Genomic DNA, 269,722 nt, shown 5'->3' on the forward strand with positions numbered 1-269,722 from the left:
CACCACTGCACTCCAGCCTGAGCAAAATTCCGTCTCAAAAAAAAGGTGGGGAAGGGGTACAAGGAGGGGACCCCTCTCTTCTGGCCTTGCCGCCATCTTGCCTCATCAATGGCTGAAAATGTCAGAGCAGAGGAAAGACAAGACCCTGTGCCGTCAGCTCCCCCAGGCGCGGCGCTGCGCTGCCTCAGCACTGCTTGCTTAGGAGATAAGGAGCATTCCTAGCCGCCAGGAGATGGGATGTCTGTCGCTGGCAGCTCTGGCGTCCATCCTCACTCTCCCACCTTCCCCTGCAGGACAGCTCTCAATCCCATCCTCTGCCTCCGTTCTAGCCTCAGCCTAACTTGGGGCTCCCCAATCTCACACCTGGCTGTGGCAACATCCCCTCATCAACCCTGCTCCCATCTCCTCCTCAGGGCTGTTTAGGGGAGCTACAAAAACCAGACCAACCTCAGGAAGGTGCTCCATATCTCATCAAAAACTGGGAGATCAGCCGGGCATGGGGGCTCAACGCCTGTAATCCCATCACTTTGGGAGGCTGAGGTGGGTGGATCACGAGGTCAGGAGCTCAAAACCAGACAGGCCAAGATGATAAAACCCCGTGTCTACTAAAAATACAAAAATTAGCTGGGCGTGGTGGCAGGTGCCTGTAATCCCAGCTACTCGGGAGGCTGAGGCAGGAGAATCACTTGAACCCGGGAGGCACAGGTGGTGGTGAGTCGAGATGGCGCCCCTGTACTCCAGCCTGGGCAACAAGAGTGAGACTGTCTCAAAAAACATGAGATCACACTCCCCCACTATTAGAATAGCTCAAAGGAAAAGGTCTGCCAGTACCACGTGCTGGTAGGAATGTGGAGGATGGCAGCTCCCAGGCGCTGCTGGCGCGAGTGTGCTTTGTACAACCATGGTGGGAAACTGACAGCTTCTCATACAGTTAGATACACATCTACCCTATGGCCTAGCATTTCCACTCCTGCTTACACCCCCAAGAGAAACGAGCGCTCACATGCACAAAAGGATGAGTGTGGGAATACATCAGCATAAAGAAACAGTATAGTTGCCAATCAGTTACAGAATGAATAAACTGGTATATTCATACATCCGAATACCATACAGCAATTTTTTTTTTTTTAAATAGAGACAGGGTTTCACCATATTGGCCAGACTGGTCTCAAACTCCTGACCTTATGATCTGCCTGCCTCAGACTCCTAAAGTGTTGGAATTACAGGCATGCAGGCATGAGCCACCATGCCTGGCCTATAGAGCAATTTTTAAAGAATTGCTACATACAAAACATTGGTGAATCTTTCAGATACAGTGTTCAGCAGAAGTAACCACAGTAGAGTGCAAGCCTGTATGGTTTTGTTTAGGTGACATTCAAGAACAGACAAAACATTGTGGTGATAGTGTCAGAACAGCGGGTATCTCTGAGCTGAGGGGCATTGACCAGCAGTGGGCAAAAGGGAACATTCTGGTCCCAGAAATGTTTATATCATGGTCTGGGTTATAGTCATGTGGGCACATACATGTGAAAATTTACCATGCCGGCTGGGCACGGTGGCTTACGCCTGTAATCTCAGCACTTTGGGAGACAGATGTCGTCCCACTGTGTTGCCCAGGCTGGAGTGCAATGATGTGATCTCGGCTCACTGCAACCTCTGCCTCCTGGGTTCAAGCAAGTCTCCTGCCTTAGCCTCCTGAGTAGCTGAGATTACAGGCGCCCACCACCACACCCAGCTAATTTTTGTATTTTTTTTAGTAGAGATGGAGTTTCACTATGTTAGTCAGGCTGGTCTCAAACTCCTGACCTCAAGTGATCCACCCAGCTTGGTCTCCCAAAGTGCTGGGATTACGGGAATGAGCCACCAAGCCTGTCCTGGACATCTCTCTCCACATGGCTACTCCGTGGGGCTAGCTTGGGCTCCTCACAGCATGGTGGTCTTGGGACAGTCTATAGTCTTACTTCCTACATGGTGGTTGACTTCGCCTAGAAAGGGAGTCCTGGGCCAGGCACGGTGGCTCACACCTGTAATCCCAGCACTTTGGGAGGCCAAGGCAGGTTGATCACGAGGTCACAAGATCGAGACCATCCTGGTCAACATGGTGAAACCCCATCTCTACTAAAAATACAAAAAATTAGCTGGGCATGGTGGTGCATGCCTGTAATCCCAGCTACTCAGGAGGTTGAGGCAGGAGAATTGTCTGAACCCAGGAGGCGGAGGTTGCGGTGAGCCGAAATCGCGCCAGTGCACTCCAGCCTGGGTAACGAGCAAAACTCCGTCTCAAAAAAAAGAAAAAGAAAGGGAGCCCTGGCCAGGTGCAGTGGCTCACGATTGCACTTCAGGAAGTCAAGGCAGGAGGATCATCACTTGCAGCCAAGAGTTAGTTTGAGACTAGCCTGGGCAACACAGCAAAAACCCCCTATAGAGGAAAAAAAAAAAAAAAAAGCCAGGCATGGTGGTGCACGTGCCTGGAGTCCCAGTTACTCGGGAGGCTGAGGCAGATGATTGCTTGAGCGCAAGAGTTGGAGGTTGCAGTGAACTGTGATCGCTGCCACTGCACTCTAGCCTGGGTGACAAAGTGAGACCCGTCTCTAAAAAAAATAAAAACAATAAAGGGAGTCTCAAGAGCCCCAAGTGGAACCTACAAGCTGCTTATGAGTTAGGCTTGGAGGTGCTGCGGCATCACTTCCATCACTTTAGTCAAAATCAGCACGTGCTGTCTGTCTCCGTGGGATGTTTGTTGACTGACTGACTAATTGGAAATGAACGATCACTGAGTCAGACACCCTCAAGGCAGGGAACAGCCGCAGCCTCAGCTCCATGCCTCAGTCTCGCCTCTTCACTCATTCAGTCACTGAAAGTCTGTGTCATCCACTAGCCCTGTGACCTCCACTGTGGCATCTCCAGAGCCATATTCCAGCCGCTCTCACGTGGCTGTGTCCTCTCAGGAGCAGGGCAGCTGGTGCACTGGCCAAGTGTGTCTGAAAGGTGACGGGAACATTCATTCCAGCATGAGAAGGAGGAAGTGGGCCGGGTGCAGTGGCTCACACCTATAATGGCAAGGGCCTGGACATCCCCATAAACCCACTGAGAAGCCCAGCAGGCAGCCTGAAGGGCTGGAGGCTAATGGCAGTTTCTGGCACATGAGAGGGCGAGGATGTAACTGAGTCACCCCTATCATTCCATAAAGTCCCCCAGTACTTTACGAGGGGACTCGACTTTGATGGAGCGTCCTCCATGAGCAAGCATGATGACAGCCAACCTTCTAATGCTCACAGAAACCCTTTAAAGTACTGCTCTCCCCTTGCTACAGGAGGAAACAGGCTCAGAGAGAAGGCATGGCTTACCCCAGGACAAGTGTTTAGTGGCTCACATCCCAGCAGATCTGACTCCAGAGCCCATCTCCCCTCCCTGCACAGAGGCCTCCCTAACAGTCAGGATGCCTGCCTTTTGCTGAGCACTTACTCTGGGCGGGACCCTGGAACAAGCATTTCACCCAAGAGCGCCTTTAATCCCCGGAGCAGCCTGATGAGGGAGGTGGCACAGTTGTCCCCAATAGGGGGCCAGGACTCAGCAGCATGATGAGGTGACAGCCAGGTCAGTTGGCCTCACAGCCCAGGTGGTGACCTGAGCTGACCCATATCTCATTGGAGGTTGCCTGGGGACTAGGTACCTGGGCCCTGCCTGGGGGTAGACATGGGGGGAGGTCTGGGTGTACCTTGGTGAGGCTGATTTGAATGAGCCACCTCACACTCCTGCCTCAGTTTCCCTAGTAAAGCAGGGCAATGGCTTCTTCCCAAAGGGCCCAGAAAGGCTAGAGCCCCCTGCAAAGGGCAGGAGGAGTTTCGGGGGTTGCCTGTGTAGTTGGCTGGCTCTTGCCCTATCACCACACCGAAGCTCCAGCCTCGTCGCCTAAGTCTCAGGGGCTGCCAACCTTGCTTGCTTTCCAGAGCCCCTGAGCTTTTACACAGGCTGAATCCTGCCTGGAACTCCCAGGCCAGCCCCTCCCTAACTCTGGCCATCCTGGCCCCAGTTGATCCCACCCTCTGTGAGCTCCCTTGTGGCTCCTCAATGCCAGGACTCAACCAGGCTGGCAGAACCTGCGTCTTCAAGTTGGTCACCTGGCTGGGCATCTACTAGCCCAGGGACCTCAACTGTGGCATCTCCAGAGCCACATCCCAGCTGCTCCCATGTGGCTGTGTCCTCTCTCAGGAGTGGGCAGCTGGTGCACTGGCCAAGTGTGTTTGAAAGGTGGCAGGAACATTAATTCAAGCATTAGAAGAAGGAAGTGGCTTCCGCCTATAATCCGCACTTTAGGAGGCCAAGATGGGTGATCACCTGAGGTCAGGTGTTTGAGACCAGTCTGGCCAACGTGGTGAAACCCCGTCTCAACTAAAAATAGCTGGGCGTGGTGGCACAAGCCTGTAATCCCAGGTACTCAGGAGATTGAGGCACGAAAATCGCTTGAACCCAGGAGGCTGAGGTTGCAGTGAGCCTAGATCATGCCGTTGAACTCCAGCTGGGTGACCCAAGAAACTCCGTCTCAAAAAAAAGGGTCTGGGGCTGAGTGTGGTGGCTCACGCCTGTAATCCCAGCACTTTGGGAGGCCAAGGTGGGTAGATTACAAAGTCAGGAGTTCAAGACCAGCCTGACCAACATGGTAAAACCTCATCTCTACTAAAAATACAAAAATTAGCCAGGCATGGTGGCAAGCACCTATAATCCCAGCTACTCAGGAGGCTGAGGCAGGAGAATCGCTTGAACCTGAGAGGTGGAGGTTACAGTGAGCCGAGATGGCTCCCCTGTGCTCCAGCCTGGGCGAGAGTGAGACTCTGTTTCAAAAAAAATGGGTCCTGTGCAGATTTGCCCCTGTATTTATGCATGCTTAAACCTCTCCAGAAGGATGTGCACACATACACTTGTGCACACAGCCCCCCAGGGTGAGGGAGCCCAGTGTGAAGGGGCCCTGGACACACAAGACCCTGGGAATAGTGGTTGCCTCCTCGGCTAGGGGGCAGGAAGGCCAGGGGCCAGGGGTGGTGGGACACATTTCTGTGTGTTTTTTTTCTTTCTTTTTTTTTTTTTTTTTTGAGAGAGAGTCTCACACTGTCACCCAGGCTGTAGTGCAGTGGCACGATCTTGGCTCACAGCAATCTCTGCCTTCTGGGTTCAAGCAATTCCCCTACTTCAGCCTCCCAAGTAGCTGGGATTATAGGCGGGGGCCACCACACCCAGCTAATTTTTTTGTATTTTTAGTAGAGACAAGGTTTCACCATGTTGGCCAGGATGGTCTCGATCTCCTGACCTCATGATCCACCCGCCTCACCCTCCCAAAGTGCTGGGATTACAGGCGTGAGCCACCGCGCCTGGCCCATTTCAGTGTTAAATGCTTTTCTACGTTTTGCACCATTTCCCACATGCATGTGATACCTATTCCAAAATAAAGTTTTAAAAAGTCATAAAATAGGCCGGGCGCGGTGGCTCAAGCCTGTAATCCCAGCACTTTGGGAGGCCGAGACGGGTGGATCACGAGGTCGAGAGATCAAGACCATCCTGGTCAACATGTTGAAACCTTGTCTCTACTAAAAATACAAAAAATTAGCTGGGCATGGTGGCGCGTGCCTGTATCCCAGCTACTCAGGAGGCTGAGGCAGGAGAATTGCCTGAACCCAGGAGGCGGAGGTTGCGGTGAGTGGAGATCGCACCATTGTACTCCAGCCTGGGTAACAAGAGCGAAACTCCGTCTCAAAAAAAAAAAAAAAAAAGAAGTCATAAAATAGTCCTGAACGGAGGCTGGTATGGGAGTGGCAGGGCTAGCACCAAGCCCAGGGGTCACTGTCCAGCTCTGCCATGTACCTGCTGCAATCAGTGATCATCCCTGGAAATTCACTTCCTCAGCTGAGATGAGATGAAGCAAGGGGATTAAATGAGGCCCCAAGCGTGGCCAGACCCACTGAGTCTGAGTAGCAGCTGTTACCATTCCTGCTCATACCCTGGTCAGGCCTGTTCCGGGCACCAGAGTGAGACACGTGAAGGGCCACGCCCTGTCCTGCCCTCACCCTGCAAGGGCAAGGGGAGAGGCAACAACGCCAGGGACAGCTGATGCAACTGCCCCGGCCAGAGGAGCCAGGGAAGGCTGCACAGCACGCGTAACGCCTGTACTGAGTCTTCAAAGATAAACAGGCATAATTGGGAGACCAAAGGAGCGAGGCTGCTCCAGGCTGGGGAAGCAGAGCCTGCCGAGACTCTAAAAAACTCATGCTGGGCACGCCCACACCCACACCATGTAAACAGAGCTGTAGATGAATGAACACCTGTGCTCACAGCTGCCCTGTTCGATACACTCCTGTCATACACAGCCCATGCGCGCACCGTATATGCCCCCGGCGTGCACAGCAGACAGCCTGTTTGGTAAATATTTGCTGTATGATCCTTTTCTGGTTCATAGGCCTCATGATTGGGCTTTCATGCTCAGGGGTGACATGAGCCTCCCTTCAATCTTGTTACAGGTCGGGTGTGTGGCTCACGCCTGTAATCTCAGCACACTGGAGTCCGAGGTGGGGGTATCATTTGAGGCCAGGAGTTTAAGATGACCCTGGGCAATATAGTGAGATCTCATCTGAAGAAAAGTTGTTTTTGTTTTTGTTTTTGAGGTGAAGTCTCACTCTATCGCCAGGTAGTGGCATGATCTCGGCTCACTGCAACCTCCTCCTCCTAGGTGCAAGTGATTCTCCTGCCTCAGCCTCCCGAGCAGCTGGGACTACAGGTGCGCACCACCACGCCCAGCTAATTTTTTAGAGATGGGGTTTCACCATGTTGGCCAGGATGGTCTCAATCTCTTGACCTCATGATCTGCCTGCCTGCCTTGGCTTCCCAAAGTACTGGGATTACTGGCATGAGCCACGGTGCCCAGCCGAAAAGGTTTTTTCAGCTGGGCATGGTGGTGCAGCTGTGGTCCCAGCTACTAGAAAGGCTGAGGAGGAGTTGGCACCATGGCTCAATCCCAGCACATTGGGAAGCCAAGGTGGGCGGATCACCTGAGATCAGGAGTTCGAGACCAGCCTAGCCAACATGGTGAAACTCCATCTCTACTAAAAATACAATAATTAGCCAGGCGTGGTGGCGGGTGCCTGTAATACCAGCTACTCAGGAGGCTGAGGTGGGAGAAACACCTGAACCCTGGGCAGTGAGCCGAGATCACACCATTGCACTCCAGCCTGGGCGAGTGACAAGAGCAAAACTCCATCTTACCAAAAAGAACAAAAACAAAAAAAAAACTTAGGGCTGAAGGGCTGAAGCCTAGGCAATATAGTGAGATCCTGTCTCCACAAAAAAATTGAAAAAATTACCTGGGCATGGTGGCATGCCTGCGGTTCCAGCTACTGGGTAGGAGGCTGAGGTGGGAGGATTGCTTGAGCCTGGGAATTTGAGGCTGCAGTGAGCTATGATTGCACCACTGCACTCCAGCCTGGGCAACACACAGACCTTGTCTCAAAACAAACAACCTTAAGCCTGCACACAGTGGCTCCAGCCTGTAATCCCAACACTGGGCGGCTAAGAAAGGAGAATCGCTTGAGCCAGGAGTTCAGGGTTACACTTGAAGGTTACATGCACCACTGCACTCCAGCCTTGGCAGCAGAGCGAGACCCTGTCTCAAAAATAATATTAATAAATTTAAAATAGACCAGGCACGGTGGCTCATGCCTGTAATCCCAGTACTTTGGGAGGCCAAGGTGGGCGGATCACCTGAGGTCAGCAATTCAAGACCAGCCTGGCCAACAGGCTAAACCCCTGTGTCTACTAAAAATACAAAAAAAATGTAGCTGGGCATGATGGCGGGCGCCTGTAATCCCAGCTACTTGGGCGGCTGAGGCAGGAGAATCGCTTGAAGCTAGGAGATGGAGGTTGCAGTGAGCTGAGATCACGCCACTGCACCTTAGCCTGGGCAACAAGAGTGAAACTCCATTTCAAAAAAAAAAAAATTAAAAATTAATTAAAAAAAATTAAACAGTGAACACTCAAGCAAGTCACGTGGAACTGCCAGTGAAAATTTTGGATCAGCAGAAGAAAATCACTGCTCCCACAGTGGATACAAAGCTTAGCCAAAACAGACACTTAACATGGCCACAGGTCTCTGCGGCCTTGCGGGTAAACGTCATTTCTGTCCAGAAGTCTGAAATACCAATGATGAAAACAGCTAACAGTTAAACTGCAGCACTGACTCTGTGTCAGGAACTCCATTCATTCATTCATTCATTCATTCATTCATTCATTCATTCATTCTTTCTTTCTTTCTTTCTTTCTTTTTTTTTTTTGAGGTGGAGTCTTGCTCTGTGGCCAGGCTGGAGTGCAGTGGTGCAATCTCTGCTCACTGCAAACTCCGCCTCCTGGGTTCAAGCGATTCTTCCGCTTCAGCCTCCCAAGTGGCTGGGACTACAGGCGCGTGCCACCACACTGGGCTAATTTTTGTATTTTTAGTAGAGACGGGCTTTCATCATGGCAAGGGTGGTCTCAATCGCTTGACCTCATGATCCACCCGCCTCGGCCTCCCAAAGTGATGGGATTACAGGCGTGAGCCACCGCGCCCGGCTCATTCATCTTTTTTTTTTTTGAGATGGAATCCAGTCTGGGCTCACTGCAACCTCCACCTCCTGGGTTCAAGGGATTCTCAGCCTCCCGAGTACCTAGGATTATAGGCACCCACCATCATGCCTGGCTCATTTTTGTATTTTTAGTAAGGCAGGGTTTCACCGTGTTGGCCGGGCTGGTCTCAAACTCCTGACCTTGAGTGATCGCCCACCTCGGCCTCCCAAAGTGCTAGGATAACAATGTTCTTGATTTCTCGTGGCAAATTGTCATCTGAGTAGGTTGATCTGACATCCACCCGTGTGGGCAGGTATGGGAGTTCTGTCTGCAATTGAGCTTGCCAGCACCCATGATCACCTCTCAAGATCTCAATCTGCATGGGGAAAAAGATGACATTGCTAGCCAAGCGAGGTGGCTCATGCCTGTAATTCTAGCACTTTGGAAGGCCGAGGCAGGCGGATCACTTGAGTCCAGGAGTTCAAGACCAGCCTTGGCAACATGATGAAACCTCCGTCTCTATTAAAAATACAGAAAATTAGCCAGGTGTGGTGGCATGTGCCCGTAAGTCCTAACTACTTGACGGGCTGAGGTGGGAGAGTCACCTGAGCCTGGGAGGTAGAGGCTGCAGTGAGCCAAGCCACTGCACTCCAGCCTGGGCAACTGGAGTGAGCGAGAACCTGTCTCAAAAAAAAAAAAAAAAAATAGTAATACATGTGGCGGTGGCTTGCGCCTGTAATCCCAGCACTTTGGGAGGCAGAGGCCGGCAGATCACCTGAGGTCAGGAGTTCGAGACCAGCCTGGCCAACATGGTGAAATCCTGTCTCTACTAAAAATACAAAAATTAGTCAGGCATGCTGGTGTGCACCTGTAATCCCAGCTGCTCGGGAGGCTGAGGCAGGAGAATCACTGGAACCCATCAGGCAAAGGTTGCAGTGAGCCAAGACTGCACCATTGCACTCTAGCCTGGGCAACAGAGAGAGACTTCGTCTCAAAAAAAAAAAAAAGAAGTGTATAAACTAAAACATAACAGTGCACTGTGACCCAAATCCATTTCTCAGAGAAAATCATCACTGATAACATGGAGTGTCCACACATGCACACACACTCACGGGCCACTTAACCGGCTTGGAGAACAGCCCCAGCAGCTGCGCTGTGTGGTTGCTTTTTTTGAATCAATCTCTACCGCATTCTCATGCATTTATTGTTAAGAAGCCCAGCATCTCCCTCTTGAGGTCTCTTCCAGAATAGTCTGGGAACCCCAGGTGCTCACTCTGTCCAAAGGAGGCCAGTCCTACTCTGCAAGATCTAGTGGTGCAGTGTGTCGGCCCCAGCATTACAGTCCTCTCAGTTCATTCCAGGAGCTCATCTCCCTGAAAGGAAAATGATGCCAAGCTGGGCACAGTGGCTCATGCCTGTAATCCCAGCACTTTGTGGGGGCTGACACAAGTGGATCGCTTGAGGTCAGGAGTTCAAGACCAGCCTGGACGATATGGTGAAACCTCCTCTCTAACAAAAATACAAGAATTAGACCAGGCACAGTGGCTCATGCCTGTAATCCCAGAACTTTGGGAGGCCAAGGTGGGAGGACCACTTGAGGCCAGGAGTTCAAGACTAGCCTGGGCAATATAGTGAAGCCCCCATCTCTATAGAAATTTTAAAAATTATCTGAGCATAGCGATGCTCACCTGTGGTCCCAGGTACTCAGGAGACTGAGGCAGGAGGACCACTTGAGCCCAGGAGTTCAAGGTTTCATGAGTCATGATCCATATTTCAGCCTTGGTGACAGAGTGAGACCCTCTGTCAAAAACAAATAAACTAAAAAAAGGCCAGGCACCGTGGCTCATGCATGTAATCCCAGCACTTTCATAGGCCAAGGTGGGTGGGTCACTTGAGGTCAGGAGTTCAAGACTAGCCTGGAAAACATGGCAAAACCCCATCTCTACTTAAAATAGAAAAATTAGCCAGGTATGGTGGTGGATGCCTATAATCCCAGCTACTTGGGAAATTGAGGCAGGTGGATCACTTGAACGCAGGAAATGGAGGTTGCAGTGAGCTGAGACCACGCCATTGCACTCCAGCCTGGGCAACAAGAGCGAAACTCTGTCTCAAAAATAAATAAATAAATAAATAAATAAGATAAAGAGCGTGGAATTAGACTGCTTTAGGTAAGTTCCTTCCTCACCCATCAAACAAGGTGGTAACAACAGCAAAAGACCAAATGTGTTAATACCTATGGGTAGATCACTCTTAGCACTGTGTGGGCAGATAGTAACTGCCCAATGAATGGGAACTATTATATATCTGTATGTAGTTCTCCAATATCCTTATTTTATAAAAAATGAGCACCCCCCCGCCATATTTTTCTTAGCTTCCTTTTGTCAGTTGATGTGTCATAGAGGTTTTCTGTGTCTGCACATGCAGCATCCTCTTCTGTGTGAGAGCCACGTGGCCCGTTCATGCAGGAGGCTGAACTGTGTCTGTGGGGTCAAAACCCTCCATTTGTGCCATGCTGATACCTTCTGTTGCTTTAAAACTTGGAAATGAAAAAAAAAAAAAACACCTTGGAAATGGCTGGGCACTGTGGCTCACACCTGTAATCCCAACACTTTGGGAGGCCAAGGTGGGAGAATCACGTGAGCCCAACAGTTTGGATGACATGGATGACATGGTGAAACACTGTCTCTACAAAAAATACTCAATTAGCCAGGTGTGGTGGCCTGTGCCTGTAGCCCCAGCCATTTGGGAGACTGAGGTAAGAGCCTCCCAAAGATCGATTGAGCCCTGGAGTTAAAGGATACAGTAGCCATAGTTGCACTCCAGTTGGGGGAGAAGACTCTGTCTTTCCTTCCTTCTTTTTTTTTGTGAGACAGAGTCTCTCCCTGTACCCCAGGCTGGAGTGCAATAGTGCAATCTCAGTTCACTGCAACCTCTGTCTCCTGGGTTCAAGAGATTTTCCTGCCTCAGCCTCCCGAGTAGCTGGGATTACAGGCACACAAATACCAGCTGAGAACCCTGTCTTAAGAAACACAAACAAGGCCGGGCGCAACTTTGGGAGGCTGTGGTGGGCAGATCATCTGAGGTCAGGAGTTCGACACCAACCTGGCCAACACAGTGAAACCTGGTCTCTACTAAAAATACAAAAATTAGCCAGACATGGTGGCACACGCCTATAATCCCAGCTTACTAGGGAGGCTGAGGCAGGAGAACCACTTGAACCCAGGAGGCAGAGGTTGCAGTGAGCCAAGATCGCGCCACTGCATTCCAGCCTGGCGACAGAGCAAGACTCCATCTCAAAAAAAAAAAAAAAAAAAAATCAAGAAAGAAACACAAAAAGAAAATTGGAAATTAGTTCAGTTAGATCAGTTAAAGTTTAACTATTAAAGTGTCACCTGAATTTCTGTTTCTTTGTCTGGAAATGTGTGTTTGTCTTTCTGTTCATTTGACTTCCAACCCACGTGGGATGGCAATTGTTTTCCTAACTTGGGAGAAGCAGGTGAGAGGTCAGCTTCCACAGGGTGAGGCTATCAAGGAAGAGGGGGAACCGGGACAGCCAGTGGCCAGGTCAGGACAGAAAGCCTGCTATCTTTATTTACTTTGTGTTTTGTTTTGAGGCAGAGTCTTTCTGTGTCTCGCCCAGACTGGAGTGCAGTGGCGCAATCACAGATCACTGCAGCTCCACCTCCCAGGTTCAAGGGATTCTCCTGTGTCAGCCTCCTGAGTACCTGGGATTACAGACATGTGCCATCACACCCAGCTAATTTTGTATTTTTTTAGTGGAGACAGGGTTTCACCATGTTGGCCAGGCTGGTCTCGAACTCCTGACCTCACATGATCCGTCTGCCTTGGCCTCCCAAAGTGCTGGGATTACAGGCGTGAGCCACCGTGCCTGACCTGTTTTTGTTTTTGTTTTTTTTAGACAGTCTCACTCTGTTGACCAGGCTGGAGTACAGTGGTGCAATCTCAGCTCACTGCAACCTCTGCCTCCCAGGTTCAAGCAATTCTCCTGCCTCAGCTTCCAGAGTAGCTGGGATTACAGGCACCTGCCACCACACCAGGTTTATTTTTGTATTTTTAGTAGAGACGGGGTTTCACCATATTGGCCAGGCTGGTCTCGAACTCCTGACCTCAAATGATCTGCCTTCCAACGTGTTAGGATTATAGGTGTGAGCCACGGTGCCGGGCTGTGACCCGCCATCTTTGTTCCTGCTCCAGATGTCTGGGAGTCCTTCCATTTTCTCCCTCACCCCCCAGAGCCAACCCTTTAGCAAGGACTCATCCTCAATTTCTCACATCTGCCTCGTCCTTCCACTGACACAGCCACCACTTTATCTCAGAAATTGGATCACGGAGATGGCCCCTAAAGGTTTCACTGCCTTCTTCTGCCCTTCCCTAGTCCATTGTCCATGGGGCAGGGGCACTTTGGAAAGGAAGTGGCGCTACCTGGTAATGCTGAAGCTATGTATACTTCTAGCTCCTTCCCCTTTGCACCAGGACCTTTGAAGTAGGAAAGTCACAGCAACATTGTCTGCAAGCAAGAAACTGGAAGTGGCCAGGCACACACAGCAGCTCACGCCTATAATCCCAGCACTCCGTGAGGCCAAGGCAGGTGGATCGATTGAGGCCAGGAGTTTGAGACCAGCCTGGGCAACATAGTGAGACCCCATCTCTATAAAAACAGAAGAAACAGCTTGGCGCCATGGCTCACACCTGTAATCCCAACACTTTGGGAGGCTGAGGCGGGTGGATCATGAAGCCAGGAGTTCGAGATCAGCCTGGCCAACATGGTGAAACCCTATAAATACAAAAATTAGCTGAATGTGGTGGCAGGCGCCTGTAGTCCCAGCTACTTGGGAGATGGAGGCAGGCGAATTGCTTGAACCCAGGAAGTGGAGGTTGTAGTGAGACGAGATCACGCCGCTGCACTCCAGCCTGGGCGACAGAGCGAGACTCTGCCTCAAACAAACAGCAGCAACAAAAACCGAAGAGACTGGAAACAATTCACTCCTCCAGCAACCACAGCGGATTCTTTTCCTGTTGCTGCACTGAGTTTTGAGTTCCCCCAAACTCAGTGGCTGGAACACACACATTTATCATGTTACAGAGCTGGAGGACAGAAATCCAAAATGAGTTTTACTGAATTAAAATCAACAAGTCAGCAGTATGCATTCCTTCTGCAGGCTCTAAGGGAGGGTCTGGTTTTTGCCTGTTTTTCCTGGCTTTCAGAAGCTGCCTGCTTTCCTGGGTTTATGAGTCCTTCCATCCTAACGTCAGCAGTAGTGGGCAGGTCTTTCTCAGGGCGCCATCTCTGGTGCTGACTCTTCTGCCTCCCTCTCTCCCATTTAAGGATCCTTGGCCGGGTGTGGTGGCTCACACCTGTAATCCCAGCATTTTGGGAGGCCAAGGCGGGTGGATCACCTGAGGTCGGGAGACCAGGCTGACCAACATGGAGAAACCCCATCTCTACTAAAAATACAAAATTAGCTGGGCGTGGTGGCACGTGCCTGTAATCCCAGCTATTCAGGAGGCCGAGGCAGGAGAATTGCTTGAACCGGGGAGGTAGAAGTTGCGGTGAGCCAAGATTGCGCCTTTGCACTCCAGCCTGGGCAACAAGAGTGAGACTCCATCTCAAAAAGAAAAGAAAAAGGATGTTTGTGATTCCATTGGGTCCACCTGGGTAATCCAGGATCATCTCCCATCTCCAGGCTGGGTAATGAGCAACGTTCTTTCTCTCTTGCCATTTTTTTTTTTTTTTGGTCTTTTTGTAGTTTTCCTTTTTGTGGAGAACGGGGTCTCGCTATATTGCCCAGGCAGGTCTCAAACTTCTGGGCTCAAGCTATCCTCTTACCTCTGCCTCCCTGAGAGCTGGGATTTGCCCCGTCCATCTCACAGAGTGTAAATCTTGACTCAAAGTGTGGAAGTCAAAGCCCTTTGGAAGCGGGAGAGGCCCAGGCAGGTGCAGATTGTTTACTTGCTGGGTGCTGGGTGTGAACAGAACAGACACGTGCTTGCCTCTCGGGGCTCAGTCTCTGGTGGAGAAGTTGGGCACTGCTGTCATTGTAAAGTGCAATTTTGTGAAAAGCGCTTAGAAGGAAAGGAACAGGGGCCGTGAGAGGGGATTGCGGAGTCCTAATTAGGAAGGGGGAGTTGGACAGGTGGGATTGAGGGAGAGTAAAAGGAGAAAGCAGATAAGCTCTAAGTCTGCCTTTTTCATGGTCCAGAACACAGGCCCTCGTGCACAAATAACTCACAGTCTTCCTGCACTCAGCTATCCCCAGACCCTCAGCAGACAGAAAATCGCAAGTTAGCTCACTGCAACCTCGAGTTAGTGCCACACAAAGCCCTCTCCAGCATACAGCACAGGCAACCTTCTCTGCTCTCTGCCTGTTGCAAACTTGCATTTTTTTTTCTTTTTTGAGATAAGATCTCGCCTTGTCGCCTGGGTTGGAGTGCAGTGGGGCAATCTTGGCTCACTGCAACCTCTGCCTCCCAGACTCAAGTGATTCTCCTGCCTCAGTCTCCCGAGCAGCTGGGACTACAGGCGTGTGGCACCATGCCTGGCTAAGTTTTGTATTTTTCGTAGAGAGAGTTTGCCCTGTTGGCCGGGCAGGTCTCCAACTCCCGACCTCAGAGGATCGGCCTGCCTTGGCCTCCCAAAGTGCCGGGGATTACAGGTGTGAGCCATTGCCCCAGGCTGCACCATATGTTCATACCTTCTCCAATAAATGTGCCTTTCTTTACCTACAATTATCTTGGTAAATTTTTCTTATTCCTGTGCTACTGGCCTCAGATAGCTGCGGCTCACCTGAGATAGGAGTGACAGATGGTTTATTCACATAAAGTGTAATGACCAAATTAGAAGAATTGAGGTGTCACCTTAAACATGTATCTTTTCTTTGTGCTGGGAACATGTGAATTATTCTCCTGTAGCTATTCTGAAGTATCTGGTGGGTTACGGTTAACTGCAGTCACCGACTGACCTATGGACCACTATGTCTTACTTCCAGCTAACTGTATCCTGTACCCGTTGATCAGCTTCTCTTCTTCCTCCCCTCCTTGCTATCCTTCCTGGCCTCTGGGGACCACCAATCTGCTCTCCATCTTCATGAGATCCACTTTTTTTTTTTTTTTTTTTTCAGACAGAGTCTCGCTTTGTTACCCAGGCTGGAGTGCAATGGCGCCATCTCAGCTCACTGCAACCTCCACCTCCCGGGTTCAAGCGATTCTCCCTGCCTCAGCCTCCCACCTAGCTGGGATTATGGGCGCCTGCCACCACGCCCAACAAATTTTTTTTGTATTTTTAGTAGAGCTGGGGTTTCACCATGTTGGCCAGGCTGATCTGGAACTCCTGACTTCGGGTGATCCACCGGCCTTGACCTTCCAAAATGCTGAGAGTACAGGCCTGAGCCACCACGCCCGGCCACAATCCCCCTTTTTTTTTTAGCTTCCACATATGAGTGAGAACATGCAATATTTGTCTTGCTGTGCCTGGCTTATTTCGGTTAATACGACGACCTTCAGTTCCATCCGTGTGTTGCAAACGACGGGATATCATTCTTACTTGTGGCTGAATAGCATTCCCTTTGTTTATATACCACATTTCCTTCATGCCTTCATCCGCTGAGAGCTGGCCTCTCCCTCCTCCTCCATACACTCTCCTTCCTCACTGGCGTCCAGAACACGCCCTCCTCCCCTTGTTTCCCTCCCACCTCACTGGTTGCCCCTTCTTGGTGCCCCTTGCTGATGCCTCCATCTCATCCCTACAGTCTCTCATCAGTGTCCCCATGCCCAGTCCTCCATCCTCTTCTATCTGCCCCACTCCCGTTCATCACTGCCTCCACTGTGACCACCTGGGCCAAACCACCAGTATCTCCATATTTTGGCTATTGTGAACGGTGCTGCAATTCACATGTAAGCACAGATACCTTTTCGATATGCTGATGTCCTTTCTTTTGGTTATATACTGACTAGTGGGATTCATCTGAACCTTTTTTTTTTTTTTTTAGACTAGTCAAATTCAGTAGCGAGAAGGGGGCAAAAGGTAGAACAAGGGGCCGGGCAGGGTGGCCCACACCTGTAATCCCAGCACTTCGGGAGGCTGAGACAGGTGGATCGCTTGAGGTCAGGAGTTTGAGATCAGCCTGGCCAACATGGTGAAATCCCGTCTCCGGAAAACGTGGTGGCAGGCTCCTGTAATCCCAGCTACTCCGGAGGCGGAGTCAGGAGAATCCTTGGAACTCAAGAGGCGGAGGTTGCAGTGAACCGAGATCACGCCATTTCACTGCAGCCTGGGCAGCAGAGCAAGACTCCATCTAAAAAATAATAAAGCTGGGCACAGTGGCTAATGCCTGTAATCCCAGCACTTTGGGAGGCTGAGGCAGGAGAATCACTTGAACCCGGGAAGCGGAGGCTGCCGTGAGCCGAGATCTCACCATTGCACTCCAGCCTGGACACAAGAGTGAAACTCTGTCTCAAAAATAAATAAATAAATAAATAAATAAATAATAAAAGCTAGGGCTGAACCTGTGACCCGAAAAGTCCTGCTGTGAGTCCCAGAGAGTTGCAGGGGCTCCCGGAGTTCTCTGGTCAAACATTTTCATCTTCCACATCAGGGCAACCGCCACTCTTCAAGGATGAATGACAAATGGTCTTTGCTGCCCTGGCTGGTGGCATTTGACACAGCTGGCCTCTCCCTCCTCCTCCATACACTCTCCTTCCTCACTGGCGTCCAGAACACGCCCTCCCCTCGTTTCCCTCCCACCTCACTGGTTGCCCCTTCTTGGTGCCCCTTGCTGATGCCTCCATCTCATCCCTACAGTCTCTCATCAGTGTCCCCATGCCCAGTCCTCCATCCTCTTCTATCTGCCCCACTCCCTTTCATCACTGCCTCCACTGTGACCACCTGGGCCAAACCACCAGTATCTCTCACGTGGAGGACGGCAACAGCCTCTTCACCTGCTTCTTCCCTTCCCCTCTGCAGCCTCCTCACACAGCAACAAGAGTTGATTGTATCATGGGTCTTGATCATGGGGCTTGACTGTATCATGGGTCAGCTCACCCGTGCTCCCCTGCTCAAAACTCTCCAATGCCTCCCAGCTCACTCAGCATAAAAGCCCAAGTACCAGCCAGGCACGGTGGCTCACTCATGCCTGTAATCCCAGCACTTTGGGAGGCTGAGGCAGGCAGGAGTTTGAGACCAGCCTGACCAACATGGTGAAACCTTGTCTCTACTAAAAACACAAAAATTAGGCAGGCCTGGTGGCATGTGCCTGTAATCCCAGCTACTAGGAGGCCGAGGCAGGAGAATCACTTGAATCCGGGAGTTGGAGGTTGCATTGAGCTGATACCGAATCATTGCTCTCCAGCCTTGGTGACAGAGTGAGACTCCGTCTAAAAAAAAAAAAAAAAAGTCAAGTCCCTGCAGTGGCCCACAACACCCTCCATGAAGTTCGCCTCCTAACTTCCCCACGCCCTCTTCCCTTTGGAAACACACTTCCTCTCCCTGTCCTTGATTTGGCCACTCTGCACACTCCTGCCACAGGGCCTTTGTACAGGCGCTTCCCTCTGCTTGCAAGATTCTTCCTTTAAAAATAAGAATGGCTCCCTACCTTACCTCCTTCAAAGCTCTGCGCAAATGTCAGCTTCTTAATGAGGCTTCCCTGATCACCTTTATTTAAAATTGCAAACCAAGGCCAACATGGTGAAACTCCCTTCTGCACAAAAATAGAAAAATTAGTTATTCTCTCTGAACAGGTAAAAAAAAAAAAAAAAGAAAGAAAGAAAGAAAAAAGTTCAAAAAATTAGCCAGGCGTGGTGGCGTGCCTGCAACCCCAGCTACTCAGGAGGCTGAGGCAGGAGACTCTCTTGAACCTGGGAGGTGGAGGTTGCAGTGAGCCGAGATCACGCCAATGCACTCCAGCCTGAGCAACAGAGTGAGACTCCTCGAACAAACAGCAAACAACAACAAAAAATGCGATTGCAAACCCCCTCCATTCGGCACTGCCAACATCCCCCCACCCTGTTCCAGTTGTTTCTCTGCAATGACCATTTTCCAGCATACCATATAGTTTCCTTCTTTATGTAGTCTGCTGTGTATTTATCTTTTCAGCATCACAAGGGCAGGAGTCTCTTGTCACTTTGGTTGATGGCCTTATCCCAGCGCCCATCCCAGTGCCTAGCGCATATTAAGGAATGCATTAGGATTCCAAAGACCAAAGGCGGTGCAGCGAATAGGGAGGGGACTGCCTTGGGAGTCTATCAGCCCTGGGCAAGTCATTAAACACAGGGGTGGGGGTGGGGGTGGAGGCTTCCTGTCTGTAACTTGGAGATGTCACGTGCCAAGGGCTCAGGCACGTGCCCGCGTGCACACATACACACACCCATTGGTAAGGACACGACCCCTGGCATTCTAATGCGATTTACACTTTTCCACACAGGAATTCATTTTCCCCCACACTAACCCCACAGACAGGTAGAGCCTTGACAGGTGGAAGAACTGAAGCTCGAGAGCGACAGCGGGGGAACCTCCCTGCTCCACGGCACGGCCTGGACCCCTCCCCGCGCCTCGGCACCGCGACTGTCCGACCCCCTCCCCACGCCCGGGCGGCGCGGAGGCTGCCAACGGTCGCAGGTAGGGGGCGCGGCTCCCGGGACTACATTTCCCAGGAGCAGTTGCCGCGGTTCCGCCGTTCCTGGGGTTTCAAGAGCCTTGCGTTAAAGGGGGCGGAGGAAGTTGCGCAGTCCGCCGGCTGGAAGACTCCTCTGCGGCCGGTGGGGACCTGAGAGCCGCCTGCCCGAGTGTCCAGGCGGGGTCTGGCTGGAGTGAAGTCCCCCAACCCAGCAGTGTCCTCGAGGCGAGGCCAAGCCAATCTGAATGCCTCCTTTCCTCCTCTTGCCCTCCCCGGCTTTGGCCTCTGCGCCCAAGCTCCCAGGGAACCCTCTTCCTTCCCCTCTAACTCCGCAGAACCGGGGAAGGGGCGGGGAATCTTGCCGCCTGGCGGGAGAAGGAGCGTCCACTAGCTGGAAGCTCCTGCGACCCGAGGCGACCCCTTTCTCCTGTTCTGGCTTCAGTTCTGGAATTTACAGGTCGCTGGGATGGGCGGGGAGAAGGGACATGAGAGTTACAAAATGAAATGAAGGCCTAGGTGTCAGGGAGCTGAGCCTCACAGTACCCAGCCCCCAAGCCATCCTTCCCAGTACCCGGCCTCCGCGGAAAAATAGGGGTGATGGGGATAGTGATCACGGGCAGGAGGCGCCAAGGATCCAGAAACCGGTGGGGAGCACTTTGCAAACTGTAAAGCGCAGTGCAAATAGAAATTATTCATCGTCGTGTCTTTGGATTCATCCAGTCTTTAAGACACGCATGGACCTGGGGTGAGGGGCGGGGTGACACGGCTCTGAAGTCTCAGGGAGGAACATCTCTCACTCTGATGAGAGTCTCAGTCTGTCGCCCAAGCTAGAGTGCAATGGCGCGATCTTGGCTCACTGCAACCTCCGCCTCCAGGATTCAAGCGATTCTCCCGCCTCAGCCTCCTGAGTAGCTGGGATTACAGGGGCGTGCCACCCCGCCCGGATAATTTTTCTATTTTTAGTAGAGACGGGGTTTCACCATCTTGGCCAGGCTGGTCTGGAACTTGACCTCGTGATCCACCCGCCTCGGACTCCCAAAGTGCTGGGATTACAGTCGTGAGCCACCGCGCCCGGCCAACCCAACCAGGTCTTAATGGGAACCCGAGTTGTCTTTGAAAATAACCAAAACAAAGCCACCAGAATGTGGTGTTTTCAAATGACGAAACTTCAGGGAACTGACACCATCAAAAGAAGAACCTTGACCTTTTGAACTAACCTGGCCCCCCACTGTTTCCCTTACCCGCCTGTGCCAAGGAGATAAGCCGGGAGAGAAGACAACTGACACCGAGTCTTGGGCTCCTCCTCCCCCTTCCTCCCATAATCATGTGGATTAATCCATCCCTTGGTGTGCGGGGGAAACCCATTAATTTGCTCTGGCTTCAGAGACTCCCAGGTCCAGTAGGAGCCCTCCCCCACCCACGCAGCTAGGATCCCGTCCCCACCATCAAAACCCTCGGACCCCACTCCTTTACCCCTCCCCAGCAGCCTACTGTGTCTGCAAACAGCTCTTGGACTATACCGGGATGCGTTCATCGTTGTGACTAGCAACAAACTCCCACTCCCAGGGTATTGTTTAAGTGAACAGTGGCCAGCCTCTAAGCTTAGGGAATAAAAGCGGGGTTGTGGGAGGGGACCCAGGGAGCAAGCGTCGCAGAATCTCAGCCCAGGGCCGCTGCCAAGCGGACCCGGCACGTGAGTAGGAGTCCGGCCACAGACAGGGAATCCTAGGGTCTCTGAGGTTCCTTCTGCTGGCCTCTGGGCCCCTAAAGCCCGTCGAGCCTCAGAACTCCCTACAGACAGTGGCGCCCCGTGCCCGCCTCGTCTACACCTGCCAAGCGGCACGGGAAAATCTGTGTGCATTTTAACAAAGACATCGCATCTTCCCAGCAAAATGGCGGTGGTCCCGGCCACGGCTCTCTGAACAACTGCACACTTTCCGAGGACAGGTCACAACCCAAGGGACACAACCCCCTCCTCGACCTCTACCCCAGCGCCCCGCTTTCCCAAGTCCCCAAAGCACTCAGGGCCTCTCCTCATTACAGGGGCCCCCAGGACTGTCTGTCCCTGGTTAGAGCTGTGGGGCAGTTTCTCCATTGTGGACCGCCCCCCGGTGCCCCCACCTTGCCTTCGAGGAGCCTTGGGACGGGGACTGGACCCTCCAGGCTGGACCTCAGGGGTGGGGGGCAGCGAGTTCTGCCTCTGACACCCCAAAACTTCTAGGCTGAGAGAAGCATATAAATGAATTCCCGATTAGGGTATATGGGAGATGTAGGGGTCTTTGAGGAGAGGAGGCCACCCGGGAGCCCTTCCTCATCGCTCAGAGGAGCCGGGCAGCACTGGGGGTTCGGCCTCAGGAAGGAACCTCAAGGCAGAGGTCGGGGGGCGCGCTGGGGGAGAGATGGCAGAGGAGGGGGAAGGGACAAAGTTTGAAAGTGCCCTTCCGACTCTTCCAAGGAAAGTTTCCTTGGGGGCTCCATGGACAGAGAGGGGTAGGGGTGTGGAGGGGCCGGTGGCGGGGTGACCCCCGAGAGGTGACCGGACCCCGGGGGAGCGACCCCTCCCCCCTGTCCCGGCTCGGCCCGGCTGGGAGTCGCCCAGCTCGGGGCCGCGTGTGTTAGTTGGAGCCGCTTTCCGGCAGCTCCGCTGGGCTAGGGGACCCTGCAGCGGGCCAGGAGCGGAGCCCCGGGTAGCTCCAGGGGAGAGCTTTGCTACGGGGGGTTTCCTGCACCGGGGCTCCCTAACCCCGCAGAGCCAGCCCCCCGCAAAGGGGAAATGTGCCGGCGCACCAGCGGTCCTCGGCGCCGTTTGGGGCGCGTGGCGGGCGCGGGGGGTGGCGGCCGGGCCAGCGGGCCGCCCGGCGGGGAAGCCCAGTGAGCCAGGCAGCGGCCCCGGGCGGCGGCGGGGAGCGGGAAAGCCCGGGCCGGGGGGAAAGGTCGGATTTGCTCGGCGGAAGAAACACAGATGGCGGCGGCGCAGCGCCATTCCGGGCCGGGAGCAGGCAGCCAGCAGCCCTGTCCTCACCGCGGTCCGCCCGCCGCCGCTAAATACCCGGATGCGCCGCCCAAGCGCCAGACGCGGAGCTGGGAAAAGGGAGGCAGAGGAGGCGGAGGCACAGGCAGAGACAGATCCCGGTGCCGAGACCAAGCGACAGACCGGCGGGGCTGGGCCTCGCAGAGCCGGCTCGGCGAGCTCTCCCGACACCCGACCCGGGGAGGAGAAGCAGCGACTCCTCGCTTGCATCCCCGGGACCCGCACTCCGGACTGGCCGGGTGGGTATTCAAGGGACTCGAGAGCAGATTCCCGAGGCAGGCTTTGCTCAGCCTCCGACGAGGGCTGGCCCTTTGGAAGGCGCCTTCAACAGCCGGACCAGGCAGGCCACCATGACCGAGAATTCCACGTCTGCCCCTGCGGCCAAGCCCAAGCGGGCCAAGGCCTCCAAGAAGTCCACAGACCACCCCAAGTATTCAGACATGATCGTGGCTGCCATCCAGGCCGAGAAGAACCGCGCTGGCTCCTCGCGCCAGTCCATCCAGAAGTATATCAAGAGCCACTACAAGGTGGGTGAGAACGCTGACTCGCAGATCAAGTTGTCCATCAAGCGCCTGGTCACCACCGGTGTCCTCAAGCAGACCAAAGGGGTGGGGGCCTCTGGGTCCTTCCGGCTAGCCAAGAGCGACGAGCCCAAGAAGTCAGTGGCCTTCAAGAAGACCAAGAAGGAAGTCAAGAAGGTAGCCACGCCAAAGAAGGCATCTAAACCCAAGAAGGCTGCCTCCAAAGCCCCAAGCAAGAAACCCAAAGCCACCCCAGTCAAGAAGGCCAAGAAGAAGCTAGCTGCCACGCCCAAGAGAGCAAAAAAACCCAAGACTGTCAAAGCCAAGCCGGTCAAAGCATCCAAGCCCAAGAAGGCCAAACCAGTGAAGCCCAAAGCAAAATCCAGTGCCAAGAGGGCCGGCAAAAAGAAGTGACAAGGAAGCCTCTTCTTGCGGACACTCCCTCTTGTCTAGTTTCTGTAAATACTTTTCTCCTTTTTTCTTTCTTGATGCTCACCACTACCTTTTGCCCCCTTCTATTCTGACTTTATAAGAGACAGGATTTGGATTCTTCAGAAATTACAGAATAATTCATTTTTCCTTAACCAGTGGTGCAAGGACAGCAACCACCAATCTCTGTAATGATGAGAATGTACTTATATTTTGTTTTGCTATTAACCTACTTATGGGGTTAGGGATTTGCTGGGGGGGGTGGGGGGACTTGTGTGTTTTGTCGGTTTGTTTGCCATGAAGGTAGATGTGGGTGGGGAAAAGACACAAGGCAGTTTCTGGCTAGACGAGAGGGAGCCCAGGAGTTGTGAGGTTAGCAGGAGTATCTTGAGAGTGAGTGAACTCTGACTTGGGCACCGGTTGTGAGAGTTTCAGAATCTTTGGCCCAGAGGAGAGAGGTGGTAGGCAGCAGCCAGCCGGCAAAGGAGGGAGGTGGAAAAAACCCACCCGCCCCAGGTGGCTGACCTCCACCTCCCAGTGGTGAGCAGTGGGGGATCCAAACCCAGTTTCCTTCTCATTTCTGTCACTTTGCCCTTTCGGCCTCCCTGTTGTTTTAGGGAAGGGGAGTGGGGTCCAAGTGACAGCGGGATGGGAGAAGCCATAGCTTCTCCCAGTCAGCTAGGATGTAGCCATGGGGGGATCTTTGTGGCTTCAGCAAATTCTCTTGTTAAACTGGAGTGAAAACTTTAGGGGAATCAGTCAGCCAAGTGCCTCAGTGTGCCCTGTTGAAACTTGGATTTTTCCATACAACCGATGGATTGTGTCCTAGGAAGACCTCTTTTTCTTTTCCTCTGGGTTTTTGTTCCCCCGTACAAGAGGTAGCTTTGCTTGGTTTGGTGAGGCTGCGGCCACTTAAAACCTCCCGACCTCTTTTTGAGTCTTTTATTATAAGTACTTGTAGCTGGGGAGGGGGAGTGGGCGGGCAGTGGACAGTAAGGCATACTGCAGTCGATTTGGGATTTGCTAAGTAGTTTTACAGAGCTAGATCTGTGTGCATGTGTGTGTATGTGTATATATACATATCTAGGACTAGTACTTAGTTTCACACCGGGAGCTGGGAGAAAAAAACCTGTACAGTTGTCTTTCTCTTATTTTTAATAAAATAGAAAGTCGCGCAATTGCGCGTCCCCCCCGCCCCCCGCCTTTTTTAAACAAGTGTTACTTGTGCCGGGAAATTTTTGCTGTCTTTGTAATTTAAAAACTTTAAAATAAATTGGAAAAGGGAGAAACTGAGCGGTGTATTTTTTCCCCACTTGGAAGACGGGGTGAATGCGGACCAGTTGGGCTGGTGGGCAGTAGGGACATCTGGGCGTCTGCACCTGAGGATAGGGGGAGGGTAACAGGAGCTGGACGGAAGCCGGGAAACCTTAGTACCGGAGGCTACAGAACGTGCCTTAGCCGGTTTCTAGGCTTCTGCCTTTGGGGTCCAGAGGGCACCCCATTTCTGCCCGAGAGGTGGGTACGTGGGATTGCGGTGGGGAGCCTGGTGGGCTGGGCCCTGACGCGACTTCCTCCGCCCCCTTCCTTCCTTTCTGCCACCCGGACCTCTGCAGTCTCAACTTACAAGTCAGGCTGCTAGGTCCCCGGCGGATCCCGCCATGCCCCGCCCATCCATCCTAGACCCGCCTCCCAGCCGCTATAAGTTAGCCCCTGTCGCTCCGATTGGCTGCCGGGGCCTGGCCCCTGACCGCGTGACCAGGCTGCGTCCGTGGTGCTCCAGGCTCCCTCGCTGGCTGGCGCGCTCGGGCGAGATTGGAGCGATGTGGGCTGGAAACGTCTGGCGCGCCTCGCTCTCCGGAGTGCCCTGCGGACGCCGCGCGCTGTCAGCGCTGGCTCAGCTGCGCGGCATTCTGGAAGGGGAGCTGGAAGGGATCCGCGAAGCTGGCACCTGGAAGAGTGAGAGGGTCATCACGTCCCGTCAGGGGCCGCACATCTACGTGGACGGCGTCTCCGGAGGTAACTCCCCTTCCCGGGAGTCGTTCCAAAACCTTCCCGAGCTTGCGCTGGAATGGAGGTCCTGGAGGCGGGGGTAGGCGCCTCCTACACTCTTAGCTACTGCTCCCCTTCCCAACTCTCAGGCCGACTTTATGGCTTCCTAATATTGACTCTAGCCTGGTTAAACCCGTTTTGACGGAGGGAGGTGATTTGCCCTTGAGCACCTTTTTGGCTCACAAGGCAGAGCTGGCTGGCACCAGCCCTGTGGGAATGTGAGAAAAGGAGAGAGACACACAGCTGGCTCGCACCGTCACGCTGTAAGGAAGGGTGGTGGGAAGGCGGCAGCAAGGAAACTCATGTTTCTTGAGCCGCTGCTTTGTGAAGCCTCTACCAATTGTTGCTGCACGTGAACTGCTAAATTCTAAACGTAGGAATGACTAATTCCATTTTACAAACGAAGAGACTGAAGTCCACAGATGCAACGTGGCTTGCCCAAAAGCCCCCAGTTAGTTGCAAGCAAAGCTGGAATGCTGAAGCTGGAACATTGACTACTGGCCGGAAAGGACAGCTTCCTGCCCGATCTCGTAGCAAGCAAGGGGTCCCAGGGCTGCCGCAAAAATCATATGATGAGTTGGCCCTGCCAGGTCTTCCTCATTTCTTTCTTTTTTTTCTTTTTTCTTTTCTGAGACGGAGCCTCGTCTTGCTCTGTCGCCCAGGCTGGAGTGCAGTGGCGAGATCTCGGTTCACTGCAACCTCTGCCTCCTGGATTCAAGCGATTTTCATGCCTCAGCCTCCCAAGTAGCTGCTACTACAGGCACCTGCCAGCACACCCGGCTAACTTTTGTATTTTTAGTAGAGACTGGGCTTCTCCATGTTGGCCAGGCTGGTCTCAGACTCCTGACCTTAAGTGATCCGCCCGCCTTAGCCTCCCAAAGGGCTGGGATTACAGGTGTGAGCCATCGCTCCCCGCCTGCCCTCATTTCATTCTAACCCGTGGTTACTGCTTGACTTACTAGTCAGGCCTCAGGTGAGGTGATCATACAGGCTCCCAGAGCTGCGTCCTGCCCAGGAGCTCTGCGTGGAACCCTGGTGCTGTTGTACTCGTTTGTAAAACAGAGGTCCCAGGTAACCCCTCCTCTCCCTCGGAGGAAGCTTAGAGCCGGTGAAAAGATGGGAAATTAGGAGACCCAAGATCTCATCCTGTTTTTGCTTTTTTTTTTTTGAGACGGAGTTTCGCTCTTGTTACCCAGGCTGGAGTGCAATGGCATGATCTCGGCTCACCGCAACCTCCGCCTCCTGGGTTCAGGCAATTCTCCTGCCTCAGCCTCCTGAGTAGCTGGGATTACAGGCACGCACCACCATGCCCAGCTAATTTTTTGTATTTTTAGTAGACGGGGTTTCACCTTGTTGACCAGGATGGTCTCGATCTCTTGACCTCGTGATCCACCTGCCTCGGCCTCCCAAAGTGCTGGGATTATAGGCGTGAGCCACCGCGCCCGGCCATCATCCTGTTTTAAATTTTCCCAGACTCTGTGAACTTTTCCCTGCTCTGGACTGTTTACTCCTGAAGTCAGCTGTTCTCACCCTGGGCTTTAGAATTTGGGGACTGGCATCTCAGGCACCCACCTTTGAGGATGTGATTCTGTACCAGGCAGCAAAATAAACTGTGGAGTTCCAGGACTGCAGCAGGCATCTGACCCAGCCCTCTTCTTTAACTCACAAGGAAACCAAGGCCTAGAACTTCAGGCACAGGAGAAGCCTGTGAAAAAGGGCTGGGTTCCTCCTTGGGTAGAATGCGATTCAAAGGCAGTTTAGGCTGGGTGCAGTAGCCTGCACCTGAAATCCCAGCACTCTGGGAGGCCAAGGCGGGTGGATCACCTGAGGTCAGGAGTTTGAGACCAGCCTGACCAACGTGGAGAGACCCCTGTCTCTACTAAAATACCAAATTAGCATGCCTGTAATCCCAGCTACTGAGGAGGATGAGGCAGGAGAATCTCTTGAACCCGGGAGGCAGAGGTTGCAGTGAGCCAAGATCGCACCACTGCACTGCAGCCTGGGCAACAAGAGCAAAACTCTATCTCAAAAAAATAAAAAATATATTTAGTTGGGCATGGTGGCATGCACCTGTAGTCCCAGCTACTCAGGAGGTTGAGTAGGAGGATTGAGTCTGGGAGGCTGAGGCTGTAGTGAGTCATCACTGCACCCCTGTACTCCAAACTGGGTAACGGAGCAAGACTCTCTCTCAAAGAAAAAAAAAAATAGCAAGAGTTTAAACTTCTCCCTGGGTGTGGTGGCTCACGCCTGTAATCCCAGCACTCTGGGAGGCTGAGGTGGGCAGGTCACGAGGTCAGTAGATCGAGACCATCCTGGCCAACATGGTGAAACCCCATCTCTACTAAAATACAAAAATTAGCTGGGCATGGCGGTGCGTGCGCCTGTAGTCCCAGCTACTCGGGAGGCTGAGGCAGGAGAACTGCTTGAACCCAGAAGGCGGAGGTTGCAGTGAGCTGAGATCGCACCACTGCACTCCAGCCTGGCGTTTGTCTAAAAAAAAAAAGTTTAAACTTCTCGCTCTTCAAGGTGTAGCACTGACCCTCCCTCTGTAGCGGTTGAATTCAGTGCCTCAATGGTGAATCCAGATCTGTATCCTTTCTGGACCATTTCCCCAGGGCCGGGCACTGTCATCTTTCCACACCCTTCCTTGCCCCCCCCTGAGCTGCTATATCCATCTCTCCTTCACCTCAGGAATCCTTAACTTCTGTGCCAACAACTATCTGGGCCTGAGCAGCCACCCCGAGGTGATCCAGGCAGGTCTGCAGGCTCTGGAGGAGTTTGGAGCTGGCCTTAGCTCTGTCCGCTTCATCTGTGGAACCCAGGTACACAGTGAGTTGGGGGGGGGGGGTTTGCAGGGACTGACCCCAGCTGCCTGCTTCCCACTGTCAGCAGAGCTGGCTTAGCCAGCTCAGCTCATCCACAGCCCTGGGCCCACTGTTGGCCCCAGAGCTGTGCACTAAAAAGGCTGAGTACAGGCCTCTGTTTTGCTGAAAAGCCTTGACCAAGAAACTTTATCTGTTTTTTTCTTTTTTCTTTTTGAGGCACTGTCTTGCTGTGTTACCCAGGCTGGAATGCAATGGCACGATCTTGGCTAACTGCAACCTCCGCCTCCCAACCTCAAGTGATTCTCGTGCCTCTGCCTCCCAACCTCAAGTGATTCTCGTGCCTCCGCCTCCCAACCTCAAGTGATTCTCGTGCCTCCGCCTCCCAACCTCAAGTGATTCTCGTGCCTCAGCAGCCTGTAGCTGCTATTACAAGCACCTGCCACCATGCCCAGCTGATCTTTGCATTTTTAGTAGAGATAGGGTTTCACCATGTTGATCAGGCTGGTCTTGAACTCCTGGCCTCAAATGATCTGCTCCGCCTTGGTCTCCCAGATTGGAAACTGCCTTTGTGAGCATTCATTTTCCCACCTGCGGAACAGAGTTCCTCATAGCTGACCTTCTATAGGAAAGGAGTAGGAGGCTGGAACTGAGACTGAGGGCTCTGGGGCTGTTCTGACGGAGCTCCACTGCCAGTGCTGCCCTCTAGTGGCTCTGTTCCTGTGGGCAAGTATCTTACCCCTCTCTGCCTCAATTCCTTCATTGGGAAAATGAAGATAATAGCACTTAATAGGATCATTACAAATTAAGATTGAATACATGTAATGCTTAGAACAGGCCAGGTGTGGTGGCTCACACCTGTAATCCCAGCACTTTAGGATGCCTGAGGTCAGGAGTCAGAGACCAGCCCGGCCAACATGGCAAAACCCCATCTCTACAAAAATACAAAAATTAGCTGGCATGATGGCAGATGCCTGTAATCCCAGCTACTTGGGAGGCTGAGGCAAGAGACTGACACTGTCTCAAAAAAAAAAAAAAAATGCTTAGAACAGTCTGACGCATAGTAGCCCTTATGACTGCTGACTATTACTCATTTTGTAAATGTTACAAAATTTATATAAGTATGAAACTGAAATAGTATTTATTATGGCTGGGCACGGTGGTTCACGCCTATAATCCCAGCACTTTGGTAGTGATCTACCACTGAGGTGGGTGGATCACAAGGAGTTCGAGACCAGCATGGCCAACATTGTGAAACCCCATCTCTACTAAAACAACAAAACAAAACAAAACAAAACACAAAACAAAAAAAAAATTAACTGGGCATGGTTGTGTGTGCCTGTAATCCCAGCTACTCGGGAGGCTGAGGCAGGAGAATCGGTTGAACCCGGGATGCAGAGGTTGCAGTGAGCCAAGATCGTGCCACTGCAGCCTGGGTAACAGAGCAAGACTCAAAAAAAAAAAAGGCCAGGCTTGGTGGCTCATGCCTGTAATCCCAGCACTTTGAGAGGCTGAGGCAGGTGGATCACGAGGTCAGGAGATCACGACCATCCTGGCCAACATGGTGAAACCCTGTCTTTACTAAAATACAAAAAATTAGCTGGGCATGGTGGCACTCGGAGGCTGAGGCGGGGGAATTGCTTGAACCTGGAAGGCTGAGGTTGCAGGGAGCCGAGATCTTGCCACTGCCCAGTCTAGCAACAGAGTGAGACTCCATCTAAAAAAAAAAAAAAAGAGTGAAATGAATGTCAGAAGCAGAACACCTGACTCCCATCCGGTCACTTCCCAACAAAGCCCTCACTCAGACCCAACGGCTTTTTTTTTTTCCCTTTTTTTTTTTTTTTTTTTTGAAACGGAGTCTCTGTTACCCAGGCTGGTGTGCATTGGCATGATCTCAGCTCACTGCAACCTGCGCCTCCTGGGTTCAAGTGATTCTCCTGTCTCACCCTCCAGAGTAGCTGGGATTACAGGCATACACAGCCATGCCTGGCTAATTTTTTGTATTTTTAGTAGAGACAGGATTTCACTGTGCTTCCCGGGCTGGTCTCAAACTCCTGAGCTCAGGCAATCCACTCGCCTCAGCCTCTCAAAGGTGCTAGGATTGCAGGCGTAAGCCACCGTGCCCAGCCTCCAGTAGCTTTCAAATCTATCAAATAGAGGCCCACATTGAACCCACAATTACTTCTGTGATCTTTTCCTTCACCATTAGGCAACCAAAAAAGATATTCAGTATGACGTTAGGAAGACGTATCTTCCTTCTCCACAAGTACCTTTAATTCTATCATTAGATTGCCATTGTATTTTTACTTTTTATTTTTTTGGACGGAGTTTCACTCTTGTTGCCCAGGCTGGAGTGCGGTGGTGCAATCTCGGCTCACCACAACCTCCACCTCCCAGGTTCAAGCGATTCTCCTGCCTCAGCCTCCTGAGTAGCTGAGATTACAGGCATGCACCACCACGCCCAGCTAAATTTTTTGTATTTTAGTAGAGAGGGGCTTTCTCCATGTTGGTCAGGCTGGTCTCAAACTCCCGACCTCAGGTGAACCACCTGCCTCAGCCTCCCAAAGTGCTGGGATTACAGGCATGAGCCACCGTGCCCAGCCTAGACTGCCACTGTAAAACCAAAGTCTGCCCAGGAAGGGAACCTAACAGGTACCCAATTCCTCAACGGGAGCCATCTGCCAGATTCCTGGCAGCTCTGCGATAGCCCAGGTGTGGCAGAAAGTAAGGAGGCTGAGGCTGCTGGTTTTCTGGGTTGGGTCTCTTTGTGGTCCTCCAAGCCTCTGTCCCTTCGGACTTGTCACACATGGCCCCACAGGCATCAACACCTGTCTCATTTTCTTCAGAGCATCCACAAGAATCTAGAAGCAAAAATAGCCCGTTTCCACCAGCGGGAGGATGCCATCCTCTATCCCAGCTGTTTTGATGCCAATGCTGGCCTCTTTGAGGTGAGCTGTGCTGCAGGTGAGAGCTGGTGGGGCCTGCTGGGCTGAGGAAGGCTTGGGGGTGGGTGGTCGGGAGAACCTAGCAGGACTCCAGTGCCATGCCTAGAGACTACAGTGCCCCGTTCTTCTGGAGGTCAGGGTTGGGCCAGGTAGGTGCTCCAGGAAGAATCCTGGGGCTTGCAAGGACCCCGAGTTCCAGAGCCTTTGGGGAATAAGCTATATCAGCTGGAAGGCTGGGGTAGGCAGGGGCCTGGTACTCAGCAAATATATTCTCACCTGCTTTCCCTAGAGCAGGGCCCTGGGGCACAGGGGCCTCAGATGGAAGCGCAGGATGCCTTGCCTCTCTACCCAGAGGAAAGTCCTGGCTGGCAGTACAGTTTTTTGATTTGAGGGAGTCCTTGTCGAGAGAGAAGCCCAGGGTGGATGAGTGATGGCTCTGCACTTGCTGCCTCCCTGCAGGCCCTGCTGACCCCCGAGGATGCGGTCCTGTCGGACGAGCTGAACCATGCCTCCATCATCGACGGCATCCGCCTTTGCAAGGCCCACAAGTACCGCTATGGCCACCTGGACATGGCTGACCTAGAAGCCAAGCTGCAGGAGGCCCAGGTGGGGCGGCACCTGTGCCCACCCTCAGCCTCTGCCTGGTGAAGGCAGTGAGGCTTGGAGAGGCCAACTCCTCGCTCACAGACAGACAGCCTGAAAGTCTGAAACAGCCGAGATTTGACCAAGATTTGGAGGCTGGAGTGCAGTGGTGCGATCTCGGCTCACCGCAACCTCCACCTCCTGAGTTTAAGCAATTCTCTGCCTCAGCCTCCTGAGTATAACTGGGATTACAGGCCTGTGCCACCAAGCCCGGCTAATTTTTTTTTTATGTTTAGTAGAGATGGGGTTTCACCATCTTGGCCAGGCTGGTCTTGAACTCCTGACCTCATGATCCACTTGCCTCGGCCTCCCAATGTGCTGGAATTACAGGTGAACAGCACCCCCCACCCTTTTTTTTTGAGATGGAGTTTCACTCTGTCACCCAGGCTGGAGTTGTTATGGTGTGATCTCAGCTCACTGCGACCTTCACCTCCCAGTTCAAGTGATTCTCCTGCCTCAGCCTCCCAGGGAGCTGAGATTACAGGCATCCACCACCCTGCCTGGCTAATTTTTGTATTTTTAGTAAAGATGGGGTTTCAGCCGGGCACGGTGGCTCACACCTGTAATCCTAGCACTTTGGGGGGCCGAGGTGGGTGGATCACCTGAAGTCAGGAGTTCAAGACCAGCCTGGCCAACATGGTGCAACCCCATCTTGAAAGAAAAAAAAAAATAGATGGGGTTTCATCATGTTGGCCAGGCTGGTCTTGAACTTCTGACTTCGGGTGATCCACCCACCTTGGCCTCCCAAAGTGCTGGGATTACAGGCATGAGCCACTGTGCCCGGCACCAGAGCATTATGCTAGCTTGAGTTTTCTCCCTTTGTGTGTGTGTGTGTGTGTGTGTGTGTGTGTGTGTGTGTGTGTGTGTGTATGTGTGAGAAAGAGAGAGTGAGTCACTCTGCTGCCTATGCTATATTGCAGTGGTTCAATTACAGCTCAGTGAAGCCTCAATCTTGTGGATTTGAGCAACCCTCTCCCACCTCAGTGTCCTGAGTAGCTGGGACTACGGGCACCCACCACACCCAGTTTTTGGTTTGTTTTTTAAATGGAGTTTCACTCTTTTTGCCCAGGCTGGGTGCAATGGAACAATCTTGGCTCACTGCAACCTCTGCCTTCCGAGTTCAGTGATTCTCCTGCCTCAGCCTCCCAAGTAGCTGGGATTATAGGCATGTGCCACCACACCTGGCTAATTTTGTTTTTTTAGCAGAGATGGGGTTTAACTATGTTGGCCAGGCTGTCTCAAACTCCTGACCTCAGGTGATCTGCCTTCCTCAGCCTCCCAAAGTGTTAGGATTACAGGCGTGAGCCACCATGCCCAGCCTGTTAGTTTGTTTTTGAGACAGGGTCTCAAAATGATGCTCAGATTAATCTCCAGCTCCTGGGTTCCCAAAGTTACAGACATGAGCCACTACACCCAGCCAGCTTTTTAAAATTTTTAGTAAAGACAGGGTCTCACTAGGTTGCCCAGGCTGGTCTTGAACCCGTAAACTCCCCAGGTGCTGGGATTACAGGTGTGAGCCACCCTGCCCAGCCTGCCTTGAGTTTTAGCAAGCACGTTTTGTGTGGCAGGCCCTTGCTAGGCATAAGGATAAGGAGGGTCATGTTGGTAGGACCTGGTCCCAGCCCAGCCTGACCTCTGGGACCTTATACAGGAGAGAGAAACCTGAGCCCATTCTCACTGCCCAGGGCTCAGCATGGAGATGGAGGATGCTGAGAGGCACAGATGAGAAAGAGGATGATCCAGTGCCCACCTGTGCCGGGCACGGGGCAGGATGAACTCTCCCAGCTCCAAGCAGCAAAAGAAATGGGCAGTTTGGTCCAACCTGACACCACCCCTACTTGCTCATGTCTTTCCTGCAGAAGCATCGGCTGCGCCTGGTGGCCACCGATGGAGCCTTTTCCATGGATGGCGACATCGCACCCCTGCAGGAGATCTGCTGCCTCGCCTCTAGATATGGCGCTCTGGTCTTTGTGGATGAATGCCATGCCACGGGCTTCCTGGGGCCCACAGGACGGTGGGACCATGTGGCACCTGAGGCCGGGAGTGGGGCTTCTGAGGGTGGCTGGGAAACGAGGAGGCTAGTCCCCCTGAGCCATAATTCCTGTGCGCTCAGGAGGCCAGTGACAGCAGTGGCAGCTTCTCTTGCAGGGGCACAGATGAGCTGCTGGGTGTGATGGACCAGGTCACCATCATCAACTCCACCCTGGGGAAGGCCCTGGGTGGAGCATCAGGTACCTGCAGGGTTGTGTTCCTGGGTTCCCCTTGTCCTTTTGGAAGGTCCTGGAGGGGCTCAGGGAAGTGGGGAGGACAGCATGGACTATATTTCCAGGAGAAGGCTGGGGTAGGCTCTGGTTCCCAACACCCCCCCCACTTCTTCCCTTCCTCTCAGGGGGCTACACGACAGGGCCTGGGTCTCTGGTGTCCCTGCTGCGGCAGCGCGCCCGGCCGTACCTCTTCTCCAACAGCCTGCCACCTGCTGTTGTTGGCTGCGCCTCCAAGGCCCTAGATCTGCTCATGGAGAGCAACACCATCGTCCAGTCTATGGCTGCCAAGACCCAGCGGTGCGGCCCCCAGCAGGGATAGGGCGGGCTGAGGTGCAGGGGGACATGGCAAGAGCCTGCCTCGTGCATCTGCCCAGGCCTGTAGACAGCTCTGTGCCCACCAGGTCTGCTTCTGCCGGCTCCCCTCCCTCTCTGTCTCTGCCTCTCTCCTCTAGCTTCTGTGTCTCCCTCTTGTCCATCCTGTCTTTCCACCTCCCTTTTATTTTTTTTTTGAGACGGAGTCTCGCTCTGTTGAAAGGCTGGAGTGCAGTGGTACGATCTCGGCTCACTGCAACCTCTGCTTCCCAGATTCAAGCGATTCTCCTGACTCAGCCTCCCGAGTAGTTGGGACTATCGGCATCTGCCAACAGGCTCGGCTAATTTTTTTCGTTTCACTCTTGTTGCCCAGGCTGGAGTGCAGTGGCGGGATCTTGGCTCACCACAACCTCCACCTCCCAGGTTCAAGCAATTCTCCTTCCTCAGCCTCCCAAGTAGGTGGGATTATAGGCATGTGCCACCATACCTAGCTAATTTTATATTTTTAGTAGAGGGGGCCTTTCTCCATGTTGGTCAGTCTGGTCTCAAACTCCCAACCTCAGGTGATCCACCTGCCTCAGCCTCCCAAAGTGCTGGGATTACAGGCATGAGCCACGGCTCTCGGCCTAATTTTTTGAATTTTAGTAGAGACAGGGTTTCATCGTGTTAGCCAGGATGGTCTCGAGCTCTTGAACTTGTGGTCCACCTGCCTCAGCCTCCCAAAGTGCTGGGATTGCAGGCGTGAGCCACTGCGCCCAGCCTTCACCCGTCTTTTTGTTCCACTTGCCCCTGGCCTGGCTCCCATCTGCCTCTTAGGGCTTGTAATTGTTAATCCTTGTAGACTTGGGCACAGACCTTGGGCCTGGTCCCCAAGCGGAGCGGGTTGTGAGTGCTCCATGGCCCCTTAGCTACTTGTGACACCCACTTGTGCCCACAGGTTCCGCAGTAAGATGGAAGCTGCTGGCTTCACTATCTCAGGGGCCAGTCACCCCATCTGCCCGGTGATGCTAGGTGATGCCCGGCTGGCCTCTCGCATGGCAGATGACATGCTGAAGAAAGGTAAGGGTGCTGGGATGAGAGAACTGGTGGTGGGTTCTGAGAGAAGAGAAAGGGAAACCCCACCTCAGCCGGCCTTCACCTTCATTGTCCCACGGTGGCTTTTGTGCGAGCCCCCACCTCACGCACGTGTTAGACTCCTTGATTCGTGTTTCAAGACGGGTTGGGTGGGTAGCCGACATCACCGCTGACCCCGTGCGCTTGGTCCGCCGTCCCCCTCTTCTGGGGACAAGGGCGTGGCCCGAGAGAAACCGACCCCCTGGGCCTGAAGGCACGACCCGCCCGGGGCACACTGGGGACAGTCCGCCCCGCCCCCTCCCGCGCGGACCCCCGTCGCGGGAGGGGGTGGGAGAGCGGTTGCACCGTGGGAACCCCGCCCCCACCTCCACTGCTGCCTCTTAGTGGAGCTGTCTGTCCAAGCTTGAAAGTCCCAGGTGATGAGGCCGTCCCGAATCTGAGGCCTGGGGGCTTCCCTTGTTCTGTGTTCTGCCCCAAAGCCTGTCAAGTTCTGGCATACCCTTGCTTTCTACCCTCCCAGGTATCTTTGTCATCGGGTTCAGCTACCCCGTGGTCCCCAAGGGCAAGGCCCGGATCCGAGTACAGATATCAGCAGTGCATAGCGAGGAAGACATTGACCGCTGCGTGGAGGCCTTCGTGGAAGTGGGGCGGCTGCACGGGGCACTGCCCTGAGCTCTGAGTTAGGGATGAGCAGAGCCAAGTTCCACCTACTGCCACAGTGTCAAAGCAGGTTTTCCATCAGCCCAGACCAGAGGCTCTGAGCCCTGAACCAAAGTCCCAGAGCTGGGCTGGGGCGTGGGCTGGGCTGGGGGCTGTGAGAATGTGAATGAACAGAGTAGAAATGGACTGTGACATTCTGGTCTGCTTTATTGTGTCTAGGCAGGCCCAGTCCTGCCGCCGGTTGAAGAATCGGGCAGGAGCCAGGGTCTGAGGGCAGGCTCCTGAGGACTGCAGATCTCCGCTGACCTCTTTCCCCAGATTATGATGGGACCCAGGCCTGTGGGAGATAGGAACCGGCCACCATTTGTCTCGGGGAGCGTCTGTGCTGCTGTGGAGGGCCACTGAGAACTAGCCCCACAAGCCCATTACCCTGCCACCGCCCCCCACTCTGCAGCCCCTGAGTCTTGCTGCTGCTTCCTCCCCATTAGAAGATGTCCTATCGCTGCCCAGATAGGAGGAGGCTGGGTGTGCAAACCCACATTTGGAAGGAGAGGCAGAGGAGTCAGGCCCCAAAGAAAAGAACGAGGATCAGGCTGGGTGTGGTGGCTAACGCCTATAATTCCAGCACTTTGGGAGGCTGAGGCAGGTGGATCACAAGGTCGGGAGTTCAAGACCAGCCTGGCCAACATGGTGAAACCCCGTCTCTACTAAAAATACAAAAAAATTAGCCGGGCATGGTGGCAGGTGCCTGTAATCCCAGCTACTCGGGAGGCCGAGGCAGGAGAATTGCTTGAACCCCGGAGGAGGAGGTTGCAGTGAGATGAGATCACACCACTGCATTCCAGCCTGGGTGACAGAGCAAGACTGTCTCAAAAAAAAAAAAAAAAAAAGCATCACCGTGGGGAAGCTCCGGACAGACTGGAACCCTGTGTTCAAGTCCTCTCTCGCCCTGCCTTTCTCAGGCCTTGAGCAACCTGAGTCCCTGTGCGTGCGTCAATCCTGCCACGCCTTGAGATCTGGGGCCCTTCTCGCTCATTCCAAGGCGTACGATGATCAGCCGCTAGGGGGTGCTGCGAGCACGGGCCTTGGCCGCCAGCTCGCCCCGCGCCTCCAGACCGGGGGCCTGGGGCCGCGGCTGTTCCGGCTGTCCGGCAGTCAAGGCCAGGAGGGGTGCTTTGCTGCTGCCAAGGCCGCATCCTCCCTGGTGCCCCACCACGGCTCGCCGCTCTCCCGTAGGAGGGGGCGACCCCCTTCCCACAGGCGCTGCGGGAGGAGGGCGGTCTCTCCCTGGCAGCCTTGTGGACACCTGGTGGGGTGGGGAGGAGGGTCTGAGTCACCGCAGCTCCAGCTTCAGCGTGGTGTGGCCTTGGGAAGCTTGTAGTTTGCTTGGGGCGGAGGATGAAAAGGCCCTTTATCATTCACGGCAGGAATCTACGTTTCTGACGTCCTGCACCTCCAGCTGGCCCTGGATAAACAAATGAGTTGTTTCAAACCGAGCGGGATGTGAAAGCTGGGATTTGGGGGAATCCTAGCCTGCGATCCGGAGGCCCTTGCTGCTGGGGTCCAGGGGTGGGGGGCAGCCTGGCTGGGGTAGCTGCGGCTACATTCGCGGCAGGATCCTTTGCAGTCCGCCACCACCGGGTAGGGCACGTGGCGCCAGGCGCTCTGCTGCAGGGGATGTGCGCAGCCTGGCATTCAACCAGTAATGCCAAGCCAGCAGCTTGATGAGCGTGGTCTGCGCAAGCCAGCGGGTCATGCTGAGCGCCACGGGCTGACGTGTGGCGCATTCAGCGGGGCCAGAACAGAGGGCCCAGGCCTACCCAGACCGACGTGAGGCGGCACGAGGCGAAGTCCAGACGGCGCAGAACGTGCGTCGTCGCCTCCTGCGGCTACCGGGAGCCGCCGCTGGCGTTGCGCTGCGGGACTGGCAGGGCTGGCAGGGGCAGCGCGGCGACCCCCGGGGCAGCTGGCTGCGGTAGCTCTCCATGCCGTCGGCCAGCCCGCGGCTCGGCGTGTCCTGCTGCACCAGCCCGGGTCTGTCGCCGCGCTTCCTCTGTAGTCATCCAGGAGAGGTCCGTAGGAGGCGCTGCAGCAGCTCTGGGTGCACGTGTTTCGGCCTGCCCGCCCACGACAAAGCTGAGGGGCTGCGCGGGGCAGGACGGCCGGGCGTGGATCGGCTGCAAGTCTGCGTCCTGCAGAATTACAGGCTTTGGGCACCACTCCAAGGGCGCAATGTCCTTGCTCCCTGCATCGCGCACGAGGTTCAGGGCCGCAGCTAGTCAGCAGCAGCAGTAGGAGTGGATAGAGGAGATGGCACCGGGCGCAGCCAAGGTCTAGGGCCATGATTGCCTGTCTATCCCACAACGACGCTCTTTATGGTCGCTTGGTCCTTTCTCCTTCCCTCCACCTCCGCTCTCATATCAACTTAGCCTTGCTGCTGCTGGGAGCTCTTCGCTCTAGGCCAAGAAGGACCTTGTGGAGATCCCAAGGGCCAAGAGGCCAAAGTATCGTGAATCTCAGGTGCTTTCCAGCCCGTTCCAGGGTTTAAGCATGCACGTTCATCCAGGCCTCTGGGAGTCTACGGGCGATTGCAGCTCTGTCAAGGTTCTAAAATCCCACCAAGCTGAGTGTCCTTATTCAGGGATCATAAGAGTCTATGGCCGCGTGCAGTGGCTCAAGCCTTTAATCCCAGAACTTCGGGAGGCTGAGGCAGGTGGATCACCTAAGGTCAGGAGTTCAAGACCAGTCTGGCCAATATGGTGAAACCCCGTCTCTACTAAAACAAAAAATTAGCTGCGTGCGGTGGCAGGCACCTCTGATCCCAGCTACTCCCAGCTACTCCCAGCTACTCGGGAGGCTGAGGCAGGAGAATCACTTGAACCTGGGAGGCAGAGGTTGCAATGAGCCAAGATCGAGCCACTGCACTCCAGCCTGGGAAAGAAGGCCAGACTTCGTCTCAAAAAAAAAAAAAAGCCTACAATTCAGTTGTGCGATTCAATTCTGAATTATATTCAATCCGAAGCCAACAGACTGGGGGGGCAGAACACAGAGGGCAATTCATTTCTGAGGTCTGAAGTTGAAGACCAGCCAGCCTGGCCCACATGGTGAAACCCCATCTCTATAAAAATTAGCCAGGCGTGGTGGTGCACTCCTGTCATACCAGCTACTTGGGGGGCTGAGGCAATTCAATTCTGAAGGTTCTGAATTCAGCTTGCAAGTCAAGATCAAATTCCTAATAGTTTCCATTAGTCTCTGCTTCCAAAAATCGAGGATTTTCTGCACCTGAAGTGGGTGACATTGGGCTTTAGAGAGGAACCTCTGAGCCCTTGCGAAAAACATGGGACCTGCAAGGAACTTTTTTAAAAAATTTTTTCAGACTGGGTATCACTCTATCCCCTAGGCTGTGGCTGCAGTGCAGGGGTGCAATCTCAGCTCACTGCAACTTCTGCCTCCTGGGTTCAAGCCATTCTCCTGGCTCAGCCTCCTGAGTCGCTGGGATTACAGGCATCCACCACCATACCTGGCTAGTTTTTAGTACAAATGGGGTTCCACTATGTGGGCCACGCTGGTCTTGAACTCCTAACCTCAAGTGATCTGCCCGCCTCAGCCACCCAAAGTGCAGGCCTTACAGGCATGAGCCACCGCGCACAGCCTGGAGCAGCTAGTTCTGAGCATCTACCCTAGCTCCTCCAGCCTGGAATGTGAGTCCTGGCTCCATCAGTGTCCCTCACACTGTCTTCTCTCCCCTTACTTCCCCTTGATGCTCCCCACCCCCAGCTTCTAAACACACTGCTCAGTCCCTCTATCTCTCCCCTCCCTTCCTTAACTAGACTGCCTTTTGCCCTCAATACACCTGTCCAGTTACCAGCAGCCTTCTCATTGCTGAATCCAGTGTACCTTGCTCCCCAAGTGCTAGCCTCCCTAACCCTGTGGAGGCATTTGGCCATGTGGCCCCTCCTTCTCCACGCAGTTCAGGCCAGAACTCCATGACAGTCATTCACCAAGACTTAATCACGTCTTTGACTCTTGCCTAGACTCATCAGGTCCCTCCCCCTGTCCGTCCTTTTCACCCCAGGCCATAGTAGACTGTTTTGTTTGTTGTTGTTGTTGTTGTTGTTTTGAGATGGAGTTTCGCTCTTGTTGCCCAGGCTGGAGTGCAATGGCGCGATCTTGGCTCATCGCTACCTCCGCCTCCTGGGTTCAGGCAATTCTCCTGCCTCAGCCTCCCGAGTAGCTGGGATTACAGGCACGCGCCACCATGCCCAGCTAATTTGTTTGTATTTTTAGTAGAGACGGGGTTTCACCATGTGTTGTTGTTGTTTTTATGAGACAGAGTCTGGCTCTGTTGCCCAGGCTAGAGTGCAAGCGATGTCTACTCACTGCAACCTCCACCTCCTGGGTTCAAGGGATGCTCGTGCCTCAGCCTCCCAAGTAGCTGGGATTACAGGTGTGTGCCACCATGCCCAGCTAATTTTTGTATTTTTAGTAGAGGCAGACTTTGCCATGTTGGTCAGTCTGGTCTCCAACCCCTGACCTCAGATGATCTGCCCGCCTGGGCCTCCCAAAGTTCTGGGATTACAGGCACGAGCCATTGCCCCCCCCAAAAATTGTACAGGTCATGTCCCTGCTCTAGAACCTTAGTAGCTGCCCACTGCTATGAGGCAAAGCCAGACTTTTTGGACAGGTATTTAAATCATCTGGGCTCCAGCTGGACAAAGGCTCTGGAAAGAGCTTCTGGAGACGGATCTCAGGATTTGCAGGCCTGGAGGGAGGGGTCCTACCTGGAGTCTGCCAAAAGGAGACCAAAGTTCTGGTTTCCCACTCCAGGAAAACCCAGTCCAAGACCAGGAATCCTTCTTTTCTTTCTTTTTTTTTTTTTTTTTTTTTTGAGACAGAGCCTCCCTCTGTTGCCCAGGCTAGAGTGCAGTGGTTCGATCTCAGCTCACTGCAACCTCCACCTCCTGGGTGATTCTCCTCTCAAGAGATTCTCCTGCCTCAGCCTCCCAAGTAGCTGGGATTACAGGCATGCGCCACCATGCCTGGCTAATTTTGTATTTGTATTTTATTATTATTATTATTTTGAGACGGAGTTTCGCTCTTGTTACCCAGGCTGGAGTGCAATGGCGCGATCTCGGCTCACCAAAACCTCCGCCTCCTGGGTTCAGGCAATTCTCCTGCCTCAGCCTCCTGAGTAGCTGGGATTACAGGCACGCGCCACCATGCCCAGCTAATTTTTTGTATTTTTAATAGAGACGGGGTTTCTCCACGTTGGTCAGGATGGTCTCAAACTCCTGACCCCAGGTGATCCACCCACCTTGACCTCCCAAAGTGCTGGGATTACAGACATGAACCACTGTGCCCAGCCTAATCTTTGTATTTTAGTAGAGATGGGATTTCACCATCTTGGCTAGGCTGGGCTTGAACTCCTGACCTCATGATCCACCCACCTCAGCCTCCCAAAGTGCTGGGATCACATTCATAAACCACTACACCCGTCTCTTTTTTTTTTTGAGACAGTCTCACTCTGTCACCCAGGCTGGAGTGCAGTGGCACCATCTTGGCTCATTTCAACCTCTGCCTTACAGGTTCAAGCGATTCTCCTGCCTCAGCCTCCAGAGTAGCTGGGATTACAGGTGCCTGCCACCACGCCCAGCTGTTTTGTATTTTTAGTAGAGAAGAGGTTTCACCATGTTGGCCAGGCTGGTCTCGAATTCCTGGCCTCAAGTGATCTGCCTGCCTCAGCCTCTCAAAGTGCTGGGATTACAGGTGTGAGCCACCATGCCCAGCCTAGAAACCCTTTCTAAACATGAATTGAAGCAAGGAGGGGCAGGGATAGGGGGTGGAGTCATCAGGCTGGGCCACAGGAGGTGGGCGTGCCAGGGACTGGCTGGGCCCTGGCCAGAGAGGGGTTAACTACAAAGCAAATCGCAGAGAGCGAGATCAATGGGTTACAGGCTGCAGAGAGAGGAAAAGGCAGCAGCAACGCAGAGAGGCAGAGAAGAGCCAGGCAGAAAAGCCTGCCACCTGGGGGAAATCAGAGACTGAGGAGGAAGTGGCCAACTCCAGCTCAGCAGAGGGGGCAGAGGAGAGGAGGGGCCTTAAAGGCGAAGGGGGAGAAGTAGAAGGCAGACCAGTACCAGCAGGCAGGCACCAAGGGGCAGCTGCTGAACCAGAAGGCCCACCCAGCCTGGCCGTTCCACCCAGGATCAAGCCCACTGCCCAGGGTGGAGGTGGGTATTGCCCATCCTGGGCTTCGGGGACCTACTGCATGCTGGGTGCTGGGGTGGGGGCAGACATTGCCTTTCTTGCCTCCTCCCTGCCTATCCCCCCTTCCCCCTAATTTGGCACATCACCCCAGTGGTCCCAAGCCTGCCAGGAGATCCACAGGTAGTAGGAGACGTGGGCTGTAGAGTGGAACGGGGTGAGCATGGGTGTGGTGTGCACACACACATCCACGCACACGCACAGGTTGTCAGAGGAACCACCTGTTCTAGGTTCTCAGATGAGCACTCTAGATTAGGAGGTGAGATGCCAGGGTGGCAACAGCCCCAGAGCTGCCATTCCGAATGTGATATTAGCCTCCCATGTCCCCTCTCTGAGCCTCGATGTCCCTATGTGTAGAGAGGGAGCAGTGACCTACGTGCTCTTCCCAGTTTTGCCATTGTGTTGATCTCACTATACTGGAGTCTCCAATGACTCAGGGATGTTACCATGTTTTGCTGAAACTACAGCCTATAGCCAGAGAAAACCCTAAACCCATGTCCCAGGGTCTCCCCTGAACTTCAGATCCCCATTGAGAAGGAAATATACCAGCTTCTGGGGTTGGCCTCTCCCCTGTCGCCATGTCTTCATCCTACTCGGCTTGTGCCTCAGCCAGCCTCGTGGGTTGAAAGTGTCCCTCAAATACCTAGGCAGCCCTCCAGGCAGGAGTCTAGGGGTGTTCTTTTGGAACTCCCACCCCTTGAACACCATGAGCTTGCTCACACAGTGGGACTCAGTGATGACTTTGGCTCTGCCCTCCCCTCCTTCACCTCCCATGAGCTTCCAGCAAAGAAGACCTGAACAGACCCAGGTAGGGGGAGCTGGACCCCAGGGTCAAGCAACCAGGATTGGGGGCTCTTGCCTGAGGACCCCAGCTTCTCTTCCCCAGGTGCCTGTCTGATGAGGAGAGATGCCTGATGCCCAGAACATTTCGCTGGACAGCCCCAGGAGCGTGGGTGCCATGGCAGTGCCTGTGGTCTTTGCCCTAATCTTCCTGCTGGGCACAGTGGGCAATGGGCTGGTGCTGGCCGTGCTCCTGCAGCCTGGCCCGAGTGCCTGGCAAGAGCCCGGCAGCACCACGGATCTGTTCATCCTCAACCTGGCGGTGGCTGACCTCTGCTTCATCCTGTGCTGCGTGCCCTTCCAGGCCGCCATCTACACACTGGATGCCTGGCTCTTTGGGGCCCTCGTCTGCAAGGCTGTGCACCTGCTCATCTACCTCACCATGTACGCCAGCAGTTTCACGCTGGCTGCTGTCTCAGTGGACAGGTGCGCTGTGCCTGGGGCCTGGCTGGACCCAGCTGCGGGGGGTTGGGGGGGATGACCTGAACAGATCCTCATTGGCCTTAGGAAGGAGAGAGTGGGGGACCAGAAAGGGACGTGGGAGGGAGGGAAGAAAAGCTCCCTGGCCTCTCAAAAACAGCCTCTGGGCACCTGCCCCAGAGCATGCTTGAGGGGAATGTTCTGCCCTCCCCTTCCTCCACTGTGAGCTTCCAGAGGATGTCTCTGAGTCTCAAGTGGGAGTCCAGGGTCTGGCACATAGCAAGTACTCTGTAAGCGTGAAATGAATGGCAAAAGCAGCTCACGAATTCGTTCATCAGTTTTTGTTTTCTGAGACGGAATTTTGCGCTTGTTGCCCAGGCTGGAGTGCAGTGGCGTCATCTTGGCCCACCGCAACCTCTGCCTCCAGGGTGCAAGTGATTCTCCTGCCTCAGCCTCCTGAATAACTGGGATCACAGGCGCCTGCCACCACGCCTGGCTAATTTTTTTGTATTTTTAGTAGAGATGAGGTTTCGCCATGTTGGCCAGGCTGCTCTCGAACTCCTGATCTCAGGTGATCGGACTGCCTCAGCGTTCCAAGTGCTGGGATTACAGGCATGAGCCACCTCCCTCTCCACCCCCGCCCCCGGCCCAGCTATATTCTAGCTGCCCACACCTGGTCCAGCTGTGCGCACATTTGCTTCCACCGCTTGAAACTTGGGGTCAAATCCAGACTCACTCCCTAGCTGATGATCTTGGGCAACTCACTTCTCTCTGGGCCTCATTTGATGCATCCATAAAATAATTCTAGAAATAACACCTCACCGGGATCTGGCCCTTGCTAGGTGCCAGGTACTGCTCTAAGCACCTGTCCGTTCACACCCTTAATCCCCGCCACCTCCCCCACGGTTGATAGGAAGCGCACCTGGCCACAGGCTCCGGGCGCTAGGCGTGGCGTGGGCCCGGGCGGGAGGGCGCACGGCCGCCGCGCTCACCCGGCGCCCCCCGCAGGTACTTGGCCGTGCGGCATCCGCTGCGCTCGCGGGCCCTACGTACGCCACGCAACGCCCGCGCCGCGGTGGGACTGGTGTGGCTCCTGGCGGCGCTCTTCTCTGCGCCCTACCTCAGCTACTACGGCACTGTGCGCTACGGCGCGCTGGAGCTCTGCGTGCCAGCCTGGGAGGACGCACGCCGTCGCGCCCTGGACGTGGCCACCTTCGTCGCCGGCTACCTGCTGCCTGTGACCGTGGTGAGTCTGGCCTACGGGCGCACACTGCGCTTCCTGTGGGCCGCCGTGGGACCCGCGGGTGCGGCGGCGGCCGAGGCGCGGCGGAGGGCGACGGGCCGCGCGGGGCGTGCCATGCTGGCGGTGGCCGCGCTCTACGCGCTCTGCTGGGGCCCGCACCACGCGCTCATCCTGTGCTTCTGGTACGGCCGCTTCGCCTTCAGCCCGGCCACCTACGCCTGCCGCCTGGCCTCGCACTGCCTGGCCTACGCCAACTCCTGCCTCAACCCGCTCGTCTACGCGCTCGCCTCGCGCCACTTCCGCGCGCGCTTCCGCCGCCTGTGGCCGTGCGGCCGCCGACGCCGCCACCGCGCCCGCCGCACCCTCCGTCGCGTCCGCCCCGTGTCCTCGGGCCCAGTCGGCTGCTCCGGAGATGCCCGGGCTCGCGGAAGGCTGCTGGCGGGCGGCGTCTGGGGTCCGGAGTCCAGGGAGGGACCCGCCCGCGACGGAGAGGCTGCCCGAGGGCCGGAATAAACACTGCCGCCTGGACTCTACTGGTGTCCGTCTGTCTCACTTCCCTTCTCCAAGGGCGGGAGGCCACCAGGCCAGGGATGGGGCAACGCCACCAGCTCTTTGAGGAGCGTTGAGTGGAGCGACTTGTCCCCGCTCCATGGTGGAGCACCAGCTCCGTGGACACCCCTGGGTGTCAAAATAGCACAGCCCGCAGACCCTGCCTGTAGCCAGCCTGGCAGTCCCTCTGCCCATCCTTCCAACTGGGTGACAACTTCTAGGCCCTGCTTCCTCCACCACCTCTTACCCACCCCCTTCTTGGTTCCAAGTCCAGTCCTAGGTAATTTAAAAACAAGTAATTTGGCTGATGTTTAAGTGAAACCACACGTGCTACCTTCGTTGTCAAAACAGCTTTGCAAAGTAAATATGATGAGCCCCATTTTTTTTTTTTTTTTTTTTTGAGACGGAGTTTCGCTCTTGTTACCCAGGCTGGAGTGCAATGGCGCGATCTCGGCTCACCGCAACCTCCGCCCCTTGGGTTCAGGCAATTCTCCTGCCTCAGCCTCCTGAGTAGCTGGGATTACAGGCACGCGCCACCATGCCCAGCTAATTTTTTGTAATTTTAAGTAGAGACGGGGTTTCACCATGTTGACCAGGTTGGTCTTGATCTGCCGACCTCGTGATCCACCCGCCTCGGCCTCCCAACCCATTTTTTTTTTTTAAGAGAGGGAGTCTTCTCTGTTGCCCAGGCTGGAGTGTGGCATGATCTCAGCTCACTGCAACCTCTGCCCCCGCCCCGCCCCCGTTCAAGCAATTCTCTTAGCTCAGCCTCCAGAGTAGCTGAGATTACAGGGTCTCAGGCCTCAGCCTAGAAGCTAACAACATTAGAGGCAGGTGGGAGGGTGGGTGGATCTGAAATCATTGATCTGAAATCAATTTCTTGGTTAATTATTGGGTTTTGACCACCACAGACTTCCACAGCTGTGTGTGGGGCTAGGGAGGGAAGGAGGCACTGGGAGGCCAGCTGGAGGCCAGGCATGGCTCAGTTCTGAGCCAGGGGCACCAAATGGAATAACAAAAGGCGTTCGGAGCAGAGAATGCACCCATGACTTTATGCCCAGGGGAAGTCCGTCTGGACTGGCTGGCCTGAGTCCTGGAACGGAAGTCTGTTAAGGAAGAGGTCTGAGGTTTTCAGGGCACCCAGTCAGGTGTGGGGAGATACAGTTTTTGAAAAGAATCAGAACCAAGAAAAACCATGGAAGCTGAGAGGAGATGCCCCAGAGGTGGAGAAAAAAGACACTGAATAGAAAAAGGCTGGGCTCGGTGGCTCACACTTGTAATCCCAGGACTTTGGGAGGCACGAAACGGGCGGATCAACTGAGGTCAGGAGTTCAAGACCAGCCTGGCCAACGTGGTGAAACCCCATCTCTCCAAAAAATACAAAACTTAGCCGGGCATGGTGGCAGGTGCCTGTAATCCGAGCTACTCTGGAGGCTGAGACAGGAGAATTGCTTGAACTGGGGGACGGGGGTGGAGGTTGCGGTGAGCTGAAATCACACCACTGTACTCCAGCCTGGGTGACAAAGAAGACCCTATCTCTAAAAAAAAAAAAAAAAAAAAAAAAAATGAGGTTAATCATATTTACTTTGCAAAGCTGTTTTGACAAAGAATGTAGCATGTGTGAGACATACAGTACCTGCTTAATAAATACTATTTTTAGAGACAAGGTCTTGCTTTGCTGCCTAGGCTGGAATGCAGTGGCATGAGCCAAGATCTCAGCAGGCTGAGTGACAAAGTGAGACCCTGTCTCAAAACAAAAAAACCCACCAACCAATAGGGACAGTCCAGGCCCGCACATAGTAGGCATGTAACTGACACTTGATACATGAGGACGTAGGGGCCAGAACCCATGACCCTTCCCTTCCTTCTTCCCTGAGCACCCATCCTAAGTGAGGCTTTGGGATCAGTGATGGCATGAGTCCAACATGGTCACTGCCTTCCAGCAGCTCTCAGTCTGGCTGGAGAGCCAGATACAAAATAAAAAAGGACAGTGCTGAGACAGGACACAAGCAATTCAGAAAGGCCACAGAGGAAGCAGCTCCTGCCTTCTGAGCAATCCCAGCAGGACCCCCAGAGGTGACTATTTTTAATTTTTTTGAGACAGTCTTGCTCTGTTGCCCAGGCTGGTGTGCAGTGGCGCAATCTCTGCTCACTGCAACCTCCACCTCCCTAGTTCAAGCAATTCCCTGCCTCATCCTCCCTAGTAGCTGGGATTACAGGTGCACGTCACCACACCGGGCTTTTTTTTTTTTTTCTAGTAGAGACAGGGTTTCACCATGTTAGCTAGACCAGTCTTGAACTCCTGACCTCAGGCAATCCACCGGCCCCAACCTCCCAAAGTGCTGGGATTATAGGCGAGAGCCATCACGCCCAGCCCAGAGGTGAGATTTGACGTGGATTTTCTGGAGAAATGTGGGGAGGGGCCTGCCAGGTGGAGCGACAGCCTGTGCAAGGCAGGGGACGTGCAGGGCAGTAAGTGACTCCGGCAGCGGAAGCAGGGGGAGGCTGGGGCAGAGGATGCCTGGAGGGCAGGAGCTTCATCCTTCAGGCAGACGGCAATGCCGCTGAAGGTTTTCAGGAGAGGAGGGGCCCTATCAGGTATGCAGTTCAGAAAGCCCCCGGACTGCTGTGTAGAGGCTGGGATGGGGGCCTAGACTTGGCAGAGGACTCAGATCAGGTGGGTCCTCCTGGGCCCTTCTTGGAAGTGAGGACACCCGTAAAGAGGCTGCTCCGTGAGCTGTGTTGAAAGCCAACGAGGCCTGGCCAGGTATTTTTGTTGTGGATTTGGCAGGAAGATGGATGGCCTGCTGCTGGGCTTGGGCTTGGTTCTGGAGGCTCCGAGGTTTGCTTCGGGGGGCTAATGAAACACTTGGAAGAGCAGATGGTCGTAATAATAATGGATAACTGTGTGTCCAGTAGAGCCCAAGGCAGGCAAGAGGGTTGGAGGAGAGGCTGAAGGATCCTTGGCCACTGTCCCCCAGGGCCTAAGAGAACCCTCGTGATCTGAGCCCTGTGCCAAGTGTAGGGCTGCACCTGAGGAAGGCCTGGAGACCTGGAAAGGCACTTTTCTTAGTTGGAAGGTGGTTTGGATTCTACAACCCTCTCACCTTCCTGTTTGTGCAAACCTCTTAAGAGGCGTGGCTGGGCGTGGTGGCTTATGCCTGTAATCCCAGCACTTTGGGAGGCTGAGGCCGGTGGCTCATTGATGTCAGAAGTTCAAGACCGGCCTGGTTAACATGATAAAAACCTGTCTCTACTAAAAATACAAAAATTAGGCGGGCATGGTGGCGGGTGCCTGTAACCCCAGCTGTAAGTAGCTAAGGCAGGAGAATTGCCTGAACCTGAGAGGCAGAGGTTGCAGTGAGCTGAGATCTTGCCATTGCACTCCAGCCTGGTCGACAAGAGTGGAACTCTGTCTCAGAAAAAAAGGAGAGGCCTGCAGCATTCATGTGTGAGCGCCTACTAGGTCCAGGGCTCTTCTGCAGACAAGAAAGAGAACAGGAGGAGACAGAGGAGCCTAGAGGAGAAGCCCTAGCCCAGTGTGGGGAGCCAGAAAAGACTTTCCAGAGGAGCTGGAGCCAAAGCCACGTCCTGAGGCAGAAATCTCCCAGGGCAGGTGGGGAAGGGAGAGACAGGAGCACATGTGCAGATCACGTGCCCAGGGACGGGGCAGGCTGCAGCCTCAGCAGGGAGGTGGGAGAGGTGGGCGGAGTCCTGAAGGATTCTGTAATCTGTCTGAAACTGAGACTACTTTGTCACAAGGGCAACGGGAAGCCACTGAAAGGTTTTGAACAAAAGGGTGACTTAAGATTTACTCTTTAGGAGGCTGGGTGCTGTGGCTCACACCTGTAATCCCAGCACTTTGGGAGGCCAAGGTGGATCACCTGAGGTCAGAAGTTCAAGACCACCAGCCTGGGCAACATGGTGAAACCTCATCTTTAAAAAAAAAAAATGTACAATTGCTAGGACTTGGTGACAGTTGGAGGGTAAGGAGGAGAGAGGCGTCCCAGATGACACTTCTGGCTTGGACTACTAGAGGGTGGCAGTGGGGATAACTGAGGGGGTCAGTTTTGGGTGTCATGGTGGGGGTGCCTACAGACTAGTGCTGTACTCTAAGTATGTGCCACGTTTCACGTGGCCCTGGAACTTATTCCTCATCAGCCTTAGAGTTTGAAGATGGAGAAACTGAGGCTCAGAGATTAAATAGCTTGCCCAAATCACACAGCTAGCCAGAAACAGAACAGGGGCTTAACTCAGGCTTGTCTGATTTCGGTTCCATGGTCTTTAATGGAAGCCATGGGAGAAGAGGCAGGAAGGAATTGGTTGAGGGGGGGAGGGAGGAATTTGACATGTGCAAAGGTGACCTCCTCATCTCCCTCACCCCACTCTAGGCAGCCACCGAGGCAAGGCTGCAACCCAGCCCTGCAGAGAGCAGGCAAGTTAACCAACCCCTCCTCTGCCTGGGCTGGTAGGAACAGCAGCATCTGTCAACTTCGAGGTGTGCATCTGGGGAAATAAACACCGATTAATGACCCTGAGGTTTCCTATTAACGAACACCAGTTCTTCAGCCCTGACGCAGGCTCATTTGTGAGCCACTGGCTGAATGCAGGATGGAACAAGGCCAGAGGGAGAGGCTGAGCAGGGAGTTAAACTGCTTCTGGCTCAAGATCAGGCTGATTTATTGAGGCATCTGTTTGGTGCCAAGTTAAGTGGCCCAGGGTCTGTGTAGGGGGCAAGGTTGAAGCAGGAAGGGTGATGAGGGCGAGGGATGCCAGAATTAGGCTGGAATACCCAGGGGTGCTCTGAGGCTCCCCACGCTTCCTTGGTCCTGGCTGGGTGTGGTGCAGGGGAGGGCACTGTCCTGGGCATCCGATGAGCCTGCAAGGGCAACTCTGAGAGGCGGGTGGTGTAGGGATAAGGCAGAGACTTCCCAGTCATGCTGTTGGCATTGAATCCAGACTACTGCGCTTGGTACCTGTGACCTCTCCATGCCTCAGTGACCTGCACAACTGAGCTCAGTCTGAGCTTCATTTCAGGCACTGCGGATGCATCCAGAGGGAAAGCGCCCCAGGTTGCTCACCGTCCGCCCCCAGCTTCCTCAGATGTCTCGAGGGCTTTCTCAGGCAGATCCTTGTCTCCTTTGAGGCCCTCACAATCTAGTGGAGGAGGCGTGACTCAACTGCCTGTCCCTCTGGGCACGCTTCACTGCCAAGTGCATCTGTGGACATGGGCCACCCTCCTGGGCTTCCAAAGCTGGTGAAAGTTGCCAGGCTCGGGTCTGTTGGTCAGAGCAGCTGCTGCCCTCTGGGCACAGGGACAAGAAAACACTGTGGGCGTGGAGCCCTGGTCTGGACCTGGGGGCACTGGGCAGGGCTCTTGCACTTCTCCAAGCCCGTTTTCCCACATGGGAAGTGTGCTGACTGTATCTCCCTGTGGACACTGAGGGCTCAGTGTTAGCTTGGGAGCTAGCATGGGGGTTCAGGCTGTAACTCCCCTTCAGCCCCATGGATGGAGGGAACCAGGGACTTCGTCGGGATTACCCTAGGTTTCAGTCTATCTTCCTACCCCAGCTTGGGTTCAGTATCTGAAGTAGTCTGGGGAGCAGGTGGTCCTGTTGGGGTAGGGGCTTTTCCCCGGACTGAGGTCACAGCTAGAGCCAGAAACCTCAGTGCCTGCTCTGGGCTAAGAATGCATCTGACCCCAGGATGCAGGTAACTGCCTACCTCACCTGGTTTCTGCCTGCCAGGGCCAATCTTCAGACCTCAGGACTTCCCAGCCTGTCCCACCCCACTCTCTGGCCAGCTTTGAACCCTCCTGGATCCACTTTTCCCAGACCATCTTCTGGTTGTCCTTCTCTGTGGCCTGGCTCATGCTGGTCCCCTACACACTCACCAAGACCCTCAGGACCACTCCACACCCAGCTCAGCTCCATCCTGTGTAGTCCCTTCTCTTTCCTCAGGTGACCAGGTGCGGGTCTTGGTGTTCCCTGTCCCTGGGAATGCCTACTGGCCGGAGACCAAGGCATTCACTTGGTAAGGCCCGTCGGTTCCTACCAGCTGTGTCCCGGGAGCACTGGGGACATTGCACTTTGGAAACCTGGCAGAGAGAGTGCGAGACCTAGGCTGGGCCCCACTCACCAGCTGCCTGACCTCAAGCAAGTTACTTTCTGTCTCTCAGCCTCAATTTCCTGTATCTCTAAGATAGGGAAGGAGAGCAGTAAACACCGCAGGATACCTAATGCTTTATTAACAAATACTAAATCCAAGGGCTTGAATATAGTCCCGGCTAGCACTTGGTAGGAGCTCAACAAATGTTTTGGAAACTGATTGCGAGAAGGTTCTAAATTTTGGGAATGGAATGGTAGAAACAGTATGTACTCTGGGGATAAATCCAGGTTCTAGCCCCAGCTGCTTGGCTGGGTGACTGTCTGTTTCCTCCTTACCTACAAAAGGCAGCAAGGCCATATGTCGTCGTCGTTTTTTTTTTTTTTTTTTTTTTTGAGACAGAGTTTCGCTCTTGTTACCCAGCCTGGAGTGCCATGGCGCGATCTCGGTTCACCGCAACCTCCGCCTCCTGGGTTCAAGCAATTCTCCTGTCTCAGCCTCCCGAGTAGCTGGGATTACAAGCACGTGCCACCATGCCCAGCTAATTTTTGTATTTTTAGTAGAGACGGGGTTTCTCCATGTTGACCAGGATGGTCTCGATCTCTTGACCTCATGATCCACCCACCTCGGCCTCCCAAAGTGCTGGGATTACAGGCGTGAGCTACCACGCCTGGCTTTTTTTTTTTTTTTTTTTTGAGATGGAGTCTGGCTCTGTTGCCCAGGATGGAGTACAGTGGCCTGATCTCGGCTCACTGCAACCTCCACCTCCCGGGTTCAAGCGTTTCTCCTGCCTCAGCCTCGAGTAGCTGGGATTATAGGTATGTGCCACCACGCCCAGCTAATTTTGTAATTTTAGTATAAGTGAGGTTTCTCCATGTGGGTCAGGCTGGTCTCGAACTCCCGACCTCAGATGATCTGCCCACTTCGGTCTACCGAAGTGCTGAGATTACAGGCATGAGCCACTGTACCTGGTAGACACATATCTTACAATATAGTTGTGATCTGTATTTCTGTCCAAAGGCTTTCCACTGTTCGCCAGATAGGCAAGGGCAGGGAGCTTTTCCTTCCATTCCCTTTTGTTCTCCCACCTAGAACACTGCCTAGCACATGTTAAGCACTAAGTATTTTTTTTCTCTTTTTTTGAGACAGAGTCTCGATTTTTTGCACAGGCTGGAGTGAAGTGGCTCAATCTTGGCTCACTGCAACTTCTGCCTCCTGGGTTCAAGCAATCCTCCTGCCTCAGGCTCCTGAGTAGCTGGGATTACAGGCGTGTGCCACCACATCTGGCTAATTTTTGTATTTTTGGTAGAGAAGGGGTTTCGCCATGTTGGCAGGCTGATCTCAAACTCCTGACCTCAGGTGATACACCCGCCTTGGCTTCCCAAAGTGCTGGGATTACAAGCATGTGCCATGGGCACCCGGCCCAATACTCCTACCATGAAAGAAACATGAGGTATAAAGCAAAGGATCTTAACCCAGAAGGCAAAATCAACAAATGCGAGTTTCTTCTTCCTGCCCTCTCCTAAGCCTTTCTCCTCACCTCCCCGACTCTTCAGTAATTCCCAGAGCAGCCAGCAACCATCAGAACTCACCCCCGCGAGGACAACCTCGGCTGAGCTCTCCACCCTGCCCCGGCCCAGTCCAGCCAGCTCAGGAACCACTTTGGTGTTTTCTGACTCACTCCAGTGTCTGGAGCCGACTGTATCTGGCTGGCTCTTCAGACACAATTGGGGTTATGGGAAATATCCTGGCTGGAAACAGGGTGAGGCAGATTGGCTGTCTACATGGCTGTCTGGTAAGTGTTTGATGACTGACCTATAAGCCACCTACAGTCAAGCCTTTGGTTCACTGTCTACGTGGCCAGGGAGTCAACCACAGACCCTTCACCTGCCGCAAGGGCCGGTTCTCCTGGCTCCATGGCTCCAGGGATGGAGGACACTGCAGGACACACAAGCCTTGCTTCCCAGCTGAGGACCGTGAGTCATCTCAGGGCAATGCTGGGATTTCACAGTCCCAGCATGCCCTAGCCCTCAGCTCTGCAAATACCAAGCAGCCTGCTTAGAGAACAGCGGGCTCAGGAGTGTCCCCGGTAGGCCCTTACCTATCTGCTCCCACAGCTCTGTAGCAAGAGTTGTAAACTTTTTTGAGTGTGGAGCCTGCTGAGAATGAGAATGAGCTGTGGACCCTTTTCCCAGAAACGCCTGTGCACGCTCTCCACACAAAACCTTGCATAATTTCAGGGACTCACACCACCCTAAGGGTTCCCTAATTGAACCCGTGGACCTGAGGTTGAGAAACCTTACCTAGATTCTTCCCCAGGTGATCAGCTCGGGTTAGAGAGGGGAGGCTGGCAAGCAGGACCCATGAGAAGGCCCCCTCCTGGAGTTTGAGGCCACGCTCTCCTGCCCTGCCTCTCCTCTGTCCTGGACTCCTCCCTGCTCAGCCCCACTCCTGGGGCCATGGCCATGGCCGGGGCTGTTTGGGCACAGCGGCAACCCTGGGGCCAGAGTGGGCAGGCTCACCTGGAGGGGATCAGAATAACATGGCAGGAAGTGAGGGAAAAGCCACCCAGGACTGCACCTCTGACCACCTATGTCACTGGGGTGCACTCCTCCCTTACCTCCCTCAGGCAGCAGCTTGAGTTCCATGGGTGCTCCCCACAGCTCCCTCTGCTGCCTCTCTTCAGGCTTGCAGCCACCACAACAGTTTCCTTGCCCAGCCTTGCCAACCTGGTGGGCACTGGGCTTCCATCTCACAGGGTCCTGGGGACAGGCCTATCCTCCATCTCGTACCCACAGACAGACCCTTTTTTCCTCCGGGCTTGGTTCTATGAGTTCAATGCAGATCTGAGCCATAGCAAGCTGGGGTTGGGGAACGCACTACTCTCAAAAGTAGCCAGGGATTCCTGGCTTGGTGAGAGGGAGAGTAGGGCAGAGCCAGGCGCGACATGGACTGATCACCTGGAGAAAGTCGCCATCAGAAGCCTCGGCCCAGGGCGGGGCCTGACAGTGCCTTCTCCTGGATTTCCCCTGAGCGGACCTCTGCCATGAGGGCATGCTTCCTTCTGCCTATCCATGGCCCACAGCAAAGGACTGGCGCTCCTGCAGCGGCGGGGTGGTTTCAGTTCTGCTGACAGAACTGAAAAACTCAAGGTGAGTTTTGGAGCTTCTCTACAGTATTAGTTTCTGACTGTTGCTGCAATAAATTACCACACACTTAGAGACTTAACCCAAATTTATTCCCTTAGATTTCTGGAGGCCAGAATTCTAATGTCAGCCTCACTGAGCCAGTCCAGGTGGAAGCAGGGCCGGCGCCTTCTAGGCCTCGGTGGGAGAATGCGTTTCCTGGCTCTGGAGGCAGCCTGCAATCCGTGGCTTGCACTGCCCTACTCAATTCCGGTCACCTGCTGTGCTCTTATATGGACCTGGGTGAGGACATCAAACCCTCCTGGACCAGCCGTGATAATCTTCCAGGCCAAAGATCCTTAACTTCTTTACATCTGCAAAGCCCCTTTGGCCACAGAAGGTAAGGCTGACAGGTTCCTGGGATTAGGACATGGGCACCTTGGGGAGCCACTACTGGCCTACCACAACTAGGCTGCAAAAGTGACCCTCCACCCTCCGGTGTAATAGTTTTGGTGTTTCAATGACTAGGAGGAAAAGGAATGGGATTTTTTGCTTTGGAGTCCCTTTTCACCTTGTATTTTTAAGGTTTAGGACTCACCAACCCTCCCCTTCCAACCAGAGAAACTCGCCATCGAGGTTGAGAAACCTTGTCTTGATTGCAGTTATCTCCTTGAAAGTCTGGTGACAGGCTGGGCGCAGTGGCTCATGCCTATAGTCCTAGAACTTTGAGAGGCTGGAGCAGGTGGATCACTTGAGGGCAGAAGTTCAAAATCAGGCTGGCTAACATGGTGAAACCTCATCTCTACTAAAAATACAAAAAATTATCCAGGTGTGGTGGACACCTATAATCCAGCTACTTGGGAGGCTGAGACAGGAGAATCACTTGAACCTGAGAGGTGGCAGCTACAGCGAGCTGAGATCGCAACATTACACTCCAGCCTGGGTGACAGAGCGAAACTGTCTCAAAAAAAAAAAAAAAAAAAGAAAAGGAAGTCTGGTGACGTGTCTAAGTGCTGGTGAGTGTCACAGGACCAGCTAAGGGGCCCACCGAGTTCCCGTGGCCAGAGGGTGCCTGCCTGTCCACACCTGCTGACTACAACAAGCTTGTAGCTGGGACGGAACACAAGGAAGAGTCTGAGGCCTGGAGGGTGCCATGAAGGCCATGGGCAAGTGAGGTCTGCTGGGACAGTGTAGGTCTGCAGAGCTGAAGTGTAGCTGCAGAGGCTGGTCTGGTGCTGCAGGAACTGGAAGAAGCTGGGAGCTGTGGTCCCTGTCTACAGAGATGCTGGAGACGGACTGGAGCAGCTCTGAGGCCATGGAGAGAGCATCTCTGCCCCACTGCATCTGCAGGTGAGGGCAAGGTCCTCACCAGACAAGTGCAGCTCCAAGTCCCAGATGTAGGCCTTTTTCTTGGTACTGAGAGAGCAGTGGGGCAGGGGTGGGCAGTGGCAGGAAGGCAGGGAGCCGCTCTTGCTACCTCTTCTCCATGCTCTGCATCTGCAGACTGAGGGAGGTGAAGCTGGCCAGGAGGTCAGTCACTTCATCCACCTGCAGGACAGAAGAAAGGCTCTGTTATGGGGGGGTGGGGAGTGCCAGGGCCCCTGGGTGTCTTCCGCAATACCACAGGCACAGAACACAGGCATGGTATCTCCTCCTGGGGCATGTGATGGCTTCTGACTATGCAATAGCTGACCAAGGTTAGTCCTTGGCACCGAGTGGCCTAGGGCTATCCTAGAGGACATAACACACATGCCTAGAGGGCATAACACATAAACACACACTAGCCACTGGCAGCTTCAAAGGAATGAATGGAGGCTTTGAAGCTGCAACCCCAAAAATCACAGCCTCTTTCCCCCACTTTTTTGAGACAGGGCCTTGCACTGTTTTTTGTTGTTATTTCTTTTTACAATTTTTGCCTTTTTCCGCATGTTCTAAGGGCCTTGCTCTGTTACTCAGGCTGGAGTTCAGTGGCAATCACAGCTCACTACAGCCTCGAACTCCTGACCTCCAGTGATCCTCCCATTTCAGACTCCCTGTAACAGTGTTGGGATTACAGGCAGGAGCCCCTGCGCCTGGCCCTAGCCTACAGTTTCTTTCTGATACGAGTGTCTGGTGGCATCGGAGCAGGGTGGACTGATCCTGGGTCTGGGCCTGTGGCTGCGGCTCACCTGTTCTTTGGTAGTGGTCATCTGGAGGTGGGTACACAGGTCGTCCAGCTGTTCTCGCTGCTCGTGCCGCCCTAGGCGGTTCAGGTACTCCCTCAGCATATGGATGATCTGGAACAAGAGGGTGAGCTGAGCTGCCTGGGCCCTTAGGGAGGCAGACAGGCTGATGCTGCTTCCAAGCAGCACAGTGGAGCAGGTGTCAACTGGGGTCAGTGGGAAATAACCCAGGAGCCCTGGGGCCAGAGGCAGGTGTGTCTGTGGTTAGGCCAGCATCTGTACAGTGCTGCCTCGGTGCCACGGGCTCCACACAGGAGGAGGACTCACCTGCTTCACCTCCAGCCGCACAGTCTCCAGGCACTGGGCATGGCCCTCCTGCAGGATGTTCAGCTTCGACTTGGCCAGGTGCAGGGATGTGCGGCCAGCTCGATCCAGGGCATCCACACGGGCCCCTGCAAGGCAGCAGCTGAGGTGAGCATTCTGGGGGTTAGGGGAGGGAGAGGACAGAGGGGAAGGAACCACATACCTCCGCGTAGCAGTGTGGTGATGACAGGGACGTGGTTGGTGCAGGCCGCTGAGGAAGAACAGAGACTTAAGAATCCAGGACTGGCCAGGTGTGGTGGCTCAAGCCTATAATCCTAGCACTTTGAGAGGCCAAGGTGGGTGGATCACCTGAGGTCAGGAGTTTAAGACCAGCCTAGCCAACATGGTGAAACCCCATCTTTATAAAAAAAAAAAAGAATTCAGAACCACCAGAGCCTGGCTCCATGTGTCCACTGGAGGGAGCAGGGCTGTCCCCCCAAGCTGCCTGTGCCAAGTTATGCCTACTGAGAAGGTATCGCCAAGGCAACAGCTGGGTAGGACTCGGCAGTCAAGTTCAACTCCCTCCCTGTACAGCAGAGGAAACTAGGGCCTGGAGATGGGATCTGCGTCACTGTGAGTCACAGTGCTGAGTGCTGCTGAGCTAACCTCGGTTGCTAAATTGGCTCTGCCAAGGTCACAGCCAACTGCTAAATGATTGGAAAACCCATGGAACACACGTTGGGGAGTGCAGCCCTGGGAGTGCAGGCTAGGATCTTCCCTGACACTCAGACATACTGCTGGGAGCATGCAGGGCCCCAAGCTCTTCTTCTAAAGAGCCTTTCTGTGCTGCATGTAAGTTGTCTTGGTGACTTCTGACATGCTTACCCAGGTGCAGTGGCGTGTTCCCCAGCCCATCTCGCTGGTTGGGATCAGCCCCGTGGTCCAGGAGCAGCTTCACTGGAAAAAGACAAACCCAAGAAGAGCTGTCCGAGGCTTCCATCGCCTGGACCCTGAACCCCTAACCTAGCTACAGAGGCCGGCTCAGAGTGGGAGACACTGAATGCAAGCACGGATTGCTATGTTACTTCATTCACGGACTCACTCATTCACTTAGCAGGGTTCATGTGCAAGTCCCTGAGGGCCAGGAACTGAGGATTTGGGGAGGGCCTCTTGGCCTATGCAGGTATAGGAATGAGATTTTAAGGGTTAAGTGATATTCTTCCAATAGCAGCTCTCCTGGTAAAGGCTCGCCAGGGCATAGTCTGCTTCTCCCACAGCCAAGCACCATGGTGGGAATGAAGTCAATAAAAGATGCTGAGCTCCATGGACAGCCTCTCTTGGACAGTTCACCCCAGGGGTGGGCTGTAGTACCATCAGGGTCTGCCAATACCCAGAGGGATGCAGAGGAAGGTATCTTGGGTCCCAGACATTATACAGGGAGGCCAGACTGAATGTTACACTATCTACAAAAACTAATTCAGGCTCACGCCTGTAATCCCAGCACTTTGGGAGGCCAAGGTGGGTGGATCACTTGAGGTCAGGAGTTCAAGACCGGCCTGGCCAACATGGAGAAATCCTGTCTCTACTAAAAAGACAAAAAATACAGTGCCAAGTCTTCCTTACATCCAGAACAACTGGGCATCCCAAGGCTGTGCAGACAGCAGCTCCTCCCCAAAGGCCTTTGCAGAGACACTACTTGCCCAGCCCCTCTCCCTCCTCCCTCTCCAGGACTCACCAATCTGGTCATTGCCATTGCAGGAGGCAAAGTGTAGAGCTGTGCGGCCCTTGTCATCAGCTGCACAGGGATCTGCACCGTCTTCCAGCAACTGCTGCACTGACACCACCAAGACGAAGCGAGGGAGGGGGAGAAAGCGGCAATGTTAGCTAAGCTGCAGACCCAAGGGGTGAAGAGGGAGGCTCAGAGGTGCCTCCAGACAAGACATCAACAGCACATAGGAAAGCAACCCTTCCTGGATGCTGGTCCCATGGGGAATGCCATGATAAGGGACTTATTCTTCTGAGGGCACAACTGAGGGCCATGGATTCTGGGTCCTCAAACTACACGCCTAGTGGTAGAACATTGTAGGAGGCTCTTGGCCCTCGGGAAAAGAAATTCTAGGGTCACAGTCTAGGCCTAGCATAGACTGTGGCCCCCTCCCTTGACCTCAGCTTGAATACACATCCATTCTGGCTGGTAACAGCTGCCCAAGCTATTGGCCTATGCTTTGCTCCTGACAGGCTGCCCTTTAAGGCAGACAGAGCACAGGTTCTGGAGCCACAGAGACTAAGTCCCAAGCTAAGCTAAGTAAAAAAGAAAGGAGGCTGGTGCTGTGCCCTGCCCACCCCCTACAGGCCCAAGCTGCTAGAGAGTGCCTCATAGTCACAGATCCTGGCTGAGGGCAACCTACATCCGACCCTACCACAGAGCACACGTGTACCCCAAGACCCAGGTGCCACAGTAGGTTCATAAGACCCTGAAACCTGGGCTCTAGCCCCATAGCGGCTTTGAGCACCTATATGTGGAACCCAGCATGGCTGCAGCTGCTTATAGACTGTGTCAGCCCTGATACCAAGAGGGATTCCCCTTGGTGAAGTCTCCCCATTGTGGGGAAACAAGAATAGAAGACACCAAGGATGTTAACGAACACTTTTACTGCCACAAACTTCTATAGCCTAGACTACTGAGGAGTCCACAGTTATTGCTGAGGTTCAATACAGCTGAGAAGTTACATGGATTCTATACCACTGCACCTACCTAGAAACAGTCACTACACTCTTCCCAACCATCACACTAAAAACCAACTGCAGATGAAAGTCATTCTCTATGAAAGACATCCTAGAAAGTTCAGAAGAAGGTATCATCCCACCAGATGCATAGACATCAACACAGGGACACAAGAAACATGAAAAAGGAAGTTAGGCATGGGGGTTAACGCCTGGTAATCACAGAGCTTTGGGCGGCTGAGATGGGCAGATCACCTGAGGTTGGGAGTTTGAGACCAGCTTGGGCAACATGGTGAAACCCTATCTCTACCAAAAATACAAAAATTTGGTGGGCGTAGTGGCATATGCCTGTAATCTCAGCTACTCAGGAAGCTGAGGCAGGAGAATCACCTGAACCAGGAGGTGGAGGTTGCAGTGAGCCGAGATCATATCATTGCACTCCAGCCAGGGCAACAGAGGGAGATTCTGTCTCAAAAAAACCGAATAAATAAAAAGTAAATGGACACCTCCAACTCTCACCTCAAAATAACTCTCTAGTAACAGACCTCATTAAAAAGGAAATCAACAAATTGCTAGAAAAGGAATTCAAAAATAATAATCCTAAGGAAACCCAGTAAGATATAAGAAAATACAGACACATGACAAAATCAGGAAAACAATTCAAGATAACAAGAAATTCCAGCCAGGCGTGGTGGCTCACACACATAATCCCAGTACTTTGGGAGGCCAAGGAGGGTGGATCACCTGAGATTAGGAGTTTTAGACCAGCCTGGCCGACATGGTGAAACACTGTCTCTACTAAAAGTACAAAACATTAGCCAAGCATGGTGGCAGGCACCTGTAATTCCAGCTGCTCAGGAGGCTGAGGCAGGAAAATCACTTGAATCCAGGAGGCGGAGGTTGGCTGGGCGCAGTGGCTCATGCCTGTAATCCCAGTACTTTGCGAGGCTGAGGCGGGTGGATCACTTGAGGCCAGGAGTTCGAGACCAGGCTGGCCAACATGGTGAAACCCCATCCCTATCAAAAAAGTACAAAAAATTAGCCAGACATGGTGGTGGGCGCCTGTAATCCCAACTGCTTGGGTAGCTGAGGCAGGAGAATCGCTTGAACCTAGGCGGCAGAGGTTGCAGTGAGCCAAGATCGCGCCACTGCTCTAGCCTAGGCAACAAAGTAAGACCCTGTCTAAAAAAAAAAAAAAAAAAAGCAAAAAACCAGAAATCCTATAGCTGAAGATGTTAATGAATGAAATAAAACATAAAATAGCTTCAACAGCAGACCTGATCAAGCAGAAAAACGAACCTCTGAACTTAAAGACAGGTCATTTGAAATTATATAGAGGAAAAAAATAAGAATGAGAAAGGAGTATATTGCCAACACCACAGGACAGTGGAAAGACTGACGTAGGAGTATAAAGGCCTGGATTTGGGTCCCAGTTCACTAACAAATGGGAATATCTGCCCTGCTAATTTCCAGAGCTCCTGTGATGAAAATAATGGATATGAAATTCCTCCTTTGAAAAGCAGGGATGCGCAATCAATATGAGGCATTATGTACTAATGTACATGTCCAGCTAAAATGGAGAAAATCGCTGCCAAATGCCATTTTAGAGCACACATTTTAGTCTCTTCCCCGCAGCAAGCCTCTGAAGGACTTGAGTCCTTTCAGTGAAGTCCAGACAGCTTGCTCTCCGGGAATCCAGCTGTCTCCTGAAGCTGAGTGGGCCCCTCCCTCTTCCATACCACTCAGTGCCCTGTTCATCCTGTTTCTCTAGTATTAACATCTTGTGCTATTTTCCAGTATTTGTTACCATACGTTGAGCACTGGCCACACATTAGGTACCTGACTGCTAAGCCCCTCAATGACCCAGCAATGTGTCAAATCCATTTTATAGACCAGGAGAATTAGGGCCAAAGAAATTAAAAAGGACCTAAGCTACATTCACCTAGATAACTGGAGGCAAAGCTGGAATATAAACCCATGTTTTTCTGGCTCCAAAATTTACATCTCTCCAACTAAATGTAACTTTACATTTTTGTGTTTTTGCTTTTTATTTTGCAAATAGCATCACATTACGTCCTTCCTCTCCAACTATACTGTACATTTTTGTTTGGAGATGGAGTCTCACTTTGTTGCCCAGGCTGGAGTGCAGTGGCATGATTTCAGCTCACTGCAGCCTCTATCTCCCCGGTTCGAGTGATTCTTCTGCCTCAACCTCCCGAGTAGCTGTGAAACAGACACATGCCACCATGCTCGGCTGATTTTTGTATTTTTAGTAGAGACAGGGCATCACCATGTTGGCCACGCTGGTCTGGACCTCCTGACCTCAACTGATCCTCCTGCCTCACTTAGCCTCCCAAAATGCTGGACTTACAGGTGTCAGCCACTGTGCGTGGACTATACTATACATTTCTTGTTTATCTTTATAACCTTGGTATCAAACATAGTGTCATGCAAGTAATATCTGTTTCACTAATGATGCAGACTGGCTAAATGAATAAAAATGGGAAGAAAAAGTTGATAAGAGTCTGGGCATGGTGGCTCACACCTGTAACCCCAGCACTTTGGGAGGCCAAGGCAGATGAATCACCTGAGGTCAGGAATTCAAGACCAGCCTGGACAACATGGTAAAACGCTATCTCTACTAAAAATATAACATTAGCCGAGTGTAGTGGTGGGTGCCTGTAATCCCAGCAACCCGGGAGACTGAGGTAGGATAATCACTTGAACCAGGGAGGCAGAGGTTGCAGTGAGCCAAGATCACAACACTGCACTCCAGCCTGGGTGACAGAGCCAGACCCTGTCTCAAAACAAAACAAAACACTGTGGTTATTACAGGTTAACACCTGTAATCCCAGTACTTTGGAAGGCTGAGGTGGGAAGACTGCTTGAGCTCAAGAATTTGAGACCAGCCTGGGCAACATGGTGAGACCCATAAAACAAATTTTAAAATTATAAATGAAGCCGGGCGTGGTGGCTCACACCTGTAATCCCAGAACTTTGGGAGGCTGAGGTGGGTGGATCACCTGAGGTCAGGAGTTTTGAGACCAGCCTGACCAACATGGTGAAACCCCGTCTCTCCTAAAAATACAAAAATTAGCTGGGTGTGGTGGCTCGTGACTGTAATCCCAGCTACTTGGGAGGCTGAGACAGGAGAATTGTTTGAACCCGGGGGTGGAGGTTGCAGTGAGCCAAGATGGCACCATGACCCTCTAGCTTGGGCAACAAGAGCAAAACTCTGTCTCAAAAAAAAAAAAAAAAAAAGTAAAATAAAATGAACTTTCTTGTAGTATAAATTGTCCTTGTTCCTTTGATACTAATGCTGCCCTGCTGACGAGTGAACCCTGGAGAAGAACAGAAAGCAGAGTGGTGTCATTCTAGGAGCCCCGCCCATGCAACTAAGCAAGCTGGGAACCACCAGACCTGTAACTGAGCAGCTGAAAGTGGCAGCTCCGTGTAGACGATCCTCTGGCAGCTAAAGGAGGTGAGCTGGCAGACTGCCTTCCCATGTGTTGATTATCTGGCCTTTTCTTCCCCAACCAGCCCATGGGTCTCTGTAGCTGGACCCACTGTACACACTCACCTGTTTCCACATCGTTGGCATTGGCTGAGTCCCTCAGTCTCTTCAGAGCTGTGAAGAGAGTAACAGATGTCAGTTTAAAAAAACAGCCATAGTTCAGGCATGGTGGCTTACGCCTGTAATCCCTGCACTTTGGGAGGCCAAGGCGGGTGGATCACCTAAGGACAGGAGTTCAAGACCAGCCTGGCTAACATGATGAAATCCCGTCTCTACTAAAAATACAAAAATCAGCCAGGCATGGTGGTGCGTGTCTATAATCCCAGACACTCAGGAGGTGGAGGTAGGAGAATTGCTTGAGCAGGAGAATCACTTGAACCCGAGAGGTGGAGGGTGCAGTGAGCTGAGACTGCACCACGGCACTCCAGCTTGGGCAACGAGCAAAACTCTGACTCAATAAATAAATAAATAAATAAGCAAGCCATCTAGCTGGGTGTGGTGGCATGCATCTATAATCCCAGCTACTTGGGAGGCCAAGGTAGGAGAATGGCTTCAACCTGGGAGGGGGAGGCTGCAGTGAGCTGAGATCACGCCATTGCACTCCAGCCTGGGTGACAGAGCGAGACTCTGTCTGGGGGTGGGGGAAAAAAGCCATGATGGCCAGGCATGGTGGCTCACACCTGTAATCCCAGCACTTTGGGAGCCTGAGGCAGGTGGATCACTTGAGGCCAGGAGTTTGAGACCAACCCAGCTAACATGGTTAAACTCCATCTCTACTAAAAATACAAAAATGGCTGGGTGTGGTGACTCATGCCTGTAATCCAATAACTTTGGGAAGCCGAGGTGGATGAATTGCCTGTTCTCTGGAGTTTGAAACCACCCTGGGCAACGTGGTGAAACCCCATCTATACTAAAATACAAAAAATTAGTTGGACACGGTGGTGCATGCCTATAGTCCCAGCTCCTCGGGAGGCTCAGGTGGGAGAATAACTTAAGCCCAGGAGGCAGAGGTTGCAGTGAGCCAACATTGTGTCACTGCACTCCAGCCTGAGTGAAACTTTTTCTCAAAAAATAAAAAAATAGGCCAGTTGTGGTGGCTCATACCTGTAATCCCAACACTGGGAGGCCAAGGCAGGCAGATCATGAGGTCAGGAGTTTCAGACTAGCCTGGCCAATATACTGAAACCTCATCTTTACTAAAAATATAATAAGTAGCCAGGCATGATGGCGCATGCCTGTTATCCCAGCTACTCAGGAGGCTATGACAGGAGAATCGCTTGAACCTGGGAGGCAGAGGTTGTAATGAGCCGAGATTGTACCACTGTATCTAGCCTGGGCAACAGAGCAAGACTGTCTCAAAAAATAATAAAAATAAAAATATAAATAAATAAAATACAAACACAAAAATTAGCTCGGTGTAGTGGTACGTGCCTATAATCCCAGCTACTTGGGAGGCTGAGACACAAGAATCACTTGAGCCCAGGAGCTGAAATCACACCATGGCACTCCAGCCTGGGCAATAGAGCAACACTCCATCGAAAGAAAGAAACGAAAGAAAAAAAGAAAAGACAGAAAGAAAGAGGAGGAAGGAGGGAGGGAGGGAGGGAGGGAGGGAAGGAAAGAAAGGACATTTCTCCATTTAAATCAACCTAACATGGTGAAAACCCATCTCTACTAAAAATATAAAAACTAGCCAGATGTGGTGGGGCACACCTGTAATCCCAGCTACTTGAGAGGCTGAGTCAATGAAAGGCTTGAACCCAAGAGACAGAGGTTGCAGTGAGCCGAGATGGCACCACCTGCACTGCAGCCTGGGTAGTAGAGCAAAGACTTAAAAAAAAAGGCCAGTGCATTGGCTCATGCCTGTAATCCCAACCAATACTTTGGGAGGCCAAGGCAGGCAGATTACAAGGTCATGAGTTCAAGACCAGCCTGGCCAACATGATGAAAACCCTGTCTCTACTAAAAATACAAAAATTAATTGGGCATGGTGGTATGTGTCTGTAATCCCAGCTACTCAGGAGGCTGAGGCAGGAGAATCACTTGAACCTGGGAGGTGGAAGTTGCAGTGAGTCAAGATAAGGCCACTGCACTCCAGTCTGGGTGACAGAGCAAGACACCGACTAAAAAAAAAAAAAAGGACACTGCCCTGGGAACAAGGACAAACTTGAAATGAGGCACAGCTAGTACAAAGGCCACATGCTCCTGTAAATCCTCCAAGACTTTTGGAGCCAGATTTCCTCTCTGTCACTTGTAGTCACAGGGTGACCTTGAGCAAGCTAGTTAACCCCACTGGGCCGCAGGTCTATCATCTGCAAAGCAAGACTGAGTTGTTCTGCCAGCCCCAAGTTATTGCAAATGATTTACAAGGAAGCTCTTTGTCAGCTGGCTACACACAAAATCTTATCTTTTCCTTCAAAGCAAGTCATTCCCAAATGACTTGCCTAACTGAATTTGGTATTTCCTAAGCAGAAAGTTTTTCCGCCTCTGATGGCTAATGGAAAGCTATGCCTTTGTCATTGGAGATATGGTCAAAAATTGGGAGGGATCCAAAATGGCCGATTAGGAGCAGCTCAGGATTGCAGCTCCCAGTGAAAGTGGGGAAGAGTGTGTGGACGCTGCATTTCCAGAGGGATTTTTATTGCCCACAGACCGGGAGATTCCCAGGCAGAGGAGACCCATGGGTCGCCAGCGTGGCTGGTTTGGCTGGTGTGGCTGTTTGGTGGCAGGGCTGTTTTAGCGGTACCCTGGCGCGGCGGTTCTCTGTACAAAATACAAGGGTCCGGGTGCTGGTTTAGCTGGCGATTGGAGCTCCGGAAAGGCAGAGTCGCCCATTCATCTGATTAAAAATGGGACTGAAACAGGGAGCCAAGCCAGAAGATTCCTGGGTGAAAAAGTGCCATGAATCTCAGCACCGCTCTTTCAGCCAGTGCAGTGGGTCGCCACATGGGAAATCACACAGATCCCGGTGCCTTTTAAACAAACAAACAAAAAAACGCTCTGAGGCAGGGAGCCAAGTGATCAGGCTCGGCTGGTCCCACCCCCACAAAAAAACAACAATCAGAAACGCTCTTGATTGAGAGTTTCACAACAAGCACACCTGAACCCGGGATGGTCCAGCTCCGTTGGGGAGGGGCGTCCGCCATTACTGAGGCAGTCCGCCACTATGGAGGTAGTTTGCCATTGCTGAGGCAGCCCACCATTACAGAGAGAGTCCGCCATTATAGAGGTGGGCCGCCATTGCCGAGGCAGTTATAACTACACCTGTATAAACAGGACTGCAGGGAAGTTCACATGGCAGCTGGGCAGAGCCCATGGCAGCTCAGCAAAGCCTCCACAGGCAGACAGTGACTAGGCTGCCTCCTTGCTGGGCAGGGAAGCCCTGAAAAAAGGCAGCAGGACAACAGAAATTCATAAAGCCCTAACTCCCTGGGACAGAGCACCTGGGGAAAAAAAACAGGGGGGGTGGTTATGAGTTCTGCTACAACAGACCTAAAACGTACCTGCCCAGCAGCTTTGCATGAACAGTGGAGCTCACAGCTCAGCACTTGAGCTCCTATGAAGGACAGAATGTCTCCTCAAGAAGCTCCCTGACCCCCGTATATCCAAAGAGTCACCTCAAAAAGGAAAGCTCAGACTGGCATCTGGCGGGCATCATTCTGGGACAAAGATAGCAGAAGAAGAAACTGGCAGCAACCCTTACTGTTCTGCAGCTGCTGCAGGGGATCCCCAGGCAAGCAGGGCCTGGAGTGGAACTCAGCAGTCCTACAGCAGAGGGGCCAGACTGTTAGAAGGAAAACTAAGAAACAGAAAGAAATAACTTCATCATCATCAAACGGGACGTCCACTCAGCCAGCCAATCTGAAAGTCAACAACTACAAAGATGACAGGTGGATAAATCCACAAAGATGGGAAGAAACCAGCACAAAAAGAATGAAAACACCCGAAACCAGAATGCCTCTCCTCCTCCAAGGGATCACAACTCCTCAGCAGCAAGGGAACAAGGCTGGATGTGGAGAATGAATGTGATGAATTGACAGAATCAGGGTTCAGAAGGTGGGTAATCAGAAACTTCTGTGAGCTAAAAGAATATGTCCTAACCCAATGCAAAAAAACTAAGAACCTTGAAAAAAGATTTGATGAAATGCTAATGAGAACAGACAACTTAGGTAAGAATATAAGTGAATTGATGGAGCTGAAAAACACAACACGAGAACTTTGTGAAGCATACACAAGTTTCAACAGCCGAATTGACCAAGCAGAAGAAAGGATATCAGAGGTTGAAGATCAACTCAATGAAATAAAACAAGAAGGCAAGATTAGAGAAAAAAGGAATGAACAAAGTCTCCAAGAAATATGGGACTATGTGAAGAGACCTAATCGACATTTGATAGGTGTATCTGAATGTGACAGAGAGAATGAATCCAAGCTGGAAAATACTCTTCAGGATATTATCCAGGAAAACTTCCCCAACCTAGCAAGGCAGGCCAATCAATATTCAAGTCCAGGAAATATAGAGAACACCACAAAGATATACCTCAAGAAGAGCAACCCCAAGGCATGTAATCATCAGATTCACCAGGGTTGAAATGAAGGAGAAAATGCTAAGGGCAGCCAGAGAGAAGGTTGGGAAGCCCATCAGACTCACAGCAGATTTCTCAGCAGAAACCCTACAAGCCAGAAGAGAGTGGGGGCCAATATTCAACTTCCTTAAAGAAAAGAACTTTCAACCCAGAATTTCATATCCAGCCAAACTAAGCTTCATAAGTGAAGGAAAAATAAAATCCTTTGCGAAAAAGCAAGTACTCAGAGATATCATCACCACCAGGCCTGTTTTATGAGAGCTCCTGAAAGAGGCACTACACACAGAAAGGAAAAACCAGTACCAGCCACTCTAAAAACATACCAAAGGGTAAAGAGCATCAACACAATAAAAAAACTGCATCAACTAACGGGCAAAACAGCCAGCTAGCATCAAAATGGCAGGATCAAATTCACACATAACAATATTAACCCTAAATGTAAATGGGCCAAATGCTGGAATCAAAAGACACAGACTGGCAAAATTGGATAAAAAGCCAAAATCCATCGGTGTGCTGTATCCAGGAAACCCATCTCACATGCAAAGATACACAAAGGCTCAAAATAAAGGGATGGAGGAAGATTTACCAAACAAATGGGGGGGCGTGGAAAGCAGGAGTTGCAATCCTAGTCTCTGAAAAAATAGGCTTTAAACAAACAAAGATCAAAAGAGACATAGAAGGGCATTACATAATGGTAAAAGGATCAATGCAACAAGAGCTAACAATCCTAAATATATACCCGCCCAATACAGGAGCACGCAGATACATAAAGCAAGTTCTTAATGACCAACAAAGAGACTTAGACTCCCACACATTAATAGTGGGAGACTTTAACACCCCATTGTCAGTATTAGACAGATCAACGAGACAGAAAATTAACAAGGATATCCAGGACTTGAACTCAGACCTGGACCAAGCAAACCTAATAGACATTTATAGAACTCTCCACCCCAAATCCACAGAATATATATTCTTCTCAGCACCACATCACACCTACTCTAAAATTGACCACATAATTGGAAGTAAATCACTCCTCAGCAAATGCAAAAGAATGGAAATCATAACAAACAGTCTCTCAGACCACAGTGCAATGAAATTAGAACTCAGAATTCAGAAACTAACTCAGAACCACACAGCTTCATGGAAACTGAACAACTGGCTCTTGAACGTCAACTGGACAAACAATGAAATGAAGGCAGAAATAAAGATGTTCTTCGAAACCAATGAGAACGAAGACACGACATACCAGAATCTCTGGGACACATTGAAAGCAGTCTCTAGTAGAAAATAAATGCCCACATGAGAATCAAGGAGAGATCTAAAATCGACACCCTATCATCAAAATTGAAAGAACTAGAGGAGCAAGATCAAAAACACTTAAAATGTAGCAGAAGCCAAGAAATAACTAAGAGCAGAACTGAAGGAGCTAGAAACACAAAAAACCCTTCCAAAAAATCAATAAATCCAGGAGCTGGATTTTCGAAAAGATCAACAAAATAGATAGACCACTAGCCAGATTAATAAAAAAGGAAAGAAAATAATCAAATAGATGCAATAAAAAACAATAAAGGGGATATTATCCCAGACTCCACAGAAATTCAAACCATCATCAGAGACTATTACAAACAACTCTAGGCACATAAACTAGTAAACCTGGAAGCAATGGATAAATTCCTGGACACTTGCATCCTCCCCAGCCTAAATCAGGAGGAAGTCAAAACCCTGAATAGACCAATAATGAGGTCTGAAGTTGAGGCAGCAATTACGAGCCTACCACCCAAAAAAAGCCCAGGTCCGGATGGGTTCAGAGCCAAATTCTACCAGTCATAAAAAGAGGAGCTGGTACCATTCCTTCTGAAACTATTCTAAAGAATCCAGAAAGAGGGAATCCTTCCCAAATCATTTTATGAGACCAACATCATCCTGATACCAAAACCCGGCAGGGACTTAGCAAGAAAAGAAAACTTTAGGCCAATATCCACGATGAACATCGATGCAAAAATCTTCAATAAAATACTGGCAAGCCGATTGCAACAGCACATCAAAATGCTTATCCACCATGATCAAGTAGGATTCATCCCAGGGGTGCAAGGCTGGTTCAACATACTCAAGTCTATCAACATAATTCACCACATAAACAGAACTAAAAACAAAAACCACATGATTATCTCAATTGATGCAGAGAAGGCCTTTGACAAAATTCAACAGCCCTTTATGCTAAAAACCTCAATAAACTAGGTACTGATGGAACATATCTCAAAATAATAAAAGCTATTTATGACGAACCAACAGCCAATATCATACTGAATGGGCAAAAACTGGAAACATTCCTTTTGAAATCTGGCACTAGACAAGGATGCCCTCTCACCACTCCTATTCAACATAGTACTGGAAGTTCTAGCCAGAGCAATCAGGCAAGAAAAAGAAATAAATGGTATTCAAATAGGAAAGGAGGAAGTCAAATTGTCTCTATTTGCAGACGACATGATTGTATATCTAGAAGACCCCACCATCACAGCCCAAAATCTCCTGGAACTGATAATCAACTTCAGCAAAGTCTCAGGATACAAAATCAATGTGCAAAAATCACAAGCATTCCTATACACCAATAACAGATTTAAAGAGAGTCAAATCAAGAACGAACTGCCATTCATGATTGCTACAAAGAGACTAAAATACCTAGGAATATAACTAACAAAGAACGTAAAGGACTTCTTCAAGGAGAACTACAAACCACTGCTCAACGAAATAAGAGAGGACACAAACAGATGGAGAAACATTCCATGTTCATGGTTAGGAAGAATCAATATCGTAAAAATGGCCATACTGCCCAAAGTAATTTACAGATTCAATGCTATGCCCATCAAGCTACCAATGACCTTCTTCACAGAACTGGAAAAAACCACCTTAAACTTCATATGGAAGCAAAAGAGAGCCTGCATAGCCAAGTCAATTCTAAGCAAAAAGAACAAAGCAGGAGGCATCACACTACTGGACTTCAAACTATACTACAAGGCTACAGTAATCCAAACTGCATGGTACTGGTACCAAAACAGAGATATAGACCAATGGAACAGAACAGAGGCCTCGGAGGCAACACAACACATCTACAACCATCCAGTCTTTGATGAACCTGACAAAAACAAGCAATGGGGAAAGGATTTCCTGTTAAGTAAATGGTGTTGGGAAAACTGGCTAGCCATGTGCAGAAAGCAGAAACTGGACCCCTTCCTGACACCTTACACTTAAAATTAACTCTGGATGGATTAAAGACTTAAACATAAGACCTGGCACCATAAAAACCCTAGAAGGAAATCTAGGCAAAACCATTCAGGACATAGGCGTAGGCAAGGACTTCATGACCAAAACACCAAAAGCACTGGCAGCAAAAGCCAAAATAGACAAATGGGACCTAATCAAACTCGACAGCTTCTGCACGGCAAAAGAAACAGTCATTTGAGTGGATCGGCAACCAACAGAATGGGAAAAAAATTTTTGCAGTCTACCCATCTGACAAAGGGCTGATATCCAGAATCTACAAAGAACTAAAACAGATTTACAAGAAAAAAACAAACAAGCCCATTCAAAAGTGGGCAAAGGCTATGAACACACACTTTACAAAAGAAGACATACATGAGGTCAACAAACATATGAAAAAATGCTCATTATCCCTGGTTATTAGAGAAATGCAAATCAAAACTACATTGAGATACCATCTCACGCCAGTTAGAATGGCAATCATTAAAAAATCTGGAGACATGCCGGGCGCGGTGGCTCAAGCCTGTAATCCCAGCACTTTGGGAGGCCGAGGCGGGTGGATCACGAGGTCAAGAGATCGAGACCATCCTGGTCAACATGGTGAAACCCCGTCTCTACTAAAAATACAAAAAATTAGCTGGGCATGGTGGCGCACACCTGTAATCCCAGCTACTCAGGAGGCTGAGGCAGGAGCATTGCCTGAACCAGGAGGTTGCGGTGAGCCGAGATCATGCCATTGCACTCCAGCCTGGGTAACAAGAGTGAAACTCCGTCTCAAAAAAAAAAAAAAGAAAGAAATTCCATTTGACCCAGGAATCCCATTACTGGGTATATATCCAAAGGATTATAAATCATTGTACTATATGGACACATGCACAGGAATGTTCACTGCTGCACAGTTTACAACAGCAAAGACCGGGAACCAACCCAAATGCCCATCGATGACAGACTGGACAGGGAAAATGTGGCACATATACACCATGGAATATTATGCAGCCATCAAATATGATGAGTTCATGTCCTTTGTAGGAACATGGATGAACCTGGAAACCATCATTCTCAGCAAACTGACACAAGAACAGAAAATCACACACCGCATGTTCTCACTCATAGGCGGGTGTTGAACAATGAGAACACATGGACACAGGGAGGGGAGCACTACACACTGGGGTCTGTCTGAGGGAAACAGGGGAGGGACAGCGGGGGGTGGGGAGAGAGCATGGGGAGAAATGCCAGATATAGGTGAAGGGTAGGAAGGCAGCAAATCACACTGCCATGTGTGTACCTATGCAACAATCTTGCATGTTCTTTACATGCAAAAACCTAAAATGCAATTAAAAAAAAACAAACGAAAAACTGTGGTCAATGAACCTAAGAAACAACAACAAAACAACTAAAAATTTTTTAAAAATAAAAATAAATAAAAAGAAAATTAAGACTGAAAGGGGCTATAGGCCGAGCCCGGTGGTTCATGCCTGTAATCTCAGCACTTTGGGAAGCCGAGGTGGGTGGACCGTTTGAGGTCAGGAGTTCGACCGCATCATGACCAATAAAGGGAAACCCCATCTGTAATAAAATTACAAAATTAGCCGGGCATGGTGGCGCACACACCTGTAATTCCAACTACCCAGGAGGCTGAGGCAGGAAAATCGCTGGAACCCAGGAGGCAGAGGTTGCAGTGAGCCGAGAGGGCTCCACTTCACTCCAGCCTGGGTCACAGAGCAAGACTCTGTCTCACCAAAAGAAAAAAAAAAAGGAAAAAAGGAAAGGGGCTATCATTTGCCTAAGGTCTAAATGTGGTAAAGGAGTCCAATCTAAGTCCGTGCATTTAAACAAGCTGGTACGACTTGGTCTCCCCTCTCCCTGATAGCAAAAGTGTTCCCCAGTGCCTCATTTTATTATCTACCTATAAGCGGCCGGAGTCACGGAAAGTTTCCATTCAGAAATTACCCAGTGAGGGAAGTCTGCGGTGACTGGCTCAGAGCAGGAAGACTTTTTAAAAAACCACCCTGACCATCATTACTGAAAGGAGACTCAAGGGTCAGTGTGGCCCTCCCTGCAGACGTCGGGGGACCGCGGCTGTGGGTCGGTGCGACCACAGCGCGGCCTGCGGTCCTCCGAGGCCCCGCCCCTCGCCCGGGCTGCCTCGCCCAGCTCGCGCCGCTCACCGTGCGCCTCCTTGCCCGTGGGCCCGAGCCGGCGGTGGGGCCTGGCGGCGCGCCGCAGCCGGCCGGCGGGGATCTTGCAGCGCAGCTCGTCGCGCGGCTCCGCATCCTGCTGCCACAGGACGTGCAGGTAGCGCAGCGGCGACTGGGCCCCGCCGGACGCCCGGCCCGAGAGGCCCGAGCCGCCGCCCAGAGCAGACCCGAAGTCGGCGAAGGAGAAGAGGCCCTCAGCTCCCGTTAGCGGTTCCGGCGCCACCGCGCACTCGCCCTCCGAGCTCGAGTGGCCCGAGCGCGGCTCGTCATCCGCGTCCCCGGCGGCGGCTGCCATGGCAACGGCTCAGCACGGGTCTGGCCGCCGGAGCCTCGTTCCCGACCGACCAACGGACCTACTTCCCTCCGCCCTGAGTCGCGCTGTCAGCCAGCAGGCGGGCGGGCGGGCGGGCGGGCCTAGCGGGCCCGGCCTGCAACCTCGACATCCGAGCGGGGCGGGCTCAGGCCGAGCTTGAACGGCCGAACCAATGACGATCCTTCCAACTTAAACCCCTCCCAAAACCAATCGGAAAGGGAGGGCACAGTACCAGCAAGATATAGCGACAGGGCTTCCGGCAACGTGGCTGGCAGACGTGGTAACCAATCAAAAACTTGAAGTGCCCAACTAGCTCGCCGTACGTCGCTACCTGAGCCAATAAAACAGCAGCGTTTCAAGCCTTTTTTTTTTTTTTTTTTTTTTTTTTTTTTTGAGTCAGAGTCTCGCTGTGTCGACAGGCTGGAGTGCAGTGACGCGATCTCGCCTCACTGCAACCTCCTGCCTCAGCCTCCCGAGTAGCTGGGACTACAGAAGCGCGCCACCACGCCCAGCTAATTTTTGCATTTTCAGTAGAGACGTGGGTTTTACCATGTTGGCCGGGATGGTCTCGATCTGTTGACCTCGTGATCCGCCCCCCTCGGCTTCCCAAAATGCTGAGATTACAGGCATGAGCCACCGCGCCAGGCCTCATTTTTTTTTTTCCTCTCTCCATTTACCGGTATAATGAAAGAACGGAAAAAAAAAAAAGGAAAGAAAGAAAGAGTGGATGCTTTAGCCAATCAGATTAAGATGATTTGCAGGCACTCACAAAGGAAAATGAAGTAGCCACGCTATCCATGCAGATAGATACAGATGTAAATAATTAATGCAAAAAATAATCAACTTCCTACAAATGCATAATGTACCTGGGAAAAGGAAAATGTGTTCAAATTTGGAGATATCACTACAGTGAGAAATAGCTTCAAAAAGCAATGATTTCCTTTAGTCAAACTTCTTTAGGTAACCCCAAGGTAGATCACTGATTTACAAAGACTTATAATCCAAAGTGATTACATTAGAGCAAGAGTTTAGTTTGACAAGCAGTCACTGAGCCAGGTGACTGCCAGGTCCTGAACACAGGATCAGACTTGGTGCCCCTGAGATGCTCACAGTCCAATGGGAGAAGACCAGGAAACAAGTTAAGTGTTTCTCAAGCAACATTTCATGAGTGCAGCTTTTTGTCAAACTTCTCACAATCCTGCATCCCACAAACACTTCTATAAAGTAGGCAAGAAGGATCATCCCTATTTTATAGATGAGGAGTTGGAAGCAGAGACAAGAGACTCGTTGACGGTTGCCCAGCTCTCATGGGACTAGGTCTTGTGTCCAGGCAAAAGTTCCTTCCATGTATAAACCCTCCCATTCAATCCAGTTAAAATGTAATCTTTTGTCCAGGCAAAGATTAATTCTAAATTTGTATCACCTCTGGTGACAGCACAAGGAAAAAGCACAAAGCAAAAACGCAGCATAGGGAGTTGGGACGGAGCATTGCAATTCTAAATAGGATGTTTAATGATGGCATCAGAGTAGACACCTGAAGGTGCCATGCAGATGTCCGATAAGGAAGGGAATTGGAGTGGGGGCGCCACTGCATTCAATTCTACACTTGATGTGGTGGCTCACTCCTGTAAGCCCAGCACATTGGGAGGCCAAGGCGGGCAGATCACGAGGTCAGGAGTTCGAGACCAGCTTGACCAACATGGTGAAACCCCATCTCTACTAAAAATACAAAAATTAGCTGGGTGTGGTGGCATGTGCCTGTAATCCCAGCTACTCAGGAAGCTAAGGCAGGAGTATCGCTTGAACCCGGGAGGCGGAGGTTGCAGTGCGTCAGTGGAAAAAGCGAGGAGGGCTTTGTGACAAAGGGACCCAGAGAGCACGAGACATGTTCGACCTGGTCACACAGCAAATCAGTGGCGGAGTAGGGGCTGAAACTCGGATTTCCACTAGATGTTGTGTATGGGCAGATGGCTAAACTAAAGCCATTGACTCATACACTGGCTTTAATTGGTGTGTTTTATAAAGCCCATCTCTACCGTGAGATTTTCCCCGGGACTCGAACCTGGTGTACTTAAGAGCTGCCCGTGTCCCAGGCTTCGCGACACAGCTGGCTTCATCTTTGCCCGCTACAACTTTAAGTTCGGGAAGGGGAGCTCCTCTTCTCCATGCCCTCTTACTACATGGGACCAAATCTCAACATTTTTTTGGGGAGGCGGGGTGGGGGGGGGGGCGGGCATGGAGTCTTGCTCTGTCGCCCAGGCTGCAGTGCAGTGGCACGATCTCAGCGCATTGCAACCTCTGCCTCCTGGGGTTCCAGCGATTCTCCTGCTTCAGCCTCCTGGGTCGCTGGAATTACAGACGCACCCACCACTCCTGGCTAATTTTTGTATTTTTAGTAGAGACAGGGTTTACGCCATATTGGCCAGACTGGTCTCGAACTCCTGACCTCATGTGATCCGCCTGCCTTGGCCTCCCAAAGTGCAGGGATTACAGGTGTGAGCCACCGCGCCGGGCCAAATCTCAGCTTTCATTCCCAGTTCGTTTAGTCTTGTGAAGTCGTAATGTTTGAAGTATTTACTTGCTGCAGGCAAACCGCTTAAACAACTAAATCCATCAGGCCCCCGTATCCGAATCTCCATTCACCCGAGAAGTCGGCCCCGGGAAGCTGTCAGCCATCTTTTGTGTGGCATTCTTTCTGGGTCCTCTGACTTTGCCCGGCCTTTACGCCAAACTACTTTGGGTCCTTCTATCTGTATGTACACCAGTATTATAGATTCACCTTCTTTGAGAAGTCTCTATTTGAAGAAGAGGAAAATTCAGTAATCCTCGTACTTTTTTTTTTTTTTAAGACGAGTTTTCGCTTTTCTTGGCCAGGCTGGAGTGAAATGGCGCGATCTCGGCCTACTGCAGCCTCCGCCTCCCGGGTTCAAGCGATTCTCCTGCCTCAGCCTCCCGAGTACCTGGGATTACAAGCATGCGCCGCCTAATTTTGTAATTTTAGTAGAGATAGGGTTTCGCCACGTTGGTCAGGCTGGTCTCGAACTCCCGACTACAGGTGATCCGCCCGCCTCCGCCTTCCAGAGTGCTGGGATTACAGGCGTGAGCCACCGCACCCGGGTCCCCTTCACTCTCGATAAGGCTATCTCAGATTGCCAGCGGGCTCGGAAAGGCTTCCGGTTTCCCGGCAGGCCCGAGTGGGGCTGAACTTCCGGCCTCAGGACGCAGGCGTGGCTTGCTCATTTCTCTCTTTCCGGCAGTGCTCGTGAGCCCGGCAGCCATGTCTTATGCCGCTGATGATTACGAATCCGAGGTAAGGTGGTTGTAAGCGCGCGGTGGGGTCCACGACGGGGAGATCTGTAGGATCTCTTGATGTGGGTCCCGGTGCGAGGCAGCTTCTGAGCCGCGGCCAGCTCCGGCCCACCTCCCGCGCGAGCCTCAGGCTGCTCACACAGCTCCCGGCCCCTAGACAACCCTGACTCTGCCCGCCCACTTCACGTGTGCTCTGGTCCTTCCCCTTTCTAAGAGCAGGAGAGACGGAAGCTCGTTAGATGTTTCTGTGTTTCTGCACCTGAGTTTTTTTGGTGTGGGCTTGGTCTGGTCAAATCTCGCTGATTTCCACAGCCTCTTGTCCTTTGCTCCACCTCATTACACTCGTAATGTTGTACTTTGTCATTGTCCGTTTATTGTCGCTTTCCTCTTAGGCGTGTGAGTTTCTCAGAGGCAGGCACACTTTCTTACCGCCTTTGTCTCCTTAGCTCTCTGCTTGGCATCTAGACTGTACGATGAGCGTTTTGAATTCACGAGTTGGCGACTGTTTCTGACTGTGTCTCTTTCCTTCTAGGCGGCTTATGACCCCTATGCTTATCCGGGCGACTATGATATGCACACAGGTGAGACTGCGGGTTAGGCTGGTCCTACTCGTAGGGATCAGCTCCTTTTTGAATGTCTTAGAACCAGCTTTGACAGGTATCTGTAAAAATTGCTCTTTGATGGTCCAGGTGTGGAGTCAGTCATTAGCTCCCAGTGGGGAGGGTTGTATAAAGCCTAATAAACCAGGCTTTTTATCATAGGTCCACCTCAGTCTCGGAAAAGGAGGATTACTGGCCTTGGTTTTCTTTCGTAAACTGTTAGACAACGAAGAAAAGCTTTTTTATTTTATTTGAGATGGAATCGCTCTGTAGACTGGGCTAGAGTACAGTGGTGCAATTTCGGCTTGCTGCAACCTCCTCCTCCGGGTTCAGGCAATTCTCTTAGCCTTCTAAGTAGCTGGCGCTGCAGGCACACGTCATCAAGCCCGGCTAATTTTTTCAGTTTTTTTCTTTTTATTTTTAGTAGAGACAGGGTTAGGGCATGTTGTCCAGGCTAGTCTCAAACTCCTGACCTCAGGTGATCCTCCCGCCCCAGCCTCCCAGAGTGCTGGGATTACAAGTGTGAGCCACCAAGCCTGGCTGAAAGAAGAAAATCTTAATGTGAAAAATTTAAGTAATTCAAACCAAGCCGGAACAAAATCTATTTGGGAGATATCTGAGGTTTCCTGAAATGTTATAGTGACGTGACTTAGTACTCGGTGTCATCCATTGTTCTAAGTACTTTGTGGTAAGTATTCTGTTTAATCCTTACAACCTTCTACAAAGTATGTATGTTAATGTTGTCTCCTAAAGAAGAGAAAATAGCCGGGCACGGTGGCTCACGGCTGTAATCCCAGCACTTTGGGAGGCTGAGGCGGGTGGATCACGAGGTCAAGAGATCAAGACCATCCTGGTCAACATGCTGAAACCCTGTCTCTACTGAAAATACAAAAATTAGCTGGGCATGGTGGCTTGTGCCTGTAATCCCAGCTACTCAGGAGGCTGAGGCAGGAGAATTGCCTGAACCCAGGAGGCGGAGGTTGCGGTGAGCCGAGATCGCGCCATTGCACTCTAGCCTGGGTAACAAGAGCGAAACTCCGTCTCAAAAAAAAAAAAAAAAGAGAAAATATAGCAGAAAGGTTTAGTAGTAACTTGCCACAAGTCGTATATTTAGAAGGTGACAGTTACTCTTTCAATAAATACTGAGTACCTGTTATCACTTACCCTTCCCATAGTCTTGCCTCTTTTCCCTCCAATGCACACTCTTCTGGGCCTTGAGAGTACATCTGAGTACAAGACAGACAAGATTCCTGACTTGCTAGACTTGGGAGAAGGGGGCAAAACAGATAATAAGTGAAAAATAACTGTGGCTGGATATGTGGCTCACACCTATAATGCCAGCACTTTGTGAGGCTGGGAGGTGAGGCGGTTGGATTGCTTTTTAGGTCAGGGGTTCAAGATCAGCCTGGCCTACATGGTGAAACCTTGTCTCTACTAAAAATACAAAAATTAGCTGGGCGTGATGGCACACACCTGTAAACCCACCTACTCAGGAGTCTGAGGCAGGAGAATTGCTTGAGCCCAGGAGACGGAGGTTGCAGTGAACCAGAATTGTGCCACTGTACTCCAGCCTGGCCAACAGAGTGAGACTCTGTCTCAAAAATAAAAATAAAAAATAACTTTAGGCTGGCTGGACTCTGTCTCAAAAATAAAAATAAAAAATAACTTTAGGGGCCAGGCACAGTGGCTCAAGCCTGTAATCCCAGCACTTTGGGAGGCCAAGGCGGGTGGATCATGAGGTCAAGCGATCGAGACCATCCTGATCAACATGGTGAAACCCCGTCTTTACTAAAAATACAAAAATTTAGCTGGGCATGGTTGCGCGTGCCTGTAATCCCAGCTACTTAGGAGGCTGAGGCAGGAGAATTGCCTGAACCCAGGAAGCAGAGGTTGCGGTGAGCTGAGATGGTGCCATTGTACTCCAGCCTGGGTAACAAGAGCAAAACTCCTTCTCAAAAAAAAAAATAATAATAATAACTTTAGGGCCAGGTGTGGTGGTTCATGCCTGTAATCCAAGCACTTTGGAGGCCAAGGTGGGTGGATCACCTGAGGTCAGGGGTTCAAGACCAGCCTGACCAACATGGTGAAACCCCGTCTTTATTTTTAAAAATACATATAAAAAAGAAAAAATAACTTTAGGCCGGGTGCAACGGCTCACGCCTATAATCCCAGCACTTTGGGAGGCCACGGCGGTTGGATCACGAGGTCAAGAGATCAAGACTATCCTGGCCAACACAGTGAAACCACGTCTCTACTAAAATACCAAAATTAGCTGGGCGTGGTGGTGTGTGCCTGTAGTCCCAGCTACTAGGGAGGCTGAGGCAGGAGAATTGCTTGAACGCAGGAGGGGAAGGTTTAAGTGAGCCATGATCCGGTTTAGCGCCTGGCGACAGAGCAAGACTTTGTCTCAAAAAGTAAATAAAAAATAACTTTAAGTCATGGTAATACTGTTGAAGAAACGGACAGCAAGATTGGGAGTGACCTGAAATGTTTATATCTGAGTATTCAAAAAAAGAATTTTACGCAGACCTGAGTTTAGTTTCTGGGGTGGTCTTGCCATTTCATTCCATCATATATGTGGGTTTGAAAGCACCCTATTTGTTATATCGAACCCGCAGGAGATCCAAAGCAGGACCTTGCTTATGAGCGTCAGTATGAACAGCAGACCTATCAGGTGATCCCTGAGGTGATCAAGAACTTCATCCAGTATTTCCACAAAACTGTCTCGGATTTGATTGACCAGAAAGTGTATGAGCTACAGGCCAGTCGAGTCTCCAGCGATGTCATTGACCAGAAGGTATATGAGATCCAGGACATCTATGAGAACAGGTATGGGCAGCTGGTGAAAGGACCTCTCTCTGGGTGGGTCCAGCCTCGTGACAGAGTTCTTACAAATGTGGCAAGCTCTCTGTAAACAGTGTAAACAGTGCTTTGGCCGGGGCATGGCGGTGTCTTTATGAGTCCTTGTGGCTGGGGACATTTAATTTTGATGGACTTAATTTATTTACTTATTTTTTTAAATGGGGTGTTGCTCTGTTGCCCTGGCTGGAGTGCCAGTGGTAAGATCTTGGCTCACTGCAACCTCCGCCTCCTGGCTTCCAGTGATTCTCCTGCCTCAGCGCCGCCATACCCAGCTAATTTGTTTATATTTTTAGTAGAGACAGAGTTTCCCCGTATTGGTCAGGTTGGTCTGAAACTCCTGACCACTGCCTCAGCCTCCCAAAGCACTGGGATTACAAGTGTGAGCCACTGCGCATGGCCTAATTTTTGTATTTTTAATAGAGACGGGGTTTTATCATGTTGGCCAGGCTGGTCTCGAACTCCTGACCTCAAGTGATCCACCCGCCTTGGCTTCCCAAAGTGCTAGGATTACAGGCATGAGCCACCATGCCCAGCCTGTTGGACTTTCTATCCCCAGAAATTTGTACAAAGCCTAAATTAAAATCACTGTTAACAATTAGAATAATAGTGATTAGCATTTATTTTTATCACCAGGAGAAATCCATCAATGTTCAGAGTGTTCTCCCTGTTTTTACTCATTCGCCTTCAGAGTATTAACCCCATGAAGTAGGAGTTTTCCTCATTTTACAGATGAGGGAACAGCACAGAAATAAGTCACATAACTAGTTAAATGGATGTGTAGAGATTTGAACCTGCCGTGTCTGGCACCAGAGCCTAATTTCTAACCTGTGCTATGCAGCCCGTCAGTACATACCAGAGCAAGCTGAGCTCTGCAGGTCGTGCCGGGCTGCCATTGTGTAACGGGCGACAGAGAAGAGATAGGTCAGTCAGAGCTGGGGTAGTCAGGTGTGACTTCACCAAGGAAATAGAATTTAAGCAAATCCGAAGGATAGGGGAGAGAAAGCAAATAGCCAAAGGCCTGTTAGATCAATGAATAGGATCTCTGACCTGTGTTTTCTTTTTTTGTTGTTTTTGAAAGAGCTGAGTTTAGTTGAAAAAGCAGAGGAAACTTGAGACATTTCATGGTTTTAGGGTTTTCCCACTTTGATGAGCCTAAGTTCTACTTGGTAGGGCCCCAAAGTGCTTCCCACCCCTGCAAGCCATCCTTTAGAGATCAGCTCGGGGAAACAGAGTCACTTCTGGCCAAGAAGAATTGTGCTGAGGGTTCGTTAGTAAGCAGGAGAGAGAAAGGCCGAAAATCTCTTATGGGGGTTGAACACCTCCAGCTGAAGGAGGTGAGGCATTGAGGTCTCATGCCACTAACGAACGTATCCGAGTCATGCGGCACCAATAGGTTAGCAGCTGGAGTGAGACAACACCAACATTTGCTGCTGCTGATGTGTCTGTACGGGTCTGCGGCAGCCTCAGTTCTTGCCTCCTCACAAGAAAGTGTTTGAGTGAGGGGCATAAGGCAGGGGAGAGGGAGGCAAGTTTTAGAGCACTAGCGAAAGTTTCTTAAAAGGCTTTAGGACGGGAATGAAGAGGGGAGCGCATAGTTGGAAGAGGGCCAGGCAGGCAGCCTGAAGGCAAGCGCTCTGACCTGTTTTTTTTTTTTATTCCCCAGGTCTTTTCTCATTAGAAGCATATAGACCAGTGCCTATAAAAATTAGCCTGGGCAGGCTGGGCATGGTGGCTCACACCTGTAATCCCAACACTTTGGGAGGCCAAGGCGGGTGGGTCATGTGGTCAGGAGTTCCAGACCAGGCTGGCCAACATGGTGAAACCCCGCTAAAAATAGAAAAATTAGCCGGGCGTGGTGGCAGGTGCCTGTAATCTCAGCTGCTCAGGATACTGAGTCAGGAGAATTGCTTGAACCCGGGAGGCGGAGGTTGCAGTGAGCTGAGATCACACCATTGCACTCCAGCCTTGGTGACTGTCTCAAAAAAGAAAAAAAAAGCCAGGGCACGGTGGCACATACCTATAGTCTCAGCTAGTTGGGAGGCTGAGGTGAAAGGATCGCTTGAGTCCGGAAGGTTGAGGCTGCAGTGAGCTGCACAACAAAGCATGACCCTCTCAAAATAAAGTAAAATTGATTTTACTTTAAAAAAATAAAGAAAAATTTAAAAATAGACCAGTGATGTTCAATAGAAATGTTAGATGCGAATGTAATTTTAATTTTTCAGCAGCTATAGTTTTTTAAAAATGAAGCGGAGATTTATTTAAAATATTATTTCTGCATGTAATCAGTATTTACAATTTAAAGGGATATTTGTCCTTTTTTTCTTTTTTACTAAGTCTCCTAAGTCCAGTATGCATCAGAAATACTTGATTCATATTTAGATTTTACAGAGTTTGACTGGAAAAGTAGATTCAAATACTAAAGTAATTCCAAACAGACCTATAAGTTTCCAATAACTGAGTTAAGTGTTGGTTTTTAAATTTAAGTGGAAACTAACTGAAATTTAAAGTTTAACTTTTCGATTATATAGCAGAGCGGTGGGGCTAGTGCTACTGTATTGGGCGTTGCTGGCAGGTGTAGATATTAGTTGAAGCCAAGCATCTTGTAGCTCTTTCTCTAGGAGAACCTAGTGAGAACAATTCCTGGTGCCTTAAGTATGTTTCTTTAGGAACGTGGGCAGGCGAAGAAGGAGGATCTAGTACAGGAGGCAGAGCAGAAAGAAAAGTGAAAACTAGATGGTAAGTCGAAAAAGAAATGTCACAGGAACCAAAAAGTCTATAAAAGAAACTTTGAGGAAGGGAATGTCTTCAAATGTTTTAGTGAGGTCCAGAGGAGAGTAAAAAGCCAGTTGAATTTGGTAACTTAGTGGACCTCAGTAACCTTAGCAAGGTCAAGTTCAGCAGAATGATGGAAGCAACAGCTAGAGAGCAGTGGGGTGAGAAAGGGGAACTGGTAAGTATTGGGGACATAAAGGGTCATTGAGAAGCTTTATGTTTTGTTTCTGTTTTTCAGGGGTTCCCACCCCAAGACATGGTTTCACTCTTGTTGCCCAGACTGGAGTGCAGTGGTGTGATCTCAGCCCACTGCAACCTCTGTCCCTGGGTCCAAGCAATTCTGCCTCCACATTCCAAGTGGCTGGGATTATGGGCGTGCGCCACCATGCCTGGCCTGTTTCTGTGTGTGTTTTCTGTTTTGTTTCTGTGTTTCTCCCCGACCCCCACCCCGCAGAGACAGGGTGTTTCTATGTTGTCCAGGCTTGTTTTGAACTCCTGGGTTCAAGCGATCCCCCCGTCTTGGCCTCCCAAAGTGTTTAGATTACAGAGCTGAGCCGTCATGCCTAGTCTGTTCAGTGTTTTTTAGAGGAAGGAGCATGTTTATATGTTGGATGAAAAGAGCCAGAGAAGCAGGAGGGGTGGGGCTTGAGGAGACTGGAAGAAAGTATTAATAGCTGCTGAGGGGATCAGGAGAAGAAAATTGAACAGCAGCCTGCTACAGTGTTTGGATTGGATAGGCAGCAGTGTTGAGACGGGATGCTGCAGGTCTGTTGGATTGGATAGGCAGCAGTGTTGAGACGGGATGCTGCAGGTCTGTTGGATTGGATAGGCAGCAGTGTTGAGACGGGATGCTGCAGGTCTGTTGGATTGGATAGGCAGCAGTGTTGAAACGGGATGCTGCAGGTCTGTTGTGGCCTCGGACAGCAGCAGACTGAGTTGCTTCCCTGTTTGGAGACGTTCATATGTACCTCAGGAGATGGAAACCCTGTGTGTTAAGACTGGATGTCTAGAAAGTAGTTCTCTTATCAGGAAACAGGAAGCAGTTAAATATGGCTCTAGTTAATGATACAGAGGCAGGATATTATCCTGAAAAGCTTGCTGGGTCCCTAACTGATAACAAAAAGAATACTTTATTGTGGGGCCGGGCTCAGTGGCTCATGCCTGTAATCCCAGCACTTTGGGAGGCTGAGGCAGGTGGGTCACGAGGTCAAGAGATCGAGACCATCCTGGTCAACATGGTGAAACCCTGTCTCTACTAAAAATACAAAAAATTAGCTGGGCATGGTGGCGTGTGCCTGTAATTCCAGCTACTCAGGAGGCTGAGGCAGGAGAATTGCCTGAACCCAGGAGGCGGAGGTTGCAGTGAGCCAAGATCGCGCCATTGCACTCCAGCCTGGGTAACGAGCGAAACTCTGTCTCAAAAAAAAAAAAAGAGTAGTTTATTGTGTTGAGAAAGATTGACGTGTGGAGTTGGGTTGAGGAAAGTTGTGGACTTAAAGGGCTATGGCCTGAGCTCTGTTTGTGTGACCTCTTCCCCTTTCTAAGCCTGGGTCCTCATCTGTAAAATGTTAGGGTTGGCATTCTCCAGTCCTTCTTTTGGAGTTTTAGAAAATTTTTTGCTCATTTTTTTTTTTTTCAGCTGGACCAAGCTGACTGAAAGATTCTTCAAGAATACACCTTGGCCCGAGGCTGAAGCCATTGCTCCACAGGTTGGCAACGGTAGGTGTGAGCTCTTTATACCTTTTGCACCAAGTGGAATCCAATGACTGAGAGTCACTTGACAGGAAGCTCAAGAGGGTCTGTGTCTGTTTTGCTCACCATCTTGTTTCCTCAGTGCTTGGTATATAGTAGGTTCTTAGTAAAATAACTTGTTGAAGGCTGGATGATTTAAGAGGGGACAGATCTCTCACATATGGTGAAATTTAGATATTTGTCCTGATCTGTTTCTGTTTCCCTCTATAATTTGGGAGTTGGCCAGGTACGGTGGCTCATGCCTGTAATCCCAGCACTTTGGGAGGCCGAGGTGGGTGGATCACAGGGTCAAGAGATCAAGACCATCCTGGCTAACATGGTGAAACTCCATCTGTACTAAAAATATAAAAATTAAAAAAAATATATATATATATATATAAAAATTAGCAGGGTGTGGTGGTGAGCACCTGTAATCTCAGCTACTCAAGAGGCCAAGGCAGGAGAAATGCTAGAACCTGGGAGGCAGAAGTTGCAGTGAGCTGAGATCACACCATTGCACTCCAGCCTGGCAACAGAGTGAGACTCCATGTCAAAAAAAATAAAATAAAATTGGGGGGTCATTGCAATCACTCTGGAATAAGCTCTCTAGCCCCCTACCTTTCACTTTCTTAGATAATGTCCTTTATATCTGGGTGAGGTAGGAGAATCCAACTTATTTTGCTTATAGATATTTAGCTACCCTAGCACCAATTTTTTTCTTTTTTTTTTTTTTCTTTTAGACGGAGTCTCACTCTGTCACCCAGGCTGGAATACAGTGGTGCAGTCTCGGCTCACTGCAACCTCTGCCTCCTGGGTTCAAGCAATTCTCCTACCTCAGCCTCCTGAGTAGGTGGGATTACAGGCACCCGCCACCACGCCCAACTGATTTTTGTATTTTTAGTAGAGATGGGGTTTTACCATGTTGGCCAGGCTGGTCTTGAACTCCTGACCTGATCTGCCCACCTCAGCCTCCCAAAGTGCTGGGACTACAGGCATGAGCCACCAAGCCCAGTCTGCCCAGCTAATTAAAAATTTTTTTTGTAAAGATTGGGTCTCATTGTGTTGACCAGGCTGATCTTGAACTCCTGACCTCAAATGCTTTTCCCAAAGTGCTGAGGTTACAAGCATGAACCATTGTGCCGAGCCACATTGTCTTGATTACTGTATTTTTGTAATAAGTTTTGAAATTGGGAATTCTAAGTCCTCCAACTTTGTTTTTTTTTTTTTTCAAGATTGTTTTGGCTATTCTGGGTCTCTTGGATTTCCTTATTAATTTTAGGATGGACTTGGCAGTTTCTGCAAAGTAGCCAGCTGGGATTTTTATAGGAATTGCCTAGAATATGAAGATTACTTCGGGGAGTATTGCTATCTTCATACTGTTAACTCCTTCAGTGGGATGCCCTTGATTTATTTCGGTTTTAGGTTGCTTTTAACAATGTTTGTAGTTTTGATTGTACAAACATTGTCTCTCGTTTCTTTTGTTACAGCTAATGCGTTTTTGAACACTTCTTTTTTTGTTTTTGTTTTTTTCCTGAAATGGAGTCCTGCTCTTGTCGTTCAGGCTGGAGTGCAATGGCGTGATCTCAGCTCACCGCAACCTCCACCTCCTGGGCTCAAGCATTTCTCTTGCCTCAGCCTTCCAAGTAGCTGGGATTACAGGCACCCATTACCACACCAGGCAAATTGTTGTATTTTTAGTAGAGATTGGGTTTCACCATGTTGGCCAGGCCAGTTTTGAACTTCTAACCTCAAATGATGTGTCTACCTTGGCCTCCCAAAGTGCTGTGATTACAGGCATGAGCCACGAGGCCTGACCTGAACACTTAATTGACTAAACACAGAATGAGCTCAAAACTCATTCTGTGGCTGGGCGTTGTGGCTCACACCTGTAATTCTGGCTCTTTGGGAGGCTGAGGTGGGAGGGTTACTTGAGGGTGGGAGATTGAGGCCAGACTAGCCTGGGTAACATAAGGAGATCCGCTTCTCTACAAAAAAAATTATTCAGGCATGGTGGCACATGCCTATAGTCTGACCTACTCAGGAGGCTGAGGTGGAAGGAACACTTGAGCCCTGGAGGTCGAGGCTGCAGTGAACCATCGTTATACCACTGCACTCCAACCTGCAACAGAGTGAGTCTCTAAACAAACGAACAACATTCTGAGATTAGTATTTCCTTCCTCCCTCCTATGGGAGTCTCACTGTGTTGCCCAGTCTGTAGTGCAGTGTGATCACGGCTCACTGCAACCTCTGCCTTCTGGGCTCAAGCAATCAATCCTCTCACCTTAGCTTGCCAAGTAGCTGGGACCATGGGCACGCACCACCACGCTCAGCTTATTGCTGATATGTGCTGGTTTATTTATGTAGTTGGATGGCAGGTGTCTCTAAATGGTAAAGGGCAATAGGTCTGAATGAGATCTTAATCTCATTGACAGAGGTTGCGGTTGGTGGATTCAAATGAGAAGTGGATTTTCTCATTGCATGTATTCTTGGGGCATATGCATAGCAATTTAGATGTTAAGTGTTCAGAATTACCTTAATTCCTCCCCACCAAAGGGCTAAAGCTGCCAGGATACCCCAGTTTTGTGGATAGTGAAGCACCCCTTTTCCCATCTCTTTCAGATGCTGTCTTCCTGATTTTATACAAAGAATTGTACTACAGGCACATATATGCCAAAGTCAGTGTAAGTATTTAAGTGTCGCCAGCAGTTTTTTTAGTTAATTTTTTTAAACTGTACCATTTTTGTCCCTAGAACACAGTCACTTGTTTATATTGGTTCAGTGTCCAGGAATGATTGGCATGTTTTTGAGTTTTAAGAAATGGTGAAAGGAGGCCAGGCGTGGTGGCTCACGCCTATAATCCCAGCACTTTGGGAGGCCGAGGTGGGCGGATCACGAGGTCAAGAGATCGAGACCATCCTGGTCAATGAGGTGAAACCCCATCTCTACCAAAAAATACAAAAATTAGCTGGGCATGGTGGTGCGCGGCTGTAGTCCCAGCTATTCGGGAGGCTGAGGCAGGAGAATTGCTTGAACCCAGAAGGCAAATGTTGCAGTGAGCCGAGATCGTGCCACTGCACTCCAGTCTGGGTAACAACAGCGAAACCTCGTCTCAAAAAAAAAAAAAAGAAATGATGGAAGGAATAATTTAACCCAGAAAGCTGTTCCAGACACACTAACAATATATAACCTATGCATTCTTTTCAATTTCTCTGTCCCCACCATCCTCCTGGACTGGGCAATCACCCATGTACTGGGTTATAGGCTGCCATCCTTTCAGGGTGTTTCCAGGCACCTGCTGCTGCTTCTGCTTGGGGCTCTTTTCCCCTTCAGAGCTTTGAGCCTCTGTTTCTCTGAAATGTACAAAACACTGTCACTGTATGCCAAGCAGAAGGCTAGATAGACACTTGGCATACATCTTCACATACCTAATTCTGTCAGTCTTGCAAATTGGCACCCGAGGTGCAGAAAGGTTACTTGTTCTCAAATTTATCCAGCTAATAAGTGACAAAACTCCTTGAATCTAGGCCAGCTTGCATTATCCCAACCTTGGGCACTTGAAAGTGCCTGAAGTGTTTTAAAATACCGTCTGTACTATTTAAGGCTGGGTGTGGTGGCTCATGCCTGTAATCCCAGCACTTTGGGAGGCCAAGGTAGGCAGATCACCTAAGGTCAGGAGTTTGAGACCAGTCTGGCCAACATGGAGAAACCCCCGTCGCTACTGAAAATATAAAAATACAAAAATAAGCTAGATGTGGTGGCAGGTGCCTGAAATCCCAGCTACTTGGAAGGTTGAGGCAGGAGAATCGCTTTAACCCGGGAGGTGGAGGTTGTAATGAGCCGAGATCACACCACTCCACTCCAGCCTGGGTGACAGAGTGAGACTCTATCTCAGAAAGAAAAAAAAGAAACCCATCTGTATTATTTATATACACCAGTGACTTAATCTCTATCTTTCGCCTCAGTTGCCCCACTGATGTCCAGACTCGTATATCCAGCTGTCAGCACGTGCACTTGGCTGTCTGAGACACAGCACGTCTCAAGCTTAACACATCTAAAACGGAATTCTTATTTTCCCTCTAAACTAGTTCCTCCCATGTTAATCATCTCAATAAATGGCTACCGTTAATTACCCAGCTAATTGGACTAACAGCTTTGGCATTCTTGACTTCCCTCTGACATGACATCCATCAAATTCTGTTCAGCTCTGTCTTCAACATACTTTTTTTTTTTTAATGGAGTCTTGTTCTGTCACCCAGGCTGGACTGCAGTGGTGCAATCTTGGCTCTCTGCAACCTCAGCCTCCTGAGTAGCTGGGATTACAGGCGTATGCCACCATGCCTGGCTAATTTTTGTAATTTTAGTAAGGATGGGGTTTCGCCATGTTGGCCAGGCTGTGGAACTCCTGACCTCAGGTGAGTAATAGCGGTTGGAAAAGTTGCTGCTGCTGGAGTAAGGGCCATGCCTTTCCGGCATCCCGGTGGGATCTCTGACTACTTTGTCTGATAGAAATGAAAGATTACCTGCTGGTACTGGTGCTAAGAATCTAGCCATGTGTGTGCATTGCTCCTTTGGGAACACCCTGACAGTGTACGTAGCCCGCAGTGTAGCTGGGTTTACCACCTCTAATGTTCTTTGTTCGGTCCGTAGATGAAGATTCAGCAGAAGTTACTGATGCTGTAATCTTTTTATTAGGTACCAGGACTCTCACATAAATGACCAGGTTTTAGCCCCTGGGGAGCAGTTTTTCATTGAATGTGCTTAATGTATTAAGCACCTTACATAATTTTTTAAAAAAGAAAAATAGAGATGGAGTCTTGCCGTGATGGCCAGGCTGGTCTCAAACTCCTGACTTAGGTGATTCCCCCACCTCAGCCTCCCAAAGGTGTGAGCCACTTCGCCCAGCTACATAATCTTATTTAATTGTGACTAGTCAATAATCTTTTGCTCCTATTTTACAGGCAGATTAAATACCTTGCGAGAACCCCACAGTAATAAGAGGTGGGGCTGACTCCAAAGTTGTGTTTTTTCTCCGTCACAAAAATACTGTTCATGGTATGGTTCTCCAGCTCAGAAACCATCAGTGGTTCTCAGATGCAGGCAACGTAAAGACCAGACCAGGGTTCAACCACCTTCCTGTGGAGGGTCAGATAGTATTTTAGGCTTCGAGGACCATGATGGTCCAATCCGTTCAGCTGTGTCTTTGTAGCAGTTGTAAACAGTATGTAATGAGTGGGCCTGGCTGTGTTCCAGTGAAACTTCGTTATTTACAAAACAGGTGGTGAAGTAGATTTGCAGGCCCCCTGACCTAGATGCTTGTTTGGCATTGGGAGACTGCTCCGTTCCTGGCCCATAGTCCCGTGTAGCCCAGTGAGATTATCTTCTCTAACTCCCTAGCCTTCAAATGCCACGATTTTCCCTCTTCGCTTTCGCTAGTATGTTTTTTTCTGAAATGCTTTCCCTTCTTTCTGCTTTGCCGGATCTTCATGCCTGCTCTGTCATTTAAGGTCTGTTGCTGTAGAACCTAACCATGCGTTGCAGTATTCACTACCTCAACTGCTATAGGACTTTCTGTCTTCCTGCTCACTTGTGTCTTTACATACCAAGGAGAGGACAGATACCAGTTCTCATGTATTTGTACACAGCTGTCGCAGTATACCATGAGTAAAACACATTATGATTAAATATCTGTATCCTGATATATCGGTTTTCTTTACAGGGGGGACCTTCCTTGGAGCAGAGGTTTGAATCCTATTACAACTATTGCAATCTCTTCAACTACATTCTTAGTGAGTAAGATTTGGCCAAGGGGGTGTGGTTACAATGAGCTTCAGCACTGACCTCAGCTTTTTTTTTTTTTTAGCAGGATCTTAATGTGTAGGTGGGAAGAGGGGAGGTCTTGTGATTCATGGTCCTTTTTAAGAGAGAAATTACAGGCCAGGCATGGTGGCTCACGCCTGTAATCCCAGCACTTTGGGAGGCCAAGGTGGATGGATCGCCTGAGGTCGGGAGTTCAAGATAAGCCTGACCAACATGGTGAAACCCTGTCTCTATTAAAAAAAAATAAGAAATAATAATAATAAATAAATAAATGAGAGAGAGAGAAATTACAAAGCATTCTGCAGCCTACTGAATGGGCAGAGTCATTGGATTGAACCTGACCTTTCTGTGGTCTCCTGCACAGATGCTGATGGTCCTGCTCCCCTTGAACTACCCAACCAGTGGCTCTGGGATATCATCGATGAGTTCATCTACCAGGTATCTATCTAGTCAGCGTCAGCCTAATTTGAAATAACTGGTCCGTGCCAGGAATAGCTATTAACTATCATTATTGTAAAAAAGCTGCATGGTGTAAAAATATCCTCATTGTAGTGTAAAATAGCCCATGGCAGAAGACTCCCATTTCAGTTGGTTTTCTGAAGAGACAGTGAAGCCTAAGCACTCCAGATAGGAAATTGGAAGTCAAATAAGTTGAGCTCCTGACGTTCATCGAGCTCTTACTTGATCCTGTTGGGTGGTCTGGCAGGAAGAGCATGGGCTTCGCAAGGCTTTTGGAGCCAGGTGGAAGTGGTTTCCTATCTGGGTGCTGCCACCTGCTGGTAACACTGGTAAAGCGCTAGTAAGAGCTCTGTAACAGCGATGTGCTATTGAAACTCTCAGCCTCACTTTCTTCACCTACACAGTGGAAATACTGTGTATCTTTTTTTTTTTTTAATTAAGAGTCAGGGTCTCACTCTGTCATTTGGGCTGGAGTGCAGTGGTGTGATCCTAGCTTACTGCAGCCTGGAACTCCTGGGCTCAAGTGATCTTCCTGCCTCCACCACTTGAGTACCTGCCACTATAAGGCCCACACCACCTTCCTGGCTATTTTTATTATTGTAGAGATGAGGGTCTTGCTGTGTTGCCTTCACTGGTCTTGAACTCCTGGCCTCAAGTGATCCTCTTGATTTGGCCTCGCAAAGTCAGGCACCATGCCCAATCTATATATATATATATATATATTTTTTTTTTTTTTTTTAATTTAATTTTTTTAAGATGGGGTTTCACCATGTTGGCCAGGCTGGTCTTAAACTCCTGACCTCTGGTGATCTACAAGAATATCACCTGTCTCAGGAGTTACTGTTCAAGGTTGACTGAGAACCGTGCCAAATGCCAATAAAGTACAGCAGCTGTGTAGCCTGGGGGTAAAGGTTCAGGTTTTGCTGTTTACTGGCTTTTGTTTGTTTTGAAACCCAGTCTTACTCCATTGCCGATGCTGGAGTGCAGTGGCACAATCTTGGCTCACTGCCACCTGTGCCTCCCAGGTTTAAACGATTCTCCTGCCTCATCCTCCCCAGTAGCTGGGATTACAGATACCCACCACCACCTCTGGCTTATTTTTGTATTTTTAATAGAGACAGGGTTTCTCCCTGTTGGCCAGATTGGTCTTGAGCTCCTGACCTCAGGTGATCCACCTCCCAAAGTGCTGGGATTAATGACGTGAGCCACTGCACCTGGCCTACTGGCCCATTTTACAATGGTAACATGTTCTATTGGGAGCACATTACTTAATCACACTGTGCATTGGTTTTCTTATCTCTAAAACAGGGATTGCTGCGACTTTACTAAGCACTTTATGAGATACTACATATAAAGTGCTTAGTATTAGTACCTGTCACAGAATAATTAATACATGTTGCCTGTTCACTGTGATGATGTTCAATGTCATTATTCTTTTTTTTTTAATTTTTATTTTTTTGAGACAGAGTTTCGCTCTTGTTACCCAGGCTGGAGTGCAATGGCGTGATCTCGGCTCACCGCAACCTCCGCCTCCTGGGTTCAGGCAATTCTCCTGCCTCAGCCGCCTGAGTAGCTGGGATTACAGGCACGCGCCACCATGCCCAGCTAATTTTTGTATTTTTAGTAGAGACAGGGTTTCACCTTGTTGACCAGGATGGTCTCGATCTCTTGACCTGGTGATCCACCCGCCTCGGCCTCCCAAAGTGCTGGGATTACAGGCTTGAGCCACCGCGCCCGGCCCTATTCTTTTCCATCTTATTTAGCCCAGTCCTATTTAAAAATACAGACTACAAAGTTGCTCACAACTGTAATCCCAGCATTTTGGGGGGCCGAGGCAGGAGAGTTGCTTCAGGCCAGAGTTTGAGAAATAGAGACTACAAAACATAAAATATTTGACAAAATATAGTCCTTTCCCCCTTTGTGCTCTGTCTATAATCTAACTGGTTATTTCAGGGTAAATTGGTGTCTTAATAAAGATGTGTATTGGAACTCCGTGAGCCAGGGAGAGTTTGTGTGTACAAAGTGTTGAAACGTCACGAATGGTGAGCTGAGAAACCTTCATAGTGCTCCTTGAGAAAGAGGTTTCCTGTGCGAGACTAGGCTTCAGTGCCTTTCACAGCAAAAGCTACAGACTGCCCTGGCCTTGTTTGTCCTCTGGCTCCTTGGCTTGTATCATCCTCTTATTTGGAATACGTCTAGATGAATAGCAGTCCTTTTGACTTAGAGCAAGTGAAGAAGGATCATCTGTGCTGATTTTCTTCCATCTCTCTTAAGATAATCCTAATTCCCTGGGCTAAGCTCCTAACTCCTCATTAAGGAGCTTATGGTGCTTTCTGTTTCTCACAAAGACAGTCTAGTGAGGGTCAGTGAGCGCCTGGTGTGTTTCCTCCTGGCCAGGTAGATGCCACATGGGATAAGTGGCTCTTCCTCGCCACTCTTTTTTTTTTTTGTTCAAACTATGGATAAAGTGAAAATGCCTGCCTGCCTTGTGTTTGCAGAGTTGTCAATTACTGTCTGCAAGGAAAGGCACCTTATGTTTCTCAGGTATTTACATAAACGTGACTGTATAAAGAGAGATCACTTCAAAAATGGTTACATGCTCTATTGTGACATTTGCTGTGACTTTGTTAACACTTAAATCATATTTTCATAGACCTCCGTTGTTCTTTTGCTGCAGTTTGCATGATAGGAGTGTACAGTGCCTCTGATGGGGAACATTGGATTTGTCAGTTTCCACAGTTACAGGCAGTGAATCAATGAATATCCATATATGTGTTATCCATAGGCATATTTTTAGGGATCACTACCTAGAAGTAGAATTTTTGATTGAAGGATACTTGCTTTTTATTTTATTTTTATTCTTTAATTTTTTTGAGATGGAGTCTTGCTCTGTTGCCAGGCCGGAGCGCAGTAATGCGACCTTGGGTCACTGCAGCCTCCAACTCCTGGGTTCAAGTGATTTTCCTGCCTCACCCTCCTGAGTAGCTGGGACTACAGGCAAGCGCCACCAGGCCCAGCTAGTTTTTATATTTTTAGTAGAGATGGGGTTTCACCATGTTGGCCAGGATGGTCTCAATCTCTTGACCTCATGATCCACCCACCTCCACCTTCCAAAGTACTGAGATTACAGGCATGAGCCACCACCCCTGGCTTTTTCTTTTTTTGACATGGAGTTTTGCTCTTCTTGTCCAGTCTGGAGTGCAGTGGCATGATCTTGGCTCACTGCAACCTCCACCTCTTGGGTTCAAGCAACCCTCCTGCCTCACCCTCCTGAGTAGCTGGGACTACAGGCAAGCGCCACCAGGCCCAGCTAGTTTTTATATTTTTAGTAGAGATGGGGTTTCACCATGTTGGCCAGGATGGTCTCAATCTCTTGACCTCATGATCCACCCACCTCCACCTTCCAAAGTACTGAGATTACAGGCATGAGCCACCACCCCTGGCTTTTTCTTTTTTTGACATGGAGTTTTGCTCTTCTTGTCCAGTCTGGAGTGCAGTGGCATGATCTTGGCTCACTGCAACCTCCACCTCTTGGGTTCAAGCAACCCTCCTGCCTCAGCGTCCTGAGTAGCTGGGATTACAGGCATGAGCCACCATGCCCAGCTAATTTTTTGTATTTTTAGTAAAGATAGGGTTTCTCCATGTTGGTCATGCTGGTCTCGATCTCCCGACCTGAGGTGATCCACCCACCTCAGCCTCCCAAAGTGCTGGGATTACAGGCATGAGCCGCCATGCCCAGCTTGTTTTTCTATCATAAAATTAGCAACTTCTGTTTAGAATGAGAAGTGGTTGTCTCACCGTCACCTCATCCTGTCCAGAGCCAGAGCATTGTGTCCTTTGCAGCACTGTGCACGGGGACGATCACTGTGGGCTCATACCACTACCGTGTGTTTCCTTCCTACTCACAGTTCCAGTCCTTCAGTCAGTACCGCTGCAAGACTGCCAAGAAGTCAGAGGAGGAGATTGACTTCCTTCGTTCCAATCCCAAAATCTGGAATGTTCACAGTGTCCTGAATGTCCTTCATTCCCTAGTAGACAAATCCAACATCAACCGACAGTTGGAGGTATACACAAGCGGAGGTGAGCACAGCAGGCTGACAGCCGCTACCTATGAATTTCCAGCTGCTTGCCATCTGTTCCAAAGGAATAGATACTGCAGGTAGAGCAGGCGAGTCACCACGTCTTAGGCAACGGGCTGTTGACTCTTCCTAGGTGCTTGAGTACGAACAGCAGCAGAGTGTTCATGCTGGGGGCTGTGGGGCTTGGGAGTCTGTTGGCCAAAAAACTGAACCAGCACATTGAGATTTGCATTTGTAAACATTTCTACTGTGTCTGCAGCGCTTTTGTTTAGATAAGCACTTCTCACACGTGTTAGTGTCAGAGCCCATTTTAGCCTGTTAAAATATTGAGAACCCCAAAATGTATATTAAAAAAAAAATGGGGGACTGGGCCCGATGGCTCATGCCTGTAATCCCAACACTTTGGGAGTCTGAGGCGGGAGGATCATAAGGTCAGGAGTTTGAGACCATCCTGGCCAACGTGGTAAAACCCCATCTCTACTAAAAATATAAAAATTAGGCATGGCGGCATGTGCTTGTAATCCCAGCTACTCAGGAGGCTGAGGCAGGAGAATCACTTGAAACCAGGGAGGCGGAGGTTGCAGTTAGCCGAGATCATGCCACTGCACTCCAGCCTGGCAACAGAACAAGACTCCATCTCAAAAAAAAAATTTTTTTTTTCGGCCAGTCATGCTGGCTCACGCCTAGCCTGAGGACTTTGGGAGTCTGAGGAAGGCGGATCACAAGGTCAGGAGTTCAAGACCAGCCTGGCCAACGTGGCAAAACCCTGTCTCTACTTAAAAAATATAAAAATTAGCCAGGTGTGGTGACTCGTGCCTGTAATTCCAGCTGCTTGGGAGATTGAGGAAGAATTGCTGGAACCTGGGAGGTGGAGGTTGCAGTGAGCCAAGATTGCACCATTGCACTCCAACCCAGGACAACACCAAGACTGTCTCAAAAAAAATTTTTTTTTCAGTAAAGAGCGACATTTTTGTAGATCTCTCTGTGGCTGGCTTCATGCAAAATACCTGGCCTCTCATGTCTGCTTCTGCATTCAATCTGTTGCAGTGTGCACTTTGGTTTGAAGCACAGAAAGCTCACGCTTGTAATCCCAACACTTTGGAGGCTGAGGCAGGCGGAGCACATGAGGTCAGGAGTTCAAGAACAGCCTGGCCAACATGGTGAAACCCCATCTTTACTAAAAATATAAAAAATTAGCTGGGTGTGGTGGCGGGTGCCTATAATCCCAGCTACTCGGGAGGCTGAGGCAGGAGAATAGCTTGAACCCAGGAGGCGGAGGTTTCAGTGAGCCAGTCGCACTACTACACTCCAGCCTGGGTGACAGAGTGAGACTCTGTCTGAAAAAAAAAAAAAGATAGGCATATGCAGGTATTAAAAAATGCAAAATCCAAAAGGCTTCTGGTCACAAGCATTTATAGAATACTCACCCTGTACTACTTTGGAATAACCAGTGGCAGTTTCATACACATTAGGTGCAGTGAGGAATCTGAGGCTGTGTTAGTGAACTTTTCCTTCGTTACATATACATATATGTATATATATTTGAGATGGAGTCTCACTCTGTCATCAAGCTGGAGTGCAGTGGCATGATCTCCACTCTCTGCCATCTCCACGTCCTGGGTTTAAGTGATTCTCCTGCCTCAGCCTCCCGAGTAACTGGGAATACAGGCACACGCCGCCACTCCCAGCTCGTTTTTGTATTTTTTCAGCAGAGATGGGGTTTCACGATGTTGGTTCAGTATGGTCTCCATCTCTTGACCTCGTGATCTGCCCCCTCTGCTTCCCAAAGTTCCTGGGATTACAGGCGCGAGCCACCCTGCCTGGCTTTCCTTTGTTATATTAACGTTGTTGATTACTCCTATAATTTGAATGAGTTTCTTAAATCCGTGTCGTCCGCGTGTGGTTTTTTTTTTCCCTCTGAGACAGAGTCTGCTCTTTCAGCCAGGCAGAGTGCAGTGGCATGATCTCAGCTCATTGCAACCTCCATCTCCTGGGCTCAAGTGATTCTTGACAATTTGGTGTCGCTGCCTCATCCTCCCGGGTAGCTGGGATTACAGGCATGCATCACCATGCCCGGCTGATTTTTATATTTTTAGTAGAGACAAGGTTTCACACACTGGTCAGGCTAGTCTCGAATTCCTGTGCTCAAGTGATCTGCCTGCCACAACCTCCCGAAGTGCTGGGATTTGTGTGATTCTTTAAAAAAATACTGGATCACTGAGTTACAAAGATCTTCCAAATGTTGACACATTTTATTACATCTTTTTAAAAAGTCACATTTGTTACTTTGCCACTGATATCAGCTGAACATTTATTCATAAGCTGTAGAGCTTGTAGTGGCAGATAAGAGTTGTTTTTTTGTTTTGTTTTGTTTTTGAGACGGAGTTTCGCTCCTTACCCAGGCTGGAGTGCAGTGGCGCGATCTCGGCTCACCGCAACCTCCGCCTCCTGGGTTCAGGCAATTCTCCCACCTCAGCCTCCTGAGTAGCTGAGATTACAGGCACGAGCCACCATGCCCAGCTAATTTTTTGTGTTTTTAGTAGAGACGGGGTTTCACCATGTTGACCAGGATGGTCTCGATCTCTTGACCTCATGATCCACCCACCTCGGCCTCCCAAAGTGCTGGGATTATAGGCATGAGCCACCGCGCCCGGCCCAAGAGTTTTACAAAATTCCATTTTTGCTTAAAAGCTTGAATTTTTTTTATTTTTAGATGAGGTCTTACTCTGTCATCCAGGCTGAAGTGTGGACCACAGGTGTGCACCACCATACCTGGCTGATTTTTTTTTTTTTTAGTAGAAATAAGTTCTCACTTTGTTTCCCAGGCTGATCTCGAACTCATGGGATTATAGGAGTGAGCCACTGAGCTCAACCTTTGAATTTTTTTATTGTTAGCAAACACTGTCAGTTCTTTTCATTGAGGTGTGACAAGTTTACTTCATTTTTTATTTTTGTGAAAATGTCTGCCAGAGTTGGTATCAGTTATCTCTTTTTTTTGAGATGGAGTCTTGCTCAGGCTTGAGTGGTGCAGTGGCACAATCTCTGCTCACTGCAACCTCTGCTTCCTGGGTTCGAGCGATTCTCCTGCCTCACCCTCTTCAGTAGCTGGGACTATCGGCATGCACCACCACACCCGGCTAATATTCATAGTTTTAGTAGAGACGGGGCTTCACCATGTTGGCCAGGCTGGTCTCAAACTCCAGACCTCAAGTGATCCACTGGCCTCGACTTCCCAAAGTGCTGGGATTACAGGTGTGAGCTGTGCTCAGCTCTTATCAGTTGTTCTTTCAAGTGAAAATGGTACTCCATGAAAAAAGGATTTTTTTCTTTTTCTCTCTCTTTTTTTTTTTTTTTTCTTTTTTGAACAGGGTCTCTCTCTGTCACCCAGGCCAGAATGCAATAGCCCTTTTATAGCTCTCTGTCTCCAAAAAGTACAAACTCTGGTTATTCAGATGTGGTACCTGGGCTAAGTACATCCTCCCACCTCAGCCTCCCAAGTAGCTGGGATTACAGGCGCAAGCCACCATGCCTGGCTAAGGACAAGTTCTTCTAGTGCCAGTGCATAGCAAGGAACAGTATAATGACTATTGGTACAATTTGGTGTCACTGTCTGATTTGTGCTTAAGTTGAAAGTAGTTTTACCTAGCTGATATTGCATCATGCAGATGTCAACTCAGTGGGAAGGGCTAATAGCATCTTAGTGTTATTAGGAAAATAGCTTTGCCCTTGTGTACACCTGAAGGGAGGGGTCTTGGTGGGTATATGTTACTGAGGAGGGGGGCCTTCTCATGTGTTGGGACCAAAAATAAAAAATAAAAAGCAAAATGAACTGCCACCCTGAAGGCAACTATTGGTAAATTTAAGTAGCATAAGGTTGGTTTTGCTGTTTCTTGGTATTCCTTTGAAGTTATTCCCAACCGAGGGAAGCTTTCAAGGCTGGCAGCTGCTGAGATATCTGCTGAGTAACATTCATAGGTCAGGTCTGCCTTCCTTTACTTTCCTCCTACCAGAGTATTCACGGTGTCCTGTCTCTTTCAGGTGACCCCGAGAGTGTGGCTGGGGAGTATGGGCGGCACTCCCTCTACAAGATGCTTGGTTACTTCAGCCTGGTGGGGCTTCTCCGCCTGCACTCCCTGTTGGGGGATTACTACCAGGCCATCAAGGTGCTGGAGAACATCGAACTGAACAAAAAGGTGATGCGTACTGCCTCTGGCCCCTCTTGTCGGAGCCAGAATGTCTATTTCTAGAGAACCACTCTGCTCTCTTAGGACAGATTTCTAGGAGAGGAGAGGACTCTTCCCTCAGGCCATTGAAAGTTGAGACTAAGCTGAGCATGGTGGCTCATGCCTGTAATTCCAACACTTTGGAAGGCCAAGGCGGGCAGATCACAAGGTCAGGAGCTGGAGACCAGCCTGTCCAACATGGTGAAACTCAGTTTCTACTAAAAAATGCAAAAGTTAGGCCGGGTCCAGTGGCTCTTGCCTGTAATCCCAGCACTTTGGGAGGCTGAGGCAGGCGAATCATGAGGTCAGGTATTTGAGCCTAGCCCGTCAAACATGGTGAAACCCGGTCTCTACTAAAAATACAGAAAATTAGCTGGGTATGGTGGCGGGCACTTGTAATCTCAGCGACTCTGGAGGCTGAGGCATGAGAATCACTTGAACCCAGAAGGTGGAGGTTGCGGTGAGCTGAGATCGTGCTACTGTACTCCAGCCTGGGTGACAGAGTGACACTTTGTCTCAAAAAAAGAAAAAAATTGAGACTACAACTGGGCAAATGAGTGGTAAAAAGCTGTACCTGGACGATATCGGTAGTAAATGACAGTTTTTTATTCTGTTTTTTTTTTTTTGAGATGGAGTTTCACTCTTGTTACCCAGGCTGGAGTGCAATGGCGCGATCTCGGCTCACCACAACCTCCGCCTCCTGGGTTCAGGCAATTCTCCTTGCCTCAGCCTCCTGAGTAGCTGGGATTACAGGCACGCGCCACCATGCCCAGCTAATTTTTTGTATCTTTAGTAGAGACGGGGTTTCACCATTTTAACCAGGATGGTCTTGATCTGTTGACCTCATGATCCACCCGCCTTGGCCTCCCAAAGTGCTGGGATTACAGGCTTGAGCCACCCGGCCCTATTCTGTTTTCAAAATGGAATGATAGTGGCAGCTTTTTACTCTTCACATTTTGCTGATCTTTGAATTAGGAAGACTGGGTGTGGCTTCTCACGCCCTTAATCCCAGCACTTTGGGAGGCTGAGGCACGTGGATCACTTGAGGTCAGGAGCTCGAGACCAGCCTAGCCAACATGGCAAAACTCTGTCTCTACTAAAAATACAAAAAAAATTAGCTGGGCTTGGTGGCAGGCACCTGTAATCCCAGCTACTCAGGAGGCTGAGGTAGGAGAATCACTTGAACCCAGGAGGCAGAGGTTGCGATGAGCTGAGATTGCTCCATTGCACTGCAGCCTAAGTGATAAAGCAAGACTCTTTCTCAAAAAAAGAATAAAGAAAAAATTTAATTCTTAGATAGTATGTTCACTGATTAGCTGTTGTGTTCTTCCTATCACAGAACAGTATTACAGATACTTACTATTTGGTGGTGGGCTCATGTGCATGTATGTGTTTCTGTCTTAACTGTCTGTTCCTTTATAGGACTTACTTGAAAAAGCAAGGAAAAACAACAAAACTGAGAGGTATAGCATTTTAGAGCTCAAAGAGATTTTATGGATTCCTCATCCAGAACCTTCTTGTTACAGCTAAGAAAATGGATTCCTCAAAACATACAACTTAATTTGTGAATAGGAAGATCCATTCTCAAACTCTGGGACTCCAGAGCTTCCTCTGGGTAGTTCAGGGCCTCTGCGGGGAAAGCTTTTCTCTTGGTGTTTCTGCCTCTGGTTCTGTCCAGGATGAATTGGCACTCATGGATGTTTGTTCCATCTCCTTCTGCAGAGTATGTATTCCCGTGTTCCAGAGTGCCAGGTCACCACGTACTATTATGTTGGATTTGCATATTTGATGATGCGTCGCTACCAGGATGCCATCCGGGTCTTTGCCAACATCCTCCTCTATATCCAGAGGACCAAGAGCATGTTCCAGAGGACCACATATAAGTATGAGATGGTAAGGGGCACTCTGCCTGCCACTAGTGGCCTTTCTACTCGGCTGACTCCTTGGCATCTATGCCAACCATTCTTGGTAAAGACCATCCAAAATACAGTTTTAATTAAGCCAGGAGTTAAGGCTGTAGAGCACTCTATACGATTGTGCCTACCAATGGATCACCCACCTGGAGTGCAGTGGCGCAGTCACAGCTCACTTCAGCCTCAACCTCCTGGGATCAGGTGATCCTCCTACCTCGGCCCTCCAAGTAGCTGGGGCTACAGCCACATACAACCACACCAGATAATTTTTCTTTTTTTTTTTCCCAAAGTGATACATATATTTTTGAGACGAATTCTCTTTCTGTTGCTCAGGCTGGAGCACAGTGGCGTGATCTCAGCTCACTGTAACCTCCACCTCCTGGGTTCAAGTGATGATCCAGCCTCAGCCTCCTGAGTAGCTGGGACTTATATTTGTGTATGTAAACAGAAAAGATACAATAAAAGTACGGCATTATGATCTTGTAGGGTCAGCATCCTATATGTGGCCCTTGGCCCGTGGTTGACTAAAACGTTGTTGCGTGGCACGTGCACATGTAGGCATCAAGGTTGCATCAAACGTTTTGGGTAACTTGATCCTAACTGGTGTAAAAGGACTGACCTGCTAGTGATGTGTGGGGCAAACTGGAGACACTAAGAGGTACTAGTAAGGAATCCAGAAGATGGCTAAGGAGGATTTGGAGCTAGGATGGAAGTTCAGTAGATCTAGAAATAAGACTGGAAGAGATGTTGGGGAAGTTTAGTGGCTGATATGAGACAGCTGAGTAAATCAAAGATCTGTGCAGAGGCCGGTGAGGCCACATTGGCATTGGGGACCTTAAGAAGTCCGTCTCACTTGACCCATTACCACTCTCCACTTCATCCCCAGATTAACAAGCAGAATGAGCAGATGCATGCGCTGCTGGCCATTGCCCTCACCATGTACCCCATGCGTATCGATGAGAGCATTCACCTCCAACTGCGGGAGAAATACGGGGACAAGATGCTGCGCATGCAGAAAGGTGACCCACAAGTCTATGAAGAACTTTTCAGTTACTCCTGCCCCAAGTTTCTATCGCCAGTAGTGCCCAACTATGATAATGTGCACCCCAACTACCACAAAGAGCCCTTCCTGCAGCAGCTGAAGGTGTTTGCTGATGAGGTACAGCAGCAGGCCCAGCTTTCAACCATCCGCAGCTTCCTCAAGCTCTACACCACCATGCCTGTGGCCAAGCTGGCTGGCTTCCTGGATCTCACAGAGCAGGAGTTCCGGATCCAGCTGCTTGTATTCAAACACAAGATGAAGAACCTGGTATGGACCAGCGGTATCTCAGCCCTGGATGGTGAATTTCAGTCAGCCTCAGAGGTTGACTTCTACATTGATAAGGTACGCCTGTGCCCTCGGTTTGCATCTCGTGTTAGGTGTTCACTATCTTTCATTTGCTACTCTGGGCACATGAAATACATTGGGGAACAAAATCAAAGATTCCTGCCCCTGCGGTGCTGCCATTCTACTATTTAAAAAAAAAAAAAAACGCAGGAGATTGGCCAGGCGCAGTGGCTCATGCCTGTAGTAACTAGTTCTTTAGGGAAGACCAAGGCGGGAGGATCACTTGAGCCCAGGAGCTTGGGACCAGCCTGGGGCAACATAGTAAGAGTTTGTCTGTATTTACCAAAAAAAAAAAAGATAAACAGTAGATGCTACAATTAAGCAAAAACATGTAGAGAAAGTGAAGTTTAAGCTAAGACTTCAAGGAAGCGAGGGAGTTCTGTTTCTTGGGGGGGTTTTTTTGTTTTGTTTTGCAGAGTTTTGCTCTGTCGTCCAGGCTAGAGTGCTGCAGTGTGATCTCGGCTCGCTATAATCCCTACCTCCCAGGTTGAAGTGATTCTCCTGCCTCAGCCTCCTGAGTAGCTGGGATTATAAGCATCCGCCACCATGCCTGGCTTGCTATTTTTAGTAGAGATGGTATTTTGCCATGCTGGCCAGGCTAGTCTCAAACTCTTCTGACTTAAAGCCATCCAACTGGTGGGGAGAGTTCTTAATAGCTCACCAAAAGCCAGGTACAGTGGCTCACGCCTGGAATCGCAGCACTTTGGGAGGCTGAGGTGAGCCGATCATAAGGTTAAGAGATCAAGAACATCCTGGCCAACATGTTGAAACCCTGTCTCTACTAAAAATATAAAAGTTAGCTGGGTGGAATGGCACACGCCTGTAGTCCCAGCTACTGGAGAGGCTGAGGCAGGAGAATTGCTTGAACCTGGGAGGCAGAGGTTGTGGTGAGCCGAAATCGTGCCACTGCACTCTAGCCTGACAACGGAGCAAGACTCCATCTAAAAAAAAAAAAAAATAGCTCACTAAATATCTGGGGGAAGAGCCTTCCAGGCAGGGGAAGTGCCAGGCGCTTCCTGAGCGAAGTCCCTGAAGAGGAGTAAGGTCAGTAAGTTTAAGGGACAGCTGCAGTATGCCCGAGTGGCCTGAGGAAGGAGGCTGTGTAGATGAGGTTGGAGAAGGGGATGGTGCTTTGTAGACTGTTGGAGTACTTTCCAAGTGGGAAGCCATTGTCCTGGCTTTTTTCATTTCTTAATTTTTAGTTAGCAATAATCATACCTCACATAACCCTCATTTGCCATACTGCCACGGCACTAAGCTTTTTTCTTTTTTTTGTTGTTGTTTTTTTTTTTTTAAGACAAGGTCTCACTCTGGTTGCCCAGGCCTGTGGTGCAGTGTTGTGATCTCCGTTCCCTGCAGCCTCAACTTCTTGGAGGATCTAAACAAAAGATACAGAAATACAATATCAGCTTGAGCCTGGGAGTTCAAGGCTGCTCAGACCCTCTTGGGTTTAAGCGATATCCTCGTGCCTTAGCCTCCCAGCTAGCTGCAACTACAGGCACTGATGAGGGTTTTAAAAGAATGGTTTCCTTATATGAGTTTTTTAGACTTAGCCTAGAATATGTGGAGTGTGTGTGTGTGTGTGTGTGTGTGTGTGAGAGAGAGAGAGAGAGAGAAATGCCACCTCCCTTTGTTTTCAGGTGATTCTCCCACCTCAGCTTCCCAGGTAGCTGGGATTACAGGCGTGTATCAACACGACTCGCTAATTTTTTTGTATTTTTAGTAGAGATGGGGTTTTGCTATGTTGCCCAGTCTGGTCTTGAGCACCACTGTTCCAGCCAATTTTAAGTTTATATTTTATAGATACAGGGTCTCATTTTGTTGCCCAGGCTAGTTTCAAGCGATCCTCCTATCTTGGCCTCCCAAAGCGCTGGGATTACAGGCAAGAGCCACTGCGCCTCTCCTGTCCTGTCCTGTCCTGATGTGTAACACCTTGGGTTAGTGCTCCCTGTTTGTGAACTTTAATATAATGGAATTACACAGTATGTACTCTGTCTGACATAATTGAGAGAGTCACCCACCATTCATTGTTACTGTGTAGCAGTGATGCCTTCATGTTTATTCTGTGCTAGTCCAGCATCTGCTGTTATTGTACTGTACTTTATCCATTCTCCTGTTGATTGACATTTGTGTGGTTTGTCTATTTCAAAAAATACAAGCAAGGTTTTACAGAGTGGCTAGTAATACATTTATATATGCCTGTATATGCATCACGTTCTTTCCGGAAGGGTACGCGAGCAGCGTAGCAGTGGCTTCCTCTCAGGAGGAGAGGTGGCTCGAAGAATGGTATTAGTTTTCACTGGTGATTTTTAAGTTCAAACTGGACATTTTAAGTCCCGATGAGTTTTCGTTTTTATTTATTTAGAGACCGGGTCTCACTGTGTCGCCCAGGCTGGGGTGCAGTGGTGGGATCTTGGCTCACTGCATCTCCCACCTCCTGGGTTTAAGGGATCCTCCTGCCTCAGCCTCCCAATTAGCTGGGATTACAGGCACTGAGGAGGGTTTTAAAAGAATCATTTTATTTTCTTGTGAGATTTTTAGTCTTAGCCTAGAATGTTTTTTCCTGTGAGATATCACCTTCCTTTTTGTTTCTCCAAGTATGTAGACTCATGAGTGAAGAAACGTTCTGCTCAGGCGTGTTTGGAACCCTAATAAGGACTTAATGTATGTTAAACCTCCACCTGTTGTCCATGTCTTTTTTTTTTTTTTTTTTAAGAGGCTCTTTCCATAGGCCATTGCTAAATGACAGTCTGAAAAAAAAAAGAGGTTCTTACTCTGTCACCCAGGGTGGAGTGCAGTGGACCAGTCATAGTTCACTGCAGCCTTGAACTCCCAGGCTCAAGTGATTCTCCTGCCTCAGCCTCCCCAGTAGCTAGGACTCCAGGCATGTGCCACCATGCGTGGCTAATTTTTTTTTTTTTTTTTTGTAGAGATAATCTTGCTTGTTTTGTTTTTGGAGTCTTACTGTGTTGCTCAGGCTGGTCTTGAACTTCTTGGATTACAGGCGTGAGCCGCCACACCCGGCCCTTTTAACACCCTCCTTCCACACATTCCATCTCTCCCGTGTTCTGGATAATTGCTTTCCATTGATCGTCTTGCCCATTAACATCTCTAGCCATGTCTGTTTTTTGCTTCCTGTATCTTTTTTTACTCATGGTGTGATGTTTCCTTATATCCTTGGTTATGGCTCATTGTTCTTGAAAAACTGTTGGTATTCCTTGAGGCCTATGATGAACATTTATTCCTCTAGAGAGGATTTGCTTTTAAACCTCTGCAAAGTACTCAGGGATAGTACTGTCTGGGACCACCATGAACTGAGTTCATAGCCTGAGGTCCCCTGAACCACCCAGGGGACAGCCCCAGCTGGAGATTATCAGAAGAGCCACTTTGTGTTTCTAAGTTCTCTGGGCTGGGTCTCTTTTATACCCCCTTCCCACTAGGCAGCCCTTGTGTGGAGAGGAGAGGGATGGCTTGTCACTTCTGGCTTGCATTGAGCTTGAAGATGAAGTCCTCTGGGGTCTCAGCATGATAAGGAGGATCTTCTGTTAGACTGCACTGGCCTTGGTTTGTACCCTTGGCCCAAGTTTTCTAAGATGAACAAATGTCCATAGGGCAGAGGGGAGCTTCTGTGCTTCTCTGGGAATGATTTTTTTTTCCCTAAAAAATGTTCAGCTACTATTTTGTCAGCTCTTTGATGCCGTGAGGAATTTTTTTTTCTCATACCTTGAATTTTTAGTTGTTTTTGAAAGCATTTTGGGCCAGGTATAGTGGCTCATATCTGTAATCCCAACACTTCGGAAGGACAAGGCAGGAGAATTGCTTGAGCCCAGGAGTTCAAGACTAGCCTGGGCAACATAGCTAGACCCTATCTCGATTTTTTTTGTTAAAAAAGAAAAAGCATTTTGGTCTAAACGTATTGTTGGAAATAGCACTTTTTGAGCAGTTTTGAAAAATACACAATTTTGGGCTGGGAGGCTTGGCTCACGCCTATAATCCCAGCACTTTGAGAGGCCAAGGCGGGTTGATAACCAGAGGTCAGGAGTTCGAAACCTGCCTGTCCAACATGGTGAAACCCTGTCTCTACTAAAAATACAAAAAAAAAAAAAATTAGCTGGGCATGGTGGCGCGTGCCTGTAGTCCCAGCTACTCGGGAGGCTGAGGCAGGAGAATTGCCTGAACCCAGGAGGCGGAGGTTGCAGTGAGCCAAGATCGTGCCACTGCACTCCAGCCTGGGTGACAGAGTGAGACTGTATCCCACTCCCCCCCCCAAAAAATCTGTAATTTGGACATAGAATTTGCATGATAAAAATGTCACCATTTTAAAGTGTGCGGTTTGCCAGGTGTGATGCTTCACACCTATAATCCCAGCACTTTGGATGGCCAGGGCTAGTGGATCACTTGAGACGTGGAGTTCAAGACCAGCCTGGCTAACATGCTAAAACCTCATCTGTACTAAAAATATACAGACTAGCTGAGTATAATCCCAGCTACTTGGGAGGCTGAGACACAAGAATCGCTTTAGCCTGGGTGGCAGAGTGAGACCCTGTCTCAGTAAATAAATTGAATGAATGAACAATTCAATGGTGCACACCTGTAATCCCAGCCACTTTGGGAAACTGAGGCACTAAAATTGCTTGAACCCAGGAGGCTGAGGTTGCAGTGAGCCTAGATCATACCATTGAACTGTAATCTTAGCTACTTGGGAAACTGAGGCAGGAGAATTGCTTGAAGCTAGGAGGCTGAGGTTGCAGTGAATATGTTCACAGTGTGAACTATTCCGCTAATTCCAGAACCTTTCTATCCCCACAAAAAGAAACTCCCTACCCAATAGCAGTCACTAGCAGTTCCCCATTTCCGCCTTTCTGCTGTCCCCTGGCAAACCACTTAACCTGCTTTTGGTCTCTTTTCAATTTGACATTTCAGATCAATGGAATCATGTAATATATGGGCGTTTGTGTTTGGGTTCTTTCACTGAGCGTGTCTTCGAGTTACATTCATGTTACAGCATGTATCAGTACATTCCTTTTACAGCTGAATAATATCTCCTGTATGAATTAACTACGTTTTGTATCCATTCGTTGTTAGACATTTGGATTTTTTTGTCTGCTTTTTGTTTTTTTTACTTTACGGCTTATGAATAATGCTGCTGCGAATATTCATTTAAAGGTTTTTGTGTGAACACGTGTTTTTAATTTTCAGATCTATATCTAGTTGTGGAATTTCTAGGTCCGTCTGGGTAGTTTTTTTTTTTGAGACAAGTTTCACTCTTGTTACCCAAGCTGGAGTGCAATGGCACGATCTCGGCTCACCTCAACCTCCGCCTCCTGGGTTCAGGCAATTCTCCTGCCTCGGCCTCCTGAGTAGCTGGGATTACAGGCACGCGCCAACATGCCCAGCTAATTTTTTGTATTTTTAGTAGAGACGGGGTTTCACCATGTTGACCAGGATGGTCTCGATCTCTTGACCTCGTGATCCACCCGCCTCGGCCTCCCAAAGTGCTGGGATTACAGGCGTGAGCCACCGCGCCCGGCCTGGTAGTTTGTTTTTGAAAGTTCATCTTGCTTTAAAGTAAACACCCTCATTTCAATTTTATGGCTCTAGAAGACTTGGTTTTTGCCATAAATTAGCTGTCCCTGATACAGATTTGCCAAAGTAAAAACACGTCAGTAGTGGAAGTTTTCTAGTGTTTTAAATCATGCTTTTAAAAACCAAAGAAAACTGAGCCAGGCTTGGCACCGTGTGCCTGTAGTCCAAGCTATGGGAGTGAGTCCCGTATAGCTCCTGCCTTAGGAGGCTGAGGTAGGAGGATGGCTTGAGCCCAGGAGTTTGAGGCTGCAGTAACTAAGATCTCACCACTGCATTCCAGCCTGGGTAACAAAGTGAGACCCTGTCTAAAACTCTGCCAGTATCATGTCAACCCTTTTTTTTATTTTTTGAGACAGAGTCTCACTGTCACCCAGGCTGGAGCACAGTGGTACTATCTTGGCTCACTGCAGCCTCTGCCTCCTGGGTGCAAGCAACTCACCTGCCTCAGTCTGCTGAGTAGATGGGACTACAGATGTGATGGGCATGCACCACCATGCACGGCTAACTTTTGTATTTTTAATAGAGACGGGGTTCTACCATGTTGACCAGGATGGTCTCAGGTGAATCACCTGAGGTCAGGCGTTCAAGACCAGCCTGGCCAACATAGTGAAACCCCGTCTCTACTAACAATACAAAAATTAGCTAGGTGTGGTGGTGCGCACCTATAATCCCAGCTACTCGGGAGACTGAGGCACAAAAATCACTTGAACCCAGGAGGCTGAGGTTACAGTGAGCCTAGATCATGCTTATTGAACTGTAATCTCAGCTACTTGGGAAGCTGAGGCAGGAGAATTGCTTGAACCCAGGAAGCGGAGGTTGCAGTGAGCTGAGATCATGCCATTGCACTCCAGTCTGGGCGACAAGAGCTAAACTCCGTCTCAAAAAAGAAAAGAAAAGAAAGACTCTCTAGAAAGAGTGACTTGCTGTTAACTGGTGATGGTTTTCCAGTGGTCTTTTTCCCGCCTTTACATCTAACACTCAACATCATTATCATTCGCAAGTCCTTGGTGGCGCCTGGGTGAGATGGCCCTGCTCCTCCACCTGGCTGCTTTTCCCTGATTGTGCTTCCCCTACAGGATATGATCCACATCGCGGACACCAAGGTCGCCAGGCGCTATGGGGATTTCTTCATCCGTCAGATCCACAAATTCGAGGAGGTGAGAGATCTGAGAGAAGGGGGGCTGTTGGCACAGGGCAGAGCTTAGGAACTAAATGGGGAGTTTAACATGTTTTTATTTTTATTTTTTTTTGTTGTTGTTTCTTTATTTTTATTTTTTATCGAGATAGAGTTTTGCTCTTGTTACCCGGGCTGGAGTGCAATGGCGCGATCCTGGCTCACTGCAACCTCCGCCTTCTGAGTTCAAGCAATTCTCGTGCCTGAGCCTCCCGAGTAGCTGGGACTACAGGCACGCACAACCATGCCCAGCTAATTTTTGTATTTTTAGTAGAGATGGGGTTGCACCTTGTTGACCAGGATGGTCTCAATCTCTTGACCTCGTGATCCACCCGCCTCGACCTCCCAAAGTGCTGGGATTATAGGCGTGAGCCACTGCGCCCGGCTTTTATTTCTTTATTTTGAGACAGAATCTCACTCTGTCACCCAGGCTGGAGTGCAATGGCATGATCTCAGCTCACTGCAACCTCTGCCTCCCGGCTTCAAGCAATTCTCCCACCTCAGCCTCCCGGGTACCTGGAATTACAGGCACATGCCACCATACCCAGCTAATTTTTATATTTTTGGTAGAGACCAGGTTTTACCATGTTGGTCAGGCTGGTCTCCAACTTCTGGCCTCAATGATCCGGACCGCCTCAGCCTCCTAAAGTGCTGGGTTGACAGGCATGAGCCACTATGCCAGGCCTTTTTAAATTTTTTATTTCTGTTTTCAGAAAGCCTACTGCCCTTCAGCCTGGGCAGCAGAGCAAGACCCTGCCAAAAAGAAAAAGAGGCTGGGCGCAGTGGCTCATGTCTCTAATCCCAGCACTTTGGGAGGCCAAGGCAGGCCGATCACTTAAGATCAGGAGTTCAAGACCAGCCTGGTCACGTGGTAAAACCTCGTTTCTACTAAAAATACAAAAATTAGCTGGGCGTGGTGGCTCGTGCCTGTAATTCCAGGTACATGGGAGACCGAGGCAGGAGAATCACTTGAACCCAGGAGGTGGAGGTTGCAGTGAGCAGAGATGGTGCCACTGCAAAAGAAAGCCTGAGGTTGGCCCTTTAAATTTTCAAGCTACTGGCTGACTGCTTGGGGTTTGGGGAATGGGGTTGGGCCTGTAGGAACTGCTGCATCAGCCTTCTCCAGAGCATCTCTTTCCAAGATCTCCCTCTGCGGGTGGCCAGCTCTCCTCTCCCTCCCTGGTATTTCCTAATATGGGTGGATTCACTGCCTGCTCTTGCCCATCCCTCCCCACTTGGCATTGTTTTCCAACTTAGACAGGTCTGGCTAGTTCCTGCAGCCTGGAGGACAGGAAGCTCTGTTTTGCATTACTTGGTGCATTCCTTATCTTGCCCTAGGAGAGGCCTTGTGGGTCAGGCCAGACACTGTAAGGGTGTAGGTAGCTGTGGCCATTGCTAGGGCTGCTGTGTCCTGGTGCTTTGAGTTCTCCAGCAGAGGTCAGGCTCTTCCTGCAGGATCTTGACAGCCCTGCTGCTCTTTTTACTTTCTGGCTGTTGAGATCACATCTGTCAGGGGGGTGGGCTGGGGGTGTCTTCTAATAAGGATCCTGTTCCTTGTGAAAGGAGAAAGCTTCTGGTATTTCCCCTAACTGAATTAGTAACTTGAAAAGTCTGGCCACTCCGAATCCTTTTTCTGTCAGATGGGTAGAGCGGTGTTGGGTATGGGTTTGTTGCATGTGAAGGGCAGGTAAAAGAACAATCTGCGTGAACTGTGCCAGGGCCGTATGAATGTCATGGCTTTTCCCACACACGGTGGACACCCACATCAGAGACGGCCTTTCTTGGCTTCAGAGGAGCAGCTGGGAATCTGACCTAGTGATCATACACACTGTGGGAAAGGCGTTGGGGAAATCCCTGTATGTAACTTTGCTTTTCTTTCTCTTCTAGCTTAATCGAACCCTGAAGAAGATGGGACAGAGACCCTGACGACATTTACACACATCATTCAGGAGCCTGTTTTGATATATTTTAGGCAGGAAGTGTTTTTGCTGATCTGTGAAACCTTCACTTAGATCAGCCATCAGCCTGTCAACTCAGTTAACAAATTTAGGACCGAAGTGTTTCACGTGGGTCTCAGTAAAGGATCTCTGGAGCCAGATGTGTCATCTCATTATTGTAGGGAAGACTCTGTGGGTCGTGGCAGTAATACATCGTTTCCCGGGTGTCCTGATGCTTTCAGGATGCCTCGGTTACTAGTGTTTAGATTGAATTCTTTTTTTTCTTTTTTTGAGATGGAGTCTCACTCTGTCTCCCAGGCTGCAGCACAGTGAGTGGTGTGATCTCAGCTCACTGCAACCTCCACCTCCCAAGTTCAAGCAATTCTCCTGCCTTAAATACCTGGGATTACAGCTGTGTGCCACCCCACTCAGCTAATTTTTTTATTTTCAGTAGAGATAGGTTTTAACTTGTTGGCCAGGCTGGTCTCAAACTCCTGACCTCAAGTGATTTGCCCACCTTGGCCTGAAGTGCTGGGATTACAGGTGGGATTATAGGCATGAGTCACTGTGCCCGGCCCCAAAGGAATTTTTTAAAAGCCTCTAGTTGTAAGTCCAGACATTTGTAAAGCTCTTGGTATCTTTCCGAGCTAGCCTTCCTGTCTTGCCTTGTTGGAGCCAATTGAGTGGCCCAGTGCCAACCAGGGCTCCTTAACCACCACTGCCTGACTACCACATGGTTCCCTGGTGTAGGGAGGGTGCTGTGCACTGATTCCTCCTAAAGAATGTTCGTGCTTTGTCCCCCATACCCTGATGTTTGGCGATGGTGGCTTAGAGGAACTCAGACTCAACTGGGCAGCCCCCGGGTTAACGTGTTTGAAATTCAGTGCCAGAGCTTCGTGGTTCGTGTGATAGTTCTCTGTCATCAAAAGTTTTGCCAGGTCAAAATGTGCGTGTCTGACATGGCCTCTTGGCACTCTTCTTGCTGTGAGACGGGCCAGTGCAGGAGCCCGGGTCACACAGACCCAGTGTGTATGAGTGCCTGGCTTGAGGCCATCTCCCAGCAGCCTGGTCCAGGCTCAGCAGCAGTGTGGGGCAGCCAGCAACTCCTGTGAGGGGGCAGGCACAGCTGGACTCTGCCTGGCACCGCTTGCGGAATGCACAGCGCTCATCATCTGTGGCCAGCTCAGGACTTTTATTCCATTAGTGCAGAAGAACCGGGTTTATGATCCTCCCATGCTAAGGAGAGCAAGGGCTTTGTTACCAGGGAATGGGGAGCTCTGGGTGGTACCGGTTTCCAGAAGTTTCTGCACCAGCAAGAGAAGGGAGCAGCAAAGTGTGTGGGCTTGGACTTCTCGAACCGAGGTCTGAGTCCCGACTGCCACATACCAGCTGAACCAAGTTATGTAATCCTCAGTGCCTCACCTTCTTATCTCAAGTGGGGTTAGCACCTACCTCAGAATTGTTCTATGCACCAAATTCAGTAAAATTCACATGAACCTGGCGGTACTGTGTGATAAAGGGAGGAAGGCCTTAGCAAAACTCCAGAGAGGGCCTGTGTAGACAGTGTGGAGGCCCATTCACATAGGTCAAGGCCCTTGTCTAGAGCAGCCAGCCACAGAGGAGCTGGGCCCCATGCACAGTGGCTGCAGCAGGCATGAGGGGAGAATTCGAGAGATTGGGAGGCTGCAGAGGACAGGACCTGGATGTGGCAATTGAGTGGATGTAGAAGCTTCAGGGAAGGGAAATGCCCAGTTCTGAGGCTCTGTGAGATGGGGGTGGTTGCTGGAGCAGGTTGGGACTGGAGGAGGTAAGTGCAAGTGGGTAGGGAACAGGAGTTGAGTGTGTGTGTTTCATGTTTTTTTTTTTTTTTTTGAGACCAAATTTTGCTCTTGTTGCTCAGGCTGGAGTGCAGTGGCCTGATCTGGGCTCACCATAACCTCCGCCTCCCAAGGTTGAGCAGTTCTCTTGCCTCACCTTCCCAAGTAGCTGGGATTACAGGCATGCACCACCACGCCCAGCTAATTTTGTATTTTTAGTAGAGACAGGGTTTCTTCGTGTTGGTCAGGCTTGTCTCGAACTCCCAACCTCAGGTGATCCATCCGCCTCAGACTCCCAAAGTGCTGGGGTTACGGGCATGAGCTACTGCTCCTGGCCGGGAACAGGAGTTTAAGGAGCCTGTGGGACATCCAGGTGGAGGTGCCCAGGGCCTAACAATTTGGGCAGAGGCAATAAACAGCTGGGGCTGGAATCCTGGTCTCCAGGCACCCAAGCTAGAGCCCTTCTTCCTCACACAACCTCCTCCTGGTGGGCTTCACACACATCTTTCCACACAGTCCCCCCTCTGCTGCGTGTTTCTCCCACACTAGGCTGTGAGCCCAAGATGGTGGGGGACACTTTTCCTTCTATTACGGCCTTGATGGCCTCGTCTGGGAAGTGAGGCAGTGGGACTAGCTGCTGTTGGGGTTGCAGCCTTGCAATCTAGAATTCTGAGTGACATCCTAAGCATCTAAACGGGCCAGGAGCTCTGTGAGGACCCAAGGAAAGAGGCAGCACTTGGGAGCTATGACCCTTTTGGTTAACTTATTCCACTGAATGAATGGTGAATGCAAGAGGAAGGAAGTTAATAAGGATTGAATGCAACAATATCAGTATAGGAATAAGGCTGGAGCGTGCCTTAAATCCTGTCTGGAATGTAGCGGCACAGATGAATGGATGTGCTCTCCAGCCAGCCTTTAGCCAGGGGAAGCCGTGGCTGTGCCCGCGCAGGCTCTTGCCAACAGTGGCCTCTCGTCCCCACCCCCAGCCTGCCCTGCAGACAATATGGTGTGTGCTATGGCTGGGGTCAGGAGCCCGCCTCCGCTGTGGGGGAAGGCCACCAAGAAGAGGCTGAGAGGTAGGCAGGGGAAAGGTCCAAAGCCTGATCAGCAAGTTCCTGAGATTGTCCCGAAGGAGACGGTAGGAGAAGCAGCAATTTGTCTTGGTTCCTGTGGCTCTACATTCCTGTCAAGCCTGCAGCTGAAAACCTGGCTTTTCTTTATTTCTGGCCCCACCCCGCCCCTATCCAGCCACTTGATTAAGATCAAGTTACCTCCTTCATGCCCTCATCCCACCCCTACTTTTTTTCCTGGAGCCAGTGGATCCTGGGAGGGTGGACTTCACTCTATAGTCATGGTTGGGAAGTGGAAGGAGTCTAGATTCAATCCCTGACGCTGACCCTTAAAACTGGAAAATTCCAGCAGGGCGTGGTGGCTCACGCCTGTAATCCCAGCACTTTAGGAGGCCAAGGTGGGCAGATCACCTGTGGTTGGGAGTTCGAGACCAGCCTGACCAACATGGAGAAACCCCATCTCTCCTAAAATACAAAATTAGCTGGGCGTGGTGGCGCATGCCTGTAATTCCAGCTACTCGGGAGGCTGAGGCAGGAGAATCTCTTGAACCTGGGAGGCGGAGGTTGCAGTGAGCCAAGATCGTGCCACTGCACTCCAGCCCGGGCAACAAGAGCAAAACTCCGTCTCAAAAACAAATAAAAAAAGGAAAATTCCAGGCACTTGGCTTAACTTCTCTGAGCCTCTGCTTCCTCGTCAGTCAAATGAGGAGAGTAATTCTCCCCTACCTGGGCCTTTCTAAGTGTCAGCATAGGCCCAGCACAGTGGCTCATGGCTGTAATCCCAACGCCTTGGGAGACTGAGGTAGGAGGATCACTTAGGCCTAGGAGTTTGAGACCAACCTGGGCAAGATAACAAGACCCCATCTCTGCAAATAGGTAAAATTAACCAGACATGGTGGTGCGTGCCTGTAGTCCTAGCCACTTGGGAATCTAAAGTGGGAGGATTGCTTGAGCCGAGTTCAAAGTTATAGTGAGGTATGATCACACCACTGTACTCCAGCCTGAGCAACAGAGCAAGACCCTGTCTCTAAATCCAAGCATATCGAACTCGGGTATAAGTGTTGGGATGACTCATATCCGTCCCGAGTGTATTGTATCGCCCAGGGTTGAGTTGTGCTCTGTCTAACCCCTGCTCTATTTAGAGGAAAGAGCAGCTCACTCCTAGAACTTCACAAGTGTCACTTGCTAACAGGAAGAGCAACAGCACCACATATCCACATCCTCAGGTAGCTGGGGGACAAACTGACCTCTTCCGGTGTCTGACAGCCCCTTCCTTGTCACTCGGGCCTCAGAGAGAGGTGGCCTTCCTGTGTCAGGAAGGCTAAGAAACCGTTTCCCATTCTGCCTGCTTTTGCCCTGCAGAGCAGGCCAGATTGATACTGAGGGGTAGTAGGGAGGGCTCTAGCTCCCCTGCCCCAAATAATCTCCTGGCACCCCCTAAACCCACACCCAAATCATAAACAGTGGGCTTGCTATGCAGACCAAATTCTAAGTCAAGTCCTAAAGTCTTCTCTTTCTTCCTGCCAAATTTGAGCTCCTCCTACAGGGACAGGAGCCCGATGGTTAGGGCCTTGACTACTGCGTTAGCACCAAACATCAATCCTGCCCACCTGCTGGGAAATCCCAGCACCAGTAATTCTTGAAGCTGAAGGGGAGATGGGAAGTTCCTAGATGGCCAAGGCTAGAGGCCTTGGGAGCTTTCTGTCCAGAAATGGCCTTTGACTTCGTGGATCCGGGCCTCAGTGCAACCGGGGCCTCCAGGGTCTGTGGAGCTGGGGGTCCCAGCCAGGCTCTTGCTCACCAAACTTGCAGGAACGTAACGGAGGAATTTGCAGTGAAAACCAGCATGCACTGGTGAGCTGGATACAGTGCTGCCTCCAAACACCAGAAGAAAGTTCTTTGTGAAGTCAGAAAGAGCTAGACCGAGGGCAGGAGCGGTGGCTCACACCTGTCATCCCAGCACTTTGGGAGGTTGAGGCGGGTGGATCACCTGAGGTCAGGAGTTTGAGATTAGCCTGTCCAACATGGCAAAACCCTGTCTTTACTAAATACAGAAATTAGTGGCATGGTGGTGGGCGCCTCTAATCCCAGCTACTAGAGGTTGCAGTAAGCCGAGATTGCACCATTTCACTCGAGCCTGAGGAAAAAAAAAAGGCTGGGTGCAGTGGCTCATGCCTGTAATCCCAGCACTTTGGGAGGCAGAGGCGGGTGGATCACAAGGTCAAGAGATCGAGACCATACTGGTCAACATGGTGAAACCCCATCTCTACTATAAATACAAAAAATTAGCTGGGCGTGGTGGCGCGTGCCTGTAATCCCAGCTACTCAGGAGTCTGAGCAGGAGAATTGCCTGAACCCAGGAGGCGGAGGTTGCGGTGAGCCGAGATCACGCCATTGCACTCCAGCCTGGGTAATGAGTGAAACTCCGTCTCAAAAAAAAAAAAAAAAAAAAAAAAGGCCAGGCACAGTGGCTCATGCCTGTAATCCCAGCACTTTGGGAGGCAGAGGTGAGTGGATCACCTAAGGTCAGGAGTTTGAGATCAGCTTGACCAACATGGTGAAACACCATCTCTACTAAAAATACAAAAGTTAGCCAGGCGTGGTGTTGCATGCCAGCAATTCCGGCTACTCCAGACACCGAGACACAACAATTGCTTGAACCCAGGAGGTGGAGGTTGCACTGAGCCAAGATCACGCCATGGCGCTTCACCCTGGGCATTAAGAGCAAAACTCCATCTCAAAAAAAAAGAGCTAGGCTGAGTCCTGACTGTACTTTTTTTTTTGGTTAGTTCTGTTCATGTTATATTTATTTTATTTTATTTTTATTTTTCAAGCATGACTGCAAGTGTTGATAGCTGTGTGGCCTTGAATGTGAGACCCTTGTCCTCATCAATAAATGGAGATAATGGGATAGCTCCTAACTCATAGAATTGTGAGGATTCAATATGATAATGTATTGAATGACAAGCGCGCGCGCACGCACACAAACACACACACACACGATGTCTAGAGTGTGGTTAGAGCTCATAAAGTTACATAACTGTATTAATGATGTCACAGTCCAACGAAGAGAGACAGGTATGCATAAATACATGCCACACAATGTGAGCAACTGTTCAAATGCCACCTCCTTCATGCAGCCCTCTGGACTGTCTCTCAGTCCCTGGCAGGAAGTGAGGGGCTCTTTCTGGAAGCCCTGTAGCATTCCGCCCATCTCTCCTTCATATCCCTTCCCTTGTCTTTCTGTGACTCTTCATTGTGATGGTTTTATTTTTTTTTCGAGAAGGAGTCTCACTCTGTCACCCAGACTGGAGTGCAATCTCGGCTCACTGCAAACTCTGCCTTCTGGGTTCAAGCAATTCACCTGCCTCAGCCTCCCCAGTAGCTGAGATTACAGGTACCTGCCACCATGCCCAGCTAGTATTTGTGTATTTTTAGTAGAGACAGGGTTTCTCCATGTTGGCCAGGCTGATCTGGAACTCCTGACCTCAGGTGATCCTCCTGCCTCGGCCTCCCAAAGGGCTGGGATTACAGGTGTGAGCCACCATGCCCGGCCTTGTTTATAGAGCTTCTTCCACACTGGTCTGCCAGTAGTGGACATGTGGAAATTACTCTGTAAAATTAGCAAGGCTGTCCCCTCTAGTTCCCCTCTAAGGGTGGGATTCCGTGAGAAGATCTGAGGTTGTGGCTTCTGTCTGGTCACAGGGAAGGCTTCAGGGAGGAGGTGATGTCTGAGCTCTGTCATAAAGCCTGTGGACCATTGGTCACAGGGAAGGCTTCAGGGAGGAGGTGATGTCTGAGCTGGGTCATAAAGCCTGTGGACCATTGGTCACAGGGAAGTCTTCAGGGAGGAGGTGATGTCTGAGCTGGGTCATAAAGCCTGTGGACCATTGGTCACAGGGAAGGCTTCAGGGAGGAGGTGATGTCTGAGCTGGGTCATAAAGCCTGTGGACCATTGGTCACAGGGAAGGCTTCAGGGAGGGGGTGATGGCTGAGCTGGGTCATAAAGCCTGTGGACCATTGGTCACAGGGAAGGCTTCAGGGAGGGGTGATGTCTGAGCTGGGTCATAAAGCCTGTGGACCATTTGGAACAGCAGCGGTAGCCATTTCAGGAGCAGCCAAAAGGCGAGAGAGCCTGGCAGGCTGACAGCCTCTTGCCCAAGCCCAGGCAGATTTTCCAGCAAGCAGCCAAAAGCACAGAGAGTGTGGGGCAGCTTGATGGGGGGCCCCGCCCCCCTCCTAAGTGCCTCTGCAACCCTGAGCCAACACCCTGCTCTGTGGGCAACAGTCTTTCCTCTCAATGCACTGAGGGGGCTTTGCTAGATAGGGGTCCCTTCCAGTTCAGTTTTTTTTTTTTTTTTGAGACGGAGTTTCCCTCTTGTTACCCAGGCTGGAGTGCAATGGCGCAATCTCGGCTCACCACAACCTCCGCCTCCTGGGTTCAGGCAATTCTCCCACCTCAGCCTCCTGAGTAGCTGGGATTACAGGCACGCGCCACCGTGCCCAGCTAATTTTTTGTAATTTTTAGTAGAGACGGGGTTTCACCATGTTGACCAGGATGGTCTCGATCTGTTGACCTCGTGATCCACCCGCCTCGGCCTCCCAAAGGGCTGGGATTACAGGCTTGAGCCACCGCGCCCGGCCGGTCTCGATCTCTTGACCTCATGATCTGCGTGCCTCAGCCTCCCAAAGTGCTGGGATTACAGGCGTGAGCCACCGCGCCCGGCCGGTCTCGATCTCTTGACCTCATGATCTGCGTGCCTCAGCCTCCCAAAGTGTTGGGATTACAGGCGTGAGCCACCGCGCCCGGCCGGTCTCGATCTCTTGACCTCATGATCTGCGTGCCTCAGCCTCCCAAAGTGTTGGGATTACAGGCGTGAGCCACCGCGCCCGGCCGGTCTCGATCTCTTGACCTCATGATCTGCGTGCCTCGGCCTCCCAAAGGGCTGGGATTACAGGCGTGAGCCACCGCGCCCGGCCGGTCTCGATCTCTTGACCTCATGATCTGCGTGCCTCGGCCTCCCAAAGTGTTGGGATTACAGGCGTGAGCCACCGCGCCCGGCCAGTTTGGATATTTCAGTGGCTTCTTTGACCTGCCTCCTCATGGAGCCCCAGATATCTCTGAGGTTTTCCCAGCTCAGACAGCACTTGCCCGGTGAGAACGAGCACATGTCCTTTCTGTTCTGGAGGGTTTCATTGGAGGGTGATTTGATTTTGGGGTAAGGAGACAAACCCTCTTGCCCAGGCCCAGGCGGATTTTCCAGAATGTGTATCTGCGGGGGCAGGATGGTCTGTGAACAAAGGCTTGGAACAGCTGTCTGTCCTCAGGCATAGCTGGGATTCCAGGAGACCCAGGCCTCACCCGGGCGGGCAGGGCCGGGGCTCAGGGTGCCGTCCTGGCATGCTCAGGGCATGCCTCTGGCCCAGGAAGGATGGAACACCGTGAAGCAACTGCCACTCCAGCGGCCAGCGCCTTCCACTGCCCCAGGCCCCAGCTCCAGAGGTCCCACAATGGTTCCATTGTCCACTCCTCTGCCCAGCTGCCCCCCAGGGAGCAGCTCAGAGCCAAGGACCTGGGCAGGGCCCTGATTGCTGGGGCACCGCCTGGGTAGAAAAGCAAAGTGGTCAGACTCACAGAACACAGCCATGGAACTCGGAGAATTCCACCCTAAAAATCCTAGAATCTGGCAGTCAGAGACACTTAGAAAAAAGCAATGCAAGGCTGGGCACGGTGGCTAAGGCCTGTAATCCTGGCACTTTGGGAAGTCAAGGCAGGCAGATCACAAGGTCAGGAGTTCAAGACCAGCCTGACCAACATGATGTAACCCTGTCTCTACTAAAAATACAAAAATTAGCTGGGTGAGGTGGTGTATGCCTGTAATCCCAACTACTTAAGAAGTTGAGGGAGGAGAATAGCTTGAATTTGCTGGGCACTGTGGCTCACCCCTGTAATCCCAGCTCTTAGGAAGGCACAGGCGGGAGGATAGCTTGAGCCCAGGAGTTCGAGACCTGCCTGGGCAATATAGCGAGACCCCCCGTTCTCCACAAAAAGGAAAAAAAAAAAAAAAGAGTAGCTTGAACCTGGGAGGCAGAGGTTGCAGTGAGCTGAGATTGTGCCACTGCACTCCAGCCTGGGCAATAGATCGAGACTCTGTCTCAAAAAAGAAAAACAGAAAAATGCAATTCTAGAATTAGAAGACCGCAGATGCTCAGGCTCCACACTGCCCAGCCTGGAGGAACAGCCTAGTTCACATACTCCCACACCCTTATCTCATTTTCTTTGTCTCACTCTAAAAAATTATGCTTTGACCGGGCACGGTGGCTCACGCCTGTAATCCAGTACTAGGGAGGCCTAGGCAGGCAGATCACCTGAGATCAGGCATTTGAGATCAACCTGGCTAACATGGTGAAATCCTATCTCTGCTAAAAAGACAAAAATTAGCCAAATCAGGCATGGTGGCGCGTGCCTGTAATCCCAGCTACTTGGGAGGCTGCTGCAAGAGAATCTCCTGAACCCGGGAGGCAGAGGTTGCAGTGAGCTGAGATCGCGCCATGGCACTCCTGCCTGGGCAACAGAGCAAAACTCTGTCTCAAAAAAAGAAAAAAGAAATGTGTATACCTTGTGGAATGGCTAAATCTAGCTAATTAGCATATAACATTACCTCACAAAGTTATCATTTGTTTTGGTGAGAACACTTAATACCCACTTTATTAGCATTTCAAATTTTTATTATTTTATTTTATGTATTTACTTTTTTTTGAGACGGGGTCTCCCTCTGTTGCCCACACTGGAGTGCAGTGGGACAATCACAGCTCACTGCAGCCTCCAACTCCTGGGCTCAAGCCATCTTCCCACCTCAGCCTCCTGAGTAGCTGAGTCTACAGGTGTGTGCCACCACGCCCAGCTAATTTTAAAATCTTCTGTAAAGAGCAGTTTTCACCATGTTGCCTAGGCTGGTCTTGAACTCCTGGGCTCAAGCAATTCTCCTGCCTTCGGCTCCCAAAGTGCTGGGATTACAGGCATGAGCCACCACGCCCAGCCCAGCATTTTTTTTTGAGATGGAGTCTCACTCTGTCACCCAGGTTGGAGTGCAGTGACGTGATCTCGGCTCACTGCAACCTCTCTCTCCTGGGTTCAGGTGATTCTCCTGCCTCAGCGTCTGGGGTAGCTGGGATAACAGCCACATGCCACCACACCCAGATAATTTTTGTATTTTTAGTAGAGTCTGGGTTTTGCCATCTTGGCCAGGCTGGTCTTGAACTCCTGACCTCATGATCCACCCACTTTGGCCTTCCAAAATGCTGGGATTACCGGTGTGAGCCACTATGCCCAGCCTGCATTTTTCTTTCCCCACAAGACAGAGTTTCACTCTTGTTGCCCAGCCTGGAGGGCAATGGTGTGATCTCAGCTCACTGTAACCTCTCTCTTCCGGGTTCAGGCGATTCTCCTGCCTCAGCCTCCGGAGTAGCTAGAATGACAGATGCCCGCCACCATGCCAGGCTAATTTTTATATTTTTAGTAGAGACGGGGTTTCACCATGTTGGTCAGGTTGGTCTTGAACTCGTGACCTCAGGTGATCCACCTGCCCTGGCCTCCCAAAGTGCTGTGATTACAGGTGTGAGCCACCAGGCTCGACCCTGGCCCTCATTTTAAGTATGATATATGATCATTAACAATAGTCACCGTGCTGTACAATAGAGCCTTTGAACCTATTCCTCCTATCTAACTGAAGTTTTATACCCTTTGACCGACATCTCCCTAACCACTACCCCACCCGCCAGCCCCTGGTAACTACCATCTTACTCTTTCTCTCTCTTTTCTTTTCTCTCTCTCTCTTTCCTTTTTCTTCCTTCCTTTCTTTTTTCAGGGTCTAACTCAGTCACCCAGGCTCAGTGCAGTGGTGCAATCACAGCTCACTGCAACCTCCGCCTCCCTGGCTCAAGCGATACTCCTGTCTCAACCTCCCAAGTTGCTGGGGCTACAGGTGTATACCACCACGCCCAGCTAATTTTTTTATTTTTCCCCATGTTGCCGAGGCTGGTCTCGAACTCCTGAGCCCAAGCTATCCACCTGTCTTAACCTCCTAAAATTCTGAGATTACAAGTGTGAGCCACCACACCAGGCCTCTCTCTACTCTCTATTTCTATAGATCAACTTTTTTAGATTTCACGAGTGACAAATTATATATTTTTTTGAGACAGAGTTTCGCTCTTGTTACCCAGGCTGGAGTGCAATGGCACGATCTCGGCTCACTGCAACCTCTGCCTCCTGGGTTCAAGCAGTTCTCCTACCTCAGCCTCCCAAGTAGCTGGGACTACAGGCGCACGCCACCATGCCCAGCTAATTTTTGTATTTTTAGTAGAGACGGGGTTTCAGCATGTTCACCAGGATGGTCTTGATCTCTTGACCTCGTGATCCACCCGCCTCGGCCTCCCAAAGTGCTGAGATTATAGGCGTGAGCCACTGCACCCAGCCAAAAATATATATATTTTAAAAAACAGAGTCTCATTCTGTTGCCCAGACTGGAGTACAGTGGTGCGATCTCAATTATAATCTCCACCTGCCAGGTTCAAGGATTCTCCTGTCTCAGCCTCCCTCGTAAATAGCTGGGATTACGGGTGCTTGCTACCATGCCGACTAATTGTATTTTTAGTAGAGGCAGGTTTTCACCATGTTGGCCAGGCTGGTCTTGAACTCCTGACCTCAGGTGATCTGCCCACCTCAACCTCCCAAAGTGCTGGGATTACAGGCATGAGGCACTGTACCTGGCCAATAAAAACAATTTTTTTTTTTGAGACAAAGTCTTGCTCATGTATCACCAGGCTGGAGTGCAGTGGCATGATCTCAGCTCACTGCAACCTCCGCCTCCTGGGTTTAAGGGATTCCCCTGCCTCAGCCTCCCAAGAAGCTGGGACTACAGGCACGAGACACCATGCCCAGCTACTTTTTTGCATTTTAGTAGAGATGGGATTTCACGATGTTGGCCAGGATGGTCTCCATCTCCTGACCTCATGATGCACCCATCTCAGCCTCCCAAAGTACTGTGATTACAGGGATGAGCCACCACAGCCAGCCAAGAAAAATAACTTTTTATAAGGGAGTGGTTAATACTGAAACCACAATAGTAGTTTAAAAAATTAATTAATGACAAATACTGTATGTTTCCACTTACATGAGGTCCCAAGAGTAGTCAACTTCATAGAGACAGAAGGACTTTCAAAGGGTCAAATTGCAAATTCTACGTTATATATTTCACCACAATAAAGAGATTACATTTTTATTTTGAGATGGAGTCTAGCTTTTGTCAGGCTGGAGTGCAATGTCACGATCTCAGCTCACTCCAACTTCTGCCTCCTGGGTTCAAACCATTCTCCTGCCTCAGCCTCCCGAATAGCTGAGATTACAGGCACCTGCCATCATGCCTGGCTAATTTTTTTGTATTTTTGGTAGAGACGGGGTTTTACCATGTTGGCCAGGCTGGTCTGGAACTCTTGACCTCAAGCGATCTGCCTACCTGGGCCTCCCAAAGTGCTGGGATTACAGGTGTGAGCCACCGGGCCCAGCCTGTTCTGTTTGTTTGTTTTGAGACGGAGTCTCACTCACTCTGTCACCAAGGCTGGCCCGGTGCTATCTCAACCTACTGCAACCTCTGCTTCCCAAGTTCGAGTGATCTTCCTGCCTCAGCCTCTCAAGTAACTGCGATTACGGGTACGCGCCACCACACCCGGCTAATTTTTATTTTTCTGGTTTTATTTTATTTTGATCTGCTTTTGTGGCAAAGTCTCACTCTTTCGCCCAGGCTAGATTGAAGTGGTGTGATCTCAGTTCATTGCAACCTCTGCCTCCCAGGTTCAAGCGATTCTCCTGCCTCATTTTTCTCTGACACAGCACCAGTCATCACCAGAGGCTCTCCTTGTGGTTTTTTCTGAGATGGAGTTTTGCTCTGCTGCCCAGGCTGGAGTGCAGTGGTGCAATCTTGGCTCACTGCAATCTCTGCCTCCCGTGTTCAAGTGATTCTCCTGCCTCAGCCTCCTGAGTATCCAGGATTATAGGCATCTGCTATCATGCCCAACTAATTTTCATATTTTTAGTAGAAATGGGGTTTCACCATGTAGGTCAGGCTGGTCTTGAATTCCTGACCTCATGATCTGCCCACCTCGGCCTCCTGAAGTGCTGGAATTACAGGTGTGAGCCAGGTGCCAGCCTCCTTGTTGATTTGTTTACCTGTTTACAGCTCCTGGCCCCTAATAGTTGCCCAGTAAATATGTGTTGAATACATGCTTGACTATAACTGTGTGAACAAGGTGTGGAAGGCTGTTTCACGTGGCCAACTGCGGCTACTCTTAGCAGGGGTCTGGGGTTGAGAGAGAGAGTCAAACCGGAACTTTAGCTTTATTTTTAAATTTTTGATAAGAATGATGTATTCAAGAGGCCGGGCACGGTGGCTCACGCCTGTAATCCCAGCACTTTGGGAGGCTGAGGAGGGTGGATCACGAGGTCAGGAGGTCGAGACCATCCTGGTCAACATGGTGAAACCCCGTCTCTACTAAAAATACAAAAAATTAGCTGGGCATGGTGGTGCTTGCCTGTAATCCCAGCTACTCAGGAGGCTGAGGCAGGAGAATTGCCTGAACCCTGGAGGCGGAGGTTGCGGTGAGCCGAGATCGAGCCATTGCACTCCAGCCTGGGTAACAAGAGCGAAACTCCGTCTCAAAAAATAAAAAAGAATGATGTATTCAGGTTGGGTGCAGTGGCGCATGCCTGTAATCCTGCCACTTTGGGAGACCAAGGTGGCCGCATCACTTGAAGTCAGGCACTCGAGACCAGCCTGGTCAACATGACGAAACCCTGTCTCTAAAAAAAAATACAAAAATGAGCTGGGGTTGGAGGCTCGTGCCTGTAATTCCAGCTACTCAGGAGGCTGAGGCAGGAGAATCGCTTGAATCTGGGAGGTTAAGGTTGCAGTGAGCCGAGATCACGCCACTGCACTCCAGCCTGGGCAGCAGTCTTGTCTCAAAAACAGACAGGGTCTCCCTATGTTGCCCAGGCTGATTTGGTCTTGAACTCCTGGCCTTGGCCTCCCAACGTGTTGGGATTATAGATGTGGGCCATTGCACCTGGCTTCCCATTTCTTAATTGATAGTTAAAAATAAAACAAAACAGCACTGAATTTAGGTCCCTCAATTCTAATCCTGAAATTATAGCGCGATTTTGTGCAAGTGGCCTGACTCATATATCTCTGCGGCTTCTGATCTCACCTGTAAACACAGACCCACCTTCCACCTGAACCATTTTCTCATCCATTATCTCACCCCATTACTCACAACGCTCATTTGTGAGTATGGCAAGGCAGGGATTACCATCCTCATTTTATAGGGTAGGAAACTGGGGTTCATGAGGGTGCGTTGTCTGGCCTGTGGTCACACAGCTGTGGGGTCACAGCTGTGGTCCTACAGGTCCTTACTTCATAACATTGTGAGCTGACTCAGATAATGAGTTTATAAAGCCTGAAAATTGCTAATGGGCTGTGCTGTGTAAGCTCTTAGTATGGCAAACAGGATCAAGATCAGATCTGGAGCTGTCTTCAGGGACCTGAAGGGAGCCCCTTAGGCTAGTGAGGACAGTCCTTCCTGGGTTTGTTTTTTTTTTTTTTAAGATGGAGTCTCACTCTGTCCCCCAAGCTGGAGTGCAGTGGCATGATCTTGGCTCACTGCAACCTCCACCTCCCGGTTTCTTTTTTTTTTTGAGACGGAGTTTCGCTCTTGTTACCCAGGCTGGAGTGCAATGGCGCTATCTCGGCTCACCGCAACCTCCGCCTCCTGGGTTCAGGCAATTCTCCTGCCTCAGCCTCCTGAGTAGCTGAGATTACAGGCACGCGCCACCGTGCCCAGCTAATATTTTGCATTTTTAGTAGAGATGGGGTTTCACCATGTTGACCAGGATGGTCTTGATCTCTTGACCTCGTGATCCACCTGCCTTGGCCCCCCAAAGTGCTGGGATTACAGGCTTGAGCCACCGCGCCTGGCCCACCTCCCAGTTTCAAGCGATTCTCCAGCCTCAGCCTCCCCAGTAGCTGGGATTACAGCTGTATGCCACCATACCCAGCTAATTTTTAAATTTTTAGTAGAGACAGGGTTTCAGCATGTTGGCCAGGTTGGTCTTGAACTCTTGACCTCGTGATCCACCCGCCTTGGCCTCCCAAAGTGCTGGGATAACAGGCTTGAGCCACCCCACCCGGCCGGTTTTTTTGTTTTTGAGACAGAGTTTGGCTCTTGTTGCCCATGCTGGAGTGCAATGGCACCAGCAACCGCTGCCTCCCAGGTTCAAGTGATTCTCTTGCCTCAGCCTCCCCGAGTAGTTGGGATTACTGGCGTGTGCCACCATACCTGGATAATTTTGTGTTTTTAGTAGAGACAGGGTTTCTCCATGTGGGTCAGGCTGGTCTTGAACTCCCGACCTTAAGTGATCCGCCCACCTCTGCCTCTCAAAGTGCTGGGATTACAGGCATGAGCGACCAAGTCTGGCCTTATTTCTTTTTTTAAACGGAGTCTCGCTCTATTGCCCAGGCTGAAGTGCAATGGTGCTCACTGCAACCTCCGTCTCCTGGGTTCAAGCTATTCTCCTGCTTCAGCCTCCTGAGTAGCTGGGAGTGCAGGCATGTGCCACCATGCCTGGCTAATTTTTGTATTTTTAGTAGAGATGAGGTTTTACCATACTGGCCAGGCTGGTCTCGATCTCATGACCTCGTGATCTGCTCACCTCAGCCTCCCAAAGTGCTGAGATTACAGGCGTAAGCCACCGCACCTGGCCTAATTTTTTGTATATTTAGTAGAGATAGGTTTCACCTTGTTGGCCAGGCTGGTCTCAAACTCCTGACCTCAGGTGATCCATCTGCCTTGGCATCCCAAAGTGTTGGGATTACAGGCATGAGCCACCGTGCCCAACCCCTCCTAGGTTTGTTTGTTTTTGAGATGGAATTTTGCTCTTGTTGCCCAGGCTGGAGTGCAATGGCTCGAGCAACCTCTGCCTCCCAGGTTCAAGTGATTCTCCTGCCTCAGCCTCCCAAGTAGTGCTTGGCCCCCCACCCTAGGTTTTAACGAACGTCCTGGATCGTCTTTGCAGGCCAAGGTGGATGCTGGTGTCAGGATCCTGAACCCAAGTCCCTGATTTAATAAAAGCACTGGGAATCCTGCTTTCCTGGAGCTGTTATTCCACAGGGGACAGGGCAGGAGTTGGTAGCCCATGGCTGGTGGGAGTCCAGAGGGCTAGCCAGGCACTCTGGCCATGGTACATCTTTCCTAGGTGGCTTGAGAGTCCACTTTCTGAGCCAAAATGGCAGCCTTCCAGCTGCAGGAGTGTGAGGCCAGTTCAGGTTGGCAAGCTGGGGTCTCCAGGCCCTGGGCCAGTGTTCTGGACTGGGACTCAGTGGACTTTGAGGAGGTAGAATTCTCTAAGTCAGCCTCTCTCCTTGATAATTTACCCAGAATGGCACCCAGATGATAATCTGGGTACAAAATATTTCAGTCCATTTCATCATGTTTACCAAGGACCAGGTGTCGATAGAATTCATGAGTGATGACTAAAGGGTAAGGCACTTTATATCTTAATCCTCTGAGCCACCTTGTAAAGCAGGTATTATCCCCATTTTTAAGTCATGGAAGCTGAGGGCCAGGGAGGCACAAGATCATGTGACTAAGGTTGAGGGGAAGCCAGGTTTGGAGCTTGGGTTGATAGGACTCAAAAATGCTTGATTTTTCCACTCCCCTGAGTGTTCAGGGGTGATGAGGATGACTAAAACCCTGTTCCTTCCATTGGGAGGGAGCGACATACCCCTAGCTATTGCATGGGTCAGGGTGACATCACCACGTCTGCAGCAGAGGAGGCTGATTCATCTGTGGGAGAGTCAGGAGGGGCCTGTGGAAGGGTCAGCCAGCTGGGAGCATGGGCTGGCTGGCCAGAGTCTTGAAGAGGGCAAAGATAAGAGAATGAGCCTTGGGGGAGGTTCCAGGGCCGGATAGGAACAGCCTGTCTGCCTCCCAGGCAGGGGTCTCTTCCGCCTAGGTCCTTCCCTTAGGAGTCCAACCACCATCACACTAATCATGGCTGCGGAGACCTGGCCATGGGGAATGGGGAGGAGCGAGCTCCCTGAGCTTACACAGGGGCTGAGGGGAGCTCAGAGAATCACCGAGGGGACACCTGGACTGATGGCAGAGGGGCGCATGGGTCTCCCTCAAGCTATGGGGGAGGTGATGGTGGACGTGAGAACTTCCAGGAGCTCAGAGGTGCTTTAGGGTGGGGAGCCGGGGTGAGGGAAGCTGGTGGCCGTCGGCGGGTGCTTTGGGGTCTGCAGGAGAACTGCCTCCCCAGTTTCAAGCTAGCGGTAAAGGGGGGATTCGCGGTCTTTAGGAGCGGGGAGGAGGCCGGATGGGAGCACGAGGTGTCCCGCCTCCGAAGGGTAGAGGGCTCCCGGTGGGCGGCACGGCGGCGGCGGCGGTGGTGAAGTCATCGTGGGGAGGGGCCCGTTTGCTGCGGGTGTGGGGGCTTCGGGGGCACCCAGTGGAGCAGGCCGGGCCGGCGCCGTCGAGGAACCGGCGATGGGGCGCCTGCCCGTTTTCGGGGGGGTGGGCTCCGCGCTAGGGGCGGAGCCGCCGCTGGGTGGGGCGCGCCTGGGGCGGGGACGGAGGCGGCAGGACGCCCGCGCCCACGGCGGGCCCACAGTGAGGCGAGCGGGCAGCGGAGAGTAGGCGGCGGCGGGCCGGGCCGGGCCACGCGGCGGCGCTGCTCGGGCAGGTCGGGGCAGGGCTGCGGGGCGCCCGAGCGAGGACACCGCGGCCCCGCCTCCGCCCCGCCCCGCCCCGCGCCCCGCCGGTCGGCGCCCGAGCTCGGAGCCGCAGCCGCAGCCGGAAACCGGGTCCGTGCGGCGGCCGCCGTCCCGGCCGAGCCGGGGCCCCGAAGCCGAAGCCGGAGCCGGAGCCGGGCGGGCCGCGGGGTCATGGCGGGGCCGCGGGGCGCGCTGCTGGCCTGGTGCCGCCGCCAGTGCGAGGGCTACCGCGGCGTGGAGATTCGCGACCTGAGCAGCTCCTTCCGGGACGGCTTGGCCTTCTGCGCCATCCTGCACCGGCACCGGCCCGACCTGCTGTGAGTGCGGGGCCCCAGCTGGCGGGCGGGCGGCGCGGGGCGGGCCGGGGCCGGGACCGCCGCCCCCTTAGTGACGCGAATCTCGGGCGGTGGCAGGCGCCGCCCCCGAACGGGGAGACGCCGACCCCATTCCCCGACGGCCCCGGACGCCTTGCGGGTCCCTGAGACCCTGGCCAGGGACGCCCCTCCCCCACCCGGCCGCCTGACCCCGCCTGTGGGACCCGGAACCCGCCTCCCAGGCCGGTCCCTCCGTGAGGGGCATGGGCCCCGCCCACAGAGCACTGATTTCCGCTTAGGATCACTGAACCCCTAAGCCTGTAACCTCTTTGAAGGGGTGTTGAGCCCTCTTTGGGAGCCCTGGGTCTCTCCTGCCCCAAACTCCTCTCCACGGGCGTGCCGGGCCGACCTTCTCTGAGGCTGCCCCCTCGGGGTGGCCCCTGGCTCCGGGTATTCAGGTGAACCCTCACTTCTCTGACCCCAAATAGGATCTCGTCTCCAGACACCAGCACAGTTCCCGGCACAGAGGTGACCTCGTTAACAGGTGTTGGTTGAATGGATGGGCAGACCCTGTGCTTTGCCCAGGCCTCCCCAGTTAGGAGGCAGCCCTGGCTCTCAGGTGTGTGCTGGATGCCCCTGCTGCCCTCCTCCGTGGGGCACGGAGGTGGGGCACGCAAGAGGAGTCAGGACGGGGGATGTTGGGAAGACTCCTAGGATCCGATTGGCGGACACCAACCGGCTGCTGCAAGTTGTGAAATGGCCCCTTCCTGCCCAGAGCTGCCTGCCCCGTGAGGTTCTCGTGGGAAAATGCATTCAGACACCACAGAACGGTTGACTTGGAGCCTCTGTCTTTGCTCTCTCTGCCTTGAGCCCTGGAACCTCCTTTCATCTATCCATTCATTCATTCATAAAACACTGGGTGAAAGTTTATCTGGTGCCATTCCTTGCACTTCAGGTCTCACCTGTGAATCAGGGAGGAGAGTTCTGATCCCTGCCCCTGTTGCCTGCAGCCCTCTTGCCCGGGCACCCCCAGCCTGGCAGATGGAGGCTTTCTGTGTGCCTGTTTCACCTCCAGATTCGCACTGTCCAAGGGCGGCATGTGGGAGGGCTTCTTTTTCTTTTTTTGAGATGGAGTCTCAGTCTGTCACTCAGGCTGGAGTGCAGTGGTGCAATCTTGGCTCACTGCAACCTCTGCCTCCCAGATTCAAGTGATTCTTCTGCCTCAGCCTCCTGAGTAGCTGGGACTACAGGCACACACCACCGCGCCCAGCTAATTTGTGTACTTTTTTTAGTAGAGACAGGCTTTCACCATATTGGCCAGGCTGGTCTCAAACCAGCCTGCCTCAACCTCCCAAAGTGCTGGGATTACAGGTGTGAGCCACTGCACATGTGGGAGGGCTTCTAAAGGATTGCCTCTGGATTCCATGGTACGGGTACACCTGGTTTACCTGTATGTACCCTGCAGTACCGTGTCTGTGGGTGGCGGCTTGGGCCCTGGAGGAGAGGACTTCAGGACTGTGGATACAGAAGGGAACAAGATGAGGTGGTCATGTAGGTGGGCCACTGCCCGCTGTGGGGCATGTGACACCCATACTGATGGAAGCACAAGGTTGATGCCTGGTTGTCCAGGTTTGAGCAGGGGCTAGAAGGACAGAGGAAAAGGGCACCAGAGTTGTACCTGGTCATTGGAAGTGAAGGCCTCAGGGGTCTTCTATTCTGTCTGAGGGTCAGTAGTGAGGCAGGAGGCAGGGACAGTCCCATGTGGGAGGGGACCTGGGTATGAAGTGAAGCCGTTTGGTGGGCCTGAGCTTGTTGGCATCAAAGTAAAGGCCGCCTGGTTTATGTTCAGCTTCTCCATGTCTTAGGCACATGGCTTTAGGTCTTTCTATCTTTCTTCTTTTTTTTTTTTTTTTTTGAGATGGAGTCTCATTCTTGTTGCCCAGGCTGGAGTGCAATGGCACGATTTCGGCTCACCGCAACCTCCACGTCCCCAGTTCAAGCCATTCTCCTGCCTCAGCCTCCTGAGTAGCTAGGATTACAGGCGCACACCACCATGCCCAGCTAATTTGTTTTGTATTTTTTTTAGTAGAGACGGGATTTCACCATGTTGACCAGGCTGGTCTTGAATGCCTGACCTCGTAATCCTCCCATCTCAGCCTCCCAAAGTGCTGGGATTACAGGCGTGAGCCACTGCACCTGGCTATTTTTGTTTTTGTTTTTTCAGTCTCGCTCTGTTGCCAGGCTGGAGTGCAGTGGCGCAATCTCAGCTCACTGCAGCCTCCGCCTCCCAGGTTCAAGCGATTCTTCTGCCTCAGCCTCCCTAGTAACTGGGATTATAGGCGCACACTACCACGCCTGGCTAATTTTTGTAGATTTTAGTAGAGATGGGGTTTCACCATGTTGACCAGGCTGGTCTCAAACTCCTGACCTCAGGTGATCCTCCTGCCTTGGCCTCCTAAAGTGCTGCGATTACAGGCATGAGCCACAGCGCCTGGCCAAGCCATGTGGCTTTTAAGCAAGGGAGGGCTGTTGGTGGAAAAAGTGTGCCGGGGAGGACGGCTCCCCTCCTGAGATCCAGAATCATGTCCATGGATTCAGTTGCAATGTTGCCAGCCTATTACACAGGAGAGAAGCTGAGGTCTAGGTCCCACATAATGTGTAGGGAAGGCCTCAGTGCTGGGTTGGGAGATCTCCGTGAGAGTAGGGTGGCCTACGGTGAGGGCAAGAATCATCTCCTAAAGTGGTTCAGGCTTCTGGGGCTGTGGGACCTGCCTGGGTTAACCCAGAGTTGGCCAGGGCTCTGCTGGGGCAAGGGTTGTGGGGGCTGGACCATCCCTCGGCACCACCTGAAATCCAGACATGCTTCAGCTCCTCTGAGGGCAAGGACCATGTGGGTTTCATTTCTGTGTCCTTCATCTTCCCCAGAGCCAAGTAGAACTCCTCGGGCCTCTGAAAACTCTCAGAAAATATATGTGTTACCAAAACGCAGATGCTAATTAGGGACAGAGATGGGGGTGGGAGAAGTTGGGAGAAAACCTGCCGGATCCTGGAGTTTCTTACAGTTTTCACACTGTTTTCAGCATTGATTCATTCAACAAACATTGACTGGGCGTCTTCTAAATTTGGGGAGCTGTGTAGGGAGTTGGGAGGATAGAATGGGCAGAATGTGACCCCAGCCTGCTAGGAACACTGCTGGGGTGACCAAAATAAATGGCTGAGACAAGTTGCTTTTGTCTCATTTGGTCTTGGATCAAGCCTCTGTTGGGGGCTGAGTACCATTGTGTGTGTGTGTGTGGTGTGTGGTGTGTGGTGTGTGTGGCGTTCCCTCGCTCTGTTGCGGTGGCACGGACTGGACTGGACCGGGAGACTGAGGTTTCGAGTGGTGAAACAGCTTGCTAAGGTTGGTGGAGCTCTGAGACGGTGGCAGAAAAGGGGAGCTAGGGAGGCAGCCCCAGGGGAGAAGGCAGTGGCCTGCTCAGAGTGGCGGAAAGGGAGCTGGTGCTCAGACATACTCACCTTCCCTCTCCCTGCTCCACCTAGCCCTGGGGTACCAGATTCCTTGGGGGGGGGTCTTCAAGCGACTTTTTCCTGCCCAGGGTTCACAGTCCCTGGCCCCTGCCTGGAAAAGTGTTGGGGGCAGGAGGAGGGGGCTGTGCTTGCCCAGCTCCCTCTTCTCTTCAAGGTCTGCCCTTTACCATGCTGGGACTCCACCCGCGCTCCATCAGCCTGGGAGGTGGTACTAGTGCTTTCCCTGATGTGCAGATGGGACAATGAATGCTGGAAGGACAGCTGATCCCCCCAGCTCCAGGGTCACATGGGAATTCAGCCCTCAGAGGCGGTGTGACCTGCCCATGCCTCTGCCCGCCTGTCTCTGGCAGTCAGGACTGCTGTTTTCAACCATAGAAGGGCAAGGCTGTACACGGGTGCACCCAGAAGGCCTCTGCTGGTTTCAGCGGCCTGGAGTGGGGAGAGGGGGAGGGGGATAAATAAAGCCTGCAGGCCAGCCAGTTGTCCCGTGCTGGGGCCCCCACACAGGCTCTGTTGCCGCTCACCTGTCCCAGTTTTGGGGACAGGTGAGGATTGAGAGAATCCCTCAATGCTTCCCCAATGGAAGCTGCCCCAGGAGTGGCCCAGTGGGGCCAAGCAGCTGTTATGTGCCAGCAGCTCCCGAGCATTTCCTCGCTGCTTCAAACTTGCTCTCCTGTTTGTGGCTGCATTAAGAAAAATGTTTATCTGCAGGCTGGACGGGGTTGGGATTCAGCAAGTTGGTGTGGCTTCTCCGAGTCTGTGACACACCTGTAGGGGCCTGTGAGCAGTGGGAGCATCAGACATGTGCATTCCCAGGGCTGCTGGTTGCTTTTCTCCAGGCCTCAGTGTCCTTATCTGTAAAATGAGGTAAATTCCTGCCAAACAGAGTTGCTATGAAAAGAAAGTAAGTGAGACAGAGGAGCCCAGCACCGCGCCCTGGGTGAGGTCACATGCTGGTGTTAGTTGTGTCTTTGCCTGGGACTCCAGAGGTGGCTTCCTGGAGAGAGGGAAGCGATCTTAAGCTTGAAACCTTGGGCTTGAGCCCCGCCCCTTCCCAGTGACTTCCCAGCCTCCGCTTGGATGCCTCCAGGGCCCGTGAGCTCATGCTCTGCCCTGCCCTGGCAACTCCAGCTCTAGCAGCAAGTGTTTGCTGCCTCAGTTTCCCTCAGTAATCCACAGACTGCCCCCAGCAACCCTGCTGAGGCTGATGCTGGCTGGGACGAGGCTTCTGTGTTCAGCTCCTTTCTAACTGATCCCGCTCCATTCCCCAGTCACCTCCCCTCTTGACCAATCCTTCTCCCTTTGCCTCTTGCAGAGATTTTGATTCGCTTTCCAAGGACAATGTTTTCGAGAATAACCGTTTGGTAAGTTCCTGGATAGATGGGAGCCCGAGAGGGTTGTGTGTCTGTGGGGTGTGTGTGTGTGATGTGTGGCATGTGGCGTGTGTGGTGTGCATGTGGTATATGTGCGTGTGATGTGTGTGTGTGGTGTGTGTAGTATGCGGTGTGTGTGGTGTGTGTATGATGTGTGTGTGGTTTGTGTAGTGTGCGTGGTGCATGTGTGGTGTATGTGGTATGTGTAGTGTGTGTGTGGTGTGTGTAGTGTGTGATGTGTGTGGTGTGGTGTTGGTGTTTGTGGTGTGTGTATGATGTGTATGTGGTGTGTGTGTGGTGTGCGTGATGTGTGTGTATGGTGTTTGTGTGTGTGGTGTTTGTGGTGTGTGTGGTGTTGGTGCGTGTGGTGTGTGTGGTGTGTGTATGTGTGTGTGTGTTTGGTGGGGAGGGCAGGGGTCTTTCAGGGTGGCTGCCCTATACACCAGCCCTGGCTACACCTTTCCCTACCCTCAGCTTCCCGCCAGCCCCTCATGCATGGAACACCAGGCTTCCCCTTTCTGCCGGCAGTTATGTGGTGCTTGGGTGGGATTAATGCTGAGGGGAGCCCACAGCCACCCCATCCCACTTTGGGGAGCTGCGCCTAGGCTGAGGGGTCGCCCCTAACACTGCCTTCTCCTCGGCCTCCTCTTCCTGCTGTGACTGGTCCCACCCTTGCACCTGTTCTACCCCAGGCCTTTGAAGTGGCTGAGAAGGAGCTGGGGATCCCTGCTCTCCTGGACCCCAATGACATGGTCTCCATGAGCATCCCTGACTGCCTCAGCATCATGACCTATGTGTCCCAGTATTACCACCACTTCTCCAGTCCTGGCCAAGGTGAGAGGGGGACTGAGCGGTTCATTCGGGCTGGCCTGGGGGTGGCCCTGGGGATGTCTGATGTTTGCTACTGGTTTTCGGAGTTGCAAACAGGCAGCTGAGGAGTGAGTGTATCACTCATTTACTTATTCATTCACCCATTGAAACATTTTCTTTTTGAGACAGAGTTTTGCTTTTTTTTTTTTTAAACTCCACGTCCTGGGTTCAAGCGATTCTGGGTCAGGCTCCTGAGTAACTGGGATTACAGACATGTGCCACCACGCCCAGCTAATTTTGTATTCTTTTAGTAGAGATGGGATTTCTCCATGTTGTTCGGGTTGGTCTTGAACTCCCAACCTCCGGTGATATGCCCGCCTCAGCCTCCTGAAGTGCTAGGATTACAGGCGTGAGCCACTGTGCCCAGACTTTTTTATGAGATGGAGTTTTGCTCTTGTTGTCCAGTCTGGAGTGCAATGGCATGATCTCCGCTCACTGCAACTTCCTTCTCCTGGGTTCAAGTGATTCTCCTGCCTCAACCTCCCCAAGTAGCTGGGATTAGGGGCACTAACCACCACGCCCAGCTAATTTTTGTATTTTCAGTAGAGATGGGGTTTTACTCATGTTAGCCAGGCTGTTCTTGAACTCCTGACCTCAGGTGATCCACCTGCCTTGGCCTCACAAAGTGCTGGGATTACAGGCACGTGAGTCACTGTGCCTGGCCTGAAATATTTCTTGAGTAAAAGAGCTCTGTGCTGGGCTGTGGGGATGCAGCTGTGAATGTAATCGCAGCTTAAGTCCTATAGTGGAGACAGACACCAAACACATCCACCAGAAAATGAGCATAATCATGTCAGAGGAGACAGCAGGTTGAGTTCATCTGCCGCACAGAGTTCACCTCCCTGGCACCCACCCTCACTTCCTGTTTGGAGACACTTCCTTGGGTTTTACTTTGGCAGAAAAGTAAGGCCCTGCCTGGTGAGGCTGCTGTCCTGTCTTTCACAGGCAACTGAGAGCTGAGAGGCTGGGGAACTGGGGATCTGGGGAACAGGAGTTGTGGGGGGCTACAAGGTGACCTTGGTTCTGAGTGGGCATTTCTATGCAAGAACCTCCCTTGGGGGCAGCTGAGCCTCTCCTTCTGCAGAGAGGAAATAGGCCCAGAGAGGACAAGCAAGGAGTTCAAGATCACACAGCAGAAAAACTGAAGAGCTGGGTTGAGAATCCAGGTATCCCGAATCCTATACTGGGTTCCTGCTGCCCCTGGGTCTCAGTAGAACCTGTTTCAGTCCCTCCCTCTTGCCTTTGCTCTCGGGCTAGACAGTCCTCGCCCAACTCCTTATTTTTTTTGAGACAGAGTTTCACTCTTGTTGCCTCAGCTCACTGTAACCCCTGCCTCCTAGATTCAAGCGATTCTCCTGCCTCAGCCTCCCAAGTAGCTGAGATTACAGGCATGCACCACCATGCTCAGCTAATTTTGTATTTTTTTTTATAGAGACGGGGTTTCTCTATGTTGGTCAGGCTGGTCTCGAACTCCCAACCTCAGGTGATCTGCCCGCCTTGGCTTCCCAAAGCGCTGGGATTACAGGCTGGAGTGCAATGGCATGATCTCAGCTCACCGAAACCTCCACCTCCTGGGTTCAAGCGATTACCCTGCCTCAGCCTCCCAAGTAGCTGGGACTATAGGTTTGCGCCATCATGCCCAGCTGATTTTTTTTTTTCTTTTGTATTTTAGTAGAGACGTGTTTCACCATGTTGGCCAAGATGGTCTTGAACATCTGACCTTGTGATTCGCCTTCCCCGGTCTCCCAAAGTGCTGGGATTTATAGACATGAGCCCAGCCTCTTTTTTTTTTTTTTTTTTGAGATGGAGTTTCCCTCCTCCTCTTGCCCAGGCTGGAGTGCAATGACGTGGTAGCTTACTCTGCAACCTCCACCTCCTGGGTTCAAGCAATTCTCCTGTCTCACCCTCCCAAGTACCGGGGTTACAGGCACCTGCCACCACGTCCAGCTAATTTTTGTATTTTTAGTAGAGACAGGGTTTCACCATGTTGGCCAGGCTGGTCTCAAACTCCTGACCTCAGATGGTCCACCCGAGTTGGCCTCCCAAAGTGCTTGGATTATAGGTATGAGCCACCACACCCAGCCATTTTTTCTTTCAATATATATATATATGTGTGTGTGTGTGTATATATACACAAACGTATATATGTATGTGTATATATACACGAACGTATATATATATATATATACACACACACACATACACACATATATACACATGCATATAGACACACACACACATATATATATATATATTTTTTTTTTTTTGAGATGGAGTTTCACTGTTGTTACCCAGACTGGAATGCAATGGCACCATCTTGGCTCACTGCAACCTCCGCCTTCTGGGTTCAAGCAATTCTCCTGCCTCAGCCTCCCGAGTAGCTGGGACTACAGGCGCGCACCACCATGCCCAGCTAATTTTTGTATTTTTAGTAGAGACGGGGTTTCACCTTGTTGACCAGGATGGTCTCGATCCCTTGACCTTGTGATCCACCTGCCTTGGCCTCCCAAAGTGCTGGGATTATAGGCGTGATCCACAGCGCCCAGCCTCATATACACATATATTATGTATATACACATACACACACACATAAATATATATTTTTTTGAGACAGGGTTTTACTCTGTTGCCCAGGCTGGAGTGCAGTGGCATGATCACAACTCAGTGCGTCCTCAACCTTCCTGGGTTCAGATGATCCTCCCACCTCAGCCTACCGAGAAGCTGGGACTACTGGTACACGCCACCATGCCCAGCTAATTTTTATATTTTTTTGTAGAGATGGGGTTTCACCATGTTGCCTAGCCTGGTCTTGAATTCCAGAGCTCAAGGGATTCACCCTTCTCGGCCTTCCAAAGTGTTGGGATTACAGGCGTGAGCCACCATCCTCAGCCATAAATAAATAACTTTAGAAAAAAAGAGAAGCGGGCTGGGTGATGTGGTCCTAGCTACTTGAGAGGCTGGGGTGGGAGGTTTGCTTGAGGCCAGGAGTTCGAGGCTGCAGTGAGCTGTGATCACATCAGTGCAGTTCAGCCTGGGCAACAGAGTGAAAACCCCATCTCTAAATACAAAAAGTAAACAAGAAAATTGAGAATATGGGAAAAGCAGAAAAATTAAAATAATATAGTATACCCCTGATGTAACACTAGGAATTAATATAATTGGACAAATAACATGATGTATATTTCAATGGAAAACAAAATGAAGGTATTTCCAGACTCCGGAGGCTTTGGTGAGAGGCAGTCTAAGGTTGGAGTTGGGAGCATGCACTCAAAATTTTCACTCTGCCATTTCCTTTTTGGGTGGCGATGGATCAGTTATTTAACAACTCTGCCTCAGTTTCCCTTTTGCAGTGAAGATAGGAATAACACCCGTCTCACAGGGTTGACTTGAGTAAAGGAGGACAGAGTCTGGCTCTGTCGCTCAGGCTGGAGTGCGGTGGCACAATCTCGGCTCACTGTAGCCTCTGCCTCCTGGATTCAAGTGATTCTCATGCCTCAGTCTCCCAAGTGCTGGGATTACAGGTGTGCACCGCTACGCCTGGCTTAATTTTTGTATTTGTAGTAGAGACAGGGTTTCACGCTGTTGGACAGGGTGGTCTGGGATTTCTGACCCTAAGTGATCCACCCACCTTGGCCTCCCAAAGTGCTGGGATTACAGGTATGAGTCACCACGCCCAGCCAAGATTAGCATTCTTTTTTTTTTTGAGATGGAGTTTCGCTCGTTACCCAGGCTGGAGTGCAATGGCGCAATCTCGGCTCACCGCAACCTCTGCCTCCTGAGTTCAAGCAATTCTCCTGCCTCAGCCTCCCGAGTAGCTGGGATTACAGGCACACGCCACCATGCCCAGCTAATTTTTGTATTTTTAGTAGAGACGGGGTTTCACCTTGTTGACCAGGATGGTCTCGATCTCTTGACCTCGTGATCCACCTGCCTCGGCCTCCCAAAGTGCTGGGATTAGCCCGGCCAAGATTAGCATTCTTTTACTTCTTATTTTATTGATCAGAGTTTAGCTGGCTTCCTTACAATCACAATTCAGCTTTAGCCTGCAGAGTCTTCTTTGTGGCCAAACCTGAATCGCTCTACTGAACTCTTCTCCGGGACTCTGTGGGATGGGTGGAGTGTGGGTGGCCCTTGGTGGTAGCCAGCTCATTTGCTGGCCCTCTCTGGGCAGCCTGGTGGGCAGGGGCAGCCCTGGTGGGCCCAGCTTACCGTGCTGAGCGTGTGCACAAGCACTGCCTTGCCCCATAGGGATTCTCATTGATAAAGGTGCTGTTTGTGGCGGGTAGTCCCTTCTCTGTTACATTGCCTATATTTTCAACCTCGCTATGTATTTTCATACCTACTCTAATAAATCTGCCTTTTCTAATTAAAAAAAGGTACAGTTTGTGCCTTGCATACAACTTGGCCCCTAATTGCAAACTATTTTTATCCCATCTGCTGCTTGAGCAAAGAAAACGGTGATGTGTTCCAACTCTGGAGGCAGAGCCGGCTGTTGGACTCCACAGATGGTCCTGTACTGTACTTTCTGGGCAACTGGAGGCCTTTCAAGAGTGACTTTGACTAGCTTTGAGTTTTTACCAGACTGGGTCACTTTGGAGCCTGCCCCTGGCTGAGACATCATGGTGCTGTGCTGGGTGTTCAGCTGTGTCACCACGCTCAGGGGATGCCCGTGACCCCGGGCACTGTAGAGGGACCCTGCCCTGGAGGAGCTGCAGCCTGGTCAGGGAGCCAGGGTGTGAGTGGAAGAAGCGCAGCAGCTGTGGGAAATCATAAAGGCGTGGGGGGAGTAAGGTCAGAATGAAGTCCAGCTTCTTCATGTGGCTTCTGAGGGCCTCTCCCCAGTCAGCTGGAGCCAGTCTCGCCACCAGCCATACTGTTGTTGTATTTCTCTCCTTCCTTCCTTCCTTCCTTCCTTCCTTCCTTCCTTCCTTCCTTCCTTCCTTCCTTCCTTCCTTCCTTCCCTCCCTCCCTCCCTCCCTCCCTCCCTCCCTCCCTCCCTCCCTCCCTCCCTCCCTCCCTCCCTCCTTCCTTCCTTCCTTCCTTCCTTCCTTCCTTCCTCTTTCTTTTTTTGAGACAGGGTCTCGCTTGGTCTCCCAGGCTGGAGTGCAGTGGCATGATCTCGGCTCAGTGTAACCTCCGCCTCCCAGGTTCAAGCGACTCTCCTGCCTCAGCCTCCTGAGTAGCTGTGATTATAGTTGCACACCACCACGCCCGGCTAATTTTTGTCTTTTTGGTAGAGATGGGGTTTTACCATGTTGGCCGGGGTGGTCTCAAACTCCTGACCTCAAGTGATCCACCTACCATAGCTTCCCAAAGTGCTGGAATCATAGGTGTGAGCCACCGCGCCTGGCCAGTGTTGTTGAATTTCTTGTGCTTCTTTGAATACATCTTATTCCTTCACTGCTAAGCCTTTCTTTTTGCTGATCTTCCTGCCCCCAAACACTGTATTCTGTTCTACTGCTTCCTACCCACTGGTAGATTTTTTCCTGCTCATTCTCTAATTTTGACATTTTGCCTCCTCCAAGCAGTCTGCCCTGATATGCCAGGTGCTGTTATAACCCTCTGCCTCTTGGTGAACGTGGTCAGATTGTCTTCATTACTCATCTTTCTTACTCTGCAGACCATCTATCTCTCTTTTTTTTTTTTTTTCTGAGATAGGGTCTCACTGTACTGCCCAGGTTGGAGTGCAGTGGTACAATCACAGCCCCCTGCAACCTCCGCTTCCCTTGTTCAAGCAATCCTCCCCTCTCAGCCTCCTGAGCAGGTGGGACCACAGGCCTGTGCTACCACACCCAGCTAATTTTTTTGTGTTTTTTGTAGAGACAGAGTGTGGCCGTGTTGACTAGGCTGGTCTGTAACTCCTGACCTCAGGGCATCTGCCTGCCTCGGCCTCCCAAGGTGCTGAGATTACAGGTGTGGCCACTGCGCCCAGCCTAAGGAGCTGAGTCTTAGAGGAACCCGGACTGGGTGGGTTTGTCATGGTGAAGGGCATGCAGGTCGGGTTCTGGCCCTGCATACCCACTTGAGAATAGGAAGGGCGGTTCCTTGTCCAGCCCCTTTCCTGAGCCGTCAGGCCAGCACCATGTGGTTCCTTTCTTTTCCTTTCCTTCAACCCCTCTACCCTGGTGGCAGGGAAGCTGCTGGTGCAGCCACATGTGGATGCTGTGTTCTGTCATCATACTGTTGCACCATTGTTCAGCTTGATTCTGGGCAGTAGGAGTCACTGTCCACATTTGATGGAGGTTCAGTGAAGCTCAGTGGCTTGCTCTCAGCACTTAGCTTAAAACTGGAAGTGCGGTGGCTCACACCTATAATCCCATCATTTTAGGAGGCTGAGGTGGGTATATCACCTGAGGTCAGGGGTTCGAGACCAGCCTGACCAACATGGAGAAACCCTGTCTCTACTGAAAATACAAAATGAGGCCGGGCGCAGTGGCTCACGCCTATAATCTCAGCACTTTGGGAGGCCGAGGCGGGTGGATCACGAGGTCAAGAGATTGAGACCATCTTGGTCAACAAGGTGAAACCCCGTCTCTACTAAAAATACAAAAAATTGCCGGGCGCAGTGGCTCATGCCTATAATCCCAGCATTTTGGGAGGCCGAGGTGGGTGGATCACGAGGTCAAGAGATCAAGACCATCCTGGTCAACAAGGTGAAACCCCGTCTCTACTAAAAATACAAAAATTAGCTGGCCATGGTGGTGCGCGCCTGTAGCCCCAGCTACTCAGGTAGCTGAGGCAGGAGAATTGCTTGAACCCAGAAGGCGGAGGTTGCGGTGAGCTGAGATCATGCCATTGCACTCCAGCCTGGGTAACAAGAGCGAAACTCCATCTCAAAAAAAATAAATGAGTCAGCCGTGGTAGCACATGCCTGTAATCCCAGATACTCGGGAGGCTGAGGCAGGAGAATCACTTGAACCCAGGAGGCAGAGGTTGTGGTGAGCCAAGATCGTGCCATTGCACGCCAGCCTGGGCAGCAAGAGTGACACTCGGTCTCAAAAAAAAAAAAAACAAAACTGGAGGTGTCCTCAGGCCCATGTGAAGTGGGAGCCAGCTCCTGTCCACTGCATTAGGTGGTCTGCCTTATGGTGATGGTTGCACATCTCAAGTCTTCAGCCAGACTGGGGCCTCCTGGGACTCCAGGATCTCCACCTGCTTCAGGCCCCTTCCCCATCTCTTGGCAGCCGGTGTCTCACCACCCAGAAAGGGCCTGGCACCCTGTTCTCCACCGTCTGTAGCACCCACTCCAGCAGAACCAGAAGATGTGGCTGAGGTAGGCAGATGCCTGGGGTGGTGGGAGGCCTGGGGGTGAGGGGACGAGTTATGTGGACAACTGTCATTGCAGTGATGGTTATGTGGGGAAGTTACCCCTGACGGTGTTCAGAGGGTGTTTGTTTATTCTCTGTCCTTGTCCCATTGGCTTTGGAAATGGGGTCTCCCTGGCCGGGGCAGTGAGGCATGGGTCAGGGGGCCAGCCCCGTTCTATAGGCAGGGAGCCCTACCTCCTTCTCCAGGGCCTGGGTGGGATCAGGAGATGCCAGCTCTGGCAAGGAGAGAGAGGGCGGTCTAGAATGCTGACTTCACCATCATGGGACTCTCAGGAGTGACACATGTAGTAAAGCAGAGATTCCCCTTGATTCCTCTGGAGACAGCTTTAAACGTCCTGGCTTGATTTCCTTTCATCCTCTATGACCCAGGGAGATCAGCATTATGGGCCCTGATGTGCAGATGAGGAAACTGAGGCTCAGTGAGGTTTAGGCATTTGTCCAAGGTTGCTCAGCGGGAAAGTGGGGGCCACACTGCCAGTCTCCTCTTTGAAGGGCTTAGAGGAAGTGACATCAGCCCTTCACATCTGGACAGCACTTTATAGTGTGGAAAGGACCTTCCCCTCCAGCTCCCATCTGCTCCTTGCTTGAGGGAGCTAGCCCCAGAGGGGTGCCCCATGAGGGTACATGGGGCTAAGGCTGGTGGGAGTTGTACAGTTTCATTGTGTGCGTGAGACCCAGACTCAAGCAGCTTGCTCAGGTTCACTGTGCTTGGACAAAGAGAACCTGGGATTTAAATCCTAGCAGTTCTAAGAGAGAACAGAGAAGGCAGCTCTGGGCGTAGGAGGATGGTAACCCATCAGCGGGGCTACCCAAAGGGGAGGAGAAAGGGGCAGGAGCAGCCAAGGGGAAGGGTCTGCACAGCCAGGAGCTGCCTTTGGGGGAGGGAAGCCTCAGAAACTGGAAGTCAGGAATTTTGTATTTCCACGTTGGCTCAGTGACCTTGAACAAGGCTTTCCCCGTTTCTGGGCTTTTGCTTCCTCATCTGGGAGACAGTGGCAGCCTCCTGCCCTCTGCTCTTTCCGGGGCCTGATGAGGTCAATTTCCACCATGAAGCCCGGTGCACACTTGAGTGAACAGGATGGCTGGTGACCATGTCCTGCTCCCAACCTCCCCGCATCATTCCCTGCAGGGCGAGAAGCTCTCCTCGGGCAGCCTGTCGGAGCAGGGCACCGGTCAGACCCCCAGCAGCATGTGCGCTGCCTGCCATCAGCATGTGCACCTGGTGCAGCGCCACCTGGCTGAGGGCAGGCTGTACCACCGCCACTGCTTCCGGTGAGTGGCTGGGGCCTCCCTTTACCCCAGAACCAGGGAGGGGACTACCATGGGTCAGCACACAATGCGCCAGGCACCTTGCCCAACCCTTCGCGCCAGAGCACCTGGCTTATCCCCATTTTACTGATGAGCAAACCAAGGCTTAGTGAAGGAAAAAGGATTCGCTCAGCCACATGATTCGAGACGGAAACAGGGTTAGAGCACTAGTTCTCCTCCCAGCGCCCATGCTCTTTGAGGATAACTACTGGATGATGATGGAGGAGCACCTTAAAAGCCACTGAAAATTAGCTAGGCGTGGTGGTGTGTGCCTCTAATCCCAGCTGTTTGGGAGGCTGAGGCAGGAGAATCACTCAAACCTGGGAGGTGGAGGTTGCAGTGAGCCGAGATCACGCCATTGCACTCCATCCTGGGCAATAGGGTGAGACTCCGACTCAAAAAAAAAAAAAAGGCCAGGTGCAGTGGCTCATGCCTATAATCCTAGCACTTTGGGAGGCCAAGGTGGGCAGATCACAAAGACAGGAGTTTGATACCAGCCTGACCAACATGGTGAAACCCGTCACTACTAAAAATAGAAAAATTAGCCAGGTGTGGTGGCGCATGTCTATAATCCCAACTATTCAGGAGACTGAGGCAGGAGAATTGAGCCTGGGAGGTGGAGGTTGCAGTGAGTTGAGATCACGCTGCTACACTAAAACCTGGTGACAGAGACTTCATCTGGAGAAAACAAATCTTTTTTTTTAAGATGGGTCTCACTATGTTGCCTAGGCTTGTCTCAACCTCCTGGGCTCAGTGATCTTTCTATGTCAGCCTCCCAAGTAATTGGGACTACAGGAACGTGCCACCCTGCCCTGCTTAAAGCAAGTTGTGAAAAAATTACATTCACAACTTGCTTTAAGTGTATGGCTTCCAAGGGAAGCCAGATTTTAAGAGAGTGGCATAAGTGGCAAGGAAAGTACAAAGACTTAGACAATTCATGGAAATATTTTATATATTTTGAAAAAGAAGCCAAAGGAGGAAATTAAACAGTCAAGGGAAGCCAGCCCCTGAGTGGCTGCGTGTACCTGATCTGGTTGATGGTGTCCCTGAACTGGGGGCAGCTGGCTCTGGAACCCCTGGTCCTGATTGCAGAATTGGGGTGTCATGGGGAAAAATCTTGAGAAGGGAACAGACTATACCAACACAGTCACATCTGGCCACCAGGGCAGTGTTTTAGAAACTTTTTACAGGCCGGGGCTGGATGTGTTGGCTCATGCCTATAATCCCAGCACTTTGGGAGGCCGAGTTGGGAAGATCGCTTGAGGCCTGGAGTTTAAGACTAGCCTGGGCAACATAGTGAGACTTCATCTCTACAAAAAATTTAAAAAATAAAATTAGCCAGGTATAGTGGCATGCCCCTGTACTCCTAGGCACTTGGGAGGCAGGAGGATCACTTGAACCCAGGAATTTGAGGCTACAGTGAGTTATGATCATAGTACTGCACTCCAACCTGGGTGACAGACCCTGCCTCAAAAATAAAAAAAGAAATCTTTTTTGTTTTTTGAGATAGAGTCTTGCTTAGTCGCCCAGGCTGGAGTGCAGTGGCATGATCTCGGCTCACCGCAACCTCCACCTCCAGGGTTCAAGCGATTCTCCTGCCTCAGCCTCCCGAGTAGCTGGGATTACAGGTGTGCGCCACCACACCCAGCTAATTTTTTTGTGCGTGTTTTTGGTAGAGACAGGGTTTCACCATGTTGGCCAGGCTGGTCTTGAGCGTCTGACCTTTTGATCCATTCGCCTTGGCCTCCCAAAGTGCTGGGATTACGTCCTCCCCTCCCCTCTCCCCGCAACTGCAACTTTCATTTTGTGACTAGATGTAAATATTTCCCTGAAATAAAACTGTGTAAGTAGAGGCATAGCCGGGGTAAGAGTTTCACAAAGCACTTGGCTTTTCTTGTACGATACAATCTGATATATTGTATATTATTCTAGTTGATTAACAAAACACAGCCAGGTGTGGTGGCTCATGCCTGTAATCTCAGTACTTTGGGAGACCGAGGAGGGTGGATCATTTGAGGTTGGGAGTTGGAGACCAGCCTGGCCAACTTGGTGAAACTCTGTCTCTACTAAAAATACAAAAAAAAAAGTCCAGACCTGGTGGCTCACGCCTATAATCCCAGCACTTTGGGAGGCCGAGGCAGGCGGAGCACCTGAGGTCAGGAGTTTGAGACCAACATGGAGAAACCCTGTCTCTACTAAAAATACAAAATAGCTGGGCCTGGTGGCTGCGCCTGTAGTTCCAGCTACTTAAGAGGCTGTGGCAGGAGAATCGCTTGAACCTGAGAGGCTGAGGTTGCAGTGAGCCGAGGTCGTGCCATTGCACTCCAGCCTGGGCAACAAGACTGAGACTCCATCTCAAAACAACAACAATGACAAAAACCAAAACACAAAACACCACCTGACTGGGTAAAAGCCACTGCTTTATTTTCTTGAGCCACCCTGGATGCAGCCACTCACTGGATGCCACCTCTCAGGGGGTCCTTTGCTTCTTCCTCTTGCAGCATAAACTGAAGGCATGTTTCACAATTTCTGTTACTGATTTCATTGCTCCACTCTGCTTCTGACACTTACTGTTTTCTTTGTCCTCTGGGAAGTCTAGGGTTGGAGCCAGGAGCTTGGCTGGCAGTTGGGAGGAGGGAAGGGAGGGAGCAGCCTTGGCTGCGGCTGGAGGGGCGGCCAGTGCCTGGTCCCAGCTGCCTGGCTAAGTGAACCCCTGTCCTGTCCCCTGGCAGATGTCGGCGGTGCTCCAGCACTCTGCTCCCTGGGGCTTACAAGAATGGGCCCGAGGAGGGCACCTTTGTATGTGCAGAACACTGTGCCAGGCTGGGCCCAGGGGTGCGGTCGGGGACCAGGCCTGGGTCCTTCCCACAGCCAAAGCAGCAGCACCAGCAGCAACTCGAGGAAGATGCCAAGGATCCTCCAGGAGGCAGCCCCAGCTCCAGTGCACCTGCAGGGGCTGAGGCAGATGGACCCAAGACCAGCCCTGACTCCCGGCCCCAGATCCCTACCAAGCCCCGGGTTTCTGGCAAACCTCAGGAGCTGGCCAGCCCCCCTGCTGGCCGCCCCACACCCGCCCCCAGGAAGGCCTCTGAGAGCACAGCCCCAGCACCCCCCACGCCCCGGCCCCGCTCCAGTCTGCAGCAGGAGAACCCGGTGGAGCAGGCCAGCAGCAGCAGCCTGATGAATGGTGAGCAGGGTCCAGTCGGGGCAGGGTGCGCTTGGTGACAGTGCACGATCTGTTGAAAAGTCTGCCGGTCTGGGAGTGTTTGTGGGCCCCTCTCCGTCTGTGCTGCTAATGTACTGTGCTGTTCTGGGCCTCCCTGTGTCTCTGAGATTATTATTATTATTATTGTTATTTATTGAGACTGAGTTTTGCTCTTGTCCAGGCTGGAGTGCAATGATGCGATCTTGGCTCACTGCAACCTCTGCCCCCCAGGTTCAAGCAATTCTCCTGCCTCAGCCTCCTGAGTAGCTGGGATTACAGGCATGCACCATCACATCTGGCTGATTTTGTATTTTTTTTTTTTTTTTTTTTTTTTTTTTTAGTAGAGACAGGATTTTTTCATGTTGGTCAGGTTGGTCTTGAACTCCTGACTTCAGGTGATCGCCCGCCTTGGCCTCCTAAAGTGCTGGGATTACAGGCATGAGCCACTGCAGTCGGGGTCCTTACTTTTTTTTTTTTTTGAGATGGAGTCTCTCTGTCATCCAAGCTGGAGTACAATGGCATGATCTTGGTTCACTGCAACCTCCACCTCCCAGGTTCAAGCAATTCTCCTGCCTCAGCCTCTGGATTAGCTGGGACTACAGGTGCATGCCACCATTCCTGGCTAATCTTTCTATTTTTTTGGTAGAGATGGGTTTTCGCCACATTGGCCAAGCTGGTCAGGTCCTGACCTCAGGTGATCCACTGTCTCGGCCTCCCAAAGTGCTGGGATTACAGGTGCGAACCACCACACCCAGCCTGTTTCTGAGGTTATTAGTGGCTGCCACAAATGCTGAGTTCCTGCGGCCTCGCCGTGCTCTGTTCTCCATGCTGGGACGGTGCAAACAAAACACAGCCAGGCCCCCACCCCTGCACTGCCTCCCTCTGCATGCCTTTATGTGTGCTCTTTTGCATCTTTCTGGGGGCTTTAGTTTCAGAGTGTATAGGAAGTGCCACTCCGCATGTACCTGTGTGTCCCTGAGGTCTCTGGGACTTTGCACATTGGTGCAAAGTGTGTCCTGGCCCATCCACAGGCACACTGCAGGTGACCTCCATGCCCAGCCTCTATGCTTGTCCTGCAAGAGGAGAACTCAGGGGCTTGGGGGAGAGCAGAGGGGTCAGGTGCGCCCCTGAGCCAGTGTGAGCTCCAGTGGAAACCCCTGGCCCATTCTGTGGATGCATTCTCCCCCAACCCCACATTGTGGAATGCTCCCAGACGACCTGCCCGGGTTTCCATGAGCTTGTAGGATTGAGACTCCTTGTAACCCGAGGTGTTCTGGGCAGCACTTATCATTCTGTTAGAGAAGGCACTGGCCACGGGGAAACTCCCACGGTCACCCTGTGCCTTGCACCAGAACATTCTGTATGTTAGCTCTTGTGGAGGCTGGATCTGAGCTGGGGACACAGACTGTTCAGGCCTATTTGTGCCTTCAGGGTGCTCCTAGCATCAAGTTGGAGACAGGCACGGACACGGGGGTTTCAGTAGAGTGTGGAAGTCTTGTTAAGAGGGAAGGAGGGGAGCAGGGGCTGTTGTGGGATTCACGGAGGACACTTGGGAGTCAGGGGCTGCCAGGCGGAGGTGGCTCCTGGGCTGAGTCGAGATGATGTTTCCTGCCCACATTGGGGAGGTGGCTGAGGGGATTTGGATTTCCTCTTCTCAAATGAAATATAAATGGCCTGGCCTTGACCCCTGACTGTTCTCAGTCATGGTGCTTATCTAGTCTCCATGGGCTGGGCTGGGAGGTGCTAGGGTGCAGGAGGAAGGTGGGGCATTCCTGGGGCAGTAGGTGCTGTGGCTGGCTCCCTGGGTGCCCACCTCCTCCTACCCATGAAGGCCTGGCTCACTCTCCTTTCCCATCTAGGAAGACTGCACGAACCACCTATCCCCAAGCCAAGGGGGACACCGAAGCCATCCGAGGGGTATGTCAATCCCTGAAAGGCTTTCCTGCTTTGGAGGCCCTGGTGGTTGTAATTGGGGTACTCTGGGGCCTGGTTCAGGGAGAGGCTTCCTGTGGATGGGCAGGGTGGGGCTCAGGAGGGGAAGGAGAGCTGGGCCCACAGCCCTCTCTACTGAGGCTTACCCCAGGATTCCTGGCTAATCTTTCCATTTTAATCAGCTCCTTCTCAGGTCCCTGCTCCTGTAGGCAGTGCCGGGTGCAAGCAGCCACCTCTGGGATCTGTCTCCTCTCCAGGTTCCTTTGCCCTGTAATGTGGGAGGCCGAGGCTCGATTATAGAGTTGATTTGAGGCTTAGCAGCAGAGTATAGAAAGACCTGGAAAAGGCCAGATGCGGTGGCTAATGCCTAATGCCAGCACTTTGGGAGCTCAGGGCAGGCGGATCACCTGAGGTCAGGAGTTTGAGACCAGCACGACCAACATGGAGAAACCCTGTCTCTACTAAAAATGCAAAATTAGCCGGGCGTGGTAGCGGGCTACTCAGGAGGCTGAGGCAGGAGAATTGCTTGAACCTGGGAGGCTGAGGTTGCGATGAGATCGCGGCATTACACTCCAGCCTGGGCAACAAGAGGGAAACTCCATTTCAAAAAAAAAAAGGAAGAAAGACCTGGAAAAGCTCAGCTGTTGTACCTGTCCCTCCGGTCCTGCACACAGGAGGACTCTGCTTCACGGGAGGACATCTACTTCACCTATTATTTGGGGGCCATGCTTCCCCCATGTGGTCGATCTGTAGAGAGTGAGGTGGGCCATGTTTGTGCCGGTCGCTAATGTTTACTGGTTTACTGATTCCCTGGCACTCAGCAGATGCCCCACCACCCTGCCCAGTGCTGGACTCAGTAGCTCACTGCCTTCTTACACTGACCCTGTGAGACAAGGATTATTATCCACCCCTTTGAGCGGAAGGGGAGACTGATACAGAGAGAGGACAGGTGACTTTCCCAGGTTATATGGGTTGTAGATGGCAGAGCCCCTTGGCGATCCTTTCCTGGGCTGGGTTAACAGCGGCTCTGTGACTTGAAGGTCTACCTTCTCTGGGCCTCAAGGGCTGTGACTGAACAGTCCATTTCAGACTGGCCCCGTGGGGCTGGGGGTGGAAGAAGGGAAATGGCCGTTTCTCACCCACCTCCTTTGAAGTGGACTCAAAACTGTCCAGAGAGAGAAGGAAGCTGACCCCTTGCTTCTGTTAATGGTTTCTGCTGCCTCCTGCCTCCCCGCAGGACACCAGCCCCCAGGAAGGACCCCCCTTGGATCACACTGGTGCAGGCAGAACCAAAGAAGAAACCAGCCCCACTTCCCCCAAGCAGCAGCCCTGGGCCACCAAGCCAGGACAGCAGGCAGGTGGAGAACGGAGGCACCGAGGAGGTGGCCCAGCCCAGCCCGGCGGCCAGCCTGGAGCCCAAACCCTATAACCCCTTTGAGGATGAGGAGAACGCAGAGGAAGAGGCTCCAGCTGCACCCGACCTGGCTACCAGCCCTGCCCTGGCCCACCCAGAGTCCACACCCAAGTCTCTACACCCCTGGTACGGCATCACACCTACCAGCAGCCCCAAGACAAAGAAGCGCCCTGCGCCCCGCGCTCCCAGTGCATCCCCACTGGGTGAGTGCCTTTCCTGCAGCTCTCCTGACAGTCGGAACTCGGAGCGGAAGGGTGGCAGGTTAGCCCAGGCCTGGGGAGGGGTCTGGTGAGGCAGAGCCTCCCAGGGCAGGCACCACATGTTTCATAGGTGTCCTCATTTAATCCCAGAGCAAACCTGTGAGGAGGTATTGTCACCCCCACTTTGCAGGTGAGGAGACTGAGGCACAGAGAGGCTAAGTAGTTTTAGTAGTTTGCCTACTTAAGTTTAAGTAAAGCCTCTCGGTGCTTAAGTGGTAGAGGCAGCACTTGAACCCAGGGAGTCCGGCCAGAGTCTCTCTTCACCCTTCCTGACATGCTCATTAAACGTGCTGTCCAGTGATGTGCTCAGTGCAGCAAGAGGCTCACAGAGGCCAGGTGCGGTGGCTCAAGCCTGTAATCCCAGCACTTTGGGAGGCCAAGGCGGGTGGATCACAAGGTCAAGAGATCACAAGGTCAACATGGTGAAGCCCTGTCTCTACTAAAAATACAAAAAATTAGCCGGGCATGGTGGTGCTTGCCTGTAATCCCAGCTACTCAGGAGGCTGAGGCAGGAGAATTGCCTGAACCCAGGAGGCGGAGGTTGCGGTGAGCCGAGATCGCGCCATTGCACTCCAGCCTGGGTAACAAGAGTGAAACTCCGTCTCAAAAAAAAAAAAAAGAGACTCACAGAAAGCACAAGGGAGGGGTTTGCTCTAATCCTGCCCAATGCTGTCACTGTCACTGTGGTTGCCAGGTGACTTGGGCTCTCACCTGGGCGTGTGTGATCAGGTGTAATGCTCTGAGCTGGTCCTTCCCTGAGTCTGTCTGCAGTCCCCCATGTGACGTGGTGGCTCAGCTCCAGGCTGCTGGGCCTCCTCTGGCCAGATCTTCCCCACTCACCCAGGCATGCTGGAGTTTTTGGCCCTCACCTTCACCTCGGCTGGGTCTGGCCACCTCTCAGAGCTCCGTGGGACCCCCTCAGACAGTGGGGCAAGAGCATACCAGAACTGGCAGAGGCAGGTGCTCAGTCCTGGGACCCAGCTGAGCCTGTCTGAGTGGAGGCAGTGGGCAGCTTCGGGGCACAGCAGGGGAGCATGGGCTCTGGAGTCAGATGCAGTGCTTTTAATCCCAGCCCTTGCTGGGGCGAGCGCCCTCTCCTCTCTGAGCCTGTTCCCTCATCTGGAAAATGCAGATGATGTCTTTGGAAGCATCATGTCCATCAGCCACGAGGAGATAAATTGGTGCCCGGCAGCGCCTGGCCCAGAGCTGGCGGCTGTGAGGGCTGCCTGCCTGTTCCTCCCCTCCCTGCACTGCAGATCCGGGCAGAGGAGGTGCCACCTTGCTTCCTCTGGCTTTCCCAAGGTGGTTTTGCTGTGGGTGCCCTCAGGCACGAAAGGGGCTGTGAAGAGCGTGGGGAAATGGAAGCAGCGGGTGAACGCGAGGCGGGTGGGGTGGACTCGGGTGGCTGGATCACTTCATGACTTGGTGCTGCCCAGCGTTTGCCGTTCCCTGGGCCTTGGCCCCGTCTCATGTGGAGGGCTTGGGTTTCCAGGACTGCCTGGAGCTCTGTTGAAAGTGGAGCCCGGGGGTGGGGCTGGAAGCCCTTGTCGTGCTCCCCTTGTGAGGTGTCCTGGTGCTCGTCTGCACAGCTCTCCACGCCTCCCGCCTTTCGCACTCGGAGCCACCCTCGGCCACACCATCGCCAGCGCTCAGCGTGGAGAGCCTGTCGTCTGAGAGCTGCAGCCAGACTGCGGGTGGGGAGCTGCTGGAGCCGCCGGCTGTGCCCAAGAGCTCCTCAGAGCCTGCTGTCCATGCCCCTGGCACCCCTGGAAACCCTGCTGGCCTCTCTGCCAACTCCTCCCTGGCCTCCTCTGAGGAGTTAGTGCAGCCCAGAGTGGAACAGATGCCTCAAGCCAGCCCGGGCCTTGCCCCCAGGACCAGGGGCAGCCCAGGGCCCCAGCTGGCCAAGCCTTGCAGTGCTGCCACCCCAACGCCTCTCTTGTTGGTTGGAGAAAGCAGCCCTGTGCCATCCCCTGGAAGCTCGTCCCCACAGCTGCAGGTAAAGGTGAGTGCCCCTCACCCTCGCTAAAAGTGGCACCCTTTCTAGTGGATGTGGGTCTGGTCTCAGGGCAGAAATGCCCGGGGCCTTTTCGGTCTTTGCTGGCCCCTGACTTCCTGAGTGGCCTTGGCCAGTCTGCCCATTACCCACTGTGTCCATTGAGGCCCAGACCCGTCTGTCCATCCTTGCATCCGTCTACCAGAGCTCCCACCCCTCTGTCCACCTGTCCATATGCCCAGACTTCCAGGTCTTACATATCAGGGCCCCTGTTTGCCTCCCATCCCCTGCACTGGCCTATTTGGGTTTTATTCACTGGATGCCAAGCATCCCATATCGTCTGTCCCGCTCCGTCTGCTCAGGCTCTACTGAAGCCAGACCCTGGGCACAGTTGGATTAAAACCCTGCCCTGGCGGGGCATGGAGACTCACACCTGTAATCCCAGCACTTTAGGAGGCCAAAGCAGGGGTATCACTTGAGGCTAGGAGTTTGAGACCAGTGTGGCCAACATGGTGAAACCCCATCTCCACTAAAAATAGAAAAATTAGCCAGGCATGGTGGTGCACGCCGGTAATCCCAGCTACTTGGGAGGCTGAGGCAGGAGAATCGCTTGAACCTGGGAGGTGGAGGTTGCAGTGAGCTGAGAGGGCCCACAACCTGGGCAACAGAGTGAGACTCTTTCTCAAAAAAAAAAAAAAAAAAAGACCCTGTCTTTGGCCTCCAGGGGCTCACGATCTGCTCAGGGAGATAAGTGTAATGGTTGTTTTAGAAGGTGACCTCGGGTAGAGCACAGAGGGGAGGGGACAACTCCCTTCTGCAGAGACCTGGGTCTCCCTGCAGTAGAACGGGAAAGCTGGGGTCCCTGAATAATTCCCGTGTACATCGATGCCTGGGCCCCAGAAGGCATGTGGATATGGTGGTCCCTGTCCTCAAGGCACTCCCAGCCAGGTCAGGGGGAGGTACTATAATGACCATGCTGCTGCATGTAGAGTTTTTATTTTTAGATGGAGCCTGTTGCCCAGGCTGGAGTGCAGTGGTGTGATCTAGCTGGGCACCCGTCCAGGCTGCTCCTGATCCAGATGTGCTGTGGGCTGTGGGTTTACCTGTTTCTCAGCCCCATGCTGAGAACCTGGGGATTGCCTGGGTCAGGACTTTCTTCCGGGCACCCAGTTCATGAGGGGCTTTTCTTGTAGCCACAGCCCCTTTGGACACCCCTGCACTCTGCAGGCCTCTGAGCTCCCAAGGCTCTTCTCACCCTGGATGGAGGGTGACAAGATAGCCCTTGTGGGCCGGCTAAAGTCGTGGCCTGACCCTGCCCATGTGCCTCAGGCATCATTGAACCTTCCCTGGCTCCAGCAAGAGCCTCTTGGGTACTGATTCTGGCTCTGCCTCCCACCTCCTGTGTCCGTGAGCAGGCCCCATCTTCCTCTGGGCCTGGGGCTCCCACAGACGGTGAGGCGCTGGGCAGCACCAAGTGTCCTGAGTGCTTAGAAGACCTCCTAGCTCCTTGGTGGTGGAGGGCTGGGGGTGGATCAGCTTCCGATTCTCCTGTTTTGTCTGAAGTTTTGGGGCTGAGAAAAGGCTGAAAAACCTTGGAGGAGCTCCGAGGCTTTGAGCTGCCTGGCTCTGCCAGCCCCTCTGGGTGTGTCCAGAGGGAGGGAGCAGAACCCCAGGTGTACCTCCTTGTGGGGAACCCCTCTGTCCCACCGTCGCCTCAGGATTAGGAGAGAATTTCAGAGGCAGCGGGGGCCTTAGGGTGCCACCCTGGCTCATTGGGTGGTACTGACCTGCGGGAGCCAGGCCCTGCTTCCTTGCTGTGCCCAGACTTGGGCCCCAGCACCCTCCCTGCTTAAGAAGCCCCAGAGCAGCTCCCACCCCGAAAGCCTCTCTCCCTGGGCTGGAGCTGCCCCCGCTCTGCAGCTGCCGAGAGAAAGCAGGGTCAGCGCTCCTTGGAGCACCCCAGGTCTCAGGTGAGGCCTTGGTAGGGGGCTTACAGTGACGCCTTTTTCCAATGAGCCGGGAAGAGTGGTTGGGAAACTGAGACTGCCCATCTAAGGTTCTGACCACTACCCCTCAATGCTCGATGGCTGCCCAGGCCCTGAAATGGACAGATTCTCATCCCAGCTTGGGCTCATGGGAAGTGTGTGGCCTTGAGCAAATGACTTAACCTCTCTGAACTTGAGTTTACCCAGCTGTGAAATGGGCATTATAATACCCACTTTGCTGTGTGGTTGCTACTTAGAATTAAAGAATGTATAAGAAGGCCAAGTGTGGTAATCGCAGCACTTTGGGAGGCCAAGGCAGGAGGATCACTTGAGCCCAGGAGTTTGAGACCAGCCCGGGCAACAAAGTGAGACCCCATCTCTACAGAAAATACGCAAGATTAGCCAGGCGTGGTGGTTCGAGCCTGTAGTCCCAGCTTCTCGAGAGGCCGAGCTGGGAGGATCGCTTGAGCCCCAGGAGGCTGAGGCTGCAGTGGAGCCACCATCGCGCCACGGCTGCACACCAGCCTGGTGACAGAGTGAGACTGTCTCAAAAAAATGCAAAAAGTGTCCAGTGTTGCCAGGTGCAGTGGCTCATGCCTGTAATCTCAGCACTTTGGGAGGCTGAGACGGGTGGATCATGAGGTCAGGAGATCGAGACCATCCTGGATAACATGGTGAAACCCCGTCTCTACTAATAATACAAAAAATTAGCCAGGTGTGGTGGTGGTTGCCTGTAGTCCCAGCTATTCAGGAGGCTGAGGCAGGAGAATTGCTTGAATCCTGAAGGCGGAGGTTTCAGTGAGCCAAGATTGTGCCATTGCACTCCAGCCTGGGAAAAAGAACAAAACTCCATCTCAAAAAAAAGTGTCTAGTGTAGTAACACACATGTGGGAAGAGCTCTGGAAATGGAAATGTTTGTTGAATGACTAAGGGCATCAGAGATGGAATTCGCGGAGACTGTCTCTTTGCCTGGGTCCTGCTGGCCCTGGAGTCCTGACCTGCTTTCCATGCTCCCAAATACCAGGCTCCTGGGGTCTCATGTGCCCTCTTCCCAGACTCACCCTCGGTCCTGTCTCCTTGCCTTTAGTCCTCCTGCAAGGAGAACCCTTTTAACCGGAAGCCATCACCTGCAGCGTCCCCAGCCACAAAGAAGGCCACCAAGGGATCCAAGCCAGTGAGGCCACCTGCCCCAGGACACGGCTTTCCGCTCATCAAACGCAAGGTACCAGCTGGGAGCCCTCAGAGACCTGGCTGGCCTGGGCTGGCACCCCCGATTCCGCAGCTGCAGGCTTCTCCTGGGACTCTAGGGAGGCTGGTTGGCTGGGCAACTGCCCTCAGATGCTCAAGAGGGCACTCTTGGCCAACTGGAAGGTCTAACTTGCAGCCGGGAGGGATTTGGAGCAGATCAGCCCTTCTCCACCAAAAGCAGTGGGTGGTGCGTTTAATTTGCTACCAGCAAGTTCAAGTATCAAGCACTCGTGATACACTGCCACTTAAAGAGATTAGCGTGTTCTCAAGTTTATCTCTGTAATAGGGTCACTCTCACTGACATTGTGATACTCTTTCTGGAGTGGCAGAGAGGAGGCGTTTCTGTGAAGGGCAGGGACTCATGCCATCTGTGGTGTGTATGTTGGTGCTGGGACCAGAGGCATGCAGGGTTGTGGCTGTCCCCACACTGACCCCCTCCCCACACTGGGACCCTGCCTCCTTACCACGCTGGCGTCAGAAGCAGGGCCTGGGACCTGGAGCCTGAAGTGGCCAATGCTGGCCAGAGAAGAGGGCAAGGCTCCTGGCAGCAGGCAGGCAGGTGGGGGCCGGCTGGCCGTCAGGTGACCAGGCGCTGTTGGGCAGGTCCAGGCTGACCAGTACATTCCTGAGGAGGACATCCATGGAGAGATGGACACCATTGAGCGCCGGCTGGATGCCCTGGAGCACCGTGGGGTGCTGCTGGAGGAGAAGCTGCGTGGCGGCATGAATGGTGCGGGAGCGGCTGGGAGGGCCTGCTGGGTGGGGCTGGGGCAGGAGCCTCTAGTCCCCTGGGGAACTGAGCCGGGCATGTCGGCCAGCCCTGGCCTCAGTGGGTGTCTGGCTTCCAGAGAGCCGTGAGGACGACATGCTGGTGGACTGGTTCAAGCTTATCCACGAGAAGCACCTACTGGTGCGACGAGAGTCTGAGCTCATCTACATGTGAGTCCCCCAGCCCCTGGCATCCCTCCCTGGAATCCGTAGAGCTTAGGACGGAGAACCGTGACCCTTTTCCCCTCATCAGAAACAGCACAGGGCAGGGCAGCCCAGCCCAGGCAGAATCTCGGCTCACTGCAACCTCTGCCTCTCGGTTCACCTTATTCCCACCCCTAGCTTTAAGCAGCAGAACCTGGAGCAGCGCCAGGCTGACGTCGAGTATGAGCTCCGGTGCCTCCTCAATAAGCCAGGTGAGCAGTCACTGGCACTCCCCTGGCACCTGCCCTGGGGCCTGGTGACACAGAGGAGTGGGGGAGTGGGAGAACCCCAGGGAGATGCACAAGCAGACTGAGGACAGGGCCAGAGGAGGGGGCATGGAACAGGGCTGTCTGGGTCACCCCCGAGGAAGGAAGAGACTGTAACAGGCAATAAGTTGGCTGGGGCTGTGGCAGGAGAGGGAACTGCACAGACAGTGTGGGGTGTGGATGTCTGGTACCAGGGACGACAGGCCTGGGGTACCAGGGATGGGTCTCAGTGAAGACCAGGCCCAGGTTCAGACCGGCCTGATTTGTGGGTGGGTCAGACTGTCCCGTGTTCTGCCACTAGCTTGCTGTGTGGCCTTGGGCAAGATTCTTAGCCTCACCTGAACCTCAGTGGCTTCAAGTATAAGACGGGAATGAAGGTCCCCACCTCTTCCGGTATTCTTGGGACCAGGAGACAGTGGACGTGGACTCTGTACCTCTGAGGGGCTGATGGCTGATGGTTGCCATGTGGCTGAGTTGGGGTTTGGTGAGGAGGGCTCCTCACACACCCTGTGACCATGGAATGCTGGGAACCACAGCTGCAGGCAGAGACCCCAGGACTGTGGAGAGTCCAGAGTTGGGAGCCAAGAATTTTGACTACTTTGTTATGGCCCAGGCATGGTGCCAGTCCTGGCCAAGGCCATCATTCCCATTTGACAGATGAAAGGCTAGTGAAAGGCCAGAGAGGTTAGGGGATTTGCCTGTTGGTGACAAGGCTGGGCTTCCATCCACGTCTCTGACATGGGGCTGTCCCTGCACACACGGCCCCTCCAGACTGGGGATGGTGGCAGGGAACTGTCTACTGACTGGGGAACTTGGGAGGCTGGAGTGTCCCAGGGGAAGCCACAGAATATCCCAGACTTCTGCTGCCTTGTGTGAGTCACTCCCAACTCTCTAGGAGGCTGGGGTGCGGCCACCATTCAGGGAGCCACAGCGGCGCCCTGTGGCCAGAATGGGTATGACGCCTCTGCCTCCCGGGCCAGCCCAGCCTCCAGTTTACTGTGGCTTCTCCAGCCCGCTGTGTGGTGGCTGTGCTCTGGGGCTTGTCAGCCTACCCCAGATGCTGCTTTTGGAAGGTGAGGCTGGTGTATGAAGCCCTGAGTCCAATACACCTTGAGGGCCATTGCTTGGGGGTCTCGGGCTGCCAGGTTCAAATACGAGCTCCACCTTTGCTGTGTGACACTGGTGAAAGACTTCACATCCCTGAGTCTCAGTTTCCCCATGTGTAGACTGAGGTCATAACTTACCCAGGCCCTGGATATGGGAAATGGCAAAGTGGAATTCAAACTTGGGTGGTGACCCAGAGGCCCTGCTCTGTCCCCAGAACCAGGTTGGGCCACCTGCTCCTCAATTTGGGCAAGGTAAGGCCATGGGGAGAGGGGCAGTGGCTGAGGGGGCTTCAGGATATTCATTTATTTATCTTTTTGAGCAAGAGTCTCACTCTGTCACCCAGGCTGGAGTGCAGTGGCGTGATCTCAGCTCACTGCAACTTCTGCCTCTCGAGTTCAAGTGATTCTCCTGCCTCAGCCTCCTGAGTAGCTGGGATTACAGGTGCACGCCACCACGACTGGCTAAGTTTTGTACTTTTAGTGGAGATGGGGGTTTCACTATGTTGGTTAGGCTGGTCTTGAACTCCTGACTTTGTGATTGCCCACCTCAGCATCCCAAAGTACTGGGATAACAGGCGTGAGCCACTGCGTCTGGCTGCTAATTTTTGTACTTTTAGTAGAGATGAGGTTTTACCATGTTGGCCAGGCTGGTCTCAAACTCCTGGCATCCAGTGATTCGCCTGCTTCAGTCTCCCAAAGTGCTGGGATAACAGGCGTGAGCTACCAGGCCCGGCCTAGGATGTTTATTTGAAGGCAGGGAAGCCTGTGGTGGTGGATGTTGTGGAGGAAAGGCCAAGTGTGGGCACTCATCCCTGGAGCCTGCAGGCTGGGGGATGGGGGACTGCTAGAGCCGAAGTGGGCCCTTGAGGGTGGTCCTTGGCTGGGGCCTTGAGAGGAGAGGAGGCTGGAGGGGTGGCAGCTGTGCCCGGCCTCAGGGGAGTCTCCTGCTGGGCTCCCTGCCCCAGTATTTCCTATAATCTACCCTCCTCCACAACCTTGGATAAATGTCCTAGTATATATCCATTGTGCCAGTACTATCCATCACACACTTGGGTCATGTTGCTTCTCCTGTTGGAGGAGCCCTGGGGTTCCCTGTTGCCTCCTCACCCCTGCCCCACTCTGGCCCTCCTGAATCTTGCCTCCCGCCAGAAGCCACGTAGTGAACATTTGTTGAATGGATGAATGAACATGAGCATGAAACCCTCAGTGTGTGGCGCCCTGTTTTTGGAGCACGTGCTGTGCCAGCCCTGCTGGGGCCCCTTGCAGGGCTCCTTGGTAGGCAGCCTGGTATCCTTGGTCTCTTCTGTCACAACCTTGTCATTTCCCCAAGAACTTGTAAGCCCCACCTATCAGGGCCCGTCCTTTCTGCGCTATTGGTATCTAGCATGGTGTCGCCCATGGGGCTGGCTCGAAGCACTAAGCAGTGGCACCTGGCGGCCTGGGGAGGAAGAGGGCTTTCCTACACCACTCATGCCCCTCCAACTTTTCTCCAGAAAAGGACTGGACGGAAGAGGACCGGGGCCGGGAGAAGGTGCTGATGCAGGAGCTTGTGACCCTCATTGAGCAGCGCAATGCCATCATCAACTGCCTGGATGAGGACCGGCAGAGGTGACATGGCCAGGGTAGGGGCTCCTGGGGGACAGGGTCAGAGCAGGCCAGGCCCAGGGCCCCATGGGTGGGGCAGCTTCCTGGAGAGGCCAAGACACAGTCCACACCTTGGGCCAGGCCAGCCCTGCCCTCCTACCAGCGATCCCAGTGCACCCTTGCTCAGCCCTGTAGGGACAGAGAGGGCATCTGCTCCATCCTCCTGTGGGATGCTCAAATGCTGCTTCTTATTTCAGGGAGGAAGAGGAAGACAAGATGTTGGAAGCCATGATCAAGAAGAAAGGTGAGTCCCTTGCTGGGGATGAGGCTGGTGCCCACTTGAACTTCGGCATTGGGGGTGGAAAGGAGGGATCGGTTGAGGGAGGGTTGGAGTGGGCACTACCAGGATAGCTGGGCACTAACTCTGCAGCCTGTTTTGCAGGGAAGGCTGTTGGGTGTAGCAAGAGAGGCCAGTTTACAGCCAGGAAGGCTGCGGCTTAGGCTTGGAGGGTAGCCGTGGGGTGCCCTGATGCCCACAGAGAGGACTATGGTATACAGGAGGTATACATTTCCAGGGTGTATTCGCCCTCAGCTGTGCATTCCCCCTTGAGATCTGCAGCTGGTTTTGTTGGAGTCTGTGAGCTCAAACGGCAATGCTTCCTGGGGACCAAGTGGTGCTTGGAACAGTTAAAAGAGTACCGGACTGTGAGTCAAAGAATTTGTTTTTTTTTTTGTCTTGAGACAGAGTCCCACTCTGTTGCCCAGGCTGGAATGCAATGGCGTGATCTCGGCTCGCTGCCTCCCAGGTTCAAGTGATTCTCCTGCCTCAGCCTCCCGAGTTGCTGGGACTACAGGCATGCGCCACCACGCCTGGCTGATTTTTTTTTTGTATTTTTAGTAGAAATGGCGTTTCACCATGTTGGCCAGGCTGGTCTCAAACTCTGGCCTCAAGCAGTTTGCCCGCCTCGGCCTCCCAAAGTGCTGGGATTACAGGCGTGAGCCGCTGTGCTTGACCAGGATTTGGGATCGGTCTTGGTTTCGCCAGTAACTCATTCTGTGGCCTTGTGGTTATGTCTCGACTCAGGCCAAGTCAGACTACCTGAGTTCTAGTCCCGGCTCTGGCACTTAGGAGCTGGGTGACTTTGAGCCCGCCACTCCACCACTTTGTTCTCATTCTTCCTATCTGCAGAAGGGAAGTGAAAATGGCACCCCCTCCCAGGCCTGTGCTGGGGATCACTGAGATGATGTGTAAGGTTTAGCTGAGGCCCTGGCCCTACAAAGAGCTGAGTTGGTATTATTCCGTTTCTAAGGCCCGCATTTTCCTTGTCTATAAAATTAGGGGCTTGGACAGTTGATTTGGAAGGTGTCTATTGCTCTGACGGCGTTTGTGTCGTAAGAGAGCTGTGGGCACCAGCCTCGGTGAATTTAGCCTTTTATTTTATTTATTTATTTATTTTGAGTCGGAATCTTGCTCTGTTGCCCAGGCTGGAGTGCAAAGGTGCGACCTTGGCTCAGTGCAACCTCTGCCTCTCAGGTTTAAGGGATTCTCCGGGTTCAAGCGATTCTTCTGCCTCAGCCTCCCAAGTAGCTGGCATTATAGGCACATGCCACCACGCCTGGCTAATTTTTGTATTTTTCGTAGAGATGGGTTTCACCATGTTGGCCAGGCTGGTCTTGTGGTCAGACTGGTCTTGAACTCCTGACCTCATGATCCACCCTTCTTGGCCTCCCAAAGTGCAGGGATTACAGGCGTGAGCCACTGCGCCTGGCCCAAATCTAGCTTTTTAAAGATAAATGGGGCTGGGCATGGTGGCTCATGCCTGTAATCCCAGCACTTTGGGAGGCAGAGGTGGGCCAATTGCCTGGGTCAGGAGTTTGAGACCAGCCTGGCCAACATGGTGAAAACTCCATCTCTACTAAAAATATAAAAATTAGCTTGTCTCCAGCTTGGGTAACAAGAGCAAAACTCTGTCTCAAAAAAAAAAAAAATTAGCTGGGTGTGGTGGCTCATGCCTGTAATCCCAGCTACTTGGGAGGCTAAGGCAGGAGAATTGCTTGAACCCGGGAGGCGGAAGTTGCAGTGAGCCAAGATCCCGCCTGGGTGACGGAGTGAGATTCCATTTCAAAAAAAAAGAAAGATAAATGGATGCCATGCTTCAGAATTCGCAGAGTCTGCAGAACTCTGACCATCCTGACCTTTCCCCAAACACTGGAGGCAGGGACAGGGAGCGTGGGCCCCATCTTCTAGGTGAAGAGACAGAGGCTGGGAAAGGTGACTTGTCCCAGGCTCCACACAGGAAGTCGGGGGGCTGGGCTGAGCCCTGCTGGCCACGCCGGGGCTTATGTCACTGCCTTCAGCCTGCCCTGGATGGACCTGGCCTCCCCACTTGGTTAAGTGCCCCCCTCTCTGTGCTGCAGAGTTCCAGAGGGAGGCTGAACCCGAGGGCAAGAAGAAGGGGAAGTTCAAGACCATGAAGGTGCTGAAGCTGCTAGGAAACAAACGTGATGCCAAGAGCAAGTCCCCCAGAGACAAGAGCTAATGCACGGGAAGCCAGTTGGGGACCACGCCTTCCCGGGCCAAACCCCGGGCTGTGCTCCGTTTGAAGCGGTGCCCTGCCCCGCTCAGATCAGTCAGGAGGAAGATGACTAAGGGGAGGGAGCCTCTGGGCTACGGCCCCTCCCTCCTCAGGGGCCTCTGACTGCTCTGGGCCTAAGAGTCTCTTCTTCTCCGAGTCCCAGGCAGTGGTGACTCAGTCCTGCCCAACCTGATTCTGATGACTCCAGATGCTGTGACTGACCTAAGGAGCAAATAGGGTCCCAGGGTCCAGGGAGGGGCGACCGCTGAGCACATCCGCCCCCTCACCCTGCCCAGCCCCTGCCATGAACTCTGGCTGGGGTCTCTGCCTCCAGGGTTCTGCTCTTCCAGGCAGGCCAGCAAGGGGCACTGGGCCATACTGGCTTCTTCCCACCCCAGCCCTGGCTCTGAATCTGTCTTCCTGTCCTGTGCAGGTGCCCCTGAGTCTCAGTTTCCCTCACTCAGGAGTTTGTGACTAAGTGGCCTGTACTGTCAGATGTGAATGGGCCTGATGGGCAGATCCATCCCTCTCTCCCTCACAGTTGCAGGAGAGGCTTGCCTCGTCTCCCCTTATCCACAGGGAGCCTCCCTTGCCAGGTCCAGGGCTGCGATGCCATGCAGGGCAGGTGGGTGTCCTGTTAGCTGCGCCCAGTGTGGACCCCCGGCTGCAGCCTGGTCCCTGCTTGTCAGGTGGGGAGGGTGCACTTGAAGCAGGTGCTCATCTCGGTTCTTTAACATCTGTAGTCTGACCCCTCATTGAGGCTTTCCTCTGCCACCGCAGTCCAGGGGACAGGCTCGCTCCCATCTGTGGTCATCACTAGTCTGTCTCCTCTGTCATCTGTTCTCTCCCTGGCTCACTCCCACCGAAGGCCTGATGGCCACTCACCCCTCTGGGATGGCCGTGGGAGAGGAGGAGTGATGGGGACCACCACCTTTTCTGCAGGAAATGTGCCCAGCAGCTCTTGGTCAAAGCACTGTTGCTATAAGCTATCTCCGGGACGCCTCTAGGCCCCCTTCCCTCTACACACCTCTGGGAAAAGATCACACTGTATTAACTCTAGAGGAGTTTCCTCACCAATAAACAGAGACAACCTCAACTGCCAGGGAGTGCCCTGTAGCCTTAGGCCGCAGCGGCAGCCTTGTCTGCCCTCCTGCCTGCCCCTGCCACACCTGGTGGCTGGGCATCTCTGGTCTCCCAGAGGCCATGTTGGGGCTGTGTTCCGAGAGGGGGCTTTGTCCTCGCTGTCTGCCACTGGGTAGGATCCCTTTCCTCTGCAGGGAGAGGTGGCTCCTGGGTCCTGCAGCTGCTGGCAGGATTTTTCTAAACATGCCTGTTGGCCTGGAGCTGGAGCTACCCACTCCACGACCTTTCCAGGGCCAGACAGACAGGTAGCACGCAGGAGCCCAAGTGACAGAGCTCTGGCGAACTGTTCCGGTGTCTGGCAGGGGCAGGGCTGAACTGGAGACAGCTCCAAGGGCCGCCTCCCTCACTCAGGGCCAGACAGGTAACACGCAGGAGCCCAAGTGACAGAGCTCTGGCGAACAGTTCCGGTGTCAGGAGACTAAGGGCTGAACTGGAGACAGCTCCAAGGGCCGCCTCCCTCACTCAGGGCCAGACAGGTAACACGCAGGAGCCCAAGTGACAGAGCTCTGGCGAACGGTTCCGGTGTCAGGAGACTAAGGGCTGAACTGGAGACAGCTCCAAGGGCCGCCTCCCTCACTCAGGGTACTTGCGGCCTGTAGAGCTGAATGCGGGGCCAGTGTTGGCAGATCCTTCGTTTTTCATCCGAAGCTGGAAATCCAGATTTTATGTGTATGTAATTTGTAAACGTTGAAGGCTAGCCTGAATTTAAATCAAGGGTTGGCTGATACCCTGTGTCCAGGGTGGGCTGGGTTTGTCCTGGGGTTCTCTGGTTTGCTGCTTCCTGACCACATGATGGGGCCTTGCAGGTGGAGGACAACTTCCCATCAGATTGCACCGTTGAGGGTGTGTGGACACAGAGGCTTTCCATGGGATGTCCCTGAGCCAGCCCTTGATCAGGGCCCCATCACTTACAGGGCTGTGTTTATTCTGCAAACCAAAACTTGGGTCATGTGACCTGATAAGATTATGGGACTCCCTCCAGGTGCCCGAGTCAGGGTTGGTATTTCCAAAATATTTTGGTGATTTACTGGGACAGGCAAATGACAATACCGGAGAAGGTAGGGATCGCGAGTGAAGAAGCCAGAGGGGAAGGGGACAGATGTGCTGTGTACAGGACAAGGGGTCGGGTGACTCCTTCACAGGAGGGCCTCACAGAGAAGCTGGTGGGTTTTGCCCAAGAAAGGTCACATGGCACATGCAGGCCCGGGCTCTGGGTCCCTCGCACCCTTCCGTGTTTCTTTCTGTGGCCATGGGTATAGTGGGCAGACACACCCAAAGCTAAGCCAGCTTCGAATCCTGAGTGTGCACCCCTTGCCAGTTAAATGCCCTTGGTTGTAGCGTCTTGTTGAGACTTAGTTTTCACAGAGGGAGAATGAACCATTGCAGAGATTTATTGAGATCATTGACAGTGGAATTCAGCAGCTGCCACAGCGCCTGGCTGCGGGGTGCCCACGAGGTCGGTTCCCATTTCCACTTGAAATATGCAAACAGGCAGCTAGAAACCATCTGTGCTCGACAGATTCTAATGCCTTGAGCAAATAAGCTTGTCCCTCTGAAAACCAAATGGTGCTTGTGATGACCCAGTTAAATACGCTTTATTGCCCAGTTCATCGTTGTGGTTGAGTATTTGCCTCAGGCGGTAAGAAAGCAAATAAGTAAATCCTAAAACAGGAAGAAGAGAATCATATTCATTCCTGAATTTAAAAACTAAATGAACAGGCTGCAGGCCGGAGGTGGTGGGAAGCAGGCCCAGTGGATACCGTTACACACACGTCCAAGTAGGAACGCTCGGGCCTTGCTTTTCTGTGGATGGGGCTGTGGATCTCAGAGGCTCCAACGGCACCCGTGGGTAGGGGCTAGGGTGCTGAGTATGCCTCAGGGTACTGCAGGGCAGTGCTGTGCCACCATCTGAAGTGGCTGAAGGCTGGTAGGGTGGGCTGACCTGAGGCTGACCCTGCTTGATAGGAGTGGACTCCAGTGGTCAAGCTTGGGCTACCCTGCCCTGCCCCTGGAGACAGCTTAAGTGGTGGCAAGAGCCTTCCGAAGTTCCTCACTCCTCTTGTGGTCAATGTCTTCCATTTCCCGGAGTTTCTGCGGAGGGCATCAGGAAAAGCGGATGCATCAGGGGTAGGAACCTGAGGGGCTGCTACAGCTGTGAGCTAGAGCCTGCCCCCTGCCCCCGTGCTTCCATTTCTACTTGTGCTGGGCCCCTCCTCTCCCGGCTTCCCCGGTCGTTTCTCCTACCTGGGAGATTTCAGCAAGGATAATTCCTCGGTACTGCTTGCCCTGTCCCAGGGCCTCCATATCAGTCAGGAATTCTTTCCTCTCCTGGATTTCTTTCACCACTGGACAAAGGAGAGGGCTATCAGGCTCCCGTGAGGGGTGCGGGCAGCGGGTTGCCTCTCTCAAGGAGAGGAAGTTGTTCTATTGTCAAATAGTGTTCTAGGCTGGGCGCAGTGGCTTGTAATCCCAGCACTTTGGGAGGCCAAGGCGGGAGGATCACTTGAGTTCAGGAGTTCAATACCAGTCTGGCCAACATGGTGAAACCCTGTCTCTACTAAAAATACAAAAATTAGGGCATGGTGGCACGAGCCTGTAATCCCGACTACTCAGCCAGCTGAGGCAGGAGAATCACTTGGACCTGGGAGGTGGAGGCTGCAGTGCGCCCAGATCACGCCACTGTACTCTAGCCTGAGTGACAGAGGGAGACTCTGTCTCAAAAAAAAAAAAAAGAGAATGTTTCTCACTTGTTGGTGTCCAGTGGTCTCCTGACTGCTCCATCCAGTTCTGGGCCACCTCCTCACGTTACCCCACCCCCAGCGTGACTGGCCCGTCTGAGGCTTACACTCTTCAAACCGGTCCTGCTCGGGGGCTGGAGCCTGCTGTCGTCCAGGACGGGCCTTTCTTTTCCGTTCCTCTGGGTCCTTCCCTGTGGCAAAGATATTTTGGAGTCTTCGCTTCTCCTTCTCCAGATCTCCTGTAGGGCCAAAAAGACATAGCCTAGTTAGGCCGTGAAGGGTACGAGGGTTCGTGGTCTTTGTTCCCAAGTGTGTGCTTGCTGCAGGGTGCCGTCTCATGCCCACAGGGCTTCTGTGCACCCGGCTCCTACCCTGGGTGCTCTTGAGCATACAGTACTGTCAAGAGAGGCAGGAAGAGCTTGGAAGAACCAAGGAAAGAGGCCGGGTATGGTCTGTAATTCCAACACTTTGGCAGGCTGAGTGGGAGGATCGCATAAGACCAGGAGTTCAAGACCAGCCTCGTGGATGTAGTAGGACCCCCCCCCTTTTTTTTTTTTTGAGACACTGACTCTGTCACCAAGAGTATTCGTGTCACGCAGACTGGAACTCAGTGACACAATTTTGGCTCACTGCAACCTCCTGGGCTCAAGCCATCCTCCCACCTCAGCCTCCCAAGTAGCTGGGTCTACAGATGCATGTCATCATGCCCAGCTAATTGTGTGTGTGTGTGTGTGTGTGTGTGTATTTTAGTAGAGATGGGGCTTTGCCATGATGCCCAGGTTGGTCTCGAACACTAGCTCAAGCGACCTGCCAGCCTTGGCCTCCCAAAGTGCTGGGATTACAGGCATGAGCCACCGTGCCTGGCCAATACCCCATCTGTTAAAAAAAAAAAAAAAAAAAGGCCGGCGTGGTGGCTCACTTAATCCCAGCACTTTTGGAGGCAGAGGCGGACGGATCACCTGAGGTTGGGAGTTCAAGACCAGCCTGACCAACGTGGAGAAACCCCATCTCTACTAAAAATACAAAATTAGCTGGGCACGGTGGCGGGCACCTGTAGTCCCAGCTGCTTGGGAGGCTGAGGCAGAATTGCTTGAACCTGGGAGGTGGAGGTTGCAGTGAGCCGAGATCACGCCACTGCACTCCAGTCTAGGCGATAGAGCGAGACTCTATCTCAAAAAAAAAAAAAGTTTGTCAAAACCCACATGCTGCTTTGGTGCAGAGCAAGGCTAAGAAAGAAAGCTCAGGAACCTGGGGACTTGGCGATGCCTGTAGTGGCAACCTCTGTGTAGGGGATCCGGGGAGGGGTTGGGCTGTGGCCTTGAGCCTTGCTAGCCCCTATCATCAGGAATTGGTAGATTCCAGTTAATTGTGAGTTCTGGAAAAATAAAAATAGAGGACCACATGACTGGTTTCCCCTGCACCCTGAATACCCGCCGAGCTAACGTGCTGAGGCTCAAAGGCATGAGTACAGAGTACATGAGGATTTGATCAGCTACCTTCCCACCTGCCCTGTGGGCTGCCTGCATCCCTCTCCCATGACCTCCCCCAGGGAGATGGAGAAAGGCCCTAGCTGAGCCTCTCACTTACTGGTGGCTCGAGGCTTGAACTGCTCCCGGCTGTAGGCCCCATTGGCTTGGCACAGGCTGGCAGGCCGGAGGTGGGGATGGGCTGCCAGGATGGGAGGCAGGTAGATGGGCGAGGCTGTTTGCTTGGAAGGTAAGACCCTCTGGCTGGATGTTGGGCTGCACTGTAGGGGCAAAGCATCTCCTCCTGGGTAAGGAAGAGTTAGGGTGGGAAGGTGCACATGGCTTTTTTTTTTTTTGAGACAGAGTCTTGCTCTTGTCACCCACGCTGGAGTGCAGTGGTGTAATCTCGGCTCACTGCAACCTCCGCCTCCTGGGTTCAAGCGATTCTCCTGCCTCAGCCTCCCGAGTAACTGGGATTACGGGTGTGCGCTGCCAGGCTCGACTAATTTATATATATATATATATTTTTTTTTTTAAGAGACGGGGGTTTCACCACCATGTTGGCCAGGATGGTCTCGATCTGACCTTGTGATCCGCCCGCCTCAGCCTCCCAAAGTGCTGGGATTATAGGTGTGATCTACTGCACTTGGCCTAATTTTTATATTTTTAGTAGAGACAGGCCATGTCGGCCAGGCTGGTCTTGAACTCCTGGCCTCGAGTGATCCACTGAACTTGGCTTACCAAAGTGCTAAGATTACAGGCATGAGCCACTGTGCCTTGCCACTTTTTAAAGATAAAAGCAATACCCACCTGTTAAAACAACTCAAACAGGCTAGGCATGGTGGCTCACGCCTGTAATCTCAGCACTTTGGGAGGCCAAGGTAGGCGAATCACCTGAGGTCAGGAGTTCGAAACCAGCCTGGCCAATATGATGAAACCCAGTCTCTACAAACATACAAAAATTAGCTCGGCATTATGGCGGGTGCCTGTAATCCCAGCTGCTTGGGAGGCTGAGGTGGGAGAATCAGTTGAACTCAGGAAGCAGAGATTGCACTATTGCACTGTAGCCTGGGTGACTGAGCAAGACCCTGTCTCAAAAAAAAAAAAAAAAAAAAAAATCCTGCAGTAGTCATGTCCAAAAAAAACAAACAAAAAAATTAGCTGGGCATGGTGACGAGTGTCTGTAATCCTATCTACTGGGAAGGCTGAGGCAGGAGAATTGCTTGAACCCAGGAGGCGGAGGCGGCAGTGAGCCAAGACTGAGCCACTGCACAGCCTGGACAGCAGTGAGACTCTGTCTCAAAAAAACAGAAACAAAAACAAAACAAGTCAAACAGTCAAGGAGTCTTCTCTTCGTCCTTTCAATTCCACCCATCTGTAATGAATGAGTGCTGGTAACGGTTTGGTGGTCTCTTTCCTTTTCAATGCTTATATAAACATGTTCAAAGATATATGTGCATATAAGATTCTTTCAAACACTGGATCATACTGTAATATATTAAAATAACAGACTCTTTTCACTTAACATTTTGTCATGGACATCTTTCCAGATCAATCCATTTATATATAACTTATTTTTTCTAACTATATACTAGTGTCCTTAGAATGGATACATTATTTATTCAGCTCTCCTCCTAGTTTCAGAAATTCAGGTTATTTCTAGGTTGGTTTGTTTTTTACTACTTCAAACAATGCTGCAATAAACATTCTTGTATATCAAATCTTTGTACTGGTGCTTTTATTTCTATAGATGGGTTCCGAAAACTTTCTGCATGGTCCATGGACAGGAAGGGACCGTTTGGATGGTAGCAGCTACCTATCTCTCCTGCTGTCCATCCCCCTGCTTGGCCATGCCTGGGGCTCCTCTCCTGGGCTCAAGTGTATCACCTATCTGGTCAGTTGACCCCACCTCTCAATGGCGGTAAAGCCCAGCTTAGAGCAGATCCCATCCATTTTTTCTTTTTTTTTTTTTGAGACAGGGTCTCACTCAGTTGCCAGGCTGGAGTGCAGGCTGGAGCGATCTTGGCTTAATGCAACCTCTTCGGTTCAAGAGATTCTCCTGCCTCAGCCTTCTGAGTAGCTGGGACTACAGGCACATGCCACCATGTCCAGCTAATTTTTGTATTTTTAGTAGAGAGAGTTTCGATATGTTGGCCAGGATGGTCTCTATCTCTTGACTTCATGATCCGCCCGTCTTGGCCTCCCAAAGTGCTGAGATTACAGGTGTGAGCCACTGCCCATTAATGAGCCCGGCCCATTGTTTTTTTTTTGAGACAGAATCTTGCTCTGTCGCCCCAGGCTGGAGTGCAGTGATGCAATCTTGGCTCTCTGCAACCTCCACCTCCTGGGTTCAAGCAATTCTTGTGCCTTAGTCTCCTGAGTAGCTGGGATTACAGGTGAGTGCCACCAGGCCTGGCTAATTTTTGTCTTCCTTTTTTTTTTTTGAGACAAAGTTTTGCTCATCACTCAGGCTGGAGTGCAATGCATGATCTTGGCTCACTGCAACCTCCGCCTCCCAGCTTCAAGCAATTCTTCTGCCCCAGCCTCCCAAGTAGCTGGGACCACTTTGGCCTCCCAAAGTGCTGGGATTACAGGCATGAGCCACCAGGACTGGCCCATCCCCTATTTTGATCTGTGCCTGTCTACCTTTCCTGCCTGTTCAGTCTCTACAATGTCAATTCCCCAGGAACAAGGGGTCAGAAATACTCATTTTTTTGGTCACACGAAAAAAATTTTGTTATAGACATAGATTTCACTGTGTTGTCCAGGCTGGCCTTGAACTCCTGGGCTCATGTGATCCTTCTGCCACAGCTTCCTGATGTAGCTAGGACTATAGACACACCCCAGTATGTATGTGTTTTGCCCAAGCTGGTCTTGGACTTCTGGGCTCAAGCAATCTTCCCACTTCAGCCTCCCAAAGTGATAGGATTACAGCTGTGAGCCACCACACCTGACCTGTTTTAATTTAATTTTGAGACTATGTTCCACTCAGTCGCCAGGCTAGAGTGCAGTGGTGCAATCACAGCTCATTGCAGCCTCGACCTCCCAGGCTCAAGTGATCCTGTCACCTCAGCGTCCTGAGTAGCTGGGACTGCAAGTTTGTACCACCACATCTGACTAATTTTTAAAAAATTTGGGAGCCGGGTACAGTGGCTCACACCTGGAATCCCAGCACTTGGGAGGCCAAGGCAGGTGGATCACGAGGTCAGGACTTCAAGACCAGCCTGGTCAACATAGTGAAACCCCATCTCTACTAAAAATACAAAAATTAAGCTGGGCATGGTGGCACATGCCTATAATCCTAGCTACTCAGGAGGCTGAGACATGAGAATTGCTTGAACCTGGGAGGCAGAGGTTTCAGTGAGGCGAGATTGTGCCACGGCACTCCAGCCTGGGCAACAGAGCGAGACTCCCTCTCAAAATATATATATATATATATATATATATTTTTTTTTTTTTTTTGGCAGAGACAAGGTCTTTTGGTGTTGCCCAGCCTAGTCTTGAACTGCTGGTCTCAAGCCATTCTCCCACCTCAGCCTTTCAAAGTGTTGGGATTACAGGCATGAGCCAGGTGCCCGGCTGTCTTTGTCTTTTTAAATGAGGTCCTCTCTCCCTTAACATGGAGAAGCATTAAGAATGTGGCCCCAGATCCCTCTGGCCTGGAAGCCGCTGTGAATTGCCCCTTACTTTTCACGATGTCCATGATGTGGCGCTGCTGGGTGTTCGTCAGTTTGGATTCCTTCATCATCACTACAAGACAAAGCATTCAGTTTGTATGAGGCCTCCTGGCTGCAGGCAGATGTCTTCACCTGACATCCTAGCCCCATTCTGCACTGAGCATGCCTTCTCTATCCTCAATGCCTTTCCTGCTTAGTTTTTACTTTTTCTTTCCTTTTTTTTTTTTGAGACGGAGTCTCGCTGTGTCACTAGGCTGGAGTGCAATGGCGCAGTCTCGGCTCACCGCAACCTCCGCCTGCCAGGTTTAAGCGATTCTCCTGCCTCAGCCTCCCAAGTAGCTGAGACTACAGGTGTGCGCCACCATGTCCAGCTAATTTTTGTATTTTTAGTAGAGACAGAGGTTTCACCATGTTGGCCAGGATGGCCTCGATCTCTTGATCACGTGATCCACCCGCCCCAGCCTCCCAAAGTGCTGGGATTACACCATGCCCAGCCCCTGCTTCGTTTTTTCTACAGCACTTATCACCACCTAAAATTCTATATATTTTATTTTATTATTTATCTTTCTATTTAGCTCATGATAAGAATTTTTGCTGGTTTAATAAAATTTCTGCCCTCTGTTAACAAATATTTTTTCTTCTTTTTCTTTTTTCACTGTGGTATCCCCAGCACCTAAAACAGAGTCTAAGGCACATTAAAGAGTTAAACATGTTGTTGTTGGTGGGGCACGGTGGCTCATGCCTGTAATCCCAGCTATTCGGGAGGCTGAGGCGGGCGAATCATCTGAGGTCAGGAGTTTGAGACCAGCCTGACCAACATGGAGAAACCCTGTCTCTACTAAAAATACAAAATTAGCCAGGCGCGGTGGCACATGCCTGTAATCCCAGCTATTCGGGAGGCTGAGGCACGAGAATCGCTTGAACCTGGGAGGCAGAGGTTGTGGTGAGCCGAGATGGCATCACTGCACTCCAGCCTGGGTAACGAGCAAAACTGTGTTTCAAACATAAGAAAATGTTGGCCAGGTGCGGTGGCTCACACCTGTAATCCCAACACTTTGGGAGGCTGAGGTGAGCAGATCACGAGGTCAGGAGATCGAGACCATCCTGGCCAACATGGTGAAACCCCATCCATCTCTACTAAAAATACAAAAAAAAAAAAAAAAAAAAAAAGCTGGGCATGGTGGTGTGTTCCTGCAATCCCAGCTACTTGGGAGGTTGAGGCAGGAGAATCCCTTGAACCTGGGAGGCGGAGGTTGCAGTGAGATGAGATCGCGCCACTGCACTCGAGCCTGGGTGACAGAGTGAGACTCTGTCTCAAAAAGCAAAACGTGGTTGAGTAAAAGAACACATGAACACTTGTTCATCACGTTTCAGAGGCTGGAGGTACAGTCGTGAGTTGAAACAGACACGATTCCTGCTGATGAAAGAGGGATAGATGGGACACCAAGTGACTGAGCCCAGTGAAGGAAAATGTGTGCGGGCACACAACAGTCGAGCCTACTGTGGTGGTAAGGAGGAGACAGGTCTTCCCGGGAAAGTTGAAAGTGTGATCTAAAGCATGCATAGGAATTAATTACTCTAAAAATGTTAGTTGACTTTTGGCAAGCTGTAGCACCTTGAACCTTCCCTCCCTCCCCCGCTCCTGCCCACTAAGGTATATGCAGTAGAACTTGGAAGCTTCCTGAACCCCAGGCTCCTTATCTGTAAAGGAAAATAGCAATAATTGCTAAGCCACAGGTCAGGTAGGGGAGAACTGAGTTACAGAGGGTAACTACCATCATTCTTTTCTCATCCTTTAACTCGGGTTTCCACCCGTCCCCCACCTGCCCCGTCCCCCGTTCCTGGACTGACACCAGTCCCTGGCCTGTTAGGAACAGGGCCGCACAGCAGGAGGTGAGCAGCGGGCTAGCGAGCGTCACCGCCTCCTTTCAGGTCAGTGGCAGCCTTAGATTCTCATAGGAGCGTGAACCCTATTGTGAACTGCGCACGCGTGGGATCTAGGTTGCAGGCTCCTTATGAGAATCTAAGGAATGCCTGATGATCTGAGGTGGAACAGTTTCATCCCGAAACCGTTCTTGTCTTCCACGACAGCGGTCCCTGGTGCCAAAAAGGCTGGGGATCGCTGCTTTAAAGCACTGACCTTCGAGCAGCTCGCAGGTCCCCGGGGTGTAAGTGGTCTTCTTGGGGCGGCGCCGGAACCCCGTTGCTTTGGTCACTACTTCTATCTTCTGTGAAGCCATGCAAGGACCCTGAGGAGGGAAGGATGCAAAGACACACCCTCTGTCTCCTATCCCTAATTTCCTCTTCCCCACGCCCACCACCCTAGAAGTCTGGAAGCGGGGATCCAGCCAGAGAATCGTGATGCCGCCATTTAATATCGAGACAGTGCCCAAACCTCCCATCCGGACACAGACAGATACACACACAGAGTCCTCATTCTGACCCAGCGCCTGTGGCAGGGAAGTCCCCTCGGGAGGAAGGCAGTGTTAACATAGCCAGATCAGAACAGTACCCACTGAGAGATATGCCAAAATTGAAATTTCACCCTAAGACCTCCTCTGGGTGCTCCCTTCTCCACATAGAGGTGAGCTCTCGGAGGCGGTGACCACTGCTTTACAGCCGCAGCCGCACCGGTGCCACGTAGAAATCCTACGCGATCTGGGCTGCTAGAGCTGGCAACTAACAACTGTGGCTACCGTGGCTACCATGGTAACGCGCCCACGAGTCAACGCATGCGCCCTTTCTCTCTCGCGCCGTCCTGCCTCCCGGAAGTGATGCCTCTGGGTTACCGCGCAAGCGCAGGATAATCGTGGCGCCGCGCGAGTCGTAGTGGAGCCGTTTGCGGGTCTCCGCGCGGCACTGGGGAGCAGCGGCGTCGCAGAGACTAGGGTGTCATGTCAGACAACGAGGACAAGTGAGTGCGAGAGCCAAGTGGCCTTTGCGGCAACCTCAGAAGGGGCAGATGAGGCAAGGCGTGGGTCGAAGGCGGCTGAGGAGCCTGGCGTCGAGGGGCAACGTCTGAGGGGATTGGCGGCCTGAGGGGGCAGGCGGTGCCGGGGAAGGAAAGGGCGGGGACCCAGGAGCATCGGCCCGACCGGAGACCGGGCACGGGAAGCTCCTGGCTCGAGGGTCCGGATAGGATCCGTAGGAAAGGTGTCTTTCGGTGAGCCGGGCTCTGTGTCATGGGAATATTGAGGTGAATGAGGAATCGTCCCTGCCCTCCACGTGCTCGCTTTCTAGAACAGGGGGCACAGGCCCATAAGTAAGTAAACAGGTCATGGGAGTCGCGTGAGCTTCTCCAGTTCTAGAAGTATGTAATATAGGAGTTCTCCAGAGAAGGGTCTGGGGCAGCTCCACCGGTGGCATTAAATACAAGTCTGGAAGGGTTGGTTGCAGTAATCTTATTTTTATTTTTTTTTTAGACGGAGTCTTGCTCTGTCGCCCAGGCTCTGTAGTGCAGTGGCGCGATCTCAGCTCACTGCAGCCTCTGCCGCCCAGGTTCAAGGAGGGATTCTCTTGCCTCAGCCTCCCGAGTAGCTGGGATTACAGGCATGTGCCACCACATCTGGCTGTTTTGTTTTTAGCAGAGATGGGGTTTCACCATGCTGGCCAGACTGGTCTCGAACTCCTGACCTCAAGTGATCCACCCGTCTCAGCTTCCCAAAGTGCTGGGATTACAGGTGTGAGCCACTGTGCCCGGCCTGGTTGCAGTAATCTAGGTGAAAGTCAGTAGCTTGTGGTAGGGTGGTAGGAGCAGAGGTGGTGAGAAGTGGTTTTGAATTCTGGATATATTATTATTTTAAAAGTAGAGCCAAAAAAATTACCTGTTGGATGTGTGGGCACAAAGAGATTTAGTGTGAAGATAAAAATAAGAAACGTGTGGGATTGCTACAACATTCTCAGTGTCAGTAGAGAAAAGGAGATGACCCGTGGCTGAGCGTTCGGGCATTCAAACGTTGAGTGCTTGGAGGAAAAGAGAAGCCAGGGAGGTGGGGGAACACCAAGAGAGTGAGGTGTCGTTGGAGTCAAGTGAGGAGAGCGAGTGGCCTAATGTGTCAGCTGGTAGATCAGGCTAAATGAGATTGAGAATTGGCCATTGGATTTAGCAACGTGGAGATCATTAATGAACTTGGGAAGAGGGGTTTTGATGGAGCTCTTGGTGTGAAAGGCTTTTTGGAGTGGGATTATGACAGGATGGGAAGAGAGGAATTGTAGACAGTGAGGGACAGCTCTTTCACTTATTTTTGCTTCAAAGGGCACTATGGAATTAGGGCTGTAGGGGGAGGGAGAAGAGAAGGAAGGGTTTTTTTTTTTTTTTTTAGTTGAGGAAAAGCACATGTTGAAATACTGATGGGCCGAGTGGTGGCTCACACCTTTAATCCCAACACTTTGGGAGGCCAAGGAGGGTGGATCACCTGAGGTTAGGAGTTCAAGACCAGCTTGGTCAACATGGTGAAACCCTTTCGTTACTAAAAATACAAAAATTGGCCGGGTGCGGTGGCTCAAGCCTGTAATCCCAGCACTTTGGGAGGCTGAGGCAGGTGGATCACGAGGTCAAGAGATGGAGACCATCCTGGTCAACATGGTGAAACCCCGTCTCTACTAAAAATACAAAAAATTAGCTGGGCATGGTGGTGTATGCCTGTAATCCCAGCTACGCGGGGGGCTGAGGCAGGAGAATTGCCTGAACCCAGGAGGTGGAGGTTGCAGTGAGCCGAGATCGCACCATTACACTCCAGACTGGGTAACAAGAGCGAAACTCCGTCTCAAAACAAAAATTACCTGGGCATGGTGGTGTATGCCTGTAATCCCAGCTACGCGGGGGGCTGAGACAGGAGGATTGCTTGAACCCAGGAGGCGGAGGTTGCAGTGAGCCGAGATTGCGCCACTTCACTCCAGCTTGGGTGACAGAGTAAGACTCTGTCTTAAAAAAAAAATAAAAAAAAGGCTGATGAGAATGATCCAGTAGAGAGGCAAACAGCGATGATGAATGAGTCCTAACAAAATCTGGGGGCAGATGGGGAAAGATTGAAGGAGTAAAATGGAACAAAAGTCTGATTTACTTATTATTATTATTATTTTGAGAAGGAGTGTCACTCTGTTGCCCAAGTTGGAGTGCAATGGTGTGACCTCAGCTCATTGCAAGCTCTGCCTCCCAGGTTCAAGTGATTCTCGTGCCTCAGCCTCCTGAGTAGCTGGCATTACAGGCACCAACCACACCTGGCTCATTTTTGTTTTGTTTTGTTTTTTTTTTTTTGAGACGGAGTTTCGCTCTTGTTACCCAGGCTGGAGTGCAATGGCGAGATCTCGGCTCACTGCAACCTCCGCCTTCTGGGTTCAGGCAATTCTCCTGCCGCAGCCTCCTGAGTAGCTGGGATTACAGGCACCCGCCACTATGCCCAGCTAATTTTTTGTATTTTTTTAGTAGAGACGGGGTTTCACCATGTTGACCAGGATGGTCTCGATCTCTTGACTTCGTGATCCACCCACCTTGGCCTCCCAAAGTGCTGGGATTACAGGCTTGAGCTACCGCGCCCAGCCCATTTTTGGTATTTTTAGCAGAGATGGGATTTTTCCATGTTGGCTAGGCTGGTCTCGAACTCTTGACCTCAAGTGATCCACCTGCCTCAGCCTCCCAAAGTGCTGGGGTTATAGGTGTGAGCCACCATGCCCGGCTGATCCTTATTAAGTAGATATTTATTGAGTGCTTCCTATATAGTGGGCGAGACATATATCTTTGCACTTATTGATTTTTTTTTTTTTTTTTGAGACAGGTTCTTGTTCTTTTACCCAGGCTGGAGTGCAGTGGTACGATCTTGGGTCACTGCAACCTCCGCCTTCTGGGTTCAAACAATTCTCGTGCCTCAGCCTCCTGAGTAGCTGGTATTACAGGCATGGGCCACCATGCCCAGCTAATTTTTCTATTCTTAGTAGAGATGGGGTTTCACCATGTTGGCTAGGCTGGTCTCAAACTCCTGGCCTCAAGTGATCCACCCATTTCCATCCCCCAAAGTACCAAGATTACAGGTGTGAGCCACCATGGTCGGCCCCTCTTTGTTTCTGGTAAGTGATGCTCTAACTAACTGATTTATTCTTCCTGTACAGTTTTGATGGTGACGACTTTGATGACGTGGAAGAGGATGAAGGGCTAGATGACTTGGAGAATGCCGAAGAGGTCAGTATTCAGCCTCAGGCTCCCACCTCTGCAGCCCAAGCTGCCAAACAGTCTGGCAGGTGACAGTAACCTGAATGTATCTGCCTTCTGTTTGTGTTCAGGGCCCCCTACCCGCTGGCGTAAGCATTCCCAGTTAGAGTGAGCTGTGTTCCAGTCTTGCACAGCAGAACAGCCCTGTGGGCTAGGCCTGAAAGCTTTTGTCCATGTGGTCCGCAGCCAGTGGCTTCTGGGGCAGTTAGTTCACTGACAAGTTAAACAGCACCTTCCTGCCTCATAAGGTTATTGTAAGGGACATGAGGTATTAGGAAGCAGTCACCTGGTCCCCTGGCATGCAGTGAGCATTAATGGTGGCAGGAGCGGTGATTATGATTGTTGTCATTATCACCCTCCCTGTAACCCAAAAATGCCACCTGAGATTTTCTCTCTTTTTTATCTTGTCCAGGAAGGCCAAGAGAATGTTGAGATCCTTCCCTCTGGGGAGCGACCACAGGCCAACCAGAAGCGAATCACTACACCATACATGACCAAGTACGAGCGAGCCCGCGTGCTGGGCACCCGAGCTCTCCAGATTGCGTGAGTGATGGCCCCTTCACTGTCCTCTGCATCTCTCAGACCATAGTGAGCTCCTGAGCCACTGATCTTGCCCAGCCCAGCACCTGAACGTAGACTCTCCACTCTCACATTCCAAAGGTGGTGCTGTCCCTGTGTACCAGGCATTGTGCTAGGCCCCTGCCCTCAGGGAGCTTGTGATCTAATAGGAGAACTAGGACTTGAACATCTGAGAAGTCAGGTAACAGTATGGGAGAAAAATGATACAAAAATCAGAACTGGATGGTTGCCCAGCAGATTAGTGAAGCAGAAAAAGCGTGAAGTCAGAGTCAATGTGTACCCGTGTTTTTTTTTTGTTTGTTTTTTGAGATAGAATGTTGCTGAGTCGCCCAGGCTGGAGTGCAGCGGCACAATCTCAGCTTACTGCAACCTCTGCCTCCCAGGTTCAAGTGATTCTCATGCCTCAGCCTCCCAGGTAGCTGAGATTGCAGGCATATGCCACCAAGCCTAATTGTTGCATTTTTAGTAGAGATGGGGTCTCGGCATGTTGCCTTGGCTCGTCTTGAACTCCCAGCTTCAAGTGATCTGCCTGCCTCTGCCTCCCAAAGCTCCGGGATTACGGGTGAGAGCCACGGGGCCTGGCCATGGTGGTTCTTTTTGCTTTATTTTCCTAGTCGAGGCCTCACTCTGTTGCTCATACTGGAGCACAGTGGCCTGATCATAGCCCATTGCAGCCTCAAACTCCTGGGCTCAAGCGACTTTCTTGACTCAGCCTCCCAAGTGGCTTCAAGCTGGGACTGCAGATGTGTGTCACTATGCCTGGCTTTGTATTTTTTTGTAGAGATGGGGGTCTTACTGTGTTGCCCAGGCTGGTCTTGAACTCAGCCTCAAGTGATTCTCCTGCCTCAGCCTCCCAAAGTGCTGGAACTGAGATTACAAGCATGAGCAACCACTCCTGGCTTTAAGGTGGTTTTTTTTTTGAGATGGAGTTTCGCTGTTGTTACCCAGACTGGAGTGCAATGGCACGATCTCGGCTTACCACAACCTCCGCCTTCTGGGTTCAAGCAATTCTCCTGCCTCAGCCTCCCGAGTAGCTGGGATTACAGGCGCGTACCACCATGCCCAGCTAATTTTTGTATTTTTAGTAGAGATGGGATTTCACCTTGTTGACCAGGATGGTCTCTTCTCTTGACCTCATGATCCACCCGCCTTGGCCTCCCGAAGTGCTGGGATTATAGGCATGAGCCACCGCCCCCAGCTAAGGTGGTTCTTGATGTGAGGTAGACTGTGGCCAGCCCAGCAGACTGGGGGCCCTCCAGCTTGAGAGCACACTGGAGAGATGAAAGCACAGAGTAGTGGTGGGGTTTTGGGGATTTGAAAATCAGTAAACTTTCTCTCTCATGGCTGGGAGAATAAAGATTCAGGAGATAGAGTAGACAGGTGGAGATCCAAGTGTCCAGTGAGTGCAGATGAGTTAGCCATAGGCAGTGCAGGCCTTCAGATGACTACTGAGGTTTGGGGCAGAGTAGAGAATACACTGGAAGCACCCTCTCCCAGCAGATGGCTTTGAGAATGCAGGGACTTTCAAAGAGGTGGGGCCACAGATGCCTGCTTTTCCCCCCAACCCAGGCTCACCTGTCGGAATAGTTACTCCTGCTTTCTTGTGAAGAGTAGGTGAGAGGACAGAGAGGGGTACTCTAATGGTACTCTGTGGGGAAGCATGAGACTGAGGACAGGAGCCCCTCCCCCAGACTCCTTATAGGCTGTTGTGGGAAATGGTGGGTATCTGGAGGAGGAGGCGTAGTTCAAGTAGGGAAGAGTGGAAATTAGTCTAGAAAGAAAAGCAGCTGGGTGTGGTGGCTCACACCTGTAATCCCAGCACTTGGGGAGACCGAGGCAGGAGGATTGCTTGAGTCCAGAAATTCAAGACCAGCCTGAGCAACATGGTGAAACCCCATCTCTGCCAAAATACAAAAATTAGCTGAGTGTGGTGGTGTGCTCCTGTAGTCCTGGCTACTTGGGAGGCTGAGGTGGGAGGATCACCTAAGCCCAGGAGGTTGAGGCTGCAGTGAGCTGTGATTGCACCACTGCCCTCCAGCCTGAGCGACAGAGTGAGACTCCATTTCAAAAAAAAAAAAGGAAAGCTGGGGCCAGATATGTGGACTCTGTGCTTGCAGGGCAGCAGTGCTCTCTGTACCTCCCTCCTCAGTGTGCAAGCAGCACTGGGCTGTTGTCTCCTCTAGTCCTGTGGGGGTAAAGATGACCATCATGTCTACCTCAATAAAGGTGGGCAACATTGTTCTCATTCATTCCCCTTCTCTGCTCTTCTGAGTGGCATTAGAGCCACACCCAGTAGGATATCTTTTGGTGCCACCAAGGTCAAGATCCTCTGGGCCTGCACCATCAATTATATTAGCCACAAATTGTATGTGGCCATTTGCATTAAGTACAATTAAATAAAATAAGACATTCAATTTCTGTCTCACTAGCCACCCACACTTCTTTTTCTTTTATTATTTATTCATTTTATTTATTTATTTATTTTTGAGATGGAGTCTTACCCTGTTGCCCAGGCTGGAGTGCAGTGGCGTGATCTTGGCTCACTGTATCCTCCACCTCTCGGATTCAAATGATTCTCCCAACTGAGCCTCCTGAGTAGCTGGGATTACAGGTGCCTGCCACCACACCTGGCTAATTTTGTATTTTTAGTAGAGATGGGGTTTCACCATGTTGATTGGACTTTGGGAGGCTGAGGCGAGTGGATCACCTGAGGTCAGGAGTTTGAGACTGTCTTGGCCCATGGCAAAACCCCGTCTCTACTAAAAGTACAAAAATTAGCCAGGCATAGTGGCAGGCGCCTATAATCCCAGCTACTCAACTCAAGAGGCTGAGGCAGGAGAATTGCTTGAACCTGGGAGGCGGAAGTTGTAGTGAGCTGAGGTCTCGCCACTACTCTAGCCTGGGTAAGAGAGCAGACTCCATTTAAAAAGAAAAAGAAAAGACGTAATCCCCAGTCCCCCAGGTGTTTCTGGCGGGGGAGATAGACCTGTGCACAGATACAACCCAAGGCAGACAACGAGTGGTGTTTTATGAAAGGTACAAAAAGGAGGGTTACTGCAGGGGTGACGGGAAAGCTTGTGGAGGGGTTCGAATTCTAGTGGGGACAGGTAAAGAGAGTTGGCATTGTGGCTCTTCCAGGTGCCAGAAACAGCCCAAGGAAAGGTCCAGGTGGAGGCAGGCAGGCAGGCGTGGATTTGTGGTGAGGGATCACAAGCAGCTTGGGGCATAACGCTGGAAAAGATTACACTGGTCCCGTGAGTGTCAAGTTTAGAAGACTGGAGTTCATTTGGTGGGCAGTGTGAAGCACCTAAGGTTTTGAGGCTGACATCCAGGCCACTCATAAGTCTAAGTGTCCTGTTTTCTTTCTTTTTCTTTTTTTTTTTGAGACAGAGTTTCACTGTTGTTGCCCAGGCTGGAGTGCAATGACGTGATCTTGGCTCACTGCAACCTCCGCCTCCTGGATTCAAGCGATTCTCCAGCCTCGGCCTCCCGAGTAGCTGGGATTACAGGTGCCTGCCACTACACCCGGGTAATTTTTTTGTATTTTTAATAGAGATGGGGTTTCACCATGTTGGTCAGACTGGTCTTGAACTCCTGACCTCAGGTAATCCACCTGCCTCAGCCTCCCAAAGTGCTCGGGTTACAGGTGTGAGCCACCGCACCCAGCCAAGTGTCCTGCTTTTCTTGTGGAGCAGAGCTTGGTTCTGCTCGTTCCAGTCATTAGTGCTCCTTCCAGTGATAGGACACCATGTGGTGGCTCCTTGCCTGCTGTTAGCTCTTGTACAGCCATAATGGGACTCTGCTCTTGGTAGGTGCAGATGGAGTCTCACTCTGCCACCCAGGCTGGAGTGCAGCAGTGCCATCTCGGTTCACTGCAACCTCTACCTTGTGGTTCAAGAGATTCTTATGCCTCAGTCTTCCTAGTAGCTGGGACTACCGGTGCATGCCACCATACCTGGCTAATTTTTTGTAGAGACGGGGTTTCACCACATTGGCCAGCTGGTCTCAAACTCCTGTCTTGAAGTGATCCTCCTGCGTCGGTCTCCCAAAGTGCTGTGATTACAGGTGAGCCCCTGGACCTGACCAGAACTGTTTCTTGGGTCGGTTTTGGATGTTGTTTCAGTCTGGTTCATTAGCACCGCCTGGTGGCTGATGATATTTGTTACATCTACTTCTTAACTGGATGGTTGGTGGGTTTATTTGCAAAGGCAAGACAAATTACTTAAGGACACATTCTTCAACATTCCATGTGCATAATAGGTGCTGTATTAGTGAATGCTCTTGAATATGTTATTTTATTTTAGTTTTTTGAGACGGAGTCTTGCTCTGTTGCCAGGCTGGAGTGCAGTGGCATGATCTTGGCTCCCTGCAACTTCCGCTTCCCGTGTTCAGGCGATTCCCCTGCCTCAGCCTCCCGAGTAGCCGGGAGTACAGGCGTGCACTACCATGCCCAACTAATTTTTTGTATTTTAGTAGAGACCATGTTGGCCAGGATGGTCTCGATCTCCTGACCTCATGATCTGCCTGCCTTGGTCTCCCAAAGTCCTGGGATTATCAGCGTGAGTCAGCACGCCTGGCTAAATTATTTATATTTTGACAGAAAGCAGGCATATGCAGATCAGGAAAAGTATTTTGCCACATTCCTTAAAGCGTTATGTTTGGGGAGTTGAAATACTTATTGAGAGGATATAGGGAAAGTTAGATACTTCATATCTGACCTTGGGAAATGTTCAGTCTCTTGGGAGTAGCATAAATTGAAATATTTACTAATAAAATCAGTAAGCTGGTAGCTCTCAGACCAGTTGGTTTTCAGAATCATCTGGGCAGTTTTGCAAATGCAGCCTCTCAGGCCGTTTCACTGGAGATTCTATTCAGGGGGTCTGGAGAAGGACCCAGGAACTGGTATTTTTTTTTTTAGCATGCTCTCCTATTAATTCTGGATGTGTTAGTGTGAACCTGAGCTGGAATCATCAGGGGTGGCTTCCTAGAGGAGATGGGCCTAGAATTGGCGTCCCTTGCTTGGTTATAGAGTCTCCACCGTGGGCCAAGCGTTGTGCTGGGGGCTGGGCCTCTGTGTTGAATCGCACGTAGTTCTGGGCCACCAGGAGCTCATGGTCTGATGTGGAAAACTTCCACACAAGTGGTTACAGTTCAGTGAGATTGGTGCCAAGAAAAGTATGTGCAGAATGAGTCGGGGTACCGAAGATTCAGCACAGGATTTCCAGGGTGGAGACGTCTGGACCTCTCTCAGGCTTTTAGGGAGAGGAAGAGCTTGTAAGAGCACACAAAAGGGAAACAACATGGCATGTCTAGGGAACCATAAATAGTTTGGAATGGCTGGAATGTGGGTAAATATGGGAAAGTAGCAAGGGGCTGTACTAGGAAGGCGAACAGGGGACAGACTGCACTCCGGCCTGCTAGCCAAGAGGAGTCATGGCAGTGTTGTAAGCAGACAGGCCCCTGACTGCTGGCTGTGGCGAAGGGTGGGGAGGGCTGGGCAGGAAGGGCAGGGCCTTTACTGAGGTGCTGCGGCTATAGAGAATGGAAATGAGGCCCAGTGTGGTGGCTCCTGCCTTTCATCCCACTGTGGGAGGCTGAGGCAGCCAGATTGCTTGAGCCCAGGAGTTTGAGACCAGCCTGGGCTATATGGTGAAACCCCATCTATACAAAAAATTAGCTGGGCGTGGTGGTGTGTGCCTGTAGTCCCAGCTGATTGGGAGGTGGTAGGAGAGTTGCTTCAGTCCGGGAGGTGGAGGTTGCAGGGAGCCAAGATCTCTCCACTGCACTCCACCATGGGTGATGGGAGAGTGCAACCTTGTCTCCAAAAAATAGAGAGAGAGTAGGAATTGAAATGAGGTGCCGTGGGCACTGAGGCAAGGCTCTGGGGTTGGAGCAGGTAGAATGGCGTGCCTTTGCACATGCCACCCCTCCCACCAGGATACTCTGCTGTTGCCGCTGGGCTCAGGAATCTGCCATAGGCCTCTGCCAGGGAAGATCTCTGCACAGTGCCCCTGCACACCACTCCCTACTATGCCTGCCTACCCAGAAGGTGACCTTTCTAGGTGAGGACTCAGATGCCGTTCCACCCTCACCGCCTGCTGGGCCCTTCTCCCCGGGTTTGTTGTCTCCCCAACACCTGTCCCTATCCCTCCAGGATGTGCGCCCCTGTGATGGTGGAGCTGGAGGGGGAGACCGATCCTCTGCTCATCGCCATGAAGGAACTCAAGTAAGTCAGTCAAGTCATGGTTCACTTCCCCAGAGCTCTGGGCGGCATCTGCTGGGCTGTCTGCTGCACCCTTTGCTCCCACTTCCCTGACTGGGAAGTTGATGCTTATTCCCACAGATCCTTAGGAACAGCTCACCAGGAGGTAGGAGGAAGAGAAGAGGAGGCAGGGAAAAGTGGAGGGCACTGATGAGAGGGGGCCTCTTCTGGCTGTTGGAATTTCCCTGTTCCTGCTGCAGGAGGCCTTACCAATATTCTGTCATTCTTCCCCCTCTTGTCTGATATAAAGACTTTCTTTTTCTTGTAGTTGCTTTCTGACAGAGTACCCTCATCAGTCCCGAGAGGCTGCTCCTAAGACTTCTCTTGCCTTGTGTTTCACACACAATCTGTTCCTTCTGCGGCAGAGCTGGGGTCACCAGCCCTCATGTACCTGTGACTTCTCCCCTGCCACAGGGCCCGAAAGATCCCCATCATCATTCGCCGTTACCTGCCAGATGGGAGCTATGAAGACTGGGGGGTGGACGAGCTCATCATCACCGACTGAGCTGGAGTCATCTTCCTGCCCTTGCCCTGTGCCCAATTTTCATTCTCATTTTATATGTGTAAATAATAAAATACTCAACCTTCCAATCCCCTTCCCTCTGCTTATCTGCGATGTCACCACCTGTTGCTTCCCTGTGACTGCCCTGCTGCCTGGAGCATGCATCTATTCCAGTGGCCCTGTGACTGTCAGCTCCTTAAGAAGCACCAGGGGCCCTTAGCCCCTGTGGATCCCCCACATCCTTCCCTCCATCTCTCTGTTCCCCAGAGCAAAGGCTGCTGCAGGGGAGATACCTCAGCTGCCTTCCTAGCAGACAGACAAGTCTTTGTGCCCAGGGAGCTGGTTGCCACGGAAACCCCCAATTTCCTTTCCAGTGGGGACTGGCTGCAGGGGCTTCTCCCTTCTCAGGAGTATCACAGAGCAGGTCTCATCAAGCCACCCATTGTTTCCTAAGGACCTGCTTCGAGCCTCTTATCGTGGGCTCGGATCCCCTTTCAGGAGCAGTGCCCCAGCAGGAAGCGTGGGGGTGTGCTGATCTCCCACCCTCCCCAGGCAGAGCCCTGCTGGGCAAGTCAGCAGCTGGAGCAAGGACAGAGCACCTGCCTGCCCCTGCCCCCACGACGCTGTCCCCACTTCTCCTCAGGACTCTGCCCACACACTGTCCTCTGTGGCCCACCTCTTTGTGTGCCACACCCATGCCCTCTTCCTACCCCCTGTAAGATGTCCTTTCCTTCCTGTGTGGGGCTGGTGATCCTCTGAGGCCTTGGGGGGGAAGGTGCTGGGATGGAGGTGCTCCTGGGTTCCAGGTGTTACATTAGGTCAGAGCTGGAGCTCCTCCTTCCTCTGCCTGAGATTCTAATGGGTCCTCTTCCTTTCTCCATCCTGCTTACCCAACCTGAGGTAAGATCAGTCACACAGGCTCCTCCCTCCTAGGGGTCGGGGGCGGGGGTATACTGACATGAACAGGGATAGAGGGAAAACTGGCTTCCTAAATATGCCAGCCTTGACATCCCTTCCACTGCCAGCTCCCCTTCCAAGAGGAGGAGCTGGGCTTCCCTAACCTCTACAGCAAGCAGGGCTCCAGGGCTCGGCGCAGCCTGGGCCTGGGGTGGGGTGTGAGGAGTGAGGGATGAGCTTCTGCACCGGTGGGAGGGTGTTTGCTGCCCTGGAGAAGGGTTAATTCAGGGAGCAGTGCACTTCACACCCCATCCACCCTCCTCCAAGCCTGTGGAATCCTTTAATCAAGTTGGGTGCTGAAATTTCAGCTCTGAAATGCCGCCTTTGTGCTGGCATCCAGGCAGCCGCCCCAGAGTGCGGGGGTCACTTTCTCGGCCCCATTTCTCTAAATGGTCTCTTTGTTCCCTGCTGGGCTACTCAGTATCAGATGTGATTAAAGGGAGATGGGGTGGGCTGGGGAGGAGGGGAATGGGGGCTTAACCCTTAGGGGATAGGGTGCAAGGGAAGTGGGACCGAAGGGGTGTTTTTCCTCCCGTCTCCCTCTTCTCATTCTCCTCTTTTGGGGGAGTCCCCTGCTATTCAGCTGGCTGAGCCTGGGTTTTGACTTCTCTTGAATAAAATATCACGAGCCACCACTATTGGTTTTGTTTTCTTAGGGTTTGGGCATAATCTCTTCAGTCATTTCCAGAAACACCTGACCGTTTTTTACAAGTGGAGCTCCTGCCTTCCTGAGCCCTGTACACACTTGGAATCTTTGGTTTAAGGGATGCACACCCAGGTCTTCTGACTTCTCTGAGGTCATTTCCCCTCCTCCCACATTCTCAGTGACTTCCCACTGAGTCTCATCAGATTGGGGGTCTTGGGGATGATAGTGTCCTCTTCTGGATGTGCCCCCTGCTCCCCATGCTGCCAGCTCCATATTCCTCATCCCACTGCAAGCAGGAGTAGTGAGCAGACTGGAAGTGGGAAAATGTCCTGCCTTTCAATGAAGGGGAAAGGGTGGGTTGTAAACATTATCAGCACATATAAGGTTAGTACTGATTGATCCATGACAGAATTCTAGAATAGGTCACTCCATGTTTGAAAGCATTTTATTGAGGACATGGGGTGCTAGCATCGGGAATCTAAGAACAAACATTGACAACTAAAGTTTTTTCAGTGGTTACTGGTCCAGTAGGTGGAGGGAAGGCCGGAGATCCAAGAATCTTGATTTTACAAGGCGTCGGCAGTCTCCATGCAACCGAGACAGAGAAGCATGTGCTTCGTGATGGTGTAAATAGTTTTAGAACTGACTAGACAGGCTCCTTAAGAGTGGAGATAATAGGGCCAGGCGCGGTGGCTCACACCTGTAATCCCAAGCACTTTGGGAAGCCGAGGTGGGTGAATCACAAGGTCAGGAAATCGAGATCATCCTGGCCAACATGGTGAAACCCCATCTCTACTAAAAAAAAAATACAAAAGGCCCGGTGTGGTGGCATGTGCCTGTAGTCTCAGTACTTGGGAGGCTGAGCCAGGGGAATTGCTTGAACCCGAGAGGCAGAGACTGTAGTGAGCCAAGATTGCATCAGTGCAGTCCAGCCTGGTGACAGAGCAAGACTCTGTTTTTTTTTTTAAAAAAAGTGGCGATAATGGAATTGAAGTGGAGAGAGGTGTTTAGTGCTGTACGCAGGTGTCCCTCTTCATTTCAGCCTTTATTAGTGACTTGAATGAGGCGATACATAAAGCTCCAAAGGAGAGCTGAGTCCTAAAAGGTTTCATACAGGTGGGGAAATGGGTCAGACCCAACAAGGCGAGGTCGGTTAAAGATCAGTGTAAAGTTCTGCTGTCATCTACAACAGAACACCAAAACAGCATACGTACAATTTGGGTGTGACTTTGCAACGGATATTGTCTAAAAGATTGGGGGTTCGGTTACCATCCAGCTTCATGGGAACCAACGGTTTCGGGGAGGTTGCCTGAACAGCTTCTGCGAAGCAGATCCCAGATGGAGGGAGTTTGGCCTCCCTGGGGACTGGTCTAGTTTTGGTGCCCTGCCTCTCTCCCTGGTCCTGACTAGGGGCTGGAGACCATGGATAGAAGGCAGGAAGGAAGCTGAGGGCGCCCAGGCTGGAGCAGTGAAAGACGCATTGCTCCAGATACAAAGCAGAAGTAGGATCTGCAAACCAGGTGGAGGGGATGTTGGTTAAGAGTGCAAGCCCTGGAGTCAGAGCTGGGTTCAGATTCTGGCATCAACCTCGAAAGCTTGTTTCCCCATCTGGAAAACAGATAACGATTGGACCTACTCCTTCACTGGCCTGAATGACATAAAACCCTTGGGAGCACTGAGTAAATGGCAGCTGGGTATAAGCCATGCTGAGCTCGGTATGAGGAAGAACTTCAACCGTCGGAGCTGTTCATCAAGTAGAGCAAGATGGCAAAAGATTCCCTCTGTCCTCGGAGTTGTGCGCTTGTGAGGTAGAGTGGTCCTGGCCTCTCGTGCAGTCTGGACTTGTGCTGAGGAAAGAGCTCTTGGGGAGTAGGAGCTTAAGGAGCAGACTACGTGTCTGACGTCCTTGGTCTGGACTCAGGCACGGGCAGCTGCTGTGAAGGTTTGGCTAGACCCTGGCGTGGGCTGCTGTGTGTGCTGGGGGAGGCAGCAGGTGAGGGGATGCAGCAAAACAGGGCCTAGCCACACATCCCGAAGGACAGGCCTCTGACTGCAGACAGCACGGTGCCACACCCAACCCACCTCCTCTTCAGTACCAGTCTTTTGAATTCTTTGCAAACTCCCCTCTGCTGGGTGCTGGGTGAGCAGAGGGGCTGCTTAGAAGGCAGTGAGTTCCAGCTGAGCCAGTTAGGAGTGAGTGGCCCCCTGCAGCGTGGGGCACAGCTGGGCTGGGGAGACGCTCCCATTTGAGACTTCAGTCCCTGAGCTCAGATGGACCCCACTGGGATGCCAGCTGTCCTAAATCCATACCTTCTTAGCAGGGAGAGAGAGAGAGAAAGGAGAGGGGTATGAAAGAGAGAGAGAGAGAGAGGAGGCAGAGGGAAAAGAGGGAGGAGTATGGGGGGAGAGAGAGAGGGAAAGGAGACGGGTATGTAAGAGAGAGAGAGAGAGAGAGAGGAGGCGGAGGGAAAAGAGGGAGGAGTATGGGGGGAGAGAGATCTTTGATGATCTGTCCTTTGCATTCTACTCTAGCTACTTCCAGAAAGCGTTTGAGGAAGCACAAGTGCAGGGCTGAGATCAAGAGACAGGCCAGGTCAGGCTCACCAAGCAGGTAACCGGAACCTTTAATTTTATTATGTGGAATGCTTAATGCAGAGTTAATAGGGTCTAGAGTGGCTAGGAGAGGGGACTACTGAGATAAATAACAGGAGACAGTAATGAGTTACATGTGAACGGGAGTGGGGGCTGCAGAACAGGAACATGGGGGCAGATAGAGCTACATACTTTATTCAAATACCACTGGGAGGCAAGGGGCAAGAGGCAAGGGCAGAAGGTACATGTCAGGATTCTAGTGTCTTCAGCCTGCTGCCAGCAACCTGGATGCTGGGCCCTGTGTCTCCTGCAGCCAAGGGTTTGGGCCTGAGCAGCTCTAACTCTCTGGGAAGCCAGGGAGTGGAGCTGACAGAGCAGGGGCTGTAGAGCCTAGTAGGGAAGAGGGAGCTGGCAAGGAGCCTGGGGGAGTGGGGGGTAGGCCCTGTGAATTGTCTCCGATTCCTTTCCTGGAGCCCCTGTCTCCTCGCCTCCTGGGATGCGCCTCAAGGTCACGGAGGTTGTAGTGGAGGAGGACTGGGGGCTCCTTCTCGATTAGACAAAGAATGAGGTTATTGGCACAGACTTGGATCTGGGGGCCTCTGTGCCAACTCCTTCCTGCCTTCGGGAGGGGAGGGGCCATTGAAGGGATGAGAGCTCCACTAAGTCCTGCGAACCTCCCACTCCTCATGAGGCTCCTCAAAGCTACTCTCAGCCCCTGAGTGGGAGACATGGCCAGCTCCAGGCACAGTCTCTGGGTGGCCTAGCCCTTAGGCACTGTGGCACTGGTGGCATGGGCATGTCAGACCCTCACTCTCCATGAGAGAGGAAACAGGAGTGCATAGGAGTGGTAAGGCCTCCGATGCCACCAACCCTGGTGCTTCCCCTCCCTGAGGCGGGTGAGCAGGTCCTTCTCAGGTCCTGGGGTAGAGGGTCATTCCTGGGGGGAAGGTGCAGCCCCTCATCTTTCAGTGTGGGAGCAACAGTCAACCTCCTTCTCCTCTGCCCAGCCTGCTCGCCTGGGGCTTTGCTGCTGGAGCCTGGATGGGGTGGGTGGGTCATCAGGGCAGTGAGCCAGACAGAAAGCCACCCCCAGCTGTCAGCCTCTGCAGCCTCCTCCACTGCCACTGCCAGGCCTGAGGTGGGCGAGGAACAGGGCATACAGGCTGGGGGCAGGGGCTGGGCAGGGGGTGGTGATAACAGGACCCCCTTTAGGGCCGGGACAGCGTCGTATATACTGGCTGCTCCCAGTGTGTGGGGCTGTGGGACTGGGGCCCTGAAGGGCTGGGATCAGAGATGGCCGTGTACAGGGGCCGCTGCGAGGGCCCCATATAGGAGAAGGCCGAGTAGAGGCCAGAGGCTTGGCTGGAGTGGCCATAATAGGGTCCTGAGGGCTGATGGTCAGAGTAGTCAAACTGGGGGCGGGAGATGGAGGGGAAGGCTGAGCCGTAATGGGGCAGGCTGAGGGAGGTGTAGGCGATCTGTGAGGTGGATGGCTGGTCGGTGTAGTGCGGGGGCCCCTGGGGCCCCGCGGTCTCTGTCTTCACCTGGGCTTTGGCATCCACACCAGGTGGCGAGACCGTGGGCAGAGCCACACCTGGTGGCTTGGAGATCCAGGCGGAGTGTCCACTGGCCACGGCCAGGGCGCTGCCCAGCCCGTAGCCGGCTGCTGAGTAGCTGCCCACATGGCCTGGGTGCCCATTGGGCGGCAGGTACTGGTCCAACTCAGCCACATCAAAGGTCTCCATGTTGGACATGACCTCGTGGCTGATCTCACCGATGTCCACGTTGCCGAAGTCGATGTGTGGCTTCCCGCCCTCCCCCATGGAGCGCCCGTCCCGCTTGGGGTCTGCCTTGCCCGACTGCAGCTCTGTCTTTGGGGTGGTTGGAGGGGTGGGTGGGCCATGGCTCTGGCCTGGGTGGAAGGGAGACAGAGAGAAAGAGAGCAAGGGGGAAGCAGGTTAGAGCCAGGTGGGCGCACGGGAACTTCCATGGTTCACCTTCAGGCAGCAGGTGCCTCTGGGAAGTTGAGGTCTGATCGCTGCTCTGACCTTTTAAGTGTCACGTTTTAGCAGCATGAGTCAGCATTTGTTTAAATACTGGCCTTAGTAAATACTGGTCTCTCGTTGTTGATGAAATTCTCAAATCTTAGGGATGGGTCCTGCTTCCTCCCCTGTCACCCACCAGGGGAGGCCTGCCTCATTCTGAAAAACCTTTCTTGTGGAAAGTTCTTCCTCTCATCGGCTTCTCTGCTGCCCAGGTGGTCTGGCCCGGCCTTTGCACTCTGCCAGCCTCCCTTCTGCGCCCCTGCGACCGCCCCCTATGCTAAGCCTCACTCGCCCAGACTCCTGAGTGCTCTGTTTCACCTTTGCTGGTTGCCTGGACCTGCTCCCTGCCCCGGCCTCGTGTTGTGTCCTTTCCAATCCTTCCCTCCTCCTGAGCCCGCCCTGCTGCCCAGCCCACTGGCAGGCCCTCGGCCCCATCACACCCTGGCCTATGTTGCCCTGTCATTCCTTGAGCTGCCTACCTCTGTGGGAGGGCACTTAGAAAACTGGTTCTTGTTCCTTTATCTGTTCACTTTCCTATGCACACACTAATTTGGCAAACTTTTAGGGAGCATTACAAAACACCAGGTACTGTGCCAGGTGCTGGGGATACAAATATAAATAAAATGGATCCCTGTCCCCAAAGCTCATAGTCTAGTCACAGATCCATAGATCCACAGGTGCCCGGAGTTGGAAGTGATGTGATGACCTGGGAGACCAGAGGAGGAGTCTACCCGCTGCCCCAGGGATTTAGGGAAGGTCTCATCAGGAAAGGATGTCTGAGTGGGGTGGGGCCTTGAAGGGTGAGAAAAAGTCTGTCCATAGTTTCATTCTGAGGTGGTGGTTCTGTACATAGTCCAGGGTCTCCTGATGTGTGTGTGTGCCCCTGGATATCTGCAGGTGAAGAGTATGTACATATGTGTGGGAGAGAACGTGTCCATGGCCTTAAGAGACTCTGAGCTCCCCAAGGACAGGCCTATGCCTCCTCCATCAGACCAGAGGCAGCGCTGAGTCCTGCATTGGCCAAGGGCTCTCTACTTCAAGAGACCTGCCTAGGTTTCTGACTTCTGGTTCGTGTCTGGACAAATCCCCTCTTGTCTCAACCAGTTTCCTTATCAGTAAAATAGAGATTGTACCAAGCAGCCAAGACATTGCCTCTTTCTGGAAGCCTCTTCCTTTACAAGAGTCAGGTGGGTAGCGGGCTGTTCTTGGAGACCTGACTGGATGGGATGACGGGTAGATTACTCCCCCAGAGGCCATGCCACCTCTGGATCTCACACAAGCTTCTTGTACACTTGTTTCTCTCTATACTTTTTTTTTTTTTTTTTTTTTAAAGATAGGCTGGGCACAGCAGCTCATGCCTGTGATCCCAGCACTTTGGAAGGCTGAGGTGGGTGGATCACTTGAGGTCAGGAATTCGAGACCAGCCTGGGTGAAACCCCATCTCTACTAAAAGTACAATAATTAGCCGGTGTGGTGGCGTGCACCTGTAATCCCAGCTACTCAGGAGGCTGAGTCATGAGAATTGCTTAAACCCAGGAGGCAGAGAGAGGTTGCAGTGAACCGAGATGGCACCACTGCACTGCAGCCTGTCTCAAAAAAAAGTCGGGCGTGGTGGCTTACACCTATAATCTCAGCACTTTGGGAGGCTGAGGCAGGCAGATCATGAGGTCAGGAGTTTGAGACCAATCTGGACAACATAGTGAAACCCTGTCTCTACTAAAAATATAAAGAATTAGCCGGGTGTGGTGGTGTGCACCTGTAATCCCACCTACTAGGGAGGCTGAGGCAGAATTGTGTGAACCCAGAAGGCGGAGGTAGAAGTGAGCCAAGATCACACCATTGCACTCCAGCCCAGGCAACAGTGTGAGACTCCGTCTCAAAAAAAAAAAAAAAAGGACACAGTTTTACTATATTGCCCATGCTGGTCTCAAACTCACTGGCTCGGGTGACCCTCCCACCTCAGCCTCCTGTGCAGCTGGGACTGCAGGCGCATTCCGCTATGCCCAGCTTTGTTTCTTCCTGTACCTAACTCACTCGTTTTCATCCCTGCTCCTCTCTCTAGACTACGAGCCCCTGAGGCCAGGGACTGTGGGCTTCTCTGGTTAGTACCCCTGGTGTCCACTCCAGTGCTTGGCACGAAGTAGGATTCAGAGCATGTCCTCTGAAGGCAGAGCTCTGCTCACTGAGCACTTCCCACGTGGCAGAACTGTGTCACTTTCTATACATTGGGAACGCAGGCAAGGGAGCCGTGATGCCAAGCAGAAACCCTGGAGCCAAACTGGGGAAGTTCCTGTCTGTTTTCTCATCAGTAAAATGAGAGTAACTTGCCACAGCTGAGATCTGAGCCCTTGCAGTTTGGCTGCCTCACCATATTGTTTGCAATGACTGAATGAGTATACATAAGGCAACCAGCACAGCACCTGACACAGCGTAGGCGCTCCATTAATGTTAGCCGTTATTATCATTAATGAGAATTAAACAAGACAGCGATGTCTGGCCCATCCATGGCCTGTGCTCAGCATCATACGCCCTGTCTCTTCTGTCAGAATGGGTGGTGGGATTTAGGAGGCCAAGGCGGGCAGATTGCCTGAGCTCAGGAGTTTGAGACCAGCCTGGGCAATACGGTGAAAGTCTACTAAAATACAAAAAATCAGCTGGACCTGGCGGCATGCACCTGTAGTCCCAGCTACTTGGGAGGCTGAGGCAGGAGAATTGCTTGAACCTGAAAGGTGGAGGTTGCAGTGAGCTGAGATCATGCCACTGCAGTCTAGCCTGGGTGACAGAGTGAGACTCTGTCTCCAAAAAAAGAAAAAAAAATGAAGGGCGAGTGGGAAAGAGGCAGTGATTTCCTCTCCTCCATTTGATCATCCATTTCTCAAACCCATCCTGTCTTCTCCCCCTTTCCTTGTAACTGCCCCAGACACCTCTTACTCCATGGCCTCCATAGACTCTTTAACTGGCCCTGTTTGCCCAGCAGCAGTGACCCCTTGGATCAGTCCTGGCCAGAACCGTCTTGCCTAGCCACTGCCTCTGGTACCGGAGTCCCCATGGAGCTCCCTCTGGGCCCCTGCAGCTCTGCTGGGGCAACTGCACAACCTGGCACAGTCTCCCCAGAGTCCAGGGCTGCTGGGGAGTATCTGGGTCTCATGCCATCCAGCCCTCTCCTCTCTCCACTGCCTGGGCTTGCCCCACCCCCAGCTCTGTCATCAGCACTCACCTGAGGGGTGCTCGGGGTTCCCATCTGACATGGGGGAGCCCTCTCCTGGGTGCCGGTGGTCCAGGTGGGCACTCTTGTAGTGGGCCTGGATGGTGGCGGTCCCACCTTGCTCAGCCTCCCCACCCGGGCACTCCGCCTCGCCCTGGGTGGCCTTGCCATTCTTCCGCCGCCTGGGTTGGTACTTGTAGTCCGGGTGGTCCTTCTTGTGCTGCATACGGAGCCGCTCAGCCTCCTCGATGAAGGGGCGCTTGTCACTTTCATTCAACAGCCTGAGGTGGGGTGGGTGGCAGAGAGGGGCCGGTGTGAGTGCCAGAGCACTCCAGGTTGGCCTCCCTCTGAGTGTCCATCTTGGAAGACGAGACCCTGGGATAGGGCACCCAGAGGACAGGACCCGGGTGGGGCTCTGCCATATGATTTATGGACTGAGAGATGTGAGGCCCAGAGGGCTGTGATCTCTGTCCCCAAATCTTTCACGGGCTGGAGGGTGAGCGAGGGGTCAGCCTGCTGCTCCTGGCAGCCCCTGAGGAGGAGTAGAGGTTTCAAGGGGCAGATGCCAGCTCAAGGAGAGGAAACACTTTCTCATCATCAAAGCTGTCTGCAAGTGGAATTGGCTGTCTCATTAGGGGCTGAGCTCCCTGGGACTGGGGGTGGGCAAACAAGCAGTGTGGCTGGGGGAGAGCTCAGTCTCTGCTACTTACTAGCTGTGTGTGTGACCTTGAGCAAATTACTTCTCTGAGCCTGAGTTTCTTCACCTACAAAAGGATGATAACATCTTCTTAACTTGGGTGTGGGATTGGCCAGAATAATGGATGTGAAGTGCCTTGAACCAGGGCCTGGGAAGCAGGCTGAGCATCTTGAGAAAGAGACATTTTTCTTTCTCTCTCTTTTTTTTTTGTGTGAGGGAGTCTCACCCTGTCACCCATGCTGGAGTGCAGCGGTGCGATCTCGGCTCACTGCAACCTCTGCCTCCCGGGTTCAAGTGATTCTTGTGCCTTAGCCTCCTGAGTAGCTGGGATTACAAGCATGAGCCACCATGCCCGGCTAATTTTTCTATTTTTAGTAGAGACGGGGTTTCACCATGTTGGCTGGTCTTGAACCCCTGACCTCAAGTGATCTGCCCGCCTCGGGCTCCTAAAGTGCTGGGATTACAGGCAAGAGCCACTGTGCCCAGCTCAAGAGGTGCTTTTCTATTTATTTTTTTTTGGAGACAGTCTCACTCTGTCAACCTGGCTGGAGTGCCATGGCACAATCTTGGGTGACTGCAATCTCCACCTCCTGGGTTCAAGCGATTCTCCTGCCTCAGTCTCCCAAGTAGCTGGGACTACAGGCTTGTGCCACCAGGCCTGGCTGATTTTTGTATTTTTAGTAGAGATAAGGTTTAGCAATGTTGGTCAGGCGGGTCTCGAACTCCTGACCTCAGATGATCCACCAGCCTCAGCTTCCCAAAGTGCCGGGATGACAGGTGTGAGCCACTGCGCCCAGCCCCGAGAGGTGCTTTTCTAACGCTGCTTGCGTGGGTGGTTGGACCGGAGGATCTAGGGGTGGCCTCTCAACTCTGGGTCCTGACTGTGTGAATTCCAGCGTGGTGGGATTGAGGGGGCAGATGTGGGTCCTCTTCACCATGGGTCGCGGGGGAGGCACTGTTTCCTGTGGGGGATCCTATATCCGTGTCCAGAAGATAACAGAGGGTAGAGGAAGCTAGTCTCTCCTCAGACCCTGGGACAGTCCCCGAAACCAACACAGGGAGGGAGGAAGCCCTGAAGCCAATGCCCTTGCCACCAACTCCAGCCTCAGGCTAGGATTGGAGGGGGAGGTCATTCAGGGTTTGGCTGCCCCAGGGTGAGGAGGGCAGTATGCGGTACCATACAGAGGGGCCCGCGGGGAAAGTCCGCAGATTCTAAGGTTCCAGACCTTGAGACTGACAGTCTATGAGTCTTGGTGGGAGCAGCCCTGTCTGTCAGTCCAGAGGACCTCTCTTTCCAGCTGCCCCACCCCTCACACCCCAGTGGGTGCCCTCTTCCCCCAGTCAGCAGAAGGCAGAGCCCTTCCTCCCCAGGCTGGGCGGGGGTGGTCATGCCAGGCACCTCCTAGCGGGCAGCAGCATTCCTCTGCGGCTTAGCCTCCCTGTCTACTCCCCCCACCCCCGCCCTGAGCCCAGCCCTAGCTCCAGCTTTCTCTGAGGGTCCCTCCAGCTGAGACTCTGAGTCAGTGGACACACTTAGGATGGAGATACTGGAGCAGGGCCTTGAGAGTCAGGGAGTGGGATGCAGGCGCCCTCTCTAATGGCTGGGACCAGGGGAGGGGTGGAGCAGGCCTTGAGAGTATCACTGGGGAGAGCCCACAGAGGAGAGAGCTGCTCACCCAGCAGCCCCAGCACAGAGGCTTCAGGGATAGCTGGGGACATGGGACACAGAGCTCACGCTCTCACTCATCCTTCCCTTGCCCCTTGCTCAGCAGGCAGCCAGCAATCAGCAAGAAAGTGACAGGGGCCAGAAGAGAGGGGTGATTTCAACATCGGATCCCACTGCCACCTCCTCAGCTAGTTCCCAGCATTAGCCTAACCCTGACAGAAACCTAAGCCCGGGCCCGCTGCCATCCCTGACCCCAGCCCTAACCCCAGTGCCTCCTCCACCAGCTGTGCGGGACAGCTAATTCCACCTCCAGCCCAACCCCAGATCCAGCCTGCCCAGCACCAGCCCTCACTCAACATTACTGGCCCCAAACCCCCTACATCACCCCCAGCTCTAACTCCAAACCCGTCCTCATTTGTGCCTTCCTGTCAGCCCTCTTTCCCCTTGGTCTCCCAGGTTTGGAATGGGGCTGGGAAGAGGTAGGCTGATCCCCCACCCAAACTGGAAACCCCAACCGGAGAGCTCCCACAGTGGGGCACCGATTGCTGCTACATGTGTCCTGCTAGGCCAGGGGCATAAGAAGATTTTACCTGGGGAAGGGGCCTGTGGCACTGGGAACAGGAGAGGCTGGGTGACCCCCTCTTATCTGTCTTCCCTTTTCCAGTTTGGCTCTGGTTTTTTCTAGGCAGGTCAACCAACCCCACAGCCATTACCCTGTGATCAGCCTCTACTGGCCCCTCCCCAGATGGGCATCAAAGGTTAGCATGACTTCAGGGCTCACATGGCCTGTTAGGACCTGGTCTCCAGTGTGTCTGATCCCACATTCCCTTGGGGCTCTCCACACAGTTTGTATCTTTCTCTTTTCGGTTTTAAGACACCTGTTTTCCAGCTCTGCCTACCTAACGACCCCCCTTCCTGACATCCTGGGAGTCACAGCTTGGGGAGGTTTCAGGAGACGCCCCTGGAGCAATTGGCCAGCCCAGCCCACATCCACGTGTCTTTCAGGGCCCCCATCCAGGGTCTAGGGAGCCACCGTCTGTTGGCATTGCCTTTGATCCTTGCCATGGTTCTGGCCCCTTCCTCCCTCTGGCATTGGGTTCTCAGCAAGCCGTTCGAGTTTTCCTGATCGCCACACCCCAGGCTGGCCCCTGTGCGCATTAACTTGAGTGATGGCCAGGAATGAGTCCTCCTGAAGGGAGTCCAAGCCCAGGGTTCTGGGCTGGGGGAATCTGGGGACAGGGACAAAGGAGGAGCCAATCTCAAACCCTTGGCAAGGGGAGGTAGAGGGAGAAGGGGTCCATCCTTGCTTTCACTCTCGTTGAGCTCGCACTGTGGTCTTCTCGGGGTCCCCAGGGCCTGCCCTGCCTGTCTGTCTGTCTCTCCTGGTTGTCCGTTTCTCACTTGCTCTTCTTTGTTCCCTGGCACTAAAGGTACTGGCCTGGGTCTAGCCCCACCCAAATATGAATGGACCTTGGTTGGAGGAGCTAGCTGTGACCTCTATTCTTGAGCAGAACTGGGCTGTCTGGGTCCACACAGCAGCCTGGTCGCTGAACCCTGGACCTGCCCTGGGTGAGCAGGGTGATAAGGGCTGAGGAAGGGCAGGGGAAGGGACACCAGGCCTTCAGCAAACACCTGGCAAGAACAGGCCAGGGGGCTGTTGAATCTTTTGGTCTGTTGGAGACCTTCCTGCTCCTTCCACCACTCTAAGCCTCTAGACCCAATCTCTACCCAGCTGTGGCCGGCAAGGGGGAGGGCAGTGGAAGGAAGGCAGGCTCCTCTGACAAAGTCCTAGCTTTCTGGAACCCAGATGCTCCTCTCTTGTTCTCAACTTCTTGTTTCCCCCCAACCTCTTGGCCACTCCTCAGAGAGAAGGTGATCCACCACTGTCTCCGGGGACAATGTCGGGAAGTCCTCTGGATGAAGTATGGGAGTCCTGGGTTCTGGCCCTGGCTCTGCCACCAACTTCTATGTGACCTTTGTTATTGATTCCTTTACCCTTCTGGGCCTGTCTCTTGGCCAGTCTAGTGGGAATCAGGTGACTGTTACCGGCTCACGTCTCCTGGAGTCCCTGTTCTCTTTCGGAGCTGCTCTGTGACTCCTGGGGTGGGAGTGGGGCGTTGCCTTGTTCCATACATCCCCAGGAGGCCTGGCTGAACCCCAGACCTGAGTTGAGGGTGGCAGAATCGCTCCCTGGGGGGTGGGACGTTTTTCCTAGAGGTGTGGGCCGGTCCCAGGGAACCTGGGACTCTGAGGGACCCTGGGCAGGAAGAGGGCCAAGGTTTCCTTCTGGACAGAGTGCTCAGCTCCAGCTCTGGGGCTGGGGGGAAGAGGTTGCTTAACATTGGGGTGGGGCGCTGGCAGGGAAGATGGCGCCGAACTGGGAGAGGGAGGAAAGGAAAGAGATCAGCTTGGTGGCTCTGAGACAGGGCAGGAGGGAGAGGCCCCTTTCTGTGTGTCCTCTCCCTAGGAGGATGAAGAAGCCCCCAACTCACAGGAGGGTGGGGTCAGAAAGTCCCAGGGAGGACCCTTAGGATAGGATGAGGTCCTGCAGCAGCAGGAACATGTTTCCCCCGAAGTTCTTAATCCCTCACTCTTCCAAAGACCCTCATCTGAATTCCTTGTTTGCTTGAACTTCCCCTGAGTTCTCCATCTGACTGCCTCAGTTTCCCTGCATCTCCAGCCAAGCCTTTGGTTCCTTCCAAGCGTTTCCCTCGAATCCTCCTGACCACAGCAGCTGGTGGCATGAGTGTGCGTGTCGGTGGGCAGGGCGTTCGTGAAGGCCTCCTTCCCTCCCTAGGCAACCCCAGGCCCCACGGTCTGCCACCCGCAGAATTCCAACCACGAGGGGGCGCCTTCCTGCCCGCCGCCCCGAGGGCAGACCCGGCCTAGGCCCCTGGAGTTCCGAGTTCCAGGGTCCTTGTGGGGGAAGGGCGGGCGCGGCCCCCACACCTGGTTTCAAGCCCCATCCAAGGAGGACCGCCAGGCAATGCCGCTCTGGGGTGCAGGAGGCCGGGCCGCCTCTGCTTCCCTGAATCCACCCGAAGCTAGAGGGCCGAGCCCGGGGCGGTCGGGGGCTCACCTCCAGAGCTTGCCCAGCGTCTTGCTGAGCTCGGCGTTGTGCAGATGCGGGTACTGGTCCGCGAGCTTCCTGCGCGCCGCCTGCGCCCACACCATGAAGGCGTTCATGGGCCGCTTGACGTGCGGCTTGCTCTTGCTGGCGCCATTGACGCGCACGGGCATGGGCACCAGCGTCCAGTCGTAGCCGCTAAGCACCTGGCTGACGGCCTCGCGGATGCACACGGGGAACTTGTCATCGTCCGCCTCGCCGTCCTGCTGCTCCTTCTTGACCTTGCCCAGCTCGCCGGGCCCCGGGCTGGCTCGCAGGCCCGATCCGCCGCCGCCGCCGCCGTCGGGCCCTAGCGAGGGCGCGCTCCCCGGGGACAGGCAGCGGGGCTCCTCGGAGCCCACGGGGCTCAGCTCCACCTCGGATAGGTCCTGCTCCTCCGCCATGTCGCCCCCGGCCGCCGCCGCCGCCTCCGCCGCCTCCCCCGGGCCCGCCGCCGGGGTCCTCGCGAAGAGTCCAACGCCCACCTGGATGGAAGGAGGGCGCGATGGATCGGCCGCGAGCGCAGCCCCGAGGGCGGCCCAGGACGGGACGCGGGCACAGCCCCGAGGTGGCGGCCCTTCCTGCTCCAGCTAAACCCACTCTGGCCCCTGGGGCCCACGCACATGCCAGACTCTAGGTGGGTGCGTCCCGCCTCTGCGTCTTCCCACCACCAGGTCCCAACCGTCTCTTGGTGTGGGTGGCTTTTTTTTTTTCAATCTCCTTTTTTTGGTGGAGGTTTGTTGATGATAAGGAAGAAAAAAACGGAACCTTTATTTTGCTCTAATCCCGGCCCCTGGAATTTCCCACCTTTTCTCTCACCTTTCCTTCTTCCCTCAGCCTGCCCCAACGGGGTTTAGAGGGGAGCCAGGTGGGGGGCAAGGGCGGGGTGTCGCCGCTCTCCACCCCACAGCAAAGTCCCAGGCCTGAGCGGGCCAGGGACGAGCAGGCTGCGCACTCACCTCCTCGGACCTCTCCTCCAGTCTGGGGCTCGTCCTTAGGAAGTGGAAAACCGTGTCCCAAGGTGTGCGGTCCAGCTCGGGGCTGGGGGGTGACGCTGGTGCGCTGGGAGGGAGGGGCGGGGGGCCCTGAGCCTCAGGCCACGGCCTTGTTAGGACGGAGCCTGAATCCTTACCACCAACCACCCTGGCCGGACAGCCCGAGACTGACTGAGCGACTGAGCCGCTGCAGAGGGCTGGGGAAGGAAGGAGGGGGAGAGGGGGGAGGGGGAGAGGAGGGAGGGAAGGGCAGAAGGTGGAGCCTCCAGGCTTTCCTTCATCCCCAACACTCAGGGCTCCTCCACCCGGAGCCCAGGCCCCCCCACCCAGATCGCTGCCCTGCTGCCCAGGCCCATCTCGCTGGGGCTTAGCTTAGGCTTAGTCCGGGAGGCGGAGGGGTGGTTAGGCCAGGGAAGGAAGAGATGAAGGTGGGAGGGTCAGAACTTGTTGCTTGGAGGAAAATTTGGGCCTAACCAGGACCCCCAACGTCTGCCTCGCGTGGCAGGATGGGCACTTGGCAGGGGACTAGGGAGAGACGTGAAGGTGGTGAGCGTCCTGTGAGGGAGGCTGGCCTGAGCTGCTTCATCTTCAAAATCCTGTTGAGTGCCTACTGCATGCCAGGCACTGCTGTCCAGCTCCTCACCCTGCCTCCCACCTTTTCCCAGGCTGCCCTTTCTGCCGCATCCTGCACAGTGGGAGAGACTTCTCAGGGCTCCGCCTGAGACATGCAGAGCCCCAACTTGACCCCTGGCCCCTTCTCTGCAGACACCCAGCGCTCACATGGGCTGGTCTGGTTGAAGGGGCTCAGGGGTTCCCAGGAGGGCCAAGGTGGGACAGGGTGGGGGCCCTCTCTCAGTAGGTCTTAGAGGCATTCTGAGTTCCTGCTTCCTGGGACCCAACTCCCTCCACGCGGGGATCACCCTGTCTTGGGAGAGGGTGAGGGAGTCCTAGTTCTGGTTGTCATGAAGTCCTGTACTCCGCCACCCCAAGAAGGGTTGGGGCCTTGCCCTGCCTCTTCCCTCCTCTGCCCACCTCTCCCTCCCTCCCCTTTTCTTTCCTGCCCATCATCCCAGGACACCTTCTCTTCTCTCTTTCCTAGGCCTCTCCTCCAAAGGCACAGTGTCTTTCTATTAACTGAGGGCAGCCCCGCCCAGGTGTTGAGGCCAAGGTGAGATGCACGTGGGGAATGCAGTGGAGCCGGGGCCACATTGGCGACCATGTGTGGTTCTGAGCCCCTCAGCAGCTGGGCAAGGCCCCAAGCCCACCTCAAGGGGTGCTGTCTGGAGTGGGCTGGAAGGGGTCTGGGGAGGCAAGGCCTCATGCTTGGGAAAGGCCAAAGGGGTGTGGGGGGTGGGTAATGGGATACAATGAGGTAGTCACACGAGGCAGAGGCATGTTGGGGGTGGGGGGAGCGGACACTGGAACACACACACACACACACACACACACACATGCTCACACACACAACCAGCCAGACAATCGGGCCAGTGTGTCTGGGGCCTCGGAGCCCAGTGAATTAGGAGTTTGATAAGGGTTTTCTCTTTCTCTCGCTTGCTGGCCTTGGACAATCTCCCCCCAGTTTTCCTCGACGCCACCCCCGGCGCTGCCAACCCTCCTCCCCCCGCCTCTCTTCTCTTCCCTGTGCCCAGACTCTTGTTCGGGGCCTTGAAACAGTGAGCTGTCTTTGTTCGAAATACAGGTGAACGGCAATCATGTGATTAACACACACACACATAAAAAGCTTTTTAACAGCGCCCGCTCGGCCTCAGAACCGCCCGGAGAGGAGCCGCCCTGGATGGACAGAGGGACGAGGACGAGCATCTAGCCAGTCGTGCCCCGGCTGCCCCGCAGTCGCCTCCAACACCCGCTGCTGCCCGCCCGCTGCCTGCCTGCCTGGCATCTCTCTCTCCCGGTGGGTCCCCACTCATCCTTCCACCCCTCAGTTTGTCCTCTTTGAGGAAAGGACCTCCCGGCTCTCTGCTGTGTCTGTGACTGGCCTGAGGCCCCCTGGGGCAAGAGGGGTGGTTGTGGAGGGAAAGAGCCTAGAGTTCAGAGGTAGAATGTGGGGTCCCACAGCTGCCCCCTCTCTAACTCCCTGCCTCCTCCTTTGCCCTCCTTGGCCCAGCTGTGCCAGGATGGGGGTGGGGGTAGCAGTGGGCACGCTCTGTCTGCAGGAAGCCACGCTAGACAGAAGGGGCCACTCCCTCTCTCTCTCCCTTGTCCCCGCACAGACACTGCCTTCCTCTCAGGGCTGTGCTGGGCTTTCTGCTGAGCAGTGCTGGGTGAGGCAGGTGGGCCTGCAGAGGGGTAGGAAGGGCTGTCAGATGACCAGTGCTGTGTGTGTGGTTGGGCCCCTGCTGTGAACACATCCCTGCCCACCCTGCTGGCAATTGGGTTCCCCTCCATCCCATCTGAGGCCCTAGGAACCCAGTTTTCTCCAGTAGGGGAGGGTGAAGGACCCACATTCATCCCTGAAGAGCAGGGAGCTTGGAAAGGGGAGGGATCCCGGCTGAAGACACCTGGGCCTCTGCCCCAGCAGGACGACAGGACGGCCAGCGTTGCCTTCTCCTCCTTTCCCTGCTTGGGGTGGTAGGGGTCCCTTTACCCCTCATTCCTGACCCTTCCTTAGGGATGCTTATAACCTCCTTACCCCACCCCCATCACCCCTCTGTCCTGAAATGAGGGTTTGTCACCATCCATGGCAAGGTGTGGTGTCTGGTGGGCTCTGTCGCCTGTCCTCTCTCTGGGTGTTTATTCCGCAGCAGAGAGGGGCCTGGTCTGAGCGGAATGGTGGAAATCCAGGCTTCCTTCCATGGCCCAAGGAGGCCTTTCTGGAGCAACAGGGTTTTCCTGGGACTCTGACTGGCTTTTGTTAAGGGTGGTCCCAGATTTACTCAGAAGATGGGTCCCGGAGAGGAGGAGGGGAAAGGAGTATCTGTCAGTCAAATGTGAAGCCCACTGATGACACTGCCTGGCAGAGCTGCCTCCGCTCAGCAGTGACCCTTCAACCCCCAGCTCCAAAGTCCTCTTCCTGAGGACTGGAGCTGGCCCTGCTTTCCACCTGTGTTCCCCACCCTGGGTTCCTGGTCCCTCACCTGTCACATGGGGCGATGGTCACCCTCCCTCCCTGCCTGCCCTGCAGGATACACTGAAATGAAGCTCAGGAAATCTGCTGCCTGCAGAGCCAAGGGTGATGGAGGAGTGAGGGATGGTATGGTCAAGTTGAGGCTCTGCCCCAGCCTCAGTTTCCCCACACAGGCATGAAACTGTCATCCTGACTCTCAGAGGACAGGGCTGAGATGGGATGAGGGAACACAGGGAAAGTGTTTAGCACTTCTGAGTGCTGTGCGGATGCAATTGGGTGGGGGGTGGGGGTCCTGACCATCCTCTCTCCAATTCCATCTGGCCTGTGCGCCCTCCTACATCCAGTTGCCCTGTGGGGGCCTTTCCCAGGGGCCTGGCTTGCAGAGACAGGGTTCGGTATAGGGCAGTGCTTCTCAAATGGGAAGGCGCATGGGGATTCTTCAGATTGGGGGGGGGGTTCTGAGGTTCTGCATTTCTAACCAGTTGCTTAGGACTGGCTCTAATTCTTGCTGAATTTAGAATCACTTGTGGAGTTAAAAAAAAAAACATGCTGGGCCAGGCGTGGTGACTCACACCTGTAATCCCAGCACTTTGGGAGGCTGAGGTGGGCAGATCCCCTGAGGTCAGGAGTTTGAGACCAGCCTGGCCAACATGGTGAAAACCCATCTCTACTAAAAATACAAAAATTAGCTGGGCGTGGTGGTGCATACCTGTAATCCCAGCTACTCGGGGGGCTGAGGCAGGAGAATCACTTGAATTCGAGAGATGTAGGTTGCAGTGAGCCAAGATCGAGTCAATGCAGCCTGGGTGACAGAGTGAGACTCTGTCTCAAAAAAAACGAAAAGCAAAACCAACGACAGCAACAAAGCATACTGAAGCACAGATCCCGCCCCAGACTGCTTGATTCCGACTTTCTGAGGTTGAGGGGCAGGCATGACGTTTCCTGGGAGGTCTTCACAGGAGTCTCTGGATCCCTTAGGCTGTGAATGATCCCCTTCCAGAAGCAAAATCGCCAGGGATGGACGGGGGTTCTTGGGTACTGGACCCTCCAGCCGGGCAGGTTATATTGGGGTATCCAGGGATCTTCGGGGTGTGGCAGTGGAGGGCTGACAGGTACAGTTAGTGGTCAAGGGCAGTGTAGCGACAGAGACAGAAGCCACCCTGCGGGTCTTCAGCTGAGTCTGGATGAGTGTCTTGCGGGGGCTGTGGGGGCTCCCGTGAGCATTTTCTAGGCCACCTCCCCCTTTGGATAAGGCTGTGCCATCCTTTATCTGGGATGTAGTGGAAAGTGACTCGAGGTCAAGAAATCCCACCTCTAGTACCCAAGGGGCCTTAGGCAAATCATGCTGTGAACCTCTCAGGACTCAGCTTTTGCATATGTACAATATTGATAATCTTATGCAACTGAGATATCCCCAAGTGATGAGAGAATTAAATAAGAATACACAAGGCCGGGCACGGTGGCTCACGCCTGTAATCCCAGCACTTTGGGATCTCTTGACCTTGTGATCCACCGCTGAGGCGGGTGGATCACAAGGTCAAGAGATCGAGACCATCCTGGTCAACATGGTGAAACCCCGTCTCTACTAAAAATACAAAAAATTAGCTGGGCATGGTGGTGCGTGCCTGTAATCCCAGCTACTCAGGAGGCCGAGGCAGGAGAATTGCCTGAACCCAGGAGGCGGAGGTTGCGGTGAGCCGAGATCGCGCCATTGCACTCCAGCCTGGGTAACAAGATCGAAACTCCGTCTCAAAAAAAAAAAAAAATTACACACACACACACACACACACACACACACACACACCCCTAACTAGCCTAGTGACTACTTAACAAATTTGAATCAGAGGAAATCATTTCGCTCTTGGGCCAGCACTGGGAGGTGTGGAGGGGCCTCACCTTAAGTCAAGTGCACAAGTATTTACTGAGCAGCCACCTCGGCCTCCCCGTTAGGAGTTTGTAATCAGTTTATAATTTGCCTTTTGAATCCTAATGTCAGATCGGGGTGGCATGCCTGCTTGGGATGACAAGCTCCTCTGTCATGGGTGAGCCTCCTCTGCCATGCCCCTTCACAGCGAAGGCGACACTCCAGGGCCTCCCCAGGTCCTGGCTCAGCTCGGAGGGCTCCTGTCATTGGACTTCATCCTCCCCACAACCTTATGAGTAGGTGCTCTTCTCATTTTCGGAAGGAAACTGAGGCACAAAGCGATTCAGTGACGGGCCTGAGCTCGCCCCGCTAATGATGTAGGGCGTGGACTGGGACTTGTGATTGGTCCCAGCCCAGCCTCTGACCATTCTGCTCTACTGCCCCAGGCCCTAAGCGCAGCTGCAGGTGGGGCTGTCCCTGCCTCCTCTCCTCACCCAGGCCTTTGGGCCTGCCCCGCCTTCCCCTGGAGCACCGTCCTCCCACTGCCTGCTGGCAGTCTAGGCACTGCTGCAGCCCTACCGAGAGTTCCTCTCTGGGACACACCTTGGACACCTTGGTTGGAATTCTTTTCCCTGTGACTTTCCCTCAGAGAAGGAGACACCTTTGGATGTGCTTTGCCCCCTTACTGGGGGACAGGCCAGTCTCCACTTCCAATTGGGAGCCCCTGAGGGCAGGGCCATGCGCAACCCCGGCTCACTTCCCTGAGCTGAGTTGCTATCAGAGTTCCAAGGAGGAAAAGACCAGGGACACTGGAGTGGGCAGGAGTGGCTTCCTGGAGGCCGAGGACCTGAGCTCTAGGGGAGGAGGATGGCATTCCAGGGCCTGTCCCAACAGGGGATCTCGCCCCCTCCCTGTTTCTCCTGCGAGCTGAGGGTCTCGGACCCTGGCCGGAAGTCAGCTCCCAGGGGCCAGAATCTTCCTTCACTCTCAACTCCACCCTCTCTGGAAACCAGGAAGCTGGGGCTGGTGCCCAGCACTGCCTCTGGCAGCCCGGCCTCTGCCCTCTTCTGAGAAGCCTTCAGAGAAGTTGACTGCCCATTCCTGCCATCTGTACCCAGCTGCTGGAAAGCCCTTCCTGGCGTCTGCCCTGAGCCTCTCCAGCTGCTGGGAACTTCTGTGAATGTGTCCTCTGTGAAGGGCACTGGGCCAGGAGTTGGGGCTGGGAGGTGATAGAGACCAGACCTTGGCTTTGAGGAGCTGAGGGTTTGATGGAAGAGACCTACATAGAAACCCAGAACCTGGCACAGCCGAATAGGCAGCTGGAGCTGGGCCTCTGGACCCCAAGGGCTGCGGTCAAGACACAGTGGCTGTGGAGGCTCTGTGTTGCCTTGGGAACCTTCTTCCCTCTCTAGGCCTCAGTTTCCCCATCTGTAAGATGAGTGACAGGCTAGCTGATCTCTGAGAGTGTTTCCATATTTGATAACCCATGAATTATATTTCAAAACAAGAGGCCCGTGCCTGATCCATTGTTTGCAAGGCGATGCCTCAGACCCTTGGTGTTCCTCAGGGAATATCGTGAAAGATGTTTGGGAAACACTGCATTCTGCTTCCTCTTTTTAGAGATGCAAGGGCGGGACGTGGTAGTTCATACCTGTAATCCCAGTACTTTGGGAGGCCAAGGTGGGAGGATTGCTTGAGCCCAGGAGTTCGAGACCAGCCTGGACAACATAGTGAGCCTCCCATCTCCACTATATATTATTATATTTCGAGACTGAGTCTCGCTCTGCCACCCAGCTGGAGTGCAGTGGCGCTATCTTGGTTCACTGCAGCCTCCACCTCCTGGGCTCAAGCAATTCTCCTGCCTCCCCCTCCCAAGTCGTTGGGACTACAGGTGCACGCCACCATGCCCGGCTAATTTTTTGTATTTTTAGTAGAGACAGGGTTTCCACCATGTTTTCCAGGCAGGTCTTAAACTCGACCTCAGGTGATTCACCTGCCTCGGCCTCCCAAAGTGCTGGGATTACAGGTGTGAGCCACCATGCCTGGCCACCATTATTTAAAAAAAAAAGTGTTTAAATAAAAGAGATGCATTGCCTCTAAGCATGCTAAAAGTTCTAAATTCTGCAGTCAAGAGGTGCTCTTTGTTTACAATATTTAATATGAATCTTCCATTTATTCCATTATTTTTACCACTTGCTAACATCTTGTAGAGTTTTTGATGGAAACCAGTTTCACCCTGTTCTGGAGAGGATATAGTTGCCTAGGGAGGACGTGGTGGCACCATGGCCCCTGAGTGAGGTGTACATGTTTTTTACTTCGGGGTCACCCTGCCTTGCTTTCTAACTCCATTCAGACCTGTTTGACATTTACCAGGTGACTACTCAGTGCCATCCTGGGAAAGGGATGAGGCTGAATAGAATATGTCCCTGTCCCCCAGTTCCCTGTGTTCCTAGGCCTTCGGAGTTCTCATTTTCCTGCATTGTCCCTGCTGGGGTGTGTACTTGAGGACTGGGTCCTTCCCACCTCCTCTGTGATGCCTGTTACGTAGGAGCGACAGTGGATGAGGGCTTGCAGGCAGGAGGATGTGTGCAGGCAGCATGAGGGACAGAATGAGTCAGACACTCCAGGTTTTTGTTGTTGTTGTTTTTTGAGATGGAGTCTTGCTTTGTCGCCCAGGCTGGAGCGCAGTGTGCGATCTTGGCTTACTGCAACCTCTGCCTCTCGGGTTTAAGTGATTCTCCTGCCTCGGCCTTTCAAGTAGCTGGGACTACAGGCACGCACCACCACACCTGGCTAGTTTTTGGTATTTTTAGTAGAGATGGGGTTTCACCATGTTAACCAGGATGGTCTCGATCTCCTGACCTTGTGTTTTGCCCACCTTGGCTTCCCAAGGTGCTGGGATTACAGGCTTGAGCCACCTCGCCCGGCCAATGCTCCAGGTTTAAAAAAACATTTTTAGAGATGGGATCTCCACCTCTTGGGCTCAAGCGATCCTTCCACCTCAGCCTCCTGAGTAGCTGGGATTACAGGTGTGTGCCACCATGCCTGGCTCTAGCTCCAGGTTTGAATCCTGACACCTCCATTTATTAGCTGTGTGTCCTTGGCAAATGAATTAAGGTCTGTGAGTCTCCGTTTCCCTCCAGGCTGTGGTGAGGATTAAGGCAGATAATGTATGTAAACACTTAAGACAGGGTCTGGTGCAGGACGCGACCCAGTAAATGGTGAGCAGCTTGGGGATCTGCTGCCAAGGTGGCTGTTGGTTGATCTTGGGTTTTAGAATAGTCATTGCTTTTTTTTTTTTTTTTTTGAGACGGAGTCTCACTCTTTCTCTCTGTTGCCTGGGCTTGTGTGTAGTTGTGTGATTTCAGCTCACTGCAACCTTTGCCTTCCAGGTTTAAGCAATTCTCCTGCTTCGGCCTCCCGAGTAGCTGGAATTACAAGTGCATACCACCACGCTTTGCTAATTTTTATATTTTTAGTAGAGATGGATGGGGTTTCACCATGTTGGCCAGGCTGGTCTCAAACTCCTGACCTCAAGTGATCTACCTGCCTCGGCCTCCCAAAGTGCTGGGATTACATGCATAAGCCACTGCACCCAGCCCCTCTGGCTAAGTTTTATATTAGTTATTCCTTCTTATCCCATCAAAGTGCTGCCATCAGATGTTCCTAGTCACCGTGGGGGCTGCAGATCCAGGGCTGATGGCCATCTATGGAACCAGAGCAGAAGGGGAAACCAGTGACTAAGCTCACAGGACTGTTTAGTCATGGAAGTGGACATCTGCTGTGATACTTTGTCCCCAGGGTTCCTGAGGACCTATCCTAGGCAAGAACCTGTTTTCTGTGGGGTAAATAAAGAGGGGTGAGTGTGCTCTTTGTCTTTAGGTGGCCTGCTCATTCATACATGTCTAGACACTAGGCAACATGGTACAGACATGCGTGAGGATTAAGAGAGTGGTAAAGGTGCAGGAAAGCAAGAAAGGGGCAGAGGGGACCTTTATGAGATGGGTCCGTTGGTTGCCCGTGGAGTGGACAAGAGCTGTCTTGAATATGGTCTTAGCAGGGTGGGCTGCATGCAGCAGATGAGACCTTTGTCCTTTCACCACTGGCAGGCAGCTGGCAGCTTGAGGGAAGGGGCTTGTCAAGGCTGTCCAGTTTAGGAGGTGACAATGGGACTGAGTCTTCCCATTCCAGATTCCTTGTCATTTTCTTCTGTGATCCAGGTCATTGCCCGCACCCAGGGCTGGGCAGGAAGGGAACTCAACCTACCCATCTTTCTGCTCTCACCCGGTTTACTGCTGTCCCCTAAAGGTAAACATGGGGTGACCCAGTCGGAATTTAGTGTTTGTCTGAGCTTGAAGGATCCTCCTCCCCGACATAAGGTTTCCTTATTCTTCATTGATGTCACTTGTTAAATGAGAGCTGAGTAATGATGAGCTGAGCTCAAGAGCCAGAGAGACTGGAGTTCAAGGCCGGCCCTCGCCTTACTCATGGGCGGGATTGGGACGAGTTAAGTAACCTTTCCATGCTTCAGTCTCCTGTCTGTAAATGAGAATCCCAATACCTTCAGTGTCACAAGGATACAAAGAAGTAAGGAATGGCAAGTGCTCAGCCTGGCATCGACAAAGCAAGACCTAGCAGTTGCCTCTTTCAGTCATTTCAGCTGCTGCTTAATGCCCCCGTTTTCCAGGTGGTATGGCTTACGTCTTGGGTGTAATCGAACCCAGGAAACCCTCTTCCCTTTCTAGGGTGCAGAGTTGAGCTTGTGGAGATCACGACAAGGGACCCAGGCACAGCCCTGGGCTGTGTTCCCATGTCAGGGGCTTGGGTTCACACAGAAAGTATGACATCTGCCAGGCTGCCAGGCTGAGGGCCTCGAACATAGCCACCCCAGCTCACCTTCAGCTGTGAGTGACTCACTGTGCACAGATACTGTTTTGTGTTGTTTCTGAGACGGGGTCTCACTCTGTGGCCCAGGATGGAGTGTGGTGTTGTCATCACGGCTCACTGCAGCTTCTACTTCACAGTCTTAATGGATCCCCCATCTCTGCCTTCCAGGTAGCTGGGACTGCAGGTGCCAGTCACCATGCCTGGCTAATTTTTGTATCTTTTTGTAGAGACAGGGTTTCACCAAGTTGCCCAGGCTGATCTCATCGAACTCCTGAGCTCAAGCAATCCTCCTGTCTTGGCCTCTCAAAGTGCTTGGGATTCAGGCGTGAGCCACCTGCACAGGTGTTTTATATTTGCCTCGCCTCTTTACCAGGTGGATTGAGAAACTGGAGAGTGTTTAATTTGTTTGGGGCTTAGAACCCTGAGTTGAAGTCTCAGTGACTCTGCTGTGGCAGGTGCAGTGGGAGGAGCTGCTCCCGACTCTGCCAAGGTCCCAGCTCCTGCTGTGTGATCTTGGCGAAGCCAGCCGACCTTTGGCACATTCTCCATCAATGCATTGAGGGAGTTGGCCTCTGACATCTATCACATTTGCTATCAGAGACTTCAGGGCTCTACTGGGACAAGCCCACATTTGCTTTTGTTTCCCGCCTTTTGTCCCTCGAGTGCTGGGGTTTGGTCCCCCAGATGCTTAATAAGTGCTTGTTGAACCTCAGTGATCAGAGGGCCGGCGGGCCTGTCTCTTGGGTCTGCCATCCCTTTAGCGTTGTGTGGCAGTCCCCTCACATCCCCTGCGCAGCCTCCTCCTGGGGATCACCCAAAGCTCATATCTACAGAGATGCCTCTCCCAACCCTCCAGCACCAGAGGTTTCTCTGACAGCACCCTGGGCTTTCCCTCTATAGCACTCATTGCAATTTACGATGACATATTTATTGGCAGATTAGTTGTTCATTGTCTTCCCCATAAGGATGTCTGCTTCATGAGTAAGTCCTCAGTGATCAACTGAGTGCCTGAATGAAGGAATGAAGGAATGAATGGCGAGGACAGAATGGGGGGTAAGAAGCCGGGAGAGGGCGAGCACAGTGACTCAATCCTGTAATCCCAGCACTTTATGAGGCTGAGGCTGGTGGATCGCTTGAGCCCAGGAGTTGGAGATCAGCCTGGGCAACCCCATCTCTACCTTGTTATCTTGGCGAAACCCTATCTCTACTAAAAATTAAAAAAACAAATTAGCTGGGTGTGGTGGTGTGTGCCTGTAGTCGCAGATACTCGGGAGGTTGAGTGGGAGAATCCCCTGAGCCTGGGAAGTGGAGGCTGCAGTGAGTCTTGATTGTGCCACTGCACTCCATCCTGGGCAACTGGAGTGAGACCCTGTCTCAAAAAAAAAAAAAAAAAAACAAGGAGGAGGCTGAGGGTTAGATGAGGCTGTCCAGGCCTCTCACTGGTGGAGGCCGTTGTGACTCCTAGTCCAGTGCGCTTCCTTCTTCTGGAGCGGGGACACCCTGGGGGACCAGGCTAGGTTTAATGGGCATCCAAGTCCCTGAGGATCTAGGGAAGAGGAGGAGGGGACAGGGGATTGGAGCCAGCTCCATCCCTTCCCCCAGCAGGCAGGAAGGACAGGGCAGATCTGTCAGCTTCAGACACCACTGCCCCAGGGGACCCAGCCCTGAGCCCAGGGAGGCAGGGAGGGGGGGACAGGAAGCACCCAGGTCTTCCCCTCCTCCCTTTTGCCCCACCCTCCGCCCCCATCTCTGGCGAGAGCGCTCGCAGCCCCAGGCCTTGGCACTAGGGGGACAAGGGCGGGGCAGTGGAGGACAGAAATCCTGTTCTGGGCAAATCCCTTCCTCTGCCTCATTTGGTTTCTGGCTTCAAATTGGCCAGTCCCTTGAGAGCTGGGCTGGGGCCTTGAGGTGGGAGGGATGGAGTGAAAGGGAAGAGGGCACTGCCCACTTACGCCCTTCCTGTGTGTCCAGCCCTGTGCAGACCTAGCTGCAGTGTCGCCCTGGGCGGGACCTGGGAGGTCTCACTGAAAGACTGGGCTCTGTCAAGAATTGCTGTGTGACCTCAGGTGGGGCACAGCCCCTCTCTGGCCACTGTCATTCTCCTCATCTGCCAACGTGGTCCAAACCTGGGCCTAAAGAACACAAGCCCTCTAGGGAGTTTTAAAAGTGATGCCTGTTTCCCAGGCCCCATGCCGAGTGGTAGGTTTGGTTGGACATCTGTATTTTTAAATCTCTGTGATTATGACGCACCTGGGGGAGGCACTACTACCACCATAGATGATCTGAGGACCCTCCCCAGCCTTGAAACTCCCACGCCTAGGGCAGGCCACCCCACTCCTGTGTCCTGTTTGGGAAGGCAAGGGCCACAGTGGCTGGCCGCAACCTCTGGGGTGTCAGCTGGGACACAGTAGGTGTGAAGGCCATGGGGAGCAGGGTGTGGCCCGGGGAGGGTGTGCACCGTGCGGACCTGCTGCTGGGAACAATGCAGAGGGCCTGGAAGGGCCCTGAACTCCCATCTTCTCCCGGTCCTCCTCCTTCCTCTTGCCCCTCCTCTGAAGGCCTTTTCCCCTGACCTTTCTCCAGTCTTTTCCACTCAGTCTCCGCCTTGTTTCTTTCTCTGTCCATTGCTCCCTTCTCCTCTTTCTGTTCCCAGCCTCTTCTCTCAGGGAAGCTTCTTCATGTTGACCCCACACCCTCGCAGTTGGTTGCTCCTGCCTCTGGGTGTCCTTCCCTCCTTCCTGTCCTGGCCCTCCTGCCCTGGCTCACTGTCTCTCTCCAGCCCTGTCTCTGTCTCTCCCTGTGTTTCTCTCTCTGATGCGTTCTCTCTCGCTCTCTCTACCTCCCTCCATGAATTTCTCTGCCTCTGCCCTGTGCCACCCCTCATCTGCCCTGCCTCTGTAAATGTGGGGAGGACCCTGGGAAAATGGCAGAGATGGGGAGAGCTGGCAAGTTAGAGAAACCAAGGCTTGTGCAAACGGTGGCAGCCCGCAGCCCTCCCCAGCTGGCTCCAGCCCACCTTCCCCAGGCCATCCGGCTGTGTCCCCTGCACGATCTGGTTCACCCTGCTCCTCCCTCGTGCCTGTGCTCAGCTCCTCATCTCCCTGTTTCTATTTCTAGCTTCCCTGCCCCTCTTCTCTGGCCATCCCAGGGACCTCACCTCCTGTGAGCCCACAGCTCCCTGTCTGTCGAGGGGAGACAGGCAGGAGGTGAGGTTGTGTCTGAACCTCCCTGGGACACGACCCTCACTGAGGCCGGGACTGCAGGGTTTGTATTGTCTCTTGGGGCGAGAGCCAGGGTTGCCCAGATTGACAGAAGAGCAGGTGTTTGTGTGCCCTTCCGGTGAAAGCTTTCCAGTGCTCAGGGAGCCAAGGCAGAATTGGGGAAGAGGCAGGGAGAGGGTGGGTAATGGGAGTGGAGGGGCACGTTCTCCCCCTCATGGGGCCTCAGTTTTTCCTCACAAGCTCTTTCCTCTCTCTCATTGTCTGAGTTGGCCTTTCCCTCCCATCTCTGGTGCGATTGGGGGTGGGGTGGGGGCAGGGAATGAGGGGATGCTGGGCTTTTACTCAACAGAGCAATTTCTCCTGTGATCAAAAGAGGCCACGGCCACCTCATCTCTCCTCAGAGACCTGCCCTGACAGGTGGTGTCCTGCCGCCAGTCTGTGTTAACCCCCTCAAGGCCAGGGCCGGGCCGAGGGCCTGAGCCTCCCACCTGCCCTTCGAAGGGGCCTCCCTGGGGTCAGAGTCATGAGGCTGACCCGGGTGGGCTGTGAACCCTGGCCCTCACACTTAGATCTGGACAGGACTTCTGGCCTCCAGGACCTGGTGAGAAACTCAAGTGAAGAGTTGCTCTCAGGCTCCCTGGGCAGGTTGGGGTGGTCCTGTGGTCCCACCACGGGGAATTTGTTCCAGGGACTCTGGGCTGGAAGGAGCCCCTGTTCTTCCAGACTCCCTCTCTGCACAGTTCCCACTGCTGGCCCCGTAGCTCTGGGTGTGGGATGCGCAGAGGAGCGGCCCAGGAGCAGGTTAAGTCAGGGACTCTTGGAGTGTCTTTGGCCACGGCCATTCCTCCGGGAGAAGAGAACAAGGGGCCCATTCTGTGTGTGGGAATTAATAGCAAAGAGTCATCTGGGGTGTCACTCAAGCGCTGATCGACTCCCAGAGGAATGTGAGAGGGAGAGAAGGAGAGGAGAGGTGTGATGGGGGCTGAGATGGAGATGTCAAAGGCAGGGCATTAGGGTCTGGCTGGTACAGGAGCCTGCCCTAGTAGGTGGGCCTGTGGCACCAATATGGGTCCTGCTTTTCACCACAGATGTGCCCCTGCCCTACACAGGATGAAGACCCCCTCTTGCCATTCCCTCACCCAGAGCCTCCCCCTTCTGTCTTTCCTCATTCCCAGATGGCCGTACCCTCCACCCCGAGGTAGGCCTGTTGGGCAGCTGGCCTGAGTTCCTGGGCTCTCCCAGTCTGCTCCATCTTTGCTGAGAGCAAAGAGCTCCTCGTGGGAACTGCCCTGGGGATGGTGCTATGGAGTGCCAGCCTGGGGTCCTGAATTGTATCCTCTGTCCCAGGATCCAGGAGCCCTGATGGCCTGGCTCCAGGCCCAGCTCAGACACATTCCTACTGGGTGGCTGCAGGCACCTTCGGCTGCCTGCTTGTGGGAACACTGGAGCTTGTCAGCCATCACAGGGGGCTCAGCCTTCCTCATCTGCTCAGCCCCTGTGGCAGCCTAAGCCTGGCCCGTGGGTGAGGACCAGCAGGCCTCCGGACATCTGAATACCATAGCCTAGGGAAGGCCTTGGCAGGGCTCCAGGAGGCCTAGGAGGTCGTGGTGCCCGCCTGCTCCAGTTGTGGGGCTGAGTCAGAATCCTCCCAGGTCATCTGCCCCTGGGTGAGGCGCCCTGACGCCCCTTCCCCTCCCCAGGGCCTCAGCCCGGCCACCGAGCAGAAATGAGACTCTGTGGGATGCAGAGGCAGTGGGGTGTGGAGGATGAGGGCTTTGGGGCAGTCAGAGCAGGGTGCCCCATCCCCTGGCCCTGTGACCTGGGCAGAGCTCCTTAGTCTCTTTGAGCCCCGGGGTTTCCTCTTGAAAATGGGTCATATCATACGTGGCAGGTTCAGAGGTGAGGGAAGGTAACGAGTGTCATGTGCCTGACACAATAGCCAGCCACTGCATGTTGTCGTTATTTTTATTGTGATGATTATTGTTACTGGAAGGCTGGGCGGCCTCCACTGCCCTTGGGCTGGAAGGCATACCGTGCACACCATCTGACTGCCTGGATCTGCACCTGGCAGCCTGTGCCCACTTGGCGTATTGCAGGGATCCCAGTGCTGTTCCTCCTCAGCTGCAGTTTTGGCGAGGGTGCGTTTCCTGGCCCCTAGACCTCCTGTGTGCCAGCATCATTTCCATATCTGGTGACTCATCTTGCTGGTCCTGCTGGAACTTGACGCCTCCCCTGACGGCATGGTGCAGGCACAGTGTGTGCAGCCACGGGCCTCGGTTCCTGCCCTGGGAGTTGGCCACCTGACTCCCCACGGTAGACTCTGGCATGCTGAAGCCTGAAGCGAGCTTAGTGGTTGTCCAGCCGGACCCTCTTATTGTACCTACAGGGAGCTGAGGTCTAGAAAAGAGCGGGCCTTTCTGGGGCACTGTGGAGTAAACAGAGCTGGCCGGCCCTTCTGCATTGGGCCTGGAGTCTGGACTCCTGGGTTCTTGCCCAGTCTTGGATGCTAGGGGCCAAGTGGGCTGGGAAAATTCCTTACTCATAGCTGGGGTGTGGAGAGGACCTGCGAAGAAAGAAGGTGGAGCTTTTTGCAAACTAACGTGCTTTACAAATATGGGAGTTTATCAGGAAGGTAGCTTTGGGCCCCTCGAGATGGTGCTGACCCTGTGTTCTTTTACATTTGTGAAGGGTTTTAGGGTGGTTGGTGCCACCAGCCTAGGGCTGCTGGACACAGGCCCCACCCAAAGGAATAAGCCAATACCGTTGAGGACAGGGCAGCCCAGGGGATCTCTGCCTGGCTTTGGACGTGTCGGGTGTTTGAAGTAACATTCTACAACATGCTCAAAATGAAACCAGCTTCCTTTGGGAACATACGGAGACCACGGCACTCGATGAGGACCCACCACCTGTGCTGTGGGCTCCGTCCCTGCCCTTGGAGCTCACATCCTGGTGACCTCGGCATTTATTATTTTCACTCCGGTTCTCAGCACGGCACTTGGCACATGTAGGAACTCAGGAAGTGTTTATGGGACGGAATGGGTGATGACATTGAGGCAGGATGAAGGGTATGAACAGAGATGACCTCTGCGTCTTGTCTAGAAGCAGAGGGGAGGCAAAAGAGCAAGCGAGGAGTGATGGCTGGCGTGGGTACGGCGCCGCTGAGAGAAGGAGTTGAGAGGGGTTAGAGAAGGGCTGGACTCAAACAGCCCCGAGAGCCCTTCTTTGCCCCGTGGCCTCTTACCTGCAAGCTAGTTCCCCTCTCCGAGCCTCAGTTTCCTAATCCATAAGGCAGGGATAATAGGATTTATTCATGAGTTGCTGCACAGCTCAAGAAGATAAAACATGGGCTGTGGTGGGCTCTCCATCACACCTGCTGGGCGCTCAGTGCATCGTGGACAGAGATCTTTAGAGACATATAGAAATTATAGAAGTATCTTGTAGAGATACAGTTGACAGATACAGAAATAATGTGAGTTGCCTTGTATTAGATTCGGAGAGATGAAAGATTTTTTTTTTTTTCCATCAGAGATTTGTCCTCACTGGAATAGAAAGGGGAATTTCTATTTTTAGGGGAATTTATGAATTTATTCATTGCGGGGACACAGAGAGTGATCAGGGCTGGGATGGAGACAGTGAACCCTTGACACTGGAGGCCCCAGGACTATAGTGTTGTTTTTTGTTTGTTTGTTTTTATGAAGTCTCACTCTGTCACCCAGGCTGGAGTGCTGTGGTGCAATCTCAGCTCCGTGCAACCTCCACCTCCCAGGTTCAAGCAATTCTCCTGCCACAGCCTCCCGAGTAGCTGGGATTACAGGCATGCATCACCACACCCAAATACCTTTTTGTATTTTTAGTAGAGATGGGGTTTCACCATGTTGTCCAGGCTGGTCTCCAATTCCTGACCTCAAGTGATCTGCCCATTTAGGCCTCTCTAAATGCTGGAAATACAGGTGTGAGTCACCTCGCCTGGCCAAGTTTTCTTTTTTTTTGGTTGGAGTCTTCTCACTCTGTTGCCCAGGCTGGAGTGCAATGGCGTGATCTTGGTTCACTGCAACCTCCACCTCCTGGGCTCAAGCAATTCTCCCACCTCAGCCTCCCGAGTAGCTGGGAGTGCAGGCACCTGCCACCATGCCTGGCTAATTTTTGTATTTTTAGTAGAGAGAGGGTTTTGACACGTTGGCTGGGCTGGTCTCAAATTCTTGACCTCAGGTGTTCCACGCGCCTCAGCCTCTCAAAGTGCTAGGATTACACCGAACCCGGCCTTTTTAAAAAATTTATTTTTTCCCCCAAACTTGGACAAAGCATATTATCTATAGACTTTTTATTGACCCACAAAAATGCTTAAGAATGAAAGAAGAAAACTCCAGGTCCAAAGTATCCCAAAATAGCAAAATAGAAATTCAAAATTTTAAATGAAAAATAAAAAAGATCCTTTAAAACTTGTTTATAGCCAACCAGTTCTATGTAGCATGTGATGTGGGGACATTTCTTTCTTTCTTTTTTTTTTTTGAGATAGAGTCTTGCTCAGTCCAGCCTGTAGCCCAGGTCTTGGCTCACCACGACCTCTGCCTCCCAGGTTCAAGTGATTCTTCTTCCTTGGCTTCCTGAGTAGCTGGGATTACAGGTGCATGCCACCATGCCCGGCTAATTTTTGTATTTTTAGTAGAGATGGGGTTTCACCATGTTGGTCAGGCTGGTCTTGAACTTGTAACCTCCTGATCCACATGCCTTGGCCTCCCAAAGTGCTGGGATTACAGGCGTGAGTCACTACACGGGGCCAGATATGGGTACATTTCAATATGCTTCATGTAGTATGGGGTCAGTAGGACCCACAAGAGTCTTATAAAGTGTCCAGGGCACCAGGGGCTGGAGTTGCTCAGCAAGGGCAGCTGTGTCTGGGGGCAACTGAGGAGGGCTTCCCAGTGGAGGTCATGATTGGTCCAACCTTCTAGAGAGGGAAGGGATTGAATAGAGGGAAAAATGGCCTGGTGGTGACTTTTGAGTCTTGAGGGATGGGAGATGCATGAGCAGAGGCTCAGAGAAAGAAAAGCACATGGAGAATTAGGGAGAAAGGCGAGACACTCGGCATGCAAGATATTTTGGAATTAGGATGCGGAGAATAGGGGAGGGGTTAGGGTGACTCTAGAAAGTTTAGTGGAGGCTTATGTACCAGGCTTGGACTTGATCCTAAAGACAGTCCGGAACCGTGGAGGTTTGAGATGTAGTCTCACTCTGTTGCCCAGGCTGGAGGGCAGCGGCACAATTCTCAGCTCACTGCAACCTCTGCTTCCTGGGTTCAAGCGATTCTCCTGCCTCAGCCTCACAAATAGCTGGAATGACAGGCACGTGACCCCACACCCGGCTAATTTTTGTATTTTTAGTGGAGATGGGGTTTCACCACGTTGACCAGGCTGGTCTTGAAATCCTGACCTCAAGTGATCCGCCCACCTCACTCTCCCAAAGTCCTGGGATTACAGGCGTGAGCCACTGTGCCCAGAACAGACTTTTTTTCTGAAGTTCACTCTCAAAGCATTGTGGCAGCTGCATGGTTGATGGGGAGGGGAGAGAGGGGCTGGAGACTGGAGACCAGGAGACCCATTAGGAGATTAGGAGACTGTTTTTTTTTTTAGATGGGGTCTCACTGTGTTGCCCAGGCTGAAGTGCAGTGGTGTGACAAAGCTCACTTCAGCCTCAAGCTTCTCAGCTCAAAAAATCCTCCTGCCTCAGTCTCCAGAGTAGCTTGGACTACAGGTTTAAGAGTCCTGCTGGTGGCTCACACCTGCAATCCCAGTGCTTTGGGAGGCCAAGGCGGATGGATCACCTGAGGTTGGGAGTTCGAGACCAGCCTGACCAGCATGGAGAAACCCCATCTCTACTAAAAACAAAAAATTAGCCGGGGCATGGTGGTGCATGCCTGTAATCTCAGCTACTCAGAAGGCTGAGGCGGGAGAATCCCTTGAACCTGGGAGGCAGAGGTTGCGGTGAACTGAGATCGCACCATTGCACTCCAGCCTGGGCAACAAGAGCGAAACTCCGTCTCAAAAAAAAAAAAAAAAAGGAAAGAAAAGAGAGTGGAGTCCAATGGGGAACCACAAGGGATTTCAGCTGAGGGGTGATGGAACACCATAGAATTTTATCAAGCTCATCCTGGTCAGGTGGGGTAAAGAGCCAGGTGCTGGCCCCGGGGGCCAGAGAAGAGAGGTCCCACCAATAAAACATTAGGATGGAAGGAAGTTGGTGATTGATTGGGCCATACAGGAGGCAGGGTGAGAGGTTGTCAGGCGAAATGGGAATGGAGGGGCCATACAATCACCTGAAATGACGAGGCCCAGCGCGGTGCTCTCCGCGCATGTCCTGCAGAGTGGGACCTCCTTGTCACCGGTCCTCAGCATGGTAAGGGATGAGTACAGAACTTAGACAAGTGCAGTCTAGAAACTCCTGTAACAGTTTGACATGGCTGCGATTTCCAAGAGGGTGATTAATTTTTAGTAATTCTTTTTTATTGTATGTTACGGAAGTATTGGTTCACAAAGAATTGGTTTTAAAAAACCTTGGGCCAGATGTGCTGGCTCAGCTTGTAATCCCAACACTTTGGGAGGCTGAGGCAGGAGGACCACCTGAGACCAGAAGTTTAAGACCAGCCTGGGCAACATAGTGAGATCCCATCCCTATGGAAAAAAAATATAGGTTGGGCACGGTGGCTCACGCCTGTAATCCCAGCACTTTGGGAGCCTGAGGCGGATAGATCACGAGGTCAGGAGTTCGAGACCAGTCTGGCCAATATGGTGAAACCTCATCTCTACCAAATATACAAAAATTAGCCAGGCGTGATAGCACGGGCCTATAATCCCAGCTACTCAGGAGGCTGAGGAAAGAGAATTGCTTGAACCCACGAAGTGGAGGTTGCAGTGAGCCAAGATCTTGCCACTGCACTCCAGCATGGGCAACAGAGACTCTGTCTCAAGAAAAAAAAAAATTAGCTGGATGTGGTGGCATGTACCTGTAGTCCTAGCTACTTGGGAGGGTTGCCTGAACCCAGGGGGCTGAGGCTGCAGTGAACCATGATGGCACCACTGCACTCCAGCCTGGGCAAGAGAGTGAGACCCCATTTCTAAAAAAAAAAGGTTTTTTTTTTTAGATGGAGTCTTGCTCTGTCAACCAGGCTGGAGTGCAGTGGCACAATTTTGGTTCACTGCAGCCTCTGCCTCCTGGGTTCCAGTGATTCTCCTGCCTCAGCCTCCTGGGTAGCTGGGATTACAGGCACATGCCACCATGCCCGGCTAATTTTTTTATTTTTAGTAGAGACGAGGTTTTGCCATGTTGGCCAGGCTGGTCTTGAACTCCTGAGCTCATGATCCACCCGCCTCGGCCTCCCAAAGTGCTGGGATTACAGGCATGAACCATTGCGTCTGGGACATAGGGAGGGAAGTGAGCCAGTGAGCAAGGCAGTGAGCAGGCATGTGGGCGTCTGTGCACACACCCCAGGGACCTGGGATTACTTCTGGGGTCAGAGTGATCACAGGGAACTGACCACAGCCACCCACCCCATAGCAAGGGCCACCCTCCAGCCAATCACCCAGCAAATATTTACCAGGCACTTGTTGGGAAGACAGAGGAGACGAGGCAGGTTCGTCCCTTCCTCTTAGAGCTGATACCCACTTGCACTAGTCCCCAAGGGTCATTCCAGAAAGGAAACTTCAACGTGGCTCTGGGGAGGAGTGGGTAAGGGGAGCAAGGAGCAGCTTTTCCATCCTACCTGCTCCATTGCCCCCACAGACACCCCAGGAAGGGCCTGGCTTGGGGAAGCAGCAACAGGGGAAAGCACAGGGCACAGGGCACAGGACTTGAGTCAGCAGCCAGGTCCCCAGCTCTGTCACCTGTTTATGCCGTGGTCCTGGGGAGCCCATCATCTTGGAGCTCCAGCTTCCACATCTTCATGGTGGGGATCCTGGGTCCTCCTGCTCACCGGACAGAGGCCTGGATTAGAAGGAGCTTGAAGCTTGGGAGAGGACAGTGGGCTGATTTGTGATCACGGTCCAAGTGTCCAGGGCGCACCCTAATTCCGTCTTCTTGTAGAGCTTCTGGAAGCCGCAGGTGCACACAGCTGAAAGAAACTTGGAATTTACTGGTACAAATGCTCCATTTTACAGGGAGTCAAGCTGAAAGGCCTGGAGGGAGACGGATGTGGCTAAGGTGAGCAGCGGAGTGGGAGCATGAAGCTAGACCCCCAACTGGACATCTGGCACCCTGAAAGCCTGAGGGAAGGGCCCTCCCAGAGTGCCGTGAGCATCTAGAGACTATGTCTCTGGCAGGCCTCCAGCCCCTTCTTTGCTAGGTCTCCTGATAGCAGCCACCTAGGGCTGCCCAGGGTGGTGGGCACGTTTTGGGAAGGGAGAGGGAGAGTGAGCTCAGCATAGGGCAGACCCTGAGGGGCTCACAGGTCATGAGGTGGCCCAGGCAGGCAGCAGTAGAGTGGCTGGCACACAGTGGTGGACCCAGCAGCAGGGACCCATGTTAGGGGCAAGGCTCCAGACCCGTGAGGGATTGGCTAAGGTTGACCTGGAAAAAGGAATGTGGGGATCTGGGAGGTGGAAGGGTGCTGGAGGAGCTGTCGGTGGACACAGCGGGGCCGCCCCCATGCCTCCAAGACCTGCTTCCACATCTGCAAAATGAGATGGAAAGCTGTGCCTCCCAGGGCTCCTTGTGGATGGCAGATGACAGAGCGGGCGCCACAGGCCTCTAGTTCTTCCCAAGCCCCTGGAGCCTCACCTGGGCCGGCAGCAGCAGGCAGTCTGCAAAGACTTGCTGAATTAACGAATGCCTGAGGGAGGGAGAGGGGAACCCACGGTAGCTGTGGCCGTGGTTGATTTCTGTCCTGAAGAGACAGGGAATGACGGTGTTGCTGGTCTCCCTGTGGTGGGGCAGCGGGCTGGAGGCTGGCACGAGAGAGAGTAGACACCGTGATCTAGGTGCAGCCTACTTCCCTTCCAGGCTCTGCCATGTCAGGCCCCCTTTAGCTCCTCTGTCACTTTACAATGAAGTTGCAGGGCATGGTGGCTCACGCCTGTAATCCAAGCACTTTGGAAAGCCGAGGCAGGTGGATCACTTGAGGTCAGGAGTTTGAGACTAGCCGGGCTAACATGGTGAAACCCCATCTCTACTAAAAGCACAAAAGTTAGCCGGATGTGCTGGCACACACCTGTAATCCCAGCTACTCAGGAGGCTGAGACAGAATTGCTTGAACCCAGGAGGCAGAGGTTGCAGTGAGCTGAGATTGCACCGCCGCACTCCAACCTGGGCTACAGAGAGAGACTGTCTCAAAAAAAAAAATGTAAAAAGCTGGGTGCCGTGTAAAAAGCTGGATCACGCCTGTAATCCCAGCACTTTGGGAGGCCAAGGCGGGTGGATCACCTGAGGTCAGGAGTTCGAGGCCAGCCTGACCAACATGGAGAACTCCCATCTATACTACAAAAAATTAGCCAGGCGTGGTGACGTGCGCCTGTAATCCCAGCTACTAGGGAGGCTGAGGTGGGAGAATCGCTTGAACCTGGGAGGCAGAGGTTGCAGTGAGCTGAGATTATGCCACTGCACTCCAGCATGAGCGACAGAGTGAGACTTTGTCTCAAAAAAAAAAGCAGTGGTATGGTGAGTGGGCAAGTGGAGCAGGGAAAGGGGCGTCAGGAGTGGCAGGGACAGTGATGGAGGGGTGGCATCTGCATGAATAAGGTGGCATATGCGTGAAGCCCTGAAATTACAGAGGCAGTTGGGCACTTGGGTGTCTGGGGAGGAACATTCCAGACTGAAGGAACAGCCGTGCAGAGGCTCCAGGTAGGAGCATGACCGGCGCGTTCTAAGGACAGCTAAGAGGCTGGTATGGCTGGGACAGAGTGAGTGAGGGGTACAGAGAGGAGGAAGAGGTTTGAGGGACCACCAGATGGTCACTGCGGCGACATGGGCTCGTATTCTGAGGGCAATGGGGCTGTGGAGGCTTTAAGCAGAGCTGAGACGGGCCCTGATTCCTGTGTTCACAGGATCTCTGTCTGTTCTGCCGAGAACAGCCGGAGGGTCCAGAGTAGAAGCTGGGAGGCCAGGGAGGAGGCTTCTGAGGTAGTTTCGGCAGAGAGGCCATGGCGGGGGTGAGGGGCAGCTGGCCTGGGGGGCTGAAGTGGCAGCGGTGGGAAGTACAAAGATTCCTGGTTGGGTTTGCTTTTCCTTTTTAAATTAGGTTTTTGACAGCTTCCCTTAGGTACAGTTGACATACAATAACCTGCACATATTGAAAAGGTGCACTTGGATGAGTTTTGACACATGTATGTATCACACATGAAACCCTATACCGCAATCAAGTACACACACACATCCCCTGTCCCCAAACTGTCCTCCTGCCTCTCTGTCATCCCTCCCTTCACCCCACCCTGTCCTTGGGCAACCACTGGCAGTCACTGTAGATTGATCTGCCTTTTCTAGAATGTTATTGAAATGGAATCGTACAGAATGACTCGTATTTGTGTGGTCTGGCTTCTGTCACTCAGCATAATTGCTTTGAGACTTATCCACCTTGTTGTGTGTATCTGTAGTTTATCCTTTTTATTACAGAAGAATGTGTCATTGTATGGCGAGACCATAATTTGTTTATCCCTTCACCTGTTGATAGACATTTGGGTTGTTTCCAGATTTGGGCTATTACAAATAAAGCTCCTATGAACATTCATGTACATAGTGGGGACATATGCTTCCATTTCTTGTAGGTACATAGCTGCGTGTGGACATATGCTTCCATTTCTTGTAGGTAAATAGCTATATGTGGACATATGCTTCCATTTCTTGTAGGTAAATAGCTATATGTGGACATATGCTTCCATTTCTTGTAGGTACATAGCTGCGTGTGGACATATGCTTCCATTTCTTGTAGGTAAATAGCTATATGTGGACATATGCTTCCATTTCTTGTAGGTACATAGCTGCGTGTGGACATATGCTTCCATTTCTTGTAGGTAAATAGCTATATGTGGACATATGCTTCCATTTCTTGTAGGTACATAGCTATATGTAGACATATGCTTCCATTTCTTGTAGGTACATAGCTGCGTGTGGACATATGCTTCCATTTCTTGTAGGTAAATAGCTATATGTGGACATATGCTTCCATTTCTTGTAGGTAAATAGCTATATGGGGACATATGCTTCCATTTCTTGTAGGTAAATAGCTATATGTGGACATATGCTTCCATTTCTTGTAGGTAAATAGCTGCGTGTGGACATATGCTTCCATTTCTTGTAGGTAAATAGCTATATGTGGACATATGCTTCCATTTCTTGTAGGTAAATAGCTATATGTGGACATATGCTTCCATTTCTTGTAGGTAAATAGCTATATGTGGACATATGCTTCCATTTCTTGTAGGTAAATAGCTATATGTGGACATATGCTTCCATTTCTTGTAGGTAAATAGCTGCGTGTGGACATATGCTTCCATTTCTTGTAGGTAAATAGCTATGTGTGGACATATGCTTCCATTTCTTGTAGGTAAATAGCTACGTGTCATGGGTATGTCTATTTAACTTTTTTTTTCTGAGATGGAGTCTCGCTGTGTCACCCAGGTTGAAGTGCAGTGGTGCAATCTCGGCTCACTGCAACCTCCACCTCCTGGGTTCAAGCGATTCTCCTGCCTCAGCCTCCTGAGTAGATAGGACTACTGGCACCTGCCACCATGCTTGGCTAATTTCTTGTATTTTTAGTAAAGACAGGGTTTCACCATGTTAGTCAGATGGTCTTGATCTCCTGACCTCATGATCCATCTGGCTCTGCCTCCCAAAGTGCTGGGATTACAGGTGTGAGCCACCGCACCCGGCTGTATATTTAACTTTTAAATAAATTATTAAGGCTGGGTGTGGTGGCTCACACCTGTAATCCCAGCACTTTGGGAGGCCGAGGTGGGAGGATTACTTGGATCCAGCAGTTCAAGACCAGCCTGGACAACATAGCAAGGCCTCATTTCTATTAAAAATAAAAACATGGCTGGGCATGGTGGCTCATGCTTGTAATCCCAGCACTTTGGGAGGCCAAGGCAGGTGGATCACCTGAGGTCAGGAGTTCAAGACCAGCCTGACCAACATGAAGAAACCCTGTCTTTACTAAAAATAAAAAAAATTAGCTGGGTATAGTGGCATATGCTTGTAATCCTAGCTTCTCAGGAGGCTGAGGCAGGAGAATCGCTTGAACCCAGGAGGTAGAGGTTAAGATGAGCCGAGATTGTGCCACTGCACTGCAGCCTGGGCAACAAGAGTGACACTCCATCCCAAAAAAATAAATAAAAATAAAAATATGAACTAGATGTGGCAGTGCACACCTGTAGTCCCAGCTCCTCGGGAGGCTGAGGTGGGAGGATTGCTTGAATGCAGGAGTTTGAGGATGCAGCGAGCTAGGATTGCAGCACTACACTCCAGACTGGACAACTGAGCAAGACCTTGAAAAAAAAGGCAGGAAGGCAGGCAGGCAGGCAGGTGGGAAGGAAGGAAGGAAGGAAGGAAGGAAGGAAGGAAGGAAGGAAGGAAGGAAGGAAGGAAGGAAGGGGAAGGGAAGGGAAGGAGGGAGGGAGGGAGGAAGGAAGGAGGAAGGAAGGAAAGGAGGGAGGAGGGAGGAAGGAAGGAGGAAGGAAGGAAAGGAGGGAGGAGGGAGGGAGGAAGGAGGAAGTAAGGAAAGGAGGGAGGGAGGAAAGAAGGAAGGAAGGAAAGGAGGGAGGGAGGAAAGAAGGAAGGAAGGAAAGGAGGGAGGGAGGGAGGGAGGAAGGAGGAAGGAAGGAAAGGGAGGGAGGGAGGAAAGGAGGGAGGAAGGAAGGAAGGAGGAAGTAAGGGAGGGAGGAAAGAAGGAAGGAAGGGGAGGGAGGGAGGGAGGAAGGAAGGAAGGAAGGAAAGGAGGGAGGGAGGAAAGAAGGAAGGAAGGAAAGGAGGGAGGGAGGAAAGAAGGAAGGAAGGAAAGAGAAACTGTTTTCCAAAGTAGCTATACTATTTTACATTTCTACCAGTGAGTTGTGAGAGTTCCAGTTCCTCCACCCTGGACAACACCTGGTCTGATAAGTTTTTAACATTTTAGCCATTCTAATTAGTATGTAGTAATAACTCCTTGTGTGTGTGTTTTTTTTCCTTTGAGATGGAGTCTTGCTCTGTAGCCCAGGCTGGGGTGCAGTGACATGATCTTAGATCACTGCCACCTCTGACTCCTGGATTCAAGCAATCTCCTACCTCAGCCTCCCAAGTAGCTGGGATTACAGGCACATACCACCACACCCAGCTAATTTTTGTATTTTTAGTAGACATGTGGTTTCACTATGTTGGTCAGGCTGGTCTTGAACTCCTGACCTCAGATGATCCACCCACCTTGGCCTCCCAAAGTGCTGGGATTACAGGCATGAGCCACCACACCCAGCCTTAATGTTATCTGTAGAAGAGCAAAAGTTTTGAATTTTGAGGAAGTATAATTTATCAGTATTTTCTTTTATGAGTCATGCATTTATGTTGTATCTAGGAAATCTTTTCCTAACTAAGTTCCCAAATACTATCTCCTATATTTTCTTCTAAAAATTTTATAGTTTTAGATTTAACATTTGGGGCTATGATCTTTCTTTCTTTCTTTCTTTCTTTCTTTCTTTCTTTCTTTCTTTCTTTCTTTCTTTCGTCTTTCTCTCTTTCTTTCTTTCTTTTTTTGAGACAGGGTCTTGTTTTGTTACTCAGGCTGGAGTGCAGTGGAATGGTCACAGTTCACTACAGCCTCGAACTCCCAGGCTCAAGCAATCCTCCCACCTTAGCCTCCCAAGTAGCTGGAACTATAGACATTTGAACCATGCCTAGCTGATTTTTGTATTTTTTTTTTTTTTGTAGAGACAGGGTTTTGCCATATTGTCCAGGCTGGTCTTGAACTCCTGGGCTCAAGTAATCCACCTGCTTTGGCCTCCCAAAGTGCTGGGATTACAGGGGTGAGCCACTGCACCCAGCCTTGTGATATGTTTCAAGTTAATTATTTTATTTTATTATTTTTTTCTTCCTTCCAAGTAAAGGGGGAAGCCCCTTATAAACCATCAAGTTAATTTTTAAAAATATGACATCAGATAAGGGTTATGGTTTATTTATCTTTTTTTACATATGCTTATTCAATTGTTCGAGTGCTATTTGTTGAAAAGACTGCTCTTTCCCTATTGGCTTGTCTCTTACACCTTAGTTGAAAATCAGTTGACCATATGTGTGGGTCTATTCTTGGGCTTTTTACTTTTCCACTGATGTGTGCCTTTATGTCAGTGCTTCACTGACTTGATTATTATAGGCTTGTAAATCTTGAGATGAAGTAGTACAAGACCTTCAATTCTGTTCTTCTTCTTCTTCTTTTTTTTTTTGAGACGGAGTTTCGCTCTTGTTACCCAGGCTGGAGTGCAATGGCGCGATCTCGGCTCACCGCAACCTCCGCCTCCTGGGTTCAGGCAATTCTCCTGCCTCAGCCTCCCGAGTAGCTGGGATTACAGGCACGCGCCACCATGCCCAGCTAATTTTTAGTAGAGATGAGGTTTCACCATGTTGACCGGGATGGTCCCGATCTCTTGACCTTGTGATCCACCCACCTCGGCCTCCCAAAGGGCTGGGATTACAGGCCTGAGCCACCGCACCCGGCCAATTCTGTTCTTCTTTTCAAAATTCCTTTACTAGTCTGGATTCTTTGCATTTCCATACACATTTAAAAATCAGCTTGTTAATTTATTCAAAAACAGCTTGCTGGCATTTTTTTCTAACTGGGATTAAATTAAATCTATAGAACAATGTGGGGAGAATTGATATCCTGGCAATGTTTAGTTTTTTGACCCGTGAATGTGGCATAGCTCTGCATGTATTTATGTCTTCCTTAATTTCTTTCAGCAACATTTATTTACTTAAAATTTTATTTCTTTTTTCAGCATAATAAAGTACGAAGCAATCAGTAATATTTGATAAGTTTCATGTAGAGGTCTTCACATTTTTTTGTTAAATATATCCCTAAGTATTTTAACTTTTTATGCTTTTATTTTTGAGACTGAGTCTCACTCTGTCCCCTAGGCTGGAGTGCAGTGGCACGATGTTGGCTCACTGCAACCTTCACCTCCTGGATTCAAGTGATTCTTGTGCCTCAGTCTCCCCAGTAGCTGGGATTACAGATGCCCACCACCATGCCCAGCTAATTTTTGTATTTTTAGTAGAAGCAAGGTTTTGCCATATTGGCCAGGCTGATCTTGAACTCCTGGCCTCAAGTGATCCTCCTGCTTTGGGCTCCCTAAGTGCTGGGACTACAGGTGTGAGCCACCATGCCCAGCCTGTTTTTACTTTTTAGTTTGAAATAATTTTGGATTTACAGAAGCGTTGCCAAGACAGTACAAAAAATTCCCATATATCCTTTACCCAACTTCCTCTATGCTAATATTTTCCGTAACTATGGTACACTTAACTAGGGAATTAACATTGGTAAAAGGCTGTAATGGAAGTCCAGTCTTCATTCAGATTTCCTCAGTTTCCCCATTAATGTCGCTGTTGTTGTTCTGGGATCCAAGCCAGAATCCCACGTTACATTTACTTGTATTGTCTCCCAGGTCTCCTCCTAACTGTTGACGGTTCCTCAGTCGTCCTTCCTGTGTTTCGTGACCTTGATTGTTTTGGAGATGACAAGTCAGGCAGTTTGTACAGTGTCCCTCAAGTTGCTTTTTTCTGTTGTTTTTTCCCCTGAGGATATGGATTCTGGGGAAGAACACCACAGAGGTGATGTGCCCTTGTCATCACGTCATATCGGGGGTACGTGATAGTGATATGTCTTACTCATGGTGATGTCAACCAAACCTCTCAGCTAAGACGGTGTCTGCTCCACTGTAAAAGCAACTATCTTCATATTCTATCCGTTGGAAGTGAGTCACTAAGTTCAGTTCACACTCAAGGAGATGGAAATGGAGCTGTACCTCCTGCCCCACAGGAGTTATGCCAGCACTGCCTCATTGCTTGGTTGTGACTTACTTACTTCCCTTCCTTCCTTCCTTCCTTCCTTCCTTGCTTCCTTCCTTCCTTCCTTCCTTCCCTCCTTCCCTCCTTCCTTCCCTCCTTCTTTCCTTCCTTCCTTCCTTCCTTCCTTCCTTCCTTCCTTCCTTCCTTCCCTCCCTCCCTCCCTCCCTCCTTCCCTCCTTCCTTCCTTCTTTCCTTCCTTCTTCTTTCTCTCTCTCTCTCTCTTTCTTTCTCTCTCTCTCTCTCTTTCTCTTTCTTTCTTTCTTCTCATACTGAATCTCACTTTGTCGTCCAGGTTGGAGTGCAGTGGTGTGATCTTGGCTCACTGCAATCTATATCTCCCGGTTTCAAGTGATTCTCTTGCCTCAGCCTCCTGGGTAGCTGGGATTACAGGCATCCACCACCATGCCTGGCCAAGTTTTGTATTTTCAGTAGAGACGGGGTTTTGCCATGTTGTTCAGGGTGGTCTCGAACTCCTGAACCCCACCTTGGCCTCCCAAAGTGCTGGGATTACAGGTATGAGCCACCACACTGCCCTCTGGCTAGGACTTCTATTTTATTTATTTATTTATTTATTTATTTTTGAGACAGAGTATCACTCTTCTTACCCAGGCTGGAGTGCAATGGCGCGATCTCGGCTCACCACAACCTCCGCCTCCTGGGTTCAGGCTATTCTCCTGCCTCAGCCTCCTGAGTAGCTGGGATTACAGGCACGCGCCACCATGCCCAGCTAATTTTTTGTATTTTTAGTAGAGACAGGGTTTCACCATGTTGACCAGGTTGGTCTTGATCTCTTGATCTTGTGATCCACCCGCCTCGGCCTCCCAAAGTGCTGGGATTACAGGCTTGAGCCACCGCGCCCGGCTGCTGGGACTTCTAATACAGTGTTGAATAAAAGTGAGATTGCTTCTTGATGTGCTTTGAAGGTAGAGCTGACAGTTTCCTAAAGGACTAGAGTTTTAGTGATTATTATGAACATCAAACTTCTACTGGAGAAAGAGTTGGTGCCCATGGAAGGGGCCTGGGGCTCCGGCTGGGGTGGTGGGGACGGTTTGTAGGGAGCAGAGCGGTTCTGGGCACTGGCAGTACCCCTGCTCGGCAGAGGTGAGAGGTGGGTGAGCAGGAGACTTTCCTATGTGCCCTCCTTCGTCTAGTTTGGGCTTGAACTTGAAGGAACTAACTGGACTTGATGTGATTTTGGGGAAGGAAGACAGGCTGAGACCTGTTTTGGAGTAGGTCCTTGAGCACTCCTCCCACCCTCAATCCCAGATTTCTGCCTTTGGGTTCCCCATCCAAAGCAGTTGAATAGGCAGGAAACATTCCTGGATTTGGAGTAGGGAGCCCTAGGTTGGAATCCTGGCTCTGTAAATGCAGCTAAATGACCTGAGGGGTCTCCCAGCCTCAGCTGCACCATCTGTGGGGGCATGATAGAAAGACAAGGGGGTTGTGAGAATTCACAATAACGACAGCAGCCACACCTGTCTAACCTTACCTTATTTTTGTTTATTTACTTAACTTCCCAAGTTCCTATGAGATAGGTTGTTTTGGGTTTTTTTTTTTGAGCTGGAGTTTCACTCTTTTTGCCCAGGCTGGAGTGCAATGGCACGATCTCAGCTCACCACAACCTCTGCCTCTCGGGTTCAAGCAATTCTCCCGCCTTAGCCTCCCATGTAGCTGGGATTACAGGCATGCGCCACCACGCCTGGCTAATTTTGTATTTTTAGTAGAGACGGGGTTTCTCCTTGTTGGCCATGCTGGTCTCAAACTCCCGCCTCAGGTGATCCGCCCACCTCGGCCTCCAAAAGTGCTGGGATGACAGGCATGAGCCACCACGCCCGGCCGAGATAAGTGTTATTATTGTCCCTATTTTACTGGTGGAGCAGTGGGAAAGGCCCCCAGGTCTCATAAATGGCAGCGGGGGCGTCTGACTCGCGGCCTCTGCTGGAACTGCCAGTTGTGTGTTTGCTTGTGTGGCCTCCTCTTCTCAAGCTTCGGCCCCTCTTGGAACTCTCCCCCGATGGTCTTCCCTACTCTCTGCCCTGCACCAGCAGTGGCGGGCCCACCTCCCTGGGCTCCCACACACTCATCCTCTATGCTCTGCTCACATTAGGGGCTATGTCTTGCTCAGCCTTACAACCCCTGCATCTATCCAGGGACTCAGCACCCACTGGGGCATCAGCGAACCTCTTTTGCCCTGAAAGGCACAGCTGGGCCAAAGCCTGAAGTCATCATCATATAGACCCAGAGTGGGCTCTGACCACACCCTTGGGGGTCACTTCAGAAGGCCTCCTCCAATGAGGCCATTACTCTGCACAAAGCCCCGGCCCAAAGGCATCTGGGAGGCCGCTCTTCCCTCTGCGCCTCCACTAGCCGTCCCCGGGATGCTCCAGGAAGTGCTGTGCTTGACACACGCCCCCATCCGCCACCTCCCAGAGAAGGGACCATTGTGTCCGAAGGGTTAACGAGGGATCCAAGGAAGGGGCCCTTTAGCCATGATGCCCTCTGACCTTTCATAAATCAGAGGGCTGGAGGGCGAGGGGGCTGCTTGGCAGGATTTGGTGGGGTGGGGGCTTAGAAGCAGCTGCGCGCGACGTTGACATTGTTCCCACCATTCTAAGTGCAACAAATCCCTCTATTGTGTTCCTGGTTTATCTGGTTCCTCTTGTTTATGAGCAGGGCTCCTTTGGCAGCGGTTCCAGCCCTGGGCGGGTGGAAAGAGTGCTGGCACGCACCGCGGGGGGAGGGGGCGGGAGGGGGCCGCTGTCAATGCCCGCATTGTCCCCGCGCTTTTTGTTTCTACTGTAATGACATGTTAGAAGAGAGAGAGAGAGAGAGAGAAGAAAAAAAAAAAAGATGCAAGCTGGGGAGGGAAGAGGAGGGCAGAAAAGAAAGAGCAGAGCAAGGGCCTGGTGTGGATTGATGTCTGGGCCTGGGCGGATGTGCCGGCAGCTGGGTGGCTGGGTGAGATGGAGCCAGGCCGGGGTGCCGGGGGGCAGTGTGAAGGGCCAGCCAGCCCCCCGCCCCAGCCTCTGCTGCCTGGCACCAGGTCCCCCCGCCACTCTCCAGCCCTCCTAAGGCAGCTGTGGGGCCATGCCTGAGTGAGGCAGGTGCCGGGGTTCGGGGTCCGCGTCCTTGTGCTCTGGCCTTGCTGTGCCACCCAAGGTAGCCTCTCTAGGTCTGGGTGACCAAAGGCTGCAAAACCGGGGTGTTGGGGAAGAAAGGCTTCTCCGGGTTTTAGAAAATGACGTGTTCTTCTAAGTCCTGGGTCTGTGCGTCTGAGCCTGGGGTGGAATGGGGGCTCATATTGGGAAAGAAGGCCCTGAACTGCCCCCAGAGTGACCAGGCTCAGTGTCAGCTTGGCTCCGGGGTCTGTCTCCCATCTGGGCCTGGTCCAGATGTGGGGGGCAGGAGCTGAGAAGAGCCTCATAGGGGAGGCTGGAGCCATGCTCCCACCGGGCTCTGCCCAAGGGCTCCCAAGTTGTTCACCATTTCGGGGCCTGAGGGTCTCTCCCTCTTCAGGTGGTGAGTGGGCTGTAGGGTCCTTCCAGGTCTAGCAGTCTGGGCTGTATCTCGGGCTATGTCCAGGTTGCGGGGAAAAGCTCATAGCACCTGAACGGGTCATGCAGTCCCATCAGCATCTCAGGGCTGGAGGGGCCCTCTGAGGCCGTGGCCTCTCCCTGGAACTTCCTGTAGGTCTCTCTGTAGCACCAGCCAAGAAGTCACCGCCTCCGCTGGCACAGCTCCAGTGACATGGAGCTCACTCCTCACATGGCTTGCTCTGTCCTTGCCCAGACCAGGCTTTTGGGAAGCTCTTTGTGAACTCTGTCTCCCTGCAGCTTCTACCTTTTGTTCCATTTCTACTCATTGGAACCATATGGAACAACTTAAGCCTCCCCAAGAATCGATTTCCTCACCTGTAAAATGGGCATGATTGTCCCTGCCCTCCCACCACACAGCAGAGGCGATAGGGTGGGCCCTATAGCACGGTCATACCGTGGAACGTTGTCCAGATCCTCCTGGGCTTTGGCTAGGAGCTTCTGTCCTGGGAAATGGGTGGCGACCACCCCTCATGTGACTGAGGGCAGAGTTTGCACTTGGAGTGGCTTTGAGTGAGGACTCAGGCTATAGGCAGGGCTGGGGCTCATGCGTGATCAGAACCAGATGGGGCTCATCTGTAGCTGGGGTGAAAGTTCATTCTGGGAGAAGGCAAAGGCTCAGTCTGAAGTCAAGATCAGGGCTCCGGCTTGAGCCAGGTTAAGCGTTCAGTGCAGGGTTAGGATCAGGGTTATCTCGGGTTTGGAACAGGGCTGGCTTATAGACAGAGTCAGAGATAAGGGTAGGCGTTCATTCTGGATTTAGGGTGATGGTTCACTCTGGGGTCTGCAGGGTAAATATTCCTTGTTGGTTTCAGGATCAGGGTCCAGTTTGTGACCAAGATCAAGGCCTTGGTCTAAATCCAAAAAGTGTCATTTTGGATTTAGAATCAAGCTGAAGTTGGGGCCAGGGTCAGGGTCAGGGTCAGGGTCTGGCCTCAGGCTTAGGCTGGGGTCAAGGCTTCGGGCTATCAGCCAGTTCTGACGGACAATCTCTAACTAGTGCCAAGGCCCCATCTGCAGCTGGACTGGGGTCAGGGATCCGTCTGAGGCTGTGTTTTGACAGTGAGGTGACCCAGGCTGGGCCTGACTCCTGAATGTGCAGTTTTTGTATCTTCTCCCTGCTGAGAGCCCACCAAAGTTTCATATGGTAGACCTGGTCTCCGGAAGTTATCACCAGAGCAGGCAGCACCAGGATGTACCTGTAGGTTCATAGAGACCAGGCCAGATGCAGGAGGGTGTCTTCTCTCCAGTCAGCCCATGGGAGGGGGCCAGCATGTGGTGCGTGAGAGTTGGGGAGGCTGGGGTCAGATTCAGGGGGAGGTTGGCCTCTGGAGGGCAAGGATGGCTCGAATATGTGAAATTCCCCCTCTCCAGGGAGAACCAGGACATTGGCCTCAGGATTTCCAAAAGATTCTTAGGGATGCTTTGGGTCTGGGAAACATAGCTAACGTGGAGATGAATGGGCTGGGGAGGGATGGGGTGGAAGAGGTTGGACCAGGAGAGAAAGAGAGGTCTGGGGGCACCTGGCCCTTTTCCTGGGCATGTGACTGTGTGTGCGTGGACTGGGAAGCTTTGCATATGTGTGGGTGTCTGTGTTGGAGTGATATGGACTTCACATGTTTGGGGCACTGTGTGGCTGTGGGCAGGTCAGAGTAGGGGTACGATGACACTCTCTGCACCCCCATTCATGAGCTGCTGGTGCTGGTGCTTCAGCCCTCAGGCTTGACATTCCCCAAGGGTCCTGGCCATCCCCACATGACTGGCATATGCGCCCTGGGCAACTGTCAGCTGAGAGCCCGTGACCACTGCCCAGTAGCTGGTGACACTCCAGGAGCAGCCTGCCCTGGAGCAGTCCATGGCCTCACAAGGACCTCCCTGGGGGTGGTTGGGGAGTGAGCCCCTCAGGTGACAGATGTGGTCATGACCCCATAGATCACATACTTACCCTCCCTGATCCTCCAAGCACACCCTAAAAATGGCCCCATTCATAGGAATCTGCCCAGGAAATAGATCTGCCCAAGGGAGACAGAGGGAGGGAGGACACAGCAGGGTCACCTGGGAAGTCAGGCCATTGTCTAGGAGAAGGTGGCATTCCCTCCTTACGTGGGTGGGGCCCACAGCAGCCCATTTCTTCACTGGCCTTTTAAGTCCAGTGGGGTTGGGTGCAGTGGCTCATGCCTGTACTGCCAGCACTTTGGGAGGTGGAGGCAGGTGGATCACTTGAGATCAGGAGTTTGAGACCAGCCTAACCAATATGCCTGTAATCTCAGCTACTTGGGAGGCTGAGGCAGAAGAATCGCTTGAATCCAGAGGCGGAGGTTGCAGTGAGCTGACATCATGCCATTGCACTTCAGCCTGGGTGACAAGAGCGAAACTCCATCTCAAAAAAAAAAAAAAAAAGAAGTCCAGGTGGGCCGGGCGTGGTGGTTCATACCTATAATCCCGGCACTTTGGAAGGCTGAGGTGGGAGGATTGCTTGAGCCCAGGAGTTCGAGACTGGCCTGGACAATACAGTGAGACCTTGTCTCTGCTATATATATATGTATGTATACGTACATACGCATACACACATATATGCATATTATATATATATATTTGTTAACTTTTTATTTTTTTTAGGTGAAGTTCACACTGTCCCCCAGGCTGGAGTGCAGTGGAGTGACCTCAGCTCGCTGCATTCTCCACCTCCCAGTTTCAAGCGATTCTCCTGCCTCAGCTTCCCCAGCTAGTGGACTTCGGGGACTGCAGGCATGTGCCACCAAACCCAGCTATTTTGTTTTTTTTGTATTTTTAGTAGAGATGGGGTTTCACCATGTGGGCCAGGCTGGTCTCGAACTCCTGACCTCAAGTGATCCGCCTGCCTTGGTCTCCCAAAGTGCTGGGATTACAGGCATGAGCCACCGCACCTGGCATCCACTAAAAATTAAAAGAAATTTAGCTAAGTGTGGTGGTGCACACCTGTAGTCCCAGTTACTTGGGAGGCTGACGTGGGAGGTTCCCTTGAGCCCAGAGGATCGAGGCTGCAGTGAGCTATGATCATGGCACTGCACTCTAGCCTGGATAACAGAGTGACACTGTCAAAAAAACTCCAAAAAACAGAAGTTGGGTGGTATCAGACGGTTTCTTGCCACCTTTTCCCCTCCACCCCACGGTTTTCTTGGTTCTTCTCTGCTGTCACCATCCAGGGTCAGCTGCACATTCACTCACTTGCAATCAGGGTCATGATCGGGTGTCAGGGCTAGGAGGGACCTGAGCAGCTTCCCATTCCCACACTTGTGTGCACAGCCTGGGGTGAGGCTCTTTTGTGGCCACGCCTGCCCCTTTGCCTGTGGCCACTGGCTGGGCCACTACTGTATACCAGGCCCTCAGCGGGGCATCCAGGGCACAGAGGAGAGTCCCACATGGGGCTACCCTGGGGTGCACACTGCTTTTGAGGGGAAGACAGCCAGAAAGGGAAGGCCCAGGCTGAGGGAGTGCCTAGCTGGGGAAGGCACCAGGAAAGGCTTCCCGGAGTTGCTGACCTTGAACCAAGGCTCATAGGTGAGGAGGAATTGGCCAGGCAGGGTGCGTGTGTGTTGGCTCAGGTTGGTGAGGGTGGCCCAGAACTTGCTGATAAGAGAGGAGGAAGCTTGACCACGGGGCTGCCTTTGCCAAGCTCTTCCTTGTGGTTTGATAAGAGAAACTCTGGTGAAAATGGCAGTTTTGGGGTTAGACCAGGTGGGCTGAGTCTTGGCTGTGACGATTTCTAGCTCTAATTCTTGGAGAAGCCAATGGACTTCTCGGATCCTCAGATTCATTGTCCATAAGAGGGCGTAAGAGCATCTGTCTCCTGGAGGTAGAGTGAGAATGACAGAATCTCATTTCTCCCATCTGTTAAATGGGGCCACAAGACTTCAGTACTCCAATTGTCTAAGCAGCTCTCTCTGACCTTTTTCTATTTTGACCCCAGGCTGGAGTGCAGTGATGCGATCATGGCTCTCTGCAGCCTCGACCTCCCAGGCTCAGGTGATCCTCTCGCCTCGGTCCCTCAGGTAGCCGGGATTACAGGTGTGTGCCACCATGGCCAGCCAATTTTTTTACTTTTAGTAGAGATGGGGTTTTACCATGTTGGCCAGGCTGTTCTGGAACTCCTGGGTTCAAGTGATCCTCCTGCCTCAGCTTTCCAAAGTGCTGGGATCACAGGCGTGGGCCACTGCAACTGGCCAGTCTTTGCATCCTTCTCAGTAAAAATGTGGGGCACAGAGTCCCAGAATACGTACAGATATTCCTCATTTGAAAATTTGATTTGGGGCCAGGCGTGGTGGCTCACGCCTGTAATCCCAGCAGTTTGGGGGCCAAGGTAGGCAGATCACTTGAGGTCGGGAGTTTGAGATCAGCTTGGCCAACATGGTGAAATCCCATCTCTACTAAAAATACAAATATTAGCGGGGCATGGTGGTGGGCGCCAGTAATCCTAGCTACTCCGGAGGCTGAGGTAGGAGGATCTGCTTGAACCCAGGGTGCAGAGGTTGCAGTGAGCCGAGATCGTGCCACTGCACTCCAGCCTGGGTGATAGACAGAGACTCTGTATCAAAAAAAAAAAAAAAAAAAATCAATTTGTCTCCTGAGTTTGGATAGCATGAATCACATGGTGCATTTGATTCTTGAAGCCATTACTGAATATATTTGAGTCCTGAGTTTTGGATAGTGAAGTATATCTCACAGAATTTCTAAGAATCTGGCCAGGTGCGGTGGCTCACGCCTGTAATCCCAGAACTTTGGGAGGCTGAGGTGGGCGGATCATCTGAGGACAGGATTTCATGACCAGCCTGAACAACATGTTGAAACCCTGTCTCTACTAAAAATACAAAATCAGCTAGGCATGGTAGCACATGCCTGTAATCCCAGCTACTCGGGAGACTGAGGCAATAGAATTGTGTGAACCTGGGAGGTGGAGGTTGCTGTGAGCTGAGATTGCACTACTGCACTCCAGTCTGGGCAACAAGATCGAAACTCCCTCTCAAAAAAAAAAAAACAAAAACTATTTAGTTCCCAAATAAGGTCTCAAGGCATTATTTGTTTATTTATTTCTAAATTATGTACGTGTTCTATTATGCTCAGCGTGCACAAAGTAGAAGTTTTAAAATAATGAGAGTAAAAACAAAAAAGAAATAAGTGGACCAGAGGAGGTGGCTCACGCCTGTAATCCCAGCACTTTGGGAGGCTGAGGTAAGAGGATCACTTGAGGCCAGGGGTTCAAGACCAGCCTGGCCAACATAGTGAAACCCCATCTCTACTAAAAATACAAAAAATTAGCTGGGCGTCGTGGTGGGTGCCTGTAATCCCAGCTACTCAGGAGGCTGAGGCAGGAGAATTGCCTGAACCCAGGAGGCGGAGGTTGCGGTGAGCTGAGATTGCACCATTGCACTCCAGCCTGGGCAATAGGGCAACACTCTGTCTCACAAGAAACCAACAAAGAAACAAGCAGAAATAAGCACTGAGATTCTCCTTCTGTACCCCACTGGGTCACTCTGTGTCCCAGCTCTCTCTGAAGACTCCTGGGCTGTGACAGGGACTGGGGGAGAGTGCCTCCAGAGTGGTTTTCCCAGACAGCAGTGGGGTCTGGCAGGGGACCTAGCCATAGAAGGTATTTGCTTAACAGCACACTTCACTGTGTGTCCATCCCACCTACACCTGGTGCTGGGACACCGAGGAGAATGAGATCCAGCATTTGCTTGAAGGACCTCTGCGATGTCTGTCTTCTATTATCAACAGGTTACCACACACGGAAACTGTTTCTTAAAATCTATGGAGGCCGGGCGCGGTGGCTCACGCCTGTAATCCCAGCACTTTGGGAGGCTGAGGTGGGTTGATCACGAGGTCAAGAGATCGAGACCATCCTGGTCAACATGGTGAAACCCGTCTCTACTAAAAATACAAAAAGTTAACTGGGCATGGTGGCGCATGCCTGTAATTCCAGCTACTCAGGAGGCTGAGGCAGGAGAATTGCCTGAACCCAGGAGGCGGAAGTTGCAGTGAGCCGAGATCGTGTCATTGTACTCCAGCCTGGGTAACAAGAGCGAAACTCCATCTCAAAAAAAAAAAAAAAAATCTATGGAAAGGTCTTCTTCATAAGTCTGTGTGGGAGTGGTGCTTTTTTTTTTTCCAAAATGGTGGTGTATGTGATAAAATATATGTAGCCTGAAATTTCCCATCTTTACTATATTATTTAGCATACGGTTTTGTGGCACTAGGTACGTTCACCATTACCACCATCCATCTACAGAACTTTTACACCTTCCCAAACTGAAACTCTGTGCTCATTAAACTCTAACTCCCTTCCCTCCAGCCCTGGTGATCCCCATTCTACTTTCTGTCTCTATGATTTTTTGGGGGGTGGGTGGAGTCTCACTCTGTCTGCTAGACTGGAATGCAGTGGCATGTGCAACCTCCGCCTCCAGGGTTCAAGTGATTCTCCTGTCTCAGCCTCCCAGTTAGTTGCTGGGATTACAGGTGTGCACCACCATGCCCAGCTAATTTTTTTCTTTTTTGAGACAGATTCTCACTCTGTCGCCCAGGCTGGAGTGCAATGGGTGATCGCAGCTCACCGCAGTCTCCTCCTGGGTTCCAGTGATTCTCCTACCTCAGCCTCCCGAGTGGCTGTGAATACAGGTGCCTGCCACCACGCCTGGCTAATTTTTTGTATTTTTAGTAGAGACGGGGTTTCATTATGTTGTCCAGGTTGGTCTTGGACTCCTGACCTCAAGTAATCCACCCGCCTGGTCCTCCCAAAGTGCTGGGATTATAGGCGTGAGCCACCGTGCCTGGCCCTGCCTCTATCATCTTGACTACTCTGTGGACCTCATAAAAATTGAATCATATAATACTTGTTCTTTTATTTCTAGTTTATTTCACTTAGTGTGATGTCTTCATGTGTCAGAATTTCCTTCCTTTTTATGACTGAACAATACATTGTATGGAATATGGCACATTGCGTTTATTCCTTTATCGATGGACATCTGGGTTGTTTCTACTTTTGGCTATTATGAATGGTGCTGCTGTGAACTCGTGCAGTCAGATTATCTGTTGGAGCCCCTGCTTGCAATTCCTGGTGCCTTTTATAGAGATAATTCTTTGACAAGCTCTCCTTGGTTTTGGGTCTTAGAGATTATGGTTTTGTAAGCTACAGCATGCTCAGAGGACTGGACCAGATGTTTGTGGAAGCATAGACATTATGGGGGTGTAGGAAGGCAGGGAAGGGACAAACATGGGAAAGACAGACACTTGGTCTCACTGAGAAGGCCCCAGGCAGACCGGGTCTGGGAGGTGGGGGTGCATCCATGCAGGTGCGAAGGGTCAAGGGAAGGTGGTGCATCTGAGGGCATGATTTGAGCGGGTGATTTGGTCTGGCTGAAGTGCATGCAGGGCACAAAGGAGGCTGGCAGTGAGTGAGGACCAGGCAGTGACGCAGGGACTCTGCCTACTCCTGCAGGGTTGGCAGGACCCTGGAGGGGTCATGCATAGTGCTGTGGACCAGGCAGCAGAGTCCATGGAGGGAAGAGGAACCTATGGAGATTCTTAGTAGTAGAGGGGAGGGTTTTGCTTCATCCCAGGGGCTGGCTCAATCGTTGGTGCCACCTTGAACCAGGGATGCCTGGGATGCCAGGGAAGCCAGGTGGAGCTGAGGCCTCCACCCCACAGCAGGTTTCTCCTTTCTTGGCATCTCCAGGCCTCTTGGAGGTCCCTTCCATCTCCTGGTGTCCTCCTGGTCCCTCCAGCCACCCAAGAGGACACTTCCTAGGCATCTTGGCCTCTTCACATATTTGACTGTTTCAAGACTTAGCTCGGTCTCCTTCCCAAGAGATGTTGCCAAATGTGGTCCCTTCACGGTGACATATGTGCGCTCACTTGCTCACTCACACATACACATGTGTGCTCATGCACTATCACAGCACACACAGATGCACTCAGTCACAGCACACATGCACATACAGACATGCAGTTATACACACAGTCACAACACTCACACGCACATGCACACAGTCATGCACAATCATAATACACATGCATACAGATGCCCACAACTCACAGATACACATGCACTCACACATGTGCATGCACTGACTCACACACACATGTACTCACAATCGCACACACACATCCACACAGTCACAACACTCACACATTCCCTGACAGCCCCCTCGTTTCCCTGCCCACGCCCTTCTTCCTTCTCTCTGGTTTCCAGACTTCTCTGGGGGTGGAATACGAAGGGCTGAGAACCTCCTGGGTGTCGGCCCACAGCCTAGGCTCCTTCAGCGTCTCCTCTGGCTAAGTCCTCCCGATAGTGCTGCTGGGTGGATGTTATCACCCCATTGTACAGATTGCACAAACTGAGCCCAGGCTGCTGATGGTTTCACCGGAGCTGAACACGGGATCGAGGCCACTCAATCTGCACCCTCCTTTGGGCACTTTCCGTGGCCAGCTTGGTGTTGTTTCCTATGTATGAAACTCACTTCACCAAGGTGACATCCTCCCCAGGGCCAGGGCCATCTCTTCCTCCTCTGTCACCTACATGGGCTGGACTCAGGAGCACTCAACCGAGGCTCTAAAATCGATGACTGAATCTAGAAGTCAAACCGGCGGCTCTAAGGAGCCACCGTTGTGCCCTCATGCTGTTCCCTCTGCCTGGACCGTCCCCATCCCACCGTCAGACTCACCTTTCAGAGTCCAGCCCTGGAGCCCCTCCTCGAATATTCCTCCCCTGTCTCCTCCCCAGTGTTTGGTTCGAGGCCCAGATCTGTCTTACAGTGCTCTTCTCTGTGGGACTCTCGGTAGACTTGTTCGTTTACCCATCTGTCTCCCCAATAGGACAGGGAGTTTCCTGGGGACAGGGCTATGTGAGTCCAGAGATGCTTTCAGGGTCCTGGACAATGTGCTCAACAGAGGACCTGGAATCTTCGTCTCATGCACTTGGGTTTCAATTTGCTGAGAAAGATGGACTCTGCTGCTTGCTCTTGGGAAAAGGTTTTGGCGGAGGACTCTCCTCAGGTGCCCCTGCCTGGATCCCCCCTTGCACCAGAAGACTGGCCGTCAGATGCCTGGTATTTGGGCACCAGGTTGGGGAGGAGGCAGTGCTCAGTTGGTGCCTTGTCCATCCTCCTGAGCACTGAAGCCCTGAGTAGGCAGCTTCTGAGCAGAACACTCAGTTCCCCGCTCTCTCCCTCCATGCCCAGGGCAGCTGGCTTGCTTGACCCAAGCATGGGCAAGTGAGAACAGACTTAAAAGAGGCCAACAGATCCAGGACCCAGCGCTTTCTCTGCCACCAGCCAGCACTCACTGCTGTGTGACCTGAGGCCAGGCAGACCACCTCTCTGGGCCTCAGTTTCCCCCTCTATAACACCAGGAGCTGGTCTCCATGATCCCAGGGCCCTCCCCAGCTGTGCCCTTCTGCAACTGTGAGATTCTGAGAGCAAGGGAGGGAAGGCGGGATGGCCCCTCTTTCCCCACCGCCTCTCTCTGTCCCCCAGGGTCACCCCAAAGCCGCCCCCTCCCCCGGCTCCCTGGAACTTCCCTGCAGCTGCAGGCCTGGTGAGACAATTGGGTGTTTTAGAGAAATACATTTTTGGGCTAATTTGCCATGCATAAGTGTTTCTCTTACCCTTTAAAGGCAGAGAACAAAGAAGCCTTTCTGTGCCCAGGCAGGCTGCTGGGGAGGGGACGCAGCTGTACTGGGCTGGCGACCCTCCTCCCTCCCCCATCCCTGCGAGCGCCCCACCACACCGCCCACCGCCCCGCAGAAGAGACGGCCCGGACTTTCCCAGCCTCCCCCAGCCTCCTACCCCGGCTGCCTCAGAGTCTCCTCTGGCCCTGCCCTGCCCCAGCCCCCCTCCCAGCTGCCCCAGGCAAGAGGGAAAGTGTGTGTGGGTGGGTGGATGGACGGGGAGGGGCGTGCATGGAGAGACAGCAGCTTTCCATGTGGCCCGGGTGGCGAGGCTCGCTTGATGGCGATGGTCTGCGGGGTGTGTCCGTGCCCCAGGGGACTGTGCAGTGTGTCATGGGGTTGCAGGATGGCGTCAGTCCTCAGGTGATGACTCGTTAGCATCTAGGGGGATACAGGTGGTTCGTTCATTCATTCATGCATTCATTCATCCATCCTGAGTTCCCCTACCTGCAGGCCTCAGCATGCTCCCATGCTGGGTGTGGGGCACCTGTAGTTCTAGGAAACACACTGAGTTCATGTTCTTCTCAGAGGATGTGGCCTCTGGGAGGGATTGCACGGACAAAGGTGTAGAGGCGTGGAAAGGAGGCGTGTCACCCATGTGGAGTGGGGGTCAAGAGCAGCTCAAGGAGGTCTGTCCTTCTCTGCTCAGTGAGGGTGGTCCTGAAGCTGGTGGCTTCCTCAGCATGTCCTCCTTGGCCACAGTTCACCGACCACACCTCTGCCCAGTCCATTCCTTCCGCCTGGAACTCCCTCCTCTCCCTATGCTGTTCTGAGACCACATCTGCCCTCATGTGGGGCCTCTCATAGCTCCCAGTCCTCCTGCACCACGGCCTGGCCCCTCTGCCGTCCTCATTTGCTCCTGCAGTACACCCAGAGACAAATGCTTATGTGCACGCCGGCACACACACATTCCCCCGCCTCCCTACCCAGGCCTGCGAGCAGCCCACTCCCTATCTGCCCCTCCCCATCCTCACTCACTCCTCCATGTCTTCCCCAGCACTCAGTGCAGGTGGGCTCATAGGCAGGGACGCTGGACACCCCCCTCCACGCTTAGAACAGCAGCCACAAATGTTTATTGAGCCCTTACTGCATGCCACAGTGTGGTGGACACCAAATGCACTGAATCACAACCATTTACGCAGTGGCGCTATTACTCGCCTATGTTCTAGAGAGGAAAACAGATATGTAGAGGTTGGGATTTTGCTAAAGATCACCCAGCTGGCTCTTAGGGGAGGAGGTACCATAGTCTGAGTTGTAAGCCATTGTAGCTGCATCGCCAAGCGACCCGCTCCCTGGAGCCTTCTGGGACCTCCTGGCCCACTGACCGCCCCTCTGACATCCTGTAGCTTGTTCTGTGTGTTCCCTTACTGCCCTGTGTGCGTGAGAGACAGAGAGACTGCGCTAGAGATGTGGGAGGCTATCACATGAGAACGGTGGGGACCTGGGTGACTTAGACAGAGCCAGAGCCAGGGGCGGAGGCTCCCGTGGGCTGCTTTCCTACTGCATGGCACTGCCTCGTGGGGGGGGGGTTTCAAGACTGACAAGGGATTGGGAGCCCCTCTCACAGCTCCATCTGGTCTCCCCTGAGAGTGACACATTTGGATGGCACAAAGACACCTCCCTGTTCTCCAGATGTCAGCATAAGGTGACTGATAGGGGGATTCATAACGCTCTATGCCTATGTATGCATGTGTGCATGTGTGCATGTATGTGTGTATGTGTACATACAGGTGTGTATGCATGTGCATGTATGTGTGCATGCGTGTGCACAAGTGTGTATACATGTCTGCATGTGCGTGCGTGTGTATGTAGCACATCCATATGCATCTGTCTCTGGGTGTGCTTGGGAGACAGAGGCGAAAGCAGAAATTGGGGCAAGGACAGCGGCCACATGCCACTGTGTCCCTCTGTGGCATGGGGAGGAAGGGGCAGCCACCCATCCCGCTCACACTCCTGCACACACACCCTCTGGAGGTCTGAATGAAATAGGCAGAGAATGGGATGTGGCTGTTCGTCCTGGGGGCTTGAGGTGGCTTTCCACCTTTCCAGTGTGATAGGCGGCAGCTCCCAGGCCGGTCTGAACAGGGACTCTGCCAACTCTCCAAAGGCCTCACAAGCCCCAGCCACTCCATCACAGCCCATTGATGGGCGCTTATGGGTGTTGACCGTGTGCCTGGCTGGTGAGCAAGGCCTGGGGTGGGCAGGAGAGGACTCTGCCCTTTCAGAGGAGCGCACAGTCTGAGAGAAGAGAGCACCCTGAAAAATGGAGTTCAGGGGTCTGAGGAGAGAGCTGTGGCCTGCAGGGTGGGGTGGTGCTGGTGAGGGCAGCTGAGGAAGGGGCGTCACCCACTGGAAGGTTTGCAGCTTGGGGAAGGAGGCTTGAAGATTGAAGATGGGTGGGGAGTGGGGGCATATCACAGAATCCCAGGATGGGAGAGGTCTTTGGAAATGACCCTATCTAAGTCTGGCTTATCCAAAGGGGAAAACTGAGGCCCAAGGATAGTGCAGGATGACTTACCTACCACAGCGATGGAGTCATTTCAAGTTAGTTCAAAGAGCAGTTCCTAAGCCTGTTGGGCACCAGCCTGACGATTAAGCCTTGAATAAGGCTCTGTCTCCACTGGCTATGGTCTAGTGGGGTGGTAGACAGACAGATAAGTGCCACCCTGTGCCAGGAGTGCAAAGATCAGTGTGTACAGGGCAAAGGGGCAGGAGGGTAATGGAGGACTTCTCACTGGGCAAGACCTCTCCATGGAGGCAGCATCTGGGTTAGGTTTTGAAGGATGCAGAGGAGTTTGAGGCTGACCACAGAATGAAGGGACTGGTTTCCAGGTACCTGGATGGTTCAGGTTGGTTTCTGTTTTTGCCATCTGCAAAGCAGCAGCCAATCTGCCCCCCATTAACACCCCATTAGCTGGAAAACTGCAAGCAAGCTAGGGAAGGCAGGGGGTTTTGGGGTGTCCCTGTCCTGAGGCAGAGGATTGGATGCAGGGTCTCCCAGGGTCTTGGCTTTCACCAAGGCACTACCAGGTCAGTCCTGGTTGTGGAGCCTTCATCCAAGCTCCTTCCTATTCAGCCAAGAAACGTTAATTGAACACCAGTTGTGAATGAGCCTTGTAGGCTGGAGACGATTTCAAGAGGCAGAGTTGGGGGAAAGGCATTTGGGAAAAGGGAACAGCATGAGCAAAGTTGCCAGTGCTACAGCCGCAGTAAAGCACGGAAGCAAGGGCTTTTCGGCAAGCATCGTCTGTTCGTTTGGCTCAAGCATGGGGCCACCGACGGGACAGTCGAGGCAGCTGGGAAGATGGGCTGGGCCTGCTGCTGTGGCCAGAAAGTCTGGGCTTTCATCGGTGGCAAGTGGGAAATACCAGTGGATTTTGAGCAAGACTGACTCCCACAAGATCCCAGATAAGGCTGGGAGCTTGAGAGAACCCAGAAGCCCCCTGGGGAGCCAGGGGATGTCCTCTGAACAGCCATGTGCTGGTAAATATGTCTCGCAACCGGCTCTGTCCGTGGGAATGGGAGACAGAGGTAGACTGCCAATTTACATGGTGTAAAAACTCCCATCAGGGCAGGCTCCAAGCTCCCAAGGTAATATCGACTGGCTTGGGTGATTCCGGAGACTTTCACAGTTGGCTCTCGGGAGCTGGTGTGAGCTGACTCCAGCACCCTGCCACACCCTGGGTTATAAACTGCGTTTGCCCCAGACTACTAGTGGTCAGCCCTCCTTCTCTCTGGATCACTCCCATGGTGCCCTGCAAACCAGAGCCCAAGGACAGAAAAGTACTCTGTGGTCTGTCCAAGCTCAGGGGACCGCTGTGGTCAGAGACCCCAGGCCTGTGGGTTTGAGCCTTTGCTCAGCTGCTTATGTGCCGGGTGATTCAGGCAAACCCTCACTCATCTGGGCTGACTTGCTTCGCAGGGCCGCTCCTGGGATTAGAAGAGGCCATAGAGCAGGGAGGTGTGGGTGGGGGAAGGATTGTGCTGGGAAGGCCTGGGGAGTGTGGGCAGTGGTTCCCTGGGGATGAGGAACAGGCCCTCTCCCACCCCATCCACAGGCCAGTCCCTTGACAAATCCATCAGGTCAGTCTGCTGTCACCAATAGGGGGTGGGAAAGGCAGGTTGTGTGAAGTGAGGAGCCTGGGACAGGATGAGGGCTGGAAGAGCTACAGAGCTATGAGGGTCCCTGGGCAAGACGTTAAGGAGGCAGGCACAGACACACTGCAGCCTCGACCTCCTGGGCTTAAGTGGTCCTCCCACCTCAGCCTCCCAAACAGCTGGAGGAATAGGCACTAGCCACCATTCCCAGCCTATGGAAAGACAGGTCTTGGCAAGTGTCACTGTCACCCCCTCCCTCCTTGTCCCTTGGGAAACTCCTCCTTCATCAGGCCTCAGTTCTAGCTCACTTCGTCCAAGAAGTAAAGGGTTAAGAGCGAAAGTTTTGGTGTCATTCCCTCTGCAGGGCCCTGGACAGTCTGCTTCATCTTTTTCAAACTCATCTGGAAAATGGGGACAGTAATACTGCAGAGCTCGCTGGGTGGTTGCAAGGATGAAACGAGATGCTCTTGGCTCGGAGGAGCCTGCTTCTGACAACAGGGATGCCTCTTCCTTGGCTACTGCCCACACCCATGTCCCCCACCGGCCCCAAGTAGGCTTGGCACTCTGAGTCCCTACCACACCATCCGCTTAGCCCAGGTAGTATTTTTTTTTGAGACAGTCTCACTCTGTCACCCACGCTGGAATGCAGTGGTGTGATCTCAGCTGACTGTAACCTCTGCCTCCAGGTTCAAGTGATTCTCCTGCCTCAGCCTCCTGAGTAGCTGGGACTACAGGTGCCCGCCACCACCCCTGACTAATTTTTGTATTTTTAGTAGCGACGGGGTTTCACCACATTGGCCAAGTTGGTCTTGAACTCCTGACCTTGTGATCTGCCCACCTCGGTCTCCCAAAGTGCTGGGACTACAGGCGTGAACCACCGCGCCCAGCCTAGCCCAGGTAGTAATTATAGCCATGTCCATCTTCCTTCATGGAACATCCGTAGTCCCCCTAAGGGTGGGGGCTGGGTCTGATTCACCACCAGGTCCCCAGAGCCCAGCACAGGACCTGGGCAGGCATGGATGTCACACGCTGTGCTGTGGTCCTGGTCCCCACCAGCACCAACACCCCATCCCACGCACCTGGCTTCACAGGTGTCCCGGCTGAGTGGCTGCTTCTCACTCAGCCTCCACTTCCTCACGTGTGACCCGGGTGACCTCTGAGGTTACTTCCAGCCTGAAAATGCTGTGAGTCCATGTCCTAAACCCGCGTCACCATCCTGCCCCCAGACCAACCCCTCCCTCCCCTCTTCCCTGCCCCATCAACGGCCCCACTGTTCTCCAGTGACCCAGGCGTGATGCTGTGGAGTCATTTTTGACTCATCTGTCCCCTTCATGCCCCGTGGCTAGTCATCAGCCATGATAATTTCTCCTTCAAAACACATCCGTAGTCCCCTCCCCAGCATTCTAGTGCCCTCTGTCTTGGCCTCCATTTTGGTCTGAAGTCTGGAGATTTTGTCCACTTTATTTTTTTATTTTGATTTTTTTGAGACAGGGTCTTGCTCTGTGGCCCAGGCTGGGGTGCACATCTCAGCTCACTGCAGCCTCAACCTCCTGGGCTTAAGTGATCCTTCCACCTCGGCCTCCCAAATAGCTGGAGGCATAGGCACAAGCCACCCTACCCAGCTAATTTTTTAATTTTTTTGTAGAAACAGGGTCTCACTCTGTTGCCCATACTGGTCTTGAACTCCTGATCTCAAGCGATTCTCTCACCTTGGCCTCCCAAAGTGCTGGGGTTACAGGTGTGAGCCACCGCACCACACCTGGCCTGATTTTGTCTATTTTCTTTCTTTCTTTTCTTTTCTTTCTTTCTTTCCTTCCTTCCTTCCTTTCTTTTTCTTTCTTTCTTTCTTTCTTTCTTTCTTTCTTTCTTTCTTTCTTTCCTTCCTTCCTTCCTTCTTTCCTTTCTTTCTTTCTTTCTTTCTTTCCTTCCTTCCTTCCTTCTTTCCTTTCTTTCTTTCTTTCCTTCCTTCTTTCCTTCCTTCCTTCCTTCCTTCCTTCCTTCCTTCCTTCCTTCCTTCCTTCCTTCCTTCCTTCTTTCTCTTTCTTTCTTTCCTTCTTTCTTTCTTTCTTTCTTTCTTTCTTTCTTTCTTTCTTTCTTTCTTTCTTTCTTTCTTTTCTTTCTCTCTCTCTCTCTCTCTCTTTCTCTCTTTCTTTCTTTCTTGATAGAATCTCACTCTGTTGCCCAGGCTGGAGTACAGTGGTGCGCCATCTCGGCTCACGGCAACCTCCACCTCCAGGGTTCAAGCGATTCTCCTACCTCAGCCTCCTGAGTAGCTGGAATTACAGACACCCACCACCACGCTCAGCTAAATTTTGTATTTTTAGTAGAGATGGAGTTTCACCATGTTGGTCAGGCTGGTCTTGAACTCCTGGCCTGGTGATCCGCCCGCCTCCAACTCCCAAAGTGGTGGGATCACAGGTGTGAGCTACTGTGCCTGGTCGATTTTGTGATTTTCCAACTGATCGGTGTCCTCTCACCTTCCAGCATGACCATCTCCCGGGAGAGCTCTGGAGTTCCACCATTGCCGTCCTCCCAGACACGCACAGCGGGTACCTGGCAGGGGAAACTGCTTCATATCCATCACCTGCCCCTGAATCTGTCAGCCAGGAGCTGAGCTGCTGCCTCATGGCTGAGTGTGCCCAGAAGAGACCGGGCTCTCTGCCCATAGTCAGGCACACAGTCCACTGAGCTCTGCTATTCCTTAGGCCCAGCACTGGGCATGGGACAGGGAAACCAGGATGCTTGAGGCACAGGCCCTGTCCACACTGGGACCAGGGATATGGATGAATGATGCCACATCGATGCAGTGCGCTGTGGGAACCTACGTCAGGTGGCGGACGCCCCTCACGCTGCCCGGAATTGGGACGCGTCACAGAAGACGGACAGTTGAGCTGGGTCTTGAAGAACAAGCAGGAGTTCAGTGGAGAGGGCGCTTCAGCAAGGACGCTGCCTGGATGCTCAGTTATGAAGGCCTTCGGGGCCAGGAGGGGTGGCCAAGGTGGGAGTAGGGGCGGGCAAGCTGAGAAGCCTGGTGGGCCGCCAGGCAGAGGCGAGCTGCCTTGGGAATCCCTTACTGCCGTCCATAATGCATGCCCCACGCACGGAGCTGACTTTCTCAGGTTGGGAGGCAACGCCTCTCTCTAATCATCAGAGCAGCACCTGTGAGCCATCCTTGAACCCCGGAGGTTGAGGCTGCAGTCAGTCATGATCGGGATACCGCACTCCAGCCTGGGCCTCAAAAAAAAAAAAAAAAAGTGGGCAAAATCTCAAGATTTTGCAGAGAGTTGCCCACCCTAGCCGTCTTTCTTCGCCAGCCTTGTCGGGGGATGGGGCATGGCTTAGCACTCCCATTTTACAGATGAGGACTCTGAGACCTACAGAGAGGAAGGCGCTTGCCCAGGGCAGCCAGCTAGGCTTTGGTAGAGCCGGGCCTGGAATTTCCCTGACTCCAGATCCCAGAATCTAAAGGTTGTAGGGGGCGAAAGCCTGGTTGCCCAGTCCCTTTGGGGTAGGGATGGTTCTGTAGGACCAGATGGGGTGACAGGCCCAGCTGCTGGGAACCCCAGGGCTGATCACTGGTGCCCATGGGGCCTTGCCAGGGCAAGCCCTGCTGGGCTGGCACAGCCTCTGAGGCCAAGCTGGCTCCCCCAGTGCAGTGGGGGTGGGGAGTAGGATCTGGCCCTGGGGAAGCAGGAGGGACTGGGTGTCGGATTTGTGTTTCCACTTGATTTCCTCAGTTGTTTTCCAAGAGCTGTGGCAGGATCCTGAGGGGAGGGGCGGAGGTGGGGAAGCCACCGGAAGGCACCAGGGCCCTGCTGCCTGCCCCCCATGTGACTCGGCTGACTGACGACAGTGCCGCGTGGAAGGGCCTCGAGGCTTCCGTCCTGTGCTTGCTGGGTGAGGGTGTGACGTGGACGAGGGCACTGGGCTGGCGCTGGGCAGCTCCTCGTGACCCACGCCGTCTCTAAGTGTGCTGCCCACTTGGGGCCCCAACCCCTTTGATTCTGGGAGTCAAGAGAGGCCGTGACCGCCACTGACCCCTATTCCCTGCACTATCCTAGGGGTCAGGTGGCTGGGGCCAAATCTTGACAGGGCAGGGTGCCCCAACACCTAAGGCTTGGCATGGCCACTCAGTGTCTTCCTGGCTCCCCTTGTCAGCCCTCAGCCCCTTTTGCCTCCTCTGCTCCCACTCCCACTGTTTCAGCCTCACTGCCTCAACACCTCCATCTGTCCCCCAGCTCCTTGAGCCTGCTCCCTGTCCCAACTGGTGGTGTTTTCGACCTTCCAGGGCTGCCCCGGGCTCTCACTGGGCCTCGGGTCACAGCCTCTTCCCTTCCATGCACCCCTGAGTACCAGGCCTGGCGGCTTCCCCAGCCTGTCACGGAGGAGTGGGGTCAACCACTCCTGGCTTCAGAATCTGCTTGGCCACTTCCTGGCTGCGTGGCAGGTCCCAACCCTTCTCTGGGCTCCAGCTTCCTCCCCTGAGAAGCAGGGGAGGGGATAATGTAAGCAGCGACTCCCAGCGCTGGCTCTGAGACCGAAGTGCCCAGCACAGGAGGGGTGGGGAGGCAGTGGAAGAGCTCAAAGGAGAGCCAGGCCACTTGGAGTCGGAATCCCAGTGCTGACACCAGCTGTGCAGCCCTGGGCCTCTCTCTGAGCCTCAGTGTCCCCCTCTGTAAAATGGGGATAATAATAGCAGCTTCCCCTTGGGACAGAATGAACAAATCCCAGGGGAGACCTGTCAGCCTGGGCTTTCTGGGGGGGTTGTGCCTGCGCAGCTCAGAACAATGAGTCAGAAGTAGCCAGCAAAGACATGGGGTGGGGGCAGGGCTTGAGCAGAGGCCAGAGGAGAAACCAGTAGGGAGCTTTCGGCTGGGAGTGGTGGGAGGTGAGACCTGGGGCCCTGGCCTAGGGAGGGCTGGGGCTTTCCAGGACACCACCCCAGCCTCCCCACCCCACCTTGCTAGCCAGGGGACTGACATCCCTCCCTCCTCCCCAAGCAGATTCCCTCACCTTCCCTTGTGCTGGTCCTTCCACCTACGAGCTTTCCTCGCACCTCTTGGCCTCTGCAAATCCTGCCCATCCCTCCATAACACACACAGTGTAGGTCTTGCTTCTTCCAGGAAGCCTTCCCTGCTCTCTGCCATAGCCATCTCTCTCTCCCCCTGTCTCTGTCTCTCTCAGTCGCACACCCTTCCGCGGCATCGCCTGTGGCACGGACTCACCACAGTGGGTTATTCTATAAATGGTGCACGTCTGAGCCCAGTAACTGTGAACAGCAGGGGCCTGTGCGGGCTTTACACCCAGTCTGGGGTGCGCACACCCTCACCTTGCCTGACACTCAGCACCATCCTACGGGGCCAGGGGATGAGCCCATTTGACAGATGAGGATGCTGAGGCCTAACAGGCCTGCCCAAGGCTCCACCGCAAGTCAGCAGGACAGGTGGGAGTCAGGGCTTCCCTGTCCAGGGCAGGGGGCCTAGCAGGAACTGGTTTCCTTTCTGTTCATTTGCCGTCCCTCGGTCTAGCCTGGTCCTGCCCTCTGGGCCATACAGCCTCCCTCTCCTGCCCATCGGCCTTTCTGCCATCTGAAACCCCTGCTACCGTCACTGCTTTCTGCGTGACTGCCCCACCTCACTCTCCAGGTGCTGCCTGACACCCGCAGGCACTTCATACGTGTCTGCTTCATAACCACGGCTGAACTGAGGCACCACCGAGCCACTGGAGCAGCAGAGGAGCAGGGAAGCCCTGTGGAGCGGGTGGGAGGCACTGCCCCTTCCCAGCCGGGTGACCATGAGTCGCAGCCTCACGTCTCAGAGCCACCTTCCTGCCTCTGAAGGGCAAGCTGCCTTCTTTTGATGCACCCAGAAAGCTACAGGGTGGGTGTGGTTTTACTGATGAGGAAACTGAGGCTCTGGGAGGCCAGGGACCAGTCTGAGGTCATGGGGGGCACTGAGCCCCCGCTTTTCTTTTTTTTTTTTTTTGAGACAGAGTTGCGCTCTGTCGCCCAGACTGGAGTGCAGTGGCACAATCATCTCGGCTCACTGCAACCTCTGCCTCCTGGGTTCAAGCAATTCTCTTGTCTCAGTCTCCCAAGTGGCTGGGATTACAGGTACCCACCACCACACCACGCCCAGCTAATTTTTTGTATTTTTGGCACAGAAGAGGTTTTGCCATGTTGACCAGGCTGATCTCGAACTCCCAACCTCAGGTGATCCTCCCACGTCAGCCTCCCAAAGCACTGGGATTATAGGCGTGAGCCACTGTGCCCTGCTGAGCCCCGGCTTTTCTAGGCTATTTGCTGATGCCATGGCATCATGAGGCTGGTGGGGCAGGGAATGTCCTCAGAGCCCTTTGAGAAGCTTTAAAAACTCCCTCAAGAAGAGACTTCCTTCTATGCAACTAGGGCAGTCCACAGGCCAGTTTCCCCTTCAGGGGCCTGGGACCCCCATTAGTGAACTGCCCCCACGAGCAAGACTGCTCTCCTTAGGAAACTGTCCTAGAGAAACAGGCCCATTCTTAGCACATACTAGATGCTCAGTAAACATTTACCGAAAGAATGATTTGTATCTCATTTAGGAGGGGTGGGAAATGGGGGAGGAGTGGCTGCAAGGGATGGGGTTAAGAGAGGGGTTAAGGAGAGCTGTGGCCAAGGCCTGTGGGTCTCTCAGCTTCTGACCTTGACCTCCAGAGAGTCCTGTTGTGATGGGAGCTCAGACCACACCTCCCCCAACCCCCCGATCACAGCCCCTAAGTGTCCCTCATGCCGAGCCTTCCCCCAGCGTTCAGAGCTGGGTCCTCCAATCCCACGTGTCTGACTCCCTTTCCCACACACTGGCCTCCTGGCTGTTCCTAAACTCGACAGCACATTGCCTCCCAAGCCTTTCATGCTGTTGCCACTGGCTGGAACATTCTTTCCCCAGATATCCTTCCTTGCAGGGGTCTCCTCTGACCACCATATCTAACATAACACCCCTCCCATCCCTCTCCTGCTTTGTTTTTTATTCTGGAACTCATGGCTACCTGCTGTTAGCTTGTAGGGTTACTTGTATACTGTCCATCTTCCTGAGGAGAGATGAGAACATCTGCCCTGTGAGGGCAAGGCAGTCTGTTATGTCCACTGCTATAGCCCCAGAGCTGGAACAGTGCTGGGCACACGGCCGGTGCCCAACCAGGGAAGGAAGGAAGGAGGTAGAGAGGGAGGGAGGGAGAGAGGAAGGAAGGGAGGGAGGAAGGAAGGAAGGATGGAAGGAAGGAAGGAAGGATCTCTTTATTCTGCTAATGAAAAACCATACTCCTTTTTATGTTATGTTATTTTATTTTTAAGAGACAAAGTTTCACTATGTCTTCTAGCCCAGATTGCAGGGGTGCAGTCTTGGCTCACTGCAGCCTCAAACTCCTGGGCTCAAGTGATCCTCTTGCCTCAGCCTCTTGAGTAGCTGGGACTACAGGTGTGCACCACCACGCCTGGCTAATTTTTTGTAGAGACGGGGATCTTGCTATGTTGCTCAGGCTGGTCTTGAACTCTTGGCCTCAAGCAGCCCTCTGCTTTGGCCTCCCAAAGTTCTGGGATTACAGCTGTGAGTCACTGTGTCTGGCCAATTCCTATCTTTTTTTTTTTTTTTGAGATGGAGTCTTGCTCTGTTGCCCAGGCTGGAGTGCAGTGGTGGGATCTCAGCTCACCACAACCTCTGCCTCCTGAGTTCAAGAGATTCTCCTGCCTCAGCCTCCTGAGTAGCTGGGACTACAGGCACATGCCATGCACCACCACAACTGGCTAATTTTTGTATTTTTAGCAGAGACAGGGTTTCACCACGTTGGCCAGGTTGGTCTCGATCTCCTGACCTCATGATCACCTGCCGAAGCCTCCCAACAACTTCCTGTCTTTTGTTCCTCGAGTGCCTCCTATGTGTGGCCCCGTGCGAGGTGCTTTTTGAACGAGTAGCCTCAGCAGAAGGACAGAAGCTCACTTCATGCAGGTTGGCTGGAGGTAGCAAGGGTCATCAAGTCAGCGTGCGGGAAGCGCCCTGAGCACTTGAACAGCAGCTGCTTGTACAACCCCTCGCCTATGATCAGGTGGCCTCTCTGGGAGCCTGAGAGCCAGTGCTGCGGGGGTAGAAGGTGAGGGAAGGGCAGAAAGCTTGGGTGGGGAAAGAAGCCATGTGATGAAATGTTAGGAAAAACGTTCTGAAAGGCAAACGGTGCAAAGATGGAAGGGACAAGCTCCCTGTCAGCATCGGGAGGCCAGTGAGGCCCGGTGGGCCTGGGACCACGACCAGCCTTGGGACCTGACGCCAGGGGATGGGAGGATTCAGAGGGCGACCTCTTGAGGTTAGGGTGGGCCAGGCCCTGGAGCTTGACAAGCTACTCCCGGGAAAGGGCCAGGCCGGGCCCAGGCAGGTGGAAGCCATGGCTTCTGCCGGGTCACAGGGAGGCTGGGGTTTGACCTGGCGGCCATGATGGGCTCTGGACCCCGGACCACAGGGAGACAGGACACGATGGGTGGGTTGGGAGATCTGGCCGCCCAGGCCCCAAGTGTGCCCTCGCTCCTCCCTACCTTCCGCCGTGGCCTCGGGCCCCTTGCGCCCGCGCCCATGGGGTTAAGTCTCTCCCTGTCTCTCTCTGCTCCAAGTTGTTTTCCAAGGGAGGCAGAGAATGGTTCTCTTGTTACCAACATGGCTTCTGGGCATTGGGTAATGCGCTCCCTCTTCTCCCGCCGCGCCACAAAGGGACCTTTTGTTCCCCTCCCTGCCCCTCTCGCTGGCTCTTCCCGGCCCCCCACCCACCCAACTCCCTCCTCTCCAAGCCGCCGGCGCCCGCACCCCGGGGCTGCGCGCTGACCGTGGCGGCCACGGCGCCCTCCCTCTCCCGGCGCCTGCACGGGCGGCCGCCATCTTGCCAGCGGCCCTCGGGGCGGCCGCGGCTTCCCTGGGGCTCGCGGGGCCGGGGCGGTCGTGGGGGGCGGCTGGGGCTCCGCAGGACGTCCCTGGCCCCCTCGCTCCCCCAGGGAGCAGCGGGACCCCCCTCCCGTCCCCAGGCCGCCTCCCCGCACTGGACAGGACGCGACCCTCCGCCATCTCCCGCGGCCCGCGCCCTCCGGAGGGAGCAGCTCGCGCCCGAAGACCGAGGGGACTGCGCTGGGGGCGCCGCCGCGGGACCCAGCCCTCCAGAAAGAGCCCTTTCCGCACCCGCTCCCACCCACGGGAAGCACCAGACGGGGCTGTCCCCTCCCAGACGAAGCCGAAAACCAAATGTACCGGCATTTTCGGAAACTAAGACACATTTCCGAGATGGGAATGTCAGGAAACCAGCCACACAACGAAGTGTCTGCCCTCTGGGGACACAGTTTCTGACCACTGTCCCTGCCCACGCTCCCTCATAGCCCTGCAAGGTGGGCGGGGACGGCCGATGGTGCCATTTTTCAGATGAGGAAATTGAGGCACAGAGAGACTCCACAGCCAGGACTGGGCGCTCATCCAGTTGACTCCAGCGCGGATCCTCTCTTTCCAGGGCAGCCACCCCCGCCGTGAGAGAGCTGGTGCCGCGGGAGGGGAGGGATGGAGGCCTGGGCAGTTCACCTGGGCCCAGGAGCCAGAGCCCTGGCAGGCTGCACTCAGCTGCTCCCAAAAGGCGCTGCTTCCACCCCTCCGCCAGCTCTGCCTCCACAGACGCGCAAAGGAAGCAAAGCCACTACTGACGATGAAGCACCTTGGCGTCCCAGCCGGGCACAGACACCCAGAAGGGAAACCTACACACCTGGCACTGGACCGGGTGGTGGGCACAGACACCCAGAGAGGAAACCTACACACCTGGCACTGGACCGGGTGGTGGGCACAGACACCCAGAGAGGAAACCTACACACCTGGCACTGGACCGGGTGGTGGGCACAGACACCCAGAAGGGAAACCTACACACCTGGCACTGGACCGGGTGGTGGGCACAGACACCCAGAGAGGAAACCTACACACCTGGCACTGGACCGGGTGGTGGGCACAGACACCCAGAAGGGAAACCTACACACCTGGCACTGGACCGGGTGGTGGGCACAGACACCCAGAAGGGAAACCTACACACCTGGCACTGGACCGGGTGGTGGGCACAGACACCCAGAGAGGAAACCTACACACCTGGCACTGGACCGGGTGGTGGGCACAGACACCCAGAAGGGAAACCTACACACCTGGCACTGGACCGGGTGGTGGGCACAGACACCCAGAAGGGAAACCTACACACCTGGCACTGGACCGGGTGGTGGGCACAGACACCCAGAGAGGAAACCTACACACCTGGCACTGGACCGGGTGGTGGGCACAGACACCCAGAAGGGAAACCTACACACCTGGCACTGGACCGGGTGGTGGGCACAGACACCCAGAAGGGAAACCTACACACCTGGCACTGGACCGGGTGGTGGGCACAGACACCCAGAGAGGAAACCTACACACCTGGCACTGGACCGGGTGGTGGGCACAGACACCCAGAGAGGAAACCTACACACCTGGCACTGGACCGGGTGGTGGGCACAGACACCCAGAGAGGAAACCTACACACCTGGCACTGGACCGGGTGGTGGGCACAGACACCCAGAGAGGAAACCTACACACCTGGCACTGGACCGGGTGGTGGGCACAGACACCCAGAAGGGAAACCTACACACCTGGCACTGGACCGGGTGGTGGGCACAGACACCCAGAGAGGAAACCTACACACCTGGCACTGGACCGGGTGGTGGGCAGGGCCAGGGCCACTGAGTTCAGTGAGACTCTGGCTGCCTTCAAGGAGGGCAGGCAAATCAGTGAAGAGTGCATGTGTTGCAAGAGGGGGCCTGAGCTACCCAGGAGCTCCAAACCTGAAGTTGGGAAAGGAAGGCTTCCTGGAGGAGGTGACTGTGAAGAAAGCCTCAAGAGACTAAAAGTTCTGCAGGCAATAAAATTGAGAAATGGAGTCAGGCGTGGTGGCTCACACCTGTAGTCCCAGCACTTTGGGAGGGTGCGGTGGGAGGATGTTTTGAGGCCAAGGAGTTGGAGACCAGCCTATGCGACATAGGGACACCCTGTCTCCACAACAAATTTAAAAATTAGCCAAGCATGGTATTGTACGCCAGTGATCCCAGTGGTCTCAGCTACTTGGAAGGCTGAGACTAGGGGATCACTTGAACCTGTGAGGTTGAAGCTGCAGTGAGGTGAGATCACACCATGGCACTCCAGCCTGCACTCCAGTGAGACCCTGTCTCGAAAGAGAGAGAGAGAGAGAAAGAAAGGCAGGGAAGCAGATGTGAGTGGCAAAGCTGGTGGTGAGAGGCCCCCCAGGCTATGGGCTGGAGCGGAGCGTCTGGCAAGGGTGGTGGAAGAGGCAGCAGGAGGAGGAGTGGTCAGCAAAGCGGCCACAGAGGTCAGCAGGGGGGCTCCTGAGGACCACGGGTGCCCTGGGAAGGCATGTGGACGGGACCCCGAGGACAGTGGGGTGGTCACTGGAGGATTTCAAGGAGTCAGATTTGTGTTCTAGAAAGATCGTCACCATATGTATGCCTGTCTTGTATTACTGTTTTCCTAGCACCTAGCTCAGTGCCGGCATACAGCAGGTGTTTAATAAATGTTTTGAATCAATACACAGGTGCCAGCGGTGTATCCAGAGGCAATGGGTAAGCCCTACCGGGGGTCCTTCAGCTTGAGTTTCCTCCTTTGTAAAACGAGGGCATTGGCACCTACCTTGTGGGCGTGTCGTGACAGTGAAGGGAGCATGAAGGACAGGTCTCCTCACATGGTCAGCTGTCCTGCACATGATCAGCGCTCCATAATGCCAGCTGTCATAAAACGTGTGGAGGAGGCAGGGTGCCGCCTCACGCCTGTCATCCCAGCACTTTGGGAAGCTGAGGCGGGCAGATCACCTGAAATCAGGAGTTCGAGACCAGCCTGACCAACATGGAGGAAACCCCGTCTCTACTAAAAATACAAAATTAGCCGGGCGTCATTGCAGGCTCCTGCAATCCCAGCTACTTGGGAGGCAGAGGCAGGAAAATCACAGGAACCTGGGAGGCAGAGGTTTCGGTGAGCCGAGATCGTGCCACTACACTCCAGCCTGGGCAGCAAGAATGAGACTCCTTTGTCTCAAAAAAAAAAAAAAAAAAATCATGGACGATGTGCCAAGGGGGAGATGGGGGTGAGGACCCTGGTCAGGAGTGGAGAAGTCGGCTAGGGGAGAGAGAATATGGTGACAGCAGTGATGCTGATCAAGGGTTGAAGTTCTTCATGTATTTCATTCACGTCTCCTCAACACAGCGAAGGAAGACAGCGCTGTAGTTATCCCTATTTTATTTTCCAGGAGGCGGCAGCTCAGAGAGAAGTGACAGGACTGAGGCCCCGTGGCCTGTGAGTGGTGGACAGAACTACACGGAACCCCAGAGCCAGGCTGGTGACCAGTGCTGGTGGTGGGGACTGATCAGGGCGGCTGCCAGCGAGGGGATATGAGGACCCAGTCCAGACTGATGGGCCAGATGGCGGGGGCAGGCACAGGGGGAGGGAGGTTTCAAGGATGCCCCTTAGTTTCTGGCCCAGGTGACCAGGTGGAAGATCATTCCATTTCCTGAGTGAGGGACACAGCAGGAAACAGGCCTGGGGAGGGACTGTTGGGATGTCTGGAGTCTAGGAGAGGATCCGGGAGGGGAGGGCGGAATGAGCTCATAGGGTCAGTAGAAGGCGTGTGGGCGGTGGAACAGCTCCAGCCCCGGAGACCCAGACAAGGTCAAGTAATAAGGACAGTAGACGTTACATAGCCTTGACTCTGTGCAGACCTCATCCTGCATCCCCACGTGAGCTCACTGAACCCTCCCAGCTAACCATTATCAAACTGGGGGCACCATTATCACCCCTATTTTATAGATGGGGAAACTGAGGCAAGAGAGGTTAAGTCTGGAATGTCGGGATAGTCATCTGTAGAGAAAGGAACAGAGATGAGTGGCTTCCTGGGGCTAGGAGCTGAGAGGATGATGGACAACGGATACAGGCTTTCTTTTTTGGGAGATGAAAATATTCTAAAATGACTGTGAAGATATCGCACAACTCTATAAATACGCAAAAAACCACTGAATTGTAGCTTTAAATGTGTGAGCTGTATGGGGTTCGAATTTCACCTCAATACAGCTGTTACCCAAAAGCAAGAGAGTGAGAAAGAGCATATTTGTACCTGGACATTTCTGCCCTGGGTGATTACTCCACCTCAGGAAGCAGTAAACCCCAACCACCAATTTTTGGAGGCTTGCTGCCTACGACGTAGGGGAGGGTTTGGGGAGGGATGGGATGGGACAGTGTCTCAGCTGCTCTTCCTGGAGGAACAATGGCCCAGCCAGTAGATCACCCAGAAGCTTGGTGCCCCTGCCTCTCCTTGGGTCTAGGAGCACACAGTGGCTGCCTTCCTCCTGGTCCTCCTGGTCCCTGCAGGTCATGGGCTGGAGGCCCAGAATGATGGTCACACTTGGGCTCCTCCCTCCACGTCCCAACGGAGACTGGGAGGCCCAGGCTGCCCTGGTGCCCAGGGGCTGTGACTGACCCAGGGGCTGAGACCGACCTATGGCCTGTGCCAGGATGGGGGCGGTGAGGAGGCTCCAGGGCCCCCTGGGTGGGAGCCAGTGGGGGAATGAAAAGAGGAAGGGAGAGGAGGTCTGAAGGCCCGCCCCACCCCACCCACCTGGAGGGGTCAGAGAAGGAGCTGCGCTATCCAGCAAAGTGGCCTGGAGCGATGAGGAGGAGAGGGTTTGGGAGAGTGGCTTCCCATGCCGTGGCACCTTCTCAGAATAGGGTCGAGAGCGTTCAGGAGGGAAGGAAGTACAGAGAGCTAGTAGACAGTTCTCTGGGGAAGCTGGGCTGGGAAGGAAGACGGGTAGAGCAATAGCTGTTGTTTTCTGGGCTGAGAGGAAGGAATGGGTAGAGGAGAGAAGAGCTGCTGATCACACAGCAGAGGGGTGGGCCAGGGGGAGAGGACCTCCTGCAGAGGTGAGGGTTCTGTGGCTGGGTGGGGGCTCCCACTCCCAGGACGGCAGCGGGGTGGGGGGGTCTGAGAGCTGCAAAGCTGACTGCAGGAGGGGAGGCTGAGGGGCAACAGAGGAGGGGTTCAGGGGTGTGGGCTTCTGGGGGTTTGCTGTCTCTACTGAAGGCCCCAGAAGAAGGATGCCTTGGGGACCAGAAAGGGTGGGTGGAGCTGGGAGAGGGCCCGCATGCCACTGCTGGGCTGAGTGGAAGTCCCCATGTGTAATGGCACAATACCAGCTCACCACAACCTCCGCCTCCTGGATTCCAGCGATTCTCCTGCCTCAGCCTCCTGAGTAGCTGGGATTACAGGCATGTGCCACCATGCTTGGCTAATTTTGTATTTTTAGTAGAGATGGGGGTTTCTCCATGTTGGTGAGGCTGGTCTTGAACTCCTGACCTCAGGTGATCTGCCCACCTTAGCCTCCCAAAGTGCTAGGAGTACAGGTGTGAGCCACTGTGCCCAGCCTGCAGCTGAATTTTAAGGGATGCTTTAGAGTATCCCTTGTCTAACACAGATATGACACGCATGGGTGCTTGTGGAAGGGCACACGGATGCTCTGCTGGCTTGCTGGCTCCGATAACCTGATGCAAATGGCAGCTACATTTGTACGACACTTTGTTAAAGCAAACTAGGTATAAATAAAGATTCATGCCCAAAGATCTCTATTGCAGTGTGTCTAATTGTGAATAACTGGTCACAACCTTACTCAACAGTAGAGGATTACGGCCAGGTTTGGTGGCTCACTCCTGTCATCCCAGCACTTGGGAAGCCGAAGCGGATGGATCGTCTGAGGTCAGGAGTTCGAGAGCAGCCTGGCCAACATGGTGAAACCCTGTCTCTACTAAAAATACAAAAATTAGCTGGGTGTGGTGGCAGGCGCCTGTAATCCCAGCCACTCGGGAGGCTGAGGCAGGAGAATCACTTGAACCTGGGAGGTCACAGCCCCTGGGCACCAGGGCAGCATGGGCCTCCCAGTCTCAGTTGAGATGTGGAGGGAGGAGCCCAAGTGTGGCCATCACAGGTGCAGTGAGCCAAGATCACGCCAGTATACGATACGCCAGCCTGGGTGAGCAGGACTCTGTCTCAACAAACAAACAAACAGGGTTAGAGAGTTGGTGGGATGCATCATAGCACAGCCCTGTGACAGAATATGACACGGTTAGAGAGTTGGTGGGATGCATCATAGCACAGCCCTGTGACAGAATATGACACGGTTAGAGAGTTGGTGGGATGCATCATAGCACAGCCCTGTGACAGAATATGACACGGTTAGAGAGTTGGTGGGATGCATCATAGCACAGCCCTGTGACAGAATATGACACGGTTAGAGAGTTGGTGGGATGCATCATAGCACAGCCCTGTGACAGAATATGACACGGTTAGAGAGTTGGTGGGATGCATCATAGCACAGCCCTGTGACAGAATATGACACGGTTAGAGAGTTGGTGGGATGCATCATAGCACAGCCCTGTGACAGAATATGACACGGTTAGAGAGTTGGTGGGAGTTGGTGGGATGCCTCATAGCACAGCCCTGTGACAGAATATGACACGGTTAGAGAGTCGGTGGGATGCATCATAGCACAGCCCTGTGACAGAATATGACACGGTTAGAGAGTTGGTGGGAGTTGGTGGGATGCCTCATAGCACAGCCCTGTGACAGAATATGACACGGCAACTAAACATGATACCTACCAGGATTTTTTGGCGTTTTTTTTGGTAGCACCAGGAGGAACCTGGGGCCACAAGTATGTTTGAAGGGTCCATGGTCAGTGTCACACAAGTAACAAACTGCCAAGTCTAAACATCTTCCTTTTTTATTGAGACAGAGTCTCACTCTGTTGCCCGGGCTGGAGCGCAGTGGTGTGATCCCAGCTCACTGCAACCTCTACCTCCCTTTTCTTCTCCACTCCCGGTCAGGTTCCTGCCCGATCATCCCTTGTTTCCCCATCCAAAATGTGGGAGAGCTGGGCTTTGCCAGGTCGCTTCTGAGGGCACAATTGTCCAGAAGAAGGACAGGGCTGGCATGGCCCAGCCTGTGCCAGGCGCCCGAGATTGATGGGGTGAGGGCCCTGGGTGGCTCTCTGGGTCAGAACTGCCCCCCGCACTGTGGCTCCCTGTAGCCCTGTGTAGAGAATGGGGTGGGTGTAGAGAGGGGGTGGAGGCTACATGTCAGGGCCTCGGCAGACCATACCCCACCAGAGAGGCTATCCTGGCACCCCCCCAGTGGGGAAAGGTGGCCCCCAGTGGTTATCAAAGGCCAGCAGGGCCCCCAAGGTTGAGGGGCAGGGGGGTGTCCCTGGGCTCCCACTGACAAGCAGGGCCATCCGTCAGAGCCAAGCACAATGAGGTCATTAACCCCTGACCCCAGCCCCTTTTTAGCCACTTCCTCTGAGGGCTGAGTGTGTGGGGCTGAGAGGAACAGAGCAGGGGTTTCTGTCAAGCCTCCCTTTTCAGCGAGGGGCCCAGGAGCAATGACTGCTCAGCCGGTTCCAGGCCCTCTTGCTCCTGTCCTTGGTAGCTCCCTCGGGGGTCTGGTGGAGACTCCCACTCTCTGTCCCCTGAGAGGACACCCCCTAGGCCAACCACCCTCAAGCCAAAGCAGTGTGTACCTCCCGGTACAGATAGAGACTCTGAGAAAGAGACAGAAACTGGGGAGAGACACTTGAGATCAGAGAACCTGCCTTTCCCTTTACAAAATGCGTCCCTGGAAAATCACAGACCAACCTGGCTTGTGAAATTAGAAGCGAGAATCCTAAATAAAATATTAGCAAAACAGATATATGCATCATGGCCAAACTGAGTTTATCTTAGAAATGTAAGGGTCATTTTACATTTGAAAAAAATCTATTCGTAAATTTATCACATTAATCAATTAAGGGAGAAAAGCCATATGATCATCTTGGCACTGGAAATAATTGTCAACATCTACTTACGATAAAAATGTTTTAGCAAACTGGAGATAGAAAGGAATTTCCTTAGGCTGGGCATGGTGGCTCCCAGCACTTTGGGAGGCCAAGGCAGACAAATTGCTTGAGTCCTGGGGTTCAAGACCAGCCTGGGCAACAAGGTGAAACCCTGTCTCTACAAAAACAAATACAAATTTAACCAGATGTGGTGGTGTGTGCCTGTAGTCCCAGTTACTTGGGAGGTTGAAGTGGGAGGATTGATTGAGCCTGGGAGTTGGAGACCAGCCTGGGCAACATAGTGAGACCCTATCTCGAAAGAAAGAAGGAAAGAAGCTTCCTTAAACTATTAAAGATTACTCACAAAGCCCAGCACAAACCACAGTTCCTAAAAGGGCAAGGGACACATTTATTTATTTATTTTGTGACGGAGTCTCTTATTGCCCAGGCTGGAGTGCAATGGCGTGATCTCAGCTCACTGCAACCTCTGCCTCCCAGGTTCAAGCAATTCTCCTGCCTCAGCCTCCGGAGTAGCTGGGATTATGGGGGCCCACCACCACACCCAGCTAATTTTTTGTATTTTTAGTAGAGACAGGGTTTTTCCATGTTGGCCAGGCTTGTCTCGATCTCCCGACCTCAGGTGATCCCTTCCCCCTCCCCCAACTCAGCCTCCCAAAGTGCTGGGATTACAGGCATGAGCCACCGAACCCAGCCCACATTTCTTAAAATCAGGGATGGGTTTGCTCCTCATCCATGAGTCAACTCAACATTGTACCTGAGGTGCTAGACTGGAAAGTAGGCATGAAAAAAGAAGGGAAAAGGATTGGAAAAGAAAAGCACGACTGGCGTTATTTACGAATGACAGATGACTGTCATTCATAGAACACCCAAAACCACCTCCGGGCAAAGCCTTAGAACTCTCAACGAACTTTAGCAGAGAAAGCTGTAGGAATACTACAGTGAATCACTATCAAAAACTAATCATAGGGCGCGGTGGCTCACGCCTGTGATCCCAGCACTTTGGGAGGCCAAGGCAGGTGGATCACTTGAGGTCAGGAGTTTGAGACCGGTCTGGCCAACATGGTGAAACCCCATCTCTACTGAAAATACAAAAATTAGCCAGGCTTGGTGGCGGGTGCCTATAATCCCAGCTACTCAGGAGGCTGAGGCAGGAGAATTGCCTGAACAACCTGGAGGTGGAGGTTGCGGTGAGCTGAGAGTGCGCCGCACACTACGGCCTGGGTGACAGAGTAAGATTCTGTATCAAAACAACAACAAAACTAATTATAGCTAGAATACAGACAACCCTTGAAAGCATGGTGCTAAGTGAGAGAAGCGAGAGGTAAAAGGTCACATATGAGGTGATTCCATGTGTGTGAAATGTCCAGAATAGACACATCCATAGTTACAGAGAGTAGATTAGCAGCTGCGGGGGGCTGGGAGAGGAGGGTTTGGGGAGTGGCTATGAATGGGTTAGGTTTTCTTTTTGGTGTGATGAAATGTTTTGTCATTAGAAAGCGGTGATGGTTGTATAACCTGAAGGATATACAAAAAAACAACCAATTGTACACTTGAAAATGATGATTTTTTTTTTTTTTTTTGAGATGGAGTCTCTCTTTGTCACCAGGCTGGAGTGCAGTAGCGTGATCTCAGCTCACTGCAACCTCCAACTCCCTGGTTCAAGCGACTCTCCTGCCTCAGCCTCCTGAGTACTGGGATTATGGGCACGCACCACCACACATGGCTAATTTTTTGTATTTTAGTAGAGATAGGATCTCACCATGCTGTCCTGGCTGGTCTTGAACTCCTGACCTCATGATCTGCCTGCCTCACTCACCCTCTGAGCCACCACACCTAGCCAGTTTTCTTTTCTTTTCTTTCTTTCCTTTTCTTTCTTTTTTCCTTTCCCTCCCTCTCTCTCTTCCTCTTTCTCTCTTTTTTCCTTCCTTCCTTCCTTCCTGCCTTCCTTCCTTCCTTCTTTTCTCTCTCTCTCTCTCTCTCTCTCTCTCTCTCTCTCTCTCTCTCTCTTTCTTTCTCTTTGTCTGTCTGTCTGTCTTTCTGTCTTGACAGTCTCACTCTGTTGCCCAGGCTGGAGTGCAGTGACATGATCCTGGGTCAAAGTGATTCTCATGCGTCAGCCTCCAGAGTAGCTGGGATTATAGGCACATGCGACCATGCCCAGGTATATATATATATGTATATTTTAAAGACAGGTTCTCGCTCTGTCACCCAGGCTGGAGTGCAATGGCAGGATCTCGGCTCACCGCAACCTCTGCCTCCTGGGTCCGAGCGATTCCCCTGTCTAAGCCTCCAGAGTAGCTGGGATTACAGGCGCGAGCCACTGTGCTCGGCCCCTTCTGTGCTATTTTTGCAACTTCATGCATATCTACAATGATTTGAAAATTAAAACATAGACAAAAAAAGTTGTTGGAAGACTTTAAAGAAGATGCTCAACATTTGCTTCACCCTAAGGAAAGCTGGGATGGAGGAGGGGTGCAGCGGGCTGGGGGGGGAATCGTGGCTGAAAAGGGAGTGGGTGGCTTGAGGGGTCTCTGGGGCAGTGTGGCGTCAGGTAGAAAAGGCATCATTATCCTCTTCTTTCTAATTTTGTACTTAAAAAAATATCCTTAATAAGAAATAAAAAGACCTAAGTGAATGCAAAGAGCCAGCTATTAACTTGCATAGAGACATTCTGTATGAAGATACTAACTCTCCCCAAATTCATGTCAATTCAACTCAGTCCTGATGAAAACCTGACAGGCTTCCTGATGGAGTTTTATCAAGCTGATTCCAAACATCAGTGAGAAAGAGCAAGGCACTAAGAATAACTGAGACACTCCTACACAACGAGGAGGGAGGACTGGGCACGGTGGCTCACACCTGTAATCCCAGCACTTTGGGAGGCTGAGGAGAGTGGATCATGAGGTCAGGAGTTCAAGACCAGCCTGACCAAGATGGTGAAATCCTGTCTCTACTAAAAATACAAAAAATTAGCCAGGCGTGGTGGTGGGCACTTGTAATCCCAGCTACTGGGGAGGCTGAGGCAGAACAATCACTTGAACCCGGGTGGTGGAGGTTGCAGTGAGCAGAGATCAGGCTACTGCATTCCAGCCTGGGCAACAGAGTGAGACACTGTCTCAAAACAAAACAAAACAAAAACGAGGGCAGTACACCTGCCCTACCCACTACCAAGGCCAGGCGTACAGCTTACGATCTTTAGGCCAGTCTGAGATTTATTGGTGCAGAGGTGGCCACCGAGACCCATGGGATAGACCAACGCACACAGGGATACTGAAGGTGGGGGCGTGGCAGGTGAGGAGAAAGGAAGGACTAGGCGCATTCATGTCAGTTTCACATGCTGTCCTCATCCCTCTCCTCTAGGCTGGCCTTGCTTTTAGCATCCCAAGACCCCATTCCACACTGCGGTCACTGAGGCTCAGAGGCGGGCAGTGACACCCAAGGTCTCCTGGCTCTTTGCAAAGTGCGGTCCTACCAGCCTCCCCAGCCTGTGTCTGAACCATGACACCCAACCGTCTATGGGCCTGAAGATTCAGAATCTCTGAGGGAGGGGTGGGGATGGGGTGTTGCAGCATCTCCAAGAGAAATAGCTTCCCACTTGAGTTTGAGAATTCCTGACTGAGGGAGAGAGAAGGGGTGGGGGAGAGAGAGAGAGAGAGAGAGAGAGAGAGAGAGAGAGAGAGCGAGAGCGAGAGAGAGCAACCAGCCTGCCTCTGTGCTGCCAGGGGCGGGAAACACTCAGGCTCTGTCTGTCTCCTCCACAACCCCTGACTCCCCCCTCCATCTCCCACCAGCTTTCATCACTGACCTAACCCAGGGGGCAGCTGGGGGGCGGGGGCGGAGGGAAGGGCAGAGGTCAGCCCATTACATGCCAAGCCGAGCCAGGAATAGAGCCGCTTTGGCGGTGGCTGGAGGGACTTGGGGCCCCATGGAAACCCACCTCCCACCTCTGGCTGTCGGCAGCTGACTGGAGGAGGCAGTGGAGAAGAGAGGAGACAGCTGCCCTGTACCCCAAGGGTGGTGAGAACCAGGGCTCCATCAAAGCTAAGAACAGGCTTCCAGAAGGATGAAGATGGTCCTGAGCCACTCTAATGCCCTTCCTGGTCTCCACCGCCACCACCATAGGGGGAGACACTTTCCTGTTCCAAGAGGAAGCTGATTCTCCCGACCCACTGTCCTCAGGGCTGGCCCACCCCGCCAGGCCTCCCTTCTGCTGCCCCAACCCAGCCTCCCAGTTGTTTGGCCTCTGTGCCCTGTCCCCATCTTGCTGTAGACTCAGGGGGTGCTGTTCCCACCTCCACCAACGCACCCCACCACCACCCCATCTCCCTCAGGCAAACACAGGTCTGAGTACCCTGTCCCTTCCCTGCTAGAATCTCCTGCGGCTCCTCAGTGCCAGGCAGATCAAGTCTGAGGTTCTGATGCCAGCACTTGAGGCCTCTGCTATCTCCTGCCACCGCCTGGCATCTAGCCTCCTATTTTTGATGACACAGTTATTCATTCATTGACCAGACAGGTGTTGAGTGTCACCACATGGTAGGCAGTGTGCTAGGTGCTGGGGACAGAGGTGTGAGCTGTTTCGCCAGGTTTCCATCCTCAGGACCTGGCTGGCTGTGGAAAACGGACAGAGGCTGGTTAGCAAGCAAGTGCGGGCCTGATCACCAGCCACTCTGAGCATCTGTGAAATGCAGGCCCCATCACCAGCCACTCTGAGCATCTGTGAAGTGCGGGCCCCATCACCAGCCACTCTGCGCATCTGTGAAGTGCGGGCCCCATCACCAGCCACTCTGAGCATCTGTGAAATGCGGGCCCCATCACCAGCCACTCTGAGCATCTGTGAAATGCGGGCCCCATCACCAGCCACTCTGAGCATCTGTGAAATGCGGGCCCCATCACCAGCTACTGTCTGCGCATCTGTGAAATGCGGGCCCCATCACCAGCCACTCTGAGCATCTGTGAAATGCGGGCCCCATCACCAGCCACTGTCTGCGCATCTGTGAAATGCGGGCCCCATCACCAGCCACTGTCTGCACATCTGTGAAATGCGGGCCCCATCACCAGCTACTGTCTGCGCATCTGTGAAATGCGGGCCCCATCACCAGCTACTGTCTGCGCATCTGTGAAATGCGGGCCCCATCACCAGCTACTGTCTGCGCATCTGTGAAATGCGGGCCCCATCACCAGCTACTGTCTGCGCATCTGTGAAATGCGGGCCCCATCACCAGCCACTGTCTGCGCATCTGTGAAATGCGGGCCCCATCACCAGCCACTGTCTGCGCATCTGTGAAATGCGGGCCCCATCACCAGCCACTGTCTGCGCATCTGTGAAATGCGGGCCCCATCACCAGCCACTGTCTGCACATCTGTGAAATGCAGGGCCCCATCACCAGCCACTGTCTGCGCATCTGTGAAATGCGGGCCCCATCACCAGCCACTGTCTGCGCATCTGTGAAA

At 52.4% G+C, this 269,722-nt stretch overlaps 9 protein-coding genes, 1 long non-coding RNA gene, 1 other non-coding gene and 1 pseudogene across 26 annotated transcripts; 9 read left to right on the plus strand and 3 right to left on the minus strand.

The window, feature by feature from the left end:
• Positions 1-6,429: 6,429 nt before the first annotated feature.
• Positions 6,430-6,537, plus strand: LOC118148512 (small nucleolar RNA U13). Its single transcript, XR_004735342.1, has one exon. It is a non-coding gene; the product is annotated as a small nucleolar RNA U13 (small nucleolar RNA).
• Positions 6,538-22,282: 15,745 nt separating this feature from the next.
• On the plus strand, positions 22,283-24,481 carry H1-0 (H1.0 linker histone). Its single transcript, XM_003732141.6, has one exon. The coding sequence runs from the start codon at positions 22,593-22,595 to the stop codon at positions 23,175-23,177; it is 585 nt and encodes a 194-aa protein (XP_003732189.1). The 5' UTR covers positions 22,283-22,592; the 3' UTR covers positions 23,178-24,481.
• A 479-nt stretch (positions 24,482-24,960) lies between these two features.
• GCAT (glycine C-acetyltransferase) lies at positions 24,961-36,149 on the plus strand. Of its 2 annotated transcripts, XR_004733538.3 has the most exons (10): positions 24,961-25,208; positions 27,933-28,063; positions 30,910-31,011; positions 31,468-31,614; positions 33,510-33,664; positions 33,799-33,881; positions 34,040-34,211; positions 34,600-34,681; positions 35,164-35,285; positions 35,821-36,149. XR_004733538.3 is itself a non-coding variant. In XM_002743758.6 (9 exons), the coding sequence occupies exons 1-9, from the start codon at positions 25,013-25,015 to the stop codon at positions 35,970-35,972; spliced, it is 1,260 nt and encodes a 419-aa protein (XP_002743804.3). In that variant the 5' UTR covers positions 24,961-25,012; the 3' UTR covers positions 35,973-36,149. The 2 variants fall into 2 exon arrangements, 1 of the variants encoding a protein (XP_002743804.3); XM_002743758.6 differs by lacking the exon at positions 34,600-34,681.
• A 5,761-nt stretch (positions 36,150-41,910) lies between these two features.
• GALR3 (galanin receptor 3) lies at positions 41,911-45,661 on the plus strand. Its single transcript, XM_017963622.5, has 3 exons — positions 41,911-42,190; positions 43,111-43,490; positions 44,493-45,661. The coding sequence occupies exons 2-3, from the start codon at positions 43,132-43,134 to the stop codon at positions 45,238-45,240; spliced, it is 1,107 nt and encodes a 368-aa protein (XP_017819111.3). The 5' UTR covers positions 41,911-42,190; positions 43,111-43,131; the 3' UTR covers positions 45,241-45,661.
• A 7,011-nt stretch (positions 45,662-52,672) lies between these two features.
• On the minus strand, positions 52,673-76,511 carry ANKRD54 (ankyrin repeat domain 54). 5 transcript variants are annotated; one of them, XR_013523342.1, is made up of 9 exons: positions 73,219-73,658; positions 63,276-63,323; positions 58,707-58,805; positions 57,857-57,928; positions 57,195-57,242; positions 56,996-57,120; positions 56,675-56,782; positions 55,105-56,054; positions 52,673-54,519 (listed from the first exon to the last, which is right to left on the minus strand). XR_013523342.1 is itself a non-coding variant. In XM_078340713.1 (8 exons), the coding sequence occupies exons 2-8, from the start codon at positions 63,294-63,296 to the stop codon at positions 55,980-55,982; spliced, it is 543 nt and encodes a 180-aa protein (XP_078196839.1). In that variant the 5' UTR covers positions 63,297-63,323; positions 76,341-76,511; the 3' UTR covers positions 54,598-55,979. The 5 variants fall into 5 exon arrangements, 3 of the variants coding, with proteins under 3 accessions (XP_078196839.1, XP_078196837.1, XP_002743806.1); XR_013523341.1 differs by lacking the exon at positions 52,673-54,519 and adding an exon at positions 54,598-54,805; XM_078340713.1 differs by lacking the exons at positions 52,673-54,519; positions 73,219-73,658 and adding an exon at positions 76,341-76,511 and having other exon boundaries at positions 54,598-56,054; positions 58,707-58,800.
• A 294-nt stretch (positions 76,512-76,805) lies between these two features.
• On the plus strand, positions 76,806-111,568 carry EIF3L (eukaryotic translation initiation factor 3 subunit L). 2 transcript variants are annotated; one of them, XM_002743761.6, is made up of 13 exons: positions 76,806-76,871; positions 77,403-77,451; positions 80,088-80,298; positions 84,743-84,822; positions 87,454-87,515; positions 90,551-90,620; positions 91,016-91,089; positions 95,019-95,190; positions 99,228-99,382; positions 101,135-101,305; positions 102,212-102,709; positions 109,375-109,455; positions 111,360-111,568. In XM_002743761.6, the coding sequence occupies exons 1-13, from the start codon at positions 76,839-76,841 to the stop codon at positions 111,396-111,398; spliced, it is 1,695 nt and encodes a 564-aa protein (XP_002743807.2). In that variant the 5' UTR covers positions 76,806-76,838; the 3' UTR covers positions 111,399-111,568. The 2 variants fall into 2 exon arrangements, 1 of the variants encoding a protein (XP_002743807.2); XR_013523306.1 differs by lacking the exons at positions 109,375-109,455; positions 111,360-111,568 and adding an exon at positions 103,566-103,665 and having other exon boundaries at positions 102,212-103,198.
• Positions 111,569-128,197: 16,629 nt separating this feature from the next.
• On the plus strand, positions 128,198-163,479 carry MICALL1 (MICAL like 1). Of its 5 annotated transcripts, none has more exons than XM_035272388.3 (16): positions 128,198-128,579; positions 134,276-134,324; positions 135,026-135,167; positions 142,388-142,476; positions 143,661-143,803; positions 146,572-147,026; positions 148,904-148,961; positions 150,214-150,593; positions 152,240-152,655; positions 155,719-155,853; positions 156,483-156,609; positions 156,728-156,818; positions 156,990-157,063; positions 159,717-159,831; positions 160,065-160,111; positions 162,226-163,479. In XM_035272388.3, the coding sequence occupies exons 3-16, from the start codon at positions 135,083-135,085 to the stop codon at positions 162,345-162,347; spliced, it is 2,337 nt and encodes a 778-aa protein (XP_035128279.1). In that variant the 5' UTR covers positions 128,198-128,579; positions 134,276-134,324; positions 135,026-135,082; the 3' UTR covers positions 162,348-163,479. The 5 variants fall into 5 exon arrangements, 4 of the variants coding, with proteins under 4 accessions (XP_035128279.1, XP_078196464.1, XP_035128258.1 ...); XM_078340338.1 differs by having other exon boundaries at positions 152,240-152,649; XM_035272367.3 differs by lacking the exon at positions 128,198-128,579 and adding an exon at positions 129,014-129,435.
• Positions 163,480-165,090: 1,611 nt separating this feature from the next.
• C1H22orf23 (chromosome 1 C22orf23 homolog) lies at positions 165,091-174,123 on the minus strand. 4 transcript variants are annotated; one of them, XR_004733567.2, is made up of 8 exons: positions 173,953-174,123; positions 173,548-173,656; positions 171,418-171,480; positions 167,852-168,034; positions 166,372-166,503; positions 165,771-165,871; positions 165,469-165,617; positions 165,091-165,188 (listed from the first exon to the last, which is right to left on the minus strand). XR_004733567.2 is itself a non-coding variant. In XM_008979035.5 (7 exons), the coding sequence occupies exons 2-7, from the start codon at positions 173,645-173,647 to the stop codon at positions 165,546-165,548; spliced, it is 651 nt and encodes a 216-aa protein (XP_008977283.2). In that variant the 5' UTR covers positions 173,648-173,656; positions 173,953-174,123; the 3' UTR covers positions 165,091-165,545. The 4 variants fall into 4 exon arrangements, 3 of the variants coding, with proteins under 3 accessions (XP_008977283.2, XP_054097309.1, XP_054097310.1); XM_008979035.5 differs by having other exon boundaries at positions 165,091-165,617; XM_054241334.2 differs by lacking the exons at positions 165,091-165,188; positions 165,469-165,617; positions 165,771-165,871 and having other exon boundaries at positions 166,136-166,503.
• An 89-nt stretch (positions 174,124-174,212) lies between these two features.
• Positions 174,213-186,547, plus strand: POLR2F (RNA polymerase II, I and III subunit F). 3 transcript variants are annotated; one of them, XM_017963631.2, is made up of 5 exons: positions 174,213-174,374; positions 177,513-177,582; positions 178,025-178,155; positions 184,346-184,417; positions 184,868-186,547. In XM_017963631.2, the coding sequence occupies exons 1-5, from the start codon at positions 174,370-174,372 to the stop codon at positions 184,956-184,958; spliced, it is 369 nt and encodes a 122-aa protein (XP_017819120.1). In that variant the 5' UTR covers positions 174,213-174,369; the 3' UTR covers positions 184,959-186,547. The 3 variants fall into 3 exon arrangements, with proteins under 3 accessions (XP_017819120.1, XP_002743812.1, XP_017819117.1); XM_002743766.6 differs by having other exon boundaries at positions 174,213-174,321; XM_017963628.4 differs by lacking the exon at positions 174,213-174,374 and adding an exon at positions 174,453-174,669.
• Positions 186,548-189,166: 2,619 nt separating this feature from the next.
• SOX10 (SRY-box transcription factor 10) lies at positions 189,167-201,037 on the minus strand. The gene is made up of 4 exons (XM_035272400.3): positions 200,829-201,037; positions 199,843-200,354; positions 194,413-194,681; positions 189,167-191,062 (listed from the first exon to the last, which is right to left on the minus strand). Exons 2-4 carry the CDS (start codon positions 200,271-200,273, stop codon positions 190,359-190,361), a joined length of 1,404 nt encoding a protein of 467 aa, XP_035128291.1. The 5' UTR covers positions 200,274-200,354; positions 200,829-201,037; the 3' UTR covers positions 189,167-190,358.
• A 926-nt stretch (positions 201,038-201,963) lies between these two features.
• Positions 201,964-253,880, plus strand: LOC144578145 (uncharacterized). Its single transcript, XR_013523373.1, has 3 exons — positions 201,964-202,032; positions 202,606-202,776; positions 249,805-253,880. It is a non-coding gene; the product is annotated as an uncharacterized LOC144578145 (long non-coding RNA).
• On the plus strand, positions 202,787-203,956 carry LOC100414823 (uncharacterized; annotated as a pseudogene).
• Positions 253,881-269,722: the final 15,842 nt, after the last annotated feature.

This window comes from Callithrix jacchus, chromosome 1 (assembly GCF_049354715.1).
Source record: "Callithrix jacchus isolate 240 chromosome 1, calJac240_pri, whole genome shotgun sequence".
In the NCBI taxonomy this organism is placed as follows: domain Eukaryota; kingdom Metazoa; phylum Chordata; class Mammalia; order Primates; family Cebidae; genus Callithrix; species Callithrix jacchus.

What these genes read in the sequence shown, in the direction of transcription:
- SOX10 (XM_035272400.3), bottom strand. Translation starts at nt 200,273, where the DNA reads ATGGCGGAGGAGCAGGACCTATCCGAGGTGGAGCTGAGCCCCGTGGGC. An exon ending in ACGCTGGGCAAGCTCTGGAG is followed by an intron (nt 194,682 to 199,842) that starts GTGAGCCCCCGA and finishes ACCCCACCTCAG; the next exon opens with GCTGTTGAATGAAAGTGACA. An exon ending in GAACCCCGAGCACCCCTCAG is followed by an intron (nt 191,063 to 194,412) that starts GTGAGTGCTGAT and finishes CCTTCCACCCAG; the next exon opens with GCCAGAGCCATGGCCCACCC.
- EIF3L (XM_002743761.6), top strand. Translation starts at nt 76,839, where the DNA reads ATGTCTTATGCCGCTGATGATTACGAATCCGAG. An exon ending in TGCTCCACAGGTTGGCAACG is followed by an intron (nt 84,823 to 87,453) that starts GTAGGTGTGAGC and finishes CATCTCTTTCAG; the next exon opens with ATGCTGTCTTCCTGATTTTA. An exon ending in ACATCGAACTGAACAAAAAG is followed by an intron (nt 99,383 to 101,134) that starts GTGATGCGTACT and finishes CTCCTTCTGCAG; the next exon opens with AGTATGTATTCCCGTGTTCC.
- POLR2F (XM_017963628.4), top strand. Translation starts at nt 174,608, where the DNA reads ATGAGGAATCGTCCCTGCCCTCCACGTGCTCGCTTTCTAGAACAGGGG. An exon ending in ACCCGAGCTCTCCAGATTGC is followed by an intron (nt 178,156 to 184,345) that starts GTGAGTGATGGC and finishes CTATCCCTCCAG; the next exon opens with GATGTGCGCCCCTGTGATGG. An exon ending in ATCGCCATGAAGGAACTCAA is followed by an intron (nt 184,418 to 184,867) that starts GTAAGTCAGTCA and finishes CCCCTGCCACAG; the next exon opens with GGCCCGAAAGATCCCCATCA.
- GALR3 (XM_017963622.5), top strand. Translation starts at nt 43,132, where the DNA reads ATGCCTGATGCCCAGAACATTTCGCTGGACAGCCCCAGGAGCGTGGGT. An exon ending in GCTGCTGTCTCAGTGGACAG is followed by an intron (nt 43,491 to 44,492) that starts GTGCGCTGTGCC and finishes CGCCCCCCGCAG; the next exon opens with GTACTTGGCCGTGCGGCATC.
- H1-0 (XM_003732141.6), top strand. Translation starts at nt 22,593, where the DNA reads ATGACCGAGAATTCCACGTCTGCCCCTGCGGCCAAGCCCAAGCGGGCC.
- MICALL1 (XM_035272367.3), top strand. Translation starts at nt 129,290, where the DNA reads ATGGCGGGGCCGCGGGGCGCGCTGCTGGCCTGGTGCCGCCGCCAGTGC. An exon ending in GTGCCTCCTCAATAAGCCAG is followed by an intron (nt 157,064 to 159,716) that starts GTGAGCAGTCAC and finishes ACTTTTCTCCAG; the next exon opens with AAAAGGACTGGACGGAAGAG. An exon ending in AGCCATGATCAAGAAGAAAG is followed by an intron (nt 160,112 to 162,225) that starts GTGAGTCCCTTG and finishes TCTGTGCTGCAG; the next exon opens with AGTTCCAGAGGGAGGCTGAA.
- ANKRD54 (XM_002743760.7), bottom strand. Translation starts at nt 73,543, where the DNA reads ATGGCAGCCGCCGCCGGGGACGCGGATGACGAGCCGCGCTCGGGCCAC. An exon ending in CACCACACTGCTACGCGGAG is followed by an intron (nt 57,121 to 57,194) that starts GTATGTGGTTCC and finishes GCTGCCTTGCAG; the next exon opens with GGGCCCGTGTGGATGCCCTG. An exon ending in TGCGGCTGGAGGTGAAGCAG is followed by an intron (nt 56,783 to 56,995) that starts GTGAGTCCTCCT and finishes CTCTTGTTCCAG; the next exon opens with ATCATCCATATGCTGAGGGA.
- GCAT (XM_002743758.6), top strand. Translation starts at nt 25,013, where the DNA reads ATGTGGGCTGGAAACGTCTGGCGCGCCTCGCTCTCCGGAGTGCCCTGC. An exon ending in CGTGGACGGCGTCTCCGGAG is followed by an intron (nt 25,209 to 27,932) that starts GTAACTCCCCTT and finishes CCTTCACCTCAG; the next exon opens with GAATCCTTAACTTCTGTGCC. An exon ending in AGATGACATGCTGAAGAAAG is followed by an intron (nt 35,286 to 35,820) that starts GTAAGGGTGCTG and finishes CTACCCTCCCAG; the next exon opens with GTATCTTTGTCATCGGGTTC.
- C1H22orf23 (XM_054241334.2), bottom strand. Translation starts at nt 173,647, where the DNA reads ATGGCTTCACAGAAGATAGAAGTAGTGACCAAAGCAACGGGGTTCCGG. An exon ending in GACCTGCGAGCTGCTCGAAG is followed by an intron (nt 171,481 to 173,547) that starts GTCAGTGCTTTA and finishes TTTGTCTTGTAG; the next exon opens with TGATGATGAAGGAATCCAAA. An exon ending in GTTCAAGCCTCGAGCCACCA is followed by an intron (nt 166,504 to 167,851) that starts GTAAGTGAGAGG and finishes TTGGCCCTACAG; the next exon opens with GAGATCTGGAGAAGGAGAAG.